The following is a 282240-nucleotide window of genomic DNA, read 5'->3' as shown; positions in this document are numbered from 1 at the left end:
CCTTTACTTTTCTAAACTGATTATCAACTGCACGTCAGGAATAAAAACTCCTAAATTCTCTGAATCATTTTTTAAATTCCTCAAATGCCCAAATTATATACAATGATACCTTAGCAAAGTAGTTATTATCTTTAAATTATTTAAACCGGTAATGTTTTGCCATAAAGTATTACTTAAAATATATAAGTAATTACTTTATTCTATCTTTAAGCATATTTTACTGGGACAATATAAAATTCAGCTAGTTTTTAAAAAACAAAAATACTTATCGTGGGCTTAAACCACATCAGTGATTAAATAACAGAAAAGTCCTTTCCTGAAATTTGACACAAAGACTTTCTTATAAAGCCACTTTTAAGCATCTTTGGAATACTAATACTGGAAAAATCAGTTTACATGTTATTTTGTCAAATTTTTGGTCAAAGTTTTTATAGCTTTTTAACTTGTAACTCTAATCCTTTAGGATTGCATAGAAATCTGTAAAAAGTCTCTTAAAAAGCATTTCCATTTACTTAAAATTTATTCTAAAATCAAAACAAAGGCATCAACCATCTCAGCTGAAAAGTTACAACACGTTTTACATCAATTTATATTATACAGATTTCCAAAGAAACCAATTCTAAATAAAAGAGTGCATATATGTAGTCTGTTCTCTAAGTTTCAAGTAGTTCCACTGACATATTTGGGCAAGGTTTGTTTCAGTCATCTGGCTTTGTGTCCAGGTTGATTTAGTGATGGTGTCCCATCACTCATTACTCACAGAAACCACACATGATATACTCCCTCCCCTCATCTGACTGGTGATTGTACAGGTATTTATTACAGGACATGCTATTTCCATATCCCTATATTACAGGGAATAAACCAAACTGTCCCACCTCACTAAGCAAAATGAGATAACTTCACTGGGAAGAACACCGAAGGATGGAAGACACTTATTGTTCATGATTGGAATATACAAAATTTTGTGCTCTAACTGGATTTTTCAGCGGCTGGCTGGTACAGGGATCGAACCCTTGGCCTTGATAACCCTTGATGGTGTTATCAGCACTGTGCTCCCCCAAGTGAACTAACTGGCCAGCCCTCTAACTGGATTCTTTATAGTTCTATACTGAGTAATAAGATAAGAACATCCCCTTTCTTGAGCAGTTTGCCTAACTTTTGACACAAGCCATTTCCAAATACATTTTCAGTGTATATCAAACTTGAGAAGTCACTTCCTTGAGAGGTATGCAAACCCTGTGGCAATTTGAGTTCACTGACCTCTAACTGTCATCCTTTACGTGTCTAGCACTGTAATAAACAGACAACTAGATGCACAAGTTTAATAAAATTTTTAAATGTCATAGCTGTTATCAATTGTCACTTTATTTCTGCTACAAAATTCACCAGAAAAAGGTACTGCAACAGTCTAGTATAAAGCAAATCTTTAACCAAAGAACATGGTATAGACCTTTTGAAAATATTCATATTTTATCACAATAACTGCAAGGAAAAATTCAATTTCTATCATCAGAATCAAGGTGCAGTTTCTGAGGTAGTAGAGACAGATGACGGAAAAGATTTTTTAAAAATCTAAGGATATAGTAAACTTGTTTAAAATGTAAAAATTAATTTAATACCTTTGAAAGGGCAAAGGAAGCTACTTTTTTTAAGAAGAAGGTACTCAAAAAAGTTAACTTGTAACTATACAGATGGTGTAAAGATTATAGAAGAGCACTTTGGTTAAATCTCTACCTTCTGTGGCTCTACCCATTCATAAATGAATCTCTAGGCAAAAACGAGCACACCAATAGTTAAGATTACCAAATATATTTCAAATCTAAAATAGGATTATCCAAGTTGTGGTCCCTTTATTCAGATGGTAAATATATCCATTCAGGAAGTCCAAATATCTTAGAAGAAATCAAAATTAAATTGCATATATCATATTCCTTCAATAGTTTGTGAAGGTCTATTGCTTTTAACATGATTAGTATCATTCCATTTTAATACAGATATGTCAGGAGTACATAAACACAAGTACACCTGAAATACACCAGTGTTTAAACTTTTATTTCACACCATGCAAGGTCAATTATAACACATTAAAAAGTGAGAACAGCTATAAGCTGCAATTTTACATTTATACATCAGAAATGTCCATTTTCAAAAGCTGAACATAATCATCATATTGTCTATAACAACTAAGCTTCAATTCAACCGCTTAAACAGATAAAATTTACTACGAAAAACAATGATTTTATGTCTGTCCACATTCTATGATACTAATTCTTCGACTAACAGACCCTTTAGGAGAACCAAATGATTCAATCTTTTTCACAGTATCCATGCCATCCTTAACATAACCGAATACTACATGCTTAAAGTCCAAATGTTCTGCTTTTTTCAGTGTTATAAAAAATTGAGAATTATTGGTATCCCGGCCTCGATTGGCCATGGATAGTAAGCCAGGACCAGTATGTTTCACATCAAAATTTTCATCTTCAAATTTATCTCCATAAATGGACTTTCCTCCTGTTCCATCATGTTTGGTGATATCTCCCCCCTGAAAAAGATTTCAATTAATAGGAATGCTGAATAAAACATTTAAATACACACAGAACTCATCACTACAGGATAAATCCCAAACACCCAGCCTCCTTAAGAATGCAGTTTGAAAAGTAAGAAATAACATATTTTTGGAAAGAAGATAAAAAATAAAAAGGTCTATCCCCCCTCCTCAGTTTCTATAAGGTTTCAAGTATTAAAATTCAAACCATTTTAGGTTGAAACCGTTTCTGGCAGGGGTAGGGAGTGGAGTTGTAATGTCAGCTAATGTGAGGGAAAGCTACAGAAACATCAAGAAAACTACAGGATGAGATCTAGGAGAAATGTTCAAATTTTCCAAGATAGTGTGGAATCTTGTAGATTTCAATTGTAATATATAGTTAATACCTACTTGGCAAACAAAATCTGGAATCACTCTGTGAAAAATAGAGTTCTTGAAACCAAAGCCTTTCTCTCCAGTGCACAGTGCTCTGAAGTTCTCAGCAGTCTGAGGAACGATGTTTGAAAATAATTCCATGGTTATACGCCCTAGAGGTTCACCATCCGCGCAAACATCAAAAAACACCACAGGATTGGTCTCCTTTGATAATTCTGCTGCCAATGACACCTGTCCTTTCTGCAGTTTCAACAAATTCTGTTGACATTCTTCAAATTTTTTCTTAAAACAATCAGCCATTTCTTTAGTTTTAAATCTCACCGCAAGCTGTTCCACTTTTGCTTCTCCATCTATTTGGGGGGAGGAGGGAAGGAGAAACCTTAGTATTAAAATAACCACTGTAAACTGTTTTATATGTTTTTTATGGACTTAAAGTCTAAAAAAGAAAAGTAGCATTTAAATGTAGAAACTCACCAGCATAATCTGAGGCAGTCCAAACTAAAGCATTATTTGAAACATTCAAGGGTTTTAACTCCATTGTTTTGGTAATAACATGGTTTGCACACACTTTAAAGACCTGGTCTCTTCTCATTAGGATCCGATAATAGTTCTTCATTGTATGCCAGAGAATCTTTATATCTCCAATACCACGTTCCTTCCACTGACTGACATCTCGATCCCATCTATAAAGTTTGGCTCTCTCTTTAAACAAAATTTCTTCATCTTCTTCTCCAGATTTTACTTCTACCTACGACAGTAGATGAAATTATCTATAAGCTACAGCTTATAATAAATTCTATAACAAATTCCAAATATCAGAATTCTTGAAGATATTTTCTTTTCGGTGATATTAACAGAATTTGTAGTACCATAACTAGTAATACCCATATCTGATTTGCTTGAGGCAGCAAAGACCTGATTGGTCATCAAATATTTTTCCTTTATATAATATTCATTATCCTTATGGAAATGCAATGCCTTTCTTTATAGGACAGAAGAGGTATTAAAAAGTGCTTGTTCTTGAAGAGAAATATTAACTGACTGACATTGAAAAACAACAAAATAACTTTCTTAAAACAACATTCTTGTCCAAAAAATACAAAGATTACTTTTTATTAAAAGGACTTCGGCAAATATGACATATTAGGTATATTTTGTCCCCAGAATTATGTTATGAAAACAAACATAATATTCTAACAACATATAAGAAAATTATTTCTTCTCAATGATTGCATATAGAATTTACCAAGCAGCATTTATACAAAAACTTCAAAGAGACAATTTATACTTAAAGGTTGGATGTCTCATAGAGTTTTCATTTCAAATTATAAATGTTCTAAAAGAAATGCAAACAACAATACCCCTAAAAATCAAGCCGGGGTAAGTTTTAAACTTAAATCAAAAATACACGATGCTGATAAAACCAAGGTCAAGGGCCACTCAACCCCCTCCAAAAATAGGTTATTAGTAAAGTTTTCATTCCTTAATATTTACCTCTGGTAATGATACTATTGGTTCAAAATGGATATCTTCATTATGAACTACTTCTTCATCACTACCATCGTCATCTTCACCAACTTTACTGGCTGGCTGTGTTCCGAACACAGCTGCTCCAGTATTTGCCCACTGGAAATTCTTATCTGGTGAATAAGTGAAGATATTCAAATAGAGGCATCTACTCTTGAAAGTTTTTTTTAATCCCCCTTCCTTCAATTACTTTATCAATACATCTACTTTCCAACAATGTGATAGACACATCTATTAAAAATGTTTAAAATTATATTATTCTGGCAAGTTCAACTCATGTAGCAAGCACACAGTACATTAAGTACTGTTCATACTTCTTGATACAAAGATAAGATGTCACTGCTTCAGGTAAACTTCATAATACTAAACTACACAAGAACTTCCAGTAATGAAGTAGGTTCTTAAAAGTTCATACCTTAAAACTTTGAAAACTTAGCTCAGCTTTCAAAGGTAGTTTATTTCATAGAACTTTTCATGACATGAGAAAAATAACTTCTGAACCAAAAACTATCTTCAAATTTATTTATTTTTTTATGACTGGCCCTTATTGGGATCTGAACCCTTGACCTTGGTACTACAAGGTCAAGCTCTAACCAACTGAGCTACCTGGCCAGCCCCAAAAACTATCATGCTATTTCCAAACTAGCCACAGTAATCTAAACACATGTTTATAACTTCTGTACTGAAGTAGCTATTGTTGGAGCTTAGATTACTTGGCCATAGAAGCTCGCTGACTCCAACTGCTCTCAAGGAATACTAGACTGTTATGAGTGAAAAGGCTTCCCACTTCCGTTCAGGGGAACAAAGATGATCTCCTTCTCACAACTAGAAGACAGTGAAAACCACCTCAATTTAGATGACTCAGCCTAATATGTTCCCCGTATCTTAGAGGAAAGAAGCACCTCAACTTTCATTACTTGCTGATGAATCACTGCCTTACAGAACCCTACACCTGCTCCTAAAAACTCATAAAAAGCAAAAATGTCACAGATCACATAACAGGTAACTCAGCACCTTGAAGGAAGGACACAATTAATAAAATAGCAATTCCTTCTAAGGCAGAGGGAAAATATCAAAATAAGTGAGAAGACAAAAATTCTTAAGGACACACAAGAAGATATTGCAAAGGAATGACCTGAGAACAAGAAAATCACAACCTCAAGTTGTATGAGGGTTTCCTGAGAATAGTTACCACTGATCTGGATGAGACACAGGTTTGGTGCTCAAAAATAACTCTTCAGGAACCCCCAAGCAGAAATTTAACTAAAAAATAACCCCAAGGGATATGTGGTAGAGAAATTCAAAATTCTTCTCTACCCTAGGTGAACATTAGAATGACAGTAAGGGCAATTGTAAAACACCAATGTCTAGGTCCCACACCCAAAGATGCCAATATAACTATCAGACCATCCTTTTTAAAAAGCTCCCAGGTAAAATCACTTTCCTGAAGGGACTAGAAGAGAGAATCTATAAAGTAAAAATATGACAGTTCTAGATCAGAATACTTAGGAAGCTTCTGCTGTGTGTGCATGTTTAGTAAAATCATTAAAAAGTCTGAAGGAAATATTACAAAATGGCAATCTGTGTCAAAGCTGGGCAGTAGCTAAACAAGTGTTCTTTATTATTGTTAGTTTCCATATGAAACACTACACAACAAATACAGAATGATCAAAAGATCTGTGTGAATAGGACTTTCAGAAAAATATGAATACAAAAACCAAAAAAACAAAAGAAAACAAAAGAAAAAGAAAAATGAACAGACGAAGAAAAGGCAACCACCATGTAAATAATATGAAAGAAAAGGAGTGGACAATGGGAAGGAACTCCTCCTGAGCTTTAAGCAAAACAAAAAGTTTAAGTACAAAAAGGTCCATGCAACACCAGGAACAGATTTTTTAAAAAAGATACCCACGTTCTGATGAAATTTATGAACTCTTAAAAAAAATTAAGCCCTTCAAGTTATTATTCACAGAGGAAAACAAGACTGAAACTCTAAATTATCTGGAAATTTATATGAAAGTGTAAAGATTTCCTATGAAACCAATGCGATACAAACAAAAACTGTTTGCAGGGGACTTATAGTTTCAATCAGTGTTTTTCACAAGCACAATCTAATTTAAATAAAGTAAGTATTCAACATAGAAAAGTAAAGTAAGACAAAACTGACGCTAAATAAAAAATACAAACAAAAGAAGAATTGATAAAACCAAAAGCTGCTTCTATGAAAAGACAAGCACACAAATTCCTGTTAAACCTGAGAAGAAAATAAAAAATATAGTTTATAAAAGAGCCTGGTGAATAATCTCACTAAAAATGACAAGTGGTGGTAAGCACTGAATGTCAGTGGGTAAGGCTGTAAGGCATGGCTGCCTCCTGATGGTTGAGTCTTGTGTATTTCACACTTTGGGGTACTATACTGACAGTTCGTTAAAAAGGTAACACTGAGTGAAAAGCAGTTTAACATCAATTTTTATTTGGCTTTTTTTTTGTGGATAATTGTACCCACTGTACTGCTATATTTGCTGATGTATTATCCTTTGATTTCGGGCTATTTAATAAATTAAAACTAAACAAAAAACATCAATGAAGCCATGAATTCAAACACAACATCATATCTGAAGGAAATTTCTAAAAGCTTTAAATGTCTCCATAGGTGGCAGGAGCTGTGAAAAAAATGGTAAATATGTGGGAGAGAAGAACAGTATTCTGGATTGCATTAATCACTGAAGCATATTGTATTTTAATAAAATTTATTCCACAAATCAAACATCTTGTACAAGAACAACTTGGGTTGTGCAATAACCACAGATATTAAAGACATTACAAGAATGACAAAATATAATGAATAGCCTTATGCCAATAAACTTGAAACAATCAAGGATATGGATTATTTCCTAGAAATGTTACCAAAATGGATTAAAAATAGAAATAACACTGGAAAACATGGGAAAATGCACTTAGGACAATAAATTAGCATAGCCCTAATACTGAAATCCAAAGATAGTATAAAAATAGAAAACTATAAGATCACCTCCTTAAAAAAATATAGATTCACAAATCTTGAAATATTAACAAATCAAATCTAAAAGTATAGTTCAAAGAAGAATGTTACTGAAGTCAGGGTCATTCCAAAACTAAAATATGGTAGTACATTTCAACGTGGCAAGGACTATCAGCATGACTTACACTAAATTAAGAAAAAATTCTGATGGTTATATTAATAAATGTCAAAAAAAAATGTAGAAGACTCATTATTAAAACAATAAGCAAATGGGGGGCTAGGGGTTGAAAGAAATTTCCAATTTAGTTACAACACTGTAACAAAGAACTAGTTCTTTCAGTTGTGCTTGATTCTATAATGTGATCATTAAAATCTCTCCTCTTGATCTTACCTTTAGAACCAAAAGCAAAATCCCCAGAATTACTGGAAGCCAAGTCTGCAAATGACAGCCCTGTGCTATTTCCAAATCCAAATGAAACTGTTTTGCTTTCCACTGGCAAAATGAAAAGAACAATTTACTATTTCACTTAATATACATTGAACATCAAAGATTTACCCAGGACCCAGAGAGAATAAGACCTTCTATTCTATACTACAGGAGAGAGGGGTTAGCATTTATAATATGGTAAGTTACAAAATACATCTAATTTTGAGTTTCTTTAGTATTAAGTTTACAGGTACTAATCCCAATGAAAATAATACTATACCAAAAGCATGCCAAAAATTATTTTTAAAATGAGATAGAAGTATTTATGCTAAACCAGATATAAAACTATATAGTTTCTGCTTTATAGAGTCTTCTATATTTTAAAACAAGTATCCAGTCAAAGTCAGGTTTTTAGGAAACATCTGTGTAATAACTTGTGTTCCCTATTGTAAATAAACTCATAAATACCCAATGTCTCATTTATAGTTAGTCATGAGGAGTTACAGAGTCTTGTCAATTCTGCCAACGTGTAGCTGCATGATCTCTGAAAGCCCTATAGCCTTACTTTCCTTATCAGAAAACATATAGGGTTTTAGGTGTGAAGTTACTGTCCTCTTCTAGCATATTAAGACTCTAAACTGCTTATATGTGATATTGGTGACATTTAGGACTACTTCCTAAAAAAAAAAAAATTAGTTAATGTAGATAATGTACGCATATAAAGCAATACAATTTGAAGAGACACTTCCCTACCTAAAAAAAAAAAAAAAAAAAAAAAAAATTGAAATGGAAAAACAAGGGAGAAAGCAACACCAAATATTAATTACTCTAACATAGTACTTAATTTAGCAAGCTGGTAGGAAAAAAAAGAAACATTTAAGTAGTATAATAAAAATTTTTAACTCCTATTGTAGTATTTCTACAATTACTTCACATATAATTAGAACACTTTGAATATGGTTGAGTGATAATAGAATTCAAACAATATTCAAATGAAAACACTATCACAAAGAAAATTACCATGTAAGCAAATTATTGTCTTTTATGCAGAAGCAGATAGGCCAATACTTTATACTCCCTAATAACCACACTCTAACAATGAAAATACATGTTTATTATCTTTGTTGGCAAGGCAGTATGATTTTACTATTACTACTAATAATTACTAAATATTACTAAAGGGGCATAAGCGTCTTCACACATCTCAAAATTTGTTTTCAAGGGACTTTTAGTATCCACCTTTAAAAGTCAATCTTCTCAAACATACCGATGTACCTTATGTAATGCGTGATATAAAAACATATCTAGTTTTACCTTGGCTTGTAGAATCTGCATCAGTTTCCTTTCTAGTAGACAAGTCTACAGGTTTGTCCTCAGTTCCAGAGGAAATAGGTGGTGAACAAACAGATTTGGTAATAGAATCAGGTTCTTCAGATTTACAGAAAAAAGGTATGGTCACTTCAGTCCCACCTGAATACACACTGGTGGCTGTGCTCGTTATTTCCTCCCTCTGGGATTTCTAAAAGGGGAAGTAACAAAATACTATGTCATTAAATACTGATTTACAAAAAGGATCATATAACCTATTTCAAAAGAAATTGAAGACTTGGTATTCTGGACAACATGGAGTTAAGCAAACTTCACCCTATCTCTTCCAAAACCTAAAACTAGACACCTAGACTGAAACCTATGGAGCAACTATAAGAAGCCTCTGAAAGGTGAATAAAAGGAGGAAGACTATGGATCTCAGGACCAGAGGGATAATCTGATGGTGAGATCTATTTGGGGTTTGTTCTGCCTCCCCTGTATCACAGCCTGGGTGCTACAGCAGCCAAAAACACTGGAACTGCCAATGGCACAGATGGAAAAAGGCCCAAGAAAAGCCTTTGGCCACAGGGGAGGTGATGAAATGACCCATGTGTTGGAACTAGCCAAAAAATAGTTTGGAACTACCACAACACTGTTCCAAGGAGTAAGGACAAATACTCTTAAAACAAATGAAAAGATAGAAGTTCTCAGAAAAAACCAGAAGGGATAAAAAAAGAACCAAATGGAAATTTTATTTTTAAAAAAAAAAAAGGCAAATATTTTATAGTCTACTTCTTCCAACATCAGCAGCACACACATTCTTCACAAGTTCACATGAGACATTTACCAAGAAAGACCACCTCTGGCCATAAAATGCACCCTCAACAAATTTAAAAGAACAGAAATCACTTAAAGTATACTGTCAGACCATAATGGAATTACACTTGAAGTCATTAACAGAAATATTAGTTGGGAAAATCCCAAAATATTTGGATATCAAACAACAAACTTCTAAATAATAACGTGTCAAAAAGAAGTCTCAAGAGAAATTAAAAATATTTTGAACTAAATAAAAATAAAAATAGAACTTACCAAAATTTATGGGATGCAGCACAAATTTGATAACTTAGATAAAATGCATCAATTCCTTGAAATCTACCAAAACTCACACAAGAAATAGATAACCTCAATAGGCCTCTATTTTAAAAATTGAATTAACAATTAATACCATTCCAAAATGAAAGCATCAGGCCCAGATGGCTTCACTGGTGAATACCATCAACTATTTAAGAGAGAAAGAAATACCAATTTCTACAATGTCTTCCAGAAAACAGAAGCAGAGAGAATACTTCCCAACTCATCCTATGAGGCCTGCATTACACTAATACCAAAACCAGATAAAAATATTACAACAAAGGAGAAATACAGACTAGTTTCTCTCATGAGTACAGATGTAAACGTCCTCAACAAAATATTAACAAATCAAATCCAACAATATATAAAAAGAATTATACACCACAACCAAGTGGGATTTATTCCAGGATGTACGGCTAGTTCAACACGTGAAAAGTAATTACAGTAATTAATCACATCAAATGGCTAAAGAAGAAATATCATAAGATCTTATCAACTGTTGCAGAAAAATCATTTGACAATATCCAACAGCCATTCATGATAAAACTCTTAGTAAACTTGGAATACAGGAGAACTACTTCAACGTGATAAGAAACAGCTACAAAATTCTAGAGCTAACATCATACTTAATAGTGAGAAACTTGCTGGCAGGTTAGCTCAGCTGCTTAGAGCGTTCTGTTGTAACACCAAGGCCAAGGGTTCAGATCCCTATACCAGCCATCCACCAAAGGAAAAAAAAAAAGTGAGAAACTAGCTTTCTTGCTAAGATCAAGAGCAAGGCAAGGGATGTCCTTCCCATCACTTTTATTCAACATCATGTTATACTGGTAATCCTAACTAATGAAATAAAGACAAGAAAAGGAAATAAAAAGTATAAAGATTGGAAGGAAAAAATAAAACTGTCTTTGTTCACTGATGATATGATTGTCTATGTAAAAAGCCCCAAAGAACAAACTCCTGGAACTAATAAACAATCATAACAAGATGGCAGGATACCAAGTGAATATACATAATTCCTATTTATATACCAGCAACGAATAGGACTTTGAAATTAAAACCACAATACAATTTACATTAGCACCAAAAAGCAAAAAAAAAAAAAACCATACATATAAACACAACAAAATATGAAAATATGTATATCTATATGAGGAAAACTACAAAATTCTAATAAAAGAAGTCAAAGAAAATATAAATAAATGGAGAGAGATTCCATGTTCAGTGCTGTTAAGATGTCAGCTCTTCTCAACTTGACCTATAGATTCAACACAATTCCAATCAAAATCGCAGCAAATTTTGTAGATACAGACAAACTAACTCTCAGGTTTATATGGAAAAACAAAAGATACAGAATGGGCAGTGCAATACTAAAGAATAACAGTCAGTGGACTGTTATGTAAGTCCAACCACAGGACTTACATAAAGCTACAGTAATCAAGACAGTGGGGTATTGGTGAAAGAATAGACAAGTAGATGACGGAACAGAATAGAGAGCTCCTAATTAGACCCACACAAAGATAATCAACTGGTGACAAAGGAGCAAAGGTAATTCAATCTGTCTTTTCAACAAACGGTGCTGGAACAACTGGACATCCACAAACAAAAAAATAAATCTATACACAGAATTTATACCTTTCACAAAAAATTAATTCAAAATGCATCAAAGACCTAAATGTAAAACGTAAAACTACAGGACCTCAGGAATACAACATAGGAGAAAATCTAGGTGACCTTGAGTTTAGTGATGATTCTTTAGAAAAAAGTACCAAAAACATAATCCATGAAAGAAAAAAAATGCTAGGTTAGACTTCATTAAAAACTGCTGCTCTCTAAAAGACAATGTTGAGAACGAAAAGACAAGCCACATACTAGGAGAAAATGTCTGCAACATATATACCTGATAAAGACACATGTCCAAAATACACAAAGAACCATGAGGGCCAAAAGACAGTGAAAAAATTTTAAAGTGCTAAAAGAAAATCGTCAACATTGAATTCTGTATCACCAAAAATAACCTTTTAGGAGTGAAGGAAAAATAATGACGTTCTCAGACAAGGGAAAACTAAGAAAATAATGTCACCAGTATACCTGCATTAAAAGAAATGCTAATGAAAGTTCTGTAGGTAGAAGGCAAAAGACAACAGAGGGAATCCTAGAATACTTGGAATAAAGGAATAACAGCAGAAGTTGTTAAAAAAAAAAAAAAAAAACTGGGTAAAATAACTATTGTTCACCTTTTAGGTTCACAAGAACATATGGTGAAAGCAAAATGTGACTGAGAGGATTTTGGGTGTATGTAGATGTAATACATGATAACCATCATACTGGAGGAGTGTTAAAAACCTATATAGTTCTAATGCTTCTATATTTCCTTGAAATGAAAAAAATAGTAATTCTAGTTTGTTACATTTGTATGTATATTACTCATAATCTATAGAGCACCCACACACAAAAACAGTAGACTACACATTCTTCCCAAGTGCACATTGGAACATTCATCAAGACAGACCTCACTAAATTTATAAGTACTGATAATATTCAAAATATGTTCATGGACCATCATGAAATTAAACTACAAATCAGTAACAGAATGATACCTGGAAAATAACAAATATTTGGAAATGTTATATTACTGTCTATTGTACACATCAAAAAGAACGTCCAAAGGAAAATTTTTAAAATTTTGAAAAGAATGAAAGTGAAAATACCACATATTAAAAGTTGTGGGACACAGCTAAACAGCACTCAGAGGGAAACTTATAGCATTAAATATTTTTATTAGAAATAAAAAATGTTCTTAAATGTAATTTAAGCCTCTACTTTAAGAAACTAAAAAAAGAGCAAAATAAACCCAAGGCAAGAAGGAAATAATAAGAACAGAAGAAATCAATGAAACTGAACACAGAAAAAAAAGATTTTTTAAAAAAGTCAAAACCCGTTTCTACTGAAAAAAAGAATTCAATGAAATTGATGAACTACTAACCAGACTGACCAAGAAATAACAAAAAGAAAAGATGGAACATTTCAATATTGAACCTGCAGACACTGAAAGATTAATAAGGGATTACCAGGAACTGTACACACAGAAATTTGACACCAATTCCTTGAAAGACATGAATTACTACAACTCACTCAAGAACAAGGAGATAATCTGAATAGTCCTCTATTATAGGCCTCTACCTATTTATTGTATTTTTTAAATCTTAAGAAAATTCCAGACTGAGATGGTTTCACTGGTGAAAACTGCCAAACATTTAAAGGAGAAATGACACCAATTCGATACAATCTCTTCCAGAAAACAGCAGCACAGGAAATACTTCCCAATTTATGATACCAGCATTACTTTAATATGAAAGCCAAAGATGATACCAGAAAACTGCTGACCAATATCCCTGATGAATACAAATCCAAAAATTTGTAACAAAATTTATGCAAATTGAATACAACTATGTATGAAAATTACACTATTACCAAGTGAGGTTTATCCCAGGAATGCAAAGGTGATTTCTGAACATTCAAAAAACCAATGTTATTCACTGAATTGATAAAAAGAACCATACGATCACATCGATAGGAGGAGTAAAAGGATTTGATAACATTCAACATCTATTTAAGGCAAAAACTCTAAACAACTTTGGGTGATAATTATGTGTCAGTGTAGGTTCATCAATTACAACAAATGTATAATCTTATCTTTCAAAAGAAATTTTAGAATTGGCTTGTCTACGACCCCGTGGCTCACTCGGGAGAGTGCCGCGCTGTGAGCGCAGCAGCGCTCCTGCCGCAGGTTCAGATCCTATATAGGGATGGCCAGTTCGCTCACTGGCTGAGCGCAGTCACAAAAAAGGACAAAAAAAATAAAAAATAAGAATTGGCTTGTCTATACCTACAATGAATCTTGGTGGGGTTTTGATTGGTATTATGCTAAATCTGCAGATCAATTTTGGGAAAGTTGATATTATAACTATTTTGAGTATTCCAATCCATGAACAGGATGCCTCTCCATTTATTTAGATCTTCTTTTATTTCATCAGCATTTTCAGCATATACAAGGGTACTTCAAAAAGTCCATGGAAAAACAGAATTAAAATATTAATCTATCCATGATTTTTTAAAGCTCTCTTATAGATCCTGTATATAATGTGTTGAACAAAATTCCTCTTTGCTGGCTATATAGCTGATTCACAGACCCCTAATCCATTTGCTAGCCAGGAACCATTATTACCATTCAGTAAGAACATTCTGAAGTTTACTGCATCAACAAAGGCAATACACCAAATGAAAACAGTGGAGACACTCTTACTTGAGCTTCCTGAACTTTTTGAAGCTCTGAATGAAAGTCTTCCCCACTTCCGTTTTCCTCATCTGTATCACTGCAGACTCCACAAAAAAATGTAGGTGGAAGCTTTAATGTATCTGCTTTTGCCTTCTCTTCAACTGTTGGTTTCTTTTCCCAAACAATAACACATTCTTTCTCATTATCTGAAAAGTCCGTACAACACAAGCAAAAGAAAAGATAAAATTAGATGAAGTCCCAACTACTCTACTATAATGGTAATCTTCAACTGTCTTCAATGTGATCTACAGACCTGTGAATGCTAATTGAGAACAAGGACCACCGAGAGAACAATGTTTTTCACCTAATATTATTTTTTAAAAATTTAAATCACCATGCGTATATTTCATAAATAAAATTGATAATTACAGAAATTTTCAGACTAGGTTTTTCCTTTTAAATAGATTTGTTAAGAACATAAATAGTTATTTAAACTTAACATACCTGGCAGATTTTCTTCCAATGGCCTACATTTTCCTGAGTTATCCAGATAGAGTTTTCCATTAAGTTTCTTGACAGCTGTTTCAAAATCTTCATCTTAAAGTACAATTGATTATATTAAATAAAAAAATTTCCAGTAAGGTTTGGGGGTTTTCCTAGTCAGAAGTCTAGGGATTATCGCTAACTTCACTTTTCCCTCATTTTCCACACCCAAATAGCAGCCAATTTTGCCAATTCTATATCCCTAATACCTTTCCTACTGTTAGAGCTTTAGCTCTGGCTCTCCTATTTGAGTTGCTCTACTATCATTTTAGCCCATATCCCACAACCCAGTACTTCATACCAATGCCCAACTGATCCTATTGAGACTTTCTAAGTATTTAACCACTCAACTTAATCTGATATGGCATACATAGTTATCCATCATTGAAAAAACTGTCTACCTTCTCTCTCTCCCACACCTCTAATACTCCAGGAAAATTGTTACCTTCAGTTCCCTCAAAACACCTGCAAGGCACATGACTGCTACCCAAAAACATGCTTGCTTAATAAATACAGTTCTTCTGATCGTTATATGTACACTGACTATGCACACATATATTTAGTGTAAATATCTACCTGTAAGGATATCAGTGATAAGTTCTAAGAGACAGGCTTAAAATAATTAAACCATACTTCCAATTACTAAGATTAGCAGAAACAGAGTGTGTTTTTTATTTTTTCCTTTTTTTAAAGAGAATAAGAAAGACTCAGGAAGGAACAAAGCACTTCTAGAATAACAAAAGACTTACCATCCTCCTCTTCTTCACTAACATAATCTGGTCTATTCTTATAGCAGAAGAAAGTTGGAGGAAGTTTAAGTTTGGCTGCAAGGGCTTTTTGCTCAGGAGTCGGGGTTAGTTCATATACAATAAGAACATCATCATCTGAGGGAGGATCTTCAGGTTTTTCCTTCTCTTTTGCTGTAATAAAAGTCAAAAAAATTGATAAAGGATTTAGTAAGTATTAACATCATTCAAATTGAAAATAAAACCATGAAACTTATCTATAGGTTAAAATAGCATAATAAAAAAACACATACTTTGATGGAGACAGAGCTCTATAATAATCATCAATTAGAATTAGCAGCCTGATTCAGTGTTCTACCAAAAACCCTTAGTGAACACAGAATCTATTTAAAAGAAAAAAAAAATCCTTTTACTTATCATTGAAAGAATTACAACTAATTTCTATAATTTAAAAAGGTATTTTAAAAGTGCTGCCATAACCATATCTGACATACTAAAAAATTGTTTAGCAAAATATCCATGCATTTGCAACAAGTGAAAAAAATCTTAAAGAAATCATACACAAAAGTTAGTAAACAAATAAAACTAACCCACAGCCAACCTTGATTAATTCCTATGAGGAAAGTTAACAACTGCCAAGGATGGCAGGTGATTAGAGTTGCATCTAGTTTTGCACATTTCCAAGTATGACAGTAGATAAAATACTGTAAGAATTAAAGAAAATTTCTATAGCTGAAAAACAGCCCACTCCTAACCTGCCAACGAAAAGGGCAAAAATCTAGGGGGAGAAAAGGAATTTTATATGCAATTTGTTCTGGTCTATAAAGAATTTCTGGCTAAAGAACTGATAAAACAAGCCAGTCATGAAGTATGCCATATAACAAGTGGTGCTGGGGAAACATTCTCTAGAACTACACTGCCCCATATGGTAGCCTAACAATATGTGGCTGTTAAACTTGAAGGTGGTGGCTAGTCCAAACTGAGATGTGCTATAAGTATAAAGATACATACTGGATTTTGAAGACTTGGTATAGAAAAAAAAGAATATAAAATATCATCTTAGTTTTTCATGCTGATTAGAAGTTTAAATGATATTTTGGACAATGGGTTAAATCAAATGTATTATTAAAATTAATTTCATCTCTTTCCCTTTTTTCACCTGTTTCTTTTTAATTTTTTAATGTAGCTACTAGAAAAAAATTTAAATTACATACACAGGTATTTTGTTTCTATTGAATGACACTATTCTAGAGAACCACAGCTCTTTTTTTTTTTTTTTTTTTTTTTTTTTAAATAAAGATGACCAGTAAGGGTATCTTAACCCTTGACTTGGTGCTGTCAGTAGAGCTCTTCTTTTTACAATGCTAAGCTTGCCTCTCTCCTTAATTACAATAAAAAATGTGGTATCAATTCCTAGCCAGGGACAGTAAAAGAACACTATAAGATACAGATTCTTTCTCCAGTTCTACTATTAACTGGTAAAAATGACTTGGGTGAGTCAGATAGCCTTTCTGGGCCCCAGTTTCCTCATGTCTAAAAGTCTTCATTTCTAAGGTCCCTTGGGACTATGATGTTATCAGATTCAAAACAGAGTAAGGCTTTTTGTCCTGCAGTAGCACATTGGTAAATTTGCTCTTACGCCAGGGATCCTTAACCTAGAGCCCACAGAAACTGTGTCCAAGTATATATCCACTTTTCTACAAAGTCTATACTCTTCACATGATTTCTCAAAGACTGCATCTTTAAGAACAAAATGATTAAGAGCTGCCTTAGATAGTAATATAATTGGTATACTTTAACATCAAAAGCCCCAGAAATCAAGGACTGTCACTTCATCACTGTAATTGTTTGGTGTGCTCAAGATGTGTCATTGGACACTAACGGTTAGTCTTCATTTTCCTAACCTTGCTCTTGAAGATCTTCAACAGATCTCACTTCTTATTGTTTGACTCTAATAGCAACACTTGCTTCTGCAAACGATTTGTGCAACAGATTATGTGTATATAACATACAGGCTATAGAAAGGTGGTTGTTTAAAAAAAAAAAAAGGTCTACTTTCAATTTTTCTAAATACGTACAAAAGAACAGACCTAAAGAGACCCTCCATTCCCTACTGGATACATGCTGCTGCCATCATGTTTGAATACTGGCAGAAATTAACAGCTAAAGGTTAGATAAAATATAGGTCTTAATTAAGCAGAGTTGAAAATAACAGAGCAATAAAGTACAATGCAGCAAAAAACAATAATGTGCAATAGTGAGAAAACATGACATCCAAATACATTTAACAACAAAAAACAAAATCAGCATTACAGAGTGTTGCGTCCACCAGTCAAAAGATACTTTGCTTAAACTGACATTCTTTAACATGCATGTTGTAGTGTTAAGCACTTAATTTCATAAAGCCACAGTTACTTTGCTAAGGACTATCAGCTGCTAAAAACTGCCATCATCTCATACTCAGAATGCTAGAGCTATACCTTTGCTCTCAGGCTCTGAGGAAGAGGTGCTGGTCCAAAAGGCCATTGGATTAGATTTAAAAAGGCTAAAATTAAATCCTAGAAAATAAAGAGCATTTCATTTTTGAACATTTTGGGAAACAATATGATTTTAAAATACAAAAGGCCAGAGTCCCTCAATTTATACCAATCTGGGCTGTCATGTCAATTATCCTGGTGGTTTCATTCTTTGCTCCTTTAATGGTGGCAAGACTAACATATAAAATGTTAATACCTCAATATTGTGTTCTCCGAATGACAAGAATAATAATAAACTGAAAAATGAACACTTAAAAAAAAAGTCTCAAGTTAATGCTCATGATTCAAGTACATGGGTCTTTATACTGTATTGGGTTCTTGTGCTCTGTCTTAGCATAATATAAACATCTTCCAGTTATTGAAATCTCTTAAATAACTTACACACAACCACAGTTGCTGTTTGAACACTCACAAGTAAACTTACTTAGGGAGGAAAAAAATCTGCTCAAAGATATTTTCGTGTTCACTGAACAGTGTTAACCCAACTTTGACTAAAACATTAGTATCCTATACAAAAAGTCTGCATCAATATAAACATTAAAAGAAAAAAAAAGAAAGAAAAATTGTGCTTAACTCTAAAAATTAAGCACTTACCCTTTTCTGGAGTTTTAAATGTGTAATCAGTTGAGGACTCTTCTTTTGGAAAAGAAGAAAAAAGATTTTTGACTTTGCCATCTGAAGATTGTTTGGTACCAGAGTTCTTTGACAGTTCGCACTTGTTAGGTTCTACTTTTCTTTCAGATCCACTCTGGACTACTGAACTAGTTTCACTATTGTTATTTTTCAAAGGTGCATTAAAACTAAATCCAAACAAAGACCCAGTGGCTGAACTGTTGCCAAATGCAAATGGTTTTGATTTTTCACTACTAAAAATGGTTTTAACAGACTCTGAACCAAACACAAACTTCGGAGGAGAAACCACTGCTTTTGTTGTTGTTTCAGACATGCTAGACACTTCTCCAGCTTCTGAAGCTGCATCTGCTACGTCCTCACCCTGAATTAAGTCTGTCCTCTCTCTTGTAGTTTCTTCTAATACAGCTACGGCAATTTTGCCACATGGTGACTCTCTGGGAGTGCTCGAACAAGAAACATGAGGTGTTATCAAAGAATCTTTTTCTTGGGCTGTTTTTGCTTCATCAAAAATTTTCTTAAATGAGTCTGCAACATCCTGTAGTTTAAAACGGACAGCTAAATGTTCTACTTTCCTTTCTCCATCTGCAAAATCGCAAGCAGTCCATACCCAAACTCTTTCTGTCCCTTTCATATTTTGCAAAGTCATGTCTGGAGTTATTCTGTGATTGGCACAAAGTTTTAATACCTGGTCCCTCCTCATCACTATGCGAACTTGCTTATTATCATAATTCTGTAAAATCTTTATATCGCCAATGCCCCTTTCCTTCCACTGACCAACATCTCTATCATACCTATAAAGTTTTGCTCTGTGACTAAAAACAACTTGTTCATTTTCCTCACCACTGGATACTTCAACTAGATCAGGTAAAGGTACAACTGGTTCAAAGTACTGTCCATCTTTCTCTTCTTCCTGAGTAACATCAGATTCTTCATCAGTGCCAACTGAAGTCCCACTCTGATTCAACTTGGCAGGAGACTTAGATGGACTCAAAGCAGATTTAAAACTAAAGTTAAATCCTGTTGTTGACTCACCAAAGCGGAAGAGATTTTTTCTCACAGGGCTGCTTGCCAATGGAGAAGCATGTACTGAGCTACTACTCACACTGTCATCCAAAGTGTCTTCCCTTAAGTCACAGTTATCCCATTCTGATGTGGGCCCAGGGTGTTCGGGATTTGGTTTGACTGTTGTGTCTGATGCACTGGCAGCACCTGCACCTGAACTCTTACTCTCTTCATCAGTGACTTTTGTTTGATCATTTGTCAAAAATGTTTTGAAATCTTTCAGTCCACTCTTCATTTCTTCAGCTCTCTGTATTAACTTGGCAGCTCTGCCAGTATCTACAAGTTTATGGGGAGTTTGAAGTGGTATATCTAATAGAAGTCGCTGGCATTCCTCAAATTTCTGCTTGAATTCTTCAGCCAGCTCTGGTGTTTTAAATTTTGCCGCCAGCTGCTCTAGCTTGGCATCACCATCAGAGAAATCACTAGCTAACCACATCCATGCTCTATCTGATCCAGATAGAGGCTTCAGGTTCATCGTAGTCGTTATCCAGTGATTAGCACACACTTTTAGTACTTGTTCTCTTCTCATCAGCATTCTTAGTTTGCCATTGACCTCATTTTTGAGAATTTTTAAGTTCCCCAAACCCCTTTCTTTCCACTGACTTATTTCAGCATCAAACCTAAATAATTTTACCCGCTGTGAATACAGAACTTTTTCATCTTCTTCTCCTGTTACAAGTTCTACTTTTTCAGGCATTTGAACTACTGGTTCAAAATGGATGTCATCACTGTCTTCTGTCTTATAGGCATCATCGTCTTTCTCAAGGTCAGAAGAAGTGTTAGCTTTATCAGACCTTTTACCACTTTGTGATGAGAATAATCTTTCTCCAGCACCTGAAAATCCCTTGAAATTAGGGTCTTTTTTGCCAAATTGAAATCCTTCTCCTGAAGTTGATTTTGCAAGATCTGCAAAAGTAAAAGTATTACCTGTTTGACCAAAAATCACACTACTACCATTCTTCTGGCTACTAACATCCTGAGCCTCGACACCAATGTCATTTTCAAGGTGCTTTTCACTCTTCTTCTCTTGATTTCCTAGTTCCTGAATGCCAAATTTAAATCCATCAGCAGATGCAGGGATGGAAAAACTAAATCCTTCTTTTGACTTAGATTCTGTATTAGATGAACCCTGAAATGTAAACGAGGGTGAATTTTCTTGATCCACATGCCCAAATTTAAATCCTTGCTCTGTACTGCCAAATTTAAAAGCTTTTTCTGAAAAGTTACTTTTAAATCCTGTTCCCAACTGACTTCCAGAAGAGTTATTTAACTTCGTTTTTGGGCCCAATGTGAAAGCTGAAGGAGCTTCTGCAGTAGGTTTATGAGTCGGCTTTGAGGCATCACAAGCCACACATTTTAAGGAAGAACTCTCATTTCGTACAAAGCAAACACTACAATCCCACTGTCCTTCCTTTTTGGTGAACATTCCTTCAAATCCACTCTTCGGAGCCTTGCTTGTCTCTGAAGCACCAAACTTAAAAGAGGCAGGAGCTGGAACAGCAGAAGTAGATGAAATTGGTTTACCTGTATTCTGACAGGCAACACATTTTGTAGTGTTTCCTTCATTTTGCACTGTGCATGAACTGCAAACACTCTGTCCTTCCTTTGTAGAAAAAACAGATCTAAAATCACTGTTAACAGACTTGGGAAGATCTCCTTGGCCAAATTTAAAGGAAGGCTGATGAACAAATGAAGTCCCACTTTTGTTAGCAGACTTTGTACTCTGGCATGAAATGCACCTAGATACAGTAGGTTCATTTCTTACTAAACAAGTGTTACAATCCCAGTGACCTTCTTTCTTTGGTGTCAAAACAAATCTATCTTGAACATTTTCTGGGCCAGTTTTAACAGGAGAAACAGTTTCTACTAATGGTGGGCCAAGGAGCTCTTTATTGCTTGGGTTTAGATTTTCGCATGATACACATTTCTTAGCAGCTGCAGCATTCTTTAAAGAGCAGCTGTTACAATGCCACCAAGAGCCTTCTTTCTTTGCAACTTGAAATTCAAAATTTATGTTTCCAGCATCAGATTTGCAAATATCTTTACTATCATGACTTGTAGGTTCTTTCACAGTCCTGATAGTCTGATTTGGTGCTGTGGCTTCATTTGTTCCTGAGGCTTTTAAAATGCTCTGGGCCTCTTCAAACTTGCACTTAAAAAGTGCTGCTTCCTCAGGAGTTTTGAATCTAATAGCAAGCTGTTCTGGTTTTGGCAACTCATCTGCATAGTCAAGGGCATGCCATACAAAAGATCTGTCTGACCCAGCATTTGGTGTCAGTTTCATATCAGCACTGATGTAATGATTTGCACAGATTTTCAATACTTGCTCTCGTCTCATCAGAAGGCGAATTTTACCAGATGTTTTATGCCTTAGTATTTTTACATTGCCAATCCCACGTTCCTTCCATTCTTTGGATTCTCCATCAAAACGGAACAATTTTGCACGATTGCAAAATAATTCTTCTTCATCTTCCTCACCAGTTTTTACTTCAATCTTATCAGGAAGAGGTACCACAGGCTCAAAGTGAGGGCCATCATCATCATCATCCCCATGGGCACTTCCTCCATCTGTTTCATGATTCTTGTTTGCCAGTTCTGGAGTGGGTGTTCCAAATACTGATTTCCCGGGACCATGGAAAGTAAACATATCATCACTTCGACGAAAACCAGAATTCTTTTGCAGATTTGGCCCCATTTCTGTAAATGAAATTCCAGACACATTTTTGCTTCCAAAATTAAATGTATTTCGAGGCCCAATGGTTTGGCCAGGAATTGGTTTTGCTCCACTATAGCCATCTCCTTGCAAAGGTTTATCTGATGTCAGGAGACCTAAAAGGCTTTCACTATTACTGTAAGCCGTAGAAGGGGGCTGCGTCACAACCTGCGGTGAGGAAAATGTGAAGTCACCATCATTTGATTTGAAGTTTGAGTTAAATTTAAAAGGAGTTGGCTGTGTTGTATGTGCTGGTGTTGTCAAAGATGGCCTTATTCCTTCACTTGGCATGGGCTGAACAAAATTAGTTTTTCCAAATTCTATAACCTTAGATTCTGCAGATCTTGAAGCATGAGCTGCAACTGGAGGTTTTGTGAAATATCCTGGTTCTGGCAAAGGTGGATTTGTGCTTGTCTGCTGAACATTGTAATTAAAGTAATCATCACCCCTGGGTGATAGAATTCCTGTTGCAGGAGAGTCAAAACGCAACGGAGGAGGAGCATACATCTCCTGAGAAAACATACAAGCAGAAGAGCTTTGCATGGGTGGTGTGTGCATCTGTTGTGAATAGCCATAAATATGCTGCTGGGGTGGAAGCCTGTTCATGCCATAAACTGGACCCTAAAAGAAAAAAGTTAAAATATTTTGTAGATTGTGTGCAAAACTACAGATAACTAGACAAAGCCAATTCTCACAAACCTCAAACATGAATACTACTAGGTGAGGATCATTAGGGTACATAGCACATCATTAAGAGAAAGCAACGTCATTACTAAGATACTTGCATATATATTTGGCATAGAATGAAAATTAATTAAAGACAGCATCTTAAAAACCTACTTCTACAAATAAATCCATAGAATAACTATCTTCTTCATTCTAAACAATTTATCAAATGGTGATAATGATGATGATGATGATGACTGCTATTTACTGAGCATTTATTAATGTGCCAACTGAGCACTTTACATGTATTATCTCATTTTAATATCATCAAAAACCCATGAATTAAGATATTATTATTATCCTCATTTCACATGAGGCAAATGATGCATGGAGAGGTTAAGAAACTTGTCCAAGATCATAATAAGGAGAACAGCAAGGGTCTAAATGCAATCCAATCCTCTGTCCTCACACCCCTCACATTCAACTACCATTACAATATTGGGTATTAATCAATAGTTATATAGCCACATTAGGCCCAGAAGTACTTACCACATAGTTATTCAGCAAGGACATTCTAGTCCTATTTCTGTCAAAACAAAATAATGAAGAACCCAATACCACCACCACTCCCATTTAAAAAATATTCTAAATGCTCATACTTATTGTAACACAAAAATAAGGTGACTAAGAAGTATGATTTATGTATCTTGAAAGAAATTAAAAATATCTACATCTTAAGGGATGTAAGTTTTGATACTAAACTACTCCCTTGAATTTTTCTGAAGGAAGCCTATACAGTTAAAAAGGAGATACTTATAAATGTATAAATTATTCCTTTGTTACCTTTGTGGGAGTAACATTAGCTGCTGGTCTGAGAAGATACTGGGAATTATATGCTGGTGACTGACTATAATATACTGAAGGGCCAGTAGTTGCAACTAAAAAAAAAAAAAAAGAAAACACTGTTAAAGTCTAAACTACAGTTAAGACTATCTAGGCAAGAACTATAAATACAAAAGCAATAGAAAGCAAAGAAAGATTTGTCTACATAGATTTTTAAATTTCTGTACATCAAAATACACCATAAAGGAGATTATCAAACAATAAACTTAAAAAATGCTAAATATGACACGAGGAATAAGAAAATAGCACCGCCACAGTCAACAAGAACAAGCACCTAACAAGCACTGAAAAAAGGAACCAAGAAGAAAGTAGTTGGTCCATTTTCTAAGAAAGATCAGTACAATATAAAAGCATAGTCACAGTCAACATGTGTTTCTAATACTGGAAACACACTAGTAACAAGGAAGGACTTAAGGAACCAAAATGCATCTGATGGCCTCAAGGGCCATGTTTTCGAAGTGAGTCCTGAAAATCCACAGAATAACGAGGCTTCACTTTGTAAACTCAAGCTATTACTAAGAATGTTCAGGTCAAATATCACCTGACATATTCATGGACAGGATCTCACAAGTAACACAAAATGTATTCTGTGGGTTAAGCAAAAGAAAAAGCACATCAACACTCACTTGAATGTACAAAAACTATCTGCTCCAACTCTTGTGTGAGTTTTACCAGGAAACCAAACAAGTAGAAGGCACTCATGTTGATGGCAAAACTACCAACAATCATCTGCTTGATCTGTTTTATGACCATTGCACCAAAAAACAAAATAACCAAAAGACATTTTATGCCTGTACATGGAAGAAAAAGTGGAAATTGTGACCCAAGAGGTACCAAACAATTGATTCTGAAAAGCACTGAAAAAGACCTAGAAAAGGTTAGCCAGTAGCCCAAGTTTGAATTTTGGAAACCTACTGGAACTACCTGGAAAAGATGGTTTCTAGAAACACTGTAGGGAGAAAACAGGCATAGAACGTGGAATAAGCTCACAGACATAAGCCAAAAATCTTAAAGTCTAAAATTTAACTAGGGGTATTTATCATTGACTAGTGACTCTTGAAAGCGAAAAAAAAAATGCAAAGAGCTCTTATAAACCCATTAAAATAACCTAATAGAAAACAAACACCCTATGAATAGACAATTCAGGAAAGAAATACATAAGACTATCAAATGTTGAGCATGCCTAGTATTAAAAAACGTAAAAATTGACATAATTTTTGTTCTAACAAATTGGCAAAGGTTTATAAACACTAGCAAGAGTGCAAAAGATAGTACTATCTTTAGTGCTAAAAGTGTAAACTGAATTTCTAAAATACCCTACAATCTTAGGAACATATCCACAGCATTATTTATAATAGCACAAACTTAGCAACATTACAGGAATAGAATGTGCTGTACTTCCATATGAAGGGATACCATATATTTACTGAAAAATGCTCAGAACTTAAAGTAACACTTAAAAAAATAGGCTAACTCTTCTACATACAACATAGGCACATGGTAATAATTTCACAAAAAATAAATACTTTATGTTTACAAAGAGAAAAAACCAAAAGGATAAAATCCAAAATGCTAATTGGACACTACGTGATAGGAAAGTGGTTAGTTTTCAGATTTCTTTAAACTGTTTAGCACTTCTGGGTACTTTCTACAAGCTTATTAATCTTTGTTTCTTAATCATCTTATTTTAAAAAGATAAGGACTATCTTGGTATAGTTTTACTTTAAGAAAAAAGAGTCTATCAGAACAGAGAAATAGGAAATCAGGAAACCTGGGCTCTCCCTTTTTCAGTGCCACAAAGCTACTTTGTGACCATGTCAATAAGCCATATGGAGTCTCCATTTTTCTAAACTGTAAAATGAGGATGTGCTGCTCCTATACACTTCATAGAGTCACTGGAAGAATAAAATGAGACAATGTGAATGTTGTGTTTAATGCTTGTATAACACCAAATGACCTTCTGTGCCTGTACATGGAAGAAGAAATGGAAATTGTGACCCAAGAGGTGCCAAATGACTGACTCCACACTGCACTGAAAAAGCCCTAGAAAAGGCTAGCCAGTCTATCCTCTCTGTGTAAGGCTCTATACAATGCACAGGGTTTTTAAGTAAGCAAGGTTTGAACTCTAGACATCTAATAACTTAACTATAACTTATGACATTTAATAAGCTTGACTTCACGATGACTTTCTGTTATTTTGCTCACATTTAGAAGACAATATCATAAGAGGGCAGATAGTGAGTTTGCCTTAAGTATGGTCCTATGAACCATCACATAAAGGTGCTAGTCTAAACTCAACCTCATCATTTTAAATCTTTGCTGTGCTAAAAGAAATTAGGAAAAAACTATGCATTACTACCATTTCAATAAATAAATAAACAAACCTATTTTTATTGGCATTTCTGGCTGCCTAGGGGCAATGTATCATACTGGCAAGGGCTTTTGAGTTAGACCACTGGAGGTGAATCCCAGCTCTATCAGTAACTAGCTGTATAACAAGGGATAAGACCCCTAACCTTTCTAAACCCATTTCCTCATCTATAAAATTGGGATTAATAATGGTACCTACCACTCTGAGTTCTATAATTAAATAAAATTATATACACAAAGCACTTTTACACATAGCCAACCAACAGTAAGCACTATTAGTAACCTTGGTTCATTGTGTTTACTGTATACTATAATAAACGGCTAACAGACACCCACACCCACTCACATATACACAAATGCTCATAATAATTATGTGCGGCAAGTATTATCTCCACATTTCAGAGAGGTTAAACTATACAGCTAGTAAGTGATAGAGATCAACTTAAAAACTCAATATGGTCTAGCTCCAAACTCCATGTCCTTATATACAGCCATGATAGTTCAGAATAAGTAAGATTTCCTATTAATATCCTGCCTTTCAGTATATCCTCAAAATAATTCCCCAGAGGTTTAAGTTCTTAATTAGGCAAAGAAATTAAACCTCTGGGAAATTATACTGGTTAAAACAATTTTCAATTTAAGAAATAATCCCACTTCAAACTGTGCTTATCTGAGATGAGTGTTAAAGGGTTATTTAAGTCAATCAGATAAAGCTTCTTTTGTTTCTGCTTGGAGTTATAAAATCTCAGTACTATCAAATACTGTTTTTTAAGTAACATGGAAGCAGACATATATTGACATGTATATAAACAAACATATATAGACAGTGACTTCACAAGTTATCTGTCTAAAAGAGGAAGAGGTAAAGTGATTTTACTAAAATCTAGGATTATCCAGTTGCCAGCTCACCTGTTAGTGGAGCCCCATGAAAAGTCTGTGATCCCTGATATCCATCAGGCACTGGGTCTGGTCCATAATTCTCTGTGGGCCAACGATGAGGAGATGCTGAGTTACTGCTATTTAGTTTCAATTCCTGCATTTCTTTCTATTGGAAGAAACATGAAAATAATTTTAAACATTTAATTACACCATGCCAGAAACAGTGCTAAGGAAAACTTGAAGCATTTAAATTTGAATACTTTTAAGAGATTCTATTTCCTAATTAGATCTGGGTATCAGCTGGTGATTTTAAAATATAATCCTTAATTTGTTAAAATTTATCTTGTTCCCATTCCTTCATTCCTTGGTAACACCTACCTAATTGATTCACTCTAATTCTAACCTAAACAACTGAATAACCTCCTGAACGATCTCACCTCCATTTCCATTCTACACTAGCCTACATTATTCCTTCTAAAGTTCAGCTCCAGCCACATTTCCCTGCTCAAAAAAACAAGTGCCTACAAATTAAACTTCTTTCTCTGGCATTCAGGGTCCTCAAGCAGTATTACCCTAAACATCCTTCCAGTGTCTCCTTTCCATGCTGCTTTACTCCTCAGTCCACCTGTACTACTCAACATTCCAAATCATCTCCCAAAACCAGCTTTCCACTTACTCACATGTGATATAACAAAATACTACTAATTCTCAAGGTGATGCTCGAATGCCCCACCAGGAAAGGAAAAACAACTAATATTTGCTCAGAATTTATTATATAATAATATATTCCAGGCACTTAAGTTTTTAATTAATCCTTACATATTAACTCATATCTTAAAATGAGAAAAAGAGATGCAGGAAATGGCACAGCTAGAATTTGAACCAGACCTGACTCCGAAAATGTTTTCATAACACCACTCTGCTGCCCAGGCAAGATGGCAGATTGTACTGCCTTCTAATGTAGCTACGTGGCTAGCTATCTGACTCTGCTACTTTATAGACAACTAAATGGCAATACTCTACCCAACCCCAGAACCTACAAAACCTCCCCTTACAAAAACAGGTACTATCAGAGAATTATAACTTTTTCCAAAGAAACTGTTGTGGTATCAACAGGTCAATTTTGAAAACAGTTTCCAACTTCTATCAGCCCAGGCACCCGACCAGTTTTAATAAGTGAGGTCAACGACAGATCTAGCATGTCTGCTTTCTTCTTCTACAAGTGTTTTCAATTAGAAATTTCTCAGAAAGCCGTAACTATGAGGTCAAAAACTATCTCAATTTTCTAGCTAAATAAAATTTTCCCCACCCATCCATCTACTGTGCCTAGTGTGGATGCTGCACATCCAAAAATAAGAAACTGATGCAATCAAACAGAAAATGTTAGTGTCCACTACTGGTATCTGGATCATAGTTTTGAACTTGTAATCAGTACTATAATCATAATTTTAAAAATTCGAAGAACTAGAAGATGTGATGAGAACTGGTTTTAACAATTCTCTTACTTTACAGATGAGAAGCCGAATAGACACAAAGGTAAGGAAATGATTAGCCCAAGATCATTAATTAGTAGCAGAGTCAATACTAGTCCAAGGTGTTCAGGCTCATGGACTAGTGTTCCACTACACTTCCACAGAATACAACATTGTGTGCCTGAGACCTGTATGTTAAGTCAAGATCATATGTAATACCACTGGCCACGGTTACACAAAATTAACATGCAAAATCTTTGTGCAGATTCAAACATTTTTCCTCCTCCAAACAGTATTTTCTAATTCTCACACAGCACTGATCGCACTGCAATAACCGCCACATATCAGGATTTCCTTGTTGTAACTTTACAAGTACAAGTAACTTTGTTCTTGCCCAATAAGCATGAAAGACCCTTCTAATTCCAAAAAAGTAAAGTTCCTTTGATCTCTAAAGTTAAAATAAGAATATGTACACATAACATTTCCTCATATAATTATGTCAAACATATGAAAGTATTAAAAGAAAAACTATTTGAAGCTTGGATTCAATTCAATTCCTAGCTATAAATTTGACACACACCTAAGCCACAGCCAATCTGAGAATGAACTCATAGGGCCAAGTACGATTAGTATATTTCAGCAGTTCAATTCAATCAACTTGGGAACCTACTCTGTGCCAAGAACCATGCTATGTTTCGAATAAAACACTCTACATTTGAAGGACTCACATTTTGGAAAGGAGACAGACACATAAGTAATTTCAAAAATATGGTAAGGGTTAAGATAGAGGTATGTAAAACATGGTATGATTCTATAGCAGCCTGGCAAAGTGACATTTTGACCAGCTTTAGAAAGAAGTAAGGGAGTCATCAGAAAAGAAATCTCGGAATAACAGGCACAATTACAGAAATTATGTGATTTACCTTAATGGCCTCTACTTGTTGGCAGATCATTTTCAGTAAAGAATTTTGATCTTCTGCCCACTGAGGTGGGGTTTTCGGAGAATACTAAAAAAATAACAATAGCAAAAAAAGAGTATTTAAAACACTTAGAACAGAAACATTCCACAATGATATGACTCATTTCTTTCCTATTTACCTTGTAACTTTTGTTTGGTGATAGAGAATATTTGGTGGGAGATGGTGTAGAATGTTTTATCTCTGAATCTGCATTTCGCAAAGAACCATTTTTATAAAGAGGACCTCCTTCACTATAGTCTTCCAGTTCCTGCATGACTGAACTAAGCATCTCTTTTACAGATTCCAGGGGCACAGGCAACTAAAAACAAAAGACATTAATCAAGGACTTTAGTTTGCAAAAATACCACAGTAAGAATCTAAAATAAATACAAAAATTTTCTCTTAATAATGTACTTACATTTTGCTCACTTTTGTATAACAAGCACTTCATACTTTAAATAAGAATGCATGGGAAAGTGTGTATAATCTAAAGTCTTCTGACTCTAAAGTCCATGCTGTTTCTATTACTTCTATTAGTCTTAATAATGGTAGAGGAATGTTAACTTGGGAAATTATTCCAAGTAAACAAAACCAGTCAGTTACTAACTTTTTTTTAAAGCAAGGGGCCTTTATTCATGAGATTAACTTTAACTTCAAAGCACCACAACGAAAGGGAAAGACAGACACTGGGTAAAATGGCCATATAATCATTAACATACTCTTCAGTCTGCAAAATCAAAGTCATCAGACAAGCTTGAAAACTGAAATTCATCCCACAAATATTTGGAGTTTTATGTTTAAAAACCCCTTCTCACATACTCTTGAAAAAAACAAATCCTATTAAAAGCACCCCTGCCACATTTACCAGGGGTTTTCAGTTAATTTCCTCTAAAAATAATAGCTATCATTCATTAAATACCTATTGGGTCAGGCACTATGATAAACACTTGACATTCTCACTGCTTTTGAATGTACAGAAATATGAGTATAGATGGTAGAATGCACCAGACAACATAAATCCTAACCCAAGAGCAGCAATGCAAAGTAACTGACAAAATACCAGAAGGAAGACTGAACATAGTTGAACGCTATTATGACAGTCTCAAACTACTGACAGGTGGAAAACAAGACAGTCTATAGCAAATGATGAGGACAAGAAGAAATGCTGTGAAGTTGTCAGCAATAACTTTCAATTTCAGCAAAATCTATTAAGAACTAGTCCAGAGCTTATAATATTTTTCTTTACACCGCCAAGATAACAAAGTTAGTAAGTAATTAGAAACCTTTTCTAATTCTCCAAGAAGTATTTCTGTAAAAATATGAGGGTACTTCAAAAAGTTCACGGAAAAATCGAATGAAAAAATACAAATATTTCCTTGAACTTTTTGAAGGTCCCTCATATATACCTAGGTTACCAAGTTTTAAAAAACATACACCAAACGTAAGACAATATAAAGCAAATTAAGCATTTACACACACCTCTCCTGTGCATTAATAACAAGATATTATTGAGTGTTTTTGAAATTACCAAAATATAAAAGCGAGGCAAAAAATTGATAAGCCGGTTATCAATAATAAAAAATTACAAAAAAGCTGCAACTTACTTTCCTGACCACTGAAAGATTTGAATCACTGTCATCTACAATCTTTATTAGGTAGTCTCTGGTCTTTCTCAGATAATTTTTGCATTCTTCTTGTTCTTCAAGAGAAAGGGCATCATTTTCAATGTCTTCTGCTTTCCTGTGAAAAATCTATACAAAGAGTGCTTTTATGAAACAATTAGGTTTTTAAAACAAAAACTTTTAATTCAAATACCACATCTACTTACCAGGGCAAGATTCCAATATGAAACAACGTTTTTGATAGATTCAAAAGCAGTCATAGCATCTTCTATATTTCCATTAACTGCATCTAATATAGCAAAAGTGATGTGTGCATCTTCTTCATATTCACCAATTTCAGATACCTACACACATTTAGTAGTTTTTAGTCAACTTGCTTTGACTCAGAATATCAAACCCAGATGATTTCCCAAAGATTTTAGATGATCTAATGAAATTAACATCCCATTACTCTCTTCTGTCATATTTTATTTGTAATAGCTAGTAAGTTTAGAAAACAAGAGTACCAGTAAATAGCAAGGCAATTAATTTAAGCAGTTTAAATTTCCATTTCTTTGTTTATAAACTAGAAACACAATCTCCAGTTAATTCACAAAGTGGTTCTTAATTACCTGAATGTCGGCACTATGAAAATGTTTAAACAGAGGATCAGCAGGTTCAGGAATACTGCTCTTCTTTTTGATCATCTTCAACAATGGTAAAACTTTCTTCCAATAGTGAACACTTCTGCCTATGTATTCCCGCTGATCATAAAAAGAATTAAGACTGCTGCCCTAAAATAAAAATTTAGATGCACACAACCTTAAAGAACATGTATGATAAGATCTAAAAATTCATTTACAAATGGTTAAGAACAACTGGTAAAAACTTCAAGTCAAAACCAAATGTAATCTCAAAAGTCATTTGATCAACTTCCCAAATATTGGAATAACTAACCAACTTAATACCAGTGATCATCCTAGACTCAACTTTTAAACACTTTCAATGATACACCTTATGAGGCAGTTCAATCTATTGTTTAAGAATTGCCATTTTTACATAGCCAAAATCTGCCTCTCCGTGTCACAGTCTGATCAAAGGGCTAACCATCTACATATCCTGCCACAGAACAGACCTCAAATATGCAGAAAACTCTATAATGCCCTTACCTACAAAATGCTACTTAACGTGTAAATAAATTTTCAGGCTGGACAATAATTATCACAACTTAATTAAGTAATAACAACAACAGCTAATACTTATTTATATAACATTTACTATGTGCTGAGCACTACTCTTCTAAGTGCTTAGATTAAACTACATTAACTACTTTCTGAAAAGATTAAAAAACACATTTCACCTAGCATAATATAAACAAGCTGCTAGTGTTTCCAGAACTAAAAAGTTTATATTAAAAGTTCATAATGTTAAAAAATTAAGGTAATCTTCTTAAAAAATGTTTATACTTTAATAAACTCACCGTTTTCTGAAGGCATTTTGCCCAATGAACAAGCAGAGCAGGTTGAAGGCCATGTTTTTCCTTGGCCCTTAGAGTGTTTATTTCATGCTGAACTAGAAGTCGCAATTTTGCTGAGGTTCCAGGTCTAAAAAAAAGTTTTATTTAATAAAACTGCTTTAAAGACACACAGTTCAACAATTACATGTATGTCAACTGCTACTCAACAAAGTAAACCTTCACATGAGAATTAAATTAAATACCTGGTAAGACCTAAGCAATAAGTTAAAGAAATATTTTTGTTTTACTACTTACATTGCTTTTCTGTGAATTAGACTACAAACTGCATCCCACCAAGATTTCTGTCTTTCTGTACAAAGCTGTTTACACACAGGAAGTGGCAAGCATCGTGGCTGATAGGAGCTGTAGTGAGAATTACATTTCTCCTTTAATTGTAAGTGGCTGGTATATATTACTCCAAGTAGAAATACCTGTTTTATTTAAAGAAAAATTAATTTATGCTAGAAAAAAATTAAACAAGACTCAAAATATTTAATTTGTTAAAAGTTTTGCTTACTTCGAGATCTAAAATACATATTGATTCAGGTGCGTTTGTTTCAAGCCTTGACGTTTCCTGGGGCAAATGGTGAAAAATTTGTTTTAGCCATTTTCGAACTGCAGGTAAGGTAGGCAATGAATTCCACTGTAAACCAAGCCAGGTAAGGTGCTGAAGACTACCATTATGTGCTCGAATGGCACCTGAAATAAAGGGAAAAAACTGGCTTAAGGTTTTGGTAATTTTCTTTGTGCCAATACTATGGCCAAAATAAACAATTAACTCAGATTAAATGCATCTTAATTATATAATTGCTTTTCTACACCAGAGCTGGTAAATTTTATAAGCAAAATCTCATGTTCTTATTAAATACTTTCACACTTTACAGTTGCATTGGAAAATGTTTTTTTCAAGCCCATTAAGAATATAAGACTCATTAGGAGTCAATAAAACAAAATCTACTGAGGTCAAATAAAGAATGCCCACCTGGGGGTCCTGAGGCATGGATCCGGGGGAGGCCAAACCCAGCCTCAACAAGGTAAAGAGTATAACAAACACACCATTTCCACGCAGGTAGCCCACTACAGCCACCATAATTGGCACAGCTCCTGCAAAAGCAGCTAGTCCCTATAGCAGCAATCACAGTCACCATGAAGATTAGCATGCCAGACTCTCAACTGCATTGACAAAAGGAGAGGCATCAATGGAGACCAAAAAAAAAAAAAAGAGAGAGATCCTCTCTCTCCACAAAGCACACTCCAAAGTAATAAAAGAAGCATCTGCTGTATGATAATAGAGGAGGACTTGGTCACATCTGTCTCAGTACTGGACAGATCACCTAGGCAACAAATCAACAGAAGAACAGTTAATCTATAAGATGGAGAGAACAAATCTATTATTGGAGCAGAAAGGAGGTGGAAGAGAGATTAGATAAGGAGCATAAAGAGAAAGTATGATTTGTAATAATGAATATGCTAATAAAAAAAAATAACATCCACCTAATACCTAATAAGAAATCTTAAAATAACGGATTTTCTTTTCAGTAAAGAGTCATGAAAACAATAGGATATGACTATATTAATCCACTACTATAATCAAGCCATCTTATCTTCTACTAGAAATTCAGTATTGAAAAGATTATGGGCTTCTGGAAGCATAAAGAGATACAACCTTTCTGTCAATTTGCAAGAGTTAAAGAAGTTCATCTCCTTTGTCTCATCATTCTGTTTTTAGGAATCTCTACGGAAATAATTTGTCATGCAGACTTGGATGCCAAACAACAAAGTAGGAAGCAAACTATGGTTAACTCATAAAAAAGATTATATTGCCATTAAAAGAGATATTTAGAGAGTTTTAATATAGATACTATGACAGAGAAGTCATGAAAGCAGCAAGATAAATCATATATGAGGTACAAATAACTATTGAGAAAAAAAACTATGCCACCCCACTATCTCCCACTACCCCTCTCAAACAAACAAACAAAATCTCTGAAAGGAATATATTGTCATTATTTCTGGGTAATTATTTTCCTAATACTTGTATAAAAGAATTAAGATGCAGAATGTTTCCTTTGAAAAACAACTTACCAACATCATATCTAGCCAAGTCATCCAGCTCTGGTGCTTGTACATCAATGTTTCCAATATCATCGCCACCAAGGAAAGATCTATCCTTAGGTGACTGACTAGAAAACAGAGCATCATATAAAGCAGACTGTCCATTTTTATTGGCAAAAGATTCTACAACCTCTTTTAAAAAATCTTGCTTGCCACGACTTAAGTTTAGCAACATGTGCCCTGGAAAACAAATAAGTTATTTCCATCATTTTAAAAATACAGATTGTATTTACTCATATTTCTCAACTGTTTCATTCATACACCCAAAGGGGAAATAACATGATTATCTCAGACCTAACCCTCCCCCACAAAAACTGCAGCTGGACAAAAAAGGTGCTTATGTAGAACACGGGTAGAGTACAGGTTTAACAATACCTGTGTCTACATGACAAAGTAAAAATGAAGAAAAAAAGTCAGTAAAAAATATGAAAAGTGCCAAAAGTATGTGGCATATTTTGAATAGAAATGGCCAAGCTCTAATTCTCTGATCTGATACACTGATTTTTAAACCTGACTGATCAGAGTCTTCCTTTAAACACCTCTTCAGAAGTATTTATTTCCAGGCCTACTCCCAGAGATTTTGATTCTATAAGTGAGGAATCTATTTCAAAAACACTCCTTGGATAAAGTGCCAATACATATTACAACACGGATGAACCTTAGAAACAGACTAAGTGAAAGAAGCCAGTCACAAAAGATCACAGATTACATGATTCCATTTATATGAAGTGTCCAGATAGGAAAACTGAAAAAGACAGAAGATTACTGGTTGCTGAAGAGCTTGGGGAAAATGGAGAGTGACTGCTAATGGGTACAAGATTTCTTTGTGGGGTGATGAAAATGTTCTAAAATTGATTGTGGTGATGACTGTACAACTCTGTGAACAGACTAAAAACCACTGATCTGTACACTTTAAACAAGTGGATTGTATGGCATGTGAATAATAACTCAATTTAACAGTTTTTTAAAAAATCCTCCTTGGGGACAATTCTGTTGGTCAGTCAGGTTTGGTTACCACTGGACTGCTGTCTCTCAGCAAATTTAGAGACACTTTCAGAAATGCCCAGATCAAAGACATAAAAAATACCGTTGATTTTATAAACACTGATATCCCCCAAAGGCACTTATGATGGCCCTGGCAAGGTAGAAGAAAGACATAAGGGGAAATATGTGAAAAGTCACCTCAAGGACTGAAAGTTTAAATCCCACAAAAAAGTAGTCTGTGGGACAGAGGAGCAACATGAGCTCTGACTAACAGCCTAATTACAGACCAAAGCTTACAGAAACTTTGATTCACTACTTCTTGCTCTTTACAAAGTTCATTTAATTTTATACCAAAACTGCTCCGTACAGAAAGCATTATTTTCTTCAGTTCACTGGCTATCTGACTACCTTGAAGTTTGTGCCTTAGCAAAATCACAGGTAATATGTAATAAACTTTTAGGATCCATCCCAAATAGCCAAAACCAGGATTAAATCTACAAATTCCAAGAGCCTAACAGAATGTCAATACAGTCAGCCCTCCTCATCTATGAATTAAATCAACTATGGATCAAAAATATAGTATTTATGGATGCAGAACCCATGGATATGGAGGGCCAATCCACAGGTTCCGCAGGACTGACTGTGGGACTGGAGCATCCGTGGATTTTAGTATCCACTAGGGATCCTAGACCTGAGGGACAACTGTGTATATCTTCTATCTTCCTCACTATGTCCTCAGCTCTTTAAGAGATGGATCCATATCTTCTTCACTTTTATATCCCTCACAGCAGTGTTTTACAAGCAGCTGATGTTAAATGGTAGGCATATCAGTAATTATACTTAGTTTAAGAAGTGTTTTGAAATATTCAGGATGGAGGCTCTAGCAGGCTAGATAAGGGAAGAGTTTCAAGTTATCTCCACCTGAGAGCCAATATCAAATATCTATTCCCTTAAAAGAATATATCATTTCTTCTAACCCCTCACTTATTTTGATTGCCTAATATAACCCTAATATGGCAAAAAGAAACAAATAATTATGCCAAATTATATCCTGGACAGACCTAACAGAGAAATTTTCCTTTTTTCTTTTTTAAATTAAATCAGTTAAACATTACTATTACCTGATTGGCTCAGACGATCATAGGCCATCATTTCCAGCAGATTTTGTCCAGCTTCTCCTTTTATTAATTTAATCTTTGGTCTTGGAACCTGATAATTTCGGAATCAAAAATCTTAATTCAGTGATACCCATATTTCTAATAGTAAGATGCTCCTTTACGGTACAGTCTAATTTTGTGATAATAGTTAACCAATGGCTAAACTGAATTGGAAAACAGACTCCAAAAAACTCGGAACCAGGGAATTAATATAATCCATAAAAGATACATACAAAGAGCACTTATGAGAAATTACTTCTACCAAAAGCACATTCAAGTTATATTAACAGAAATAAAAAATTTAGTAATATTACTTTTCTAAACTTCATAAACAGAACTACAGCAGCAGAAGAGGTGACGACCCTACTTTAAACACTACTACTGGTGAAACCATACTTGGAAATGCCACACTGTAGGTAGCACATTTTCAGTACTCTGGGACACAGTATAGTATGTATACTCTGGGATACCACTGTGATAAATTGAGGCAACCAAGGCAGTAAACAGACTCTAAGCTATATCCTATGAAGAAAAACTGAAGGAATGATAAATAAATAGAATGGGACAAGAAGACATAAAAGCTCTTTCAGATATTAAGAAAATTATCTTTTAAAAGATGTGTTAAACTTTTTTAATAACACCAAAAGAAAAAACAAGACGAATACATACCGGCTTTAAGAATATTTTTATTCCATGTATAGAAGTAACAAGAACTAAATTATCCAAAGATGCACTGGGCTACCTTGAGAAGTAGTGAATGCCCTTTGCTGAAAAGTTTCACTGGAAATGACCACTTAATAGAGATATGGTAAAAGTGACCATATGGGTGTCTAGAGTAGCTGTTTTTAAATCCCTCAAGACTTTCTTAATTGGTGGTGGGAATATAACTTGGTACAACCTCTGTACGGCTGGAAATTTGGCAATATTTGTAAAATTATAAATGCATAGATACACTTTGATCCTGTAATTCTTTCAGGAATTTATTCTACACTCAAATTTTCACAAGTGAAATGGCACAAGTTACCACTGCTGAATTATCTGAAGTAGATTAGCAAAAAAATAGAATAAAAGCAAACCTATGTCCTGGTCTTGGGGCCCTGGTTTAAAAATTTAAAAAACTATGGTACATTCCTACCATGGAATAATACATAAACATAAAAACTAATGAGAATGGTCTTTATATACTGATATGGAAATATCTCCAAGATATATTTCATGGAAATAAACCAAAGTAAATACAATGCTCAAAATTTTTTCTGTTTTAAGTGGATATGTGCATGTGCGTCCACTTGTATATGCATAAAACATTTCCTGAAGAACTCGCAAGGAAGTAATACATTTCTCAGGGTAGAGAAGTAAATGACTAAGGAACACAGATAGGAAGGAGTTTTCACGGTATACACTTACACATCGCTAGAATTTTAAACCATGTGAATATAATTACATTTTCAAAGACATTAATTTTTCAAAATAAACATATTCCTTAAGAACCTAAAAGCTTCTGATTTTGAATTTTAGAAAAATCAGTTTGACTTATCCTTTTACCCACAAGTTTTCTAAACATGTCGAACTATCATCTACAGATGTTGAAAAGAACACTCAAAATAAGAAACAAAACATGACATAACTCTGTTTTCAAACCAACCTCTATTCATAAACCTAGACTCTTTTACAAAATTATTCAACAGTTGAATTTGTGACCAGTTAACTATTTATGAATCCACTCAGTCAAATCATCTCTTTTCTTTTTTTGTGACTGGCCAGTACAGGGATCCAAACCCATGAACTTGGTGTTATAAGGCTGTGCACTAAACAACTGAGCTAACTGGCCAGCAAATTTTCATTTTTTTTGGCAGCTGGCCTCTACCAAACCCTTGACTTTGATGTTACAACACCATATTCTAACCAACAGAGCTAACCAGCCAGCCCCCATTTCCCACCTTAACTAAAAAGTTTCAAGAGAGACTTCGTTACATGCTGACTGAAATACAGATATATTTACTAGACCCACAGGATTCCCTTAATCTGGCGTCTGAAAACCTTACCATAATAGAAGCCAGCCTTAAGTACCTAAATGCCAACCTACAACCTACCTTTCATGCTCATAATAATTTGATAATTAAGCTTTAAAACAAACTGATAAAATCTAAGCATGTGTTTCCATAATATATGCATTCAACAGAAATATGTGGTAGTTAAAAAAAGAAAAAGACTGAGGTAGACGTCTGTGTGCTGAAGTAGAACAATGGAGAAACATGAAGAAAAGCAAGATATTCAGCAGTAGGTAAAGTACATCCATACTGAGGAAATACAGTTTTTTAAAAGTAGAGAAAAGATGTATTTTATGCTTACATATGTAAAAGTATTTCTGAATACCCAAGAAACTGCTAACAGTGGATGTCTTCTAGAGAGACTTGGGCTAACAGGTTAAGAGGGAGACTAATTTTTTATTATTAAAAAAGTTCATGATTTAAGCTACTTGTGTTAACTTTTAACACAGATGTATTAAAAAATGTCTACTGACCAAACAGTAGTACTTAACATTGTGAGCTGAAAATCAACAGTATTCTTAAAAGATCTATACAATATGAACTAGAAGGAGGTACCTTCTCTAAAAGTAGTGAATCCCTTTTTTTTTTTTTTAACTCCTCCAAGCAAAAAAACCCTCACCTAAAGCTAATGATCATTTTATAAGCATGGCTTAATGCTTTCTTGAGAGAATGCTTATTTCTTTTCATTTCAGAAGTAGTGCAAGCTTATTAAAGAAAACATTAGAAAAATGGGTTGGAAAAAGGATATTAGTCAGCATATCATCTAAAAACAATGGTTAACATTTTGGCATATTTTCTTCCTGTCATGTTCTATGTATAAAAAAAGGTTTTGTGTTTTCAAAGATGAATAATTATACTGTTAATACATAATATACTGTTATGTTATATTCATGTTGTATGTTTTTCAATTAACATGTTCAAATGGTAATCACGTTCTTTTATTACAGCATATATAACCATACCTTCAAATTTACTTATTAGGTTTTTGTCCAAGTCTTTGTTTTGTCTGAGTTTTTGTTTTAAGTGAGATTTATTCTATTAGGGGGTGAGGGGTGGGGGTGGGGAGAAAGGGGAGGTGGCTGAGTGGTACAGGGATTCAAACCCAAGTCCAAACCTTTGACCTTGGTGTTATAACACTGCACTATAACCAAATGAGCCAACTGGCTAGCCCCCATACATATCATTTTTTGAATCAAGTTTTATCCATATTTGAGATTATGTCCTTATTATATGTTCCAGAAATGGCAGAGTAAAAAGATCAAACTCTTAAAAACTGGTCTTCACATAAGTTACAGCTATACAGACTATAACCAGCAGTGCATCAACATACCTGTTTCACTAGCATTATCAATATTGTGTACATCTTGTTATTTTTCACCTATCAAACTGACTATTTCATTTTAACTTTTGTTCTACAGGTTCGTTCACAGATTTTCATTACATACCAGGACTCGCCTACATGTAAAACATGTCAAAGTCTCAGAGAAATGTCAATTGCACCTAACACTGGAAAGGCTTACCTGAAATGCTATGAGATAGCACAATGCAGCCAACTCAGACAGAGCTCGCCACTGCACATCACTATGCTGACCCATCTTCAAAAGCAGGGAACCAGCATGCATGTAGAAATGTCCTTTCATTTCTAAGAAAGTAGCTGACAATTCATCATTTCCATCCACAGACTTCACACACTGAAGAGCACTATCAAAACTGTAATATTAAAATATAAAACAGGTAGTCCTCATCTACTGCATTATGAATAATCATGGTTTCATTACTTAGTTCAAAATAAAATAAAGGTTTATTTCAAGCTTCATTTTCCACATTCAAATAGTCTTAAACTATGAATCTAGTGTTTATTTTTTATCCTGCTTAACCTCTAAAAGGATGTCTTACTCCAAAATAGTTATTGCTAGCCCTCCAATCATAGAAAAGATACAAATCAAATAAGATTACTGATTATAGGTAGATATTTCATAATAAACCAGTAAAAATTTGGGAAACTGAAGTATTTTCTAGTTTCTTCTTGATCAAATGGTTTCATTATTTAACTCAAAGTTGGAATTTCTCAAATTAGACACGCTATTTCTAAATTATAAGTAAATAACTAGCAGATATTTGAGTATCAATACTACAATTGCTCTTATTATGTCGATACCTACAGAGTTAAACAGCATTTCTTACTATTATTCGTAATCTATATTCTAATTAGTGTTTCAAAAATCCTAAGGATCCTCAGAATCTTCACTTTGTAAGAAAAGCAAAAGCAAACACTCAAATGTGAAGCATAATTTTAAAGTAACTTATAATTAAGAAATCAGAGCAACAGGGATTTCTTCTAGCAAGTGAGGTCTGGGGACCTCACAGATTGAATGAGGAAGTTGATAAGAATTCAGCTGTGTTCTATTAGGCCAGACACTAAAGAGATTTACAAAAAGGCAAAACAATGCCACTCTTCTCAATACTTATGTTGTTTTAGAAAATAATTACTCTTCCAAAAAAGGCTATGATTGTTAGCATGTAATGGGATTATTATATTTCTTAATTAAATATTTTTTAATTTCCAAGTTTTAAATTTTTAACATGATAAATACCAATGGACATAACCCACAAATAAAGATCTCTGGGTTCCTCAAAAAGTGTAAAAGGATCTTGTGACCAAAATATCTGAGTATATAAACCATACGAAATTAATCATCCTAAGTATTTTCTAAAATAATACAAAAGCTTAAGTTATTTCTTTTGGATACTGCCCTTATCCTCCCATTTTAGGACACTAAGCACTTTTTAAAGAAAACTATCTACACCCTAAACCTCAGTGAAATGAATGTTTTTTCCATATGCCAGATGGAGAAACAAAAATTAATTTCCAAACAAATGGACAGTCCAAATCAGGGATTGGCAAACTTTTTCTATAAAGCATCAGATACTAATCTGGCTTTGCAGGCATACAGTCTCTGCTGCAACAACTCAACTCCACCCTTATAGTATGTAAGCTGCCATAGACAATAAATAAACAAAGACACATGTTGTGTTTTAATAAAACTTTATTTACAAAATCAGGCAGCAGGCCATATATGTCCCACAAGCTCTAATCAACCCCTGCTCTTAACTAACATCCTTATAAAAATCCACATGATGTTTTTATTCGACAAAATTTATTTTTCATAAAATGGATATATTGGTTCTCAAAATCAAAGTTCAGAAAAAAAGAAAAATCACATATTATATTTGAGTTATTTTGTTTCAAAGCTAAAACTGTTTTCTGAAATAGTAGTGATGCTAAGTGGTTATTCTAGTACATCTGAACCTAGCCATCTGATAACAGAGGAAAAACTTTATCCTCTGGTTTTCACTGAAGATTATCCCATTTTTAAAATTAAAATATGGAACAGCAGTTAGAACAGTCATTTCAAGGCTTGACTCTTTATTAAGCATGCCAAAACTGAATATTTAACTATAGAGTTGTCTAAAAATCAAAGTCACACAAAACCAATTATAATAACATCCCCATAAAAGAAGTAAAATTAAGATTCCCTCCAAGTGGTTCAGTGCATCGACTCCTAGGTACACTATAGAAATAATGATGCAGCAAAGAAGTTTAGAGCAATAAACTGTGAAAAGAAAATCTATAATTTATACTAAAGAACCCTCCTCAAAGTCAACATACCTTTCCAGTAATTCTCTACTTTCCTGCACATCTCTAGTGGAAAGTGTAAGAAACATAAGGTTAGCATAGGCCAGAAGTAAGTCTTCATTTGTTGCTTGCCAGTTACTTTTATCAGACTCCAAACATTGCAAAGATTCCAGATACTCCTATTTTGTAGAAAGAACAACATGTTACAAAACTTACCAAATGTTAAAAATTGACTATTTTATGCCTACAAATTCCTCTACCCACTCTTATCACATTTGTGAAACCATACTGATCTTTACATAAGCCTTATAAATAAAAACACCAAATATATATGTATTTATCATTTTTATTTCCCCAATTGATCCGGTAAAAATTTCATTTTATACTCACTCTACATAAATGAACAAAATTTAAGTCTTAGAGGGCACTGCTTAAGTACAAAGAGATGTATGGTAATTGTCTACATAGAATTATAGAGACCCAACAGCTTTTACCTACCTTAAGGGTCTGTACAACACACGAATTCCATTCTAAACTTGAACGCAAAGCTATGTTCCTCTCTGCCTCATGGCAGTGGGTCACAGCATCCTTCAATCTTTTATTTGAGCGATACAACTCCACTAGTCGAATGTTCACATGGACATCATCAGGTCTTGCATAAAGTTCTGACTGAATCAAGTCAAAAAGTTTATTCCATCCATCTTCACCTTTACAATCTAAAAGCTGTTCCTATTTGAAAAAAAAAATCGTTAATTTAGAATAACACCTGTGCAATTTTAAATAAGTCACGGTCCCTATGAGCACCATTCCATTATGTCTAGCTTTAGGAAGGTGACACCAGAACTATCATCCTAAATAATCAGCCCCGAGTTGCTTCCAGCCCAGAAGTTAAACCTTTAGAATTTTATGTGGGAAGAAGCATCTGAGATTATTGCAGTATCTGTGGTTGCCTATGCTCACCTCAGAGACTACAAGGACTAATGCCCACGTCCCTGTATACCTCAGTCACCACCAGAAGCCTAGGTCTCCCCAGTTAATACTCACCACCAAAGTCTTTATTTTCAAACTGCTCAAAAAAAATAAATAAATAAAAAATAAAAAAAAATAAAAACAAACTGCTCTATATCTCTCTAAATCTGATTCAGTCCCCCACACCTCTGATCCCACTTGCTCTGCTATCTTCATCATCTTCTCAAAGCACTGTCTTCACTTCCTGGCCTTAACTGAATGGGGTATCATCTCATGAAAGCCCCCACCACCTATTTGCCATGATAGCTTTTTCTCTCCTAGCCTACATACAGGAAGAGGAAGTCGGGTTGGTGGTCTACTCACTCTCTCATTGCCACCTTCAAATCATATCTCCCCCCTTTTTTGCAAATGGAATAACATACTCTTCGTCCCTAACAACTGCCATTGGTACTACCAATTGAAAAATATACAAGATATAAAATAGCTTAGCTACTCAGTTCTTTAATATCATCTCCAGAGATGTCCTCCACTCCAACCTCAGCCATCCATTTGCCATTACACAGTTCTTCAAAATCTGTATTTTGGTCATATCACTCAGACCACCTCACGGCCACATATATACTCCCCCACCACATGAAAAGTTCCCTTCAGTACATTGATATTATCAGGTTTAATTATCCATAAAACACACACACAAACTTTCCTTCTTCTCTGTCAAGCTAAAATGCTATAAATCCCTAATATTCATAATTATTGCTTGCTTTATAGATCCCTTCTTCAGTTAATCCCCTCTCCTTCCCTCAGGAGAAGGCTACCAATTGTTTTCTCTGCACCTACGCACTGTCGAACAACTGGAGGTAGGCATATGGGATTTGGGAAATCACAACCCCAGGCTAAGTGATTTCACTTTCATTATCTCAAACTTCAAACTGATACTGCCTGGACTCCAAAAAGTTCATGGAATGATTTGTATTATCTTTTAATTCTATTTTTCCACAAACTTTTTGAAGTACTCTCATATTCAATCTCTAACAGACTCACTTTCTCCATTCCCTAAAAAGATCATTTTAGACCTATTTTCCTCAACTTCCCCTTACTTTCCTTCAACCTCCACTTTCAACTATGTCCTTGATTCATTCTTCACTGAGAGAAGTGAAGCCACCATATGTAAATTCCATTTCACCTTGCCTACTTGCACTCATCTTCTCACCATTCCCTCTGCCTAGCAAAGACCATGCCCTCCACTGGTGCTGTGTTTCATTCCCTTCTCTCCTCCATCAATCTCTCCCCTTCTTCTGGATCATTTCCATAAACTTATTCCTGGCCTCTCCATATCTGCAAAAGAAGCTGTAGTCTTCAATTACATGTTTAAATAAATAAAAGAACACCACCATTATGAGTGTTTTTAAAAAATTCTATTCTCATACTCAAGAGAAAAAAGCCACCAAATATATTTTCATTTTCTCACCAATAATATTTTCAGTCGTTAAATAGATGCCAGAAAATTATTTACCTTAGTCTTAAATTTTAGGAGAAATACGTTACTTTGCATAACAGTTATAAACCCCATGATTTCCACTTCAAAAATGGAAAATACTCTGATACAAAAAAAGTTTAGCTTAAGACAGCAGTGCCTTAATGGGTTATTAAAGAATATCAGGATGCTTCAGAAGCATCTCTCTAACTTTTGTTACAATGCAAGAAAAATAATCCCCTGCCATTATGTTCCTTAACACCACTGTCACCAAATGGATCGGACTGCCATGCTAATATGGAAATTATGTTTTAGGCATAACCCAAAGATAATATGGTAAAGAAATCTGCACACTTGGATCTAACATTTTAGACTAACATTTAAAATCTAGATGGCTTATCACTTAGGGGGAAAATCTTACTGTTAATAACATTTATCTCTAGAAGCTTTTTAAATGCTTTTTTCAGATTTTGAAATCTGTGTATGATTATTCATAAAAGATAAACAATAATAGCCAACTACTGGAAACAACCAAAATGCCCCTCAAAAGTGAATGGTTAAATTGTGGATTACATCCATACCATGAAATACTACTCAAAAGTAAAGGAGCAAACTACTAACACACACAACTTGGATGGATCTCAAAAAGCACTGTGCCCTACGTAGAAAGCAGCCAACCTCAAAAGGTCACATACTTCATAATTCCATATATAAAACATCTCGAAATTATAAAACTACAGAGATGGAGAACAGATTAGTGGTTACTAGAAGGGGATGGTGGGGAGGACAGGTAGGTGCAACTATAAAAGTTGCATGATGAAGATCTGTGTTAATGAAATAGTTCTGTATCTTGGCTGCAGGGGTGATAACAGGAGTCCACACGTGTGATAAAAATGAAAAACATATACACACCCTCTGTACCAGTGTTGGGTCCCTGATTTTGATGTTGTACGATAGTTATATAAGATACAAACACTGGAAAAAACTGAATGAAATGTACACAGAACCTTTCTGGACAATCTTTCCAATTTCCTGTGAAAAAAATCTATAATTAAAAATTATAATTAAAAATAAAAAAGAAAAGGTACTTAATAAACTACACGAGGGTACTTCAAAAAGTTCATAGAAAAATAGAATTGAAAGATAAATATGAAACCTTCCATTAACTTTTAGAAGTACCCTTGTATTTTATTCAACAAAGAATACCAATCAGGACCAATTAATACATTAGCAAGAACTTCCTCTCATTTTTAGTAATTATCTCTAACATACTAGAGAGACCATCTTTTGCTTGAAAACTTCACTATCCCACAAGACAATCCTTTCCATTTTTAAACATTAGTTATCAGAAAACTCTTCTTTATATTATCCCTAAATTGTCATCCTGTAGGTAATTTTCACCCAAAGAAGCAAAATTTTATACCAGACGTGGCTTAACTTAAATCTTAGCTCCACCATGAGCTACAAAACTGTGAATTCTCTAAAATACTAATTATTCCAGAAGGATAAATAAAATATCACCTGTAAAACATAACAGTGCCTAATAAGACGGACAACACTCAGAAAGGTTTTAAAGATATTTTTAAAAGAAAAACTTTAAAGGAAATATGCACCGTGGTTTAAGTTTGCTACCAAAAAGTAACTTAAACGCCAAATATTAGAAATGGCTATATCTTGAGTTTTCTCCTTAGATACGTTTTGTTTGGTTTAGTTTTTTACCTTTAGCTTATAAATTGCAGGACTTCCTGGGAAAAGTTTAGCTGCTCTTTCAACCCAATATTGTGCTCTTCCATCAGTAACATCATTTTTACAGAGCAATTCTGCAATCTTTAACACAAGATCTTTTTGTGTTGGGTTTAATTCCACAGAACGCTGATATCAGAAAAGAAATAATAAGTTAATAAATAATAATTATATGTATAAGTACAGACACTCAGACAGAGGTTAAAAAATTGTCACTGCAACCATTAAAAACTATTCCTAGATGACACCATACTGTTTCAAAGTTGTTAAAGTGTCTCGGAGTTTTTTTTTTTAATGAATCAAATAAAAATTATATTTTTATTAAGTGAATGCAAAACACACACACACAAGAACATCATTTCTGATCATGTTAAAATTAAAATTTAGAGGTGTTAAATTATAGTGTACTGCCAGCCAAATAATTTTACACCTTATTTCAATCTATGTCATTTCATGGCACTATGATTCCAATGCTTGTTTTCACAACATACATTATAAGTTTCTCTGGGCATCATGTGTTTGGCTGTGCAAAGGCTATATTTTAACCCCACAATTTACCTTATAACATTCAACAGCTTTGTCTGTGTTTTCTTCTGCTTCATAAAGAAGACCCAGAAATCTATGAGCTTTAGGATCCCGCTCTTGCACATTAATATATGTAGATATGTATCTGTTTTAAAATAGTAATACAGAAACAAATAATATTTAAATTACTAAATTTAGAGCTGTACTTAAATGCTAACTGAAGAGTACATCTTAAACCAAAGCGACCACTAAATTAATTTATATTGTTATTCAATTATTGACTACCCCTCTCTTAAACTGGAACATGCAGATAACTCAAAAGTATTCACAGAAAAAAATGGATAATACTCAAACATAAGCACACACAGAACTGAAAACATACTCATTTTACCATTAAATACTACATTTATCAAATGTTTTTCCCAATGTTATGCACAGATAAGAAATGGAAATATTTCTTCCTGATCACATTTTGGTAAAGTTTTGAATATAAATTAGAAAAGTGATTATAGTAAGGATTTTTAAAGTTATCAAAATGCAAAACACTAAAGAGCAAGTTTCCCAAGTAACAACTAAGAACATATTTATCCTTTAAACAAGAAAATAATTTTTAAATGTACTATACCCAGCTAAAATTGAACAGAAGAAAAACTACTAACTATACTACCAAATACAGGTAACTCCCATTTCTTAAATTAAATAAGTATCCTCTAGGTTCAGTGACAGTGTTATCATAAGAGAAATTAGATCAAAGACCAAAACTAAGAGGGAAAAGTCCCACATTAACAAGGAACAAGGACTAATGGTCCCACTGCTGCTAGTTATATGAGGTACTACTACTACCATTTTCCTTTCTTATCAGAATTTCTTTCTTCCCATCAATGCCTTTAATAGCCTGCCTCCCTCCAAACTTCCTGTTTTAAGCAGCTCCAAGTCAGGAAATCAGCTTCTCGGTCCTACTGGTGAAACAGAGCCTCAGCCTGTCACATACTAAATTGATTAAAGATCTTTTACACAAGCTATTCTCCTGCCCAATTTGTTGCTATTTTCCTGCAAATTAAAGTACCAGGTATCTAACCTGGAAGAAATTAAGATATAGGCATGGTCTTCTTTTATTCTAATCCAGGATGATTTTTAGAAAAAGGGTTTTAAGCCAATTTTTTGCCCTAGGAATAAAAAAGCAGCAGCTTGCAGAAAATACTCATTCTAGGTTCAATCTCAATGAAATCTAGGCAAAATCTCAATGAAACCCTTAAAATCAGTCAGAAAGTGATGAATTCCTTATTCCAAGATACACTCAGAGAGAATTACTAAAGAACATAATATTTTTACCTATTTCAAAGAAGAACATGAGGTAAGGCGCCAATTTTAGAAAACTAAAACATGTTTACAGTTTGGTACTTACTTTTTAGCAAGATCATATTCTTTAGCTTCATAGTACAGCTTCGCAAAATAAAATCCTTTCATTGACTTCTAAAAAAAAAATTCAGTTTTATTTTTCATATTTTGAAATATTTTGCAACTTTTAAGTACTAAAATTTTGTCTTAATGATTAATATTAAAATATTTAATTTTTGTTCACTTATAAGGCAAATAAATGGCCTGATAAATGCATGTATATTCTAAAAATCATGATTCTGTGTTTTATAATTCCTATCATAAAACAAAAAAGTATATTCAAGAATAGCAAGACAAGCACATCAGAAGTTAAGAATTTATATCAGCCTTGGAAACCTTAGAAACCACAGTGTAGCACTCTCTCACTTGAAAAATAAGTAAACAGAAATCAGCCTTTCTGGGGACAGGGAAAGGTGTCCCAGAAACCTCACCTCTCCTATCATGTTTAAGCCTCCATGGGGAAAAATAAGCATGTGCTTCAGACCCATTAAGGCAGTAAGAATTCCCTGGGCCAGGTATTGTTCTCTCTACGAATCAGTATATTACACTCAAGAAATCAAAAAGGCAAAAATAATAATTAAATTCTTTAGGTGAAAAACAAAGTCCACACCCTAGCCTCTCTATTTCCATAAACTCCGTAAGTCCAGAATGGTGATACATAGCAGATATGTTATATCCATGCGATAAAGAGTACACAGCTATCAAACATCTTATTTTTGAAGACTATATGAGGACATAGGAAAAATCTATATATTGATTTTAAAAAACAGTCTGCAGAGTAGTATATTTTCAACTATATGTTTCTGAGTACGAAAACTATATGAAACTGCTATCTCTGAATTATAAAATTATGTTTTATTTAAGGATTTTTTTTTTGTAGTTTTCAAATTTTCTATAATAAACTCCTATTACCCAGGACAGACATTGACACAATTTCTGCTCAGTGTTCCCAATGTCAAATGAAGAAATTCAATGAAAGCAGTTAATTGGTGAAAAAATTATAATTTTTCTTCACCTAATTAGAGGAGAAAAGTTTTTTCCCCTAAATTTCTAGTTAATTTTTAAGAGCACTATATACCTTTTCTGAAGGAAGAAAAAAGTGTCATTAAAATCAATCAGTGATAGGGTTAAAATTCCAAAAAGAATAAACTCACTGATATGAAATATTACATTTAAGTACAAACCTTAAGTTCGCAAGCTCTGGCACCCACCTGAATTCTTTTCACCTTTGTTCTTTTTTAGGAAATTCTGCATTTTTTAGGAATACTAAACATAGTCTTTTTCTTTTTTTTTTTTAAAGATGACCGGTAAGGGGATCTTAACCCTTGGCTTGGTGTTGTCAGCACCATGCTCACCCAGTGAGCTAACCGGCCATCCCTATATGGGATCCGAACCCCGGGCCTTGGCGTTATCAGCACCACACTCTCCCGAGTGAGCCACGGGTCGGCCGTCTTTTTCTTATGACCTACAAAATTAATCATTCTGCCTACTATTAAACAGGCACTATTAAAGGCACTGGGGAATCAGCAGTAAACACAAAGCCTCTGTCTTCATGAAGCCTGCATTTTAGTAGAGGTGACAAGCAAATCGATATCTATATGGGAGCAAGGAAAAGGGTGCTATTTTACAGTATTTCATTAATTCTTTACAGTATTTCACATTTTAACAAACTTAAAATGAGTATTCATCTCACAAATCACAAGTATTCTAACACTGTGCTGATTTAGTTAGCAGTGTTTCTTCTTCCTTAGTTGATAATAATTGTGAGGCACAAACAATGTCACCTTAGATTCTATAAGAATGACAGGTTTGTCAGGAAAGGTCTCTTTGAGGGGCCATTTGATCACAAACCTGAATAAAGTGGTTATCCAGGGAAGACTAGGCATCTGAGGAACTATAATAATTTAACTAATCCCCACTGTTTACTATATAATTTGTTTCAATTTTTCCTTCTTATGAAACCTGTAGAAAACACTCTTAAACCATCTTTGTGAAATACTCTTCTCATGACTCCCATGCTGTCCTTAGTTTGACTTCTGTGCTGGTGGCTGTTCCTTCTCCAACTCACAGGCTCTTCCTTTCCTCTTACTGACTTCCCCAGGAGTTGGTCCTAAGCCCTCTTCCTCTCAGGAAATCTCATCTGTGGAGTACACTGAATCTCACCTATGACTACTGATTATATACAGACTATCAAATATATATCTTTGGCTCTCATCTCTCTTTAGCTCTAAACTCATATACAAAATATCACCAACAAGACCTGTAAATTCCACCTTCTATGTATCTCAATCCACCCATTTTTCTACATCCACTGCTACTACCAAAGTCCAAGCCCACTATAACCTCTCTCTGGGACTATTAAAAAGCTAATTCCTTCCTGTTTCCCTCCGTATCTCTTTCCTCCAATCCAATCCATTCAACAGAGGAGTTTTAAGACAAGCCATGTTATGCCTTTGCTTAAAATTTTAAATCCTAAGGGCTGGCCCCGTGGCTCACTCGGGAGAGTGCAGTGCTGATAACACCAAGGCCACGGGTTCGGATCCTATATAGGGATGGCCAGTTGACTCACTGGCTGAGCGTGGTGCTGACAACACCAAGCCAAGGGTTGAGATCCCCTTACCGGTCATCTTTAAAAAAAAAAAAAAAATTATATCCTTCCATGGCTTCCATCACACTTTGAAAATACCCAAATTTCTCACCAAAGACTGCCATGATACAGCACCTGCCTACCTCTCCAACTTCACTTCTGCTCCTTGCATCATAGTACAGCCAGTGACTAAAACCAGATGCATCTCTCCAACTGGTAGTCCTGGCAGTCTGTTTATTTAAAACAAAGGCCAAAAGCAGAGATTGACATGATGTGATCTCTGTCCAGTAATCTCAATAACAGAGTGAAGAAAGTCAATGAAGGTAGGTAAGTAGCAGAGTAACTTGTGATTTTAAGGTAGCCAAATGCCTCATCAACTGTCCTAGCGAAACCAGAGCTAAGGGAATGGACTTGAGAGAATCAGCTGAAAAAGAAGATCCTGTCGAGGATGAGTCTAGTATGGCACAGTGAAGAGACATGATAGGTAAAGACTAAGTGAGAGGCCCCCAGTGCCACTGGCTCCATCTCACTTTCCTCCTACAACATGGGAATGCAGGGTTGGGTCCAATACACCTGTCAAAAAGGTAACACGGCTGTCCTAAAGTCAGGCTCAGGGAACACAGAAAACTCCAGTGGAGCAGATAGGAAAACATTCACTTTATCTTGATTTTCAGTAGATATACAGACCCTGAAAGTGGGGCCTCCCAATCCTGACTTTTTGATTTTTGTCAGAAAAGTTAGAACTGGCTTTGGGCAGCTGAGTACCTGTAGAAACCCACTTTTGGTTCTTTCTGCCCATTCTTCCCATCTTTATGAAAGATAATTTACTTATTATCGGACTGTTTGCTCACTAATAGAGCTGGGTTTCGACCTTCATGAGAAAGATTAGTTTTATTCTGCTGATGATGGGTTGTTTCCATAATAATCCTTCACAGTACAAGAGGAACTACAGTTAAAACATCTGGTGCATGAGTTACTGAATCAAAGCTAACATCAGTGATGTTCTGACTGAATGCTTCTAAAAACCTCACGTAGGCAAGACAACACAGCAGCATGGTAGTACATCAGTTGGCTTCTGACTGAAATGGGTCCCCTTCATTGTTATTTATCACAACATCTTGTTCATTTCCTTCATAGCACTGATCCAAGTCATGATTATTTTTATTGTTTTTAGTGAGTGTTTGTCTATCCCTCAAAACTGCAGGCTACACTAGGGTAGGACCCCTGTGGTTTGATCACCACCATGGAACCTAGAACCTAGCACATTACCTGGCAGGTGGTAGGTACTCAATATTTATTGAAAAATGCTTAAAACTTGTGTACCCATGAGTATTTCCTTATAATAAATTCCTAGAATAACTTGTTCAAAGAATATAAAAATTTGAAGCTTTTCCTATATTACCAATTCTCCTCCATAAAGTTTACATCAATTTGCTCTCCTACTCAACACTGGAATGCCTAAGAACATATATTCTTCAAAAGTGGTTTTTTTCATTTCTTCATTCTTGGCTAATTTGGCAGACAGAAGAGGTACCACTGAGTCAACGTGGCATTTCTCTGATTACCAAGGCCATTTTCTATATGCACACTGAAATACTTATAGTATAAATTAGTATAAATTCTGTATTAATATATTTTAGCCATTCCCATTTTTGAGAAGGCAGAGAGAAAACTGTCACTAATTTTTAAGGATTCTTTTTTTTTTTTTTTTTTGGTCTTTTTCGTGACCGGTACTCAGCCAGTGAGTGCACCGGCCATTCCTATATAGGATCTGAACCCGCAGCGGGAGCGTCGCTGTGCTCCCAGCACCGCACCCCCCCCCCCCCCCCCGAGTGCGCCACGGGCTCGGCCCAATGTTTAAGGATTCTTAACCATACTAATATTTGAGGGTTTTTTGCATTTTTCCCAGGTTGTCATTTTTCTCAGTCTTTAATGTGTTTGTGAAATATTTTGATTTTGATTTTTATGCAATAAAAACAATCTTTGCTGCTTACTCTTTCTAATTATATGCTAAGAAAGGCCTTTCTCATTTAAAATCCATGAAATAGGGCTGAGCCCGTGGCGCACTCGGTAGCTTGCTGCGCTGGCAGCGCGGCGACGCTCCCGCCGCGGGTTCGGATCCTATATAGGAATGACCGGTGCACTCCCTGGCTGAGCGCCGGTCACGAAAAAATAAATAAATAAAAATAAAAAAAAATAAAATCCATGAAATAGTAACCCATATTTTCTTTCAGCTTCTCTAAAGTTACTTTTAAATTCGAAAATTTTTTTTCTTTAGAAATTAAGCAACTGTCAGTCATTCAAGCAACATCTATTAAATAAACGATCTTTTCTCTACCTAATTCCATGATTTGGAATGCCAACTAATTCTTATGTGTTATGTATGGTATCTTAATAAAACCTCTTTCTGCTACCCGCTCCCAATCCTTACCAAAGAAGATAGCCACTTGCCACTGTTGCAAATAAAAAGCTAATTTTTCTAAATCATAAAACTTATACATGCCAAAGTTAAATTTAAAAAAATTTTAAATAGAAAGTTATAAAGTTAGACAAGGCAATTTAATATATTTAACATTTTCATGATAAAAATTCTCAGAAAACTAGGAATATGGATAAGTTCCTCAACATGGTAAAAGCCATATGAAAAGCCCTTAGCTAACATTATGCTCAACGGTGAAAGATCAAAAGCTTTCCCCATAAGATCAGGAATATTTTGAAAAGGATGGCCACTTTTGCCACTGATATTGAACAATGTACAGTAAGTTCTAGCCAGAGCAATTAAACAAGAAAAAGAAATAAAAGGAATCAAAACTGGAGAGGAAGAGATAAAACTATCTCTACTCGCAGAAGACATGATCCTATATAGAGAAAATCCCAAAAAGTCCAAAAGAAAGCTACCAGAGTGAAAAAACCAAATTCAGCAAAGTTGCAGTGTCCAAGATCACACACAGAAGTTAGCAGTGTTTTTAAATACATTAGTCCTCACTCATATGTGGGAGATACGTTCCAAGACCACGCCAATGGATGCCTGAAACCACAGATAGTACCAGACCTGACTGCCATCAACTGGAAACTGTTTCTGTTCGTCTTCCACCCACAATTTAATGTCTTTTCCATCTTAACGAAGCACTTTGATCAAGCACTGTGGCCATAAATTTTGTAATCAGAGGTGCAACAGCAAAACTACCACAACTTTCTTTTATTTTTCCTTCTTCACAATTTCACGAATACAAGATTTGTTCTTACCACAGATCTTAGCAATCTCAGCATACAATTTGATTTCTTTCCTTAAGTCAAGCACTTTAATCTTTTCACTTAAAGGAAATACTTTACAGTGTCTCTTGAAATATTTGAATTGCCAGCATCACTCTCTTGTGCTTTAGGGTGATTATTAAGTACTACAACAGTCAATCTGATACCCAGATGGCTACTAAGTAATTAATGGGCTGGAAGCACATACAGTGTAGCTACAGTGAACAAAAGCATGATTCATGTCCATTCCACATCAATTCAAAGTGAGATTTCATCATGTTACTCAGAACAGTGCACAATTCAAAACTTAGTAACTGTTTATTTCTGGAATTTTCCACTTAATATTTTCAGACTGTAGTTGACCAATGGCAAGTGAAACTTCAGAAGGGGGGTGGGGGCAGGTTATTGTACTGTACCAGTGATGAATAATCAGAAAAGGAAATTAAGAAAGCAATTCCATTTAAAACAGCACTTGAACAAAACATCTCGGAATAAATTTAACTAAGGAGGTTTAAAAACTTGTGTGCTGAAAATTATAAAACACTGCTCAAAGAAATTAAAGACCTAAACAAATGGAAAGACATGTTCACGTATAAGAAACCTAATACTGTCAAGATATCAATATTACCCAAAGTGATCTATAGAATCAATGTAATCCCTACTAAAATTCCAACAGTTTTTCTTTTTGCAGAGATGGAAAAGCCAATCCTGAATTTCATAAGGTATTGCAAGGAGCCCCAAACAGGCAAACACTCTTGAAAAAGAAGAACAAAGTTGGAAGGATTCACACTTCCCAATTTCAAAACTTACTACAGAGCTACAGCAATCAAAACAGTGTAGCACTGGCATACGGATACACATATAGACCAATGAAATAGGATTGAGAGTTCAGAAATAAACCCATAAATTTATGGCCAGTTGATTATTGACAAGTATCCCAAGTCCACTCAATGAGAAAAGAAAACTCTCTTCAAAGACAGTGATGGTAACTGGATTTCCACATGCAAAAGAATAAAGCTGGATCCCTACCTCACACCATAAAATGGATCAACTACTTAAATATACATGCTAAAAGCCATAAAATTGTTAGAAAAAAACATATGAATAAATCTTCATAACCTGGAGTTTGGCAGTGTATTCTTAGCTATGACACCAAAAGCACAAGAAACAAAAGAAAAAGTTGATAAAATGAACTTCATCAAAATTGAAACTTCTGTGCATCAGATGACATTATTAAGAAAGTGAAAAGACAACCTATAGAATGGGAGAAAATATTTGGAAATCATGTATCTTGTAAGGTTAGCTTACAAATAAGGGTTTAATATCTGGAATACATAAATTTCTACAAATCAACAACAAAAAGACAAATAACCCAAATTAAAAACCCAAAGCAAAGGACTTGAATAAACATTCTGTACAGAACATATGCAAAAGGCCAATAAGCCATGAAAAAATGCACAGTATCATTAGTCATTAGGAAAATGCAAATCAAAACCATAATAAGATATCATTTCACACCTATCAGGGTGGCTATAATTAAAAACACAGAAAATAAGTGTTGACAAGGATGTGGAGAAACTGGAACTCTCATACATTGCCGGTGGGAATGCAAAATAGTTCAGCCACTATGAAAAATAGTTTGGTTGTTCTCAAAAAGCCAAACACAGAATTACCATATGACCCAGGAATTCTACTCCTAGGTGTATATATATACCCAAGGGAATTGAGAGCAGACACTCAGATACTTGGACACCAATATTTACTGTATTATTTGCAATAGCCAAAAGATGAAAACAACCCAGGTATCCATTGACATATGAACGGATAAGTAAAATGTGGTATAAACATACACAATACATACATATAATGGACTATTATTCAGCCCTAAAAAGGAATGAAGTTCTGACACATGCTGCAACATGGACGAACCCTGAAAACATGCTAAGTGAAATGAGCCAGAAACAAAAGGACAAATTACTGTATGATGCTACTGATATAAAACCTCTTAGAACAGGCAAATTTATAAGCAACACAAAGTATGAGAGAGGTTACTAGGTGCTGGGGGGAGAAGAACAAGAGTTATTGCTTAATGGTTACAAAATTTTGATTTGAAATGACGAAAAAAATTTTGGAAATAGTGGTAATGGTTGAACAACATTGTAATTAATGCCACCAAATTGTACAATTAAAAATGGTTAAAGTGACAAATTTTGTTATATATGTTTTTGCACAATTTTTAAAAATGTAATATACCAAAAATCATTGCATTATTTACTTTAAATAGGTGAATTGTATGGTACGTGAATTATATCTCAATAAAGGTTAAAAAAAAAAAAAAAACTCTCATCTTATGTCAAAATAGTGACACTCGGAAAACCATTCCAGAGTTGCCAGAAAAAAACAGAGAGAGAGAAAACCATTCCAAGTGATCTCAATATGATAGTACTTTGCTGGTACGCCCTTAACAGGATATATTCTAAAACTAAAGAACTACAAGCAATCTTAAACCTTATTCAGTATCCTTATCAAAGACTTGAGAAAACAGGTCAAGAACAGAGCTGCAATTAATCATAAATATTTCTTTTAAAAGGGCTGGCCAGTTAGCTCAGTCAGAGAGCAGTATTATAACACCAAAGTCAAAAGTTTGGATCCCAGAACTAGCCAGCCACCAAAAAAATAGAGTATACAAGAATTGAATACACAGGCTCCCCTACCCCTGCTGAATCCATAAATTCAAAAAACATAGGAAGATGTGAAAAAATAATAATACAAAACAGTCAAGATGGCACAAACATCAAGGTCAAGGGTTTGGATCCCTGTACTAGCCAGATGCATTAAAAAAAAAAAAAAAAAAAAAAAAGATGGCACAGAAAGTAATCAGCTTGTTTCCTTGTTTTTTAACCAAAGAAGTAGATTCTCACAAGGTACAATGTCAAAACATAATAGAAAAATAATTCCATTACATACTTTGCTTTCAACATTTTTTTTTTGATCCACTGCTAAGAGTCTTATTAAAGAGGACTATCTTATTTTAAGATAATTAAACAATACTTATTAAAGACTAATATATAGAACCACAGAATTCTGTGGAAACTTGACAATTTTCTGCCTCCATCCCGCTCATTTACAAGGGAACTGAAAGCCAAGGGTGTAAGTGCCTTGTTTAAGGAGCAGAGACAATGTTACATAGCAGGACAATATGTGATTCAGTCAGTGCTTCTTTCCATGACACCATATGCCTTTTTAAGCAAATATCTGAATTTGCTTAAGCTGCTAAGTATCAAGAACTAATGTGGGGCTGAAGTCAGAAACAATCAGACCCTAAGAGATGCCATATTATCCCTATCTCGCACAGTCAACTGACTCCCCCTCCCCAACTTGTACCCTCCCCCTCCAAAAAAAAAAAGCTGCAGCAAATGGGTTTGTTCTCAGTATAAACCAGGCAGGAATTATACAGGAGGATAAGGAAAAGTCTAGATACTGAACCCAATCCCCTTCTCTTGGAAAATAAGCATAAAGAAATCTCTCAAAAAGTAGAACAAAGGAAGACAAAAATAAGAGAAACATCTGGAAAATTAAAACCAGAAGGTCAAACTTCCAGTCAATGGGAACATCAGAAAGACAAGAGAAAAAAGATAGAAGAAATGGTCAAAGAAATAATACAAGAAATGTTCCAGAACTGAAGAAAATGAGTTTCCCAATTGAAAGAAAATGTCCAGAAAACCTGTAAGTTATCTAGAACAAGAATCACAGCAAATTTCTAACAACAGAACTGTTAGAAAATGAAACAGTGCTCTCAAAATTGAGGAAAAGATGATTTCAAACCCAGAATTTGATAACCAAATTATTAATAAAATTAAGGACATTTTTCAGACATATGTTTTTAAAAATAAACAATTCTCATCCATTCCTTCTCAAAGCAAAAAAGATTGTGCTACACCTAAATTTAAAAAGTAAATCAAGAAGATATGAGATACAAGAAACAGAGCGTCTAACACAGAAAAGAGGTGAAATGAAATCTCAAGGCGATGATAAAGGGAATACTTATGAGCATAGCTATGTATCAAAGAGAAAGAGAAACCATCCAGGTTGGAGCAGTAAGCAGTAAGGGTGCTCCACGTAAGATTTATTTTAAAAAAGCTATTAAGCCAAAATTGATGGGATTATAATGGGAATCTGTTTGACGTGCTTTAGAATTTACATTGCTGAATTTGAGTAAAGAATTAGTAATACATCATTTAAAAAAGCCAAAAAATAAAGCAATTATTAACTCCAGGAAAAAAAGAAACTACAAAACAAACACAACTCAAATGCAAAAATATTTACCTTATAATTATATAAATGTTAAATATGCTAAATATTCATTTAACAAAAAATTGCAATAACAGTCCTGGAAGAATGAGGGGAAACCAAATGTCTGTGGACAGAGATCTGGAAGAGCACATTAGAAAGTGTGTAAAGGGCTGGCCCCGTGGCTCACTCAAGAGAGTGAGTGCGGCGCTGGTAGCGCTGAGGCCGCAGATTTGGATCCTGTATAGGGATGGCTGGGGTGCTCACTGGCTGAGCATGGTGCAGACATCACCGTGCCAAGGGTTGTGATCCCCTTACCAGTCAAAAAAAAAAAAAAGAAGAAGAAAAGAAAGTGTGTAAATAAGGGAGAGAGGATCAAGAAATTAAAAATATATGTATGTTACTCAGAAGTATGAAGTACAGATGTAAATGGAAAAGCAAACAACGAAGAACTGTCAAGTAGCCTCTGACCAGTAGGAATCAGGTGCAGAATGAGAAGCCAACTAAACAGAATCTAGGAAAACTAAATAGAAGCCACCTGAAAAAAAGAAAAATTATACAAAGAAGAATGATAATTTTCAACAAGGGCAAAAGCAGATGTGAGGGAGTAGAAAAATGGCAAAAAGAAAAAGAGATGAACAAATAAGTGAAAGCACAACGGTAGTCTGTGAAGATACGAGATTACAAATGCATCAACACACCCCAGAACCTGGACATCTTAGAAAGCAGTCAGTTCACAGATGGCTAACTTCTGCCAAACTGGGAGAGAAGTAAATATCAATCTCTTTCTATTCTTCACAGCCACTGTCTCCACTCCCTCCCTTCCAAGTTATCCAAAGCATCCTGTTCTGTCATTTCACTCAGACCTAACTTCATAGAATAGCTTCACATATTTCAAAGTTATTCACTAGCTAATCCATATTGCACTGAATTACCAGGTTCTAAGGTAAATGATTTCACCTTGTTTGAAAAAACAAAAACTCAAAACAAAACCAAAAACCAAAAAAACCTGATTAAAACAATACTATTTAAGTGTTAAGAGATAGGTGGCCAAAAACCAATCTTCCAAATTTTGCACCCATCCCACTTTATTTGACGGAAAAGTTATGCAGTTGAAAGAATATTCTAACTACTATCTTCTGTCTAGAGAAGTGGTTCTTAGTCTTTGGGGAGCCAAGGTCCCTACTGAGAATCTCACGAAGGCTCTAAACTTGCTTTAAAAAAGAAAAATCCAAACTCGTATCAATTTCAAAGAGTTACAGGGCTGGTCGGTTAGCTCAGTTGGTTAGAGCGTGGTGTTAAAACACCAAGGTCAAGGGTTGGGATCCCCCTCCAGGACAGCCATCAAAAAAGAAAAAGAAAAAACTTACAGAACCCCTCAATAAGGTTCTGTTTTCGACTCTATCACCACATTCATATTTATGACTATACCAGCAGTTTGAAATTACAATCAGTATGTAGGTACCTATTTCTCTTTTCTCAAAGAATAGGCTGTAGCCTACCCCACTGCTAAGAGAAACTATATCAGACCAATTGAACCACCTATATGACCATGCGCAAATATTTTTAATCTCTGCAGGTATCCATATGCACAGGGCTGTGAGGAGCACAAAATAAGACAACCTATTCCTAGTTATGGTAAAAGAAACTATTATGTTGCTATTATATTAATGAGCCTCCATGAGTTTCCTTTTCTAATTCCTTATAGATCTTTATTCTTATAGGCCCTTGCCCAGAACAGCCTCTAAATGTCCTTTTAGCATTAGCGATAAAAACAATGAATTGCAGCTAACATTTAGTGCTTACTATGTGTCAAGCATTATCCCAGATGTTCAGTACCCATCATCCTATCCAATCCTATCAACTACATTTACTGATGAAAAGTAACTTGCTCCAAATCTCAGTTTTATACAACAAAGCTATGATTACTCAACCCCAGAGAAACCGACTCAAGACCCTGCGCACATCCACCCTATTAAGCTTTTTCCGTCACACTGTAGAACCAATCACTAAAGTCTTGTTGAACCCAAATCATTGCCTCTAAAGGGAAAAATACCCTAAAGAGCACGTTGTAGAAAAGGTTAAAAATTCTAAGCCATCCTAACAGCGGACTGTAAAAAATTTAGAATTCCCAAGATTCTATTAAAAAAAAAAAAGAGCAAAATTAGCTTCCAAAGAGTTATGGGAGGAGGAGAGAAATGTGAGAGTGGGGCAGGACTCCTGTGAAAGCACAGTGACAGACTCCTCAAAACAAGGGAACTTCCCTCGTTGTTTGCGCTGTCTGGCCGCTGCAAATGTGGCTGTCCCTGCTCCGGTCCGCTGGATGCCTACGTTGTCCCCCGTCACAGCGGTAAAAGCCCACCCCAGAACAGCATCAGTCACCACTGGGTTCGGAGAAGAGAAGAACCCCGCCGGATATGGCACCGGGGGCGCCAACCGGGGGCCAGCAAGCGCCCAAGCCCCGGGAACGAGGACGCGCAGGCCAGACACGGCGCAAAATCGGTCGAGGAAGCCCAGACCAAGGTGGGCCCGCGAGTGAGGACGGTCCGGAGCCGCCCCAGAAAAAAAGGAAGAGGAAGCGCCGGCGCCAACCGCCTCCCGGCTGCCGCACTACCCCCCAGGCCGCCCCCGGAACCGCGCGAGCCGGCCGGCGCCTCAACGGAACGAGCAAGGGAGCAGCGGCCGTCCGGAGCCATGACACCGGCGCCGCGCCGGGCCGCGACCGGGCCAGGGCCAGGCCACCGGCCTCTCCGGGCCCGCTCACCTCTCGAGGCGACGGGGCGGAGCCCTGCACCGAGGCGATGTACCGCTCCACATCGGCCTTGCTGCGCCTCATCGCGCCGCCAACCGGGCTCCCGGGGTGCCGGAGATCGCCGACGAGGCCCGCTGCCGTGGCCGTCTCCAAGAGCTAAGCGCCTAAAAGCCCGTGACGCAGCGCCGTCGCCGGCGGAGCGCAGGCCCGACGTGCGTGCGTATTACATCATCACTGTGCGCCACACCGCGACGGTGGCGCTTTGGGCCCGCCCCAGGCTCAGCGTGAAGTCCTTTCCAGCCCGGCTCAGATTTCTGCTGTGGACTCGGACGTGGAAGGAAATGCTCAGCACCACGAGGTAACGACTTACATGACGGGTTCTTAAAAGTTTTGGTCTTGTTCTTAATTACAGTTGCCCGATGCTGTGGAAGGAAAAAACACTCAGGCCATTTTGGTGCGCGTGTAAATTGGAACCATCTTTCTGGAAGCGATTGGTTAAATATGTTGTGTTGGACACGTGAATACGAAGCGTACATTTTAAAATTCATACTTTTTAGGAGTATATATTATATGAGAAACTTGAAAATGCATAATTAAAAGGTAAGCCACAAATACTGTGGTTTTGGGCGATTATAATTTTAAAAATATGTATATGAATAGCCCCCCAAATCTGTGTATATTTAATAGCAGAACAGGACGTACCAAAATGTTAATAGTAACAATCTCAAGAATTTTTTCTTCTTTTTTTAAGGAATGAAGGTTATTGAATACAAAGATTTGACAACATGTTTCTGTCGGTTAATCAAATGAGTCATCATATTTGTATGTGACATTCTTCCAGATAAATGGGGAGATAACTGCTATTTACTGTTGAGAAAGAGAAAGTAACAAAAAAACACATTTTTCTTAGACTTGTTCATTTTTCAGGACTGACGTCTAATGAGGGGATTTGGCATGTGTGCTCTGTTGTGAAGAAGGAACTTTTTAAGCTAGCTGTAGCAACGCCATTTTACAAGGCACAAAACATTACCCTGGTTAAAAGCCCCTAGCGTAGGGAAAGTACAGCCTGAGGTTGAGACCAGATAACGAACAGGATATCTGTGGTCATGCACCTGGGCCTCCGCCCAAGGCCAAGGGCAGAACTAGATAAGTCGACAACAGTTTCCAGGGTGCCCCTCAGCTGTTTCAAGGACTCCCATATGACCGAAGCTCACCCCAGGCCTTATTTGAACTGACCAATTAAACTTGCTTCTCGCTTCTGTACCCGCGCTTTTTGCTATAAAAAGGACCCAAGAGCTCTACTCGGCGCGCCAGTCTTTCGAAGGACTGAGTCGCCCGGGTACCTGTGTGTACAATAAACCTCTTGTTCTTTGCATCCGAAGTCGTGGTCTCGCTGTTCCTTGGGAGGGTCTCCCTGAACTGACTGACTACCCACTTTGGGAGTCTTTCATTTGGGGGCTCGTCCGGGATCGGAGACCCCTACCCAGGGACCACCGACCCACCTGCGGGAGGTAAGCTGGCCAGCGACTGCTCTGTGTCTCGTTTCTGTGTCTAATCCTGTGACTCTGACTGTCTTTCTGAGCGCGCGCATTTGGTTTCAGTTTGTCCCGGGTTAGTCGCTCTGGGAGCGAAGTGCGGGTAGCGAACAGACGTGTTCGGGGGCCCGCCACCCGGCAATCCTGGGAGACGTCCCAGGATCAGGGGAGGACCAGGGACGCCTGGTGGACCCCTTGGCAGAGGATTATTGTGTTTTGGTCTCACCGCGTCTCGGGAGGCGCGCTCTGCCATCGGACTCTTTCTTCTATTTCTACGGCACTCGGTCTCGTCGCCGTTTCTGGTTTCTTTTTGTCTTAGTTGTGATAGGTCTTTGCGTCGTCGTTCCCCTATTGGAAATTTTTGAGATGGGACAAGGTGCCCTTACGCCTCTCTCCCTTACTCTAGATCATTGGAAAGATGTCAAAACCAGGGCTCACAATCTGTCCATGGAGATCAAAAAAGGAAAATGGCAGACTTTATGTTCGTCTGAGTGGCCTACATTCGGCGTAGGTTGGCCGCCAGAGGGAACCTTTGACCTTCCTGTCATTTTTGCAGTTAAAAAGATTGTTTTCCAGGAGATCGGAGGACACCCGGACCAGGTTGCATATGCCGTGGTATGGCAAGACCTCGCCCAGAATCCCCCTCCCTGGGTGCCACCCTCCAGCAAAGTCGCTGTCGTTTCGGGACCAGAAAATACTCAAGGGCCACCTACAAGGAAGCCTTCTGCCCCTCCCCAACCCTCCGTCTACCCGACACCAGATGACCTATTCTCCCTCTCTGAACCCCCACCTTACCCGGCGGCTCCGCTGCCCCCTCTGGCCCCTCAACCAAACAGATCGGCACCAGGACGAGCACCTAGTGACCCCAACCCTGAAGGACCGGCTGCGGGGACTGGGAGCCGCCAACCTCGCAGTCCGAGAGGCGACTCGGGTCCTGACTCCACCGTAGCTTTGCCCCTCCGAGCCATAGGGCCCCCAGCCGAGCCAAATGGCTTGGTCCCTTTGCAGTATTGGCCTTTTTCCTCAGCAGATCTTTACAATTGGAAGTCTAACCATCCTTCTTTTTCTGAAAAACCAGCAGGTCTCACGGGACTTCTTGAGTCCCTTATGTTCTCTCACCAGCCCACTTGGGATGATTGCCAACAGCTACTCCAGATCCTCTTCACCACTGAAGAGCGAGAAAGGATTCTTCTGGAGGCCCGCAAGAACGTTCTCGGGGACAACGGGGCCCCTACACAACTCGAGAACCTCATTAATGAGGCCTTCCCCCTCAATCGACCTCAATGGGATTACAACACGGCCGAAGGTAGGGAGCGTCTTCTGGTCTACCGCCGGACTCTAGTGGCAGGTCTCAAAGGGGCAGCCCGGCGCCCCACCAATTTGGCTAAGGTAAGAGAGGTCTTGCAGGGACCGGTAGAACCCCCCTCGGTTTTCTTGGAACGCCTGATGGAGGCATATAGGAGATACACTCCGTTTGACCCCTCTTCGGAGGGACAGCAGGCGGCAGTTGCCATGGCCTTTATCGGCCAGTCAGCCCCAGATATCAAGAAAAAGTTACAAAGACTAGAGGGGCTCCAAGACTTTTCCTTACAAGACTTAGTAAAGGAGGCAGAAAAGGTGTACCACAAGAGAGAAACAGAAGAAGAAAGACAGGAAAGAGAAAGAAAAGAGACAGAAGAGAGAGAGAGGCGGCGTGATAAACGCCAAGAAAAAAATTTAACTAGGATTTTGGCCACAGTAGTAAGTGATAAAAGGTTTACAGATAAGCAGAAAGGGACCCTGAGCAACCGGGCAAGACCGACACCTAGGGACAAAAGGCCTCCTCTCGACAGGGACCAGTGCGCCTACTGCAAAGAGAAAGGCCACTGGGCAAGGGAATGCCCCCGGAAGAAAAACGACAAAAAAACTAGGGTTCTATCCCTAGACGACTAGGGGAGTCAGGGTTCGGACCCCCTCCCCGAACCTAGGGTAACATTGACAGTGGAGGGGACCCCCATCGAGTTTCTGGTCGATACCGGGGCTGAACATTCGGTGCTGACCCAACCCATGGGGAAGGTAGGGTCCAGGCGGACAGTCGTAGTAGGAGCGACCGGCAGCAAAGTCTACCCCTGGACCACACAGAGACTTTTAAGGGTCGGACATAAGCAAGTGACCCATTCCTTTTTGGTCATACCTGAGTGCCCTGCTCCTCTGTTGGGCCGGGACATCCTGACCAAACTAAAAGCTCAAATCCAGTTTTCTACAGAGGGCCCACAAGTAACATGGGGAGATCACTCTACCATGTGCCTGGTCCTAAACCTAGAAGAAGAATACCGGCTGTATGAAAAGCCGGCCTCTCCCTCCATCGACCCATCCTGGCTCCAACTTTTTCCCACCGTATGGGCAGAAAAGACAGGTATGGGACTGGCCAATAACGTCCCACCAGTAGTAGTAGAGCTGAAATCGGGTGCCTCACCGGTGGCCGTCCGACAGTATCCAATGACTAAAGAAGCCCGGGAAGGCATCAGACCCCACATCCAAAGGTTCTTAGACCTAGGGGTCTTAGTGCCCTGCCAGTCGCCCTGGAACACCCCTCTGCTACCGGTAAAAAAGCCAGGGACCAATGACTATCGGCCAGTCCAAGACTTGAGAGAAATTAACAAAAGGGTGCAAGACATTCATCCCTCAGTCCCAAACCCATACAGCCTCCTGAGTTCCCTTCCGCCTAGTCACACTTGGTACTCAGTCTTGGATCTCAAGGATGCCTTTTTTTGCCTCAAACTACACCCCAACAGCCAGCCACTGTTCGCGTTCGAGTGGAGAGACCCAGAAAAAGGTAACACAGGTCAGCTGACCTGGACACGGCTGCCACAGGGGTTCAAGAACTCACCCACTCTCTTCGACGAGGCCCTCCACCGGGATTTAACTCCTTTTAGGGCTCTCAACCCCCAGGTCATATTACTCCAATATGTGGACGACCTCCTAGTGGCCGCTCCCACATACGAAGGCTGCAAAAGAGGGACACAGAAGCTCTTGCAGGAACTGAGTAAGTTGGGGTACCGGGTATCAGCTAAAAAGGCCCAGTTGTGCCAGAAAGAGGTCACCTATCTGGGGTACCTGCTCAAGGAGGGAAAAAGATGGCTGACCCCGGCCCGGAAAGCTACAGTTATGAAGATCCCTACTCCCACAACCCCCAGGCAGGTCCGCGAATTTCTGGGCACTGCCGGATTCTGCAGGCTCTGGATTCCTGGGTTTGCTTCCCTGGCTGCACCCTTGTACCCCCTGACAAGGGAAAACATTCCTTTTACCTGGACTGAGGAGCATCAAAAGGCTTTTGACCACATAAAAAAAGCCTTGCTGTCTGCCCCCGCCTTGGCTCTCCCAGACCTCACCAAACCATTTACTCTATACGTAGATGAAAGAGGTGGTGTAGCCCGAGGAGTGCTTACTCAGACCCTAGGACCATGGCGACGGCCAGTAGCTTATCTATCAAAAAAACTGGATCCAGTGGCCAGTGGGTGGCCAACCTGCCTAAAAGCGGTTGCTGCAGTGGCACTCCTCCTCAAAGACGCTGATAAGTTAACCTTGGGGCAAAATGTGACTGTGATTGCTTCCCACAGCCTCGAAAGTATCGTGCGGCAGCCCCCCAATCGGTGGATGACCAATGCCAGAATGACTCATTACCAGAGTTTGCTGCTAAACGAAAGGATATCTTTCGCGCCCCCTGCTGTCCTGAACCCAGCAACCCTACTACCAGTCGAGTCAGAATCCACCCCAGTACACCAATGCTCAGAAATCCTTGCTGAAGAAGCTGGGACTCGACGGGACCTGAAGGACCAACCATTGCCCGGAGTGCCCGCCTGGTATACGGACGGTAGCAGCTTCATTGCGGAAGGTAAGCGGAGAGCAGGGGCCGCCATCGTAGATGGCAAACGGACGGTATGGGCAAGCAGCCTGCCAGAAGGAACATCAGCCCAGAAGGCCGAGCTAATAGCCTTGACGCAGGCATTACGCCTAGCCGAAGGAAAAAACATCAACATCTACACGGACAGCAGGTATGCCTTTGCCACTGCTCACATTCATGGGGCAATATATAAACAGAGGGGACTGCTCACTTCTGCTGGAAAAGACATTAAAAATAAACAAGAAATTCTGGCTCTGCTAGAGGCCATTCACCTCCCTAAGCAGGTCGCCATTATCCACTGCCCAGGCCACCAGAGAGGAAATAACCCTGTGGCGGCCGGGAACCGGAGGGCCGACGAGGCTGCAAAACAAGCCGCCCTGTCGGTCAGGGTGCTAGCAGAAACTACAAAGCTTCAAGAGCCAATCGAGCCTGCTCAAGCTAAGACCAGGCCAGGAGAGCTCACTCCTGACCAGGGAAAGGAATTCATTCAGCGGTTACACCAGCTAACGCACTTAGGACCAGAAAAGCTCCTTCAACTGACAAGCCGCACCAGCCTCTCCATCCCGAACCTCCGGTCCACCGTTCAAGAAGTCGCCAATCGGTGTCCAGCTTGCGCCATGACTAATGCGACTACCACCTACCGAGAGACCGGAAAAAGACAACGGGGAGATCGACCCGGCGTATACTGGGAAGTAGACTTTACAGAGGTAAAGCCTGGCCGGTATGGGAACAGGTATCTGCTAGTATTTGTAGATACTTTCTCTGGATGGGTAGAAGCTTTTCCTACCAAAACAGAAACGGCCCTGACTGTATGTAAAAAGATACTAGAAGAAATCCTGCCTCGTTTCGGGATCCCCAAGGTGATCGGGTCAGATAATGGCCCAGCCTTTGTTGCTCAGGTAAGCCAGGGACTGGCCACACAACTGGGGATAAATTGGAAATTACATTGTGCATATAGGCCCCAGAGCTCAGGTCAAGTAGAGAGAATGAATAGAACCATCAAAGAGACCTTAACTAAATTGGCCTTAGAGACCGGTGGAAAAGACTGGGTGGCCCTCCTTCCCTTAGCGCTGTTCAGAGCCAGGAATACCCCTGGCCAGTACGGTCTAACTCCCTATGAAATCCTCTACGGGGGACCCCCCCCCATACTTGAGTTGGGAGGAACACTGGGTCCCGATGATAATTTTCTCCCTGTCTTATTTACCCACTTAAAGGCTCTAGAAGTTGTGAAGACCCAGATTTGGGACCAGATCAAAGAGGCATATCAGCCCGGTACCATAGCCGTCCCCCACCCGTTCCAGGTCGGAGACCGAGTGCTGGTCAGACGCCATCGACCCAGCAGCCTTGAGCCTCGGTGGAAAGGCCCGTATCTGGTATTGCTGACCACCCCGACCGCAGTGAAAGTTGATGGCATCGCTGCCTGGGTCCATGCTTCCCATCTCAAGCCTGCACCACCCCCGGCACCAAACGAGACCTGGGAGCTGGAAAGGACTGATCATCCTCTTAAGCTGCGTATTCGGCGGCGGAAAAACGAGTCCACCGGGTAAAAACCCCCACCAGCCTGTGACCCTCACCTGGAAGGTACTGTCCCAAACTGGAGAAGTTGTCTGGACCAAACAGGCTACCCAGCCTCCTTGGACTTGGTGGCCCGATCTTAAACCTGATGTATGTGCCCTGGCGGCGGGTATTGAGACCTGGGATATCCCGGGATACATAGCATCGGGCTCGGCCCAGATCAGACCCCCTGATTCAGACTATACAAAAGCTTATAATCAGATCACCTGGGGGGTCCCAGGGTGCAGCTATCCCCGAGCTAGAAACAGGCTTGCAGCTTCCCCCTTCTACGTGTGCCCCCGGGATGGCCGGACCCTTTCAGAAGCTAGAAGGTGCGGAGGGCTAGAATCCCTATATTGCAAAGAATGGGGTTGTGAAACAACGGGGACAGTCTACTGGGGACCTAGTTCCTCATGGGACCTCATAACTGTAGAACGTAACGATAGCAGTAAAAACTGTGACAACACCGGCTGGTGTAACCCCCTTAAAATAAAATTCACAGAAAAAGGAAAAAATTCCAGAGATTGGGCACAAGGAAGAACCTGGGGACTAAGATTCTATTTGACGGGAAACGATCCAGGTGTACTGTTCACCATTCGCCTAGATATCACCAATATGCCAACTGTGGCAGTGGGGCCCGACCCCGTCCTTGCAGAACAAGGACCTCCTAGCAACAGGCTGTTCCCAATGACTAGCAGGCAACCCCCCGCGGCACAAAGGAGCACTGTTACACAGAGCCTCCTATCACCAGGCACTCTACCCCCCACCACGGGTGACAGGCTCTTTAGTCTTGTACAGGGGGCCTTCCTAGCTCTAAATGCCACCAACCCAAACGCCACAGAGCATTGCTGGCTCTGTCTGGCCATAAGCCCCCCCTACTATGAAGGAATAGCCTTTTTGGGAGAGGCCAATTATACCAGCGCCGAGAGTTGCCGTTGGGGGACCCAGGGAAAGCTTACTCTCACAGAGGTCACAGGACAAGGGTTATGTATAGGAACAATACCTTCTACCCATCAGCATCTTTGCAACCAGACCCTATCCATCAGTTCTGGTTCCTCCGAGGACCATCATTACCTTCTCCCCTCCAACCATAGCTGGTGGGCTTGCAGCACCGGTCTCACCCCTTGCGTTTCCCTCTCAGTTTTTAATCAGTCTAAAGATTTCTGTGTCCAGGTTCAGCTGATTCCTCGCATCTATTACCATCCTGAAGAAACTTTGTTGCAGGCCTATGACAACCCTCATCCCAGGTTTAAGAGAGAACCTCTCACACTAACCCTAGCTGTCCTATTGGGAATTGTGGCAGGTATAGGTACCGGCTCGGCTGCTCTGATTAAAGGACCTATAGATCTCCAGCGGGGCCTAACCGATCTCCAGACTGCCATGGACGCTGACCTCCGGGCCCTCCAGGATTCAGTCAGCAAGTTAGAGGACTCATTGACTTCTCTATCTGAGGTAGTACTCCAAAATAGGCGAGGCCTTGACTTACTGTTTTTAAGAGAAGGAGGCCTCTGCGCGGCCCTCAGAGAAGAGTGCTGTTTTTATGTAGACCATTCAGGTGTGATACGAGACACCATGGCCAAACTCAAACAAAGACTAGATAAAAGACAGTTAGAGCGCCAAAAAAATCAAAACTGGTTTGAAAGATGGTTCAATAGCTCCCCTTGGTTCACTACCCTACTATCAACCATCGCCGGGCCCCTAGTACTCCTTCTTCTGTTGCTCATTCTGGGGCCCTGTGTCATCAACAGGTTAGTCCAATTCATCAATGATAGGATAAGTACAATTAAAGTCCTGGTTCTGAGACAAAAATATCAGACTATAGATAATGAAAATAACTTTTAACTCCGCTCTAAGATTAGAGCTATCCACAAAAGAAATGGGGGAATGAAGAAGGAACTTTTTAAGCTAGCTGTAGCAACGCCATTTTACAAGGCACAAAACATTACCCTGGTTAAAAGCCCCTAGCGTAGGGAAAGTACAGCCTGAGGTTGAGACCAGATAACGAACAGGATATCTGTGGTCATGCACCTGGGCCTCCGCCCAAGGCCAAGGGCAGAACTAGATAAGTCGACAACAGTTTCCAGGGTGCCCCTCAGCTGTTTCAAGGACTCCCATATGACCGAAGCTCACCCCAGGCCTTATTTGAACTGACCAATTAAACTTGCTTCTCGCTTCTGTACCCGCGCTTTTTGCTATAAAAAGGACCCAAGAGCTCTACTCGGCGCGCCAGTCTTTCGAAGGACTGAGTCGCCCGGGTACCTGTGTGTACAATAAACCTCTTGTTCTTTGCATCCGAAGTCGTGGTCTCGCTGTTCCTTGGGAGGGTCTCCCTGAACTGACTGACTACCCACTTTGGGAGTCTTTCAGTTGTATCTCAAATTGATTGCTTTGAGTTTCTCTTCCAGGGAGTGGAGCTTGGTGGTAAGTATTTCGCTGCGTTGGTCTACCTCCTCAGGAACTTTAACCACAGTGGATTTGGCGTGCTCCGTTGCTTGCCTGGTTGTGGAGGTGGGGGCGGGCGGCCCGCAGCCTGGTCTCAGGATCCCTGGGGCCCAATCTCAAGATTTTGAGTCATCCGTATTTCCCAAATCTTCAAAAATGTTCTACATAATTTTCTACAGTAAACAAGTATTGCCTTTATTAAAGTAAGGAAAAACAGCCTTTTGTTTTATTTCAGTCATTGTATACGACTAAGAGAAAAGGAAAAGATAATTCTGAAGTTACCACTGTGACTGTTAACAGAAATTACATGTAGAGAGAATCTAGTTTGGGATGGAAGATCCTATTTTAGGTAGTTGACTTATTTCACTGGAGGTGCCATTTATGTATACAGATGGAGATGGCCTAGTAAGTAGATGAAATGGTAAGACAAAGATCCATGATGGATTTGGAAGTCATAAACCTCAGGTAATAGGTGAAACCATGACTCTGCCTCGGAAAGTGTGTTAGTAACAACAGTCATAGCTAACAAGTAAGCAGCGGCTGTGTTCCAGGTTCTTTTCTGAGCACTTCATGTGTATTAACTTATTTAATTCTCCTAACTTATTTAACTCTCCTCAACTTTGTAAGGGTACTATTATTTATTATTATTCTCAGTTTTACAGATAAGAAAACCAAGAGAATGAGCACTAAAGCAACTTGCCCAAGCTTGGTTACCTAGTAAAAATTGTACCTTTAATCTGTTTAAGTTGAATATACTGAAAAGGAGTGGGCCAAAGAGAGAAACTTCTTGGGGAACTCAAAGACTTTTCTTTTTTTGACAAGCAATTCATAGTTCTGCATTTATTAGGAATTTTCACACATTTTACTTCATTTTACACAACAATTTTTGTTTGTGAAGTGGTATAACATTTTCACGAAGGCACTGAAAATTCCATTTACATTATTGTCCAATGATATATGCCTATCATTTTGTAAATACATTTTTTCCAGCTTTTCTGAGTTGTAATTCACAAATAAAAATATATTTATAGTGTACAGCGTGATGTTTTGATACGTGTGTATGTTGTGAAATTATTACCACAATCAAGCTAATTAAACTATTACCTCACAAACCTGAGGTTATGTTTTGATGTTTTTTGGGATGACAATATTTAAGATTTAAAAAAAGAGAACATTTAAGATCTACCCTCAGCAATTTTCAAGAATACAGTACACTATTATTAAATATAGTCACCATGTTGTAGAATAGATTTCTAGAACTTATTCATCATGTCTAATTGAAACTGTATACTCTTTGAGCAACATCTTCATATTCTCTCCACCACCACCAGCACAAGCCCATGGTAAGCACTGACCTCTACTTCTATGAATTTGAACTGTAGATTCCACATATAAGTGAGATTATATAGTATCTGTCTGTTTGTGTCAGGCTTATTTTACTTAGCATAATGTCCTCCAGGTTCATTGATGTTGTCATAAATGACAAGATTTCCTTTTTATAAAGCTAAATATTATGTCATTGTGTGTATGTGTATAAATGTGCTACATTTTTTTTTTATCCATTCATCATTGATTCCATATCTTGTCTGTTGTGAGTAATGCTGCAATGAACATGGGAGTACAGATATTCCTTTGACATACCGATTTCATTTCCTTTAGGTATATATCCAGAAATACGATTTCTGGATCATTTGGTAATTCTATTTTTAACTTTATGAGGGCTCTCCATACTTTTTTCTATAATGTTCTTATTTATATTCCCATCAGTAGTGTACAAGGGTTCCCATATCCTCACTAACACTTGTTTTGTCCTTTGATAAAAGCCATTCTAATAGGTGGGTGGTGATACCTCATTGTTTTAATTTGCATTCCCTGATGATTAGTGATGTTGAACATTTTTTCATATACCTACTGGCCATTTGTATGTCTTCTTTTGAGAAATGTCTATTCAGGTCTTTGGTTATTTTTTAATTGGGTTATTTGTTTCCTTCTCATTGAATTGTTTGAGTTCCTTATGTGTTTTGAATATTAATACCTCATCACATCTATGGTTCACAAATATTTTCTCCCATTCGGTAGGTTGTCTCTTCATTATGTTGATTGTTTTGTTGATTGTTTCCTTTGCTGTGGCAGAAGCTTTTTAGTTGGATGTAATCCTGTTTGTCTATTTTTGCTTTTGTTGCTTGTGCTTTTCTGGTCATATCCAAAAAATTATTGCCTAGGCCAATGTCAAGAAGCTTTCTTTCTATGTTTTCATCTAGTGGGTTTACAGTGTCAGGTGTTGTTTAAAACTTTGATCCATTTTTGAGTTGATTTTTGTATATAGTGTGTGATAAGGTCCAATTTAGTTCTGCATGTGGATATCCAGTTTTCCCAGAACTCTTTATTGAAGAGACTGTGTATTCTTGGCACCTTTGTTGAAGAACTGACCATGTAAATGCACAGATATATTTCTGGGCTCTCTGTTCGTTGGTTTATATGTCTGTTTTTATGCCAGTATCATGCTGTTCTGGTTACTATAGCTGTTTAGTATAGTTTGAAATCAGGTAGTGTCATGCCTCCAGCTTTGTTCATTTTGCTCAACATTGCTTTGGCTATTTCGTATCTTTTGTGGTTCCATACAAATTTTAGGATTGTTCTCTCTCTCTCTGTGAAAAATGCCATTGGAATTTTTATAGGGTTTGCATTGAATCTATAGATCACTTTGGTTAGTGTGGACATTTTAACAATATTGAGTCTTCCAATGCATGAATACAGGATATTTATCCATTTATTTGTGTCTTCTTTAGTATCTTTCATCAGTGTTTCATCACAGTTTTCAGTGTACAGATCTTTCACCTCCTTGTTTAAATTTATTCCTAAGTGTTTCTTTTTCAGGTAGTTTACTGTCTAGAAATGCTACTGATTTTTGTATGTTAGTTCTGTATCCTGTAACTTCACTGTATTTGTTTATTGTAACAGGTTTTTGATGGAGTTAAAAGACTTCTAAGTACATTTATCAAGCTTTAAAACCATGTTCTACATAAGCACCTTTTTTGTCCAGCTGCAGTTGTTGTGGGGGAGGGTTAGGTCTGAGATAATCATGTTATTTCCCCTTTGGGTATATGAATGAAACAGTTGAGAAATGTGAATAAATACAATCTGTATTTTTTAAATGATGGAAATAACTTATCTTTTTTCCAGGGCACATGTTGCTAAACTTAAGTTGTGGCAAGCAAGATTTTTTAAAAGGGGTTGTAGAATTTTCCCCCAGATCACACACTTGACTATAATGTTCTCTGCAAAGAATTCCTTTAGGAGTACCATGAATTCCATCACTCATCTTGATGCTGTGCAAATTCCATTTTAATGAGAGTTGAATCCATAGAAATAGTGAGCTTGCGATACTTTTCTTTATAAGCAGTTTTACCTGATTAATCTTCCAAGTCCTTGACTTCTGAATTAATTGAACTCATAAGCATCCAACATTGATGCTGATCAAATTCAAGATTTTATCTCCTCAAGCCTCTATCCTGTTACTGATTATCATCCATTGCAGACACATTATCTTTTGTATATCACATGATTCTTTTTCTTCAGAATCATTGATACTGTTAGTTCATCCCATTTTTTCCTCAGTGCTCCCACTAGGATTCTACAGTAATCCTCAATTACTGTCTACCTCTAGCACTTTGAATATTCTCATGGCTCATGATGAGGTTAAAAACGTTGGTCAAGAAAGAAGAACCATCATGACTGCACATTACCACCGACACTAATTTTTTTGGGGGGGGGGGCATAATTAAATTGTTTTTACTTTAAAGTTTTCACTTTAGTTGCATCTCTGAAAATTTTAAACTTTAAATTAATTAAAATTAAGTCCAATTAAAAATTTGGTTGCTCAGTTAGTGCTCAATTGCTTCATGTGGCAAGTGTATTGAGCAGCACAGCTCTATGTAATTCTATTGCTTGTTATTCAGATTAAACTTAAAAGGATTCTATCTTAGCAGTCAATGGAAAATGCAAAAAGCACAGCATCCCAGAAGCTAAAAAGTAGAGCTGTAAGAAGAGAATGAGCAGTAGCATCAAATGCTGAGAAAGATCAGGAATAATGACTAAGAAAAACTCTCTTGTCTTGGTTCCTTAAAAGTTCACTTTTGAAATAAATGGTGCAGCAAAAACCAATCTGTACATAGTTAAGAAGGGATTTAGGTAGTGCTGTGGGTCAGATGGCCCACAAGAGTTCATGTATCAGAAACTTAATCTCCATTTTAACAGTGTTAAGAGGGTGGGAAATCCAAATGAGGTAATTGAAGTGTGGAGCCTTTTAAGAGGTGATTAGGTTGATTGTAAGGACTGTGCCTAGTGAATGGATTGATCCATTCACAGAGTAATGGGTTGATGGTTTAATGGGTGGTCATGGGCATGGTTCTGATGGCTTTATAACGACAGCAAGTTAGCACTCTTGCTTAGCCCATTCTTGCCATGTGGTACCCTGCATTACTGTGGAGAATTACCACTGAGAACAAGTCCTTCACGAAATGCACTCCGTGGACTGTGGACTTGTCAGCCTCTGAAATTGAAAGAAATTTCATTTCTTTATAAATTACTCAGTTTCAGGTATTCTGTTATATGCAACAAAAACAGAGTAATACAGCTGGTAAGGAAACAGGCACAGAATGGTTATTGCTTTCTTTTTAACAGAACTGATATTTCAGTAAATAATTATATAGAAAAACTGCATAGTCTACAAATTTTAAGACGTTCAGATTCATGTACCATTACCACACATCAGGGTACAGAACAATTCTATCATACAAAAAAAATTCATTCATTTTATTACTTTGTAGTCATACCCTCTACTCACCCATTACCACTGATCACTTCACACTGTAGTTTTGTTTTTTTAAGAATACCAAATAAGTGGAATCATATAGTATATAACCTTTTGATACAGGCTTTTTTCACTCAGCTTAATGCCTTGGAAATTCATCTAAGTTGTTACATGTAAGAAAACTTTATTCTTTTTCATTACTGAGTGATATTCCATGGTATGGATATACCCTTGGTTTATCCATTTACCAGTTTTAGAACATTTGGATTATTACCAGTTTTTGGTTATTATGAATAGAGCCGCTATAAACAGTTGTATAAGTGTTTTTCAGTGGACACAAGTTTTTATTTTTCAAGAGCAAGTGTCAACAAACTGGTCTTTGGGAGTGCTGCTTGTTCTTGCAAATGAATTTTTTTTTTTTTTTTTTGTAACATAGCCTTTCCCGTTCATTTACATACTCCCTATGGCTGTTTTTCCACTGCAGTAATAGAGTTGAGTGGTTATGGCAGAGACCGATGGCATGTAAGCCAGAACTATTTACTGTCTGGCCATTTAAGGAAAACTTTGCTTATGTCTGCTTTAAAGACTCAGAAGTGAGATTGTTGGGTCCTATGGTAGGTGTATGTTTAACTTTATAAGAAACTGCCAAACCATTTGCTTTTTTTTTTTTTTCCCCTCTTTTTCTGTTTGGTCTGTATGGGGATCCAAACCCTTGACCTTGGTGTTATAACACTGCTCTAACCAACTGCGCTAACTGGCCAGCCCTCCAAAACATTTTTTTAATTAACTTTTTTACTGAGACATAACTGTATATAGCTGTAGGTTACAGCATTGAATATCAATACTTGTACGCAATATGTGATGCTCACATCAAGATAATTAGTATATTCAGCATTACACAATGTAATCATTTTTTATGGCCCTTTACCAATTTCTCGCTAACCCCTCTCCCTCCCCCTTTCCCACCTCTGGTGGCCTCAGTTCCGTTGTCTCCTCCAAAACTTTTTGATATCTCAAATAGAAACTCTACTTATTAATCAATCATTCTCCATTCCCACCTCCACATGCCCCTGGTAACCTCAATTCTAATTTCTGTCTCTATGAATCTGCCTATCCTAGGTACCTTATATAAGTGGAATTATACAGTATTTGTCCTTTTGTATCTAGCATATAAAGGTACTTGAAAAAGTTCCTGGAAATATCTGTATTATCTTTTAATTCTATTTTTCCACAATATTTTTGAAGTATTCTCATATTCAACTTAGTGTAATGTTTTCAAGGTTTATCCATGGTGTAACATTTCTCAGAAATTCATGAATTTTTATGGATAAATATGTATTAACATTTTGTATACCACTTAATTCAATTTGCTTATATTTTGTTGAGGTATTTTATATGTAAGTTCATTAGGGATATTGATATTTTCTAATTTCCCTTGAGGTTTTCTCTTTGATATATGGATTATTTTTAAGTCTTTAATTTCCAAGTGTTCAGAGATTCTCCTGTTATGTTTGTCTTATTGATTCCTGGTCCACTTCCATTTTGGTCAGAGAATATACCTTGCAGATCTCATTTATTTTAAGTTTGTTAAGGTTTAAGACTGAGGATATAGTCTATCTTGGTGAATGGTTCTAGGTGCACTTGAAAATAATGTGTATTCTGCTGTTTGTGAGTGGAGTGTTCTACAAAGGTTAGTTAGATCCAGGTGGTTGATGGTGCTGTTCAGTTCCCCTGTTCCTTGCTGATTTTCTATCTAATAGTTATATTAACTAATGAGAGAAGAGTATTTACTTCTCCAACGATAATTGTGGATTTGTCTGTCTCCCCTTTGAATTCTGTCAGTTTTCACTTTGTGAATTTTGAAGCTCTGGTGTTAGATGCAGTCACATTTAGGAGTGTTATATCTTCTTGGTCGATTGATCCTTTTATCATTGTTTAATGTCCTACTTTATCCCTGACTGTTTTGTTGCTCTGAAATCTGCTTTGTCTGATGTTAATATGGGCCACTCTAACTCTTGATTGAAGTTTCTATGGTATATCTTTCCTAACCTACGTATATCATATTTAAAGCTAGTTTCTTGTAAATAGCATATAGATACGTATAGTATTTAGTTGTTCTGACAATGTCTGTCTTTTAATTGCTATGTTTAGTCCATTTTTATTTAATGTAATTATTGATATGATTAGCTATATGTCTACCATTTTATTATTTGTTTCTGATTGTTCCATTTTTTTATTCCTGTTTACCTTTTTCCGTCTTCTTTTTGGTTATTTGAGTAATTTTTAGCCTTCTAAAACAGGAGAATAATTTATTGTTTTTTAATATATCTCTTTGAATATTTTTTAAATGGTGGTTCTAATGATTATGTCATACTTAATTTTTCATAGACTTCTTAGAATGAATATATTACCATTTCAAGTAGAATATAGAAACCTTACAACCATGTAGGTATCTTTACCTTCCTCCCATCTTAGTCTGTTTTGTGCTGCTATAACAGAATACCTGTGACTGGATAATTTTATAAAGAAAAGAGATTTATTTCTTACAGTTCTGTAGGTTGGGAAGTCCAATGTTGAGGGTCCTGCATCTTGCAACGATCTTCTTGCTACATCATCCTATAGCAGAAGGCAGAAGGGCAAGAGAGCATTTGAAAGGGGATGGGAAGGGAACCAAACTTCATTCTTTTATCAGGAACCCACTTCTGCAATAATGGCATTAATCTGTTCATGATGGCAGAGCTCTTATGAATTAATTACCTCTTATAGGTCCCACCTCTCAATACTGTTGCATTGGGGATTTAGTCTCCAGCACATCAACTTTCGGGAACACATTCAAAACATAGCACCCCTTATTTTATAGATGTCTTATATTACATTTACATGCTTTGTAAACTTCACCAGTATTAGTATTTTTGCTTTCAATCATCAAATATATTTTGAAGAACAATGATGGATAGACCTACTACATAGAGATCATCAAGGAAATAGAAGACTTCAACAACATTATAAACAAACTAGACCTAATAGACAGCTATAGAAAATTCCACCTAACATAAGCAGAATACACATTCTTCTCAAGTGCACATGAAACATTTTCCAGCATAGACCGTGTACTAGGGCAGAAGACAAACCTCAGTAAATTTAAAAGAGTTGAAGTAATACAAAGTATGTTTTCTGAACACAATAGAATGAAATTAGAAATCAATAATAGAATGAAGGGCCGAGCCCGTGGCGCACTTGGTAGAGTGCTGCGCTGGCAGCGCGGCGACGCTCCCGCCGCGGGTTCGGATCCTATATAGGACTGACCGGTGCACTCACTGGCCGAGTGCCGGTCACGAAAAAACGACAAAAAAATAATAATAATAATAATAAAATAATAATAGAATGAAATTTAAGAAATTTTCAAATATGTGGAAATTAAACACACACATCTAAACAACCAATGAATCAAAGGAGACATCACAAGGGAAATTAGAAAATACTTTGATATAAATGAAATGAAGACATAACATACCAAAACATATGGAGTGCAACTAAAGTAGTACTTAGAGGGAAATTCATAGCTCTAAAGGGCTATATTTTAAAAAGAATGATCTCTGAAAAGGAATCAAAGCATACCACTACAGAAAATCATCTAATCATGAAGACAACCAGAGGAAGAACAAGAGATCTATAAAACAACCAGAAAACAGTTACCAAAATGGCAGTAGTAAGTCCTTCCTTACCTATCAATAATTACCTTGAATATAAATGGATTGTAAAAGAATGACCTCAAATTAATAATCTAACCTTCTACCTTAAGACACTAGAAAAGTAATCTAAACCTAAAGCAAGAAAAAGGAAGGACATAATAAAGATTAGAGCTGAATTTAGTAAAATAGAGACTATAAAAACAATAGAGAACTCAACAACAGCAACAAGTGGTCAAAGAGTTTAAATAGACATTTTTCTAAAGATGATATACAAATGGCCAAAAATGTATGAAAAGATGTTCGATATTGTTAATCATTAGAGAAATGAAAATCAAAACCACAATGAGCCACAATGAGATAACACATTACACCCATTAGGATGGCTACTATTAAAAAAAAAAAAAGAAACAGAAAATAGCAAATGTTAGAGAGGATGTGGAGAAATTGGAACCCTGGTGCACTGCTGGTGGGAATGTGAAATGGTGCAGCCACTACTGAAAACAGTATGACAGGTTCTCAAAAACATAAAAATGGAATTACCATATGATCTCACAATCTCATTTCTGGGTATTAGCCAAAAGAATTGAAAATGGGATCTTGAAGAGATATTTGCACACCCGTATTCATAGCAGCATTCTTCACAACAGCCCAGAGGTGAAAGCAACCTAAATGTCCATCATTGGATGAGTGCATAAACGTAATATGTACACACAATGGAATATTATTCAGCCTTATAAAGCAAGGAAACTCTGTCACATGCTACAACATGGATGAAACTTGAGGACATTATGCTGAGAATAGGCCAGTCACAAAAATACAAATACTGTGTGATTTCATTTATATCAGGTGTCTGATGTAGCCAAATTCATAGAAACCAAAAGTCAAATGATGGTCATTAGGAGGTGGAGGGAGGAGAAAATGGGGAGTTGTTCTTTCATAGATTTAAATTTTCAGTTTTGCAAGATGAAAACGTTCTGGAGATCTGTTGCACAACAATGTGAATATACTTCACTGTGAAGTGTATACTTAAAAATGGTTAAGATGGTAAATTTTGTGTTACGCATTTTTTGCACTTAATTTTTTAAAATTATTTTTTAAAAAACAGAGAAAATCTTTGAAAAGATTTTAAAAATTGACAAACCTTTATTTAAATTGACCAAGAAAAAAGAGAGAAGGCTCAAATTAATGAAATCAGGAAGGAAGGGATAGTGATAATTTTGAAGGAAGGGATAGTAATAGTGACTTATGGAAATAAAAAGGATTGTAAGGGAATACTATAAATAATCACATGCCAGTGAATTAGATAACTTAGGTGAAATGGACACATTTCTGAGACAAAAACTACCAAAATTGACTCAGAAGAAATAGAAAATCAGAACAGACTTCTAACATGAGGCTGAGTTGTTATCAAAAAATACCCAATGAAAAGCCCAGGACCAGATGGCTTCACTAGTAGATTCTGCCAAACTTTTAAAAAAGAATGAACACCAATCTTTCTCATGCTCTTAAGAAAGTCAGAGGAGGATGGAATGCTTCCTGACTCATTCTGTGACAGAAGTGTTACCCTAATTCCAAAGCCATAAAAAGACAAAAACAGAAAACTACAGATCAATATCATTTATAAATATAGAGGCAAAAATCCTTAACAGTATTCTAAGAAATAGAATTCAGCAGCATATATAAGATGGATTATATACCATGACCAAGTGGGACGTATCACAGGAATGCAACATTGGTTCAAATACAAAAATAAATCAATGTAATAGAAAATATTAATAGAATAAAGGAGAAAACCACATGATCATCTCAGTAGATTCAGAAAAAAGCATTTAACAAAGCCCAACCAGTATGGTAGAAAAGCTCAACAAACTAGGAATAGAGGTGTATTAGTCCATCTTGTGCTGCTATTACAGAAATACCTGAGACTAGGTAATTTATAAAGGAGAGAGGTTTATTTGGCTTACGATTCTGGGACAGCTGCATCTGGCATGGGCCTCAGGCTGCTTCTACTCATGGAGGAAAACGGCAGGTACAAGCAGATCACATGGCAAGAGGAAGCGGGAGAGAGGGAGAAAGGAGGTACCAGGGTCTCTCAAATAACCAGCTCCCGAGGGAACTAATAGAGTGAGAACTCACTCATTATTCCCTCTCCCCCAGGGAGAGCATTAATCCATTCATGAGGGATCTGCCGCCATGACTCAGTTTCCAACACTGCCACACTGGGGATCAAATTTCCACATGAGTTTTGGTGGGGACAACACATCCAAACTCCATCAGAATGTAACTTCTTCACCCAGTAAAGGGCATCTACAAAAGCCACACAGGTAACATTATACTTAATTGTGAAAAACTGAAAGTTTTCCCTCTAAGATCAGGGACAAGATAAGGATGTCCTCTAGCCAGGGTGATTAGGCAAAAAAAGAAAGAAAAAAAAAAAGCATCCACATAGAAATGGAGGAAATAAAACTATTTCTATTCACAAATGACATTATCTTGTATACAAAAAACGCTAAGCAAACTTCAAACTATCTAAAAATCCCAAACTAACAAAGATGATAAATGAGTTCAGCAAGGTTGCACAACACAAGACCAATAATACAAAAAATTAGTTGTCTACTTATATGCTAGTGATGAACAATCCAAAAATGAAATTAAGTAAGCAGTTCCATTTAAAATGGCATCAAAAAGAATAAATAATTACAAATAAATTTAAACAAAGAAGTGCAAACTTGTAGACTGGCTGGAAACTATACAACATTGTTGAAAGAAATTAAAGACCTAAATAAATGGAAAGGCATCCTGTGTATGTGAATTGGATGAAACATACATCTATACAAAAAACTTGTACATGAATGTTGATAGAAGTACTATTTGTAATAACCAAAAGTGGAAACCACCCAAATGCCTGTCCCTGAAGAATGGATAAAAATATGCAGTATAGTCATACAATAGAATATTATTCTGTCATAAAAAGTAATGAAGTATCAATACATGCTACAACATAGATGAACCTTGAAAATATTATATTAAATGAAAGAAGCCAATCACAAAAGCCCACATATTATATAATTCAATTTATGTGAAATATCCAGAGTAGGCAAATTCATAGACACAAAGAGTAACTAGTGGTTGCCAGGGGATGGGCAGAGGGGGAAATTGGGAGTGCATGTGACTGCTGACATGAATGGGGTCCCTTTTGGGGATGGAAATGTTTTGAAATTAGATTGTGAATTTACTAAAACTCACTAAATGAAATTGAATCCTATGGAAAATGCAGATATTTTTGTTTAGGCAGGCAATATACCTGGTTAGTTTCAAGTGACAAGTTCCAACCCCTCTTATGCAGTCTGTGGTTTCAAAGTCAGTTTCCAAAATATTCACAATGCTATTAAGTTCTGTCCCACTGTGTGCCATCCAGTGGCCTGTTGGGAACTCTGAGGTGGGAGATGTCTGTGGGCAGCCTATCAGTTCAGCTGTCAATCTCTGGCGTGTTGAACAGGACCAGATCTATGCAGGAGCAGCTCAGGCATGAGCCCTGGGGTTCATAACTTAATGGGGTTGCTTCCCTGAGCAACTCTCAGCAACTTCCCAATTACTGTAGTTGGCTGGCTTCTCTTTTTAGTTGTCTGCTATGGTTTGAATGTCTCCCCCCAAACTCATCTTGAAGCTTACTCCCCAATGTGGTAGTGTTGAAAGGTGGGAGCCTTTAGGTGATTGAATTGTGAGGGCTATGCCCCATAAATTAATGGATTCACAGATAAATGGGTTAAAGGATTAATGGGTTATGATGAGAGTGGAACAGGTGACTTTATAAAGAGAGAAAGGGAGAACTAGCACCCTCTTGCCCTCTCGACATGTGATTTTCTGCGCTGCTTTGGGACTCTCCAGAGAGTCCCCACCAGGAAGAAGGTCGCCACCAGATGTGCCCCATCGACCTTGGACTTCCCAGCCTCTAGAGCTGTAAGAAATAAATTTCATTTCTTTATAAATTGCCTAGTTTCAGGTATTTTGTTAAAAGCAACAGAAAACTAAGTCTTCCAATCAGAAAACAGGCTTTAGTTACCAGGCTCTACCATGCAGATCTATGTCTGGGCCAGTGGGAGGACAGAGTTGGAACAAAAGCAACATGGGTTGGTCCTGCCCTCATGGGACTACAGTTCCACCAATTGGAGAAGGTTCCCTCCTTGTGGGGCTCCTTTAGGGCTGCTGCCAGTATCACCATGGTACTGCTTGTGAGCTAAGCTGTGAGAGAATGGAGAAAAGAACAAGGGGGGCAGTAGGAACTCCTGAATTCTGTCAGAATGTTAGCTGACCCTTTCCTGTTCCTTGAGCCTGAAATAGAGGGCATCTCTTGCAGCTCTGTCTGGACCCTGGGTGCCCACTGCCACGTTAGCCAGGTGACACAAGAGAGGGGAAATGATTAACCCATCTGGTTTGGTGGTACTTCACTTTCTGGTCTTCTTGGGAAAGCTTCCTCCCAGTATTTAGTTTTGGGAGTCTACTAGTAGCTGTTCAATGCATTTCATCCAATCTCCTGGCTGGACCACACCTGTGAAGCCTATCTCCCCACAATGTGCACTCACTCAGGCCACTACTCAGCTTTATTGTTGTCATTTGTTTGCTTTAATTGTTCAGACTGGCTCCTAGGGGCAGCTGCTTTTCTGCATAGTTTGCCATCAGTCAGAGCCAGTAGGGTGTCCTCCATCTGCTGCTGGATCCGGGTGTGGTGGGGAGGAGGCGAGCTCCAGGCCATTTGCAAGTCTGCCCTGGCTTTGACTTCCTGCCAGATTCTCAGGCCTCTCCCCTTTCCCTGCACGGGGGCAGGCAAGATCTGCGGCCCAGGCAAGATCTGCAGCCCAGGCATTTGTCTGTGGCTTGGGCTTGCTCTGATCTCTGCCAAGCTATGAGCACAGCCCCCAGTCCACCTAGGGAGGGTGGAGAGGTTACCAAGCTCCCTGTGGCTCTCCCCTCCTGGAACTCCCTCTTCAGCCCCTGGCTAGTCTGCTAGCCATTTGCTTGTCTCAAAAGGCACACAGCCTCAGGCTAGGAGTCACTGGCCTTTCCTCCTCCTGGTCACCACCTTAACCAGCAATGCTCCAAATCAAAACCTTCCTCGGTCTTGCCTCCAGCCACAGCAGCAAGGTGGCAGAGGAGCTGTGGATGAACTGTTACCCAAAGCCAGGGGTGAAGGGTACATCCCTGGGCAAAAATGCCAGACTCAGACTGTCCTTACCCAAAGCTCAGTAGCTTTCATTCTTCAACACATCTCAGTTTATTGTGTTCCTTTGGTAAAGTTCTGGAGTGCAGAAATGATTGTGAGCACTTTGTACAACCATAGTTACCTTTTGGAGAGACTTGTTGACCTCTTCACTCCTTCATGCTGGAAGTGGGAAGTTTAATTACTCCTTAAAGAATTTGAAGGTAAGCCCAATGAATGATTTGAGCGAATGACAAGACTGAGGAAAGGTTTTGTTTTGTGGGTGTGTGTGGGGGGGTAGGGGGTGTAGGGTGTGGCAAAGAATTCCCACGAGAGGAAGAGACTGAGGAAGCAGGCTCATCCTTATATGCCACCAACACCACTTCAGAAGGTTTCTTGTAGTGAGGGAGACCCTGACCTCACAGTGCTCACTGGGACAAGCTTCATGCCCTAATTACTGACCTCCTAACTGAGGTCCCTGCTCCCAAAGGCTTCCCAAAGTCTCTAACATTCCCTCTCACCTTAGCTGAGGCCTCCATGGTTTGGACTTTCTGGTTTTGCCCTGCTCTTCCATGGGTACACACTCTCATTTATTCTGGTCCAGCCCTTGGAACTTTAAATCTTAGCCCAGACCTCCTCTGTCCCACTGTATTAGCCCAATCCTAGAGAGTCAGATCTGGATATTTGGGTGAAGATGTAGAGAATTTTGAGTTGGAGAAGAAAGAACTTAATGCATTACTAAAAGATGACTTCATTAGTTACATTGGAAGCATGAATGTATCAGGAAGTGAATCCTTGCTCACACTATGTCCCGCACGTGTAATTCCATCCCTAGTTTTTTCCCTATCGTTCAAAGACAAGCTTAAGTCCTACCTCTTTGGGAAGACATCCTTGACCACTCTATTTCAGAGTGTTTGCTTTTCCTATCCTTTGAATTCCCATCACATAAATATCTCATTCCTCTGGCATTTAATCATATAGTACCTCCTATCTTGTATTCTATTCTATTGTGGATGGAATGGTATAATGAGATAAAGGGCTGTTGCCTGGACAGGCTAGCCATGTGGTGGAACTGGCTTTGATGAAATCCTCACCATCCAGGGCCTCACCCTCAGCTTACAAGACACTCTATTACCATTCTCCCCAGTGCTGATCAGTCTGTCAGTTGATGCGCAGGTGTTCACTGACTGCCTCCACGGCACCATGCTAGGCATGTCCTTCTAGGACAAGTCCATGGTAACCACCCTTCTCTAAGCTCATCTTGTCACTCCTTTGCTGTACCTTCTGCCTCAACTAAATGGAAATTCTACCATTCTCTGATCACACCAGGCTCTTCACACAGATGGTTCTCTTTGCCTGGAAAGCCCCTTCCCCTTTCTCCCTCTGGAAAGTTCCTCCCATCTTTCAAACCCCAGTACAGCCATTACTGTCTTTGGAAGGTTTTTGTAGATGCCCTAAAATGACCCATTTTCTTCTCTGAGCAATTTCTGTATCTTATTCATATTTCTAATGTTGTTTCTAATTACATCATATTCTGATGTCTTTTTCTTTTTTTTTGGCCCCAGATAAACTTTGAGCTTTCTAAGGACTGAAAGTTTATCACTGTCTTCTAGCACAGTGGCTGACAACAGTTGACAATATTTCTTTAATTTGCTTACCTTTAGTCTGTCTTCTCGCCATTTCTAATCTGCTGCCTTCTATCTAGTATAGGACACTCAGTAAGCTTGTCAGAATTGTGTATAAATTTAGACTAAGCAGGTGATAAGCAAGGGCTCAAGGGATTTTTCTAAAAGTAAAGATATTAACTTTAGTACAGTATATGCAAGTTGGTATACATTTTGATCTTTTTAAGGCTTTTGTTTCCCTTTTGCCTGTATTCTGATAAAAACTGCCTGGAAGATTGGTTCCAAATAGTCTAGGTCTCATTATAGGTACACAAAATTAGGGGACCCTAGCTGTCCTCTGAAGGAATTTACAACTTGAAGGATGGAAATTTCATTAAAAAGTTTCAAAAATAGAGACTAACTGTTGAGAAGATTAAATGTGGGACAAAGAGAAAGTAAGAAAAAAAAGAAAAAAAAAAGATTAAATGTGGGGTTTTGGAAGGGGGGTTATTAATTGGGAAGTAGTATGAATAATTTTCAAAATATTGATAACTTTGACCCAATATAATCTTATGGGGTCTGATACGATGCTAAATATATGTGGCAAAGGAATATCCTTTTTATGAGCTGTTCTTTTCATGATGCTTGTTCTAATATTTTGGGGATTAAGATCCTCTTCTTGGACCATATAAATAGATATATTTCTTTCTGGTAGTGAATTTGTTCCAAGTGTACTCCAAATACTATATTGTGACCACCAGAAACTTAAAGCCTTAACTGATAGATCATGAGTTCAGCGGCCCCCTACATCCCCCCACTTCTAGAACCTCCAGTGGACAGTGGGCAGCGCAAGTGAACGGGCCACTGTGTCCTGACCTGTGACTTTACAGTCAGTCTCCACAGGGAGAGCCCAGTGCTTTACAAAGAGAAAAGGTAGTTTCTCCTCACCTCTAAAACTTTGGGATCTCCTGCTTTACTATCTAATCTTGCTGTCATGTTGGGCTTTTTGATGCCACAGGATCAAGTAGAAGATTCTCCATTTAATGAATGTAACTAATCTTTATTGCAAGGGCAAATGGCTTCGTAAACCTAAAATTTTTACCAGGCAGGGTGATTGATTCATCAGGGTGAAAGCTTTACTTTCAACTCAGTGTAAGTTAGAATTTGCGATAATTGAGACATAAACTGCTTTTAGTTCACCATTGCGCCATCTATGGGGAAAAATTTGCCAAAAAAAGTCAACAACGTTATATAGGATACACATTTAACACATCTAACAGAACAAATTCGAAACATAAAGTTAATGTCTCCCGTTATTCTATCATAACATTTATTTTAGCAACTTGAAAAAACACCACCTGAATAGAGTCCCCTTTCCCCACCCTGCAAAAAAAAACAAAACTCCAAACAAAAAATTTAGGAACCATTTTCATAACATTTTGATGTATTTCCTCCATCCTTTTAAAATGCCTTTTTGCACATATTTGTGATGATTCTGTACAGGACATTGGATGCTGCTTTTCATATTTATTATAAGCATTTCCCAAGTAGATTTTTTGGGGGGGGGGGGGCAAGGAAGGGATGACATTTGTGTTTTTAAAAAGAAAACCATGGCTGAGGTCTTTGTGCTGGTTTTTAGCTTTAAAAATTTTAGTATCTTTGTAGAATACTTGAAACCAGTGAAGGAGTAATGTGCACTACACAAGCATCTCCTCACTTCTTCAGTGTCACCACGCTCCTGCCAGTGTCGGGTGATGTTACTGGCACAGAGGACACAGAAAAGACAGCACAGTCCTTCCCTTCAAGGAGCCAGCCTCCTGGTGGGAACATAAGCCAGTATTTACAATGCACATCATAACCACTGAGACAGGCATACACCCAAAGAACTGGGGGAACAAAGAAGAGAGAATGGTTCTTGCTTGAATAAGTCAGGAAAGACCTCACAAATGGTGTGAAATTTGAGCTGAGTCTCAAAAGCAAAAGTGGAACGTTTATTGCAAGAGGGCAATGAGTTTATTGTGGTACATTTATTGCAGGAAGGTCAAGATCTGGGAAAGACAGTCAATTCTGTGTGGCACATGCATTGGTCATTGGGAGAAAAACAGACTTAATAGTAGGCTGGGACCTGCCTGCGAAGGTCCTTGGTGACACATGGAGGAGTTGGGACTTCATCTTCTTCTTTAAATAAGCCAAACCAAGGTTAATAAGAAGCAAGGGTGAATTGACTGATGGTTGCAGGGATAATCTGCAGGCAGACAGGGGCTGCAAGTCGGGAGAAGCAGAAGGAAGGTTTCTGGGACCTTTCCACAGCTGAGTTGATGGGTTTTGGAGTAACTACATGTGGGAGCAGGTGGAGGTTGTGGGGAGGGAAGAACTGAAGTCAACTTGTTATTAGCTTGGGGGTCTGGAGAGGTGGAGATATACAAGCAAGGGAAATGGAGGACTGTAGAAAACAGGAAATGGAGGAGGGCCTGGGAAGTCCACCCCCTAGCCTCCTTCCATGCCTGGCTAACTTCTATTCATCTCTCAAGATCCAGCTCTTCTAGGAAACCTTCCCTCTGTTCCTTGGGCATCCCACCACCATGATCTTGCACACCCTGTGCTTGCCCCATCACACCTCCCATGTGGAGATGTAAAGACCTGTCTCACCTTCCCTATAATGGGAAGACTCCACCACCATTCTATATGGTTGTAAGATTGGGCTTATACATAGTAGCCAGATCATTTTCTTTTTTTCATATACATGAGTGTGTCTATTATATATTTGTGAATACTTGGATTTTCATATATACATTTCATATTTTATGCCATTCAAATTAAACAATGCATAACAGGTTATTGTTAATAATTATGAACATTTATTAAGCACCAACAAAGAGTATACTGCAGTGGTTGCTATATAAAAACATAATTGTTGATAAAGTGCCCCTGCCATTGAGCTTACAATCTAAACTGGAATACAACAAGAATGCTATAAGTCTACCTCAAAATTTCCTTAACTTAGAAATGGCTATTATGTCAAATGGGTGAGGCAAAATGACCTATCTTTTGAGGTTGAGGTGCAGTGTTTGTTAGTAAGGCTTTGAACATGATCCAAAGAACGTTTTACTTTTACCCATTTTCCCAAATTATATTAGGCTTGCTAAGAAAAAGAGCATGTAGAAATTAGGTAAAAACAGTGAATTATTTCAAATTGTCTTACAGGACTTTAAAAAAAGAAATGCTCACTGGCCTGAATTTTTCAGCAGCCAGGGCAAGCCCATTAAAAATACTTCCAGGAAATAATAATTCATATTTTAAGAGAGGACTGAGCAAAGACAGCAGTGGGAACTCTGGCTACAGCTGATGTCTGGTCATCTATGATATGAAAACAAAAGCTATCGAGTTCAGTCCATACATCTTCAAAGTGATCGAGAATATATGCAAATGTCTGCTTTTCTGCTCTGTATTTCTACAGGAGTAGCGCAGGGGTATGTAAGAATTCAGCATGAAGACTCTACACTGCAAACCCTGTCCTATTTTGCCTATATGCATAGTATAATATTTAATAAATACTTTCAAGCTTTTCATTGCTGGTCATATATCGGCTGTCAAAGGCACACTGAGGGGATTTTGATTCTTATTGTCAAAAGTAGAGACAATTTTAAACTACTGAGTACATACAGTCCTGAACTACATATTAATTATTTTCAATCATTTATAATAATAATTCCTTTAACTCTAAAAGAACACTAAAAAATAAAGTATTGGTTATAAGTTATCTGAAAACAGAAACAGAATTTATTCTGTAAACCGCATGCACAAGATTTCTTTAATGCATGCATACATGTATTTTAATGGCAGAGTGGTAGCATCCTGAGATTTTCTTATGGCAAAATAATTTTTCAGCAATTTTTGGAAAAACTAGTAATATCCCTGTTAGAAGTCTATATTGGCAGTTTTCTTCTTAAATAACATAACAGCAAGAACATTTTTTAAACGTTCAAATGCTTGCTTTGCATAACAAGTTTACCCAGAAAGAATGGTCCAGAAATTTCAGAACAGAACTTTTTATGAAATAAAATAATTCACTAATTTTGGCCTAAAATTGACACCAAAACATCCCTCTTCCAATTTAAGTGTCATTTATACTTTCTACATATAGTAAATAAAATCTAATTAATTATGAGATTTGAGATGGAAAACATGAAACACATGTCAACATCATTCTCTTACAAAAAGATGACAGGAATGAATTTCAATGCAGTTCCCCCAAAAGAAAGAAAAATTTTTTTAAATATTTAATTACACTTGTGGTAAATAAATTTGGGTTTACCAGTCTCAGTAAATGCACTTATTTTTAGTTGATACTGTATGAAACAGCTAGACTTTCTGACTAAAGCATGTGTATTTCTAAGTCAGGCAAGGCAAGTTTGATTATGAATAAAGCATAGATATCAGCATGGTTATAAAGGCAATATGACCAGTACATACACATCCACTTTTTTTTAAGTGATGGTATATTTTCCAAGCTACATAAAATTTAATTTCATGTCCTATTCTAAGACATGTCTGACATTAAGCTTAGAAGCATAATTGCTGTAATACATTAAAAAATATTTCATCTTTCCAATATTGTAAAGTATACTGTATTTTCAAATACCTGATACAAATTTTTTGCACAAATTTTTAAAAGACATACTATTAGCTAGCTATAACTACTGTGTTAAGTAATCATAAGAAGGAAGAAGTTCACAAAGAGGACAAAATATAAAACAAAGCATAATAATCATTGCAAATAACAAAAAAGTAACAAAATCAAGTAGTTCTGAATATACCTGTTTCTTGTCTTAGTAGTGTATATATTCATTTTACAGCTATTAATTTGATAATCATACTAAGACTGTGTAAGATTTGTTTTTCTTGGTTGGTCATTTTTCTTCCTGATATCTTCAACCAACAGCTGTTGTAAATAATTTTCTTTTGACTACAAAGTAAACTAATGTTTATACTGTTATTATGTGAGTCATGTAAAATGTGGCTTCTTTCATTTTAAGAAGTTATATTTAAATTTTAGGGCCTTAATTAAAATTTAACATTTAGCCATGTATTTTTTGCTATATAGCGTATATGTCAATAAATTGATATGGGTTAATAAAAGCATATCTTGATTTCATCTGTGTTTTAAATATGATCATACAAATTTTCTTCTTTTTAATGAGAAAAAGGAGTTGAAGAAAACTATTCATACAGGTCCTCTTCACTCTTAACTGCTTTGAAATATAGCTTTAAATAAGGTCAATCAAGTCATGTTGGTAATCTCTTATCTTTGCATAGAAGAAAAAAAATAAAATAAAGGAAGTTACTTCCTTCCTAAGGTCTCAGCTAGTTTCTTAAGTCTTTTCTTCAGCTCCAATGGAAATTTCTCATAGCACTTCTTACAGACTGGCTTCATGTCAAACTCCACAAATTTGTTCCTAAAGATAATAATCATTAAAAAAAAAAAAAATTAGTGGATATGTATTGAACACAGACATATAAATAATGTGAAGTAATTGAACTAAATGAAAACACTATATGATGAAACCTATATTCATGTTAGTAAAGAACTATATATAATTATAATCTCAATTCTTACTGTAGTAAATGTAAAAAAAAATATCATTAAAAAAACTGTCATTATAAACTGGTACTATATATCTATCTGGGTAACAGTTCTCAGTACTAAGTAAACAGAAAATCTAATATAATTTAGGCAAGTAAAGTCTATCATATTTTAAAGTGCCACAAGAATATCTTAAAGATTAAATTTATTTAAAGCAGAGAATTGTAGTTTTGTAATACAAATGTTCTCTTTATTGGAGGCAAAAAAATGATCTTACTCAGTATTTTAAATTAGGTAGCTATGAGGTTTCATTTTTCCTGGTATAAAATGGTTTTCTACCTAGCCCCAACAACAAAAACAAAAAATTACTTTAAACTTTTTTTTGAATTATCTTAAATCACAATGGGTTATTTTAATTATTTGACAGAAAGGTTAGTAAGGGAGATATAAGAAAGTTTTTAGTCACTCTTAAAGAACAGAAGTGTAACCAGGTCGTCCATGACTGCACTGTAAATGGTAGCTATATGGAGAATTCAATTATTTTGAAAAGGTAGAGCAATACATATTATCAATTTATTTATAAAATAGTACTGACGAAGACAACTTTTCAGATGGCCTCCTGACCATCTATAATGCATTTCCAACAGGAAATTACGTAGCTTGTTATTGTTGAAATCCAGGGTCTTTAATTTTGATTTGAGTAAATATACAACTTTATAACTTGTTCATTTTCTATGAAATTGTATTTAGAAAGCATCTGTGGAACAATCTAGTGGTATACACTGCCTATGACAAAAATTATATCTATTTTTATCTATGACAAAAATTATAAACTTGATATAATATTTAATGTATTTTAAAAGTATATTAAACTAGACTACTTGCTTCAAGATCGTTTTAAAGAACATTATTAATAGCAAAGGTAATTCCTAATGATATAGTTAAAATAAAAAATATTCTATTTTAAACATCGCAATGGGAATTATTTTCCAGCTATTTTCACACACATGCTCATAGAAATTCAAATGTTACATTTTACCTGGCAAATCAAATGCTTCAAGGAGCCAGTTTGATTTAAATAACATAACTGTGTTAAAATTTCTCTCAAAGTCTTCTTAGAACAAAAGCGATTAAAATTTCCAGTTTTTGGGTGAAAGAAATAAATTATTCCTGCTTCAGAAGGACTACTTAGCAAGTATTGCGAAACATTCCATTGCTTTAATATTATATTTGCATAACTCCTTTTTATAAAAGGAAACATGAAACCTAAAAGAGTAAAATTTTTTTAAAGTCAAAACACACTAGTAACCATGAGAGAAAAAGGAAACAGTAGCGCTAATAATTCAACAATTTCAAGGATGGAAATACTTCCCATAAAAAAAGAGCAACAGAAGAAAGTTTGAAGAAATCAAGGAAATGAATTCAGAAACAGTAGCATATGGGTACTGTATGAAAGCACATATGCACTCACAGAGAGGAGGTATCTTATTATGTAAATTAGATAGACTTTGCTTAGATATGCTGAAAGAATTTAATACAGAACTGAGAACACATGCATTTAAAAAAATAACAAACACCACTTAGAATTTATCAATTAAATGATTTTAGGCAAAGAAACCAAAGACCAGGATTCCAAAAGCTGTAGTTATCAGACAAAAATACTCTGAAACTCTTCCTAGTATCCATTAAGAGAATGGAATTCTTCCCCTGAATCCATTAAAAAAAAAAAAAAAAAAAAAGTCTGTACCACATTTTGATAAAAAAAGAGAAGTGAGTCTACAGATGAAGAGAAATACATGAGCACAAGCCAGTATCAACTGTAGACCTTATTCATTTAAGCTTTATAATTTGAATAATTATGCAAAAAGACCAACTCTACAAAGGACAAATACTTAAATTTCAATCTCCGATGGCTAAAAATTCATGCCAAAAAGGAAAAAAAGGAAAAAGACAAAAACAGAAAGCATACTCCAAAGGACTAACCAAAGAAGAAAGTAGCAAAAATGATGACAGAAGGGATAGAAAAGTTTACAAACAGACTGGCTTTTTCTTTTTCTGCTTGTCCTTATCCTTTGCTTCTCTTTCCCGTTTGGCAAGTCGCCTCTTAAATTCTTCTGGCATTTTCTCATAACAGTGTTTGCAGACTGGTTTTAGATCAATTTCAACAAACTTATCCCTTTGAGTAGGACAAAGAAGAAATAGAAGAAAGAACAAGGAACAATTAAAGGAAGAGCCTTTACTTTCGGAAAGCCTGAACACAAAGAAGAAATAAGGAATCTTTTTTAGAAATTCTAGGAGCTGGCTGGTTAGTTCAGTTGGTTAGAGCATGATACTGATAACACAAAGGTGCAAGGTTCTATGCCTGTACCAGCCAGGAAAAATAAATAAATAAATAAATACAATTCTTGAAATTTTTTCTAAACATCACCCCAAAGTTTTCAGTCTTAGGATTCACACTTGCCCAAACTGTAGACTTACTTGAGTGTTAATTTAGTGTTGCAGGTAGAACAGGCAAAGCAGTTCACACACCAGGCCTTATTAAGAGCAGAGACCACTAGAGAAAGAGGAAAGAGAGCTGGTCACATGGAAATATACTGGTATGGGAGTCGAGGGAGCTTAAATTTTCAATTCTGAAATAGAACTAAAGCTATTTCCATGGCACTTGGAGGAAGGTCTGTTCTTTCTTTTTTCTCCAAGAACAATTTTTTTTAAGGCCACAATTGGTAAAATGTTACATATGGCCTTTTAAAAATATCCCAGGGTCTATGGAACAAGTGCTAGGGAATAAATATCAAAGTATAACAACATATAGCTCTGATGTGTTACGTTAAACAACTTTTCACTTGTCTCATTAATCTTTTATAACAAAAGATGACATTTGTCATATGAGTGGATCATAAAATGGGAGTTTGCTGTACTTCTGAATCTTGTTCACATCACCTTCTAGGCATATAATCCTTAGATATCCTGGGTTTGCTCGTTAAGAGGTTACCAGCTGATGGTTCCGAAATCTTGTCTTTGTAACTAGTCCTAATAGAAGTGTGACATTCATATGCTCAACTGCCTACAGAGAAACAACATTTATGTGTAATTAACATAGGGAAAAATTAAGTCAGATCCTTCCAGGTATAAATATGTATTTAAAATTTCATACTAAACAAATAATACTTCAAAGTGAAGATTTTCGCATATTTCCAAATAAGAAAATATTGAACAGACTTGAATTTTATATTTGATCTCTTTTTTGTAAGTATGGTTGTGAAAATTCAGAATTTCTCCTTTAACATGCACCTGTCTTTGCTATCTGGTCAAGATAACCTGGCACACTGAGGCAGCCACGCGCAGGAAGACACAGGGGAAGGCAGGCATGCTCTCCTCACTACCTCTCCCACTTTTTTTTATTTTGAGGTTTTAACATCAAAATATAGTCATGTAAGGTCTTAAAATAATGCTTTTGCAAAAATAAGACATCTTTCCGCTGTACAAATATTAGTTCTTTGTCAGAAGTTATGTTCTGCTGTCCTCATCTGTCACCCGCTGTCAGCGTCTTCTTTAAAGATCAGCTTTTTCTTTGTAGCGACACCTACATGCAGCTGGTTAGCTGTCAGGTGTGGCTGTCAACACTGTGGAACAGCAACTCCACTGCTGATTCACACGCCCAAACATGCTGGGCAGGTCTCGGAGAAGCAATACTAAAACTCCTCGTCACAGTCCTTTTCTTGCTGTCGCCACAGGTCTCAGAGCACCTGTCGTGTTGGCTGCAGCACTTTGTCCAGGAAGGGACGCCACTGTTAAGATGAACACCAAACAGTGCAGAGCCACATCCATTCGGCCAAGAAGGTTTAAAACCATAACATGGGAGAGGCTTAGGTCCATCACTGCACTTACACTGGCAGATCCGTCCTCGCCTCTCAGCAGGTCCAAGGTTCAGGTGTGTGTCTACCTTATGAACACCTTTCCAGAGGGTCTTCAGGGTAGCTGCTGTGGACTGATTGAATTGTGTCCCCCAAATTCCATATAGTAGAAGCTTAATTCCCACTGTTACTGTTGAGGGTGGAAAATCCTATTATAGTAATTGAAAGTTGGGGCCTTGAAGAGGTGATTAGATTGTAGGACCGTACCATAGTGAATGGATTAAAAATGGTGGTCACAGGTATGGTTTGGAGAGCTTTAAAAGGAGAGTGAATGAGGAGGTTAGTCTCTGCTCTCTCTGCTCTGTCATTTCACAATGTGACACCCTGCCATCACTGAAGTCACCACCAAAGAAACCTTCACCATGTGTGTTCCCTGGACTTTGAACTTCCCAGCCTCAGAAACTGTAAGCAATACATTTTTTTTTAAAACAAATTACCCAGTTCCATGTATTTTTTTAAAAACAACAGAAACGGACTAATTCAGTGGCCCTCCCGGTGGGGGTCCAAGCCTGCTCCTGGCACCTGACAGCAGCGACCAGGAGCAGGAGGGTGAGCTGGGCCCAAGGTCCCTGGGTGCCCCAGGCAGTGGCAGTTACCACCAGCTCCACTCCCATGCCTCCTTTCTGCAGAGCTGCAAGGGGCCGGCACTGTCAATGAAAGGTTTTCTTGCAAAAACCTCAGTGCTATCACTTAAAGTGAATCAGTCAAATTTATTAATTATTATTATTATTTTTATTTTTTATTTTATTTTATTTTTATTTTTATTTTTTAAATTTTTTTTAAAAGATGACCGGTAAGGGGATCTTAACCCTTGACTTGGTGTTGTCAGCACCACGCTCACCCAGTGAGCTAACCGGCCATCCCTATATGGGATCTGAACCCGTGGCCTTGGTGTTTACCAGCACCACACTCTCCCGAGTGAGCCACGGGCCGGCCCCTTTATTAATTATTAATACTATTTTTTTTTACATCACTAAAAAAACATGCAAACTGAGCACTTATGTCTTCCATGACTAAAGGCTTCATTAGGGAAGATTATTATTGCCTTTTCTCAGCCTTTATTTATAGCGATTATTCCCTTCCCATAAGTATCCTGTGAGGCATAGTGACAGCATATACCACACCTTGCACCAGATTATGCCCTTGGGCCTGGGTACCATGCCGTGAGCATGCATGTGTCACTCACAAGCACTCAGGGACAGTGCTGCCAACCTGCTCAATCTCCGCTGTTTCTGCCCCCTTACTGCTGTTGGCCCAACAAAGAAATACCAACTAGACACATAATTTTTAAAAATCTAGACATTATCTTATTTGCCTGTAAGAGTCTTTCTTTCAAAGCTGACAATAATAGCTTCCCTTTGACAGCTTATTTCACTTGGCAACTGTCCCATGTAGGAGGGAGTATTCTCAACGGCACTAAAGATTGTCTTCCTGAACTAAACTTCACAAACTACACATGAGCAATGTTTCAGAAAGTATTTCCTGAGTTAGATGATGTCTGCCGAGAACCATGAGGCATGCTGAAAACAGGATTGTTTAAAACTTTGCCAGGAAGTCTCCGGCAGCATTGTGTTAGTGACCATTAGCAAGCACAGCTGTTTCCTTTCTATTTCAGTCAATCAGCCCTGCCTAATTACCACAGCACAAGCGTAAAAAGTCCTAGAAATGCTTGCAGATAACTGCCAGGTTTTAGAATGTGCAGGGTTAAAGTGACTCTTCCTAACTACCACAGATGATTAAACTGCTCCCTATAAACATTGCTCTAGAGCTTCCAGGGACAGGAAATAGAAACAGGAGGTCTCAGGGTCCACCAGGAACAGTCCCCACAATTGCTGGGGTAACAACACTGCAGCAGTGGCCTAAAGTATCATCCAATAGGTATCAATCTAATTTTTGGATATTATCATGTCACTGCTATAAATGACTTGGGAAGTAAGTCAAAGAGAGAAAAAGTGGTAATGATCACTGTCCAAACAACAGCAAGCAATCATCAACCTCTTCCAATTTCACATTACCCAAGCGTTTATCGTCAAATAGTGCCATATAAAATCCACACAGATACTTACCATCACCTTCTATAACACGGTTGCAGTGGAAACAAACATCACCAAATAGCTAAAAATGCAAAAAAAAAAAAAGTGGTAAAAGTTCAAGATATGTTAGAATTCCATTTTAGAACACTGAACATTTAATATAATTTCAGTTCTTTTTATAACTTAAAAACATAGCTGGCTACCAAAATCCAGAATTTACCATTACTAGAGAAAATTAGTAAAAGTTCATTGATGAGGTTTTTTACTTCTTACAATGAAAATAATTTACTTTTCATCACTTCAAAAAAAACTTTCTAGATGACAGTTTGAGTACCAAAATAATTAAGCAATGAAAAATATGAGTCTAAACAGATAAGAAATAAATGAATGAATAAACCTATAGACAGGAGAAGGTGGGCTCCCATTCAGGCAGACGCTGAAGTTCGACTAAGTGTGGAGGGTGTGGGAGCTGGAGAACTATCATTTGTAATTGTAGTAGGCAAGAATCATCAAGGATGCTAAACCTAGGGGGAATTTTGATGAGGAACAAGACATGTACATAGTCGTAAAGTGACCACCCACCAATTGCTTATTAGTTGTGAGGGAGGGGGAAATAGTAATTCATTGTAGAGGTATCAGCCAGCTCTGTGCCACGGTGATTGTCAATGAGGGAGAGGTGAACACTGTGTGCTCCAGACGTGAGGCCCTGAGGACCGCACAGCACTCCAGCCTCGCGTGCATAACTCACCCTAATCACAGAGAGCCAACAGGCAAACCAAAGAGAAAAGCAGTCTGTTAAAAGTGGGGGGATCTGTATTCTTCAATAATGTCAATGTCATCAAAAATAAAACAGGCTCTGGAAATGTTCCAGATTTAAAGACACTAAAGAGGGAGAAGGGAGGGAGGTTTTGGTGATGGGGAGCAATAATCAGCCACAATGTATATCGACAAAATAAAATTTAAAAATAAAAAAAATAAAAAAATTTTTTAAAAAATAAAGACACTAAAGAAACATGACAACCCTAGACTGTCCAGTCTCAGAGTGGAAAAAATGCTAAAAGGATATTATTGGGTCAAGTGGCAAAATTGGAATAAATGGATTAAAGTATCAATAACAATAACTATGGTTATGTAAGAGAGTATATTATTGGGAAATATACATTGAAGTATTTAGGGGTAAAGGACCATGATGAACTTATTATGCAAATACTTCAGAAAGAAAACTGTGCATTTGCATATATGTATACATATATTTGTGTATAAAGATACATCCATTTATGTAAGTGTGTACTTTTATGTAACAAGATTGAGCGCATGGAAATGATAAAGCAAATGGTGAATCACAATAAAAGGCATACAGGCTTTCTTTGTATTTTTTATTTTACAACTTTTCTGTGAGTCTGAAATTATTTCCCAAGTAAAAAGTTAAAAACAAATCTCTGTAGACCTATGTACATTTTCCAAGAGACTTCCTTGTAGTTAAAATATTGATAAGCTTAAATTAATAAAAGTATATCTAGTATCAATGAGTGAATTCAATACCTGGTTATAGTGGGTTTCACAATATGCCAGCCCCTTCCTCTCATAATGGCGATGTCCAAGAAATGGTTTTTCACACTTGGCACAAACAAAATGCTGGAAAAAATTGCAAAAGATCATTTTTGCATTACTACATTTTATCTAATGAAGTAAACCCCAAGTTAATCTATCCTCGGAGAAGATACATGAAAGTTTGAGGTAATCGTTTCATTTGGCCTTAGGTAACTCTATAATACTTTCACAGTATTAATTCAGGTGTCTGAGTCTTTGACAGGCTACTTTAATACAGAGCCTATTCAAACACCACAAAATGTGGAAAGAGATGAACATCTTAGTAGCATCTATGATGGAGGGGTTGCTACTGAATATAAACCATGACACTTTGTACCTTAAGAAGGATTTAAGAACAAAAGTGCACATCCTATATTACTGACAGATCACAAAAGCAGTGTATATTCCATATTCCTACTTTTCTACAAAGTCGATTGTCTTTAAAATGTCCATTTTTAACCATTAGAATCTCCTAATCTTGCTAACACACCTGAATCACAGAAATTCTAAAGTATTCATTAATTCTATGCCATTTAGAACTCACCTCCACATGCCACTGCTTGCCCATGGCATTTACCACACGCCCTTCGATGGGTCGTCGGCAAGCACCACAGATGGGGACCCCCATTTTATCATGGCATGGCAAGCAGTACAGTTCCCCTTTCAGCTCCCGAGCATCAGCGGTCAGCTCCTTCCTGTTCATGAGAAAGATACCCAACTGAATACTACTACTGAGAGAAAAATAGGCAACCAATGAGGCTAGCACACTCTTAAAAGGTCTTTCAAGATATTGTACAAACTCTGGTAATTTTCTTCTCCCTTTAGAGGTCGATGGACTTTGGATGTGTTGTCCCCTCCAAAACTCATGTGGAAATTTGATCTCCAATGTGGCAGTGTTGGAAACTTATTGAGTCACGGGGGCAGATCCCTCATGAATGCATTAATGCTCTCTCTGGGGGAGGGGTGATTAATGAGTGAGTTCTCACTCTATTAGTTCCCACGAGAGCTTGTTGTTTATAGGACCCTGGCACCTTTTCTCTCTCTCTCTCTCTCGCCATGTGATCTGCTTGTACCCACTGGCTGTTGCCATTTTCTGCCATGAGTAGAAGCAGCCTGAGGCCCGTGCCAGATGCAGTTGTCCCAGAATCGTACACCAAATAAACCTCTTTCCTTTATAAATTACCCAGTCTCAGGTATTTCTGTTATAGCAACACAAAATGGACTACAACAGAGGTGATCAGAATAGCATGAATTCATAGGCTTAAATAGGTTTCAGATTCCTTTCAAAACATCAATATCTTAAAATAAGAAGATACAAGAATACATCAGATACATACTATCGCCCAGGTCACATTTATCATTGCTTTGTCATATTATCTCATTACATTTTAGTCCATTTGTATTTAAAGAGCTAGAAGGAATAATCACAGTGCTGAGGGCAGACTCAGTAATACTACCTGATATGGCTGAACATGTCCCCCAAAGTTCATGGGTTGGAGACTTGATTCCCAGTGCAGAGGTGAGACCTTTAAGAGGTGATTAGGTCATGAGGGCTCTGCACTATGAATGGATTAATGCTGTTATCGCAGGAGTGGGTTCCTTATGAAAGGATGAGTTAGGCCCCCTTCCCTCCCCATCTCCCTTGCCCATGTGACACCTTCCACCATGAGATGATGCAACATGAAGGCCCTCACCGGATGCCAGCCCCTTGATCTCAGACTTCCCAGCCTCCAGAGCCATAAGCGAAATAAATTTCTGTTCATTGTAAATTACCCAGTCGGTGGTATTCTGTTATAGCAGCACAAAACAGACTAAGACATCACCTTTCCAAACTGACTGAGGAATTTGGAGACTAGTTCCATTTAACAATTATTTAAATTGTTACAAGCTGTTAAGAACAGATATACATTACTAGAAAATAAACAATAAAATACCCAGAATTTTCCTTCTCCAAATGCTTAAATGAGCTATATTTTTGGTCTCCCATGTCAATAAATGTTTAGCCAGAGATGACCCCAATTAGCCAAATGAACTTGTTTGAATTTCATCTGTTTAAAATAATTCTCTAGGAGAGATGCTAATGAAAACTGGATGGAGAAAAACCCCACAAGAGGAAGGACAGTCAAGAAAACTAAACAGGACACAAACTAACAATTCAATCACAAAAAGATATGGTGGTTGAACTTAAGCTACAAAACTGTTTCCTTAATATTTAGCCTACTGTCTCTCCTCCCTCTGTACTATAATTTAGCATGTAATCTAATATTAAATATAGTAAAGAATCTTTTTCCATTACATTTTTATACTAGATAGCAAACTCAGAAAATTCATAGCCTAACAATTTATCATGACTTTTCTGAAAACACGAAAATTAAATATATTCCCCTTAGATGTAAGTCAAGCAAAAATAAATAAATGTAATTAACATATTTTAAGATAACTCCCTAATTATTACAACTGTAAAAGTTATGTGTGTATACACATAAGACTTTTTTAAGGTTTTGTGGTCTTTTTGGATCCTATATTAGAAAAACATAGTGAAGAAAAATAGTTTGGGGCATATTTGAATATGGACTGAAGATGTGATATTGTAAAATTTTTGGAGAAGGGAGAGCAACATCATTAAGATGGTGAAACACAATCCCCAGCATTGCTTCCCCAAAACAACCAGTCAATTTACAACTATTAAAAAGCAAAGACTGCAATCCTGGGACCACGGGAGCTCAGGAGAAAAGGAGAAAAGACCCATGAACTCATGAGAGGCTGTGTCGAGAGAGAGAAGGGGCTACTCCAACCCTTCTGAGCCCTGGCTGCTTCCAATCTGGTATGGTGATGGGCAGGGACCAGCTGCAGTACACAGAGCAGCTGGCAGGAGATGGCAAAAGAAGGCAAAGCCACAACAGTACCTTTTGAGTGAAGCTGCTTGGAGTTTGCAGGGGAGAAGAGGGCTTCAGAGTGTAGCATACCTAGGCCAGCAAGGCCACTGGCAGGGGTCCCCTGGACATGCATAAGAGTGACTGGAGGAGAGACACCCACAGGTTGGTGAGTCATCGTGAAGGTCCTACACATGGCTGGCCATGTGGGAAACATGTGGAGTACGGGCTGAAGCTGACCCACCAGGGAAACATTGGGGCACAGCGTAGGGAGTTGATCTGCCTTTCAACTGGCACAGGCGCCACTCAGTGGAGAAGAGTCAGGGCAACAGAATTATGGGGGCACAGTGTGCAGGAAAGACTCAGTCCCAGGCTGGAATTTCCACACAGCTCAGTTCTTTCTGTGCTGACCTCAATAGAACCAGAAGTGATTAAAAGGCCAACAATTAAAATCTGATCTGCACAAAAAGTCTTCCCCAGAGAATCAGCAGCAAAGCAGTAATTTAGCTCAAGCACAGAGCTTAAGTTCTGGTCCCAGTAGGAAGTTCCCCCAATTTGGGAATTAACCACAGGACAGCAAATTAGTTCCACTGCAGAGTTTAAGTGTTGGTAGTAGCTAAATCTGCCACAGAATTTAAAAAACAAAAACAACAAAGACCAGAGACAAAGCTCTGACATTAACCAGTAAAAGTCTACCACCACCAAAGGAAACCTATTAAAACCTGGAAGAGGTAGCAGTCCCCTCAAATGCCCAGGCATCAACATAAAGACACCAACATCAAGAAAGAACAGAGAAATATGTTGCCAAAAAAGGAAACAAATGAAGCAACAGCAATAGACCCAGAAGAACAGCAGATTTATGAAATGTAGAACAGAGAATTCGGAATAACCCTCTTAAGGATGTTCAGGGAATCATAAGAAAATAATAGATAGAAAATTAAATGATATCTGGAAAACAATTCAGGAGCAAAATGAGAAACATGAAGGAATAGAATCAATTAAATAACACCAAACACAGAAATTCTAGAAAATAAAGAATACATTATCTGAACTGAAAATCATGATAGAAAGCTCCAATGGCAGACTTGATCAAACAGAAGAATCAATGAGCTTGAAAACAGAACATATAAAATTATCCAATCAAAGCAGCAAAAAGAAAACAGAAATACAGCAATTAAGGGGCTCCATCAAGCGAAATAACCGCCACATAATTGGCATAACTAAATGAGAGGTAAAAGGAAGAGACCTAGAAAGCATATTCAAGAAAATGGAGAAAGATGACAACATCCAGGTTGGAAGCTCAGAAGCTACCAATCAAATTCAATAGGATGAACACCACAAGGCACAATTTGTAAAAACCAAAGACAAAGAAAGAATACTGAAAACAGCAAGAAAAGAAACACCTTATTCAATAGAGCCCCAATAGATCTATCTCTCAGTGGATTTCTCAGTAGAAACTCTACAGGCCAAAAGAAATTAGGATGATACATTCAGAGTGCTGAATGAAACAGACTGTCAGCCAAGAATTCTGCATCCAGCAAAACTAACATTCAAATATGAAGGAGAGAGTCTTTCCCAAACAAACAAAAGCTAAGGGAATGTATCAACACTAGACCTGCCTTGTAAGACATGCTAAAGGGAGGTTTTCAATCTGAAAGAAGATGATACTAAAGAGTAGCAAGAAAACACTTGAAAGTATATAACTCTTTAGTAAAATAAGTTCACGGGCAACCTCAGAATACTACAATATTATAAGAGTGGTGAATCAACCACTTACATCCTTAGCATGAAGACTAAAGAACAAATTTAACAAGACAACAACAAATGCAACAATTGTATAAGTGATAGGCAATATTAAAAGATATATCTTGAAACAACAAATTTTCAAAGTGGGAGGGAATGACACCAAGTGTTGGGTTGGCTTTGTTTTTTTCGTTTTTCTTAGACATGAAAGTTAAGTTGTTATTGTCTAAAGTAATCTGTTACACTACAATTTTTTTTTTGTAAGCCTCATGGTAACTATAACACAAAATCTTATGAGACACACTAAAAATAAATAGTGAGAAATAAAAATATAGTGCTAGAGAAAACTACTCAACCACAAAGGAAGACAGTAATATCGGAAAAAAGGATAAAAGATCTACAAAACAACCAGGAAAAAAAGTAAGAAAATGGCAGTAACAAGTCCCTAAACATCAATAATGACTCTAAATGTAAAAGGATTAAATGTCCCAATTAAAAGACACAGAATGGCTGAATGAATTAAAACAAGAACCAACAATAAGCTGCCTATAAGAAACTCACTTCACCTATAAAGACACACACAATCTGAAAGTGAAGGGATGGAAAAAGATATTTCATGCAAATGTAAACCAAAAAAGAGCAGGAGTTATAATTAAAAGAGCTATCTGACAAACTTCAAGCTGAGAAAAGAAAAAAAAAAAAAGAAAGTAAAAAAAAAAAAAAAAAGATTAAAAAAATCATTACATAATGATAAAGGGATCAATTCAACAAGAGGATATAACAATTCTAAATGTACACATACCCAAAACTGGAGTACCCAGTTATATCAAGCAATTACTATTGACCTCATGGTAGAGATAAACTCCAACACAGTAACAGTTGGGGACTTTAACATCCCATTTTCACCAAAGGACAGATCATCCAGACAGAAAATTAACCAGAAAACATCAGTAGTAATGATACTGTATACAATGATAGGTATAATGATAGTATGTATAATGGCAGGTATATGTATATGTATAAATATAATGACAATATAATGATAAGCCAAATACATGTACTCTGCAGAGTGCACATACTTCTCAGCAGCACATGAAATATCCTCTAAAGTAGGTCATACATTAAATCCAACACAAGACTCAACAAATTTTTAAAATTGAAATCATATCAACTACCTTATCTGACCACTGTGGAATAAAACTATAAATCAGCAACAAAAGGGACACTAGAAACTGTACAAATACATGGACATTAACAACATGCTCCTAGACAATTAATGCTTCAAAGAATAAAACAAAAAGGAAATTTAAAAGTTCCTGGGCCGAGCCCATGGCGCACTCGGTAGAGTGCCGCGCTGGGAGCGCAGCGACGCTCCCGCCGCGGGTTCGGATCCTATATAGGAATGACCGGTGCACTCACTGGCTGAGTGCGGTCACGAAAAAACGACAAAAAAAATAAATAAATAAATAAATAAATAAAAAATAAAAGTTCCTGGAGACAAATGAAAATAAACCAGAATCTATGGGGTACAGCCAAGCAGTTCTAAGAGGGAAGTTTATAGCAATAAATGCCTATATCAAACATCAAGAAAAACTTCCAATAAACAATCTAACATTACACCTCAAGGAACTATAAAGACAAAAGCCAAACAAACCCAAAAGCAGGAGACAGAGAGAAATAACAAAGATCAGAGCAGAAATAAATGAGTTACAGATTTTTTTTTTTTTAAAAGATGACCAGTAAGGGGATCTTAACCCTTGACTTGGTGTTGTCAGCATCACGCTCACCCAGTGAGCTAACCAGCCATCCCTATAAGGGATCCGAACCCGTGGCCTTGGTATTATCAGCACCACACTCTCCCGAGTGACCCATGGGCTTGCCCGAATTACAGATTTTTTAAAAAATACAAAAGATTGAAGAAACAGAATTGGTCTGTTGTAAAGATAAAATCAATAAACCTTTAGCTAGACTAACAAAGAAAAAAAGAGAGAAGACTCAAATAAATAAAATCAGAAATGAAAAAGGAGACATTACAATTGATACCACAGAAATACAAAGGATCACCACATACTACTACAAACAACTATATGTGAACAAACTGGAAAACCAAGAAGAAACATAAATTCCTAGAAATGCATAACTACCAAGATTGAATCATGAAGAATTAAAATCCTAAACAGACAAATAACAAGTAATGAGGCTGAAGCAGTAATAAAAAGACTTCTAACAAAGAAAAGTCCAGGACCAGATGGACTGCTGAATTTTACCAAACATTTAAAGAAGAATGAATGCCAATTCTTAAAATCTAACAAAAAATTGGAAGGGGAGGGAATGCTTCCAAGCTCATTCTACAAGGCCAGCATTACCTTCATTACAAAATCAGAAAAAGATAAAACTACAGACCAATATCCCTAATGAACACAGACGTGAAGATCCTCAACAAAATGCTAGCAAACAGAATCCAACACCACACTGAAAAGATCATTCACCATGGATCAAATGGGATTCGTCCCAGGGATGCAAGGATGGTTCAACATATGCAAATCAATAAATGTGATACATCACATCAAAAGAATGCAGGAAAAAAAAGAATGATCATTTTGATAGATGCAGAAAAAGCATTTGATAAAATCCAAGACCCTTCATGATAAAAACACTCAACAAGTTAGGTGTAGAAGGAATGCATCTCAACACAATAAAGGCGATATATGACGTACCCACAGCAAATGTCATAGTGAATGAACAAAAATTGGGGACTTTTCCTCTAAGATCTGGAACAAGACATGGATGCCTACTTTCCCCACTCTTATTCAACATAGTACTGCAAGTTCTAGCCACAGTCAATAAGGCAAGAGAAAGCAATAAAGGATGTATTAGGGTTCTCCAGAGAGACAGAATCAATAGGATATGTTATAAATACATGAGAGGGGATTTATTAGCGGAAATAGCTCATGTGATTGTGAAGAGAAGTCCCACAACAGGCTGTCTGCAAACTGGATGCTGGTAGTGTGGCTCAGTCCAAGTACAAAGGCCTTAAAACCAGGGAATCTGATAGTGTCCTTGGTGTAAGTCCTGGAACCCAAAAGCTGAAGAGTCTTGACTCTGATGTCCATGACAGGAGAGAAGAGTGTATCCCAGCTCCAGCAGATAGAAAGACAGATTCTCCTGCTTTCTCTGCTTTTTGTTCTCTCCAGGCCCCCAGTGGATTGGATGGTGCCCGCCCATATTGACAATGGATCTTTCCCACCCAGTCCACTCAGACTCTCATGCTAATGTCTTCTGGAAACACCCTCGTTTCTTGGCATTCCTTAATCTAATCAAGTTGACACTTAGAATTAACCTTTGCAAAGGGCGTCCAAATCTGAGAGGGGGAAGTCAAACTATCCTTATTTTCAGATGACATGATCCTACACATAGAAAACTCTAAAGTCCCTACCTAAATAGTACTAGAACTAATGAATGAAATCAGTATAGTGGCAGGATACAAAATCAACACACAAAAATCAGAAGCCTTCTTATATGCCAATAAAGAAATAGCTGAAGAAGAAATCAAGAAAGTAATCCCATTTGCAAGTGTTGCCAACAAAATGAAATACCTAAGAGTAAATTTAACCAAAGAGGTGAAAGTCCTCTATGATGAAAACTAAAAACATTGGTAAAAAATACTGAAGAGGACACAAATACATGGAAAGAAATGCCATGTTTATGGGTTGGAAAAATTAACATCATCAAAATGTCCATGTTACCCAAAGCAGGCTACATATTCAACACAATCCCCATCAAAATACCAATGACATTCTTCACAGAAATAGAGAAAAATGATCTTAAAATTTGTATGGAACCACAGAAGACTCATACAGCTAAAGCAATCTTGACCAAAAAGGACAAAGTGGGGGGAAAAAAACAACGAAGTTGGAGGCATCACATTTCCTGACTTCAAAATATACTATAAAGGTATCATATCCAAAATAGCATGGTTACTGGCATAAAAACAGACAAATAGATCAATGGAACAGAATAGAGAGCCCAGAAATAAATCCATGCACTGATAGCCAACTGATTTTTGACACAGGTGCCAAGAATATACACTGGGGAAAGGACAGCCTCTTCAATAAATGTTTCTGGGAAAACCGGATATCCACAGGTAGAAGACTGAAACTAGACCCTTTGCTCTCACTATACACAAAAATCAATTCAAAATGGATTAAAGATCTAATTTAAGACCCAAAACTATGGAACTACTAGAAGAAAACATGGGAAAAACTACAAACTGGGAGTGGGCAGTGCTTTTTTGAGCGACACTACACAGGCACAGGCAACTAAAGCAAAAATACACAAATGGGACTACATCAAACTATAAAGCTTCTGCACAGTAAGGGACACTGTCAACAAAAGTGAAGAGACAACCTACAGAATAGGAGAACGTGTTGACAACCACACATCCGACAAGGAGCTAATATCCAGAATATATAAGGAACTCAAACAATTCAACAGCAAAAAAACAAATAACCCAATTAAAAAATGGGCAAAGGACCTGAACAGACAATTCTCAAAGGAGACATACAAATGGCCAACGAGCACATGAAAAAATGCTCAAAATCACTAATCAGCAAGGAAATGAAAATTAAAACCACAGTGAGATATCATCTCACTCCAGTTAGAATGGCCATTATCAACAAGACAAAATAACAAATGCTGGCGAGGATGTGGAGAAAAAGGAACTCTCCTACATTTTTGGTGGGAGAGTAAATTGGTACAGCCTTTGTGGAAAACAGTATGGAGGTTCCTCGGAGAACTAAAAGTAGATCTACCTTATGACCCAGCTAAGTCATTACTGAGTATATACCCAAAGGAAATCAAATCAATATAACCAAAAGACACCTGCACTCCCATGTTTATCACAACACTATTCACAATAGCCAAGAGATGGAATCAATCTAAATGCCCATCATCTAATGAATGGATTAAAAAAATTGTGGTATATATACATAATGGAATACCATTCAGCTATTAAAAAAAAAAAAAAGATATCCTATCATTTGCAGCAATATGGGTTGAACTGGAAACCATCATGTTAAGTGAAATCAGGCACAGAAAGACAAATATGACATGATTTCACTCATATGTGGAACTTTAAAAAAAAAAGTGGTTCTCCTAGTAGAGAGTAGAATAATGGTTACAAGAGGCCAGAAAGGGGGAAAGGAGGGCAGGGGGAAGGAAAAGTGGTGGATTAACGGGTACAAAACTATGCTATCTACCTAAGTGAATCACTGTGCAGTATATGCATGCATTGAAACAACACACTGTACCCCACAAATATGTATAAGTAAATGTTAAAATAAAAAAAACTATTGGTAATTTTCTTACGTATGATTAGAATATTGTGGTTCCATAGGACAATACTCTTATTCTCAGGAGACTCATACTAAGAGTCATAATGTCTACAACTTGCTTTGAAACTGCTCAGTGAAAATAAATTTAAAGGTAGGTGTATATGTATGTACACACACACGCGCGGGGGGGAGAGAGTGTGCTGCACACACACTCAAGTGTGAAAAAATGTTAAGTGGTGAAACTAGATACAAGTGTTCATTATATCATTTTCTTGACCTTTCTATAGGTTTAAAATTTTCCAGATTTAAAAATTGAAAAATAACAATTTGGTTTGCTGGAGTAACAGAATATCAGATGAACGCAATCTTTTATTCTATTTCCACTGTTTGAGCAACAAAAAAGAAAAGCTCATCGTACCCGCAATTGGCACAGTTGAAATGGTCCGGATGGTAAGGGTCGTTCTTGAATATCAGAGGCTGTTCATCGATGATGGCGTGGCACTTCTGACAGATGTACTTCCCCAGGCCTCTGGCTTTCTCACGATTGTGACAGGGGCGGCAGAGGTGTCTAGAAAGAACCAAAACTTAAAATTCAAATCTTCAGTTTTTTGGGGGGTTTTTTTGGTGTACAGGGATCCAATTTAGGTCTTTCTAATAATCAAAAAGAAATATGTTTCCTGTATGTCTGAAATTAAGAAACCATTGCTTGAAAAATAACTCCTGTGCTTCATAAAGCAGAATCAAGCTACATGAAAAATGTATACCAACCCCAATAAACTGACAATTTCCAAGAAACTTCATCTGTGCGTGTTTCTGCCATTGGCATCCCTGGAGTGGAGGGAGCAGTTGTGCCCTGTGCACAGACTCTAGGTTCCTTTCCTAACGGGTATCAAACAAGCCAACGGGCTGCAGTGTCTGAGCTCCCATTCTCTAAATTCAGTGTCCTAGAGCACCACCCTACCACCCACAGAGAAAATACACATGACCTTGTCACAGTCACTTGATCCACCCACATGTGAGAAGGGTGGAAATCTCCTACCTCCCGGCATTCTTGACAAACCCAATGTCTGCTAGAACTTCCTGGCAGAGGTCACAACGGAAGCACTCAGGATGCCAGCTGTTATTCATGGCTTTGATAACTCGGCCAATGATGAATTCACCTGTGGGAAAGTTGCACACAAAGGATGCCCATTGTGATACCTTACTTGCTAAAAACAAATAAGGAAAAAAAAAATCTGTCTCCACTAAAGTCTTCAATAAAGGACTTTATTTGTATTTGACTACAAGAGAAAACCCATTAGAAAAAACTGATTTTTATTTCTTCTAAATCCTTGATTTTGATTCTGTAGCATATTTTTAGGCTGTTTTATCGCGCATCATCGAATCTCACTTTCCTTTTTCAAACAATGTACAGACAGTCCTGGACTTAACAGTGCCTTCCACTTACTATTTTCTGATTTTACAATGGTGCAAAGTGATATGAATTCAGTAGAACATCAATGAAATACATGAGATATTCAACACTTTATTATTAAATAGCTTTTGTGTTAGATAATTTTGCCCAACTGCAGGCTAATGTAAGTGGTTCCAGGCACATTTAAGGTAGTCTAGGCTAAACTATGATATTCAGTAGGTTAGGTGCAATAAATACATTTATGACTTACTATGTTTCCAGTGCATGATGAGTATATCAGGATGTAACCCCACCATAAGTCAAGGATTATGTGTCTAGGGCTATCCTGAATGCCTTTTGGTTATTTTTGGTCACTGTTGACACAGACACCTAAATTCCACAGCACATTTTCTTATAAACCATACTTAATTTCTTCTTTCACTAAATCTTTAAAAAATTCTACTCAGTTTCTGCAATCTCTGGAAACTTTCTAGTAGAGCTAGTGAAGAAGCTAAAGCTGCAAGCAAGTCTGGCATTTATGTACCATACAAGCAATCCTTAAGCATCTCATGTCTTCCCTGGCAAACCCAAAAAAAGGCTGCATTAACAAGGGAATAGTGCACTCTAAAAGACCAACTAATGCAAGTCCTAGTTAGTCCCTAAATACCTTTACCCTAGAGGTCCCTAAAAATCAGTTCTCTCCAAGTTTTGGTAATCTTCCAGTTTGTTATATATTAGGAATAGGGAAGGAGACTGATAAAGTACCCAACAGTTATTTATAATGAGCATCAAAAACCATTTTACCACTGACCCTTTAATAGTGTTAAATGACTAAGTAATTTTGAAACTTACTTTTTACTTTACGTTCAACAGTAAAACTTACCACACTGATGACAACAAGGAGCAAAGAGCATCTGAAAATCATGTTCACAGTACTTCCTTCCTTCAAACTGAAAGACAAAGTATCATCAACTCATAAATATGAAAAAAATTCACAGGAGGAATATAATTATTCCATGCAGACATACAGGAAAGTGTTTTTGAACTAAGAGTTCTGCGCTAAGAACTTATAACTCTACTGGGATTTTTATTTTTTATTTTTATTTTTTAAAGATGACCGGTAAGGGAATCTTAATCCTTGGCTTGGTGTTGTCAGCACCATGCTCAGCCAGTGAGCAAACTGGCCATCCTTATATAGGATCCAAACCCATGGCCTTGGTGTTATCAGCACCACACTCTCCCGAGTGAGCCACGGGCCGGCCCTCTACTTTAACGCTTGGAAATTTTACAGCCTTAATTTCTCCTCTTGATCTGTTTTCATTTCATTTCCTCCAATTTTATCCTAGCGTATTTTTATACAGTACTTAAGTCTTTAACTGATCACCCCACCATACTTCTCTGCAATTAAAATGTATATATAACATGAAACTATAAAAGTTGTTTTACTTTCTGAATCCATAAGGCTCTAAAGGTTAATATTCTTTTTCTGTGGTATTATAATAAATATTAGTACACAAATGATCAAAAGATAAATATGTCACGTCAAATCTTTTTCTTTTACTATTTGTTTACTTGTCATATCTTAATGAGTAGAGCTGCCCTTTTTCCCCACAATTATTTCATGTATCCATGGATAAACATGACTTACCATGAGAAGAGTCAGCATTCAACATTAATTCTAGGTCTATTTTTCTATTTTGAGGGCTGTTTTTTTTTTGGAAAGATGTATGTGCTAATTTTTCACATAAATAAGTCATGGAAATTTTTGTAGTAATGTTTCCCCTTGAATCTTTGAGCTCCTTACAAGTTTATATGCCATAAATCACACACAGTTTGATTATCAAAATCCATTTTTAATGTTGTGTCAGTTGTCAACCCAATTTCCTCAATTATGGCTGCAGATTTAGCCCATACAGTTTAGTGAACATATCCATCATAACTTAATTGGCAGAGTCACTTTGCATTGTCAAAACAGTCAAAGCAGATTTATATTTTACCAGAAAAAAGCTTACACCTCATTTTTAATTCAAATGATTATGCTCTAACATATTTAATGTATCCATTTTTAAGGCTTATTAACAGAAGAAAATAAATCAATATGCTATTACTCAATACTGTCATAATATATAACATGTAGCCAAAAGTAGTATTTATGAAGTAAGATATATTCCTAATGAATGTATATTGTGTATGTATGAAATCTGATGTTTAGCTTTTAGCAGTAATTAAAAGAAATCAAGTATAAAAAGTCAGAAATACTTCTATTAATTTAGTTAGAAATGAACAACTTCTATTCTGTATTTAATGAAAGAGAAAGATATATATTGGTTAAAAAAACAAAACTAGTCCAGCAGTTAACACCTAAAAGGGTACTTCAGAAAGTTCATGGAAAGATTTCTGAAGTACTTTTGTATATTATATTTGTTCGTAGAAGGTAGATAATTAATATGAAAACTGTATACAATGAAATAAAAATAAGATTGACTAAAATTTGAATAAATCTTTTAAGATATGATTCAAAACAGGCAGTATATCGTAGGAGTTAAGAACACTGACCCTGGATTCCCACTGCCTGAGTTGCAGTCCTGGACAAATTACTGACATGCATGCAGCCCTGGGTAAGTTGCTTACCCTCTCGGTGCCTCATGAAAGCCAGAAACCTTTACTGCTTTCACTGTTGGTTCCAGCTCAGAGCACACACTCTCCATGTTCACAATTTACCAAGCTCTCTTTGCTTTGCTCTCAGAGGACTCTCCCTAGCTTGGTGTGTGCAAACATTACTTACTGGGAAGTGAAAGAGGGAGTGGGGCTAACATTTATATGCTTTGCAGGATGTCTTAGCTCAAACGCACAACCTTACAAGAGAGGTATGACTAAGCCCTTGTCAGACAAGACTGAGACTCAGAAAGATTGTATGACTTGCACTGAGGCCAATGGAGCTGCGGTTCAAACCCAAGGCTGTCAGACCCAAGGCCCCCACCTCTTGTATCCACCACCTCTCTTAGGCACAGCAACAGAGAATGTGACCTAGAATTCTTACATTACCTGTGGCTTTCCAAGCTATTGATTTTGTGGGTTTCTATCAGAACTTAAAAATCACGGTTGAAGGAACACAGCACTGTGGAGCTAACTCTGGCTTCTCTGCCAACATGCTCTGCGACCTGTACTTCAGGATGGCTCCTTTGGACACAGGAAAAGTGGCAATTCTATTGGACATGCAGCAGTGGTATTGTAGTCTTACACTGTAACGGTATAGTGAATCCGCCTCTAGCCCCTACTCTGCAAATCTGAGAGAAATATCAAGGTCCTGAGAAGTCCTGACTGTGGATACATGCTTCCGGAGGCTTCTTGACAGCTTCTCTCAGTCAGTCAGCAAACATTCAGAGCAGCCTCTAGGAACAAGGCACACTCCAGGAGCTGTGGTGGATACGTGTGCCAACAGTCTGTAAAACCACACCAGGATTATTTTTTTAAAATTAATATCTTCCATTTAGGAGGCTCTTACCAAATGCCAGGCACCGTGCTAAAGCATTTGTTTTCAGTGATTCTGGAGGAGAAGAATCTGTCCTCAGGTAGATTTAACTTTTCCTTATTACCAACCAGTCCACAATGCTGTGAGATTTTTTATCTTTCAGTCTTGTCTAATCCGCTGTACAGTAAGTTCCTTGAAGATTATGTCTACGTTGCTCATCATTCCAGTCCTAGAATAGAACATGCTGCCTGGCACACTGTAACAGCCTAATTAATATTATAAATATTTGTTGAATGGATAGACAGATCAGCACATGGATGAATAAATCTCATTCACAAAATCTCGTGGAATTCAGACCAGTCAAGTTTCCTTTGTCCCTCCAATCTGTGAAAGCTCTTCAGTCTTTCCTTGTCTTGCATAACCTTGATATTTTTGAAGGCTACTGGTCAGATATTTTGTACAGTGCTCCTCATCACAGGTTTGTCTCATGGTTAGACTTAGGCATAGATTTTGGGGAAGAATTCCACAGAGGTAATAATGTTGAATACCAGGCACATGATATTACCATGACTTATTACTGGTGATGCTAACTTTGGTCACTTGGTTAAGGTGGTATCTGCCAGGTTTTTCCACTGCGAAGTTACAACTTTACCCTTTCTGTATCTGTTAGAAGTGGGTCATTAAGTCCAGCCCGTATTCAAGGGGAAGAAAATTAAACTTTCTTTCCCTTTTAATGTATGAGTATTCTCTTAGAAATAGAGTTTGAAGTTATTTGAACCATTAAACAAACGGGTGAAGTTAATTCAAGAAATAATACTCCAATTATCAGAAGCTGTTAAATTAAAATCTCAAATTGATGTGTTACTTAATAATAGAACATTTTGGGAATGCCATTATCCCAAAAAACATTTCTTATCTATGATTCCTCCACTGACCCCCTCACACACACATACAAGTAAGAGTCAAATCAGGAACCATCCTCACAAGTGTTCAAAGGCAAATGCTGAAGTTGTAGAAAAATAAAAGTAACCTCATTCACTGTCATCTGTATGCAGCTTACTTTCAAATCACACATCAGAAAAATGGATGTGTATATGTGTAGGGTACGTGATGTACATCGTACTATTCTTTCAACTTTTCTGTAGATTTTAAGTATTTCAAAATAAAAAGTAAGTTCATTCAATAAAGCCACACTGACCTGAACCAACATATCAAGTCAGTGGTCCACAGGTGGTACTGAAAACTCATCAAGACACCCACACGGAAATCTCTATTTCCACCAAAGAATGCATTTCTTCCATTCACCTGCTCTGTAGGCAGGCATGATAAAGCTCAGACAACATTCATATGATGAGCTATAGGAACTGGGTAAACAGTATCAAGATTTTGAAGCATAGCCTGAAAATGTTTAAGGTAATGTCAGGTTAGGGCAATAGCTACGCTAATTGTATGGCTGGAGCAATTGTCGGACTCCTGCCAATGTAGCCAATTGTACTGCTAGGCATTTCATAACTAAAGCCAAAACGTTTCCTTACTTTAGTTATAAACCCGTTGTACAGGCTGGGTCACCAGACCCCTCACACTCAGGTCCATGCTAGGTAATTAGGAAAGATCCCGGGAGCCGTTGGCAGACGACACGAGCTCAGTCCTCAGCTGTAACTATAACAGCAGCAGCAGTAGCAGCAGAAGCAGTAGTGGTGGTGGCCTCCTGGGGCATCCCGGGGGCCCTGGCAGCAACAGCTTGCAGCAACAGCCTCCAGCAGCAGTAGTGGCCTCCCCATGCCCCCCCACCGGGACATCCCAGGGGTTGGGGGGCACCGTGGATCAGAGTCACTCATCCTTTATACTTAAGTCCATAACCCAGGACACCTGGGTGCACATGCACAATTACATTAGACAATAACCAAAGAATACCTGGGCACACATGCATATTTATATCAAACGCTCAGCAAGATTCTGAACATCTGAGGGTATCTGACCATTTTCCTCCACTTTCCCTACAGTTAGGAAATGTCTAACTTAGTTCCTAGTTACTACATTAGCATTTTATCTTATAGTCAATACCATCCAAGCACTGTGTATATATATATATATTATGGTATTTATTAAGCACCTACTAGCCATCAAATACTATAACAAGAGCTAGAGATACCAAATTAGGACAGTCCTTGCTCCAAAGGTATTCAAAATTAAATGAGAATACAAGCATATAAATACATAGCTATAATAAAACATGGCAAATACTCTCATTACTAGACATATAAACAAAGTACCATGTAGACTCAGAGAAGACAAATGAAATGAAACAGATAGCATTAGGCTGAAAACACCACTAATGATGTCTTGTAATAAGAAACACCTTGGGTAAACCAGTCCATACTGGAATAGAAGCTGCAGAAAGCAGGAATTAATAAATTCTACCTACACTCTTCAGTGGTGATGGATTACCATCTTAATGACAGACTTTAGGTTCACTTTTTAAACCACATAATCTACTGGGATTCAAGTTCTCCTTGAGTAAGGAGCCAATATGGGTAATAATCCTGGTTGCTGCTATTTCACTCTTAAGAGAAACTGCATTCAAGCCAGAAATACTTGTGCTCAACCCACTCATCAGACACTTGTCCTAGTGAGTGGCTAGGAAACGAGGGTCTTCTTCCGGGCTTGCCTCTGTGGCCAGAGGGAACAATGTCCTGGCTATCTAATCCAGAGCATCAGCTGGCTTCATCGTAAAACTGAATCATATTTTCAAGGGAAAGTGAGTGCACAGAACCCACCTGTAAGTCTTTATAGTTAACCTTCTAGAGAAAGAGGAGGGACTGTGGAAATAAGGGAAGGATAATGTTTTGATAATAAACGAAATAACAAAGGTATAGAGTGGAAGAGATGCATTGCATTTGTTATTACATAAAGATAAGCACATAAATCATGTCTCAAATGGAAAGCAAACCAGGTAAGTTTTCAAGCTTCCTTTTCTGGAACACAATTTACTGATGGACATAACTGAAAAGGCAGACCATTTGTGGGAAGCCCTGGATAGCTTTTTCTCTGTATCATTCATCCAGAAGAAAAATTCTTATTCTCTACAGGCAGGTTTACAAATCCCCTGGCCTAGTAAAGGGGTTTAAACAGTAAACATTGTAGCTAAAACAGCAATTCCCCAGGACCCAAGAGAGCTCAATCTGGGTAACAGCCCACTGATAGCCTAGCTTTGTGTGTTCATAACATCTTTTGGAATAATACCAGACAGACCCAGAGAGGGTATTTATAGTGTAGAAGTGAAGGGAGTGAAGGTGGGCAGGAGGATAAGTGTGTGAGTCATGCTTTATTCTGTTCTCTCAAGACTGTGACCGAGCCTTTCCCTCTGACTAAGCACAAGAGACCTTGCAGCTGACAGTACCCAAATGCGGAACCAGGAGCTTAGGAGGTGGCTGTGCTGATTAATCAAGGCAGCTTAACAATAGTATTCATTCCAAAGTGGCAGGCAAAAGGACAACAGAGGATGCATTAGTCCATTCTGTGTTGCTGTAACAGAATACTGAGACTGGGTAATTTACAAAGAACAGAGGTTTATTTGGCTTACGATTCTGAAGCAAGGGGGGGGGGGAGGAGGAAGGGAGGGAGAGAGAGGAAGAGGAGGGGGAAGAGAAAGAGCGGGAGAGAGGGGGAGAGAGAGAGAGAGAGAGAGAGATGCCAGGCTCCTATAAACAAACAGATCTCTGCGAGAACTCATAGAGCGAGAACTCACTCATTACCCCCACACCAAGGAGAGCATTAATCTCTTCACAAGGGATCTGCATCCGTGACCCAAACAGCTCCCAACACTGCTACATTGGGACAATATTTTGACATGAGTTTTGGGGGGACAACATGTCCAAACTATCACAGGAGAAAGAAAGTGATGAGGAACTGGAGCTCACGGTGCTCTCAGAGAGCACACAGCAGGCCAGGGAAATAAGAAAAATGTTTGGGAAAACAGAGCCTGTCTTTCTCTCTAGCTCTTCTATCATTCCTGAGGCCTTTGCCATAATCACTCATTTCAACAAAAATATTTCACATTTGAAAAGAATGTGTAAGGGAAAGAATACTGAATTTGGATATTAGGAAACATACTAGGTTCTAATGCCTTTCATGTCACAAACCTACTATGTCATCAGGGGTGTTTTAACCTCTCTGGGTCACAAGGAGGGAAAGAAAGAAAGGTGAGGATACAGAGGGGTGCACACAGTATCCAGACCAGCGCTCCCTGCAGCGTGCTTCAGGGGTCCTCTCTCCTGCCTTGCCACAGGCCCAGCACGCCTCCACTGTGGCTGAGTTAGAGATTCGAGAGCTTTTTGTCACAACTCAGAAGCAGGTCCTTACTGAGTAGCGGGCCACCTCACCACCAGTATACCCCCTTTCTCTTCCTGCTGCCTCAGCCCCACATCCTGACGCCACCCTTCATATTCCCCAGAGCCTCCTCTTCTCGCCTGCTGTTGGACACTGGCCTCTGTTGCTATTGTCCCACCCTACAACTGTCAGTTGCCAATCCCATCCCCAAAGCCATCAACTGTGACTAAAAAAGAGATTCCCACTACCCAGGGAAGAAGTCAGGATGAACCAGAAAAAATCAGAAAGCGAAGTTATCTTCCTATTGCTGAGGTTTTTGTTATAAGGAATGGGAGTTTCTGGGATACAGCAGAAGCTCTAAAAAAAATGTGTACTAGTGAACAATACAGCATTCCCTAACCAAACACTTAAAGCTATTCCCAGAGTTACATGACACACACATGCTAGTTCTGTATTCCATGTGCTTATGATGGGATAGATTTTCTCTGGCTGGCCTGGGGACCTCACTGCCATGGGGTATTGTTTCTATAAGAAAATGCTGCCCGAGTGGCAAACAATTAACTTACTAATGACCTCCATAAACTACCTTTCCTTCCTCAGGCATGGCTTGTAAAACAGGGAAATGGAAAAGTTTCTAGGCAAAAGAAGAAATCAAACAGCAACCATCCCTGGCTGTAACATATTTCTGCACACATATATTATCATATAGAGATGCACACACATATACACAAATATGTAAGGAGTAAGGTGGTAAAAGTCAGTCACTAATCAATCTCACACACACACATGCATTCTTCACTTTCACCTTCTTTAACAGCATGGGTCAGCCTCCACAGATCATCCCAAAAACTACAGTTTACTGTGAGAAGGGTTTTCAGTAGTGGTGGGAATACCAAATACACACAGAGGAAGTGCAGACCATGGGGTAGCACCAGAGCAGCAAGAAAAACCAGTGCTTGGAAAAGAACAAGACACACAGAAGAGCTAAATATAGACAGTGTAGCTCCCTAAAATACTCATTTCCAAACAAGATCCTCTTTAGAAAATAAAGAATGGAGGCTGCTACTTGTGGCTCGGAAGTCGTGGAGCAGGTGAACACACTCTCCTTTAGAGAGGGTGTCCAACGACACTCTGAGAGAGAGGATCAGAAAGTTCTACATAGAGACAAGTGAATAGGGACCCGAATGGAGAAGCCAGAAAAACTGTGGATGAAGACTTTAAAAGGACGATGTATGTGGAGCTGAAGTGCTTAGCCTGCTGGGCCAGTCACAAGGTACTGTGGGTCCTGAGACAGGAAGATGAACTGAACAGTATCAGTGGTGGGCTCTATGAGGGCATCATAGGCCACTGCTCACATGTTCCAGGGGCATGCCATCACTGATCTGACAGTGTCCAAATACCTGGCATGTATGTGGCACTTCAATACAAACTACGAGAATGAAACCAGAACTGAAGGAAGAGATTCAGAAAAGAAGCAGGGCGTGGTGCCTCTGGGCTCCGTACAACTTGACTCACCTCATAGAAGAGTCCCTCCGGGAACTGCTGGAAGCACTGAGCACACACGAAGCACTGCTCATGGTACAGCTCCCCGTTGCTGTTCACTATCTTCTCAGCAGGCGCAAAGCCCCCTCTGCAGCGCTCACACGTGGCACTGGCCAGGGCATTGGCCATATTGCTGTAATGCAGAGAGGACAGCAAGTCACAGACTGTCAACCTTTCCTTAGACTCAAGACCAAACAACATGAAGAACTAAAAGCAAATTCTATCTGATCACAAAACTATATTTTATCTATAAAGCCCAGTTTCTTGCTAGTGCCTGAATTACTAGACTTAGAACTCAAACTGTCCCAGTCTCTTTACCCTAGCATCTTAGGTTCTAAAAGGGCTTCTGCTTTGGTTCTGACAGACTCTGACATTTTGGCATTCTCCTCGCTACCTACACTATGAGTGAGAGCCTACTATGTGTTAGGCACTAGGTAGAGAGAAGAAAGTCAAGAGTTGCCCTAAGGGAGCTCCAGTTTACAGCTTGATAAGTAGCTTCATTAAGATATCCACAAATCAACATCTCAAAGACAATTTATTTTCCTTCTGAGAAGTAAACTACATGTCAACTGAACGCCATGTCATATCCTAGACACAGCTTATTCCTTTAATTAGATCCTGTCAAAATCAACTGCTTAAGTACTCTTAAAACCAGACAAGATACCCCATTCCCATTAACTAATTGGTAAGACAAACACTGAATACTAATATTATAAAATATATCTTAAAATCATAGAATTATGCATTATAAAAATCATTTTACAGACAATGAAGCAGCAGTTCAGAGAGGTTGAGTGATCAGCCCAACATCATAAAACTGATTAGTTCATGGAAGGCACAGGATTAGAATCCAGACCCCCTGCTCATACATAAAATCACGATGTCAGTCACAACAGATTACGATACTAATTTCAAACACTTGAAAGGATGTGACACGGACACCACCATGTTTACAGGACAGGAAAGTGAAACCAGGAAATCAAGTAACTCCTGCTGAGCCCAGTGACGTGGGTAACTCCCTCATCAGTAATTCCACTGCACCTTAAAATAGACCAAAGGTATTCAATAAATGGTCTTAAGTTCTCTCTACCCAGTTTATTTTTTAAATTTTATTTATTTATTTATTTTTTTTTTTATTTTTTTTAATCCTTGACTTTGGTGTTGTAATGCCACGCTTTAACCAACTGAGCAAACCAAATAGCCCCACTGTGCAGTTTAAAAGAAGAAAAGCAACATGGCTTTGAAAGGCTTATATTAGATGAGGGTCCACATAAACACCTGTTTTGTTTCTGAAACGCCCCCAAGTGGAGAAGGTCCCCAGTGCACAGCAGTCACTGGTCAAGTCGTCCCTGGTGATTTAGCAAGTTAACTTTCAGAAGCCCATGCAGAGCACAAGCTCTACCTGCATGTCTGGTCCTCTGGCACAGCTTCTAACACCCCCAGATACTTAATCAAACCACCTCATAAAGTTACTGCCAGTGTTCTCCTGAACCTTCACCACCATTTTACAGACAGATTAACTGCCTTGCTGCTAAGTTTCCAGGTTTTGCTGTTTCCTTAGCAAAAGTGGTCACACTTACCCAGCTTTGCCTCTCCCCCACCCCCATGGTAAACAACTCTGCACTTTGCCTTCTCCCCCCAAATGTTTCGAGGAACAGGATTCCTATTTTGAAGCCTTGCCATCAATAACTGCACGTACAACTACCATGTTCATAAGCCCACACCAATCAAAACTCAACATTATTTAACAGGCTTGAGTATAGAATTGAAACAAGGAAAAGTAAATGAAACCACATTAGAAACCAGAAGATATAAGGCACTCAAATATAACGCACTATTAATTCTATATTCTCTCAAAAGATTTACCAAATCCTCAGTAATCTCACTGAAACTCCAAAAAACGCTGGAAAAGAAGAACATTCTGGAATGTGCTGGTTCACTGTCACCTAAATCAGTGGTTCTAAAAGTGTGGGCATCACTGTGACCCTTCAGGTGTCTGAAAGGTCCTCCCTTTTCCAACTACATCTCTGCGGGAGGTCATATATTCTTTACATACTTCATCTGAGACAACATACTGTAATAGGATGAACACAGAAGCAGACATAGGAAACTGTCTTTTATGAAGGCAGAAATTAATGAGATTTGCAAAAATGTAAAATAATGCTACTCTTCCCACTAAGCTTTTTCCATTTTGGAATAGTTATTTTTCATAAAAACATTAATTAATGTAAGCTTTATTAATATTATTAACATGTAATAAGCTTATTGTTATTTTTAAACAAACTAATCAATATTTAAAATTTTCTGTTTTAACTTCTTATGCAGTAAATATTGATAAACAAAAGCCCTTTGGGGACCTCAGCAATTTATAAGAGTGTAAAGGGGTCCCAAGATTGAAACATTTGATTATCACTGACCTATTCATTATACTCTAGACTATATTCAAGTTCAATTACTCAAAATAGAATTATAAAACAGGTAGACACATTATAAAAACAAGCACATAGTTACTTCCATCATACAGGGGAGGAGAAACTAGTTTTAGATATACTATGAATATTTCAAGAAGTTTTCCTTTTAATAACAATCGGGGGTTAGGTTGGGGGAGGAAACAGAACATTAGAGGAAACTTTCCAAAAAAAATAATAATCTCCCCATTCTACACAGCTGTTTATGTCTTCCTTTCCCTCTTTTCTCTGACCCTCTGACAATACACATTTTTTTAGTTGACTTTTTATATAACACTACATATGATAGAAGTTATTTTTAAAAAGTCATGAATGACAGCCATAGCTGTCATTCGGTTACTTATAATTAATTGGCTTATTATTCAGAAAAAGATTTTCACTAAAAAGTGTTGATGATAAGGAATATAAACAAAGGGGAATATATATGAGGGTATTGCAAAAAGCTCATGGAAAAATAGAATTAAAAGATAATACAATTGGCCGGCTGCAAAATTAATTAATTAATTTTAAAAGATAATAAGCATCTTTCCATGAACTTTTTGAAATACCCTCTTAAGCCTTTAGTACAGAATCTCTATAACTGGCCAGTCATGTCTGATTTAGCTGACCTACTTCCACACACCAAGCTCACATGGCAAACTTGATATATCTGGCTTTCCACTATTCAAGTGCCTCATTTGTCATAATATGTGAAACAAATTTTCCGGTCTTTCTAAATCCAAAACCCATCTTGAGAGTTCACCAAGCAGTGGCAATATTGGTTACAGAATTATAATTCCCCAATTAGTCTCAAATAGCGCTCTGTGAGTTGTGAACAGAAATGACATCCACTGCAATACCACACAGGATGGACTATGGAAATAGAGAATCAGGTCAGTTAGATTCTCCTTAGCTCTTACTAGACAAATTGGGATTTGGAATAATTCCAAGTTTTCAACTTTGAATAAAGTCAATAATCTTACTGGAGTTGGTCGAAAGGCCAACACTTAAAAAGAAAAAAAGATGTTTGCTAAAACCCATTTAATAGTATAAATTAGGCTAAATTTTAGAGTTAAGAGCATGTTCTATCTGTATCTATTTGCTAGTTACATATAATCCTTATTTATTCAATCCCCTAGAGACAGTATTGAGAAAGTCGGCTTACTTCAAACTGCTGACTGTTAAATGTAACAAAAATGTTTACAAACAGTCTGTAATTCAACCTTTCGGTTTCCTACCGTCTGCTCTTTATCTTTGGGAAGTTTTAGAGTATAAAATTTTACTATTATAAAGAAGTCCTGACAATAAAAACCCTAAACTTCACTCATAGACGACATAATAAAAATGCACTGTTTTCAGTATCAGGAACCTGCTGAAGACAAAGACTTTATCCTCTGGCTGAGAAGGCAGCATTTTCCTCCGCGGGCTCATGTCGTCCAGTGGAAGTTCTACATGCGGAAGCAACCTGCCTGCCTCCCTCCCTGGAATGTGCTGCATTGGGAGCCACCTTCAGAGCCCCCAGATTGCCCTAGAAAACACCCTCCCAAAGTCCAGTAAATAAAACCATATCAGCCAGGTCAAAATGACCAGTGAGCAGACAGCCAAAGGGTGAGAGGTCTGGAAGAGGGGCGCTCCAAGAGAGCAGACACTCACAATTTCGCATAGAAGTCACAGAACTCCTTGTAGACTTGGACGTCACTGTGCCTGCGCTGCACTTTGGACACGACCCTCTCATTTTCATTCCCATTAGCCTCGTGGGCACTGTTAAGGGCTGTCCAGGGGATTTCTTCATTCTCTGGGATAACAGAGGGTCGCACTGGGCTGGGGAAGGCCATCGTGGATGTTTGAGAGCTCTGAGCCCAGGCATGAGAGCGGCAGGACGCAGAGACAGGAGAAACAATATCCAGGCCTCCCCCGCTTCCTAGCCAGCGTCACTCCCACTGTCCCCACACACATCAGCCAGGCCCTGCCAGGGACGCTACTGGTGCTTCATGTTAAGAGCTCAGCAGCATAGCACTCAGTCAGCAGACCGGATTTACTGAGGCTTTTTGCAAGTTCTAGAAAATATTCCACAAAGTAGTGACACAGTCTTTGTCAGAGCAGCCTTCCTGGTGGACTGTGGCCATACACACGACTACAGGAATACGGGGCTGCTTTGCAGGCCTTCAGGAGAAAGAAATATCCATGTGCCCTGAGTATTTGTCACCAGGCTTCCATACCAGCGCTATGCTTCTCAACTTTGGTAGGCATAAGAATCTTTTGGAGAGCTTGTAAAACACCCACTAACAAGCTCCCCAGTGAGGCTGATGCTGCTGGCACACTCTGGGGGCATCTGAACCCTTCCCTGATCTGGGCTCCCACATTCCAGGGCCTGACTGCCAGCTGTGCCCTAAGGCTGCCTTTGCCCAGAAGTCCTAAGCCCCTGAAAGTAGCAGCTGTGTCTGACTTTTATTATCTTCACTCCTGGTACTCAGCAAGAGTCCAACAATGGCTTCAACGAATGGACACAACTGGAAATAGGAAAGAGCTGGAGTTTAATTACAACGCTTTCTTTGACGGCAGCTAATCCTATAACTTAGGTGAGCCAATGTTTCCTGGTCTTTATCATGACTAAGAAAGTCATTACACACTCTGGTGTTCTTGTTGTATTCAGTTCTTGGTGTAGTTGTGTTAGCACTGACAACGGTGCTGATGTAGCACCAGGGGCAACAAAAGGGCTGAATCTTTTTCAGGTCTCAGTCCTCCAGCACAGTGTGCCATCCCACCAAAGCCAAGAGAAAGATGGAACTTGTGAAACAAAACCTACAGCACAGGCACAAGGCATGCTGATGGACAGAGCAGGTCACAGGAGAGACCAGAGAGCCGCGAAACCAGCAGCAGACAAGACGCAGTGGAGACTCTGGAGCAGTATCTATAAGTAATGATACCTAAAAGTTAGTAAGTGCTTCCTATCCACCACATCCCCAGGAGGCAGGTATTATTCGCAGATGAGGAAATTGAGGCAAAAAGAGATTGGATAACTAGTAAATAGGTGGTGGAGTCAAGATCTAAACCTAGGTAGTCTGATTCTAGAATGTTAACCCTATGTGAGAAAATGGTTAAACACAATTACTGGGAAGCAAGTAAGTTACCTAGAAAAGATTAGACAGTGATACAAAATGGGACTAGAAGCAGAAAAATCAGACCAAGTCTTCCCACTATGAACCCTAAAGATGTCAGAGTATGGGTCAGAAAAACAAAGACTGTGGACTATGGATCCTGCCAAGGTCCAAAGCATACAGCTGAGGAACAAGGGAATTGCCATTTTTAAATAGCAAGGACATACTGTAGTGGATTGAATTATGTCCCCCCAAACTCCCTGAAGCTTGAATTGTGTCCCCCAAGCTTTAAGTATTACAAACTTAGCCCCCACTGTAACTGCTGAGGGTGAGAAATCCTATTATGGTAATTGAAAGGTGGGGCCTTGAAGAGGTGACTGGATTATAGGACCATGCAGTAGTGAATGGATTAAAAATGGTGGTCAGAGGCATGGTTCTGAGGGCTTTAAAAGAAGAGGAGACTCTGTCTCCATCTCCTCTCCTCCCCCCCTTCCCCTTCCCTCCTCTCTCTCTCTCTCTCTCTCCCCCCCCCTCCCTCCGCCCTCTCCTTCCACTGTCTTGTATTGTGAGACCCCTGGGTCACTGTCATTGCCACCAAGACCCTCACTAGATGTGTTCCCTGGACTTTGGACTTCCGAGCCTCTGAAACTGTAAGTAATAAATTTTATTTTTCTTATAAATCACCTTGTTCCACGTATTTTGTTATAAGCAACAGAAATAGTCTAATACACACACCTCAGAGTTTGAAGTTTTTCCCTTCTATTTATCTACATTTCCTAGTTTTTAGATTTCTTTTTTACAATGGCCATGTGAAACAGAGATTCCAGGAAGGAGAAAGAGACAGACTGAGGCAGGCCGACACTGAGGCCAGAAGCACGCTGCACCGAGTGGGGGTGGCACGGCAGGAGGTGGGGGCTACGCGTGCCTGCTGCCCAGAGTGCTCCTCCACACAGCGTCCCCAGTGTCCACAGCCAAAGTAGCCAGAGTCTGACCTTGGCACAAAGTCTGCCTACAGGTCTAAGTCACATTTGTAGACTCCTGTAACCACCATCCCTATGAAGAAACAGGACTATCCCATCTCCACAGAGACCTCTTTCACGTCATCCCTATAGTCACACACGCTTTCCCTTACCCCACCATCCCTAACCTCTGGCAACCACTAATCTGTTCTTCATCAATATAATTCTGTCATTTGAAGAATGTTAGATAGACAGAATCATGTAGGATATGATGTCTTAAGATTGGCTTTTTTCACTCAGCATAAATCCCCTGAGATCCATCCAAGCTACTATATGCAGTCATGTGCCACATAACTATGTTTCGGTCAGGGATGGACCGCATATACGACAGTGGTCCCAAAAGATTACAATACTGTATTTTTACTGTACCTTTTCTGTGTTTAAAAATGTTTATGTACACAAACACCACTGTGTTGCTGTTGCCTATGGTATTCAATACGGTAACATGCTGTATAAGTTTGCAGCCTGGGAGCCACAGGCTACACTACGTAGTCCAGGTGTGCAGCAGGCTGCACCATATAGGATTGGGTACATGCACTCTGTGATGTTCACACACTTACAAAATCACCTGAGGACACATTTCCTCATCATTAATTGAAGCTTGACTATATACCCATAGTTTGTTCATTTTTATTGCTGACTACTGTTCCATGGTATGAATGTATAGTTTGTTTAACCCTTCACCCACTGAAGAACATGTAAGCACTTTCCAGTTTTTGGCTATTGTGAACAAAGCTGTGTAGAAGGTGCTGTGTGAATGAATACAAGTCCTCATTTCTCTGGGATCAATGTCCAAGAGGGAAACTGCTTGGTTGTATGGAAAGTACATGCTTGGTTTTTAAAGAAACTGCCTGTGATGTTGTGATTTACAACAACAACAAAAAAATGAGGGTACTTCAAAACGTTCATGGAAAAACAATAGAAAGATAATATGAAATAGTGCCCAGCTTGTCTATATCTGGTCTCTGTCCTGACACACAGCTCTTCAAACTCTTGGAATCTCTGAAGTGAAAAGTGTCCTTTGTAAGCTGATGAGAGGACTGGGGTCTGAGGGCTCCTGGATGGTCTCTGGATGGGGCTGGTTGCTAACGAAAGAAGGTGAGGAAAAATTCCTCTTCTAGTGTTTGAAGGAAAACTGTCCTGGTTTTACTCCCCAGAGGAGAGTGGCCACCCAGGAGCCACAAGCAGGGTACACCAAGGGACAGGACAGGCAGGTCCATCTCTGCACTCCACTTCAGTGTCCACAGCAGGTCCTGAAAGTACTCCACAGCACCAGAAATACTGTGCCCACAATAGGCACAAATTGCTCCAAATAAATAGTTCAATGACTCAATCTTAACCAATTTAAGAAGTATTGACAGGCTACTTAGCTCAACCAACAAATGCTCACCCACAAAGGACTTTGCTGTGTAAAGGATATGGAGCCTGGGGAAGGTGGAGGAAAGGGACCAAAATAAAGCTTGTCACACCACTCTCCCCTATCTCCATGACACTCTCTGAGATTAACAGGTCTACTTTACCCAGAGACATTCTGAATCAAATGCAGAGGAAAAGCAACAACGCTCAGGACTTCTGACAAGACCCCTCCCCATGCACACACACAGAGCTGACTTGCTGCCTGCAACTAGCCATCCTGTCTCCACGATCATGAAGACATTCTTATCACACAGGAAGCCTGTCAGAGAGAGAGGAAATATGAGACAGGGAAACCGGGAGAATGTGCACCAGAAGGCACAGTTACCAATAGCAGGACACTAATAAGTGATTTCAGCCATGGGCAGCCTCAGTTTCCGTAAGCCTGCGTGTGTGGACCTGTGAGCACTCTGGGACAGGATCACAGCACTGTGCTGCTTGTTTTGGTTAAGTTTAATTTGCCCACCTCCATCAGCCCAACAGTAATATAGCTTATTACAGAAAATGTGTAAAAGGCAGAGAAGACTCACTCATATTCCTGCCACACAGAGACAGCACTTTAACATTTTGATCTCTAATCTTTTTTAAATACATGTACATGTATTTGACTTTAAAGGAAAATGGGCTATTGTAAGGTGGCTGTTTAGAATTATATTTAATAGCAATGACCAACATTTATCTAAAAGGGCAGAAAATTCTTTGGATGAATACTAAAGTGACTTTTCTCCTGCACTTTCTGCCCATCTGAAACCTGCCCAGTCCCTAAAAGCCTACTCCAGATCTTCTGTGAGAAGCCTGCTTTGAGAGTCCAGCCCTTACTGATCTGTTAAGTGACTACAGCACTTGCTGTACATCCCATACAGTAAACGGGCAAGATTTTAGTAAGATTTAGTATTGTGTTCTGTACTATAAAGGGGCTCTTCATCTCCTCAAGAATACCATGAGCTACTGAAAGTAAAAACCTCTACAGAAGCACCAAGCACCCTCAGTAAGTAATTAATCCAAATGGATGACTTGTGTGATGTCGCCAGACAACAGGACTGGGAAGGGCATCTGGCCAGGGCAAGCACAGGGGCTGCTCCTTCCCCATGCCCAGAAGGCTCTGTCCAGCTCACCTTCTTCAGCACAACTTTCTCTCCTCAGTAAAGAGAGCTCACTCAACTAGAACCGCCGCAGTCTGAAATCTATGCACGCTATCACAAATACTCTCTCACTGGAACCCCGTGGTCACTCAAATAAACAAGAGTGTTTGGTCAATTAAAAAATTCTTTAAAATCTCTCTCACGGGGTTAGGTGATTTTTTCTCCACTTTTTAAACACTTTCAGTAGAAAATGTCTCTGTAGTGGTTCCTTCATGGTTCAAACCATTTCTCCCTTTTGTTCTTACTGTGACCCGCTAACATATTCTCACCCCTAAACATCTCCTTAAAAAGATAATATTGTGTCCTGACCAAAATAGACAAATGTGAGGAAACGTTATATTTCGAATATGGAACAACAGTATTTTTAGTAAGAGTGCTGATTTAAAAGAATGCCCAGATTACCAGGCGAGTGCCTCCAGTGCAGCCAGGAGTTCCTCATATGGCTTTGGTGGCCATCAGCACCAGACTTTCTGGCTCTAAATTACATTCTTATTTTAGTTCTGACTCAGCCGGGGCTATCTCATTGAGCACTGACCTTCAGCTGCATAGAGGAAGCCAGCAGGAGTTTTTATTTTGTGACTAAGCTTAATGTGAGGTCTACTTTCCTCAATGATAAGGTAATACAAAACCATGAGAATTTCAGTATGGAAGGACACAGAAGAAACATTTTATTCAAGTCAGTAAAAACAATTAAACCTTTCAAATTCAAATCTACATATCTTTCACTGCCAGCTATTTTCTTTTTGACACAGAACATGTTTTTATGTGTATTTTACTGCATTAAAAAGCATTTGAAAATATCGGCCAGGATCAAGCAAAGGAACTGAAGAGAGAGAGAGAGATATACATATATTTGCTAACTTTAAAAAGTTTTTTTTTCTTTCATTAACTTCAGATTTTGTAAAGTGTATACAGAAAGGCAAGAATTATTTTAGCTACCATGACTTAAATTTTATCATATGTGCAATGAAAAAAGATGTAGAAATGATATAAGGTTCCAGAAAGCCTGTCCACCACCAGCTGATGCCAGTGTGATGACGCCCAGCGCACACGGGGGCCGCGGATTCTCCCAGGAATTTCTGGATGCTCTTCCTGCCCTCAGCCCCTCTCTCTCCCTACAGAGCTCACGATCCTCTCTGAAAGCAGTTCAGAGGGTTAAATAGGAAGCTCTTTGGTCAATTCCTTAGCTCTTCTCAAGAAGAAGTATTCTATAAATCTAGCGATAATGTATAAAATTGCGGTAGTTATGCTCTCAGACACCTGTTCATTTTCTTTAGGGAGTGTCACTGGACTACTGGGGCTGGCTGTGGAGTCACTGCCGCCTCTGCGGGTCCTTCCTGGTAAGCAGCGCCAATGCTTTGTCAGCAGAGGGCACTGGAGAAACACAGGAGGAAGGGGCTTGCTGTGCAAGAGGACGCTCTTGGCCTGCAGGACATTCTGCGGCACCAGGTTCCTCAAGGACTTCTCTAATGTCCAGCTCCCGCGGGGCATGGCAGCCAGCAGCACCCACCCCCTTGGCAGTTCTTTAGGGGGTGCCTCAGGTAAGTTACCTCACCTTGAACAGCCTTCCCCTGCACTCTTCAGGGAGAATTTCCAGCAAGCTGCGCCAGTGACACCTCTGCCATTCTGTGAGCCCTGGCGGTGTGTCCTTGGGCACAGAGGGCAGGCTCCTTCTTGGGCTCTCCTTCTCAGCCCAGGGATCGTGGCTGCTCCTTATAACAGCTATTCCTATACTCTCAGCTTTTTCTCTTCTTTTTACTAGCTAATCCCTTATTACTCCAATACCCTGTTAGAGTTAAATAATTCCTTCTATCTTCATATTAAATCTTTTCCGTTCAAATTACTGGGTGGATTTTCTCTTTTGATTGGAACCAGACCGACAAAGGTGGCCTATGTCAGGACTCTGTAGCTGAAGGTTCTTGGACCTTTTGGGCCCTTTATCCAATGAAGCACATGTCCTACTTAGCAACTTAAAACTTTTGTATTTGCATTCAAAACTAGGAAAGGATAGAGGAGTGGGATATCAAGTAAAGGTATAGCATAACAAAATGGTCAGCTGAATAGGAATCCAGGTCAGTCTGTCTCACTCTTTGTTTCTCCAAGGCAGAGGCCACAAATGGATACATCATTGTTCAACCCAAGGCCAAAGGATATGGCAGCCCCGCTCCACCAGAGTACAGACCCTTCCTGACAGCCCTCTCTGGTACCAATGGCATGTTCGGGGTTCCTGTAATGTTTTCACATTGGTGTTACCCTAGTAAAGATGCAAACAGGGAAACACACTCCATCTTAGTCCTCAAGAAACAAGAGAATATAGGAGCCCGAGATCTTTAGTGAGCCCTCCCTCCTCTCAAAGACTATGCGGAGTGTGAATAGCGCTGCGAGCCTCACTTCACGCTGTACAGATCCTGATGCATTCTGCTGCTGCTCAGCGGTGAGGGCTGCATGTTTTCTTGTCATGGCCATTCCTCTGTTTCCTCTTCCTGCCATATTACCCCCTTAATATGATTAAGCAGCAGCCTGCTTTCTAAACAGTCCCTCGATTTCAGAATATTGGTGGTAAAAAGGATGACGGGTGCTGCTTAACACTGACGTGCCTGGCATCTCTCAGAGGCATGGTCAGAAACCACAGCTTTGAGGAGGCCTGAAAGCCAGCCCCGGAGGCCTTTAAGACTTGCCTCAGGCACACACTGAGTCCTACATCAGCTCAACCGTGTTTTGGGGGGGGGGGGGAGGATCACACAAAATCTAAAATGTAACACAATAATAGTGCGAACAATCTGTTATAAAACAAGCTTTTTAAAGATGACACATCACCTCATTATCTGTTTTCTGATCATCTACCTCTCTCTCAATCTCCATAAACATAAAAATTAAGTTGAAGAGTAGGTGTGCTGAATTAACATGAAGTCACTGAAAAATGACCACTGTGTGACAGCGGGCAGCTGCTAAAAAAGAGAGCACAGACGAGCCCCAGTCATTCCTTCCCTTCCCTTCTACAGATATCCCAGCAGCAGGAGAGCCTGACTTAGCACAGGCCAGTGACTCCACTCGACCAACTTAACATGAGTCTGCTCAGCTCGCTCCCTGCCTCACCCGTTCAGCAGGAGCCTTAAGGACCTCACTCCCTCCTCCTCCCCCTGGAGCCTCACCTCACCACAAACCTCCAAGAAAAACTATTTCTAAAGAACAGTGTGCAAGAAAGAGTCAAGAGAAAAGGCTGGGAAGGGAAACAAACACCATGGAGCTGAGCGAGATTATTTCATTTTTTTTCACACATGTATGTGTGCCTATTAACACTTAATTACTTAAATGATGTAAGATAACTGCAAGACAAGGACCCCCCCACATGCCACTCTAATCCTCTTATAAACACAACTGTAGAAGGACAAAGGACCGACAAAGGGAGCATGAAGGGAGGTGATCAGGACCAGAGTCCAGAGTCTGCCACACAGCACTCCCTCCGCACGCCACAACCACAGGGCATCACTACTTTTGCATCACACACCACAGTCTCCAGGGAAATCCCGTCAGGAAAAAAACAACTCTTAAACGCTTCTGACTAGACAACACACTCTTTTTTACATATGGAGGAAACTGAGGTTCGAAGAGGCCCATCCTCACAGTTTCACTTCCTAAAATGCTAAACAAGCTCACGCAAGTCATGAAAAGATGAAATGTCAAGAGTAACTACTTACTCTTTTTCTGAGATTCTCAAATGGAAATCTTGTTACATAACTCATACTTGTATTTTTGGGTCTGTTCTGTCATAATCAGAAGCCCTAAAAAAGTTGATTGTTTTCTGAAATGATCTGTTATTTAGCTATTTCTGTTTTTTTTTTTTTAAAGATGACCGGTAAGGGGATCTCAACCCTTGGCTTGGTGTTGTCAGTACCACACTCAGCCAGTGAGAAAACCGGCCATCCCTATATAGGATCTGAACCCGTGGCCTTGGTGATATCAGCACCACACTCTACCGAGTGAGCCACGGGCCAGCCTTATTTAGCTATTTCTATTATGAGAGAAAGTTAACTCACTGGTGGTTGAATCAATCCATCTCAGTCTCTGTCTCCTCTCTTTATATATATAAACATATATGTATATTTTATATATTATATATATTATATTTTAAATATATTTTATATATTTTTGTATATATATTTTACATTTTATATATTTAATATATTTATATATTATATATATAAAAATAAAACTCTGATGTTAAAATGTAGCCATTTCATCTCAATACCATTCAACAATGCCTTCCTTTAAATAGGTACAACAGCACATGGCAATAGAGACGTACAAAGGTGATAGCAGTAAGTTTCTGCTGAATTGAAGAGTTGGTTATCATGGCCACCAAACCTATTAACAGTGCTTTAAGCACATATGATCAAAAAGCATTCCTTTAAAAAAAAACCAAAACTTGATAAAACTAATTACTGTCATATTTATCTTCAAAAACAAATGCACTGAAATTTCCCTCCACATTGTAAAATATACCAAAACATAGTCTGCACTATTTCAACTAAGTAACATGGCCTTTACTAGGGGGGTGGGGGGGGACTTGGAAGGAGGTATAACCACAATCTTGTTTTTAAAATCCCTATTTATGCTACTACAATCTATTATCTTCAGAAGGCTATAAGTTTAGTTTGGAAAGAAAAATCCAAATACTCCATTCTGATTTCACTGCCTATTCAATAAGTGATCCAATAAATTGCTTTCATAGTTCATTTCATTCACTTATTCGTTCATAAATACTAACTGAACATCTACTAGTTTAAACTGTACTAGTCACTAGATGAGAGGTAGAAATGACTCCTAGCCTGGATATGATAGTTACCTTCACATAGATGGTATCTGAAGCCATACACACTGAAGACCATGGGAAATACTGCAGAGGATACAAAGAAGAAACTAAAAAGAAGTAGTAACTAGTAGGAAAACTAAGAAAAGGCAGTGCTGGGGAGATGAAGGGAGAAGAAAGTTTTAAAAAGGAAGTACTACTGCTATCAGATTCCAAGGTGAAGTAAAGGAAATGTAACCTGAGTTTCAGTGAGACCCTGGGTCAGGAAGGTGGGCCTCCCTCTCCCTGCCACCTGCAGTGGAATGTTAGCATCTGACCTGGGCTTGCAACCCCACACTCTCACATGTGACAACGTAAACTCCAGCAGTGGCCCCTGCCCACCCTCTCCCAGCGTGAAGCCTTGGCTACAGTGTCTGCTTTCTGATCTCCCCAGCTCCTGCCCATTCTGAGCCTGGTTCTTCAAGCTTCCCATTTTTGTAGACTCTGTGAGCAATGTGAAATCTTTCCAATAAAATGACTTTTTAAGTTAGCCAGAGTCTGTTGCTGCTGCTCCCCACTGAGAACCAGGACTGATAAAACAATGCAGGGCAGTGAGGGGCAGTGAGGGGCAATGGGGTCAGAAGCCGAATTTCGAGGACTGAGAATGTAGGTTAGATGGATGAGCTTGGAGAAAACCATGTTAAGTGAAATAGGCCAGGCAAAGAAAGAGAAATACCACAGGTCCTCACTCATGAGGGAAGGAGAGCGAGAGCGAGGGGGGGGGAGGGAGGGGGGGAGGGAGGGAGGGAGGGAGGAAGGAAGGAAGGAAGGAAGGAAGGAAGGAAGGAAGGAAGGAAGGAAGGAAGGAAGGAAGGAAGGAAGGAAGGAAATAATAAGTTGAACTTTCAGAAGGAGAGAGCTGAACTGTGGTTACTAGAGGTGGGAAAGGGGGAGGTGAAGGGGGATAGCAAAAGGCTGGTTAGTGAACACAAAACAGCTAGGTAGGAAAAAAGTTCTATGGGTATACAGTCAAGCTAGGCATCTACAATTAACAGTAATTTACTGCATGTTATCAAATGGCTAGAACAGAGGAGACAATGTCTTCATCACAAAGAAATGATTAAGTTTTGTAATGATGAATGTGCTAATTACACTAATTTGATCATTATGCATTATATACATGTATTGATATTCAACTCTGTACCCTACAAATACGTATTATCAATACATTTCAATTAAAAAAAAAGAAAAATGTAGGGTTAGGTAACAGAGACTAAAGTTACAGTGTTTCTGGGACATTCTGTCCAAATGGAGGGAAACAGGAAGAGATCAAAGATGCTGAAGAAGGAGGAGTTAGACACTGGAACCGTCCCTTTAGAGTCAAGACAAGATCTCATCTGGAAGGCAGGCAGGTGGAGGGTAAACCTCAGAGACAGAGGGAATCCATTGGAGCCAAAAACAAAGGCAGTCAAATTGAAATAAAAGAGAGGTACAACCGTACTATCTTTGTAACTTTTTTGTAAACCTAAAATTATCCCAAAATAAATATTTAAACAGAAATAAGGTGGCCAGAGAGAAATCTTATATCATCCAGCTCTAAAGGGTTCAGGAAAGCAGGAAGGAAGCTGCAGGCAGGAGAGTAGAACGTGGTTAAGAAAACAGCTGATGGGAGAGTTTCAAATAGCTACCATAATGAGCATGATGACAAAAGCCAATCAAAGAAGAAGACTGCCCGGCAGTAACCAGGAAGACACCGAAGCTGTAGAAGAGAAACCTATCTTACATAATTTATTCATCCAGAAGTCAGAGTGTGAAGGGCTGTGGATTGGAAATTGGTCGAGGGGCAGGTCCCAGGGGATGACAACAGCCTGGATCAGCTGGCCATGCAGAGTGCAGGATGTGAGCCACAGTCAGAAGAGGCAGGGTCCTGATTTCAGAGATGAGAGGGTAAGGGAGAGTCACAACCACACATGCATGAAAGGAATGCTGGACCAAGGCTGCTGTCAGAGGACAACAATCTAATGGATCAGTGATGTGTGACCACAGGGGCTAACTGGGCCATGCTGACAAGGGAGTATGAGAAGAGTAAGGATGACAACAAGCTATCGTGGTTTTCATTTATTCGTGCAACTCAACAAATTTTCACTGAGTATCTACTACATAGGTGCCACTGTGAAAGAAAAATGGGTGGAAAAACTCCCACAACAACCCACATGAATGATCAATGCACAGCTTTGCCTTCAGACATCTTACCTGGTAGCAAAGGAACTGAGACATGCATACAGCTAGCAGTGACATGAGCTAGCTGGGTCCTGTGATACCGGAGAGGCACATGGTGCTGCGGAGGGCAGGGGGTGCATGACAAACAGATGAGGCTGGGAGCACAGTCTCATCTCTCCACCACCTGGGTAAAGGGAGGTCATGTGAAAGTACCTAACAGGGCTAGGGTCACAGATCTACATTTGTTAGTTTCTTTCCTGGATTCTCTCTGTTTTTACTCAACACATGTTTACTGAAGCCCAACAGTAAAGTGAGAAATGGAAATTGGACTCAGGGAGGAATACAGCCGGATGGAAAAAGAAACATGGGAAGTATGCGGCACTATATTAACTCATGAAGGTGCCCGCCGACCTTCTAAGATAGCGATTACTGAGATATAAACACAGATTCTGAACAGACAAACACAGGGAGCAAGTAAGAAGCAGACAGCTGACACCCCTCAGTGAGGCTCTTATTCTGCACGCAGGGTATATTAGTGGTCTTGAAGTACCCCGACTTCACCTCTTCCAGGATCCCCAGGCAAGTTCGATTACACGTCCACACCTGTGTGGTGGACAGCCACTAAGACACCGCAAGACCTGCCTCCTGGCACTGACACCTTTGCATAATCCCCTCCTCTTGAGTGTGGGCAGGACTTACTGACAGACTTCCAATGAAGACAACACAGCAAAGGTGATAAGAGGTCATTTCTGAGATGAGGCTACAAGAAGACTGTAGCTTCCACACTGGTCTCTCTCAGGTCACTCACTCCATTTGTGCCTTGGGATGACCACGATGTGACTGAAAGCTCAACAGCAACCTCATTAAAGACCGTGAACCCAGAGGCACCCAACCAAGCTGTATCTGGATTCTTAGCCCACAGAAACTGTGAGATGATAAACGTTGTTTTAAGCCTGCAGTCAGCAAAAATCAGTACCCACAACCCAAATCTGGCTTACTGCCTGTTTCTGTAAATAAAGTTTTATTGGAACACACACAGCTATACCCATTCATTTATAGCTGCACTACACAACAACAGCAGAGTTGAGTATCTGTGACACAGGTTATATGGCCTGCAAGACTAAAATATCTACTATCTGGTCCTTTACCAAAAAGGCTTGCCAACCTCTGTAGCCACTAAGTTTTGGGGTAATTTGTTATGGAATTGTGACATAGTAGATTGATTTAGCTTATGTCATTTTTACTGTTTGAAAAGTGTTTTTGTTTGAAAACCTCCTCCAGCACCCCTAGTAGAAGTTAGAAGTTATAAATTATCCTGTACTTAGAAAAATTTTAAATTCTGCCTGCCTTTGCTGTTTCCCACCTACACTGTTCCTGGCTGATAAAACTATAAGAGCTGTATCCGGATATATCCAGACAACCTAGGGAGGAAACTGCCCTTGGGGAAGTTCTTGCTTTCCGTAAGTGATTAACTGGCTTATCTTGGCTTCTGTAACCAGCTTGCGCTAGGCCTCAACAAACCCCCTAGTGTGTGACAAAATGATAACTTTATGTGACTATATGATTTTTTTTTTTTTTTTGCCTGTGTGACTATGACTTTTTGCCTGTAAAAGGCCCCTTAAACTTAGACTCGGGGCTGCTTTCTTGCCAGAATATCTGGGGAAGCAGTGGCCTGCCGGCTAATAAAGACCCCCTTTTTAAATTCTCAGTTGGGTGTTCTGGTTCCTTTTCCATGTGACAGCCTCACAACAGAATAATGGTTAACTAATGCACTCTGCTCTCACATCATCCTGGCCATTCCTATAGCAATACCATATGTTTTAATTATTTATCTGTGTGTCTGTTTTTCCCACTACATGCTAAGTTCCATGTCAGCAGATAACGAATGTGTTGAAGTCATATTCCCAATTCCCTGGCACACAGTAGGACCTTAATAAGTGTAGACTGAACCAAATATGCTACATAAGTATATTTCACACATCAATCCAGAAAACTCACAGCCTAACAATATATCCTTTAAATAAAATTACATTAAATTAAGAAGAGCGAAAACTACAATTTGTGTTGAATAGCTACTATTTCTAGTTGAACCTATCTGAAGGTATTTTTTGACTGCCACACAAAGAATAATTCCAGATCCAGGAAAACTTTTGATCTTTTAAATGTGCTATACCCTTAAAACCTCAGTGTTAAAATACCTGTAACATCAACTTATCTCTGATACTTCAAAGACTATTGCCATTATTTTTACCATAAAACAAAGAATATATTTCTAGCATCTGGAAATACTGAAATTTGCCAAAACACAGCAGAATTTCAGGTGTGTCCCAACAAACCCAACACGTGAATTAAAAAGTCAAGTTCACAGCAGAAACTGTCAAACATAAGTAAACATTCTACACGTAATGCTTAATTGTAGCTTCCTACCTCAACCTGGTTCCCCCCTCACATTCTGTCTGCTGGGACAATATTTTAGACAAGATAAAAACCTGGATATTCTTGTAATGTTTAATTTTAACTTATATACTTATTATGGCACACAAATGTAATATTTTTAGCTTTTTCAACCTACATATTTTCTCTGACAAATGTCTATAAAGAAGAGGTAGAAAAATTCCATTTTTGTTTCACTTATTAGCCACAAGCAAGCACAGGAGATAATCTTTACTTTTATGTTCAATGGTAAATTTTTAACTTTTAAGATATGATCAAGTGTACTCAGAACTTCCATGTAACGAGTCTTACTCTAAAACCTGAGTGACACCATATAGTCTCATGGGTAACAGCTGACACTCTGAACAAACGACACTTCTGGGTCCAAATCCCAACAACCCAGATTACCAACCCTGTGTCTCTGAGTCCCTTCCCTACTATGTGAAAAGAGGGAAATATGTCACAGCCCACAGGATTATTGTGAAGATTCAATGAAAAAGCACTTACCATGTCAAAAGAAAGGCAATAAATGGTATGAAAGGCTAAGCTGGCTTAAAAAAATGAGTTTATATTTATATGAAACATATTTAATAATAATCTTACTGACTATGGGTTTGGGAAAAGTTTCCTAAATAGGACACAAAAAGCATAAACCATAAAAGAAAAAATAATCAATAAACTATCAGAATAAAAAACGTTTGCTTTTCAAAAGACACTTATAAAAATCAAAAGGCAAGCCACAGACTGGGAAGAGACATTTGCAAAATATCTGAGAAAGGACTTGTATCTAGAATACGTAAAGCACTGTTACAACTTAGTACTGCAAGAGATAGCAAATATAAGATGGGTAAAAAATCTGAACAGAAATTTTGCCAAAGATGACACATGGATTGCAAATGAGTACATGAAATGATACTAACTTCATGAATCACTATAGAAATGCAAATTAAAATCACAGTGAGATATCCACAGAATGGCTACAACAGACAAGAAATTGATCATACCAACTGTTGGTGAAGATGTGTACAAATGGGAATGCTTACACACTGTTGGTGGGAATATAAAATGGCGTAACCTTTTTGAAAAACAGTTTAGCCATTTCTCAAAAAATTAAATACACACCTACCAAACAAACCAGCAATTCCAAAACAAAAGCATATATCTGTGCAAAGACTTGTACATGAATGTTCATAGCAGCTTTATTTGAAATAGTTGAAAACTGGAAAAAAAAAAAAAATATATCAACAAGTAACTGGTTAACAAGATGCAGTATATCCACAGAATGGACCATCACTCAACAATGAAGTAGAACAGACCATTGATAGATACATGCACCAACATGGATGAATTTCAAAATAATCATGTTAAGTTTAAAAAGCGAAAGCAAGACAGAGTACACATTATGATTCTATTTATATAAAACTACAAAATGCAAAGTGATCCAGCAACAAAAAGTGAATCGCACTGCCTGGGGATGGAGGGGAGGGACAGGGAGGGTTACAAATGGTCATGAAGAAACTTTAGGGATGATGAATACACTCATTGTCTGGATTATAATGATGGTATCACTGCATATACACGTCAAGATTGATCAAATCAGACAACAAAATTGTGCATTTGTTGAGATTCATTAGTTTAACCTCAATAAAGCTGTTTCCAAAAAGCTGTACACTTGAATGACCTTTAATCTTTACACATTACTATACAAAGAGACCACTGTTGTGGGCTGGACTGTGTCCCCTAAAAAGATATGTTGAAGTCCTAACCCCTGGTTCCTGTGAATGTGATTTTATTAGAAAACGGGGTCTTTGCAGATTTAATTAAGATACAAGTTAAGACGAGGTCTTAATCCAATACACTGGTGTCTTTACGAAAAGGGGAAAGGAGACATGGAGGTGAGGCATGCACAGCAAGAACGCCACATGAGCACACAGGCACACGGGGAAGATGGCTACACGACAGAAGAGCAAGAGGCTGGAGAAGGCACCTCCCAGCCAAGGCACACAGAGCACTGAGGCCCTGCCAGCAGCCAGATGAGCATGGAATGCATCTCCCCGCTTCAAACTTCAGAGGAAGCATGGCCCTGCTGACACGATTTCTGACTTCTAGTGTCCAGAACTGTGTGACACAATAAATTTCTATTGTCTGTAGCTACCCAGTTTATGGTACTTAGTTATGGCAGCCCTAGCCCTAGGAAACAAATACAACCATTTAAAAAACTTACGGAGTTTTATATTTATGTGAAACATATTTAATAATAATTATCTCTAATAGTAGGTTTTTTTTCTGTGAGAGAATATTAAGTTCAAAGTTTGTTTTAATCACAGAATAATCATCAGGTCACAAAGACACATAGTAAGTTGCTATGTTTCCAAGATGTATTAATACATAAAATATAAAATAAATGTGCTGTTTCATTTCAATCACATCTATCCAAAGTAATATGGTAAAACACAAATTTTACCAACTGCTTTTCAAAATTTTTATAAGTGATTTGTAGCTGGTACTCCAAGGTTTACTATTTGTTTTTTAAAAACCAATAGTAAAAAAATTATAATTAATATCTTATAATTTAATTGTCAGAGTAAATCATGTAGAAAACTTGAAGTGTACTGGCAACAAATTTACAGATTCTGTTAAAGTTGAGGTTCATTCCTAAACATCTCCACACAGTGAAGAAAAACAGAAAAGCGATCTTTACCCAGAGAGTTTTCACTTCTTTTTACTATTCTTTTAACAGACCTAATTTTTAAACATTACCACTGCTACTTTTAATTTCAGCATACATACACCCTTCAAGTATATAGAAATATTTTAGATGACAAGAGGCAAACATACTTCCCATTGGAAAATCAGCTTCCCAAAACTACTGTAAGAGAAAAGCAAAATGATCGGGATCTATATTTTGGTAGATGCATCCCTCTTAGGCGTCTCTCAGTTGATTCTGTACATACATTATAAGGTAATAATTAAGACTAGAAACGTAGTCAGAGTGTAAAGAGTTTAATGTAGAATAAAAGAGGTGCCTTTAAGCCAGTTAAGTTTCGCATTCCTTTACCCATTCAATAAGAAATAGATACTTAAAGTGACCAGCCACCAAGCACTGTGGCAGGTGCTGGAGATGCAAAGGAAACTGGTGAGGCCCAGAGAGTCCATTCTCTGCTCTCTGCAGGGTGAAGAGCAGGGGCGAGGAGGGGCGAGAAGGGTGCCTGTGGAAGCAATCATCACAACACAAGTACGCGTGGATTACACTCAAACACATTCAAGAAAGCACCACTACCTTAAAAAGCAACCCTAGGAAATAGATTCCTCTCTGTACCAAAAAGAAAAAATGCTTCTTATCAATTGTGTGATGTGTTCACTGTTAAGAACACTACATGTGCTCTCACAGAACCATTGAATAATGAGACAGACAATAATGGCAAAGCTGCACTTTTATACCCTAATTGTCTAGTAAACTATATTTCTAAAACTAAAATACAAAAATAGTTTTTCAGCCAAAAGAGAGGCCAAGGAGTGATCAGCAAACTGTAAAACAGGCATGCAAGGAAACTGACATCCTAGGTTGATCTACTCCAACCTCAAGTGAACTCTGAGCACTAACTTGTTTGAATCAAGGACAGAAACTGGTTATATAAAGATAAACACGTTTTACAGCCTCCAGTCCTTCTTCCTCCCTTACAGGATTATGAGAAGTTAAATACACATGCGTACACACACACACAAGCCCTTAATACAGTGCTGGCCATAACAAGGGCTCATTAAATGGTAATGTATTATGAGGAACACATGATATGAGTTTGCACTCTTAAACCACGGCAAGGACATACCCACCACTTACAAATGATCTTACATGCTGTGTCTAGGAAGATATGAGCTTGGAAGTTTCATTCCATAACAGAAAGTGAAGGTACTCTCTCTGCGCTTCCACTCCTGGTTGTCCTAGTCCATCCAGGAATCAGAACAAGGGCACTCAAGTGAATGCCCCAGGGAGTGAGGGCTGAAGAAGTTCCTCAATCCACTCCTTGTTTTCACTGCACTCCTAAACTATTAGGGATACACATTCCAAAGTACATTTTTTGGATTCACACTCATTTCAAATGGCCTGACTCTACCAGGCACGACAAACCTAACGGGGAGTGGCGGTTGGGGAGGCAGAAGCACAACCACAGGAACAACAGGGAGGCCTTGCAGACCTCACCTAGCCCCAGACCAGGGGTCAGCCAAGACTCGGTTAAGGGCCAGACAACTGTGCTTTCTGTCTTTGTGGGCCACACCAATCTGTGTCACAACTCAACTCTGCCACTGAAACACAACACAACCACAGACAACATGTGCAAATGAGCGGTGGCTGTGTTCCCATAAAACCTTACTTACTGGACACAAATTGGAATTTCATGTACTTTTTACATGTCCAGAAATTTTTTTTTTTTTTTGCCAACCATTTGAAAATGTAAAATCTATCCTAAGCTCATGGGCCACACAGACACAGGCAGCAGGGCAGATCTGGCCTAAGGGGCATAGTTCACCAACCCCCATATTACAACTATGTTTCAGGGGACCTGAGGCATGGAGCCGGGGGAAGCCAAACCTAGCCCCAACCAGGGAAAGAGCACGCCAAAAACACCACTTCCTCACAGTAGCCCACCATAACCACTGCAATTGCCATGGCTGCCGCAAAAGTGGCTAGTCTCTAATGCAGCAGTCACAGCCACCATGCAGATGGCATGCCAGACTCTCAACTGCATTGATGCAAGGAGAGGCACAAGCGGAGACCAAATAAATAAGAAAACAAGAAGAGTTCCTCTCTCTCTCCACAAAGCACACTCCAGAGTAATAGAAGAAGCTTCTGATTTGCAATAATAGGGAGGACTTGATCACACCTGTCCCCATACTGGACAGATCATCTAAACAACAAACTAACAATCTATCAGAAGGAGAGAACAAACCTATGGTTATTAGAGGGGGGAAGGGGAGAGATTGGATAAGGGGCATAAAGAATAAGTATGATTTGTAACAATGAATATGCTAATAAATAAATAAATAAACTATGTTTCACACACAGCCAGCAAAGACTTGAATTTTGAGGTGTCCCTAATCAGTTACTAACAGATTCCTTACATTGTAGAGCAGAAGCGACTTTGAGAATTGTAAAGGGAGGAAACCTCTCAGGTGCGTTTTTTATTCAGGTTAAGAGAAACATGTTTTCTGGCAGTGGGCACAGCCCTTTTTAGTCCCTGATAGTTTTCTGTTAGAGTCCACAAACATGCCAAGAAAACGCACACGTGAATAGGAAGATGTGGGAGTAGAAGTGGGCCTTGTGCAGTACTTGAGATGGCATGGAAGACAACTAGTAGCACACGCATTCTAAGTCAAGTAACTGCTCAAAGGGAGAGCATCTGCTGGTCATATCTGATGTGCCAAAGCCTGGTGCTCCATGAGGGGAGGAACTCTGTCTTGCTCATTGCTGCATCTTTATCTTACACATAATAGGCACTTGTTAAAAATCAGGTGAATGAGGCATTAACCCTACAGCACTATTCACAAGATAATAATGCCACCTACCTCACTGAGTCGGTGATGAGGATTTTATGAGATTTAGTGAGCAATGCTCAATAACAGCAGTTATTTTTATCCCCATTTTCAAGAAAAACTAAGGCTCAAAAAGATTACATAACTTGTCCAATTGGGTGGCACTGAAACATGGGTTTACCAAACTTCAAAGTCCCTACTGTCTCTGATTCCTATTAGCTAAGAAACCTGATTTAATACTAAAAATGGGCTTAATATAAGTAGGGGGAAAAATCCTACCTCTCTAAACTGATTAAAAAATCCAAGGGAAAACAGACAATTATACACTTGTTGCTACATAAGGAGAATGTTCATTCTCTTTGCGCTGGGGGCAGAAATGGCAGGACACAAGTCACTCGCATCAGCAGGGACTACACCATCAGAATGGGTGGAAAAGTACTTCTCTTTAACCCACTAGAACAAGCAATACTCAATAACTACTCTTCCACTTTTAATTTAAAATTTAGGCAAAAGAAATCTAGTTGTTTCAAAGACCATTGTAACTACATAAATATAAACATAAATATAAATACCTCTTTGGGCATACAGGCAATTTTATTCATGGGTAGTTTGGCTGTTGTCTGAAAATATGTAAAAGAGGGTTGATTCAGAATGTTGTTTTACAGATCTCAATTTTTTTTTAAAAGAAAATTCCTCAGAACCCCAAATCTGAAATTAAAACTGTTTTTTGGTAATTTGCTCTTGGATCCAGAGTAGACTGGAGTTTACAAATAAATGTCAATTTCAGGCCTCACTCTCAACAGCCTATATTGGTTAGCAACATAGAGCTCAATACTTTCACTAACCTCACACTTAAAATTCATAACAACTCAAATTCTGAAGATTTCAAATTTTGTTTAATCCAATAACTCAAAGTTCACACATCAAATGTAGTTTAAAAATACCTGACATAGTTGAGAATAAATTCTAATAATGTTAGCACCAATAACAGTACTCCAATGCAACTATCTTCTTTAAAAATTGGGGAGTCAATAATTTTCAAATAAATGTTTCCCCCCAAAGTACAATTCTTATATTATAGCTGGCTAGAAGACAAATAAGATTTTACAGAAGTTTTTAAAAGATAGCCAAATTTTCCCAAATTTGATTAAAATCAAATTTAAATAGAGAACTTAAAATAAACTGTGAAAATGAGTTTATAGGAAAAACAGCAATAGAACACAATGTATATAGCATTCCCATTATCTTACAAGAATATTCAAACACTTAAATCAGGAGTCCAAAAACAAATTAAAGACTACATAGTAGTGTAATGAAAAGGAAGTCTCTTTACTGCAGCCTTCTGTCAGCACTAAAACTGGAACACTTTTCATCTCAGAAACAGAAAAAATCTAAACCCTTCACAGTGAACAAAGTATTTTAACACCTGGGCTTAACACTAAAATTGTGTTATTTTAAGCAAATTAACTTTGAAAGCCAAATCCCCTAACCTTTTAGCTACAATGGTCTCCAGATTTTTCATGTCCTTCCTTCCTATGTTACATTCAATAGTTCCACTGCATTCCTTTGTCACACTATTTCAATAACAAAGAATCCCCAGGAACACTCCCCAACCCCCATCCAAAACACTACAAACCCCCACCCCCACCCCCACCCTCCACAAAAACGAAAAACAAAAATCCCTCACCGAAACATATCCTAATGAACCAAAGCAAACTACCTTTAAATTAAGGGAAAAAATCAATTGCTTCCAGTTTTTAAAATATTGCTCTCGTTATTACACAATTTTGAAAGACATAACACTCCAGGGTTTGGAAAAAAGCTAAAACAATTTAAAGGACTTGTAAGAAATGGGAAGAAAGAGTTCGAGGTTTGCCCAACTCCAATCGTGCACAATCTTGGGATTTTCTTTGATCACAGACTGAGAGGCTCCTTCTCAATGTGTACTATTCCATTACTGAACCCACTCTGCACGAATCCCCACTGCAATTATTAGGTGCCTTGGCCATTAGCCAACTCTGACTTTGCACTCACCTTAGCTCTTCCTCCAGTAACCCGTTTAGTCTCAAACTATCAGGACGATCTCGTCTTCTCCTGTAGAGACCTGAATGTGAAAGCTCTTTAAGCTGTAATGCAGTCATACTTCTCTCTACTCATCAGTTAATGACACTGTAAAGCATTTATGCGCAGCAGTGAGGCTGCTGGGACTCAGAAAGGCAGTGCTCCTTGCTGAAGGACTTCAGCACACCTGACTCTGAGTTAGAGCCCTCCACGCCAGCCAGGCTGAAGCACGGCTTCCTGTTTCTCGCTGGCACACCCTCCTCTGCAAGGCATGACTTGCCTCATCTCTGGGCCCCCCTCACCTTGGGGAGGGAAGTCAGTGACCGGGAAGGTGGGTCGATCTCATGTTTACTAATAAGCAAAATTTAATTGTTATGAATAATCACACCAATTCCTTTATAAACCTTTCTAGGATCATTCTGAATTAAAATTGGGCTAAAAAGCTTCCCTGAGCTAATGACTACGGAACGGTTGGTCCTGCCCTGTTTTGCCAGGAAATCCATAAACACTTCACAGGCAGCTGTCAGTTTAAAGAAGTGCCTAGTCATCTGAGTTTTTTGGAATATTTTCCTTAAAAAAGAAAAGGAAAAAAAAAAAAAGGCACAATCCTAAAGGGAAGCAGTTAAATTCCTCCCTCTCGCCAGTCTACTCTAAGTCCTCTTTAGAAGGAAAGGAAGTGTCTTTGGACCGCCCCACCCCCATTAAATATTACTCAAAAATTCATAACAGAAAGAAAGATGGTTTCTCCTATCAACCTCCATTCAGTGATTTTCTGAATCTGCAACTACAGAAGTGGATACAATCCAACCAAACAGAAGAGGGCTCAGAAAATCAGAAACAAAGCATAGCCAGGAGTCCTCCAGGGTGCACCTATACAGGAGTGGATACAATCCAACCAAACAGCAGAAGAAGACTCAGAAAAATCAGAGAAAGGTAAAGAGAATAAAGCATTGCCTTGCCAGAATTTAGGCCAGGGACTCCAGGAAAGATCTACCAGCAGCAGAGACATGGGAGCAAAATAGTCCCAGTGGCCACTTGCCTCTTGCAGCTGGAGTCCTCTCCGGTGCCCAAAGCTTTCCAATTTTTGCCAGTGATTAAATTAGGTTCTTAGATTCCAAAGTCATAGAAATGAACAATGTACCCACCAGTAAAGCAAGCAACGCTTTCTTAAAAGAGGAGATAGACTTATGCATAAATGGGGTAGCAACAGTAAGCTAGCCTCAGGAGGGGAAATGTTCAGGGTCTTTTATAGGGAAAGGAATTGTATAGACCAGCGTCACTGGAGGTGGTCCATTCAGTTCTTCCTGGGTGCTGTCATGGGTGCATGCTCAGTAGGCAGTGGTGTTCATCATTGTCACCCCAGGAGGGTCATTGTAGCAGTCACCTTGATGCTTTGTGCACAGGTGGGAATTCCTAAAGGGGTCTTAAGGCTAATCTGTAACTTTTACGATTATGGTAAACAAGCCTTGGGGAGGGGTTTTGCTACTCAGTAAATATCTGTTTCCTCTCTTATCTCACTCTGTTTTGCCAGGGCAGCCCATGGGGTAATCATTTGCCCTGGGGGTCTCATGACTGAGGAGCAGAAAAATAACAAAGTACCGTCTGCAGGGAAAATGGAGTCGGTTTGATTCACAGGCCTAGCCTTACTGACACACAATGTGCCACCTTGGTTGAATTAACATTGTAGGCTGAAAAGTATAATGGGTACCCACATGGTCCTGTACTTATCTGTGTGAAGGACCTTAGATGTTACAATACCAGGAAGGAGGTTTTGTGTTCAGGTGTGAGGGTGCAGATAACACGTGGCAAGTCTCTTGTCAACCAGCTCCAAATGATGTTAAGTGCAACAGCAAGCAGGGCTTCGTCCTCCAGTCTGATCCAGTCCCACTCAGTACATGTTATCATATCACAAACACAGCCTACATCCTGGCAAGTTATCGGTCAACACTTTGACTTCATGATTCCAGTAATTTCTCTCTGGGCAATTCGTATCAGTCTCTTTTCCTTCTAGAAACCCCTCAACAACAAGAGCATAGAAAAATAGGTCTAATATTTTTTTTACACCAAGGATTAGAGAGGATTAGAGTTAACATATTCCCCTTTCTAAGAGTATCTGCATTATAAATACAAAAATTAAGGCACCCCACAAGGAAAGGGGAGTCTATATATTACTCCTTCATTCAGGACATACAGATGCTAGCTCCCCTTAGAGCTACCATTTGTTACCCTGGTTCCACAGCTCCACTGGAAAACAGATGACTTTTTATAACTGCCATTAAAACATAGCATACATCTTTAAAGATGCACAAAAAAAATGTATTAATTTCCTCACTATACTAGATTTAATTAGTGATGAAACACGTTTTTAAAAATTAGCTGACATCTCTCTCTCTCTCTGGAAGGCTACAAAAAAATTAGTAACATTGGTTGCCTCTGAGGAACTTGGGGGACAGGAACAGAAAAGAGCTTTTCCATTACATACCACTTTATACCTTCTGAGCATTGAATATACTGCCAACTCAAAAATAAACAGAAATAATTCAGAAGATTTACGTATGTCTTTTCTACAAAGTCCTAGGATCCTAAGGCCTAAAATACAGAAAAATTTAAAGTGTGTAGTAATAGAAACATAATATTAGGATTTCTAAAGTACCCAATTCTCTCTCTCTCTTTTTTTTTTTTTTTTTGGTCAAGACAAATTTTAAAAAAGAGAAACAACCGCCAATCTTCTTTAATTTTTTTTTTTCTCTTGGCATCAAAACAGAATAGATGCCTGATAAATAAAATACAAATCAATTGGGAATTCACTGCAGACACAGAAACCCCAAGATTAAATATGACCTGTTTCTACAGAAAAATGTAAATAATAACTTTAATTTTAAAAGAGCTTCTAAAAAATTAATGCAGTAATGCCGATGAAGAAAAAGACTTGGTGACTTTTCAAAGTTAACCAGACAGGAAACACCCAACTGTGTAGGATGAATCCTACACTTGATGAGACTAGGTTCAAAAGGATGTGAAAAGAGCTGGGGGAAAAAAAGTCCCCACACCATGTAACAAACAAGCTGAGACAATTCTTTCCCTCTGACTTTCAAAATGGCTGTACCGACGAACAGGAATTTCAGTAGATCAATGCTCATGTTTTAACAAAACTTCCACAACTGAGTAACTTAAATTCTGAGCCCTTGGGGAAGGCTCTTTTAACCACTGTCTTTTCATTGAAGACACAGACACAGAGAGGGCTGCCTCCTCCTGGCGGCACTCCTTCAGATGCCCCCGAGACCTGACCTTGCTGTGAAGAGAGCTAGAGAAAGGACAGACCGGCACCAGCAGGCACCAGCGCAATCTCTGGCAGCAACAGATGACCGACTCCCCCCACGCCACAAAGTGTTCCTGCATATCAGTACGGGGGTAGGGGGGAGACAAGGGGTACCCAGCACACACAACAGAGCAGACACAGGGAAAGGAGGTCTCAGGTCTCATTTTTTCCCTTTTAAATGTACTTTCCCATAGAAATGAAGTTATCAATTGTCTGAATTTTCAGATCAGGACAACTGTCTCAGCACGATTTTGACAGTGCAGAGGGAAGCCTATATAAGTATATTTTCCGTGGATCTCTACATAGGGTTTTTTGTTTTAGTACTCTGAAAATATTTTTGAAGGCCAGTCTGGCCTCCCATTCAATGCAGAATTCCCCGCCCTCATTTGTCTCATGGCCTCACTGCTCTACAACATCCCTGACGTAGGATTTTGCCTCTTTTTGGACACTTCCCTCAATGGGGAGCTTACTACCTCATAAAATTCCTAGAGCTCTTTCCTCCCACGCTCAATGGTTGTTAAGGAACAACAGTTCACAAAAATTTCTAAGGTGAGCATCTTCCATCCTACTTCCACTACAGTGCAGCTGGTCTGTGAACCTAATTACAACTTTCTTTCCACCTCTGTCCTTTTTTTCCAACCTGCTGGGGTTCTCTTTGAATCTGTACTTTGACTCCTGGCATAATTCAACATCTGTTCCAGCTTAATGTCACAGGCACAGCTGATAATGATTTCTTCTGTTAGTTTAAGAGCTTGATTGGAATAACTAAATATGAAGCTCTATAAGCACCACACAAAGTCTGTCTCTTCCCCAGCTGACACAAGCCCAGCAGTTTTCCATCTTTTGGGGGTCATGGACTTTTTGAGAATCTGATGAAAGTTAATGGCTCTCTCTCAGAAAATGAATGGGAGCACAATATTTTACATCAGTTTCAGGGAATTGATGGACTCGCTCAGAAACCCGTAGGTGAACTCTACCTTAGACCCTTCCATTTGCATTTTTCTCCCCCTTCCCTGAAAACCTCCAGTACCACAGTATAGGACTTTTAAATCTCATTTGTTCATTTAATATGTATTCACTCTGTGCCCTGCACTAGGCTAGATACTGTTTCAGAAAAGTTCCTCTTACCTCCCCTTAATTTCTCTCAGCCTCCTATATGATCTTTCTGCTACTAGTCTTGCCCTCTTCTTATCTATCCTCCAAATTTCAAAGTGATATCTTAACATGTAAATCAATCACTTATTAACCCTGCTTAAAAACCCTCCGCTGGCTCCACTGCTCTTATGATACAGTCCAAACAAAGGGAACAAGGTGAACCCATCTGGTGCCAGCTGAGCCCTGCTCTCCCACCCCCAGCACACTGGACGCCAGGCAGTTCCCTGGACGGGCTTCTGTCTCTCACTTCCTGGCGTTTTACCGTACAGCTTCATAAGCCTGGAACAAGGATCTCTGGCAGGACTAGCTCCTAGTCATCCCACTACGACTCAGCAGAATAATCACCTCTTCCAAGCAGCCTCTCTAACCCCCATGCACCCACAAGTCCCCTCTCTGTGTTCCACTGCCCAGCCCCATGGTCTCATGATAGGCTATTTCTTCACCCAGCTCTGCCCTTAGAATAAGGGCTCCTGGAGGGCAGGAGCGGATCCAACTTATCACTGTACCTGCAGGGCCAGGGAAACGGTAGACCCTCAAGTTTGTTAAATAAAGGACTTCTTGGCTTTAGTTGCTCAGCCAATTGATTTTGAGAGCCTAATCACTTTACCATGCTATGTTTGATATAAAATCTCCAGAGTTTTTTTTGTTTGTTTGTGTTTTTTTCATTTAACATTTAACATTACCTAAATGAGATCTAAAAAAATGCATCCATTCTATAGTTTTAGAAAAATTTACTTTCTGGGTGAGATTGTAAAAACTCTGAAGCTTTCATATTTGTAGAGTTGATCAGTACCTTCCACAAGTATAAACACTTTCCATTCGGGATAAGAACAAAAAATGAGTCTAGATTTTAGCCTAAACTTGTTAAAGTACTGTTTTCAACATCCTGTTACAAGTAATTCCTTCAGGCATAGGTGGGTAAAAAAAACTAATTAAACAAGCCCCTAAAATTGATCATTAATGTTACTGAATCATCAATTCTTTCTCCTATAGAGTTAAAAGAGCTGCAAACTAGCTTCCACAGCAGAGTTAGAGTTAACTGGGGTTCATTACCAGTACCCTTTACACTAGGTACTAAAGGGCTGTGAACTGGTTGAGCAGCCATACGTTTCCAGGCCATTAATTTCCTTGTGTGACATATAATTGAAGAATTTTATGTCTTGCAACTAACTTTGAACTTGATGTAAACAAATGCTTTTTTAGTTTAAATTTTATCTCATGAATAATCATTTACAGGGCAAATCAAACTTTCTCTAATAAAGCAAGAATATCCTGGTCGGCCCCGTGGCTCACTTGGGAGAGTGCGGCGCTGGTGGTGCCAAGGCTGTGGGTTCGGATCCTATATAGGGATGGCCAGTGCGCTCACTGGCTGAGCGTGGTGCGGACGACAAAAAAAAAAAAAAAAAAAAAAATCCTTATACACAATTTCCAACTGTCTTCCTAAGGGAGGCCTCTCAAGAGTGTGCTGAATGGAAGGACCTAGTGTCGCAGATCTGCTACAGAAGAGGCCAAATAACGACCTGCCATTGTGAGTGGTTCAAGTTCAAAGTGAGCAGAGCAGAGTATGAGAAGGCACAATCAACGATCCAGAGTGGGAAAAAAATCACCCAAAGTATGATTCTACTAACAAGTAGATGATATCACAACTGTCTATAAGCCCCTCTGAACTTTTTCCTTAATCGGCCTTTCTGTAACTCTGACACATCCCAGTGGATAGGTTGAGCTGTCATCAAACATTCATGCAAATTGACTGTGTTATTCTAAGTCAAAACCATATAGCAGTCTCTCTCAAACCAGCAACAAGGGGTTAACTACAGTCTTCTGTTAGACAATTAACAAATGTTTTCAAAAGCCACTGACAAAATAAGGCAAGTTTTCCTAGCATATTTCCAAATAATTTAGAAAGAAATTTCAAGTAACTTATCCAATCCCACATTTTTAAGGGGCCAGAAGAGAGTATGAGGTAGGTTAATGGAAGGGTACAAGAGGGAATCGGGAGGCATTCATCTGATCCACGTTTGGAAACTTATTTGCTGTGGCTGACATGTACTGACACCGGAAGTCATTTAAACTATCAAAGTCTTCAGTTTTCCCATTTGGAAACAGAAGTTGATTCCCTGATTGACACTACTTAATTTTATGAAAGGGCCTGTGCAACGGGATATGCCAGTGCTGACTAGACTCCCTGACTGAGCTTGTCAACCCCATCACGCTTTAGTCAGAAATCCCATCCCTGATAAAATAGGAACACAGAGGCAGGCTTTATACAGTCAGCTACTCAACAAACACTTCCTAAAGGCCTGACATATGCCAGGCCCTCGGAGTGCGGAGGTCGGAACAGAGGAGAGAGTCACCGAGCAGTCTCTGGGCTTTTTCTCATCACTTTCCCAGCTCAATTTCTCTTTGGTCAAAACAGCTACTGCGAGGGTAAGCACTGCAAAGGATACAAAAGACCACAAAAAGGCATGCCGATCATCACCAACGCCAACACACCCACTGCAAAGAGAACAGAGACTCCTCCTCTACAGAACACTGAAGTCCCAGGGAAGGAAGAGAGAGAGCAGGAGGACCACGCTTTTCCTAACTGAGCATAAAGTATGACGTACTTCATTCGATGTAGTAAACACATTTCTGGAAAACTACATATAAAGTTAAACTTCAGTAAGAAAAATAATTTTTCATTCTTTTAATGAACTTGTTTTAAAAAGGAATTCCAGTAGTAATCTTTTCATAAATTTGAAAGCTTTTCTGCAAATCCAGATTTTCGCATAATTTGACTTAAAAAAAGAAACATACATATATATGTATTGATATCACTTTTTAGATAACACAGCCATAAATAGTTTCTGCCCATTTTGCCTGTCCATTAACTATATGCTATATGTTGAGCACATTTCTAATCTAAACCCTCATTAAAAAAAAAATCCAATAGGTGAAGGATTTGTATGTGAGAGGGAAAAGATACAGTTATCTTCTCATTCCAAGACAGGCGGTTAACAAGCCAGCCAGCAATTCTGATCTTCTGAGGACCAGGAAGAACAAACATGGTTCTTTCTCCCTGCCCTGGAACTCAAGTGGTGTGTCCTAAAAACTAAACCACAATTCCTGCCCCACCCCAGTATAGGTTTCATTACTGTAGTCGTACTGTCAACACATCAACTTTCACTTCAAAGTTATTTTCACCAGGTTATCAAAACATTCATCAGGTTCTGAGTAAAGTCTAACCTTAAAGGCAACAGCACAAAAAAAATTGTGTTGCCTCACTTCTGATACCTGTATTAACGTTTCACTTACTGTTCCTTTTTTCTAAGTCAAATAAAAGTTCAAATCAATAATAAAAATGGGATTTAGAAATTTAAGAAAGAATTTCTAGCCCTAAAGACATAATTATTTCAAAAGGACATTATTATTTCCTGCATAATATGACTGTTCCAGAGTGACTGATGGCAACTGAATATGATAATATAGACAGCTACTTGACATAAAAAAGTGCTCACGATATACTGTCAGGGCAGGGGCGGGGGAAGCTGATAGGATACTACCCACTCATATGAGATTCCATTTCACATGAAAAGACCACATATGTATATACCACACATGTGTACACACACACTCTGAAGTCTGGTGGGCAGGAACTGAAACGCCAGATAGAACTGGTGGAGAGAGGCGGGAGCAGAGGGCACTCCAGATGCAGGAGACCTTGGTGCAATGTGAGGGCCTGTCGTGGACTGAATTATGTTCCCCCAAAACTCATTGAAGCTTGAACTGTGTTCCTCAAGTTTTATGTATTAGAAACTTAGCCTCCACTGTGACTGTTAAGAGGGTGGGAAATCCTATTATGGTAATTGAAAGGTGGGGCCTTTAAGAAGTGATTGGATTGTAGGACTGTGCTGTAGTGAATGGATTAAAAATGGTGGTCAGGGGTGTGGTTCTGAGGGCTTTAAAAGAAGAGGAAAGTCTTTCTCTCTCTCTGCTCTCTCTGCTTCCACCATCTTGCAACGTGAGACCCCTGGGTCACTGTCACCACCACCAGATGGACTTTGGACTTCCCAGCCTCAGAAACTGTAAGCAATAAATATAGTTTTTCTTTATAAATCACCCAGTCTCAGGTATTCTGTTATCACAACACAAAAATGGACTAATACAGGGCCTGTCAAGAGGACCAGGAGACTGGCAGTCGTGGACCTTCCAAACTGGACCACAGGTTTCAAGTTGATTTGAAAAAACCGGCAGTCATGTGCAGAGGGTCTGTGTCACCCAAGTGTGAGCTGAGGGTCCAGATGAGGCTCTTGTGAGGAAGGGGAAGAGGGCAGACAGACACATTTCATCAGGACAATGGGTGGGCAGGCTCAGTAAGGGGGCGCAGCCCACAGAAGAATGCATGTGCACCTCCCCATCCCCAGACTTCACTTCACACACCTTTAGTAGGCGTTTAGCAAGTGCCAGGCTCTGCGCTAAGCACAGAGAGGCAGTGTCCTTGTGGAGGCTAGTAGGGGACAGTGGTATTAACCTTATAATCACAGTAGTAAGTATTTACTTAAAACTTGTCAAGTAGTAGAAGAGTGGAGGAGGTGGCAGGGAAGTTTCCCTGAGGGCAGCGCCCAGCTGAAAACACTGGATCTGACCCCTTAGAACCCCGCAGGGTGATGGACCCCCCTCCCACAACCAGGCACACTGTACCAGCACCTTGGGGCCTGTCTAGGGACCTGGGGCATGCAGACGGGGACAAGACTCCCATCCCACAACCAGGCACCCTGTGCCAGCGCCCCAGGGCCTACCCAGGGACCCAGGGTATGGAGCCGAGGTCTGGACCCCCCCTCCCACAACCAGGCACTCTATGCCAGTGCCTCGGGGCCTTCCTTGAGACCCGGGGCATGGAGAAGGGGACTGGACCCCCCTCCCACAACCAGACACACCACACCAGTGCCTTGGGGACCATGCCAGGAACTGGGGCATGGAGAAGGGGACCAGACCTACCTCCCACAACCAGGCACACCACACTAGTGCTTTGGGGCCCATGCTGGGACCTGGGGCATGGAAAGGGGACCAGACCCACCTCCCACAACCAGGCACCCCACGCCAGCACCTCAGGGCCAACCTGGGGACCCAGGGTATTGAGCTAGGGACCAGACCCCCCTCCTACAACCAGGCATGCTGTGCCAGCACCCTGTCCCCACAAGGGGACCCAGGGTATGGAGCTGGGGACTGGACCAGGCTCCCTGTGCCAGCTCCTTAGGACCTGCCCTGGGACCCGGCACCTGGAGAAGGGGACCAGACCCCCCCTCCCACAACCAGGCACACTGCACCAGTGCCTCGGGTCTGCCCTTGGACCCAAGGCATGGAGAAGGGGACCAGGCTTCCCTCCCACAACCAGACACCCCGTGCCAGCGCCTCAGGGCCCACCTGGGGACCCAGGATATGGAGCCTGGGACTGGAGCCCCCCTCCCACAACCAGGCACACCATGCCAGTGTCTTGGGACCCACTCAGCGACCCAGGGCATGGAACTGGGGATCAGACACTTTCCACAACCAGGCACACTGCCAGCACCACAGAGCAGGCCAAAAACATCTCCATGTGGGTGGCCCACCACAGCCACCACGATAACCATGGCTGCCACAAAGGCAGCCAGATGCCACAACCATCACACAGATGGTCCACTAGCCACTGGAGTGAGTTGACACAAGGAGAGTCACCAGCAGAGATAAAGAAAGGAGGAGGATGTCTGTCTCCACAGAGTCCATTTCATAGTGACAGAAAAGACATCTGCTCTATGATAGTATTGGGGGACCTGATCACACCTCTCAGCATTGGTCAGATCATTTAAGCAGCAAATCAACAAAGTAACCATTATTCTTTCAGAGAGAGAGAAGAAATCTAGGGTGATTAGAGGTGGCAGGGGGGAAAGAGGAGGATGGGGAGGGATTGGACAAGGGGCATAAAGAATAATTACAATTTGTAACAATATATATGCTAGTAATATTGATTTGATCAACATATCTCAATGTTGAAACCAAAAAATATGTATAATCAATTTTGATTCAATAAAAATTAAAATTAAAAAATAAAAAAAAAAAGAAAAAAGAAACCTGCAAGGCAAGTATGCAGTCAAGGGAGAGGGCCAGGTGGGGCCCGACCACAAGGCTGACGGGAGATGGGACTAGAGACCAGGCCATGGCATGTTTCCAAGAGCCTGGTGTATTTTATCCTAAGAGTGATGGCAAGTGACTGTTTTAAGTAGGGGACTGACAAGATCAAATTTGTCTGCTGCAGAGCCCTGTTGCTGTGGCAGTGGCAGGGGCAGTGAGGAGCTGTGTGGCATAGCTGAGGGTAGGGACAATGAGAAGAGAAAGGAGGATGGGTAGAGAGGGATGCAGGAAGCAGCAGGCGCAGGCAGGCAGCCCATAAGCGCTGACAATGTTAACATTTTTCCCCACATTCCTTTATTGACACAGCAACAACAGAGACCTGGTGAAGTACGGCATGTCCTTCATTTTGCCTGAATCTTGTCCACAGAAAGGCAAGTATTTAAAGCCTACTTTGAGTCTAACAAAATAGTTTTAGAAGAGTTTACAAACGAAAAATCCAGGACACAAAAACATCCACCTCACACCACTGTGAAGCCCACTCCTGTCAACTATTTATGTAACACAACTGTCACTAATGACTGCGGTCGGAGTGCCTACAACATATGTGTGTGCCATCTCATCTCACCCTCACTGCACAAGCAAGGCCTGTGGCATTGCTATGCCCGTTTACAAACGAGGAACCTGCATGTGAAAGCGGCTGAACATGACCAAGCAATACAGCCAGCAAAGGGAAAGACTGTGCGCCAGACCAAGTCTGTCTGACTCAAACATTCCTGTCTGAGCCATTAAACTAGACTGTCTGAGGGCCCCAAGACACTCTCCCCACAGATCATCAAAGGGTCACCTCTGAACTACAGTTGCCACTAAACAGTGAAATCTAATTCAGGAAGCTTCTGGAAAACTCAGGAGCAGGACAGGCCCAGGAGCCCTGAGAGCAACCCCCACTGTAAACACAAACTAAACCCCCAACGTCACCTTGGACAGCCAACCCACAGCTTCTCTGCCCCCAAAATGAATCAAACCTAGTCTCATTACATTCTAGGTGAGTATCATGAACAGTCAACTTGAAGGTTTTTGTTGTTTGTTTGTTTGTTTTTTAAAGATGACCGGTAAGGGGATCCCAACCCTTAACTTGGTGTTGTCAGCACCACACTCTCCCAAGTGAGCCACCAGCTGGCCTAAAAGGCTAAAATTCTAATGAAAACAATTTTTTTTAATCTCAGCAACTCTCCTGAAATCAGGGAGATGTTAAACAGCAACAGGCATTGGAAGCAACGGAAGCAACAGAAGCAACAGAGAGGCTTTGGGAGAGCATGGGCGTGTGAAGAGGCGCAATGACATGACCACAGTGATCTCAGTTTCTCCGAGAACAGTTCCTACCACAAACACACTGCAAAGCTTACGCCGTCCAGCAGCTTCTTGCTTATGCTGCTTTATGCAGAGGAAGGCTGGGAAAGGTTCTTCTACAGTACAAAGCAAACCAGTCACCACTTGAGACGAATATAGAAAAGTAAGGCTCACAGCTTAGCCCCCAGGCCCGATGTTAAGAGAAAAGACTAATTCTTGAAGCCAATATTTGATTGATCAAAACATATTCTAAATATAGCCTACTGAATAAAAATTCCCAAAACAGAGGTGAAATACTTAAGAACTTAATGAGACCACTACACAGAAGCAAACCAAAGGCACATGGAAGAAAACACCCATGCTTTATTTTTTTAACCACAGTGAGCCTCTGTGAAGATAGTCTTCTCTGAGGTTCACTATGATTCAGGAAATAATGCCTTTGTCAAGTGCTAGGTTTATACAGTGTCTACCATTTGCCAGTAACTGATAAGCACTTAGCATGCATTTATCAAATTTAACTTTTGCAAAGATCCAGTGCAGCAAATGCTCTTATTATTCCCACTTCAAAGATAATAGAACAGATGTACAAAGTATCAGTAATTTGCCAAGATCATACAATTATTATGTAATTGACAGTAATCATGAATCTGAAGCCTGGCCTTGTGTCTGTTTTTAACCTTTACAGTGTACTGCTTCCTAGCCAGAAAATGGTTATTTTTCTTAGCAGTAGAAGAAAGCTTATGATCAGAAATCATTTTAAAATTCAACCACAGCTAAACACAGTAGTATCCTGGAATGGATGCTGAAACAGAAAAAAGACATTATGAAGGTAGTAAGGTGTTGCAAGAGAGGAAGCTGGTGAGGGATGTGTGAGGACTCTCTGAACTACAAATCTAAATTTCCCAAACTAAAATTTATCTTAAAAATTCAAAAACAATAATTCTACATGGCAACAGAACTGGTACCTCCAACAGCCAATGGCAGGAGAGAAAAACAAGGAAGGGATTTTCCTGCAGATAAAAAAGCTTTAAAACATATAACATCAAATGTATTACTAAACTATAGACTTTTCTAGATACTGGTTCAAACAAACCAATTGTAAAAGGGTATTCTTGGGACAAGAGAGGAAATTTGATTGTGAACAAAGTGCTAGATGATGTCAAAGAATTATCACTCATTTTGTTAGATATGATAGTAGCATGTTGAATAAGAAAATGTCCATCTTCTCAGAGACCAACTCTGAAATACACTGGGAAGAAACGATTTGATGTCTGGGATTTGCTTTTAAATACTTAAGTAAATTAATAGAAAAAATAATATGTGAAGAAAATATAGCAAAATATAATTATGTCTGGATGATGAGTGTAGGGGGGTCATTTCTTCTATTCTTATTTAGGAAATTTTCATAATAAAATTTTTTTTAAGTTAAAAAAAAAATGTCCAACCAATGGGGATGAAAACAAGCAAGATTTCCTTGAAGTCAGAACACAACATGCTGATACCCAGTTTAAGAAAAGCACGACATGCCAAGACAGTATGATGGAAGGTATCAGGGCAGGATTACCAGATTTACTGGGTGCTTCTGAGATCATATGAGGTACATTAAAGGATATGTTAAATTTTGAAAGGAGGACATTAGGAAAGTGGAAAAGAAAACACCTAAAAGTAGAAAAAAGAGAACAAAGGCATGGAAAGGTGGAGACGCTAACCCAGAGAACAAGGCATAGTCTCATCTTGTGGAAATGTGGAAAGAGCAGAAGGCCAGTGGGAGATAAGGCAATTTAGAACCATACTGTGAAGACCTGTCAATGCCAGGCTAAGGGACTTCTGTGACATGTGGTAAAAGCCATAAATGGTGTGCACTTAGGGTGGGGAGGGTTACACACCAGGAGACATCCTGTTGTAGAAGTTGTTCCAGGCAGCAAGATGTGCCATCACAGGATAGGGGAGAAGACTTCAGAGTGGAGGGGCAGCCTTGACGTTTTTTCAGGTAAACAGGTTGCTGAGAAAAAACCCAAACAAGAACACCACACATATCTACACAGAAAATTCTTTTACATGTATCTAGCCAGATCATGCCCCAAACAAGGCCACTTCGAGCCCTCATTACTCTCAGATCACGACACCAACCTCCTTTTCTATCACTCTTGGCAGATGACCCCTCCTATTTTAGAGAAAACAGAAGTCTCCAGAAAGAAGCTACCTCAGCTGTCTATAAGCCCTATTTTCATACTCTCCCCCCTTCTTTCAGGATGACTTGCTATATTATTAGTTCATTTCTGTTGCTTATAACAACAGAGGGCCTGGTGAGGGCCTTCTGGGTGGAACTCTCGGCAGGCTCCCACGGTGACCATGATGTCACATATAGAGAATGGGCTGAGCAAGAGAGAATAACCTCCTCACTTGCTCTCCTTATAAAGCCATCAGAACCATACCCATTACCACCCATTAAAATCATCAGTGGATTAATCCATTCACAAGAGTACAGTCCTCACAATCTAATCACCTCCTAAAGGGCCCACCTCTCAATTACCATAACAGGATTTCCCACCCTCTTAACACGTTACAATGGAGATCAAGTCTCCAAAACATGTATCTTTGGGGGACACATTCAACCCACAGAACTTCTATTCCACCAGAATTTAATTTATGACACAAAATTAGCCCTACACTGAATCTACACTGTAGTCACCTTGTTGTAGTTGCAGCGATAACAATAATAATCACAGTGCTAATGCTTCACGTATTATTGCACTAATCTTCACAACACCCTGTGACTTGTGATTGCATCCCTACTGGGTACAAGTAGAAACCAGGCCCACAGCACTGAGATCTGGAGGCCCAGAGGCCCCATCTGTAATCACTCTACCACACTGCCCCTCCAAGCGTCCACCAATGAGAAAATAGATTTTAAAAGTTAAGTGATCTCTTCAATGAAATGCTATACAGCTGTTGAAGAAAAATAACTCACTAGAGCTACACAAATACACACAAATAAATGTAGAAACAATGTGAATGGAAAATGCAACATGCACAGTAACATACAGTAGTAACACAGTGTGCACCAAATAGAATGTAGAAGATCAGGCCCACCCACTGCTAAGAACACACAAATGTGCAGTGAAAACATAAAGACACGCACAGAAGTGAGCCATACCAAATTCCAGAACATGCTTCCTCGTGGGAAAAAAGCAGGAGGAGGGGCAGTAATTGGGAAAGAAAAGTGCACCCAGAGACATCATGTGTGTACCCTGTGTGTCACTTCTTAAGGTGGGTGTGGGTATTTGCAGGTTCCTTCTGTTAAATTCTATGCCTTAATCACTTTTTTTATAAGAAGGAAGAATGAAGAGGCAGAGCAGACACTCTTAGAGAATGTCTATAAGTCCACAGTGTTTCAGAGCACTGTTTCTGCCCCCATGTGGCTCCTAAAGATATGACATGCACATAATTTCCAGAAGATGAAAAGGGGTTAATTCTCAGGTCAATATCACACGAATGTAATCCACAGTTATAGCCCGAGGAGCTACCACTTGATATATAATCACTATTAAAAATATATCTTACATCGCTTCTCGGCCTTTTGGCTAAGATCAAGTGAAAAATATATCTTACCCATTTGCAAATAATGCTTAATAAAACACAAGACACAAAACATTATGCTAGGAGACTGTTCAATGGCAGAGGATAATGAGAAAGGTACTAGATATAAACTGGATCAATGTAAGATACATTAGAGATCAAAGAAGTCATAAGACTAGCTGAAGCAGATGGGAAAGGCTGGCTTTCAGGCACAATTAACTTAATGTGTAAATGAAGACTTGTGTACACACTTCGAAACCCAGTAGTAAACAAACAGAAAGAATACAGTAAAAAGGAACCCCATCCATGGCATTAATAATTTCACTTGTAAAATTTAGTACTTTTAATAGCAAAATTTACTACGGAAATCAAGACCTCTTTTCTGAATATCCAGGTGTCTTAGTTCATTTTGTGTTACTATAACAGAATACACACACTGGGTAATATATAAAGAAAAGAAACTTATTTCTCACAGTTCTGGAGGCTGGGAAGTCCAATATTGAGGAGCCAGTATCTGGCAAGGAACTTCTTGCTGTGTCATCCCATAGCAGAAGGTGGAAGGGCAAGAGAACACAGGAGAGCAAGAGGAAATGGGACTAAACTCATCCTTTTATCAGTAATCCACTCCTGTGATAATGGCATTAATCCATTCACAAGAGCAGAGCCTTCATGGCCTAATCACCTCTTAAAGGTCTCACCTCTTAACACCATTGTCTTGGGGATTAAGTTCTTTTTTTATTTTATTTTGACCAGTAAGGGGATCACAACCCTCAGCTTAGTGTCGTCTGCACCACGCTCAGCGAGTGAGCACACCGGACATCCTAATATAGGATCCGAACCCGCGGCCTTGGCGCTAACAGCACCGCACTCACCTGAGTGAGCCACGGGGCGGCCTGGGGATTAAGTTCTAACACATGAACTTTGGGGAATACATTCAAACTACAGCATCAGGTTAGAGAAAAATAAAACTAAAAATTGTATCACAGTGAATCCTACTGGTCATATAAAAATACATCCTTGTGTAAAATCATTTGTATAGGTACACACATGTACTACTTATGAGATGAAGATACTAGACAACTGGAATGCTCAATTATGTTGTATTTACATTTTATTTGGAGAGGGAAAGCTGAATATTGTGCAGCAGCATCCACCATGTCCTCTATCTTGATTCAACGTGTCCCTAATCACCTTCCTGCCTGAGTAAAACTCTCCAAGTTATCTCAGTTACATCTTTCTCACCAACCCAGCCACCAGCGCCAGTTGATTTCACATACCAACTGTCAGCTTGCTCCTCTCTTCACTCACACGTACACTGCCTGCAGGCCCTGGCCACTCTACACTGGCAACACTGCACTGCCAGCAGAGGTCCCTGGTCCTCACAGTCTCCCTTCCATTAGAGGTCACGGAATGCAGAGGTTAAGAGGCTAACCTTAGAGTCAACTAGGCTTGGACTCAAATTCCAGCTCTGGTACCTTCTTACTGTTTGTCCGTGGCAAAATTATTAAATTATTTAACTGTTCTGAGCCTTAGTTTTGTTTTTGTTTTTTTTATTCCTAAAAAGAGATAGTTATATCCACACCCTATGGAAGATTACATGGATCAATGGAGGTAAAGTGTCACATAGTACATATTCAATTAAAAATATGAATATCACCATTATCATCAGTATTTCTTCTGTTACTCACTCCTGCCAAGGGTTTTTTTAAAAATGCAAAACTGATCATATTATATTTCTGCTTAAAATTCTTCAACGATGTCTATTTTATATTGGGATAAAACTCAAAGACTTAGGCATGCATTTTAGTCCGCTCAGGCTGCTATAACAAAATACCATACACTGGGTGGCTTATAAACAACAGAAATGTATTTCTCACAGTTCTAGAGGCTGGGAAGTCCTTCAAGTCGCTGGCAGATTCAGTGTCTGGTGAGGGTCCACTTCCTGGTTCATCGATGGCACCTTTTCACTGTGTCCTCACATGGCAGAAGGGGTGAACAGGCTCCCTTAAGGGCACTAATCCTATCCATAAAAGGTTGGCTTTCAGGACCTAATCATCTCCCCAAAAGTCCTACCTCTTAATATCATTGCCTTGGGGTGAGGAATTCAACATATGAATTTTGGAGGGACATAAACACTCAGACCATAGCAGCATGACATATGACACATAACCCTTCAAAACCTGCTTACCCATCCAGACTCTTTGCCAGTCATTTTTTCCCTTTCTAACAACTAGTCCACTTGCCTGACCACTGTTCCCCAGACTCGGCCCACTGTTGTGTCTCCATGATTCTGCCAATTCTCTACCTGGCTGAACATCCAGCCTGCCCTCTTACTGGGCTCCCACGCTGTGTCTGTTTTATGGAGCCTACTGGAGCTCTCCGAAGGAGAGAGTGGATGCTATCCTCTCCTCTGGGCTCCTAGAACTTCAGACAAATCTACCCTGCTGCACTTGCCATACCACATGTTGTTTACATGCTGGTCTATGTTACACTTCTCTCTCACTGGAATGTGAGCTCCTCAGAACCTCACAAACAGTAAATTCAGTAGTCTCCCCTTACCCATGGTGGCTATGTTCTAGGACCCCCAGTGGATGCCTGAAACCGTGGACCCTATTCAAGGGTACTTCAAAAAGTTCATGGAAAGATTTGTATTGTCTTTTGATTCTATTTTTCCATGAACTTTTTGAAGTCCCCCAAATGTACTGTACTATGTTTTTTTGATTTAATAACTGAGATGGCTACTAAGTGACGTAACAGGTAGCACATACACAGCGGAGATGTCGGACAAAGGAATGAATCACATTCTGGGTGAGATGGGCAAGATAGCACGAGATTTCATCAAGCTACTCAGAATCATGCACAATTTAAAACTTACAAATTGTTTATTTCTGGAATTTTCCATTTGATAATTTCAGACCATAGGTAACTGAAATCACGGTAAATGAAATCCTGGATAAGAGGGATTACTGTACACAAGAAATGTTTGTTGAATGACTGAAATTAGTTCAGAAACTTCATAGAAGCATGAAAGAGTATTTATAATTTTTTTAAGTATCTTAAAAAATTGTGATAATTTTCCTTACTAATGTATATATCCATATTATTTACACACATGAATACACACTGAAGTTTACCAAAAAAAAAAAAAAAAATTGGTTCACAATGACAGAGTCTGCTGGAGAAAGTGGTTAGCTTCCTACAAAGAAATCTTACTTTGGTGAATTTTTAAAAATGTAAAGTCTGAACTTCAGCTTTTAAAGCTCAGCAATCAATATCGTCAGCATACCAAAAGTGGATCCACTTCTCAGGAGTCCTCATTCACCAAGTTTTAGAGCTGATATGTAAAACCAGCTCCAACTTGTAACTGCCAGGCAAACTAAAATACCTAGCTTTCATAAGTAGTATGTTCTCTCCCTACGTATAGGCCAAATGAAGAGGCAGATTATAATCAGAAGGTTGTACAGTGTGCATGAATTCATGAAAAGGGGTGTTACACAATCTGAATATTAAGTGACTGAGAAAGCCAGATGCACTCCCCTCCAAAGGGGCCGGGTTGGCCTGGGTTGATTTTGAAGTTGATTCTCAGAGGATAATCTGAGTTCCTTTCTTCCCAAGTTGTTCTTGGGTTCCTTACTTCAGTCCTCAAGTATGGTCTGCATACACAGATACAAAGAACAAGGCTACAAAGATTAAGACTATATTTTTATGGCATTCTCTAAATGAGGGCATCACTGGAACCCAAATGTTGAGACGTTCTGCTGTGTTTCTGCTTATGTTGAACCATGTGCTAGGTATGCAGGAGGTACTCCACAGATATTTTTGGAATTAATAAAGAGAAAAATGGAAACAACATAAGATGTTGAAAGAAATAAAGTTTCAAAAAGAAATTTTAAAAAATTTACAAAAAATTAGGCATTTTGAGTGGGCACTTCATTTAGCTCAACACACACAGGTTTCTAAGATTTAATCAACAGAAACCACTTCAAGTTAATTTTACACAGAAGAAATATTTAACAAAGGATATTGGATTGCGTACAGAGTTTCCAGGATCAACAAAGAATCCAGGGAGGGAGAAGGGAGGGAGGTTTTGGTGATGGGGGAGCAATAATCAGCTACAATGTATATCGACAAAATAAAATTTAAAAAAAAAAAAAAAAAAAAACAAAGAATCCAGCTTGGGACAACAACCTGCCCCAACTGCAGGAGGTCTGTCACCAGACCTCAACTCTAGTACCACATGGGCACCACCAACCCTGGACACTGGGCCCCACTGCTCACACTGGTTCCACCACTGCCCCTAGATGATCAGTGTCATGGGTGCCACTACAACCATGTTCTCTGGAAAGTGATTCTGGCAATCCCTATTTCTTTACATCTCTAGCTCTCAAGCCAAAGTCCAACACGGGTGCACCTGCCAGCCAGAGCCTAAGTCACATGCCTGTGCCTTAGCTGCAGGGGAGGTTAGGAAAGGAAGCATCTGGCATTTTCAGCTACTCAAGAGGGAACAAGCTTCTGTATCCTGCTGAGACTCATAGATGAGGAGAATCATCAAACAATGGGATTCCCATGAAAAAAGAACTACATAACATTAACCCCCCCACCTCACCTCCCAATCAAATCTTTCCCAAATTGCAGACTGTCAAGAGCTCTACACAACTCTGTCCTACAGTCTGTCCAACAGACTCTACTCCTACCTGTTTCCCTATTCCTCCTTTCATCCAACTCTGATGAGCAGAGGGCTGTGGAGATCTTTGACAATTCTCTGGTGTTCTTCCAGGACAGTAAGAAAGAAGCTAGTTAATGTTAGCTACAGGAAATCCACTCTTGAGAAAGGGTGGTGGGAGTGGGGATCAAGTTAAGACTTGAGCTGATGTAATTTCTTTAAAATGTTAATTTCTAGTCATTTATACCAGAATTAGATTTAATATGAGAGGCTTAGGATAAAATATCTGAATGCAGTTAACATTCTAAAATCTGACAAAGTAAACAATATTTTCAAAAACTGGTACAACTCTTCTATGGCTAGGATCATCAAACTTCTGTAAAGGTCCAGATGTAAACGTTTTAGACCTTGTGGGTCACATCTATGGTCTTTGTGGCGACTACTGTGGCTCAAAAGCAGCCACAGACAACAGCAAATAAATACTTGTGATTATACCCTGTATTAGTCCGTTTACGTTGTTTGTAACAAAATACCTGAAACTGGGGTAATTTATAAAAAACAATTTATTGCTTACAGTTTCTGAGGCTGAGAAGTCCAAAGTCCATCTGGTGGTTGTGACAGTGACCTAGGCGTCTCACACTGCAAGATGGTGGAAGCAAAGAGAGCAGAGAGAGCAAAAGGCAGACTCTCCTCTTCTTTTAAAGTCTTCAGAACCATGTATTCCCCCATTATTAATCTCACGTGCTCTTCTTTTTAAGTCCTCAGAACCACTCCCACAACTGTCATTATTAATCCATTCATTACTGCATGGTCCTACAATCCAATCACCTCTTCAAGGCCCCACCTCTCAATTACCATAACAGGATTTCCCACCCTCTTAACAGTCACAGTGGGGTCTAAATTTCTAATACATAAAATGTGGGGAATACAATTCAAGCTTCAATGAGTTCTGGGGGGACATAATTCAATCCACTACACACCCGAAGAAAACTTATTTGTGGACACCAAAATTTGAATTTCATATAATTTGCACATCTTCCTTTTATTTTTATTTGTTTCAAACATTTAAATATGTCAAAACAAAAGGCGGGCTAGATGTGGCCCATGGACTGAAAATTGCATACTCCTCCTCAAGAGGAAGAATTAAATACCATATTTGAAAAACTTACTTCAGAACCCTGAGAAAACAGATTTTTCTTTATAAGATGCTAACTCCTTAAACAAAATACTGGACACCACATTTCCTGAAGGAATACTCCAAAGACCCACACAGTCATAGATTTTTCAAAGGACCAGGGGTAGGTTTATGACAGGACAAACAGACTCTTGGCTTCTACCTGCCTGCACTGGCATAAATGACAGAATAGACAGACAGCATGACTGGCATACACCTGCTGGGCCAGGGCCTCACTCCCCACAGGACGACCCCTGCAGAAAGGAAGGTTACAGCTGTTAAACAACTGCTGCTCTCAGGTAACAGATACACACTGTATTACTCCGTTTTGTGTTGCTATATAACAGAAATACCTGAAACTAGGTAATTTATAAAGAACAGAGGTTTATTTGGCTCACGATTCTGGGACAGCTGCATCTGGTGCAGGCCTCAGGCTGCTTCTACTCATGGCAGAAAGTGGCAGGCAGCTAGGGGGGTATAAGCAGATCAAATGGCTAGAGGAAGCAAGAGAGAGAGGCGAGGTACAGGGTCTTTAAACAACCAACTTTCACAGGAACTAACAGAGCGAGAACTCACTCACTACCCTCTCCTCCAGCACTAATCCATTTATGAGGGATCTGCCCCTGTGACTCAAACAGCTCCCAACACTGCCACACTGGAGATCGAATTTCCACATGAGTTTTTGGGGGGACAACACATCCAAACTCTATCACACACACTCTCCTTTCTCCCCAAGGAATTCCCTCCCCCACAAATTAGGACTCAGTTCCACGCAAAATTCCAAACTAAGTATTTTATCTTCATTGACCTGACATCTGTGGTGCTAACCATCAGCTGCCCATCTTCAGCCTCTGCTTCCAAATACAGGACTAATCAATCTCTCTTTCATCCTAGCTTGTAAGAATCACAGGTCTCCTTCAATTCTATTAAAGTTGTGGCAGGAAAAAAAAAAAATGTGATCAACCATTTTAAACTAAAGTGTTAATGGTTGAAACTGTAACTCCTCACAAAACATCTTCACTTGATGATTACCTTTAATACTGGCAACACGGAAATTTCAACCACAGTGGGAGATATTTTTGAGCAGAAAGAGCTTTCTATGCCTCTCAAATCACATCTAAGACCCACCTGGTGAGAAAGTCCATTTATAACTAATAAGTTTGGGGAAGGCAGATGTTTTAGTTTACTGTGAACTGATATACCAGAAAATTTACTAGATGGGGGGGGGCTCTGAACCAACTACTTAAATATCAGGTCCTCATCTGTAAAACAGCATACCCCCGGAGGGTTGTTGTAGGCATCAGAGGTAGTTTATAAGCTACTCAGTGCACAACCTACCACACGTAGGTACTAACAATTGGGAGCTATTGTTATGACGATAAATAAGGATATCTGAAAAACTCTTTAGAATTTGATCTATAGAATATGTGGGAGAAAGCTTTAAAATAATATTACGACAAAGGGAAAAGGAAGAAAAAGGAAATGTGAGCAAAGAAATTCTTTTCTAGTTGCGCAGGTGAACAGACAGACATTACGCAGATGTTTCCTTCAGTTCTGTAAGCCTCTCTCTCTCTCTCTCTCTCTCTCTCTCTCTCCACACACACACACACACACACACACACACACACACTCACACACACACAGGTGAGCACACACACTGGCAGCCCACCAGAAAGTACTTGATCTGGTGTGCGGTAGAAAACATCACCCTCTAGTGACTACTGGTGAATTTGCTGCTTATCCAATTATCAAGAATTCACAATATTTTAACTGTTCTATCCAACTTTTTAACAGCCTTCAGAAATGCAGTCACCATTACGATCATGTGCTGTGGTAGGGACTGGGAGCATGAATCTCCTGAAGTTATAGGAAAAACAATCTATATATGTGCTTTTGTGTATTTTTCCATGAAGTTCGTAAGACTTAAAGAGTCTCAAAGTGGTCTGTGGCCAAAAAAAGGTCGAATCAACACACTTTGCCAGTGGGGAAATTAATGAACCATCCAAAATGCTCCAAGTTTCTATTTTCTCAACATGAGGTATCTATGTACATCCCTGTGAAGAATATGGGATCTGAGAACTAACTGAAATCCACAGATTTGTTCTGTAAACCATTTTAGATTAAGTTAATCTTCTTACGGAGTGTTCCTATTTTTCCCCATCCTTTATTTTTAGAATGTTGTCATCGTATATATCATCAGACTCCAAGTAAATTTTCTCTTTGAATCCAACTTTCTAATCTCACAAAATAAAATGCTCAAATGTGCAACTGGGAAAATGACACACCTTTCAGCAGGTTCAGTCACCTTCAGGCTGAGAGAAGAGGAGGATGACAAAGCCAGAGACTGACAGAAGGTCAGGGGGGAGCTCTTGCCTCCAACAGTCATGACCTTGACGTCTGCAGAAAGACTAAACTGTAAACCTACATTCTCAAATATAATCCTGTGAGCTGGATAAAAAAAGGTTGAGTTTAAGTATCATTTTCTGAACTTATGAACTGAAGTTCAGTAAGATTCATTTTTCCCAAAAACACAGACCAGAAATAGCTAAAGTAAGGGCATTGTGCTCTGGCCACTGAAATCCATTAATTTTAATTGAAACAAGTAATTTTTTATATCCTGGCTAGAGAGGATGCTTAACGATGCACAGTCATTATCCCTTAAAGGCTGCACATTGTTAAAAAGTATTTTATGAGAAAAGGGAAAGCAAATCAACTGAAAATTCTCATCCTCGTAGAATAGAACAGCTTAAATAATTATTTTCAAAAGCTGTATTTTGAGGTATGTATTGAAGACTATCGTCAAATAATAAATTATCTTTCTGCCCTTTTCTTCCTCCCATAGGATACCCATTTATGAATGGGAGAACATTCTAAATTACAAAAATAAAAGCGAATTGTATGTTTTTAAAATTAATCAATGACCAAAGAAAAGGAAAGCAACTTAAGAGTAATTTTTTTTTAAGGGAGAACCATATAATATATAACTCATCTGCTTTTTCTTTCTTAAATTTTTAAATTTTTTTGGCGGCTGACCAACATGGGGATCTGAACCCTTGACTTTGGTGTTACAAGGTGGCACACTAACCAACTGAGCTAACTGACCAGACCCCATCTGCTTTTTATATTAAAAGAACCACATATAAAATTTTGGTCAAAGAATACAGTACATAAAAATCTATCTAAATAAAAAAAAAGAAAAAGAGAAAAAGAAAAAAAAATCTTTCTATACTTCTGTGACATTATGATATTTATATGCTGGTTTTCATCCCTGATTCCTGGCTCATGCTGCCCTGTCCTCCTCCCCCCCTCCTTTCACCTGCTCCTTTTTCTCCTCCAGGCAGGAATTCTCTGACCTACCTTGTCTGATAGTAGGTCATAAGACCCCATTTCAGAAGAGGCCTGCCCCACGCCCAGGAGCAAGAAAGTCTGCACAGAGAGGCCAATAAGAACCTGAACAGACAGGCCGTGCTGGGTTTCCCCACCCAGGCTGTTGGTGTTAGATCATACCTTTTTTATACAATCACATTTCTGCATGCTTGTCCATGCTTCAATCATGCCTATGTAATGAAGTTTCCATAAAAACCCGAGAGCAGAGGGATCGGGAAGCTTCCAGATAGCTGAACAGGTGGAAGTTCCTGGAGGGTGGCACACCCAGGGAGGCCACAGAAACTCCTCAACCCTTCCCCATACCTGCCCTATGCATCTCTTCATCCGTATCCTTTGTAATATCCTTTGTAATGAATGTTTCCCTCAGCTCTGTGAGCCACTCTAGTAGACTAATCAAACCCAAGGAGCAGGCTGTGGGAACCTGATTTACAACTGGTTGGTCAGAAGTTCCAGAGGCCTGGGCTTCCAACTGGCATCTGGAGTGAGCCCCACTGTAGGATCTGACACTATCTCCAGGCAGAGGGTGTCGGAATTAAATTGGAGAGCACCCAAGTGGTGTCTGCTGCAGAACTGCTTGCTTGCTTGCTAACAGGGAGAAATCCCCACACATTTGGTCTCAGAAGTCTTCTGTGTGGATGACTGTGCTGTGAAAGCAGAGGAACTGAGTTTGTTTTTTCCCTACTCAACTTCTTTCTCACATAGTAATAAACAGCTCAAAAGAGAAGCTAGGAGAGGAAGCCAATAGAGAAGGGCAGGAAAGAGTCAAAGGCAACAGGGCAGAGTCAGAGGGGTCACCTGAGACCCGCAGAGGCTAGAGGTCACACTAAAGTGCTGCAATACAGCCTCCACTATTGGAGGGAGCAGCCACCTGCCCACCCACCGGCTATGGCACCCCACTTCCCCCATAGAGAAGGCTGGGACAGGCTCTGAGGTCCCCCTCTGGCTTTTCTGCCATGCCAGCTATTGCGTGACCTCCAGCTTGTCATCTGCAGATCCTTCCATTTCTTCCCTTGTAAATCAAAGACAGCATATGCCTGCTCACCTCACATTCCTTTTGTAAAGATTAAATGGGATGTTCACTAGGAATGAACTGAGAAAGATAATAAAGTGACGGGGACACAGGAAGTCAAAATGGCATCAGTGCTTACTGTGTCTGCAGCAGACAGCCAAAGCCCCGACACAGGTTCCTTAAGCATGTTTTAGGGCACCTCTGCAAGTACATGCTGGGAGATCACCCCTTGTTCTTTATCTTCACTCTAAGGGAACTACTCCAGGGTGAGCCTCCCACCATCCATGCATACCTCAGGTTCTCCCACACCTCCGCTCTTATTTGATATCTGACTACAGGTAGAAACTACTTGTACCATGAATTAAATCACTGTGCAAAAAAAGTAATAATAATAATCTTTGCTTTAAAAGTTAAGAAATGAGGCTGTAAAAATATTAGCTTTTTTTGTTTGTCATTAAAAAGAAAAAAATTAGGAAAAAAAAAAAAAACGAGGCTCTAATCCCTATTAAAATCCCAATGAAGTTTTCTACAGAACTAGAAAAACCCATTCTAAAATTCACATGGAACCTCAAGGAATCCAAAATAGCCAAAACGACATTGAAAAGAAAGAACAAAGCTGGAGGATTCACACTTCATGATTTCAAACTTATTATGAAGTGACAATAATCAAAGCAGTGTAGTACTGGTATAGAGATAGACACATAGACCTAAACTCTTACAAATATAATCAAATGATTTTCAACAAGGATGCCAAGGCCATCCAATGGGAAAAAGACAGTCTTTTCAACAAATGGTGGTGGGAAAACTGAGTATCACCATGCAAAAGAATAAAGTTGAACCCTTACACCATATACAGAAATTAATTCAAAATGGATCAAAGATCTAAACATAATACCTAAAACTATAAAATATACTCCTAAGAAAACATAGAGAAAGCTCCATGATACTGGACTTGGCAATAATTTCTTAAATATGACACCAAAAGTACAAACAATAAAAGAGAAAAACTGATAATGTGGACTACGTCAAGACTAAAACTTCTATGCATTAAAGGATATAATCAACAGTTAAAAGGCAACCCATGGAATGGGAGAAAATATCTGCAGATCATATATCTGATATATCTCATAAGAGGTTAATATCCACAGTATAAAAAGAACTTCTACAACTCAGCAACAAAAAAACAACCAGATTTTAAAATGGGCAAAGAACTTGAACAGATGTTTCTCCAAAGAAGATATACAAATCATCAATAAGCACATGAAAAGATGCTCAATGTCACTAATTATTAGACCTGTTATGATGGCTACTATCAAAAAAGCAAAATAATAAGTGCTGGCCAATACATGAAGAATTGGAACTGCTGGTGAGAATGAAAAATGCAGTCACTATGGAAAACAGTGTGGCAGTTGCTCAAAAAAAACACACAACTAAAATTACCATATGGTCCAGCAATTCTACTTCTGAATATATAATCAAAAGAACTGAAAGCAGGAACTCGAACAGATATTTGTACACCCATGTTCACAACAGTGAAAAAGTTTCCATCGATGGATGAACAGATAAACAAAATGTGACATGTTATCAGAGGGGACTACAAAAAAGTTCATGGAAAAATAGAATTAAAAGATAATATGAATCTTTTCATGAACTTTTTGAAGTCCCCTTGTATAATGGAATATTATTCAGCCTTAAAAGGAAGAAAATTCTGACACATGCTACAACATGGATGAATCTTGAAGACATTATAAATCAAATACAGCAGTCACAAAAGGACAAATACTGTGTGATTCCACTTATATGAGGTACCTAGAGTCATCAAATTTATAGAGACAGAAAGTAGAATGGTGGTTGCTAGGGGCTGGTGGTGGGGTGAGGGGAAGATTTGGGAGTTAGTGTTTCGTGGGTACAGAGTTTCAGTTTTGCAAGACAGAGTCCTGGAGATGGATGGCAGTGATGTCTGCATGACAAAGTGAAAGTACTATTGAAATATACACTTAAAAACTGTTAAGATAGGGCTGGCCTGTGGCTCACTCGGGAGAGTGCAGTGCTGATAACACCAAGGCCACGGGTTCGGATCCTACATAGGGATGGTCGCTTCACTCACTGGCTGAGTGTGGCGCTGACAACACCAAGCCAAGGGTTAAGATCCACCTTACCGGTCATCTTTTAAAAAAGAAAAAACTGTTAAGATGGTCAATTTATGTGGTTTTTTAACCACGATTATTTTTAAAACTGAGGCTCCAAGGTGTAAAATGATGACCTAAAAGATTTTAAAGAACTCTAATTCTAATCATTTTCTTTTCTTTTTTTTGGCGGCTAGCTGGTACATGGATCCGAACCCGTGATCTTGGGGTTATAAGGCTGCACTCTAAACAACTGAACTAACCAGCCAGACCATTTTCATTTTTCAGATGAAGTAACAGAATTAAAGTCCCTCAACTATGACAGCCAAGAGCAGGACCTAGGTACACTGATTCCTAGCACACAGTTTACTACGAAAACAAAAACCAGACAAAGTAAGTATAATGGGAAAAGACGGGCAGAGAGTGGTTGAGTGGGACAAAGACAGCAAAGTAGGCAGGATGGAAGGAAGAGGGTGAAGGGAATTCCAGAAACATTTTCCTAAAGTAAGAAAGCATAGAGGAAACAACTGAAGATCTTATTAACAGCGGATGATCTCTATGTCACTCGAATAAAATCTGAAACTATCATTTATCTCACTCTGGGTAGACCTGAGGTCTGTGGAAATTCCCATATAAGGTAGTTTGTTCATGGTTATATCCTCAAGCAGACAATACAGCTCCCCATCTGAAAAAGGCCTTAGAAGAAAAGATTCTTTGGCAACAATATCCATATACATATTAAAGGCCGTGGTTTCCATTCTTAATGGTTAGTAAATTTGCCAAGACACATCATCCCCCTGCCCCCCAGCCCAAATATGGTTCACCATCTAGCAGGCAAGGCCACAGTCTTTCTGTGGTCATTACTGGTGGTGGTGATAAAGGTCGCTATGACCCACTGCTCTCCATAAATAGCCCTTCAGTCAGTAATGGTCTCACACGGTATAGTCACATTCTTTACTTTCCTTTACAGACCAGTCCTGCCTCTTATGTATGGTACGTTTCTTTCACAGAGTTTTCTGTCTCTGATGAAGCTACTCTCCCACCCCACCATAATTCCTCCCAATCGATTCAAAGCTGGGCCTCAACCTTTGATTTCTGTAGGATAAGTCTCTCTACTACCTTTTTCTTAGGGCTATGCTGTCCAGTTTGGTAGTCACTAGCCACATGTAGCATCTTGTAATGTGGCTAATCTGAATTGAGATGTACTTAAGTGCAAAATACACACTGGATTAACACAATAATTTTTTAATACTGATTACATGATATGTATATAGCTTGTACATAATAATAGTTTGACATAATTAGGTTAAATAAAAGTTTTATTCAAATTAATTTCACCTGTTTTTTTTTTTATTTGAACATGGCTATTAGAAAATCTTATTTTAATCTCTAATTCATTTATTTCTGCTGTGATATTTGCTATTTCTCTCCTTCTACTAATTTTGGGTTTGTTTTGTTCTTGTTTTTGTAGTTCCTTGAGGTGTCATGTTAGGTTATTTATTTGAAGTATTTCTTCTTTTATGATATAGGTATCTATTGCTATAAACTTCCTTCTTAGAACTGATTTTCCTGGATCCCATAGGTTCTGCTACATTGTTTCCATTTTCATTTGTCTCCAGGAACGTTTTAATTTCCTTTTTGATTTCTCCTTTGACCCATTTGCAGTCTAAGCGTGTGTTGTTTAATTTCCACATATTTGTATGGTTTCTAACATCCCTTTTGTTGTTGATTTCTAGTTTTATTCCATTGTGGTTGGAAAAGATAGTTATGATTTCATTTTTTTTTTAATTTGTTGAAACTTGTTTTGTGTCCTAACATATGGTCTATTCTAGAGAATGTTCCGTGTGCTGCTGAGAAGAATGTGTATTCTGCAGCTGTTGGATGAAATGTTCTATATATGTCCATTAGGTCCAATTGGCCTACAGTAGAGATTAACTCTGATGTTTCCTGGTTAATTTTCTGTCTGGATGATCAGTCCTTTGCTGAAAGTGGGGTGTTAAAGTCCCTAACTATTGTGTTGCCATCTATTTCTCCCATTAGGTCTAATAGTAATTGCTGTATATAACTGGGTGCTCCAGGGCTGGGTGCATATATATTTAGAACTGTTATATCCTCTTGTTGAAGTGATCCCTTTATCATTATATAACGACCTTCCTTATCTTTTTTTTTTTTTTACTTTCCCTGGCTTGAAGTCTATTTTATCTGATATAAGCATAGCTACTCCTGCTCTTTTTTGGTTTCCATTTGCATGAAATACTTTTTTCCATCCCTTCACTTTCAGATGGTGTGTGTCCTTATAGATGAAGTGAGTTTCTCGAAGGAAGCATATTGTTGGTTCTTCTTTTATAATCCATTCAGCCACTCTGTGTCTTTTAATTGGGGCAGTTAATCCATTTACATTTAAAGTTATTGTTGATATTCAGGAACTTGTTACTGTCATTTTCTTACTTTTTCTCTGGTTGTTTTGTAGATCCTTTTTTCTTATCTTACTGTCTTCTTTTGTGATTGAGTGGTTTTCCCTAGTAGTGTATTTTGATTTCTAAGGGAAATCAAAATTTATTTTTAGTATGTCTCATATGTTTTTGTGTTATAGTTACCATGAGGCTTACAAAAAAAAAGTTATAGTTAAAACAGATTATTTTAGACTAATAATAACTTAACTCTGATATCTAAGAAAAAGGAAAAAACCAAAGCCAACAACTTTGGAGTCATTCTCCTCGACTTAACAATTTGTCATTCGAAGTTACATCTTTTAATGTTGCCTTTCTCTTATACAGTTGTTTTACATGTCTTGTCAGGTTTGTCCTTTAGTCTTCATACTAAGGATGTAAGTGGTTTATTCACCACCCTTATGACATTGGAGTATTCTGAGGTTGTCTCTGAATTTACTTTACTAATGAATTATGTACCTTTAAATGCTTTCTTGCTGCTCCTTAGTGTTGTCTTCTTTCAGACTGAAGAACTCCCTTTAGCATTTCTTGTAAGGCAGGTCTAATGTTAATGAATTCCCTTAGTTTTTGTTTATCCAGGAAAGATTTTATTTTTCCTTCATGTTTGAATGTTAGTTTTGCTGGATTCATAATTCTTGGCTGACAGTCTTTTTCCTTCAGCACTCTCAATGTATCATCTCATTCTCTTCTAGTCTCTAGGGTTTCTACTGAGAAATCCTCTCAGAGACATACTGGGGCTCTTTGAATGTTATATGTTTCTTCTCTTGCTTTCAGTATCCTTTCTTTGTCTTTGGTTTTTGATAATTTGATTATGATTTGGGGTGTTCCTCCTTGGACTGAATTTGATTGGTGACCTCTGAGCTTCCTGTACCTGGATGTTGTCATCTTTCTCCATACTTGGGATATTTTCCACCATTATTTTCTTGAATATGCTTTCTACATCTTTTCCTTTTTCCTCTCCTTCAGGTATATCAGTTATGCAGAAGCTATTTCACTTGAGAGAGTCCTATATTCGCTGTATTTCTGTTTCATTTTTTCTTATTATTTTTTCTTTTCGCTCCTGATTTGATAATTTCATATGTTCTATCCTCAAGCTCACTGATTTTTTCCTCTGTTCAAATAAGCCTGCTGTTGGCACTTCCTATCAAGTTTTTCAGTTCAGATAATGTATTCTTTATTTCTAGAATTCCTATTTGAATTTTTTAAAATTGATTCAATTCCTTTTTCAAGTTTCTCATTCTGCTCCTGGATTGTTTTCTAGATATCATTTAATTTTCTACCTGTATTTCCTTGTGATTCCCTTAACATCCTTAAGAGGGTTATTCCAAATTCTCCATCAGACATTTTATAAATCTGCTGTTCTTCTGGGTCCATTGCTGATGCTTTGTTTGTTTCCTTTGTTGACAACATCTCTCTCTGTTCTTTCTCGATCTTCATGTCTTTACGTTGGTGCCTGGGCACCTGAGGAGACTGCTATCTCTTCCAGGTTTTATTGGTCTTCTTTGGTGGTGTTAAACCTTAACTGGTTAATATCAGAGCTTCATCTCTGGTCTGTAGTTTATTTTGTTTTGTTTTGTTTTCAGTTCCATGGTGGATTATTAGCCAGCACCACCACTTAAACTCTGCACTGGAACTAATTTGTTGTCCTTTGGTTAGTTCCAAAATTGGTAAACTTCCTGTGGGGACCAGCACTTGAACTCTGTGGTTGCACTAAATTGCTGCTTTGTCATTGATTCTCTGGGGAAGGCTTTTTGTGCAGATCAGATTTTAATTGTTGGCCTTTTAATCACTTCCAGGTTTATAAGGTCAGATACATCTGAGGTGTATGAAAATTGTGGCTCAGGACTGAGTCTTTCCAGCAAACTATCCCCCGTGCAGTTCTATCACCCTGACCAGTCTCCACTGAGTGGGCCTGTGCCAACTGGAAGGCAGACCAGCTGCACAGTCTACCCCAATGGTCTGCCAGCAGGCCAGCTTCCCTCCTGTGCTCCAAACTCTTCCCGTGGTACAGGCTGTGCACAGGTCCCTCGCAATAACTCACTGGCCTCTGGGTGGCTCTAATCTTCATTCAGCTGCAGACCCTACTCCTATGTGTGTCCACAGGAACATTGTCAGTGGTCTCACTGGCCTGTGGCTGTTGGTGTGCTCTGAGGCCCTCTTCTCCCCTGCAGACTCCAGGCAACTTCACACAAAGAGCTCAGCTACGGCTTATGCTGGCTCCTGCTCTATGTGCTGCAGTTTCTTTCGCCTCGCACTGAGCCTTCCCTGAAGCAGCCAGGGCTTGAAGTGGTCACAGTGGTCCCTTTTCCTGCCTTCGTGAACTCCACAGGTCTCTCCTCCTCTTCCCCAAGCTCCAGCAGCATTGGCAGTCTTTGCTTTTTAACAGTTGCAAATTGGTCGATTGTGGGGGAGAGTGATGATGGGGACTGTCTATTCCATCATCTTGATGACGTCCTCCCTACTAGAAAATCTTAAACTCCACATGGGCTCACGTTACATTTCCACTGGATAGCACCATTCTAGATAATATAATAAGCCCTGTTTTTTGAATTAAAAGTTGTAGCCTAGAAAGCACTTTGGAAGAGGAGGCACTGAAAACTCAGACCAACCTTGTCCAAATTCAGGGGAAAAGGAATCTTTGAATCCTTACATTTCTAACCATGCAGCAAGGAGCAGCAGCCTGGACCAGAAACCTGGCTCCATCTCTTATTAACCAGGACAGGTTTTTCATCCACAGGTCAGATTCTCTATCTACTATGTACACAAAATAAAACTCCCTCACAGGCTGGTAAGGACTAAAATCACAAGGAAAGCATTTTAGCATTCTGTAACACTAAGAGCATTCTCAGTAAATATTACTTCTCTTTCTGTGGATTCGTTCAGTACCAAGACAACTTAGTCATCTTGGGGTTAGTCACGGAACATCTGGCTCCCTATCCTTTTTTTTCCTTCTTCTCCACTCTAATCACTTCCACAGAATTCAAGGGTGTGTGGTGAGGCAAAATCTATCCCTTCCCCACCACTGCCTTATTTATTCCCACCATTTTTCTACAATATCAATCCCACCTCCTCTCTGCTGGACTACGCTTTAATAAGTTATTAAAATTATCTTCAAAATTCTGGCTACTGCTCATTTTCTCCTTAGCACCATTACCAATAGCTCATTGCTAGTGCCTAAATTTAAATGCAACTTTGTTGCAAATCTAGCTATGACGTGTGTGTGCTTCAGTCTCCCGAGGTGCATGGGTACATCCTTTATTTCCCACTAGGGACTCATCAGATATATAATAACTGAAGACCCTTATAATGGTCTTAGAAATAAGTAAAATAAAAATGAATGTTGACATATAATTATTGAGCAGGCCAATCAGGATTACAGGAATAAAAAGGACCTTCTTTAACTAAGAAATCACATCTGACTTAGAAACCTGTGAGGGAGTCTTATTTTGTCTATGTGGTAGATAAGAGAATCCGACCCATGCGTGAAGAAACCTATCCTGGTTAATAAGAGATGGAACCAGGATTCTGCTCCAGGCTGCTGCTCCTTGCTGCATAGTTAGAAACATAAGGATTCAAAGATTCCTTTTCCCCTGAGTTTGGATAGGGTTGGTCTGAGTTTTCAGTGCCTCCTCTTCCAAAGTGCTTTCTAGGCTACAATTTACTTCTGGCTGGTTTGTCTGTGGAAAACTCACTTTTATGATTTCTTCCCAGCTGCTCCTAGAACTGTGCTGGGCTGCCAGTCCTGATAACTGAACTCTCCCCTTAGAGGATGCTATTTTCTTATTCCCATCCAACCTTCCCAAGCACATGCCAATTTTTAGTACAAGTGCTAATAATCGTTCTTTAAGCTAGTCTCCCTTAAATTAAAGTTCACTGGGAATCGACATAATCTGGCCTCTGGATCTCATTTCACCCTATGGCCCTTTCCACAAGCAGAGCTGCAACTCCAGAATTGTTGAGGAATGGAGCTGAGGAAAGGGAAGAAGGACTAGCTCCTGCTAGACATGCTCCTTGGTGTCCCTTTATGGAAGGTGGGGAATGCTTACAGAAGCAGAAGGCAAAAGGGAAAGGATTAGTGAGGGAAAGAAAAGGTAAGAATAGGGGAGGAGATCTGAGAAAGAAAAAAGCAAAGGAAAGAGAAGAACGGTTTTCTTCGTGGTCGCAGTCAAGGCAGTGGTAGGCCTGGAAGAGGTTTGCATCTGTTTGGAAGTAGAGAAAAACCATGAGATTAGCAGACACAAAAGAGAATTTGGTTGCTTTCAACCCTGCGCACTAGTGGTTCTGGATCTTAAAGGAGACATATATGAATGGTACAGAGTAAAATAAAAAAACAAAGACAGAAAACAGTTTGGTGGTCCCTCAAAAAGTTAGACATAGAAGTACCATATATCCAGTGATTCCAGTTCTGGGTACCTATCAAAAAGAATTAGAAACAAGAACTCAAACAGATACTTGTACACCGATCTTCATAGCAGTATTATTGACAATCGCCAAAAGGTGGAAACAACCCACGTGTCCTTCATAGGTGAGTGGATAAACAAAATGTGGTATACACTGGAATAGTATTTGGACGTAAAACGTAATGTAGTCCTGATACCTGCAACAATGTGGATGAAACTCAAATACGTTATGCTAAGTGAAAGAAGTCAGACACAGAAGACCATATGTTGTGTGATTCCACTTATATGGAATATCTAAAATAAGTAAATTCACAGAAAGTAGATTAGAGGTTATCAAGGGCTGAGAAGAGGAAATGGGGAGTTTAATGCTTAATGATTATAGAGTTTCTGTTTGGGATGATGAAAAGTTTTGGAAAAAAAGACAGTGGTGATGGTTGCACAACACTGTGAATTAATGACACTAAATTGTACACTTAAAAACAATTAAAATGGAAAATTTTAGGGCCGGCCCTGTGGCTCACTAGGGAGAGTGCGGCACTGGGAGTGCTGAGACCGCAGGTTCGGATCCTATATAGCGATGGCCGGCGTGCTCGCTGGCTGAGCACGGTGCAGACCACACCGTGCCGAGAGTTGCAATACCCTTACTGGTCAAAAAAAAAAAGAAAGAAAGAAAAATAAATAAATAAATAAATAAAATGGAAAATTTTATGTTATATATATTTACCACAATAACAAACGGGGAAATGTCTGTTGACCACCTAGATCCCACAAAATATCAAGCTAGAATTCTTCTACATACATTATCTCAATTAATCCTCACTACTCACATGTTAGAGATTACTGCCAGTTATATAGGAGAAATCTGTGACTCAGATATTAAATAATTTGTTCAAAATCATACGAATGGCAGAAGATTTAAACCCAAGACTAGCAGCTTTAAAACCCATGGTCTTTCAACTATGCCACAGTGTTTCAAGTACAAATACACTCAATAAATAAATAAATAAATGAGAGAACTATAGTCTTTTTAAAGATCTAAAACTGTCAAATTAATCACAAGAAAGACCATGAACAGCTGAACACAAAAAACAAGGTAGTCTGAATGCCTTTCCAAGCTTCAAATAAACTTCCTTTTAGCATAGTTTTTACGCCCTATAAATACATTGCTAAGAGAATATCTGCCTCTATTCCCCACACAAAAAATTTGGTAAAAATTACTTTTCAATTTTTCATATTCTATATATCCTATCCCACACTATCATATGGGTTGTTAAAAGTATCCATTTCCCTCAGCAGTACTACCATATATTTGTAGCAATGTTCAGTGTATAAAATACTTTTCCACACACCACCTCATTATATTCAACCAACCACCCTAAGGGACAGCAACATCTCAGTCTGCAACTATTCTGACAAACTATGCTCCAGAAGCAACACGCTAACTCAGAGCTAAAACAGAGCACTGCTCCTAAATACATCTTTGAGAATGAAGAAATTAATCAACATATTGCTAGGAATTTTTGAGCAAGACCTAATTCAAAATCACTGTAAGACCTCTGCATTAAAAAAATGAAACTGAAAACAGTTTTTAAAGTTCCCTTAAAGGCATCACCTTTTCTCTAGGGACTCTAAGAGCTACCGACATCAAGAAACTATCAACGAGACTTAAGACTCCTTTCCACCCCTGTCAGTGCCCTACTGCGGGCTCCCTACATCATGTGTTCAGACCTCTGCTGCGGGATGTTCACACATCTGGCCCCACCAACTGGCATCATTTCTCAGTCATCTTTGTGTCCCCAGAACCTAGCTCAGTGATTAGCATGAAACAAACACTCAAACATCATGTGAATGAAAGAACCACTGAATACCCTCTCATACGTTATTGCTGTCTCCAACTCTTTGGTCCTTCTGATCTGTCCTCTGCACTGCAGTATTACCTATCACTTCACTGCAGAATCACAGATGCTGCCTGAAGGCCTCAAACTTTACACTGCACTCAAGACCAGTACTCCAAGTGCAGCCTTACTCCCTGTCATTCTCCCCCTCAAACATCTTACATTCTAGCACATTCGATGATTTTCAAATTCCTTTCATACGTTCCACACTTATTTATTGAGCACTTACTGCTTCAGGCATTGGGAATACAGAGGTGAACGAGTCAAAGTGCATGCTTTCATAGATCTTACAATCTTGTGGGAAAGACATGGCATCTGAAAGGTACAGGGCAGGGCGTAGGTGCAGCAAGAATGAGGACTCTGGATTTTATTCCAGGTAATATGGAAAGTCATTGGAGGATTCTGAACAGAGAAGTAACACTGACCTGCAAACCTTTGCTCAAGCTGTCACCAACTATAAGAGAGAGAGATGAGACTCCTTTATACATCCCAATCCATATCACAGGTATATTTCTCTTAATGTTATCATTTTCCTGAGGAGTAACTACAATAAATGTTTTCACAAATACACTTAAATCTCTAAGGAAATTCCCTGTGTGAGGCAAGTCATGTACTAAAGCACAAGATCCTTCTGGGGTGACTATAGTCACCTCTTAACAAATCCTCTGCAAATGTAGATCTGGTGCACTAAGTTCCTTAAGAAGGGCTTACTGGTTTGTTTGCTTTAACAGAGTTATTCAGGTTAATAAATAAGAGAATTCTTCAACTAGCTATAGTTGTTTTTTTCCTACCACAGCAGGACAAAAGTTCACTAAACATAGTATTAATTAGTACGTTTTTTCCCCCAAGGGCCCCAGGCAGAATTTGCATTTAAAAATTTTAATGTAATAAAATAACAAAAAACATTACTAAGGTCTTTTATAGTATAAGGCTCTGCAGGACCATAAACTATATGATACTAAACATTATCAAGGCTGTTAATTTTTTCTTTGCAACCATAGGATTAGCTTCCCCTCCACTCCCACCCTTACTTTGAAACCAAAAGAACATAGAGTTGCTTTTACATATATTGAATAATTAAATATACATCCACAAGACATAAGAACCACAATCATTACCCTTTGTAGCAGAGAGAAGATTTTAATTAGAATGGTTAAAAGTTACTACAACTTATCCTACACCCTTTCTGTTACTGTATATGGGAGTTTAGATAAATATCTTTTAGATTTGCTTTTAGGTAACTGAGAAGATAGGTCATAAGGAAAACAATCACATCCAGAAATACAACAATACGCTGTGTGTGTGGCAGTTTATGGTAGCAGGTGCATTCTTCTCTCAGACCTCCCACTTCTCCATCTTAACCACTTTACACACACACACCCCTCTGAAAAGCAAGTCAACTGTTCCGAGTACTTTACCTGAGGTGCCTCCACGCTCCCTTTCTCTTAACTCAAGAATGAAGAACCTCCCCTCTGTACTTCTGCTCCTATTTTAACTCATTTATCATGGCTTGGGAAGTCAGTTTCACACCCCAGTGAGTTATCTTTAAAAGCTCCCATTTCCTATACTGTGCAGTACTTCCTCATCTTAACGTCGCAACTGTCACCCTGAAGTACATTTGAGCCAATAAAACCAAGTTGAGGTTTTCCCCCCTGCATTCAGTCATATCATGTGACATGGTGTGTTACATGATAACCTCACAGTTCTGAAGCAGTAAGACAACACCCCTAAATGTCATCATAACTCATATCCTGTTGTTTTACTTTAACAAGTTAAGAAATCCATCCAGAACCTTATTGAAATCATTTATAATATGCAGACAAATAGAAAAATGAACAATAACTAATCAGCACAGAAAGAGGTAAGCTTTCATAAAATGATTGCCTCTGCCCCTTTGGATCTTGACAACACCTACGTGTTTGAATTAATAGAGCTTCTTTATGTCTCCTCTGAATGCCTCACCACTTGGCTGTCAGAGAGCTAGTCTTCCTTATGTGTTTTCAGTGGCGTGGCCAGGCCAGCTTAGAGACAGGTATGCCAGGCACTGGCTGGCTGAGCAGTGGAAACTGCTCCTTCGGTACAGATACCCTTGACAAACACTGCAGAAGAGGAGGGAGGCCAGTGGTGCTGGGGCCTCACCCACCCCACCGAGTCACCTCCCAGGATGCCTCAGTGCCAAGTTTCCACTGAAGAATAAAACATCATTGGTTGAGGCTGAGGAAAACTTGGGAGCAATTAATGCAGCCCCCTCTTTCGTGAATGAAGGTTTCCTTGCCCTTATTCATTGAGAAAACAAGAATGGTTCCTTTGCCCGGTTTCTTTATTACAGAGCAGTCATTTTTAGGATAACAGCTTTTCAAGGTACTAGAGCCTGAGGTTAACCTTTTAAAACAAGAAAACGATTCATCCCCTTGGCTTGTTACCCAACCCTAGAGGAGTGGCACCAGCAGCATTCAGAGCTGGCGATGAGCAGAGGAGTAAAACTGGAATGCACCGAAGAGAACCATCTATTTAGAGGGAGGGAGTTTAGGACCTGGACAGGTAGAAGACCCCATCTAGGACAAGCTAAAGGCAGAGTGAGTTCTAAAATCTCAGGGCTCTGCCTAGCACTCCTAAAATCCAACCATCAGCGCTAGTTTTGGATTTCTCACATAATACTCAATGCAGTAAAATTCCAGCCAGAATATTTTTCTGGCTTTGGTTTATTTACTTTCTTTGGGGGGGGGGGGGGAGTGGAAGGTAGAAGGAAGCTAGAAGCGAAAAGGCTACTTTTGGGTGAGAAGCAAACTACCCCCACCCCGGCTCCCACCAGGGATAGTGCTATATAACAGAGGTAAACCCTGGAAAACAGCCACAATTTCTTAGGAGAGGGAAAACAGAACAGAAGTCTTCCTAGCTAGAATCCCAGGATGTGAAATTCTAAGAAGGTAGCTTATATTACTGCAGTTAAAATCCAAAGGAGGGAAACAGTCAACATATTTTTTGTGTCCCAATTTTTGCTGATCACCAAGCACTGCGAAGGAAATAAGGAAAAAGGGGGGCACATCTGCTTAGGTATGGCGATCAGGAGAGGCCTCTCTGAGGGAACATTTAAACTGAGACTAGAAGGATGAGAAAAACTGACAGTAGAGAGTTCTCGGCAGAGAAAAGCAAAGCTCATCCTCTCTGTGTTCAAGCCAAGTAGGTATACCATCCTAGCTGTCACCTCTGAGCCTCCAAGTCACCCTCCCTTATCTCCTCGACACTGCATCACCTGGGTCATCATCTTCCTCTCCATCACAACTACTATCATATCCCAGGAGATGTAAATACCCACACAGACAGCCCCTCCAGCAACTGCAGCCATGCAGCTCCTGCCTCTGTAGCTCTACTTCTCCTCTCACTTCCGGGGGAAGCCCTCTAGTCCCCGGGTCACTCTCACTTTCTCCCTCCCTTCAGGTCTCCCCTTCCTCTGGAACTTAGCCTGGACTCCACTACCAAGCAGCTGAACTGCTAATACCTACTACTATATATCAAGCCCAACAAATCTCTAATCCTGCAGCCATGCTACATGCAATTTCTCAACCCCTACACTTGCTAGTGTTCAGCTGCGGTCATACTGGACAGACTGGCATTGCTGTTAACTTCCCTCCTCTGGGTTGGGTCCTGTCGACCTTCCCCTTGAGCCATGCACCATTACCCTGAAGGACTGTTTTATCATTCTTGAGGATCTTCCCATAATCAACCTCATCCACTTCTCTCAGCAGATTTTACCTTATTACCTCATCAAGAAGAGAACAGATCTTATGGAAGGTTCTCTTTCAACTACCCCCTCCAGCACCCCGCTCCCAGACTCACCCAGACACTTCCTCTAACCTCAGGCCTTCAGTTGCATGGAAGGTCTGTTCTATGTTAATCCATACACCCATGTCCAAACAGACACTTTCCTTCTCTGCAGGCTCTTTCCCACCAAGAGCTTGTAAACAGGCTTCAGTTCCTGCTACCTTGAAATGGGCCTATCTTGAGTTGCTCTCCAGCCACTATCACACCTCTCTTTCTTCTCTGCAGACAAATTTTTCTAAGAGTAGAGTCCCACCTCCTATTTACTCCTCAACACATAGTAATCTGGAAACATCTCTCATTAAGGTCATAGTCATCTCTAAAAAGCCAAATCCAGAAGACATTTTTCAGTCCTTATCTTACATTTAACATTTTTAAATGATGCTGTTTGGGAAATTTTTGATTTGCTTGGCATCCAGACCATCACACCTATATCCTAGCTTGCCCACCACTGTCCCCTTTGCAGGTATGGATACCCCCAATGCGGACCTTGGCCCTGCTCCTCACATGGTGCACAATTCTCCCTGATGATGTCAACATTTCTCGTGGTTCAACTATTTATTCCATGTTAGTAATACCACATGGACCCTCCAGAACTTCACAATCATACATTAGATTGTCTGCTGGATGGGGATGTCTCCCTGCAGATACCAAACTCATGATACCTAAAATAAGCTACTCGCTCCCTCCCCACCATGCCTAAATCCAATTCTTCCTCTTGATATGTCCTCTCCCAGGTATGGCAACATTATCCAACCAGTCACCCAAGCTAGAAATGTGGTCATTCTGACTTAATATCTGTCTGCTGCTGTAGATTTCAACCCTAACTAGCTCTCAAACTGGCCCCTCTGCCCCACTTCACTCCCAGTTTTTACCCCTGCCACAGCCCAGCTTTCATCTTTATTCATTTGGTCTGCTGCCACAGCCTCCTAAGCAGATCCCCTGTCTCCAGGCTGGTCTCCTTCAGTTAAGTGCAACAGACTCAAGCCAGCAAGAGAACCTGAGATCATTCCCCTACTTAAACTCTCCAGTGGCTCCCCACTGCATTGAGGACAAAGTCAAAACCCCTTAAGGTAGCATGCAAAACCCTACATATCTGGCCCCACCTATTTGCCCAAACCTTCATCTCTGCACACAACCTGCCACTCACTTTATACAACCCAACAGTGACATACACACACCATGCAGGACATCTTGACTCCACTGCTTACACAGACCCCTCGGCCTGAAAGGTCTTCCCCCACCTTCCCCTTGCTAACTCTAACATCCTCAAACAACCTAGCAGGCACACCAGGATTTCAGAAAACCTGTCCCACCCCTCCCCAGCCCCACTCTCCGGTCTGGATCTGAGACCTCTCCTCAGTGCTCCCACAGCCTTCCCATTTACATTGCAAGGATCATTTTAGGAGCTTCTTCTTCTAATTCCTTGAGGGCAGGAACTAGATTCCTACTCATTTCTATGCCCCTTGTGCCTGTGCCTAGCATACACACTAGGCATCTAATAAAGTTTCACCAAACTGAAGCTTGCAGGAGAGGCCCTGTCATTCTTACTTACAGATGAAGAAATTAAGCTCAGAGAGAACTTACGTGACTTTAAAAGTCACCCAAGGAAAAGTGAAGGAGGGGGATCTAGAATGCTGTCAAGAAAAAGACCTTTAACCTACCTAGTGTGCTTTTGCAGTCTACTGTTAAGCATGGTGGGAGGGGGGAATATGTGTACCCTGGAGCCTGACAAGGTACTAACTAGACATGGTAAGTGCTAAGTAAATGCTGGCTGGCTCACTGTGTTTGCAGAGAGGATCGCACTCAATCATAGACTGTGCGAGAGTGAGTCAGTGTCTCTCCAGCAGAGGGAGCTGCAGCTCTGGCCAGGACACCCTCAGAGGACATCCCTAGCCACATTTCTTTCTTCCTTTATGAGTCTCACATAGGCTGGCCCGTGGCTCACTCGGGAGAGTGCGGTGCTGATGAGTCTCACATAGAAGCAAAGAAAACCAGATCTGTGTTTTCTATAGAATACTTTCGCATGGACACAGATCTATTTTTCAATTTGTTTGATGCCCAGTATACTTGCATATCTTTTCCTCTCTGGCCTTTAGGAAAATCTGGGGTAATTTCACCCAACTTGATTTACCCAATCTGCTAAGTGCGACCCAATTCTTCTACCCTTCCATATTCTTAGGTCCTTATTTGAAATACGTTTATAACCCAACAAGTTCATCATATTCATCTCTGTATATACTTTCCATGAGTCTCTACCCTATTTCACTTGAAAAAAACATTAGTTTAGTTTACCAACTATCTCTCATTTAAAAACAAATACTTTTCAATATATCCTGACCATTGTCTCAAAGAATTTGAACTTCTAAACAGGATTAAAAAGAAGAAGAAGAAGAAGAAAACAATTAAGGATAAAACAAATTAATACTACCTATGAGAGTAAAGCATAAAATCCCAAACAAATGTCATTCACTCAATTTACAGTTTCATGGCACTCCTGGAAACCTCAGTGTTTACTGAAACTCTGCAAAAGTACTTCATGATTATATCTACAACAGAGTTAGGTTCTACACTCAGATAATTATACAAATGTGATTTTCTTTCTTGTTTTTTTAACCAACACCAAAGTCCTCTGGATTTGTACTCTTGATATCCAGCATCTGGGCCCCAGCCTACTTAATACTTAATGTGGTACCCCTTACCCCAAACCATTGAGGTAGCTGCAAATTCCCCACAAGTTCCTAGTTGCTCCTTAGGAAACAGCTCCAGCCCCACTGATGACTATTGACCAGAATTTCTGAGGTCATTAAGCCCCCTAATGGCAAAAATACCAATTAAAGTATCTAAAGGAACCACTTGCCAGACTTGACTCATTTAATAATGTACAACAGTGAATAATATTAAAATTAAAACATTGTAGCTAAAAGAATTCCAACTATAAATTTAACTTTTTAATCAAGGAATTCCCCAGTTAGTAAATATTTTCAAACTCAGACTAAATTGTGTCATAAAATAGCAATCCTCTTCTAACCATAATAACACTTAAGAAAGAGTCCTAAATAGCACCAGTTGGCCCTAAATGCTCCTAGCTGTGGGAGCCCTCCTGAGCTTGGGCAAGCTACAAACCCCAACACTCGCTCAGACTTGAACCTGCCCCAAGTATGGGAACATAAGAGGGGGAAGCAGCTTGCAAATGCCAATGGCAATACTGAGGGAAGACTCTGGCAGCCCAGGGACACTACAGGAAAGGGACAATGCTAGCAGAGGCCACTATGTTGGAGTGAGAGGGCCCTGATGGCAGTCTGAATCCCAGAAGCTATTCATTGGGGAACAGTTGTTTATACCCAGATGTTCTTAAATTAAACATGATCTGCTTAGGTATTCCAACCCAACACTTCCAGACTGAATGAAAGCCCTGTTCTCCTCCTGAAACTAGCTCTTTTCCACACAAGGCACCACACCACTATTCACCCAAGCTCAAGCCAGAAACATGGGAGTCTCCTCAACAACTCAATCTTCCTCACTAACCTCCCAATGTCCAACTGCAAAGTCCTTTCTTCTTTGCCTCTTTCATATCGCTGCATCTATTCACTTCTTTCCATCTCTATGGACAGTACCTACTTCTGGCACCATCATCTCTCACGTGGATTACCACAACAGCCTTCTAACTGGTCTCTGAACATCCGCCATTTCCTGATCACGGCCTCCAACCCAGCCCTCTCCGAGCCACTGCAATACTGCCCTCTGCGCAACACCCTCATCTCTGACCACACTGTTTCAGGTGACAGATCTAGCTGTCCTGGCCACAAAACTGCCACCTACCCAGACTGACAAGACATAGTGCTTGTTCCTCTGTCCAGAGTGATTGATCCTGGTTTCGGCAATGGACCTGAATGAACGAAGCTAATCAGATTCTATTTCTCAAAAAGTAGAAATCTGAGTAGAGACGAGCACTCTGCAGTTAGAGGACATCAGCCAGCAGCACCGCCCTGCAGAGAAACTGCACAAGTTCTGCTGAGAAGACAGGACTTGTCCTAGCTATTTGCCTTCTTAGAGATCTGGATATTCATTCAGCTCTTTCTGCAATTCTGGGAGCCACCCCACTATATTTCCAAATAAATTCCTTTTTATCTTATGTTTTCCAGAGTCAATTCCTACTGTTTGCGACCAAGGAAAATTAAGTAACTGTAAGAACTGACCTAGCTGCCTCTGCTCCCCAACAGCACTTCCCAGCTCTGCTCCCTGCTTCCCCGGCTCCAAGCCAGCCATGCGGACCTACCTGCCACATCTCAACAGCTGGCTTCTCTCCCTCTTGGCCTTGGGCTTTCTGCTCTTCCTCCCTAGAATGTCACCTATGGATGGTTCCCATTCTTACACAGGACTCTGTCTAGATGTCACTTCCTCTGGGAGGTTTTCCTAAAGCCCCTCAGGCTGGACACTCATGCTTCCACAGGAATTTGCCTGATTCCTTCTTAGTCTGATGCCAAGTAGAAGTTTATTACAAGTAGTTTGGTTCTTACAGCTGAATCCCCACACCTAAGCACAAGCCTGGCACAGACTAAGCTTTCAGTGAATATTTCTCAAAGAAATGAACAAACTAAGAAATTAGAAACCTGCTTAATTCAAATTAGTATTCAGGGAAGTATTACAGAAGTTTAAAAATAAATATATTCCTCTGGAATCAAGAGACTCTAGACATTCAATATTAGACTCACAGAATTTTAATATTAATTCATACTCAAAGTCATCTAACCATGTTTGCTTTGTGAAAATTCATCAAGCTGTGCACTCTTTTGTATGTATTTTATACACTAATGAAAAATTTTTAAAGCACATTTAACACGGCTGAAAACCACAGTTATAGACTAGTAATAAGTTCATATGAATAGAAACACCATGCAGTGGCAGAAGGTACACTGAACTACAAGTAAAATTACAGTCTTAACCATATCACTTACTAGCTGTGACATCTTGATTCAGTCAAGATTCTTGATAATAAGTTTTACCTTCTATAAAATGGGATAATAAACATTTTGTCTAAATCTCAGGGTTATGGGAAAATTAAAATCATAAAGGTGAAAATTCAAACATAAGTTGTTTTTGTTACAAAATTCCGAATCACCTCAGAGTGTTAAAGTATTAAAAATCAGATTTTAGAAAATACAACACTTTGGCATGAAATTTCCTACAAAATCCCATGAACGCATACAAAAATAGTGATATGGGATAATGAATCCAGGATGCTAACCTGAACTTTAAGATTAAATTAATTCTTTAGGAACAAAGAAAGCATATCTCTACATCATCATTTTTCTTGGGAACCAGATTGAAAAATTATTAACATTTCATGAACTAAAACAAACATTTCTACTACTTATGACAGATGAAATGCTTTTAAGAGTTCAGCTAAGACATTAACCTTTTGGTCAAAGGAATCTCAGAGAACAGGGGTGGAGGAAAGCATAGATATTCCTTAATCCATATGGCCGAGATCTTATAACAAAATCAAGTTATAAGTTTAACATTTGAAAACTATTTCAAAATAAAAGTGCTTGCATTTAGAGAGAGTATACCAAAATAGGATTGTTTATACAGATTAGAAATATATGAAACAAGTTTTTTCATGTATCCAAAGGATAATGCTATCCAACACAAAGGATAAGGTCTATTAAAAATAGTTTAATTGAAGAAGGAAGATGAAATGAGTCATAATTAGAAATTACTGCTGACTAATTGTGGAGTATACTAACATTTATAAAGCAAATGTGTTTCACAGAGCCTGGTTTCCAAAGCCCTGTAGTTTCAGGTTTAGCCTAACTCTTAAAATTACATACAGAAATGTTCACTTTGCAAAAGACAGGAAACTTTCCCCAGGCTAAAGTTTCTGTTGAAGATAAGAATTGTAACACAGCAAAATTGCTGGCTCATGGGCCAGCCCCATGGCTCACTCGGGAGAGTGCGGCACGGGTAGTGCCGAGGCCATGGGTTTGGATCCTATATAGGGATGGCCAGTGTGCTCACTGGCTGAGCATGGCGCAGACAACACCATGCCGAGGGTTGCGATCCCCTTACCGGTCAGAAAAAAAATAATTGCTGGCTCAAAAGGTAGATGTCCTTGGTGCAGGTTAACCTTACTTAACTGTTATGTAAACGTACTAAGGAAATTGCTGTAGGGAAAGAAAATGTTTGCTAAGAACAAGCTTTTGTTGGTGGATCGATTTAACCTTTTGCAAATTGCATTACTGAATGTCACTTTGTTATCTCACTGATGTTACCAGCCTCTATTATTAAGCTATAGTTAGCCATAACTCCACCTATGTTGCTTTTCTGTAACTTTCTGGTTTGGAGAATAAATACTGAGACAGAACCCCAGTTCAGTGTTAATTTCCCAAAGGAGGAATGCCTCTCTCTTGAGGGTTCCGGGAAATTAACCCCTTTGGGGTGTCTCACTGCTCAGAGGAAATGGGATTTGAGTAATCCTTTGTGTCTCTGTCACCTAGGGGAGAGAGGTGGCAAATCCATGTGAGGACAAAGAGAGTGCAACAACTAATTGGCAATTTTATTACACACAGTCATGTGCCACATAATGACATTTCAGTCACAGATGGACCACATATATGACAGTGGTCCCATATGATTATAATGCTGCATTTTTACTGTACATTTTCCTTGTTTAGATATTCAAATACCATTGTGTTACAGTTGCCTACAGTATTCAGTACAGGGACATGCTGTACAGGTGTGTAGCCTGGGAGCCACAGGCTATACCACAGTGTAGGTGTGCAGTAGGCTGCACCATCCAGGTCTAAGTGTAAGTACACTCCGTGCGAAACTGCCTAACAACACATTTCTCTGAATGTGTCCCCACTGTTAAGCAACATGTGACCGTTCACTGCAGGATCAAAACATGTACAATCTCAGAAGAGCATTCAACAGTCACTTGGTAAAAGGAGAGACTAGATGGGCAAGATTTATTTCTCAGAAAAAACTGATTTTCATTTTTTAACTGCAGAGCCAAACTGCTTTATAAGTTCCCAGAAATGTTAAGCAGCATTTTAAGAACATTTGAAGCAACATTATCTCTATTACTTAAAAAATAAAGTACTATAATATAAAGAAATTAGTGTTTATTAAGAATGTAAATCCATAAAAACATTTAGTTAGTATAAATTAACTTTTGAGCAAATGCAAGTGTTACTCTATCATTTCCCACTTTGTACCACTAAAACAGAGAGATAAATGGAAAACAAACAGATGTAAATTGAAAATTTCCTCTCATTCTCAAATATTTCAGCAAATATTTACCCAATGGCTACCATGGAACTGTAACTGTTGTAGGTACACGTCACAAAAGGATAAATAAGGTATGGACCCTGCCACTGAGTAACTTCCTAGACTGTGATGTACATACAAAACACACTGCAATATTCTGTGAAACAGTAGAGGCAGTATTTGCAAGAGACTAGGAACTTTGCCCCTTACTTTATGTGAGGCCTAAGACTCACCTCTAAAAGGCACTTTAAAAAAAAAAAAAAAAAAAAATTGTTGAGTTGACCCCTAATTGATACTGACCCATTTTCAAAAGTTCTATTCCAACCCCCTTGAAGGAATGAACAGAGCAAAGTGATGACCTTAAGACTTTAACAATTTTTTTTCATATATATAAATGCTAAAACCTTATCAGAAACAGAACTAAAATGATTAGGGAAAACCAATACTGACAGTAAATCTCTGTCATTTCTACAAGACTGACATTAACACCAAAACCAGGCCTTCCCCCATTCCCAAAGCCTCTGTGCTCATATGACGTCTCATCTACCAAGTGTAGAAGAAATTCAAATCCTGGCCTCTGTTGCCTTTGTTTCCCAATGCAAGCGCATGTGCCTATTAGTACTATCATGCTTTTATTCTGTCCTGTTGGCAACCTCTTTTGGTTTGGTTTTGGCTACAGAATCAAGAATGCTCTATCATATTTTATCTAAATATCCAAAATGAATACTACTAAACACACACATACAAATACACAAAAGTAGAAAGACTGAACAACCATGATGACTCAAGACGGACTTCTGGAATAGTCATTATAAATCAAAACATAAAATTCTTTAAAGAATAAAAATAAACAGTGACTAAAAGGGAGCTGGAGAAAAGGAGGAGGGCTGCGGCAAAAACCACACTCGAAAAGTCAGCATTCAATCCAGACCTGCTCAGCTCAACAGCCTGACTGCAACAAAATGTTGACAAATGCAAGAATCTGAAGTAAGGAAAAATATGAGCTATAGAACTACATCAGAACAAAAGGGACCCCAGACAAATTTCAAGGAGAATTTCTTTCTCTGACAACAAAGTAAGAAAGAGCCAAATACATCTGGATGGCTAGTACAGCTTTAAACAAAGCAGTAATTGTCCGTCTGCTAGCTTGGAGCTCTTCATGAGCCCTAAGGGCAGCAAAACTATTTATTATTTCAAGCTAACTCTGGGAGGACTCAGGTTTTACCACATAGTCATCAATACCACGCTCACCAACTTCTGCTTTTTATTTTTTGAGCAATGGTTAGTTCAACTTCTAAAAAGCATATAACTATGTTTGTAAGGGTATCAAAAAATATACTACTCCGGGTTTAAAAACCCTATCCCCCCCAACCTTGGAGGGAAAGTTTAAAATGATAAAACAAACAAGCCAGGAAAAAGATAATGTGAGAAGTTATTTACATGGTTGATACCTCCAAGAGTGTTAAGGTTTGTTACCAAGAAACGTAACCTACAGTGAGAAACAGAAGGTAAAATATAATCCAAAGGTAATAAGAGTATCCTGCCAAATTTAGAAGTACACTTACATGAATTAAAAAATGGCAAGGCGCTGTAAAAATCAAAATGATATTCAATTAATGACCAACTCAACCATCAAAAATTTGAAGCAGAATCTATATTTAGTTTGTTCTGGAACACATTTTCCATATAAGACATACATAAGTTGAGGATCCCTAATCCAAAAATCCAAACTGTTCCAAAATGTAAAATTTTTTGAGTGCTGACATGATACTCATATTTCAGATTTCCAATTTTTAGATTAGGGATGCTCAACTGTATGTACCTCTGCAAATATTCCAAAATAAATAAATAAATAGATAAATGATAGATAGATAGATAGATAGATAGATAGATAGATAGATAGATAGATAGATAGATAGATAGATAAAATTTTCAAATGCAAAGCACTTCTGGTCCCAAGCATTTCAGATATTAAATACTCAACCTGTAATAAATTCCACATAACAAAATAATAATCAATCCACAAAAGAATTAATTTTGCTTAATTCAAAATGTAGCTGAAAAAGGAGATGCTGAAACAGCCATCAGGGAACATGGAAACAAAAGACTTTGGCTTAAGTCTTTACACTGATTTACTAGGGATGATGGCCTTGGACAAATTATTTAACATCTCTGAGCTTCCGCATTTCTCATCTGTGAAACAGGTTCAGGAACACCTGCCCTGCCACCTTCATGTGGTGTACAAGCTCAAATGAGACGAGAATACCTACCGTTTGTCAGTAGCAACATCCCTCCTCCTCTTCCTCTTCCACCCAGTGTAGGCCTGCTAGAGGAGCAGAGAGGGCAGAGAGGCAATCTGTAGTTCAGCAGCCATGACTGAGGGTGAAATGTGTGGGTTAGAGCAACCAGCATTTGCAGAAGGGAAGTCTATCTGGCTGCTCTCCACTGCCGAAAGGACAAGAGCCCCAGCAAAGACTGCTGTCAAATACCCAGAAGAGCTGTCTGTAAGTACCAGGTCATTAGTAAGTAGAGAATGACCTACACAATCCTTAACTTCAAAGTGCTTAAGCAAAAGCAACACCTTCTTTCCAAAGCTTTACTATCTCTCCTCTTTTGAAAATTTCCCCTGGGGGGAGCAAGATGGATGACTAGAAGGAGACATCACTCCTATCTCCCACAAGGACAGAGAATACATTAAGTGCACAGCTACACTTGAATGAGAGGGATGAGAGAAGGGAGAGAAAATGGATTGAGGGAGTGGCAGAGACACTGGTGAGTACAGACACTTGGTCACAAAGAGAATGGAAAAATTCTCGGCCAACACTGCCCCATCCCCACTCTAGAGTGGCTGGGACTCTCAGAAGGACTCTCTAACCATGGTAAGGTGAGTGGACCTGCAACCTAACACACAGGAGAGTCTGTACTGCCCCTGTGGCCATGCACTTGGTATTGAGAATTGCTGTGGGCATGAGCAGCTGCCTTGGGCTAGGGAGGGACACACACTCCCACCCCACAGGTCCCAGACAGCTGCGCTGAGCTTGGGACAAGGATTGGCTCTTACCTTCCGCCCTTGGCTTCAGCCCTGCATTCTGGGAACAGAAGATCCAGTGCAAAGAAGGTGCCACCCTCAGGACGGAGGGGGTCAGTGCATGTTCCTTGCAGACCCAAAAGTCACCTTAATCAGGCCATGGTGTTGAGGCCGGTGATGCCACCTCTGTTGGTGGGATACACATACAACACTTACAGCTGTGAGGAGGAGGAGGAGAACTTGGGGTGGCCTCTGTGAAAAGACTCCTGGTGGGGGGAACTCCTGGTGTTACATGCGACTGAATTGACCCAGGGAGGGCCAATTGCTAAACTGCCCTCACTCCCAGACCCCAGACTTCTGTAGCAGTTGCAGATTTGAGATTGGCCCCCAAACCCAAGACCATATCACTCTGGCCCCCACAGAGGTCTCACTCCCCTGTAGACACATCATTGCACTGGGTTACTCACACCTGCAACCACGCAGCATCCCGCACCCTGGGCACAAGTGGCCCAGTGCAACAAGGTGCCACCCTCAGATCGGAGGGAGTCTGTGCACATATCTTCCAGAGTTAGAAAACTGCTTAATCAGGGCGTCTAGCCACTGTTGGTAACCCCACCTTCTTTGGTGAGGTGCCCCTGCATTTTGTGCAGCCACAAAGAGGTAGTGGAGGACTCTTACACTTCTCTCGGGCACAGACACTTGAAGACCCAACCTAGCTTCACTCACTTTAGCATGGAACTATTGAGTGCCTCAGTGCATAGGCCACTACAAAACTGAACAGCTATAAAGAGCCCCAGCATCCCTCTTGGCGGGGAAGGGACCCACCCCAGACTGCTAACGCCTCACCCAGAGTACTCCACTTCAACAGTGGTGCTGCAAACCATTCCAGTATCCCTCTTGAGAATACAGGACCCCACACACAAATCCAGTGACCACACCCAGTGTCATCCACTTCAAGAGTACCTCAACACCTCCCCTCGGGGTACAGAGCTCTGCCCAGAGCCCCTGGGACACCAATGAGTCACCCACTCTAGCTGAGGGGGTGACCCCTTCAAAGCCTAAGGTTCTAATCCCAACCCCCAGGAAACTCACCCAGGGTCATCCATTTAAGCTGCAGATCTTCAGATTGCTCTAGAACACCTATTAGGGTCACAAGACACTAGCTGGAGTGCCAGCAAGTCTGCCCAGGGCCACTCACCTCAGCTAGGAAGTGACAGGGCATCCAGGTATGCTTCTCTCCAAGAATGTGAGACTTTACCCACGACCTTGAAGACCCAACCTAGTTTCACTCACTTCAGCAAGGAACTACTGAGTACCCTACTGCCTAGGCCATCGAGGTATTCACAAACAACTCTGATGTTGAATATGGTTGAAGTAATAACACAGAGACTACACTACTGGATCTACCCGGAACCAAAACTAAAACACTCTACCCAACAGTCAATAAAATACATCTACAGGAGGGAGTCTCTCTCCTCAGAAGCAACTCCTGAGTATTAGAAGAAGCAACTGCTCAAACAAGATGCCCAGACATCAATGTAGGGACACTAGAAATAGAAAAAAACAATAAAATATGACACCCCCAAAGGAATACAATAATTCTCCAATAACAGCCCCAAACAACAAGAAACCTGCAAAATGACTAAAAAGGAACTTAAAGCAATAATCTTAAGGAAACTCAAGGAAATGAAAACTCAGGTAGATGACACAATGAAATGAAAAGAAAAAAAAAAAAAATCCAGGACATGAAGGAGGAACTTCATAAAGAGATATATCTTAAAAAAAGAATGTAGCAGAATTCGTGGAACTGAAGGACTCATTCAACAAAATAAAAAGCACAACCGAAAGCTTAAGCAACATGCTAGAGCAAGCAGAAGAAAGACATTATGGCATTGAAGACAGGCTTTTTGAAATAATCCATGTAGACAGAAAAAAAAAAAAAAAGAATTTTATAAAGATGAAGAAAAATTACGAGAGCTGTCAGACAACCTTAAGCATACAAACATCTGAATTATGGGTATTCTGGAAGGGGAGGGGAAAGGAAAAGGCACTGTAAACCTGTTCAAAGATATGATAGCAGAACACTTCCCAGGTATTGGAAGAGATATGGACTGCCAGATCCAAGAAGGTCAAAGATCCTGAATCAGATTGAATCCAAAAAGCTCTTGTCTGAGACTCATTATAGTCAAACTGGCAAAACTCAAAAGACAAAGAAAGAATCCTAAAAACAGCAAAAGTGTCAAGTCACCTAAATGGGAGCCTCCATATGACTAACAGCAGATTTTTCAGCAGAAACCTTACAGGCCAGGAGAGAATGGGATAATACATGCAAAGTACTGAAGGAAAAAAAAAAAAACCTACCAGCCAAGAATACTATGCCCACCAAAGGCTATCCTTCAGAAATGAAGGGGAAATAGTGTATTTCCCAGGCAAACAAAAACTGTGGGAGTTCACCACCACACAACCAGCTCTAGAAGAAATCCTCAAGGAATTCCTGAATTGGGAATCCAAAAAATGATATTAACCACCATGAGTGCATGAGATAGAATGAAACCCACTGGTAGAGCAGATATGCAATAGAGAAAGAGAAAGAAACTATATCTTACCACTTCAGAAAACTAACAAAAATGAAGACAAGTAATACAAGGGAAAGAAGAGAACAAAAGGTATTTAAAACAACAACACAAAAATCAATAAAATTCCAGGGCTAAGAAAATACACCTTTTCAATAACAACTCAAAATGTAAATGGATTGGATTTCCCACACAAAAGACACAGACTGGCTGAACGATTAAAAAACAAGACCCAACTATATGCTGCCTACAAGAAACTCACATCACCTGTAAAGGCTCACACAGACTAATAGTGAAGGGAAGAAAAAAGATATACCACATAAATGGAAACCAAAAACAAGCAGTAGTAGCTATTCTAACATAGAACAAACTTTAAACCAAAACTATAAAGAGACAAAGAAGGTCATTATATAATGATAAAGGGATCTATCCAACAAGAGGTTATAACAATCATAAACATACATGCACCCAATATCAGAATACCCAGATACATAAAGCAAATACTATTAGACCTAAAGAAGGAGAAAGACCACAATAAAATAATAGTTGGGGACCTCAGAACCCCTTTTCCAACACTGGACAGACCACCTAGGCAACAAATCAACAGAGAAACACAAGATTTAAACTACACTTTAGACCAATTGGACTTGGCAGACATCCACAGAACATTTCATCCAATAACTACAGAACATACTTCTTATCAGCACATGGAACATTCTCCAGGAGAGACCACATTAGGTAACAAATCAAGTTTCGACAAATTTTTTAAAAACTGAAATAATTTCAAATATCTTTTCAGACTGTAACAGATTAAAACTACAAATCAATAAGAAGTAAAACTTCGGAAACTGTACAAATACATGGAAATTAAACAACGTGCTCCTGAATGACCTATAGGTTCAAGAGAAAATTAAACAGGAGACAGAAAAATTTCTTGAAACTAATGAAAATAAAGACACATCATACCAAAACCTATGGGATACTGCAAAAGCAGTACTAATGGGAAAGCTTATTGCAGTAAATGCTTACATCAAAAGAACACAAAAATTCCAAATAAACAACCTAACATTATACCTCAAAGAACTAGAAAAACAAGAATAATACAACCCCAAAATTAGGAGATAGAAAGAAATAATGAAAGTCAGAGCAGAACTAAATGAAATAGAGACCAAAAAAAGATACAAAAGAACAAAAGTTCATTTTTTTGAGAAGATAAACAAAATAGACAAACCATTAGCTAGGCTAACTAAAAAAGAAGAGAGAAGACCCAAATAACAAAAATCAGAAATAAAAAAGGAGACATCACAACCGATACCACAGAAATACAGAGAATCATTAGAGACTGTTATGCACAACTTTATGCCAACAAATTTGAAAACCTGGAGGAAATGAATAAATTGCTGGACATGTACAAACTACCAAGACTGAACCAAGAAACAGAAAATATGAACAGACTAATAGCAAGCAATGAAATTAAAACAGTAATCAGCAGTCTCCCAAAAAAGAAAAGCCCAGGACCAGATGGCTTCACTGTTGAATTCTACCAAATCTTTTTTTTTTTTTTCTTTTTTTTTTGTCTTTTTCGTGACCGGCACTCAGCCAGTGAGTGCACCGGCCATTCCTATATAGGATCCGAACCCGCGGTGGGAGTGTCGCTGCGCTCCCAGCGCCGCACCCTCCCGAGTGCGCCACAGGCTTGGCCCAAATTCTACCAAATCATTAAAGAATTAATACCAATCCTTTTCAAATTATTCCAAAAAACTGAAACAGAGCCCATTCTCCCAAACTCATTCTATGAGGCCAGTGTCACCCTGATACCAAAACCAGGCAAAGATATAACAAAAAAATAAAACTACAGGCCAATATCCTTCATTACCATTGATGCAAAAATCCTCTACAAAATGTTAACAAACAGAATACAACAGCACATCCAAAAGATTATGATAAAGTTGGATTTATCCCAGGTATGAAAGGATGGTTCAACATATACAAGTCAATAAATATGTTACCCCACATCAACAAAATCAAGGACAAAAACCATATGACCAAAATTCAACACCCCTTCATGATAAAAACTCGCAACAAATTAGGTATAGAAGGAAAGTATCTCAACCCAATAGAAGCCATATATGACAAACCCACTGCCAATATCATCCTGAGTGGAACAGGAACAGGACTAGGATGACTACTCTCACGACTCCTATTTAACATAGTATTGAAAGTTCTAGCCAGAGCAATCAGGCAAAAGAAAGAAATAAAGGTCATCCAAATTGAAAAAATGAAGTGAAATTATCCTTGCTTGCAGATGACATGATCCTATATACAGAAAAACCTAAAGACTCTACCAAAAAACTCATAGAGCTGATAAACGGATAAACGAATTCAGTGAAGTTGCAAGATACAAAATCAATATACAAAAATAAGTAACATTTTTATACACCAACAAACTAGCAGAAAAAGAAATCAAGAAAACAAGCGCATTTACAACAGCTACCAAAAAAACAAAATACCTAGGACTCGATTTAACCAAGGAGGTGAAAGATCTCTACAATGAGGACTACGAATAACTGTAGAAAGAAATTAAAGAGGACACAAAAAGATGGAAAGGCATTCCATGTTTATGGACTGAAAGAATTAACATTCAAAATGTCTACACCCAAAGTGATCTACAGATCCAATGCAATCCCCATCAAAATACCAATCTTCTTCACAGAAATAGAAAAAACAATCCTAACATTCATATAGAACACAAAAGACCCTGAATAGCCAAAGTGATCCTGAACAAAAAAATAAAGCTTGTGTCGTTACACTACATGACTTCAAATTACACTACAAAGCTAGAGTAACCAAAACAGCATGGTACTGGCATAAAAATAGACACATGGACCAATGGACTAGAATAGAGGACCCAGAAATCAATCCACGTACCTACAGCCAATTGATCTTCAACAACAGCACCAAGAACACACACTGGGGAAAGGACACCCTCTTTAATAAATGGTGCAGGGAAAACTGGATATCCATACATAGAAGAATGAAACTAGATCCATACCTCTCGCCGTATACCAAAATCAACTCAGAGTGGATTAAAGACTCAAATCTAAGATCTGAAACAATAAAACTCTTAGAGAAAACACAGGGGAAATACTTCAGGAAGTAGGGCTGTTCAAAGACTTTATGAAAATGACCCCCAAAGCACAGTTGACAAAAGAAAAATAAACAAACAGGATTATATCAAACCAAAAGCTTTTGCACAGCAAAGGAAGCAATCAACAGAGTGAAAAAACAATGTACAGAATGGGAGAAAATATTTGCAAACTATACATCCAGCAAGGGATTAATATCCAGAATATATAGGGAACACAAACAACAGTAAAAAAAAAAAATCCAATTAAAAAAATGGACAAAGGATCTAATAGACAAATGGGCAAAGGAAGACATACAAATGGCCAACAAGTACATGAAAAAATGCTCGACATCACTAATCATCAGGGAAATGCAAATCAAAACCACACTGAGATATCATCTCACCCCAGTTATACTGGCTATTACGAAAAAGACAGAATAGCAAATGCTACCAAGGATGCAGAGAAAGAGAAACCCTCCTACACTGTTGGTGGGACTGTAAACTAATATAACCATTATGTAAAACAGTATGGAGGTTTCTCAAACAACTACAGATAGAACTATCCAGCAATCCCACTACTGGGTATATACCCAAAGGAAGAGAAATCATCATGTCGAAGGATACCTGCACTGCCCATGTTTATAACTGCTCTACTTACATTTTTTATTACAATTTTACCATTGCTACACTAAATTCAGGTCTTCCTACAGTACATCCCCTTAGCTATCCTTTTTTAAATGTTATGACCCATGGTCCCTGGCTTGGCAACCAGCTGTTGTTAGATGTGGTAGAGCTCCAGAAGATTACATGGTGCTGAATGAGACAAATTTCTACACAGTCTCTTAGTGTCCCCTTCCCTACACTGAAAAGCTCTCCTAAATAATATTGTTAAGACCATGCCCCTTTGTCTGTATTTTCTTACCATACAGGATTATGTGCTAAATTGTCAGACACTGAAAAGTGAGTCTTCAAGAAAGATTAAATGTTTAAGATGTACAGTCTAAAACACTTATTCCTACTTCCATCACTGCAGTAATAAGCATTATACTATTTATATAATATTACATGAATATATGTGCTTTGTTCACTATAGAACGCTATTCCAATGCAAGGTATTACAACATTTTTATAAGACTATTTACTGTCTCACTTTAGATGAGTAATGTGGATAATGAGCAACCATGTACATCCATGTTCACTTTCAAAGAGTTTGCAAACAGCTCAAAGAGAATGTCTAGCACAGTGGAACAGGAGTGGAATGTGGCTCAAAACATCCACAATTACTATTCACAAGAACATAACCGACACAATCACTTTTATGGAGCCTCTTGCTATTTCCACGTAAGACAGTGTGATCGAGGACCCAAACCTATAAATTTTACATGATATTCAGCTCTCAGTATCTCCATCCTTAAAAAGACCTTTCTCTTCTCTTTAGATAATCTCAAAAGGTTGTCTCAAAAGACAACCTTTTGTTATTACCATTATTATCACTAGTATGGTAAATAATTATCATTATTTATAAGCATTTTCTCTTCTCTACTGCACTATAAGCTTCTGGAGGGAAGGATGCAAAACATTTACATCCCTCATATTAAACAATATACACAGAACTTAATATTTGCTGTAGAAAGGAAAGGAAATAAAGATACAAATAAGATTTCTATAACCTTATCTAAAGCCCAGAGATTTTAACAGGAGATTCAGACATCAGAAATGTTTTTAGCAACTTTGAGAAATGTTACCACATCAGTCAAAAAGCTATATAATTTTTTTCAGTTAGCCGTGAAGAGCTCCTACAGACTGTTTTCTGGAGAGTCCATTCTTCCCTATTCCTCAAGGTCGCCACTCACGCCCAGTCTCAGCGCTGCTGACCTCTGAGGCTCTCCCTTGCTAACTTCCTGTTCTTCCCCACTGCCTGCCAGGGACGGCTGGCCACGTTCCCTCTGAGGTGCTGCTGCTCCCTCTGTAAATCAAGCCATCACAGTATACAGAATACAACCTCTTTGAGCTGTCGCCTGTTTTTTTCTTCCATTTTTGATTGCTTGCAAGAGATCAGGGACTCATTAGATTGCCATTTAAAAGGTTTCCTCCCCCACCACCAAAATGCCAGCAACTTCCAGCTGGTCTCTCATAGCCAAAGAGAATATAGTATTACTATAATGTCTTGATTTGCTTTCCCCATACAAACAAATATAAATAAGTTAAACTCCTTCTAGGTCTAAGAAACAAGTTCTCCATAATTCTTGTAAACACATTATACTAGCAAACAAGCTAAAAAATACTTTTACATTATTTTTCCCCAAATAAGTATCTATCCCCTCTCATCACTCTCTCTCCTCTACCCTTAGAAAAGAGTATGATGGAAAAACACAGTCTTTTCAACAAATGGTGCTAAGAAAACTGGATATCTACATGCAAAACAATAAACCATATACAAAAATTAACTCAAAATGGACTAAAGACCTAAATGTAAGACCCCAAACTATAAAACTCCCAGAAGAAAACATAGCAGAAAAGCTGCATGGCATTCAATTGAGCAATGATTTCTTGGTTATGACACCAAAAGCACGGGCAACAAAAGCAAAAGCAGACATATATGGATTACAACAAGCTTAAAATTTTTCGTGCAGTAAAGGACACAATCAGAGTGGAAAGGCAAACTAGGAAACAGGAGAAAATTTGCAAATCATATATCTGATAAGGGTCTAATACCTAGAATACATAAAAGAACTCATAACTCAACAAAAAATGAAATAATCTGATTAAATGGGCAAAGGACTTAGACACTTTTCCAAAGATGATATACAAATGGCCAACAAGCATATAAAAAGATACTCAAAAATCACTAATCATCAGAGAAATGCAAATAAAAATCACAGTGAGATATCACATCACACCCATTAGGATGGCTACTATAAAAACAAAACAAAACAGAATAACAAGTGTTTGTGGGGATGTAGAGAAATTGGAACCCTTGTGCATTGCTGGTGGGATTGTAAAATAAAGTGGTCATTATGGAAAACAGTATGGCAATTCATCAAAAAATTAAAAATAGAACTACCATTTGATCTGGCAATCCTACTTCTGGGTATATATCCAAAAGAATCTAAAGCAGGGTCTTGAAGAGATATTTGTACACTGAGGCTGTGAGTATATAGCTTACTGCATCTTGAAGCCCTTACCACTTTCTATGTGCTTTGTGTGAACCTTACCCACAAAAGTTATGCAGCAACTAGAGGCAAGGTAGTTAGAAGAACAGGTAAGAACAACCTGCTGACTAAAAGAAGGAACTTAATGATTAAGTACTGGTGTGGCAACAGCCGGTCTGGCTACCTGCATCACGAGACCACCAAAGATAGGAGTCCCCATCATAAGACTTTGGAGTTAGTGATGTTAGGTTGTTTCTTAGTTAGTAAATGCCTCTTGGCTCTTTCCACTGCTTTGTGTGAACTGCCTATATAAACTTGGACTTGACCAAGAGGCAGTACAGGGAAACCTTGCTTATGCCTGTGGGTTGTCACCTGCCTGATCCATCATTCTTTATGTAAGTTACCCTTTAATAAAATTCCTTGCTTTACTTGATGGAATTGCCTGCTTCATTTTTCAACCTCCTCAGTATGGTGGACATTGTGCCTTTGTTCCACCTCTAAACATACACTCATGTTCATAGCACTATTCACAATATCCAAGAGGTGGAAGCAACCTATGTCCATCAACAGATGAATGGATAAACAAAACATTGTATGTGGTGTACATAACAATGGAATACTATGCAGCCTTAAAAAGGAAGGCAATCCTGTCACAAGTTACAACATGGATGAACCTTGAGGACCTTAAGCTAAGTGAAATAAGCAAATCACAAAAGGACAAATACCGTATGATTCCACCTATATGAGGGATCTAAAATGGTCAAATTTAGGGGTGGCCCCGTGGCTCACTCGGGAGAGTGCGGTGCTGGGAGCGCCGAGGCCGCAGGTTCGGATCCTATACAGGGATGGTCGGTGCGCTCACTGGCTGACACCGAGGGTTGCGACCCCCTTACCAGTCAAATAAATAAATAAAATGGTGAAATTTATAGACATAGAACGTAGAATGGTGGTTACCAGGGGCTTGGGGAAAAGGGGAAATTGTTATGCAATGGATATAGAATTTCAGTTCTGAAAGATGAAAAAGTTCTGGAGAGCTGTTTCACAACAATGAAAATATACTTAACATTATTTACCTATACACTTAAAAATAATTACTATGGTAAATTTTATGATGTGTTTTTTTTTTAATCACAATTTTTAAAAAAAACCAGCATCGTATACTTGAAAGAGTAAGGGTTTAAGTTTTATTTTTTATTTTTTATTTTTTTTTAACTTTTATTTTGTCGATATACATTGTGGTTGATTATTGGTGCCCCTTACCAAAACCTCCCTCCGTCCTCCCTCTCCTCCCTCTCACCCAACAATGTCCTTTCTGTTTCCTTGTCGTATCAACTTCAAGTAAATGTAGTTGTTATATCTTCTCCCCCCCCGTTTTTTTTTTTTTTGTGTGTGTGTGTGTGTGTATGTGTGTGAATTTATATATTAATTTTTAGCTCCCACCAATAAGTGAGAACATGTGGTATTTCTCTTTCTGTGCCTGGCTCATTTCACTTAATATAATTCTCTCAAGGTCCATCCATGTTGTTGCAAATGGCAGTATTTCATTCCTTTTTATAGCTGAGTAGTATTCCATTGTGTAGATGTACCACATTTTCTGTATCCACTCATCCGATGATGGACATTTGGGCTGGTTCCAACTCTTGGCTATTGTAAAGAGTGCTGCAATGAACATTGGGGAACAGGTATACCTTCGACTTGATGATTTCTGTTCCTCTGGGTATATTCCCAGCAGTGGGATAGCTGGGTCATAAGGTAGATCTATCTGCAATTATTTGAGGAACCTCCATACCATTTTCCATAGAGGCTGCACCATTTTGCAGTCCCACCAACAATGTATGAGAGTTCCTTTTTCTCCGCAACCTCGCCAGCATTTATTGTTCAGAGTCTTTTTGATTTTAGCCATCCTAACTGGGATGAGACGGTATCTCAGTGTAGTTTTGATTTGCATTTCCCGGATGCTGAGTGATGTGGAACATTTTTTCATAGGTCTGCTGGCCATTTGTATATCTTCCTTAGAGAAATGCCTACTAAGCTCTTTTACCCATTTTTAAATTGGGTTGCTTCTTTTTTTGTTGTAAAGTTGTTTGAGTTCCTTGTATATGCTGGATATTAATCCTTTCTCAGATGTATATTTTGCAAATATTTTCTCCCACTCTGTTGGTTGTCTTTTAACTCTGTTAATGTTTTCTTTTGCTGTGCAGAAGCTCTTTAGTTTGATATAATCCCATTTGTTTATTTTTCCTTTGGTTGCCCGTGCTTTTGGGGTCGTATTCACGAAGTCTGTGTCCAGTCCTATCTCCTGAAGTGTTTCTCCTATGTTTTCTTTAAAAAGTTTTATTGTTTCAGGGTATATATTTAAATCCTTAATCCATTTTGAGTTGATTTTAGTATACGGTGAGAGGTATGGGTCTAGTTTCATTCTCCTACATACGGATATCCAGTTATCCCAGTGCCATTTGCTGAAGAGGCAGTCCCTTCCCCAGTTAATAGGCTTGGTGCCTTTGTCAAAGATCAGATGGCAGTAAGTGTGTGGGTTGATTTCTGGATTCTCTATTCTATTCCATTGATCAGTGTGTCTGTTTTTATGCCAGTACCATACTGTTTTGGTTATTATAGCTTTGTAGTATAGCTTAAAGTTGGGTAGTGTTATGCCTCCAGCTTTATTTTTTTTGGCTCAGCATTGCTTTGGCTATGCGTGGTCTTTTATTATTCCATATAAATATCTGGATACTTCTTTCCATTTCTGAGAAAAATGTCTTTGGAATTTTGATGGGGATAGCATTGAATTTCTGTATCACTTTGGGTAGTATGGACATTTTCACTATGTTGATTCTTCCAATCCAAGAGCATGGGATATCTTTCCATCTTCTTGTATCCTCTCTAATTTCTCTCAGCAGTGGTTTGTAGTTCTCATTATAGAGATTTTTCACCTCCTTGGTTAACTCAATTCCTAAGTATTTTATTTTTTTGGTGGCTACTGTAAATGGGCAGGCTTTCTTGATTTCTCGTTCTGCATGTTCACTTTTGTAGAAAAGAAATGCTACTGATTTTTGTGTGTTGATTTTGTATCCTGCTACTGTGCTGAAATCATTTATCAATTCCAAGAGTTTTTTTGTAGAGGTTTTAGGCTGTTCGATATATAGGATCATGTCATCTGCAAACAGGGACAGTTTGACTTCATCTTTTCCAACCTGGATGCCCTTTATTTCCTTCTCTTCTCTGACTGCTCTGGCTAGTACTTCCAACACTATGTTGAATAGGAGTGGTGAGAGTGGGCATCCTTGTCTAGTTCCTGTTCGTAAAGGAAAAGCTTTCAGCTTTTCCCCATTCAGGATGATACTGGCAGTGGGTTTGTCATATATGTTGAGATACTTTCCCTCTATACCTAACTTATAGAGGGTCTTTGTCATGAATGAGTGCTGAATTTTATCAAATGCTTTTTCAGCATCTATAGAGATGATCATATGGTCCTTGTGTTTGACTTTATTAATATGGTGTATCTCATTTATAGATTTGCGTATGTTGAACCAACCTTGTATCCCTGGGATGGATCCCACTTGATCGTGGTGAATAATTTTATGTATGTGTTGCTGTATTCTGTTTGCTAGTATTTTAGTGAGGATTTTTGCATCTATATTCATCAAGGATATCGGCCTGTAGTTTTCTTTTTTGGTTATATCTTTACCTGGTTTTGGTATCAGGATGATGTTTGCTTCATAGAATGAGTTTGGGAGATTTGCGTCTGTTTCAATCTTTTGGAATAGTTTGTAAAGAATAGGTGTCAATTCCTCTTTGAATGTTTGGTAAAATTCTGCTGTGAATCCATCTGGTCCTGGGCTTTTCTTTGTTGGGAGCTTTCTGATAACAGCTTCAATCTCCTTTATTGTTATTGGTCTGTTCAGATTTTCTACGTCTTCATGGTTCAGTTTTGGGAGCTTGTGTGTGTCCCGAAATTTATCCATTTCCTCCAGATTTTCAAATTTGTTGGCGTATAGTTGTTTATAGTAGTCTCAAATGATTCCTTGTATTTCAGATGAATCAGTTGTAATATCGCCTTTTTCATTTCTAATTTTTGTCATTTGAATCTTCTCTCTTCTTTTTTTTGTTAGCCATGCTAATGGTGTGTCAATTTTATTTATCTTTTCAAAAAACCAACTTTTTGATCATTGATCTTTTGTATTGTTTTTTGGGTTTCAATTTCATTAAGTTCTGCTCTGATCTTAATGATTTCTTTCCGTCTGCTAACTTTAGGTTTGGATTGTTCTTGTTTTTCTAGTTCTTTAAGGTGAAGTGTCAGGTTGTTCACTTGCCATCTTTCCATTCTTCTGAGGTGAGCATTTAATGCAATAAATTTCCCCCTTAATACTGCTTTTGCAGTATCCCACAGGTTTTGGTATGATGTATCATTATTTTCATTAGTTTCAATAAATTTTTTGATTTCCTGCTTGATTTCTTCTTGGACCCATATGTCATTACGTAGAACGCTATTTAATTTCCATGTGTTTGTATAGTTTCCAGAGTTTCGTTTGTTATTAATTTCTAGTTTTAATCCATTGTGGTCTGAGAAAATACATGGGATAATTCCAGTTTTTTTGAATTTATTGAGACTTGGTTTGTGACCTAATATGTGATCTATCCTGGAGAATGATCCATGTGCTGATGAGAAGAATGAATATTCTGAGGTTGTTGGATGGAATGTTCTGTAGATATCTGCCAATTCCAATTGGTCTAGAGTATTGTTTAGATCTTGTGTTTCTCTACTGATTCTTTGCCTAGATGATGTCTAATATTGACAGTGGGGTGTTCAGGTCCCCTGCTATTATGGTATTAGTGTCTATTTCCTTCTTTAGGTCTAATAGAGTTTGTTTTATAAATCTGGCTGCTCCAACATTGGGTGCGTACATATTTATGATTGTTATGTCTTCTTGATGGATCAGTCCTTTTATCATTACGTACTGTCCCTCATTGTCTCTTTTTATGGTTTTCAGTTTAAAGTCTATTTTGTCAGATATAAGAATAGCTACTCCAGCTCGTTTTTCTTTTCTGTTTGCATGGTAAATCTTTTTCCATCCTTTCACTCTTAGTCTATGTGAATCTTTATGGGTGAGGTGGGTCTCTTGTAGGCAGCATATACTTGGGTCCTCCTTTTTGATCCAGTCAGCCAGTCTGTGTCTTTTGATTGGGGGATTTAAGCCTTTTACATTAAGAGTTGTTATTGAAAGGTGTTGATTTATTCCTAGCATTTTAATGGTTGTTTGGTTGTCTTAGGTGTCTTTTCTTCCTTGCTTTCTGATTTACTGTTTGGTTTCTGTGTTTGTTGGTGCCTTAGGTTGTAGATAGCCTTTTTGTTTGTTTGTTTTCTCTTCATGAATGCCATTTTTATTATACTAGTGGGTTTTGATTTTTCTTGGCTTTTTATGGCAGTGGTAGTTATTTTCCAGGAACCAAACCCAGTAGTCCCTTGAGGATTTCTTGTAAGGGTGGTCGTGTGGTAGTGAACTCCCACAGTTTTTGTTTTTCTGAGAAATATACTATTTGCCCTTCATTTCGGAAGGATAGCCTTGCAGGGTAAAGTATTCTTGGCTGGCAATATTTGTCTTTTATTATTTTGAATATATCATCCCAGTCCTTTCTAGCTTTTAGGGTTTGTGATGAAAAGTCTGATGTTAGCCTGATTGGGGCTCCCTTATAGGTGATTTGACGCTTCTCTCTTGCAGCTTTTAAGATTCTCTCTTTGTCTCTGAGTTTTGTCAATTTGACTATAACATGTCTTGGAGAAGGCCTTTTTGGGTTGAATACGTTTGGAGATCGTTGAGCTTCCTGGATCTGAAGATCTGTGACTTTTCCTATACCTGGAAAGTTTTCTGCCACTTTTTTGTTGAATATGTTTTCAATGCAATCTCCGTTTTCCTCCCCTTCTGGGATACCCATGACTCGGATATTTGAGCACTTAAGATTGTCTGATATCTCTCTCAGATTTTCTTCAATGTCTTTGATTCTTTTTTCTTTTTTCTTTTTGTCTGCTTGTGTTATTTCAAGCAGCCCATCTTCAAGTTCAGAGGTTCTCTCTTCAACTTCGACAAGCCTGCTGGTTAAACTCTCCATTGTGTTTTTTATTTCGCTGAATAATTTCTTCAGTTCAGCAAGTTCTGCTACATTTTTTTTCAGGACATTGATTTCCTTGTGCATTTCCTCTTTCAGGTCCTGTATACTTTTCCTCATTTCATCATGATGTCTAGCTGAGTTTTCTTGTATCTCATTCAGTTTCCTTAGAATTATCACTCAAAATTCCTTGTCAGTCATTTCAAGGGCTTCTTGTTCTATAAGATCTAGAGTTTGAGATTTATTAACTTTTGGTGGTGTACTTTCTTGATTTTTTGTATTTCTGGTATCTTTTTTTTGACGTTTATTCATTGTGGCAGGGGGTTTCACAGTCCACCAGTTTGAGACTATTGACTAACTGAGATGTTGCTGTGGTTGCCAATTTGGTATGGCTACCTCCGTGACTGCTCAGTTGGCCTCTAGTGCCTTGTATGTGTGGTTGCCTCGGGTCTTGGGCCTCTCCGGGGAGCCACCTCTCTGGTCAGCTTGGACTCTGCTGGGCTGCTGGATCACGGGGCGGTACCGCAGGGTGTGTGGTCTCTGCTGAGCTTCCACTTCCCGTGCAGGACTTCTCCCTGTTCCATGCACTCTGGCCCGGGCTGTTGGATCACGCAATGGCGACCCCACAGGGTGTATGGTTTCTGTCGAGTCTCCGCCTCCCTAGCCGGACGTCTCCCCGCTCTGTGTGCACTGTGCTGGGATGGGACGTGTCTTCTGCAGCCCTTGTCTATCAACTGGGCCTTCAAGACCCTGCTCGGCACCGCCTCGCCCAGGAAGTCTACCAGGTTTCTGCTAGGCGCAGACGACCAGTCGCTCTGGGTTCCTTTGTAGCACTGTGTAGATCTTTCTAGGGACTTATCACCTTCCTCCTGGTATTGCGGTTATTTGTGTACTTGTCTTATCTCCCACACCGGAGCGTGAGCTCCTTGGGGGAGGAGCCTGCAGCACACGGTTCACCTTTGAATCTCCCCGGCACAGACCGAGTCCGGTGCCCGCCCGCATTCAGCTCTCTGGCAGGTTCAAGCGAACTCGGGAACTCTCTGACCACACTATTCCTAACCAGAAATCGGTTAGGCATTTTTCCAAACTGGTGGCCGCAGAGATGGTATCTACCTCCCGGTAACAGGAAGTTTACCGGGGGCCGGAGCCCAGGGTGCAGTGGAGTGACAGTCGGCCCCGCCCATACTTCCTTGCCCTCCCGATGCTGGCCGGGGATGCCCCACACCACCAGCCCCGCCAGAGAACCGCAGAGGGAGTGGGAGGGGAGGCCGGCCCGCAGGCCCCGGGAAGCCCCATGCCGGGGCAAGCAAGTGGGAAGGCTCAGTGAGGAGCTGAGCCGGTCGAGGAGGACAGGCTTGGCCGAGCCAGGCCAGAGTGGCCACCACCTGAGAAAATGCAGGCAGCCCCGGGGCCGGTGAGTGGCCCGGTGGGGCAGGCAGAAGCCGGGCGGGTGTCCACCCCCCCGAGCAGGGCCAGGCCGGGGGTCACTCACAGGGCTATGCCGGGTCGGGCGCCTCCCTCTCTGCCTCTGCGTCGTCACCGTCCCCGTTCTCGGCCACTGCCGCCTCGGGCTGCTCACTGGGTCCTGCGGCGCGGCTCGGGCGCTCCCAGGAATCTTCTTTTATGCCGGCCTGAAACCTCGAATCATGAATAGGGCAGCTGGCCGCCTTCAGTGCGGCTCCGACCTCTGGGATCCTGGCAGCATCAACAGCAGCCCCGGCACCGTGTTCCCTGTTTAGAGACTCGCTTTTGCAGCTAAGAAACAGTTCTTTTCCTGCTCCATACTTTAAAGCTGTTGCCTGTAAATGAGGCAGCCTCTCCTGCCAAGGGCAAAGTGGCGGTCAGCCCCCATGACCGGCCACCAGCAGCGGTCCTCCCTTAAGAGACGGCCGGATTTAAGTTTTATAGACCCAAGTTTGAAACCCCATCAGCTCTGCCACTTACTGTGTAGCCTTAGGCAATCTACCCTCTGAGAATCAGTTTCCTCATCTATATAAATGAGGGTATGAATAATACATATCTTAAAGTTTATCTGAAGATTAGATGAGAACTGCTGACACAGAAGACACTCATAGTTGGATTCCTTAACTCTTCCCCTGGGGATTTCATCAGCACATCACCCTCATCAAAGCAGCTAACACAAATTAAAGGTTTACTGAGTCTTCTACTGCTCTAGGTGACTCGCCAGGAATCCACATTTAATTCTCGCTGAAAGGAAAGTAGGCAGGATTGTAATCCCCACTTTGCTGAAGAGGAAAGCAGAGTAAAGAAGTGGCATAACTCACCCAGGCCCCAGAGTGATGGAGCCTGATAAACTTTGAAATGCTTCATTTTACTGTACACAGACATGGGACAGAGATAGCCACACACAAAATAAAACCTCCAACATAAAAACAAAGCTTGAAAGGGGGGTTGCTATGGTTTGAATGTTTGTGCCTCCTCCAAACTGTATGTTGAAACTTAATCTCCAATGCAACAGTATTAAGAGGTGGGCCTTTAGGAGGTGCCTTATGCAAAGGCTGTAGGGCACCAACTAGGCCCTTTTGCCCGCCCACCTTCTGCGGTGTGAATATGCAGCATTCAAGGTGCCACCCTGGAAGCAGAGACCAGGCCGCACCAGACACTGAGCCTGCAATGCCTTGATCTTGGACTTCCCAGCCTCCAGAACTAGGAGAAATACATTTTTGCTATTTAAAAATTACCCAGTCCATGGTATTTTGTTATAGCAGCAGGAATGAACTAAGGGCATAACACAAGACAAACCATAAGGACAGTGTCCCAACGGTCAATTAAATGATCTGAAAGGATTAAGAGAAACAATTTTACATCTACAATTTATATTTCCAAAGATTGGTTTGAAAGGTCATCTAATCTCCATGTCTGCCTTTTAAACAACTTCATTCCCTCCCTAAGCATTCATTTTAATACTCAGCTGTCTTTCAAGACAGAATTTTAACTCTAATTCATGATGTAGTTTAAATCAATTTACTTCTTTTTCCACCTAAGAAGAGTTGCTTAACACCCTTTTGTTACTAAAAACTAAATTATGTGTCAACTATATTCTAACAGTGAACTTTGTTCCTATCAAATTTTAAAGTACCCGCGTTAGCAATATTCCCAGAAATTGTAACATCTTGGCTAAGTCCTAACATGACAACATAGCTGTAGCAACCTTACATACATACCACCTGAACCACTCTGTGGAATGTAGACAGAGTATCCAACAGAGAAAAAAAGTTACCTCCTATCTTTTAACAGTACCCACAGGGAACAGGTTGAGTTGAAAGAATTAAGTATGACAGAGGTCAACTCAGTCATGGAGCAGTTCTGGGCTTTGACAAAAATAGAGAAAGCTCAGAGATCTTGCCCAGCACACATACTTCCTGAAACTATGAATTTCTCTTAAAGAGCAGGAGCAGAGTTCTGACCCTTTTCCTCCCTGTAACCCCGGGGTAGAGTGACTACCACTACAAAGTGCTCATTTAGATGATTATAACACACAGACAGGTTCCTTCAGGTACACTGTATTATCCACACCCTTATTTCTTTTACAGTACTGTCATTCCCTGACATCTTTTTGACAACCCCAATTTCAGCTTCAGCTCTAACATGACAACATAACTGTAGCAACCTTATATACACATTCCACTTCAACCTCTCTTGCAGAACTTAATTGTATGTTCAATCTTAATACGGGCCAAGCACTCAACAAACAGGTTTATATAAGAGGCACAGCATGACGGTAAAAGCAACTAGGAAGTAAGACTGGAATTTGAATAATGCCAGCAGATGGCCTTAGAATTTGAACTGCAACATCGGCTCTTCCCTGGGTCTCAAGAATACCTGCCGACCCTGTGGATTTTAGTCTTGCCAGCCTCTATAATCCTGTAAACCAACTTCTTAAAATCTCTCTCCGTCTCTGTTAAACTGAGATTCAAATAGGTTAAACTGGTTGCAAAAGGTCTAATCAACTGCAACACCTCGACTCCCCGCTACTGCACCACAAAGACTCCACGCATCTAAACCAGCAAATTGTCAAAATTTCTTTCATCTAAAGATTTGGAAGTATGAAACTCTTCTATTCTGTCCAACCTTCCCATTCTCCCTCCATTGATAAGCACCTTAGAAAATAAAATGCAACAAAGCCTTTCCTCGGGGAGAACCCAATTAAAGAGTTGGCGGGAGGGCATTTAGGACGTCTTAAGCAAGTTACATAAAGATGAGAGGGACCAACAAGGGTGCTTCTGTGATCTGATACTGCATGAGTCTTTAGAGCAAACACCAGGCATTCACCCTGTCAGCACATTTTACTCTGGATCTCAGCCACACCCTTCAATTTCCATTAGTTAAAAACAAAATAACAACACAGAGATTCCAGCAAAAGGAAAGTGACAAATGCCAACACCAATGAGAATGAGGTATGTACTTGTGGTAGCACTGTACAGCCCAATGACAAATACAGCTGATTATGCAGCTGATTTTTTTTTTTTTTTTTACTGAGCTACTAGGTTTATTAGGAAAGGGAGGGAGATCAACCTTTCTGTTGTCCAACTGGAACCTCAATCAGACCAATTAGCCTTGAGCTACAGTGTGGCAAAACCCATGGTCATTTTTCAAAGCACACACAGACACACAGAAGGCATCATTCTGACATTACTAAAAGAAACTTTGGTTAAGGGTGTTTTTTTGTTTTTTATTAATTTGACACTCTTCCAGCTGTTGTAGATACAATGAACAACCTTGTCTCAGTGGTGCTTACGCTACTGAGAGACAGATAAAAACAAAATTAAAAGCCATCCATCTGTGTGTGTGTTTGCATGTGCATATGTTTAGCATGGAACAAACGGACACTCACCCTCTACGTGTCAGGAGAAAAGCTAGCAGGGAAGGGAGATCAGGATTGTCAAGGCAGGGAGGATTGCAATTGTTGACAGGGTAGCTAGGGACTGCCTCCCAGAGGAGGACCCATTTTAGACAAGACCCATAGGAGGTGAAGGAGTGAGCCGAGGCAGTCTATGGGCAAAGAAAGAGCTGAGGAAAGGCTCTGGGATGGGAGCCGGCTAGTGAGTTTGAGAAAGAGCCAGGGGCAGGTGTGGCTGAAGAAGAACGAACAAAGGGAAGGACAGCAGGAGATGAGGTCAGAGGGCAGCAGAAGGCCAGTCACTGCAGGGCCTTCTAGGTCAGTATAAAGACTACAGCTTTACATAAGGGTAAAACAGAGACCTACCAGAGGGCTTTGAGAAGAGTGATGGGATCTTACTTGCTAAGTCTTAGCAAGATCACTTTGACCGCTATGTTAAGAACAGACCGGGGTGAGGAGGAGCAAGGAGGAAAGCAGGAAGAGTAGTTAGGAAGCTAATGCCATAGTCCAGATGAGCCGTGATACCCACTCACTACTTACTCTCATTTACTCATTTGACAAATACTCTGTACCTGGGCCTCTGCTGTCCCTGGAAATACAGAGTTGAACAGCTCCACACAGGAAGGGTGCCAGGGAGGCATTCTCTACCACCTCTTCCAGAGGGTAGGAAATGAAGAGGGCAAAGGACTCCCAACCAGGGGAGGACGCCCAGGACTTCTTGGTGGTGTAGAGGGCAGATTGGTGGGTAGGCTCTATCAATTCACTGCTAAATCCCCAGCACCTAGAAGTGTCCCTGGCATAAATATCTGTAGAATAAATGATTCTCAGGTAATGGTTTTCAAGGCTGGTTTAGTGTCAAACCACTTTATAATTGTTTGCCTGTTTGTTTCAATGCTGATCACCTCACATACATATACAAACATTCCCACCCACTTCCACAAGTGCACGCTGAAGGAGACTCCAGATTCCACTGCAACCACATCAGAAGAGAGAATATGTCCCATGTCACACAGGTTTCAATTGAGAGTGCTGGGTAATAGCACGTTTTAAAATGCCAAGAAAAATTTCTTTTAAATGTGAAGAATGAGATCTCCATAAAGAGATGCGATTTTTGTCATGTCCCTTCATAATTGTGGAATAGTTTCTAATATCATACAAAGTTAACACTGTGCTGCAAAATAAAAGTAACAGTTTGGGGAAGTTATTTTTATTTTTGCAGCCGGCCTGTATGGGGATCTGAACCCATGACCTTGGTGTCATAAGGCTGCGCTCTAACAAACTGAGCTATCTGGCCAGCCCTGGGAAAGTTATTAAGATAGAAGATTATAAGATCACAATTAGAAAGTTTTATTTTTTTACTCCTTATGGAACATAAGTAATTATTTATCATAGGCAATTAAAATCAACTCGTATTTATAGACTAAGAAGTAAACCAAAAGAAACTTTTTCAATTACATGTAATGTAGATTCTCCAGAACAACACATTTTAGAAGTTATTTTCAAGTGTGTTAATGCTGTTGAGGACATTTAAAAATTCTCAGGAACTAATGCCCACATTCTCCAGATTAGCACTTCTAACAACCATACACGTCAAGGATTATTATGATTATCCATCTTCATAGGTTTCTAAGGAGGACTTTACATGCAAGCACTGAGTTAAAGCCAATGTCAAAGGGTTTATAAATTACTCCACACAGAATAATTTCTTGGAAGTGATATTTAGCTACCTGCTCAATCAACCTAAGAGTGGGAATCAAGTGCTGCCTCAGTAACCTTGGCAGAGTTTCTGCAGTGCTACCTTCCTAACTTTAAATATGTTCTTGAAAGTTTTTTCACAGTTGATGTAAAAGGATATCTGTCTCAAAATAACTCTGCAGGCTAAGTCAATTTTACTAAGTCACATTTTTAAAAAGGATGAGAAATACCAGAACAGCAAATGCATTTTGAGTACTACAAAAATGCATGCACGCTGATAGAACCAATCTTAACAATTTCAAGGAAACACAAGGGTAATAAATTTTAAATCTATGATTACTTTCTAGTATACTTCAGAAGTGTTGTAACAAGAATTCTCACAATGGCTTTCTTCATATTCCTCTGCTTATAATTTCTTAGGTATCAAATAGTGTTAAGATCCTTTCTGTTTGCTAGAAAGTGTTCACAAAACTGTAAGATCTTGTATTTTATATCCATATTTTCTTCATCACACTCAGCCTTCTGTTTTTCAAAGATCATATAGACGTCATTGTGCTCATTTGTAGAAATAAGCGATTCGTTCTCAAACACATACACAAAGCTGAGTGCCTTAACATCAACAACCTCATGAATCATTTCACACTTAAATCTCTGAAACCTTAACTTACAGAAGCTACCTGTTCTATTTTTATTAAGGAGGATGACACATGCATCTGATACAATGTGCAATGTGTTATAAAAGGATCAGTTCAGAAGTCCCATGTTAAAATTACCAATACTTTCACCCAATGATAAAACTACAGTCTCAAGAAAAAAAGCATAAATCCATCTCCCAATCTTCTTCTGAATATACAAATAACAACTCATTTGCAAAGAGTCAAGTTTTCAAAAGTTTGTCAGTTCCTCAAAACACCGTATTACCATATGATCCAGCAATCCCACTTCTAGATATATGAGGGTACTTCAAAAAAAATTATGGAAATATTCAGATTTTCTTCTAATTCTATTTTTCCACAAACTTTTTGAATTATCTTTGTATACCCAAAAGAATTAGAAGCACAGACTCAGATACTTGTACATCAATGTTCATAACGACATTACTCACAATAGCCAAAAGGTAAAAATAACTCAAGTGTCCATCAACAGATAAATGGGGGCCAGCCGTGTGGCTCACTCGGGAGAGTGTGGTGCTGGTAGCACCGCGGCTGCGGGTTTGGACCCTATATAGGGATTGCCAGTGCGCTCACTGGCTGAGCGTGGTGCGGGTGACACCAAGCCAAGGGTTGCAGTCCCCTTACCCGTCCAAAAAAAAAAAAAAAACAGATAAATAGATAAACAAATGTAATATACACCTACAAAGGAACAAAATTCTGATACATGCTATAACATGGATGAACCTTGAGGACGTTACACTAAGTGAAATAAGCCAGACACAAAAGAATAAAAGTCTGTGATTCCACTCACATGAGGTACCTAGAGTAGGCAAATTCACAGAGACAGAAAGAGTAGAGGTTACCAGTGACCAGAGAAAGGGAGAATGAGAGTTATTGTTTAATGGGTACAGACTTTCTGTTTAGGAAGATGAAAAAGTTCTGGAAATAGATAGTGGTGATGGTTGAACAACATCGTAAATGTCAACTTAATGCTACTGGATTGTACACTTAAAAATAGTTAGAATGGTAAATTTTATGTTGTTTATATTTTGCCACAATAAAAAGGGGAAAAACAATTAGAAAGGAAAATTGAACTGGGAAAAAAAGAGTCAAGTTTTCAAAATACTTCCAATCCACCTCCACTGTTTCATTATTACTCTTTTTATTTTACAGATGATGAAACTGAGGTCAAACACCAAATCGGGGGCAAAGCACAGATCAGCTGTCCAGCCAGTGAGCTCCACAGATTAGCCTGCAGTGCGGCCTCCGTGTCCCGCAGCCTCGTACATGGTGCTTCTGAGTGCAAGTTTGCCCTCTCTCAGGACAGCCTCCCAATTCCACTTTCTTCTATTATAGATTTCCTCTCCCTGCAGCAACCTTCATCTGAAGAATTTAATAATCACTACAGGGTAAAAGTATTACAAGAGTAAGAGAAAAACCTAGCAGCATCTGAAAAAGTAGATATTTTACAGGAGGATCACCACATACACACCTTGGGCATACAGCATTCATTTTCATGTCTGATTATATTAGGATATTTTCAGCTGCAAGTAATCAAAAATCCAAAGTCAAACTGGCATAAACCATGACAAATTTATTATCACATGTAACTGTGAGATGAGAGTCAAGGAGAGATCCAGGCATTTACCCTATGATCAGCAGCTCAATGCCAGAATCAAGAATCCAAGGTCCTCCTGTCTTTTTGCTCTGACAACTCCAGTGTCAGGGTCACCTCAAGACTGACCTCCTCATGGTCACAAGATAGCTGCCACTGGAAATAAGGGTCACATCTATGCTTCTTTCCTGCTGGATGTGAGAGAAAGTGCTCTCCTCAAACAAAAAATTAGTCTGTCTTTATAACTGAGCTATCCTAGGTCATGTGATCACCTCAAACCATCAACAGCCACCAAGGGAAAACCATGCTCTGACCAGCTCAAATAAAGAATAGATTCTTTTTTTTTTTTTTTTTTTGGCACAAGCTGAAAGAGAAAATATTTTTATTAATTTTTTTAATTGACACATATTGATTGTACATATTTATGGGGTACAGAGTTATATTTCAATACATGTACACAATGTGTGATAATCAAATCAGGGTAATTAGCATCTTCATCATGGCAAAAACTTATCACTTCTTTGTGATGAGGGCATTTGAGCTCCTCTCTTCTAGCCAATGGGGAATGCAACATACCTAAAGTAGGCAAATTCACAGAGACAGAAAGTAGAATAGAGGTTACCAGAGGCGGGGGCAAAGGAGAATGGGAGCTATTGTATAATGGGTACAGACTTTCTGTTTGGGAAGAGAGCATTAGTCATCGATGCCTAGCACTGCCGTGGACCACTAGAACTTGTTTGTCCCATCCAGCTCTGACTTTATGTCAGTTAACCAACCTCTCTTTATCTCCTCGTCCCCCTCCCCTTCCTAGCCTCCACTAACCACAATTCTACTCTCTACTTTTATAAGCTCAACTTTTCCTTTCTTAGCTCCCACATAAGTGAGAACACACAGTATTTATCTTTCTGGGCTTGACTTATTTCACTTAACATAATGTCTTCCAGGCTCATCCATGTTGCCACAAATGACAAGATTTCATTCTTTTTTATGACTGAGTAGTATTCCATTATGTGTATGTACCACATTTTCTTTACCCATTCATCTGTCAATGGATACCTAGGTTGGTTCCATTTCTTGGCTATTGTGAATAGTGTTACAATAAACATGGGGGTGCAGATATCTCTTAGGTATGCTAATTTAAAGGATCGATTTGAATAGCTATTTGAGGGTCAGGGGAGAATAACTAAGAAAATATGCATTTTGTTATTAAGAATGACAAATGTGTGCTGATAGGCCACCAACACTGCCCACTATACCTGTGCTTCTCAAATTTTAATACACACGTGAATCCCCTGATGATATCACTAAAATGCTGATTCTGATTTAGTAGATCTGGGATAGGACTCACGATTCTACATTTCCAACAGGCTTCCAGATAATGCTGATGCTGCTGGTCCCTCTCTGCATACAGGAGCTATGCAACAACAGTTTGTGTATCCCTTACCTAAAGACTCATCTCTTCTAGCTACCAGAATATCTGGCAGTCTCCTGAGAACGTCACATCATGTACTGTGTCCGGCTGTCTGCCACCTAGGTTCTGGATGTTATAAGCCAGCACACTCCTCTCAGCTGCAATGGCACAGAGGTTGAGTAATGCAGGTGACTAGTTATGCTGAGGCATCCAGAAACTAAGAAGCTTCTTACACTAAACACTTGCCAAAATAATCAATGGTGCTAAACAGTATACTCACTGTAATGGCAAGCCATATGAATCTCCTGCATTTTACTACCCCATCTGCTAACAGTTTCTACCTCTAGAATAAAGGAAGATACTCTTCTTTAGAGAAAGGCTGTCCTCCAGCAACACTAATCAAAGGACTCTATATTAGCCTGTTCCTGTTGCTTATAACAGAATACCTGAAACTGGATAATTTATAAAGAAATGAAATTTATTTCTCACGTTTTGGAGGCTGGGAAGTCTACATTCCAGGAAGATTCATCTGGTGAGGGTCTACTTCTGTTTTGGGAACTCTCTACAGAGCCCTGCAGCAACACAGGCAATCACACAGCGAAAATGTCAAGAGCACAAGAGCTAACCTCACTCACTCTCCTTATAAAGCCATCAGAACCACACCCATGACCACCCATTAAACCATCCACCCATTATTTCATAAATGGATCAATCCATTCACTAGGGACAGCGCTCACAATCCAATCACCTCTTAAAGGCCCTACCTTCCACCACCATAATAGGGGTTAAGTTCCAACATGAGCTTGGAGGGACATTCAAACCACAGCAGACTCTATGCTAAAAACTGAAGGAGAAAGAGGTCCCTGGGAATCAGAGTGTAGACTCTAGAGCTACAAAGTGGAATTATAGATTCTCTGGCTCACCCTGAAGAAAAGGTATAAAAGTCACGAAGTAAGTGTCAAGTGAACACACAGGAAAGAAGCAGCAACGTCTCTAGGTTTTCCACAGAGTCTCAACACATCTGGCCCCACCAGGAGTTGTCACTCCTCCCCCACCTTTTCTATGCTCTCCTTGGTAGCTGGATAGGTAAAACCCTGTAAAACACTGGCAATTTCCTTGGTTTCAGAATAACCAATTCAAAGATTTTGTTCCCCTCCACTGAATGGGTTTCCCAGAGGCAGATTAATGCCACAGAAAATGCATGGGATTTGAAATTCCAGGATCCAGGTCTCAATCTCAGCTCTGCCATTTTTCTAACAAGCTATGTGACAGATAAGTATTTTCTGAATCTCAGTCTTCTCATCTAAAAAGAGAGGATGATGATAATCAGCACACCTATCTATAAAAATTGTGGGGATTAAATAAAATGGCACAGGAGAAAAGTCTTTTGTAAATTATGAAATTCTACATAAATATTTGTCACTATCATTCAAAGTTTCTCATATGGAGAAGGAGCAATTGCAGGTTTCCCCATATTCCAGAGACCTCTGTAATTCTGACAAATTCTGCACATTCAGATTGAAAATGATCTGGCCCATGACTCCTCCATATACTAAAAATGTCCACCAGAGTCTGCAGCAGTAGTTCTGGTGGTACATGAGCTATAATAGTTTAAGAGTTTAAAGAAAAGACAAAAATGTGAATTTTTAAAAGAACTTTCTATGCTCAACATCATTAGTCATTAGGGAAACGCAAATTAAAGCCACAAGGAGATAACCACTTTACACCTACAAGGATGGCTATAATCAAAACAAGGATGGCTATAATCAAAACAACAGTAAATACCAAACATTGGTAGGGATGTGAACCAAAAGTGGACCCTCATACATTGCTGTTGGAAACAGCCACTTTGGCAGTTTCTACACAAAATCTTATCATATGATCCAGCAATTCCACTCTCAGGAATCTACCCAAGAGAAATGAAAACATTTGTCCACACAAAGACATATACACAAATGTTGACAGCAGCATTATTCATAATAGACAAAAACTGAAAACAATTCAAATGTTCATCAACTGGTGAATGGATAAACAAAATGTGGTATATCCATACAAAGGAATACTACTCAACAATATAAAGAAATGAACTACTGATAACTGCTACAACATGGAAGAACCTCAAAAACATGCCAAGTGAAAGAAGCCACGCTAAAGACCACATAATGCATAATTCCATTTATATGAAATGTCCAGAAAAGACAGATGTATACAGACAGAAAGCAGATCATTAATTGCCTATGGCTGGAGATGAAAGGCACGAATGAGAGAATTTCAGCGGTGATGAAAATGTCCTTGAACGGTACTGTTGTGATGGCTGCACAACTCCATAAATACATAAAAGTCTTATACACTTACAGTGGGTGAATATTATAGTATGAAATTATACTTCAATAAAGCTGTGTTTTTAAAAAAGCATTTTATTTTTCCCAGCATATAATATTTTATATTTAAATATTATAAAATTGCAATCATACCATGTTTATAATTCCACATACTGCTTTTTTCTTTATTAACCGAAAGTGATCATGATGTAATAATGTTACAAAGCCTTAATAAATATCTTTTTAAATATTACATAATTTCACTAAATTTTAGGGTATCATTGTAGAGGATTCATAAAGCAAATGTACTTCACAGGGCCTCGTTTTCCAAAGCCTTGCAGTTTCAAGTATTGATCTTGCAAAGGACAGGAAATTTTCCCCAGGCTATTGAGTCTCTGTTGCAAGATAAGAATTGTAACAAAGCAAGGTTGCTGACTCAAAGACAGACAAGTCATTAGTTGATATGTAAAGTTACTAAAAAGCTGCTAGAGGGAAAAGGAATGTTTGCTAAATCAAGCATTTGTTAGTGGATCACTTAATTGCCTAACAGAATGTCACCTGACTTGTTTTTGCTGAATGTTACCAGCTTCTATTGTAAAACTTGTTAAACTGTACTTAGCAAAACCTCACCTATGTCTCTCCCTGTAACTTGCTGGTCTGGATAAAAAATGCAGGAGAGAACCCCAATTCATTGTTAATTTCCCAAATGGAAGAAATGCCTCACGCTTGAGGAAGTTCTGGGATATTAACCCCTTTCTGGGGCTTCTCACTGCTCAAAAGAGATGGGCTTTGAGTAATCTTTGGCAACTCTGTCACCCATTGGAAAAAGGGGTGACAAATCCGTGGGAGGCAAAGCAACATATCATCAGGTCATCGGACATTTTAAATGATCCTCTACTATTATTTATGTAGTTTCGAACTTTCTGCTAGTATAAATAATGCTGCCAAAATCTTTTCACACCAAGTTTTCTCCACACTACTCATCTGATTTACAGGAATGAAAACTGTGAATTACAAGTTATAAATTTAACACCAAGGTCAAAGGTTTGGTTCTCTGTACCAGTCAACAGCCAAAAAAAAAAAAAAAAACAAGTTATAAATCACTGCAGATTTGATATATACTGCCAAATTCTTTTACTAATAGCTTTTATCAATTTATCTTTCCTTTCAATAATCAGCTTTTTGCTATTCTTGCTTCCCAAGAGATTTCAAGATAATTCTGTCAATTTTACCCAAAAAATTCCACCTGGAATTTTGATTAATAGTTTTGAAGCTAATATAGAAAGGTGAAGATGTTAATTTAAGAAAAAAAAAGAGGTTAATGTTTGATCGAAAAGATTTATCCCAATCACCTAGAAGCCTTATTTATACAGAACACAGAATCTTCCCACGTCAAATAACTGTTCTGCTTTGACTCCTAAGGAAGAAAACAAATAGTGCACTTGCACAGCATTATTGAAATAATCCAAGCCTAATTTATTTATTTATTTATTTATCTTTTAAAGATGACCGGTAAGGGGATCTTAACCCTTGAATTGGTGTTGTCAGCACCACGCTCTCCCAAGTGAGCTAACCAGCCATCCCTATATAGGGATCCGAACCTGTGGCCTTGGTGTTATCAGCACCGCACTCTCCCAAGTGAGCCACGGGCCGGCTCTCCAAGTCTAATTTAATGCTGACTGAAAGGTTCCATATTAGTATTTACCCACATATTATTTTACGGACATATTTAAGATAATATTCTTCACTAAACCAAACAAAAAGCCACATATACCAAATAAAATGCACTGTATTATTATTTATTCATTTTACAAGTATTTACTGACTGCTTATTAACATGCCATGCATTGTTATATAAGCATGGGATATATAACTGTCCCAAAAAAGCATAAATAGTTTTTGCAGGAAAATGCTACATTCTTAGAACTTAACTTCTTATCAAAATTTATCAAAAAAGGCCAACCTGATATTCTGACTTTCTTCCCATGTGTTCAGCTAATCTCTAGCAATGCTTCATCCTGGAAAGCATGACTAATCATGACTGAGCAAAAGAAAACTTTATTTTTGAAAAGTTCCCAAGTCCTGTATCCTTGTAGTTCCCATCACTCCACATTCCAGAACCTATCACCACAACTTCCTTCATAGAAAGCATTCCAAATGACCAAGCATATTATCAGAAAGAGATGTGGGTGGGTTTTTTTTTTTTTTTTTGGTTTTGGTTTTGTTTTTGTTTTCTTCTTCCATTACAAATCAAAAGGGTTCAAGCTTGAAAAAGCTCTTTAAGTCTGTTCTCACGATCCCAAAATGACTCCCGTGGGAAAAAAACAGATCTCTGAAATTTTGAGGAATCACTGGAACTTTTTTGTTTGTCATCAAATTGAATAGAGAGCTGTGTATTAAAATTAAGCATCACTTTCTACACTTCACCCATGTCCTCTGTCACAATGAATAGCATTCCCAAAGGGAAAGCACCTGACAAGTACTAAAAAACCCAGGTCTAAAAAAAGTAGCTTCCTTACATTTTATAACATATGTGTACTCATAGGTAAAAACTGCATCACACAGCATAAAGAAATTGCCTTAAACAGACATCTGCAGATGTTTCATGCTTTGTACAGATCTAGCAAATGACCAAAAGACAAAAAAAAAAGTTCTTAATTCCTGATGTGAGTTAGCCAGCATTAAAACAAAGCAAAAGGACAGTGGTGGCTGCTCTGACTGCCGCTCTCAGGCAGCTGTGCCTTAGGGGCTCCTCCCTGAGGAAGCAAAGGCGGAGCAAGAAGGATGCCAGACCATTCCAGTTACAGCTGTCCAAGGAATGACAACCCCATGAGAGTGCTCACTGCTGCAGATGTCATTTGACTCATCAGAGAAAACTGGTCTAAAAGAAAATACCCATATGACTAGATCCATTTCTTTACTGAATGGCTTGATGGATTTCCTTTACTCTGATTCATACCAAAGCTGTCCTTCTCAACCAAAGCAAGAAAGGATACTATATGAGTCAACCCCAGAATGTCATTTTTATATCACCATCAGATGAAGAAAATCTAATATAAACAGCAATTACAGAGACTCAGAGAGCATCACTGATGTCTTCTCCCATGAGGATCTTCCTGAAGTTGAGCTGATGGGTCTGCTAGAAGAGCATCTACCACAGTATAACCTAAATGTAGACTCTTTCTATATGAAAATCTAGTCTGGACTCAGTCCCCATACCAGCAGCAACATGCATCTGATGACCTCTGTCCAGTCCTCGCTGAAGAGACTTTCCGTTACACGATTCTTAGGCACAGACGAGGCAGAACCAACGACCAAATCTTACAATGACATCAACATGGTTACACATCTCCTGGCAGAGAGGAATCATGATCTGGAGCCGGCTGCTTGAATTGGACAAGCTCTCTTAGATTAGAACCATGTCTTATCTAAGCACAGCAATTGGGACAAGTTTTTGATTGAGTTAATCAGCTGCAGCATGAACTATCCAAGAAAGACTAGTTACTTCAAATCGTCTCCACTGTTTCTGAAGACAGTGAAACTGATCCAGCTGTTCTACACCTCTTCAGTTCAATGAGTCCTTTAGCTTATCTCCAGGTTTGCTGCAGGTCGAACATGCTGTAAGAAAAGCTCAAGGAACTGAAAGAAAAGAGTAGGACTCTTTGATCCAAGGCTTGTCATATAAAGACAGAAACTATTACCAGTGAAGAGAAGGAACAACACCTTGTCAATGACTATGTTAAAGAACTTCGTGAAACAAATTCTCAGGTGTCCAGAACGACTGAAGAATTGTCAAAGAAGACCAATGAACTGATTTGATACCAAGAAGAGATCTCCTCTCTCTTGTCTTATATTGTAGACCTTCAGCACAGACTTGAAGAACATGTGATTGAGAAGGAAGAACTAAGACTTCACCTACAAGCTTCCAAAGTGACATGTGGGAATGTTACATGAACTCCAAGAAGAAATAAAGGAACTTCCCAGATCTATGCCCTTGCTGCCCATCTCTACTTCTCCTAGTCCTATACTGAGATTGAGGGGACTATCTGTAAAAAATTGTTTGGATGAGGATCCTTCTCTCTTTAAATAAAAAGCTCAACAGAAATGAGTATTTGATACCATCAAGGTTGCCAGTGACATATGAGGCCACTCCATCTCATTCCCAGCTCTGCTACCTATCAGACTCCAACCGTTCCAGTGTCATCACGACAGCAAAATTTTTCAAGTCTGGTTTACAGCAAACAGAGGACAAAACACTCCTGAACCAGCGAAGCAACTCAGAGGAGGTTCCAGGAAACTCTCAGAAGATGGGCCAACCAGGACCCTCTGGAGAGAGTGATTAGGCTGAGCACTGCATCGCCTTAGCCTACATCAACAGAACTGTTTTAGTGAGAAGCAGTTCTTTGCTGAAGAATGAGAGCAGAAGATGCAGGTTCTGGATGACCAGAAAAAAGGGGGTAGTGGCTGTGGCACCCCACAGAGAGCTCTGCCGCTCTCTGCACCGACCAGTCAGAGATCACAGACCTCAGCAGTGCCAGGTGCCTTCAAAGCTTTATGCCAAAAAATTACAAATCATCAATCCCTTTGAAGGATCACAAACTGCATGACTAGAAGTAGCTTGCTTAACCAAACCTTGGACCCATTCTTGGTCCACAGCCAGGTGTCATTATTAAAGGCTTTACCCAGTTGCCCAAAGATGCCACCTGCCACATCTCATTTTCAGAAGAGGATGAAGAGGAGGGTATCATTTTTCAGTTTCAGTAGCCTCTTCAAGTAGAACCTCCAAACCACTAACAGCAATCTTCCTATACCGCCCATTACTTCAGAAGGAGGACCAGTTACAGTTGCAACCTCAAACCCAGGAAGGTGTCTGTCATGCACCAACTGGCATTCCCCTTCACCACCTGTAGGATATTACTCTCCTCTTACATCACTTGGGTTACCCCCAGCTCTGGGTTCCCTTCATGATCCTGTGGAAGAAGTGGGAGCAATTCATCAAACACGGCCATGAATTCTCCTGCCACGTCCTATAGACTCAGCATTGGTGAATCCATCACCAATCAACACGATTCTGCTATAACCTTCAGTAGCACCATGAGCTTGGCCAAACTTCTACAAGAGTGAGGCATCTCTGCTAAAGTGTACCAGAGCCCAATTTCAGAGAAGCCCCTCCTCCAGCCTCTCCCTAAAGCCCTGGCTATCCCTTCCATGCCATCAAATCCACCATCTCACTCACCGTGCCCTTCTCCTTTGACCTTTGGGCCTCGAGTGCATCTCTTTGAAAAGTTTTTGGCCTCCCAACCAGCTGAAACATACCTCCAGGAGATGTATGGCTTGAGGCCTTCCCAGAACTCTCCTGACATTGGCCAGTTGAAGATGAGCTTAGTGGACAGGCTGAAGAGACTGGGGATAGCCAGAGTGGTCAAGACCCCTGACACCCAGGAGAATGCAAGAAGCCAAGAGGCAGAAATCGGTCTCAAAAACCAGACTCTGCTGTTTAGTTAAATTCAGGTAGCAATTTATTGGACAGATCGAGCAGGAATCAGAAGTCTTCAGTCATGATGGAAGTTTGTACATCTTCACCCAAAATGGGTGTCCTGAAGGAAGACCAAGACTCAGCAATTGAAAGAGCTCTTGTACAAGTCAGCAAGTGAAGGATAGATATGAGCTGATACATGTACTCTGGTCTGACGTGAGAGGAAAGGAATGTTGCACAAGAATTGTGAATGTGGAAAGGGGGAAGTGGAGGAATGGGAACGAAACTGGGATGAGGCCCTGATGGATGGAGTTTGGTAAACTGAAAGAATAAATGAATGGGCCATGAAGGTTTGGAGGCAGAAAAGGAAGAAAGGTTTATACACTCCTTCAGTTGCGTTTTCTTCTCTTGAAAATAAAAAGTGAACAGAAAAAAAATCCAGTTACATTGAAATATACCAGAAATACTGAGGTTGCTGGCACATCTACTTCTGATAAGCATAAGCAGAGAGAATCCAGGTTAGAAAGATGGGAAGAGAAAAGGGGCAGCTTTGACTGCTTCTTACAGAAAGCTGTTCTGAAGGTTGGTGGGGTAAACTCAGTCTGTTACTGAGACGATAGTGAGAGGGTTTATACATTTCCCCTGTTAATGTCTTGTTAAATTATGTACTCATCAAATGGTATGATCATAGCATTAGCAAAACAAGGAATTTTATCTTTTTTATTAGATCAGAAGTAGAGACTCCCTTTTTCCTTTTCTTTCTGTTTTCAGGCCTTTGAGTGACTGGTAGCCCAACCACCATCCAAATTCCTTCATATTTATGATTAATAAAAGTTCATTTTTTTAATTTGTATTTTTATACAACATGCAAAAAATGGGGACGGGAAAGAATCTCTTTAAGAAGGAAAATATGATAAAGTGGAAGCAGGGAAACTTGTTTTTAGAATATTTCTTCTGGATAAGTGCAGTAGCCAAGGAACACAAACTGCATATTTTAAATTTCTTTGGAGGCTAGAAGGGGTTAAACCAGAAGTGTAATCAATAGGAATCAGACAGTGTTGTATATTTACATCTGTGAAATTTTCTTGTAAGGAAAGCTGGTGGCAACTAACTTTTTACAAAGTATACTATGCAGTTTTAATGAAAGATGACATATATTTGCACAAAAATTCCCAGGCACATTAAGTTATTATAAACTGAAGTAAAACCCAGGTGCTTGCTTTGGAAAAAAATTTTTTTAATTAAAAAAAAAAAAGGTCTGGCCAGTTAGCTCAGTTGGTTAGAGCACGGTGTTGATAACACCAAAGTCAAGGGTTCAGATCCCCATACAAGCCAGCCACCAAAAAAAAAAAGAAAAAAATTTTAAGAAGCTTTTAAAACAACTTTCCAGATTCCATGGGGCTAGTCACAAAGCTCTCACTTTCTTGCACTCATTTTTTAAAAGAGAAAACCAGTCTCTAGCCATGTTTACAAAGACTTCATGGCTATTACAAAAATACCATCACCCACACTCTTAAAACAAAAGTCTGCTCACCTGATGGAAGAATTATTCCATCTTCAGATTATAATGAAGACCACTCTATATTCCCTAACACATACTTCACTGTGACTAGGTCTATACTGTATTCCCAAGAACTATTCTGACAGCAATCCACTAAAACCCAAGGGAACCAATATGTTCTAATGCAGGCAATGACCTTAAAATGATATTCTGGACATTATTTTCCCATATATTCTCTGAATGAGAAAATTTGAGAGTAGTGAATGAATATTTGTTTTGTTCCAAAAGTTCCCTTTAGAAAAACAGACAGACGCATTCAACACAAGCCTGAGGAACTAGGCTAAATTTTAACCTATATTCATATGCTTTAGCTTCTAAGACAGCCAAAGAATAAATCTAAGCCAAATATAAGACATAAGTCAAGATGTCAAAGGTCCCTTCTAGCTAATTATGGGCTTGGCACATGTCAGAATAAATAACTCTTTCTGCGCACTTGTCTCTGAGCACAGGTCTGAGAGAACAACTACCTGAGAAGGTGTCCAGCCTCCTACAGCCAGCAGAGGGCAAGCTAACCTGTGCTGGGGACACTCTCCCCATCATGCCATAAGGGTCTGAAAAAGAAAGTCCTCCTCAATCTCATCAAATTCCACCTCCGCCCTACACTGTCCTTTGATAATGACATGCCGAGTACGTGAGATCCTCAAAGATGTCACCTGCCTGGCCATCTACCACCCTGGAAAATGACTTGGCCTACTTCCCAGTAACTTAAAGTTTATCACACTAGCAGTAAAAATATGGAAGCACACCCTTCCTGTGTTGAAGTCAAAGTCTAGCTGCTACTTTGTAATCCAAAAGGTGAAGAAAAATCTATTCAAAATTTATATTAAATTTAAGTTTAACTTCAAAGCACAACTCCATAAATTTAACTTCGAAACACAATTTCATTACACATGAAATCATAACTCTAAATTACTTCATTCATTATTTCATTTCCTCAGCCACAGACTGAAGTCACACAGACATTATTATCATAGTCAGGGAGACAACTACTGAAAAGAACACCATTATAATTCAAACACAAGCATAGTTAAGGAAGCTTCACTTTCTATTAAAAAATATGGACATCACTAATACTCAAATGACTTACAGGTGCTTCTCAAAAGTCCCCATAACCAACTACTTTGCCCTTGAGAGATTATCTTCCTTTCATATCTTTTAATGAACTTTTAAACTCTACATGATATTTAACATGGGACTATTTATACCACTGCCTTAATAAAGGGATCACGCAAATTAGAGACAGGTTTGCTAAGGAATGGATAGCTATGCTTTGCTGGTTCAGCTATAAATGACCCCAAACATTAACTGCATCCTTCAATGAAATGGCAGTCAATGAAGAAGGATCACTTCATGTGAGTGGGAAGTTATACCCACTCCAATGGAACTCTAAGAACAGATGCCACCCCAAACATAGGAGCTCATAACACAAGAGCAACATCTGTTTAAAGAGTAGGGAGGCAGCCTGAGAATAAAGGAAAATCACTAGTCCAAGCCAGAAAACACAGCACCTTGACTATAATTGAAGTACTTTATAAACCTAAAGCACACGAAAGTGAGGGACTATCTAGATGCTATGAATGATGTACTTTTCTGAGCACAGAGTCCATATCCAGTATTATACAAAAGTGATATATGGTAAGGTAACACACATATTGAGCAGGGCACTGGACAGGATTATACAATAACAAACAGAGAAGTGATCTGTAATCCATCAAATTGTATCATCAGGTTACTGATTAGTGAAGAAGGAGAGCTCCTCTTTTTAGGCATACGAGAGTATTTCAAAAAGTTCGTGGAAAAACAGAATTAAAAGATAATACAAATCTTTCCATGAACTTTTTGAAGTATCCTTGTACTGCAGCTAAGACATATGCCTTAAATAACAGAATATCACCATTTTACAAACTCCCAAATGAATTAAAGATCTAGATTGAAAGTCTGCAAAATAGGGCCCACAGGCCAAATCAGCTTGTTATTTTCGTACATCCCAAGAATTAAAATAGTTCTTACATTTTTGCATTTATTAAGGAAGTCTTCATTTCTCCATTTTTAGTAACAAAAAATATATATAATAATAGTAAATACATACAGTTGTTAATGTGCTGGGCACTGTTCCAAGTGTTTTACAAACACATAACTTGTTAAACCCTATGACAACCATACATGATGAGTAAGTACCATTATCCTCATTTTGCACGTGAGTCAAAGAAGTTAGGCAATTGCCACCAGACAAGAGAGAAGCTGGTATTTGAGCACAGATTAGCTCCAGAATCAATGCTCTTAACTTCTACACGTGCTGTTTCCCATTTCTAATATTCAGTCAGCACAGATCAGTGAAAACATGTGGCTCTTTTCACATGCTTTAAGGTGGAACTGGTAAAGGCACAACTTACTCCAAAGCACTGGGTACTCAAGAGGAAATATTATTATCCCTGGAGTTGATTTTCCAGAATTCTCCAGCTCCTACCCTCAGCTCCTCTCTCTGTCTGCTTTGCACCCTGAGTATATCTTTTAAATTTCCAAATCTCCAATTCTTAATGTGAAAATAAAGATATTCATACTTACTCTAACTCATTCATTTACTTATTGAGCACCTTATATGTGCCAGGTGTTGTTGTTACTAGACCGAATCAATTGAAAAATTTGTCTGTAAGATGTGCTCAGTTGAAGAATTTGTCCCTAGATATTTGTACTAAAACAAACGAAAATCAAAAATCAAAACATCATATGAGTTAACAGGAAATTGTTCTGATATTTGCAGTAAAAGGGAATTGAAAGCATTATTTCCAAATTGATTGGACTACATAAATTCAGCCAAATATGACTCCAACATATCGCAATGAACTCCTCTCATGGTCTTGTGCTTTGCTTTACACTTGTTCCAGCAGGACCTGGTGTTTTCAGTACGCACACCATGAGGTGACACGAAACGGAAGCTGGGATCATTATAGTTAATCTGGGCATGCTGACAGCCAAGTAGAGGCTCAATGAATAGGCTGCAGTGTATCTCAAGTACACATCTATCCATGGGGAGAAGTGAATGAAATACAAACTTCCCTCAAAATGAAACCACTAAAAAAATTAAATTTGAATTTGACCCACAGGGACAAATTGCTCAATAGAAGAAACTGACGTGTGGGGGCAAAACGTTCAATTGATCTGCTAGATCTTGAAACACAAATGTGAATGGGGTAAAAATCATTTCCCTGAAGGGGTTTAGTGAAAATCAGGAATATACATTATCTAGGAAAATTACGCCAGTGTAATAAGTCTACAAAATTTTCAGTGGGGCACAGGTGGGAAGAAGACAGCTGTTAACCTTTTAGGCAAACATACCTTTTTAAAAATTAAGTGTTCTATTTTGAGAACATTGTAGATTTACATGCAGTTCTAAGAAACAATATAGAAGAATCCCACATACACTTTATCCAGTTTCTCCCAATGGTAACATACTGCAAAAAACTGTAGTACAGTATCACAGCCAGAATATTGACACTGATCCAGTAAAGATACAGAACAGCTCCATCACAGGGATCCCTCATGTTACCCTTTTATACCCATACCTCACCTCCCTCCCACCCTTGCCCCCACACCCACCTCCACCCTCTTAACCCCTGTCAACCACTGTTTTCTCCATCTCTACAATTTTGCCATTTAGAATGTTATATAAATGGAAGCATACAGTATGTGACCGTTTGAAATTAGCTTTATTTTTTTTCACTAAGCATATTAACTTTGAGATCCAGCCAAGCTGTTCATTTCTTTTTATTGCTGGGAAGTAGTCCATGATAAGGATGTTTAAGCATTTAGCCACACTTTGTTCAACCATTTACCTGATGAAGGACATCTGGACTGTTTCTAGTATTTCGATATTAGGAAGAAAGTTGCTATGAACATTCACGTGCATGTCTTTGTGTGAATGTAAGTCTTTGTTTCTCTGGAGTTAGCGACCAGCAGTACAATTGCTTGGTCAAGCAGCATGGTTAGTTTTTCTGAAGAAATTACCAACTGTTTCCCAGAATGACTATATTATTTTACCTTACAACCAGCAATGAGTGAGTGATCCAGTTCCCAACATATCCACAGGTTCTGAGAATTAGGACATGAACATCTTTGGGTGAGGTAGGAGGCATTAATTTGCCTCTATCCCTTCTAATCCTATTTTTCTGAGAGGTTTTCATTAATCATGTATATGTACTGAATTTTGTCAAATGATAGATTACAGCAATTGACTTTCAAATGCTGAACCAGCTTTGCATTCCTGAAGTAAACCCCACTTCATCACAGTACATAATTCTTTTTATACACTGTCTAATTACATTTGCTAATATTTGTTAAGGATTTGGGGGTCTACATTCATGAGGAATATTGGTCCGTAGTTTTCTTTTTTGGTACTTTGTCTGATTTTGATATCAGAATAATACTAGCTTTATAAAAGGAATTGGGAAGGTTTCCCTCCTATTCTATTTTCTGTAGGAGATTGTGTGCAATTCGTGTTAATTCCTCCTTAAACATTTTATAGAACTCTGCAGTGAAACTAGGTGAGCCTGGAAATTTCCTTTTTGTGGAAATCTTTTAAATACAAATTCTATTTCCTTACTAGTTACAAAGTTATTCAAAAAATCTATTTCATAGTAAAGGAGTTGTTATGCTTTTTGAGGAATTGTTCTACTTCATCTAAGTTGTATAATTTATGTGTGTACAGTAGGTCATAGTACTCCCTTACTATCATTTTGATGTCTGCAAGGTGGTGCTATTCCCTGCTTTATTCTTTTTTTTTTTTTTTTTTTGGCAGCTCACCCATACAGGGATCAAAAAACCTGGACCTTGATATAATCGGCACCATGCTCTAACCAATAAGCTAACTACCAGTCCCTCCTGCTTTACTCCTGATATTGATGATTTGTGTCTCCTTTCTTCCATTTGTCACTCTTGCTAAAGGTTCATCAATTCTACTGATCTTTTCAAAAAACTTTGCTTCATTGACTTTAAAATTTTTTTCTGCTTTTAATTTCATTTATTTCTGCTTTTTATTATTTCTTTCCTTCTGCTGCTTTGGATTTATACTCTTCTTCTTCTAGGTTTTTAAGGTTGAGCTTGGATTAGTGATTTGAGGGTTTTCCTCTCTTCTAAGGAATTTAGTACTATAAATTTTCCTCTCAACACCACATTAGCTCTGTCCCATAAATTTTGAAAAGTTGCGTTTTCATTTTCATTCAGTTCAATTTGACCCATGAATTATGTATCAGCGTGTTGTTTAATTTCCAGTTGTTTGGAGATTTTCCCATTATCTTTTGGTTACTGATTTCTAGTTTGATTCCACTGTAGTCAAAGAACACACTACAGATTTCAATTCTTTTAAAATTGTTGAGGTTTAAGGCCCAGAATATAGTCCATCTTGGTTTATGTTCCATGGGAACTTGAGAAGAATGTGTATTCTGCTGTTATTGGGTGGACTGTTCTATAAACATCTATTTGAACCTGTTGGTTGATGATGATGTTAAGTTTGTCTATGTCCTTGATGATTTTCTGTCTAGTTATTTTATTAACTGGTGAGAGAGGGATGTTGAAGTCTCCAATTACAGCTGTGGTTTTCACTATTTCTATTTTCAGTTCAGTTTTTGCTTCTCATGTTTTGCAGCTCTGCTCTTTGGAGCATGCATATTTAGGATTGCTGTCTTTCTGGTGATTGACCCTTTATCATTACATAACATCCCACTCTGTTTCTGGCAACTTACTTTGCTCTGATGTCTACTTCATCTGACATCTATATTAATATCTGGTTCATATTAATATAGTCACTCTTAATTTCCTTTGATTGATGTTTGCATAATGTAGCTTTTTCCATCTTTTTACTTTCAATCTGCCTACATCATTATATTTGAAATGAGCTTCTTCTAAACAGCATAAATGAGGGTACTTTAAAAAGCTTATGGAAATATTTGTATTATCTTTCAATTTATTTTTCCATAATCTTTTTGAAGTATCCTCATAGTTGGGTCATGTTTTTTAATCTATGCTATTAAATTGTCTTTTAACTGCTGTATTTAGCCCACTTCCATTTAATGTAATTTTGATATGTGAGGGCTTAAGTCTATTTGTTGTTTGTTTTCTATTTATTTCTCTGCTTTATGTTTCCATTTTCTTTTTCCTGCCTTCCTGTACGTTATTTCCACATTTTTTAGAATTCCATTTTGATTTATCTACAGTTTTTAGTGTATTTTTTTGAATAGCTTCTTAGTGGTTGCTCTAGATATAATAGTATATACATGTAATTTATCAGTCACCATTTCACCAGTTTAAGTGAAGTTACAGAAAGCTTATCTCCCTGTATACTCCTTTACACTCTCTGTGTCTTAAACATTTCCTCTACATACTTTTAAAACCACATCAGTATTATAATTTTTGCTTCAACCACCAAACATAATTTAGAAATTCAAAACAAGAAGTCTATTGTATCCATATATTTGTCTGCTGAGTTCTTTCTCCTTTCCTTTTGTTCCAAGGTTCATTCTTTCATCATTTTCTGTTTTGAGAACTTCCTTTACCCATTCTTTTTAGGTCTGCTAGTGACAAATTCTCTTATTTTTCATTTATCTGAGAATGTCCTGATTTTGTTCATCTGAGAAAAATTTCTGAGGGTACAGGATTCTAGAATGACAATTCTTTTACTTCTGCACTTGAAAATTATTGTGCCACTTCCTTCTGGTCTCCATGGTTTCTGATATGAGACCTGTTGTCACTGAATTTTTCCCAATACTTAAGGCATTATTTTTCTCTGGCTGTTTTCTAGGTTCTCTTCTTTATCTTCAGTTTTCAGGGCTTAATTATTATTAGGAGTCTTGTCCTGAATTTCTTTGTTGTTGTTGTTGTTGTTTTATTGAAACATATTGATTGTACATATTTACGGGACACAGAGTTATATTTCAATACATGTATACAATGTGTGATGATCTAATCAGGATAATTAGCATATTCATTATTTGAAAACTTAATCATTTCTTTGTGATGTGAACATTTGATCTCCTCTCTTCTAGTTGTTTAATAACATGCAATAAATCACTGCTAATGATAGATTCCTGGGTCGACTTTACACCAATAGGACTTCTTTTTCCCCTTTAGCAGTAATTTAGTGTAAATATTCTTTGAGTTTGTCCTGTTTGGGGTTTGCTCAGCTTACTGAATCTGTAGGTTTATATTTCTTGCCAACTTGGGGAAACTTTCGGCCATTATTTCCTGTATTACATTTTTAGCCCCGCCCTCTCTCTCCTCTCCTTTCAGGATTCCAGTGACACAAATGTCAGATCTTTTGTTATAGTACCACAGGTCCCTGAGGCTTTGTTTTCCCCATGTTCCTAGTCTATTTTCTCTTGTTCAGATTGGATAATTCCTATTATTTTAACTTCCAGTTCACTAATTCTTTCCTCTGTCCTTTCTAGTTGTGGGGTAAATGCTGGACATAGACCTATTCCCCCTCCCCATGCATACCAGAGTTCCCTCTCCCCACTGGGAAACTACCACTGGCCAAGGTAGTTACCCAAGAAAAGGCACTTCTCCTTTAAGACAGATGTCTTCTTTAAGACAAATGGAAAACTGGAGGAAGCAGGGACCCTAAGTAAATTAGCATACTGGTATTAAAGTATTCTGGCACAAGGAGAGTAGAAAGTAGATAAACTTATCTACTCAGCCACATCTCTCATGCACTCTCCATTATGTGAGCTGAGTGAGGGTCTATGCATAAGCTTGCAAATGATTAACACCTCTACTTTGATCTGTTCACTATATAACTGTTGTATGTACCCCATGATGGTGTGGATTTCTAGCTAATCGGCTGCCATCAGCGACTTCCATAAATCTAATAAACCAATGTCTCTACCTATTAGCCTGGGTGAGTTCTTTGGAATAGGTGAACCCTACACAACTGCTCTCTCAGATTTGGGGCTCCCATGATACACTAGCTAAGCCTATCCACTGAGGTTTGTTTTTTGTTGTTGTTTGTTTTGGTTATTGCATTTTTTTCAGTTGTAAAATATCCATTTGGCTCTCTATATCTTCTATTTCTTTGCTGATCTTTCAAATTTTTCATTTATTTCAATTATGTTTACATTTTTATCATGAGTGCTTTAAAATCTCTGTCAGATAATTCCAGCATTTCATTATCTTGGTGTTGGTATCTATTTGTCTTTTTTCATTCACTTTAAGATCTTCCTGGTTCTTGATATGCCAAGTGATTTTCTAATGAAACCTGGACATTTTTGTATTACATTATAAGATGGGATCTTATCTGAACTTTAACAAACTGGCTTTCCCTGATACCTCTCTGACAAGGGAACTGCCTCATGACTGCCAGATGGAGATAGAAGTCCAGGTTCCCCATTTTGCCTCCACTGACACCCAAAAGGAAGACTCCTCCTTACTACTGGGCTTGGGTGAGAGTTCTGGCTCCCCACATTGTCTGCACCAACACTATAATGATGGAGGGGGCAGTCATTACCAGCCACTGAGGACAAAATGTTGGCTCCCTACTTCACCTTCCCTGACATAACCCTGAGAGATGTGTTGTGTGCCATGTTATAGCCTGGTGAAGGTACAAATCTAGTTTCCCCACCTGGACATTGGTGGCATAAGCAGAGGGGAGGAGCAGTTTTTTCTTGGTGTTTGATTAGAACAGAGCATTTGTTGTCCATGTTTTTGTTTCACTAGACCGACTTTCATGGTTCTTTGGCTAGAGAGAGCAGTCTTTTGTTGAGACTCCTTCTGGTCCGCACTCGTTGGCATTTCTGACTTGCTAGATTCTTCAGCTCCAATCCTGGGATATATAAGGTAAAAAGAAAACCCAAGGAACTCACCACTCTGTTGTTCATCAGGTTCCGTGGTACCCAACCAGCCTGATTTCTTCTCTCCACTTTTCAGTCTTCTTATGTTTGCTTTATATATAATGTACAGCATTTTTAGTTGTACTTAGTGGAAGAAAGAGAAAAATGTACATCTACTCCATCTTCCTCAGGTTCTGACATTTTAAATGTTAAGAAAGAAAAAATCAAAATAATAATATTTTGTGACGTGAAAATGATATGAAATTCAAATTGCAGTGTCTGTAATTAAAATTGTGCTGGACTGCAGCAATGCTCATTTACTTACATAACATCTATGGCTGCTTTTGCGCTACAACAGCACAGTTGAGCAGTTGTGACAGAGACTTATAGGCCACAAAGGTGAAAATATTTACTACCTGGCTCTTCAGAGAATAAGCCTGCAAACCTCTGATCTATGGCACTGATTACCAACAGCTGCTAACATCACAAAAAGAGACACAACCAGACATTATATATTTCCTGATAGAAGAACCCAATACCATCTATTTTGTAGTCACAGAGTAGGGTGGAATCGGGATCAAACCCAAATGTTGCCAAACCTACTTCTAGATCAGAAGTTTCCAAGGCAATCCAAGAGGTCAAAACTATTTTCATAACAACACTAAAATGTTATTTGCCTTTTTCTTACTCTCTCACAAGCATACAGTGGAGTTTTCCAGAAGCCACATGACTTTTACAACAGATTGAGTGCCAGCTATACTGTAGTCCAACATTACAGAGCTCTGCAAAAAAAAATTTTTTAAGCCACTTTTCTCACTGAATTATTTTTGTTTTGGAAAATAACTACAAATTATATTATTTAACATAATATAATTTAATATATAATATAAAATAATAACATATTTATTAAATTTCAAATACAGTAAATATCAGTAAGCTCTTCAGGGTCCTTGTCTCAATCCATCTTGCGCTGTTGTAACTAAATCCTGAAATTGGGTAAATCATAATAAACAGAAATTTATCTTCTCACAGTCTAGAGTCTGGGAAATCCAAGATAAAGGTGCCAGCATATGGCAAGAGCCTTCTTGCTGCATCATCACATGGCAGAAGGCAGAAGGGCAAAGAGGCAAAAGAGGGCCAAACTTGCCCTTTTATAATGGCATTAGTCCCATCCATGAGGGCGGAGCCTCACAGCCTAGTCACCTCTCAAAGGTTCCACCTCTTAATACTGTTACAGTGGCAATTAAATTTCAACATGAGTTTTGGAGGGGACAAACATTCGCACCATAGCAGTCCTCAATTTTTAAGACTGTAAAGTGGTCCTGAGACCCAGTAGTTTGAGAACCGCTTCTTTGGAGCCAACTATCGATTTATAAGATATATAACAGAAAATGTTACACCCTGAGGATGCAGTGTGCTAAATCCAGACTGTAGAAAATTCTTCAAGAAATATTACCCAGTTTCTTCAACAACAATAACAACAAAAAATCACAAGGGGAAAAAAAAAAGATGGAGAGGTACCTATACGTTAAAAGAGACTAAAGGACTTATCGACCTACCAAAATGTATGAACTATATTTAGATCACAATTTAGAAAAAAACATAAAATAAAATAGATGTTTAAGACAAGTGAAAATTTGAACATTAACTGGGTAATTGACGACATAAAAATTATTAACTTTTTTCAGATAACATAATATTGTGGTTACGTTTAGAAAGTTTTTTAGAAGAGTCCTTATCTTTTTTTTTTTTTTAGTTTCTTTTTTTTTTTTTTAATTTTATTTTGTCGATATACATTGTGGCTGATTATTGCTCCCCATCACCAAAACCTCCCTCCCTTCTCCCTCCCCCCTCCCCCCCAACAATGTCCTTTCTGTTTGCTTGTCGTATCAACTTCAAATAATTGTGGTTGTTATATCTTCTTCCCCCCCCCCCCCGGTTTGTGTGTGTGTGTGTGTGTGTGTGTGTGAATTTATATATTAATTTTTAGCTCCCACCAATAAGTGAGAACATGTGGTATTTCTCTTTCTGTGCCTGACTTGTTTCACTTAATATAATTCTCTCAAGGTCCATCCATGTTGTTGCAAATGGCAGTATTTCATTCTTTTTTACAGCTGAGTAGTATTCCATTGTGTAGATGTACCACATTTTCCGTATCCACTCATCTGATGATGGGCATTTGGGCTGGTTCCAACTCTTGGCTATTGTAAAGAGTGCTGCGATAAACATTGGGAAACAGGTATACCTTCGACTTGATGATTTCCATTCCTCTGGGTATATTCCCAACAGTGGGATAGCTGGGTCGTATGGTAGATCTATCTGCAATTGTTTGAGGAACCTCCATACCATTTTCCATAGAGGCTGCACCATTTTGCAGTCCCACCAACAATGTATGAGAGTTCCTTTTTCTCCGCAGCCTCGCCAGCATTTATCATTCATAGTCTTTTGGATTTTAGCCATCCTAACTGGGGTTAGATGGTATCTCAATGTGGTTTTGATTTGCATTTCCCGGATGCTGAGTGATGTTGAGCATTTTTTCATATGTCTGTTGGCCATTTGGATATCTTCCTTAGAGAAATGCCTATTTAGCTCTTTTGCCCATTTTTTAATTGGGTTGCTTGTTTTCTTCTTGTAAAGTTGTTTGAGTTCCTTATATATTCTGGATATTAATCCTTTGTCAGATATATATTTTGCAAATATTTTCTCCCACTCTGTTGGTTGTCTTTTAACTCTTTTAATTGTTTCTTTTGCTGTGCAGAAGCTTTTTAGTTTGATATAAAAGAGTCCTTATCTTTTAAGGATACATAGTAAAGTCCTTATGATATTGCATAGGGGAAAGAGAAGTTAAAAATGTTGGCCTTAGTCAAACATTTATCGTCAGTCAATAATTACTGAAGTTGAATGGTGGTACACAGGGATACATTATTCTCTCTACCTATATGTTTAAAATCCTCCATAATAAAAAAAAATTAAAAGTATAGATTTCATGACATTCCTTCCCCAAGAAGTAGGGGATGAGGCTGCACAATCTGCATTTCTGACACAAAAATCATGCCATGGATAGTTTGTAGCCCACATTGTAAGAGCAGTGCTCTATCTGGTTCATAAATTTCCCGACAACATTCCAAATAAATCAGGCCTCTGGAAGAACAATACTGTGACTGATACATTTCTACTTCTTACAAACCCAATAAACTTTGACTGATCCTAATGTCTTAAATAAACAATTAATCTGTAATAACCAGTGACAAATTACCATTTCCTCCTTCAAATTTCTAAAAGACTTTTTTTTAACTTGCACACATATAGCTATAACACAAGATAGATAATGTGTGATCCTTCACTCTATTACAATTACATGCTTCACAGCCTATAGCACAGCACTATATACACCGTGGATGCACACTGAATTGGAAGATGGGTTCCAAAATTTGTAGATATCACTTAGTACATACAAGCATAGCCAAGAGTTGAAATAAGAATAATAGAAATCTGTGTGTTGTACACAAGTACATACGCAGTGGATTTATGTAAAGAACTGACTCTTACACAATACATTCTCCAGGAGGTCAAGAAAGAAAAGAGTAAAGACATCAGGGAAGCCATCTCAGAGACAGAGGAGTTTAAGTTGGGCCTTGAGAGTAAGATGGAATTCCTGTCCCTCAAAAAAAGGAAAGAGTATTTCTGGTAGAAGAAGAACAAAAATCAAGTTCAGAAAGCAAGACTGTGACATGTTTGGTAATAAGATGATATAAACTTAAAGAGTGGAGAGGAATAAAACTGGATTAGTTGGTTGGGCAGGTGAAGAAAAATCCTTGAAAGCTAAGAAAAGAAGCTGGAAGCTGTGACCTCTTCTTGACCAGAGATGTGAACTGAGAAGGGCTCTACAGGGCACTTTAGTGTGAACCCCACCTCTGTCACTGTGTGACTTGGTGAAATCAGTTTCCTCATCTGTAAAATGGGCATAAAAATCCTACTTCATGATGTGACTATGACAGTAAGATTTACTGTATAAAGTAATATCTTTAAAGTATTTGTATGAAAGCAGGTAATTAATAAAAGGTGAGTTATTAAAAGAATGGCCTGGCAGGGAAATGAAATAAACTAAACAAATATGCCTAAACATGATTTGAATTTCTTCCCAGTGTTCCATAGATGTTGGGTTTCTGCCACCAGTCTATAACACACTGCAGAGTCAAGTTAAACCAAATATGAATGCTATCCTGTCTTACTTAAAGTTTTCTGAGTTTATTCAAACAATGTCACAGACACTAAGCAGAGCTAGCCCTAAACTCCTCAATTCACTAACAAATGAGGGGATGGAAGAAGAAATAAAGGCTATTTAAATCAAGTTTGTTTTTCTGTGGACATTTAACAAATTTGATTAAGACATTCTTTTACTTCCAGAGATTACAATTTGACAGAAAAGATTAGACATGTATACAAAAAGCTATAATACAAAACAGAAATTAATAACTACTAAAAAAGAAGTCAAAATGCTTTGGGAGAACGGATAAAGCTCTCAATACCTAATTCCCTAGCACATGGCAGAGACTCAATAAAAGTTCCAGGAACTCACTATTTCATGGGAGAAGTGGCAATTTTGTCGCAGCTGTGAAGAAAATACAAAAGATGGTTTTTCAGGCCACAGAGAAGCATGAACAAAGGCACTGGGGTGGAAAATCAACAGCTGTTTTCAGACAATGGCAGTGGGTTAGTTGAGGTAAACACAGACTGATGGAACAGCGAGTGTGAGACAAGGCTAGGAGGACGGGCTGGGGCCACATCACAGACAGCCTTGAATTCCAGGCTCTGGAGAGTCGGGACTTTATTTGACAGGCAAGAAGGAACTTCTTGATCTTTTGAAAAGAGGGAGTGATATGACCAAAGTGGTGCTTTTGGAAAATCTGGAACCAACATGAATGGCAGAACAGTTAAACTGGAAGATTCTCAAGAGCAGGGACCATGTCATATGTACCTGTTGAACCTCCTCAGGTGTACATGCACTGTGCCTTACGTACATACAGAAACTCTGCTGAATCCACCACATTGAGAAGGAGGAAAAGCCAGCTGCGGCAGAGGCTGAAACTGCCTACCCAAGTCTACTCTTCCTTGCTCTGTTAATAAGGGATATTTTATATGAGGCAGCAATGTGCCCAGCTTTAAAAATAAACAAACAAAAACAAAAGAATAACTACTACATTTCTCAATGAGAAATGAACTTATAATCCGTTTAAACAGTTGGCACTATCTGTCACTTAACTGATGTATCAATAAAGAAGCCTGTCAATAGGAAGGAATCTCTCAGACTGCCATGTGGGGACATTGAATATGCATGGCTAAGAAGAAATAGGTCTCTGGAGAGGAAGAATTACAGGTACCAGCACATGTGGCCAGAATACCACATCCATAAGAATGTGTTCCCCAAAAACAATCCACTTGACAGACAGCGACGTCTAGAACCCTTGTGGTAGAACAATTTGTGGGCAATATTCCATAATTCATTCAGACATTTCCAGAGTCACTATGTTAATGGGGCTCTGACCCTCAAGGCATTTACAATATAGATGGAAAGATAAAATATATATACATACAACAAACTATAACAATGCAATTTAAAGTAACAGAGCAAACGAATGTAGTACAGCAGAGAGGAGCCCACAATACACCCAAAGTTTGGGCTCGATTCCTAACCCCGCTACTAACTTACTCCGTGGTCTTGAATAAACTATTTTACCTCTCTAGGCAACTCCTGCCCTATAAAATAAAGGAATAGTTTAGTGAGTTACTGTAGTGGACCCACTAAAGTATTTAGTGCATTAGCTTAGTGGATTCCATCTTTTTCACATATAAAGCCATTTTTAAAATATTAGATAAATTTTCTTAGATCTTCACATTACAATAACTGTCTTTTTAGTGTATATTAACAGATAAAGCATATACCATAAAAAAGATACCAAAAATCCCAAAACCCCTTTAAATTACCTGTACTTTATCAATATTTAAATGAAAAACAGAAACAAAAAATATTGTTCCACCTCAAATGTTCAAGATGTGCATGGATTTTTCCAGCCACTTGGGATAACTCTACAGTCCACAGGGCACTGGATTTGCATTCTCTCCAGCTTGTTAAGTTAAGAAAGCAATTGTGAGAAATGGGGAGTTAATGTTCAGTGGACACAGAGCTTCAGTTTGGAGAGAAGAAAAAGTTCTGGAGATGGTGACGGTGATGGTGGCACAACAATGTGAATGTACTTAATGCCAGAGAATTGTACTCTTAAAAATGATTAAAATAGTAAATTTTTACCATTAAATGATTAATGGTAAAAATCCTAAAAAAAAAAAAAAAGTGGTTGCAGAACAGTACGACCCTGATTCCATTTTTGTACAAAGAGAATATATGTGTGTAAACATATTGTATAAATGTTTTTTGCCCTTTATCTTACTTTATCTTACCTGACTGACCCTCAGACATCTTAGCAAGGCTCCAGACTCCTGGGTGTGCTAATGCTCAGTTCTGTGTCTCCCACTGCCAAGCAAATGCTGTCAGCATTCACACTAATTCCTAGTGCCCTTTTTCCTCCCTCTCACGGAACATGCTATTCAGAGCCTGCTTTACCTGCAGCTTCCTACTTCTATGTTAAATGTCACTGCAGGCTCGTCAAGTTCCAAAACATGCTCCAACATGAAAAAGATGCAAGAAAATGCTTCACCCCCACCCTCCACTGCCTTGCCACAATAGGTTCCAGTGTGTAAATTTCTGATGTGCTCAAATAAAAGAGATGAGATGATGTCAGGATGAAAGGATATAAAACCGCTGCTGCCAGAGAATGCACAGTATATGACAACAGGTAATGGAGCTTTTGCTCAAGTATTCTAAAATTAAATTTTTTGGAAGACCATGTGGCAACAGTCCAACATGTAATGTAGGTGATATTCCTGTGGGTGGGAAACCACAGTTTAAAGTATCCTTACAAGAACTGTAAAACTGACAAGTGGTTTGAGACATTTTCCTTTTACTTAAATGCAAACCTAGCTAAAAACATGCCCTATACTCAGGTTTATTTAAATGATTATCTGAAGAGGAAACACAACATTATTGAAAATAGAGACTCTCAGGGTAAAGTTCTGCTCTCTCACTATGGATCTGTTGTTGTTGAAGTTTCTCTCACCCTGTGGAGGGGTTCCAAGGCCCCCTTCTCTAGGAGGAAAGGAAAGCTCACTCTCTGCACCCAAATTTAGCAAGAGCTGCCAGGAGACAGGTCAAGAGACTACTACAAAGGAAAAGGGTGGGAATGATAAAATAAAATCAAGACAGGGAGAATCAGGATGGCAGAACAGACGGTCCCCAGAGTCACTCTCTCCCACAAGTGACCAATTTACAACTATTAGAAAGTAAAGACTGCCAAGCTGGGGCTGCTAGAGCTCAGAGGAAGAGGAGAGACCTACAGAGTGCATGAAAGCAGAAGCCACAATGAGAGAAAGATGAGACCACGCAAAACTTTTTGAGCCCTGACCACTTCAAGGCTAGCCCTGGTGAGCACATGGAGCAAGAGCTGGCAAAAGCCACAGCTGTGCCCTTTGGGTGAAGCTGCTTGGAGGAGCCAGGGGACAGGAGGGCCTTGGTGGCCCTCAGGCCAGCAAGACCACTAACAGGGTTCCAGTGGACCCACACAGGAGCAAGGAGCCACAGCAACTGAAAAAAGGAGCCACTCAGAGGCCAGTGAGTCATCACAAGGGACTGGCGCATGGCGTGTCTCATGGAAAATATTTGGAGTGCAGGGGATGGGGTAAATAGGCCCACCAGGGGGAACATCAGTGCACAGCACGGACAGCTGATCTACCCCCCAATCAGCTCAGGACCACTCAGTTGAGACTGGTCAGGAATGTAGAACTGCAGGGGGAGCAGTTTGCTGAAAAGACTCAGATCCAGACCAGAGTTTCCACACAATCCAGGTGTACGGGGCCTCTCGAGACCAGGAAGTACATACAAGATCAACCCAAGCTGCACAAAAAGCCTTCCCCAGGGAATCAACAGCAAAGCAGCAATTTAGCTCAATCAAAGGGCTCAAGTGCTGGTCCCCACAGGAAGTTCCCTCATTTTAGAAGTAACCAAAGGACAACAAATTGTTCCAGTGGAGTTTAAGTGGTAGGAACAGCAAATAATCCAACAAAGAACTGAAAAAAAAAGAAAAAACCCACAGATCAGAGACAAAGTTCTGATACTAACCAGTAAAGATCACAAAAGAACACCTATAAAACCTAAAAGAGACAGTAGCCCCCGAGGCTCCTGAGCCAGGGTGAGGGGGTTCTGAGGGCCTCAGCCAGGCTCCCCCCGGCAGTGCTCCGCAACATCTTATAATGTAAAAACATAATAATAACAAAATTTTTTTTTAATTTTAAAAAGTAAAAAATTAAAAAAAAAAATCAATACAGCATAATCCTGCTGGATAGTTTAAGCCTGCAGGAAGCAGAACAATCAGAACTGAAAGTATCTTTTCTACCACGAAATTTTCATTAGCTTTCTAAAAAATCAAAGCTCAGTTTCCTCACCATACACACAGGCACGGAGCACTGAAATCTCATGAAGACACTCACTGCCACGACATCTTCCCTCTTCATAATGGTGCTGGCCATCACATCAGGGAAAACCTCTATGGACAGAAAGTTGCCTTTTCCATGTTGCTTCTTAGTTAGGTCTTTAAGTTCTACTAAAATCAGAAAACTAGAAAGAAAGCCAAAGCTTCAACAATCATTCAATAAATATTTTTAAGAGAAATCGTTTTGTTTTTAAATATTCCCAATACCTGCACATCCCTTATCATTTAAGATTTTAAGATCTTTAACAGTGGTTCTCAAGGTGCAGTCTCAATAACTGGGGGTCTCCAAGACCTTGTCCAAGGGTTTACGAGATCAAAACTACTTTCATAATAATACTAGTTATTTTCATAATAATACTAAGATATTCCCAAGAAGAAGTTACTGTAGCCTTCTGCTCTGTGTTGACACACTGACAGTGCAAAAGCAACTACTGGCCTCCTAGCAGTAATCAAAGCAGCGGCAGTGTATCTGAATTATTCACCTCCGTGAACTCACGGGAAAAGAATACCAATTTCACTTTTAAGTACACTTGATGGTACAACTACTCTGGAAAAATCTGTCAGTTTCTTAAAAAGTTAAACATGCAATTACTGTACAACCTGGCAAGTGCACACTCTTGGACATTTATCACACAGAAAGAAAAACTCATGTTCACATAAAAACCTTTGTGTAAATGTTCACAGTAGCCTTACTCTTAATAGCCCAAAACTGGAAACGGCCCAAATGTCTTTCAACAGGTGAACAGCTAAACTTCTATATATCCATACCATGGAATATTACTCAGCAACAAAAAGGAACGAACTGTGATACACACAACAAATACTGTATGATTCCACTTATAAGAGGTACTCAGGGTAGTGAAATCATAGAGACACAAAGTAGAATGGTGGTTGCCAGAGGCTGGGGGAAGGAGGAAATGGGGAGTTATTGTTTAATAGGGACAGTTTCAGTTTTGCAAGACAAAAAGAGTCCTGGAGATTTATCTCTGTGATGGTTACACAACAATATGAATGTACTTAACTTAAAAAAAAAAAAAAAAAAGTAAGGGATTGCTAATGTTAAATTCAGGATGGGAAGGGATCCTGCACTGGATCAGGGACAGGTTCGAGGGTCTTAAAAAGAAGCCACTACATTCTTATACTGCATATCCACTATTCTTTATATTTCACATATTTTAGATTTTATATCAACTTAACATTTAATACATTTTTTAAAAAACATCCACGAGTACAAATTACTGTTATTAAATCTTGATTCTTGACTCTCTTGTTACTTGTGACCACATGACAGTGTGCACGAAGCACTTCTTTAGCACTTCATAAAGTCCGTCGTCTTGAGGAAAAGCACGTGTGAGACAGCGATGAGATGAACTAGGTGCTTTTTTCATGAAATAACATTTTTACTGGAAAGAACAACTGACAGAGAACTATAGTTATTTAGACTTGTATTTGGCAGATATCTCCTTGAAACTGAACAAAGTGAGCCTGTCTCTTTGACGAAAACAATTGACAATATTTTGTCGCCAATGACAAAAACCAAGCTTTCCACTGAAAATGAGAATGATGGAAAACTTGCATCCACCGCTTGAGTTTGACAGCTTCCCAATACTTATAGACTTTTCTAATGAACTAAGTGATGTAAACGCCTAACTCAGCAAGTACAGCGATATTTTCCAAATGACAAACATGATGTCACAGTGGGTACCGGGTCCATTCAAACTGCAAGATAGACCCAAACATTTTAATGTAGTAGAGTGTTAAAAGTCTCCCGTTATGACTTCAGATTCTACATCCAAACTAAGCTTTTAGAAACTACCACTTACGTAGTTCCGGCGTAGTAACGAAGAATATCCACAATTATCTGAAAAAGCTATTGAAATACTCCTCCCTTTTCCAAGTACACATCTGTGTAAGACCGGAATTTCTCCACATAGCTCAATCACACATATGGCGACGGCATAGCACACGGGAAGAGACTTGCGAAATGTCAAAGAATGCCACTCGTCTCACTAATTTTTCTGTTGAGCAAAATAGCATGTTTCGTAAAAGTGTGGTATGTACGTTACCATGTGATGGATTTATTCAATGAATTAATAAATATTTTAAATATCTCCGTTTCGTTTCTAATGCAGTAAATGTCTATGGACACAGCCATCAGAAGCCGAAGCTCTTGAGGGTCCCCTATTTTAAGAGGGGTCCCGAGACCCTGAGGTGCACATCATACTCCAAGCGCTAAGACACAAACCACTGACTCAGCAAATGTCTCCGCGCTGCCGGGAACTCTGCCAAGGCGGAGGCAGCATCTGCCCTCGCGGCGCCCATCCCCGTCCACGCCGCGGCTGTTGACGCCGCGCGCCCGCGAGCACCGAGGAGGCTGGGCCCGCTGCCCGCCGGCTCCGGCCCGCGAGGGAGGGAGGAAGGTCGCCTGCGCGCCCGCCCGCCAGGCCGCCAGGCCGCGGGGAGCGCCCGGCAGACGTGGCGGGCGACGCGGCTGGGGCCGGGGAGGTGCGGCCTGTACCTGTTGGTCATTCCGGCCGCCACGCCCAGCATCTCTCCGCAGTCGGACGCCGCAGTCCCTCAGCACCTCGACTCCCGGCGCCGCTCCGCCGCGGCCTCCTCGCTCGCCGCTGTGACCGGCCGCTGGCTGGAGGGCGGGCGGGGGAGCAGGAAGGGGCGGCTGGCCGGGGGCGGGAGGCGCGGAGGCCCCGCCCTCGCGTGCCCGAGTCCCCGCCCCGGAGGCCGGCTCTAAAGCCAGCCGGAGTTCGCGGCGGGTGGCGGTGCGGGCGTCAAGCTTCCGGCTTCATCTCCGGCAAGGTTGGCCTTTGAGCCGCTCCGGAGAGGACGGCGGGGACACTTCGGATTTGAGGTGGCGGGTGGACCTCGTGGTTCCGGCAGCGGCCTCTGGGCCTGTCCTGGTGAGGGTCCTGAAGACTGTGGGAGGGACTCCGGGGGTCTTGTCGGGACTGGCCGCCGCGGAGTCCCTGCGCGCTGCACAGCCCGGCACGTTGGGGCGCTGCTCACTAGGTTTTCAGTTTGCTCGTAAGCTGGGGGTTAGGGAAAGTTCACCTTTCTTTGAGAGATTGCGGTCTTGCATCCTTTCCTTCCTCGCTTGCTCTCCGTCTGTTCTCCCACTCCGCCTACCAGAACCTGAACTTGGCCAAGACTAAACAGCCAGTAAGGGCCAAGTGGGACTCCTAATAAAAAAAAGCCAGGGGCTCCTGATATAGGTAAAGTAGGTTATTTACCCTGTGCATAAATGAGCTGTTTCAGGGTATCGCATTCTGTAATAATATCTACTCTCTAATAATAGAATGAAAACTTGGGAGAAAAACACTAGGTTCCTTTGACATCCTCAGAACAAAATAAATTCTAAACAGTGCAAATATTTAAATGTGAAAGAAAAAACAGGATATGGAAATATTAGAAGAAAATGGGAGGAAAAAATAAGGTTGGAATGGTGAGTCAAAGACTTTCCAAACCACTATAAACTGTAAAGTTAAAGATTGGCAAATGTAACCAAGTAGAATCTAAGACTTCTACCTAGCAAACAAATGTGACAAATCACAACTGAAAAAAAGATTTGCAAGCTGTATGATTAAAAAAAAAGTCTAATTTCAAAATTACAAAAGGAATCAGTACAAAAATGTTCAACAACTCTGAGAAAAGTAATCAAGGGATATAAACAGGGTTCCACAGAAAAATACGAATGATTTTTTAAAGTACAAGAAGGTATCCAATATCATAAATAAAATAAAAATAAAATACCATTTTTCACATAAATGCAAAGTTTAAAACTTTGACAATATGTCGTTTGGATGAGGCTACAAGGAGACAAGTGCTTTGGTCTACTGCTGATGGAATGTAAATCCATACAATTTCTGTAGGGCACGCTATCATAATGTGAAGTTCCGCTCTGCTTTGACCCAGGAAATTCACATTGTGCAATTTATCTCACAGATGTATTGTTATGTGCACAACAAAAGTATGTAAAGTTTTACAGAAACCTACAGAACTATTCATAAACTGAATGATATGACTGAAATTTACTTTAAAATGTGAGGATGGGGGATGTAGATAGGAGCTTTGTTTGGAAGACAGTGAAACAAGATGGGTCATAAATTAATAACTGTTGAAACCGCCTCATAGGTACATGGTATTCTTTATATAGGATTGTCTACTTTAACATATATTTGAAATTTTCCATAATAAAAATGTTTTTAAAATGCAAAGCAGGAGAGGCATTGCAGTTTTGTTTTAAAGAGCAACTGAGAAAGTTTATTTAGCCAGAATATTGGTTAAATAAATTATGGTTTCTGCATATAATACTATGCTGCTATTTAAAAATAATGAGAATGGCCAAAAAGCATATGAAAAGATGCACAACATCACTAATCATTAGGGAAGTGCAAATCAAAACCACAGTAAGGTAATCACCTCAAGCACCCATTCAGATGGCTACTATAAAAACAAGTGTTGAAAAGAATGTGGAGAAATTGGAACCCTTGTGCACTGTTGATGGGCAGGTAAAATGGTGCAGCCTCTGTGGAAAAACAATATGTCAGTTCCTCAAAAAATTAAAAATAGAATTACCATTATCCAACAATCCCACTTCTGGGTATATATCCAAAAGAATTGAAATCAGGGTCACAAGGAGATATTTGTATGCCTACAGTCATAGCAGCATTATTCACAGTAGCCAAAGAGGTGTGAGCAGCCTGTGTGTTCATAGACAGATGACTGGATAAACCAAATGTGATGTGTACACACAATGGAATAGCATTCAGCCTGGATGAGCCTTGAGGACATGACACTAAGTGAAATAAGCTAGTGACGAAAAGAACAAATACTATATGATTCCACTTATGTCAGGTGCCTAGAGTAGTCAAATTCATACAGACAAAAGGCAGAATGGCGGTTGTCAGGGGTGGAGGGAGGGGAGAGTGGGGGGTTATTGTTTAATGGTTATAGAGTTTTGGTTTTGCACGATAAAAAAAGTTCTACAGATTGTTTGCACAATAATGTGAATATACTTAACTGCTGAACTTTATGCTTAAAATGGTTATGATGGTAAGTTTTAAGTGTTTTTTGCCACAACTTAAAGAAAATAATAAAAGCAGATAATATAATAATAATTTTCAAGATGTATTTTAAGTAACAGGGAAATAAAGCAAGGGGCAAAGGTTTATTATGCTGCCGTTTGAGGGAATAGAGAAAGAGACACCACACACACACACACACACACACACACACACACACACACACACACACACACACACACACACACACACACACACACACACTCTTACACCTACTTGTCTATGCAGAAATAGCAGGAAAGAAAAGTATGGAAGAAACTAGTATCAGAAGTTGAATCTGTAGAGGGAGCTAAAGATTAGGAGTGAGTGGGAAACATGCATGTAATCTATACTTTATTAATGAAGAAAATTCATTAAAAATTCCAGTTACAAACCTATGTAGTAATATGACAAAATATATATACAATATGGTAATTTTATAGGATAAGCTAAAATTTTTATACATAGTGTGTGACTTACAACTAGGTTAAAAATGCTGAAATGTCAACAATAGTTACATTGTTTGGAAGACAGTCTATATATTTTACTACATTTCTCTGTTGTATTAATTTTTAGAGAAAAAATAAACACCAGAAAAACTTAGACAATTGTAGTTGTCTTGATCTTTCATCTACCAACAATTTTCATCTTCCAACTTCTTTCTGAATAGCAATTATTACTTTTGCATGCATATACCAAATATTCCCTTTTATTAAGGTGAAGGAAAAGATTAATTACTGGAGCAGTTGCCTTGCATGATGGTCGTTGTGTTTGTATTTTATAATCAGATTTTTCTTCACAGTGGCTTGCTTCCAACATGCTGTAGTCTGTTTTCAGTTAATATTGCTGTCATTTCAGCATTCTTGGCTAAAAACTGTGGCTACCTCTTGGTTTCTAATTGGTGGTGTTAAGGTAGCAATGCCTTTCGTCAGAGTTATCCTATCTGTGGAATGAGCTGTCAGGATGAGCCTACTTCTGTGGTTGACCAATGTCTGTCACAAAGAAAATTTGGGGAAAATATTGTCTGTTGGTCTTGGATGAGAAATGAAATTTCTTCACTGCTCAACTTGTAACAGGCTGAACAGAAGTGACTCCACGTTGTCAAACATTTAAATTAAAAAGTTTTTTTTCCTTACTCTTGTAACCTGAAGTGCATAGCTTGCAGCTGTACATTAGAATACAATGATTCTTGTTCACATGATTGCTATAGCATAATGACTCTTGCTCACGCTGTACACAGAATAATTATAGAAGAAATTATTAACCCAGGTGGCTATTCTTTACTAGCTTACTAACTAGATCTTTTTGAGGTTAACAGGAACTGAATCCCTGACTTGACTTCACAGAGGATGGTCACTGTGAATCAGCTCCCACCGGAGAAGTTCTTTGATGTTTATCTGCAATTTTCCTGCACATCCCTGCTTAGATCACTATGAATCAGCCTCCCTACCACTTGTCCCTATAAAACCCTTTGGCAAGTCTGGGAGAAGCGGAAATGGTCTTTGAGACACGCGTCTACCAGTTCCCAGGCTGCCAGCTTCCTGATTAAAGGCTACCTTTCCTTACACCAACACTTATCTCTCAATTATTGGCTATTGAGCGGCAAGCAAACATACCTTTGGGGTTTCGGTAACAAATTTTCTGTGGAGTTTCTCAGGATGAAGACACAGGTGTCTCCATGACTGTTTTACTCATTTTTGTTCTGACTCTCATTACCCAGTTTTAAAAAATGAAATTTGGTGTTTGTCAGTGTGTACTATATCCACGTGTATTCACTCACATGTACACTTACCCACCAAAAAGCACATTATTGGAAATATTTTGAAGGTTGCATTCACAATGAGCACTTATTTGATATGATTTCTCTATTTTCCACCTCTATTAATCTCCAAGTACATAATAAGTACATAATAGTAATAGTAGGCTAGTTAGATAAAACTCTCCTGCATCTTCAGCATTGATTTATTTTTAATATATGTTATCTCATTTCTGGTTATGTAGCAGAAGAGTTACACAGTAAGCGAGGCAGTATTGTGTCCCAGTTGAGAGTGAAATCTCAGAGTCAGACTGACCCAGCTGAAACCCTCTCGGCCACCCACTGAGTGCCTTTTATGCCTCACTATGTGCTTTCAGTTGATATTCTACATGCATTTAGATCTTTACAAATAACTTACAAACTTACACTTCTCCTGAAAGTGTGGCACTGTCATTCTTTACTATATTTGCTCCATGGGATCCTTGAGATCCTGATACTTGTCTTATATATGACACTGGTCATTGGGGGAAGGGATGGATGTGGCTCTGAGCAGCATTCTTGGGGCCAAAACATAGATTCTCTGAGCCCTGAGGGTCTTCATAATGCTGATGGACCACTGCCTAATGCTTCCAGTCACAGGCCCAGGGAATCAATGGATGAGCTTCCATGGTTCCTGTCTACTCCCTCTTGAAAATGGCCCCTATTACTTATCATATTGATAAGAGAAAGGCCTGGACTAGGAGGATATTGTGCAAGGCAAAGGAGCTTATGCAAACATGGCTAAGATATTATTCCTTTGAGCTGTAGGTGAATAATCCCATTACCAGCTCCCACGATGTTATCGCATATCATGAGGTCAGTAAAGTCTCTTAAGAACCCAGTCTGACTTCGTTATATGCCTTGGTGATATATTCCACTGACTCACTGCTGCAAAGTGGGCTGGTTATATGAATAATGAGTGATACATATATCTGTATTGTTGTTGTTGCTTTGCCTCCCATGGATTTGTCACCCCTTTCCCCCTGAGTGATGGAGCCACCAAAGATTACTGAAAGCCCATCTCTTCTGAGCAGTGAGAAGCCCCAATAGGGGTTAATCTCCCAGAACCCTCAAGAGAGAGGCATTCCTTCCATTTGGGAAATTAACCCCAAATTGGGGTTCTCTTCCAACATTTATTCTCCAGACCGGGAAGTTACAGGAAGAGCACATAGGTGAGGTTTTTGCTAAGTGTAGTTTAACAATAGAAGCTGGTAACATTCAGTAAAACAAGCAAGGTGACATTCCATAATGCAGTTTGCAAGAAGTTAAGTCAATCCACCAACAAAAGCCACCAACAAAAGCTTGATCTCAGCAAACATTCTCTCTCCTTACTGCAATTTCCCAGTATCTTTACATATCAATCAGTAACCTGTCTGTCCTTTGAGCCAGCAACCTTGCTGTGCTACAATTCTTTATCTTACAACAGAAACTACATAGCCTGGGGAAATTTTCCTGTCCTTTGCAAGGTTAACATTTTATGTGTACTTTTAAGCTAAACCTGAAACTGAAGGGCTTGGGAAGCCCAGCCCTGTGAAATACATTTGCTTTATGTATACTCCACAGTATGTACAGAAAAACACTGGAAAGAATATACCAAATGTTAACAATTACTTTCTCTGGGTGATCTTTACATGTTTTTGTATTTTTTACCTTTAAATTTGTGGAATTGGATTAATCATAATCCTTAGTTCATGCCATACTTTCATCATTGGTTCGTGAATGGCTCACTTTTAATTAATTGTTTTGTTAGGTAGCTGATTATTTTTAATAATTTAATAAGAATCCATGAAAACAACACTCAAAAGAAAAACTAGATCCTTCATAGTAACTTACAAAAATAGATGGTTACCCCACTGGGATGGTTACCCACTGGGACCTTGCCTCTTCCATCCAAGACATCTATCATTCTGAATTCCTTGTTTATCATTTCCTCACTTTTCTTTTTATACAGTTTTATCACATCCATATGTATTCTTGAACACACACACATTTGCACGCAAGCAAGGTGTATACATACATACATATATATAGTTTTAGTTTGGTTTTACTTTATAAAAAGGATGTACTATATAAAATATATTAGAACTTAACTTTTTCAGTAGATATTATATTGCTAAGATTCTTTAATATTATTCCCTGTTGCTGTGCTGTAGTTAATTTGTTTGACTACTGGGTGAATGTACCACAATTATTAAGCCATTCTGTTGGTGGGCATTTGAGTTGTTTCTATGTTTTTGTTATTGTGAATAGTTCTCCTATGAACATCTTGAACATGTTTTCTGTTGTATATGTGTGTGAATCTCTCTTACATATATATTTTGGGGTAAATAGAAGATAAGGCCAAACTATTTTTTAAAGTGCACTGAGTTACACTCCCACCCCTAAAGTATAAAAGATGTTGAAGATACATAGCCTCTCCAGCTGCTAGTAATATCACATATCCTTTTGCCAATCAAATGGGTATAAAATGGTACCTCAATTTCTGGATCAATTAATGATGTAGACTATCTCTTCATGTATTTATAGGTCATAAGTGTTTCACTTCAGTGATAAGTCTGAGCATATCTTTTGCCTATTTTTTATTGAATTCTTTGTGTATTTCTTATTGATTTGAAAGAGATCTTTATAATCTTGATATTTTATCAGTTATGTTTATTGTTAATGTCCTCTCCCAGTTTATATCTTGTTTTTTCACTTTCTTTAAAGTGTCTTTGATAAACAAAAGACTATCTTACTACAAATTTATCAGTTCTTTTTAATAATTAATGCCTTAGTAGTCTTTTTTAAGAAATCCTTCTCTACTCCAAGTTTTAAAAGATATTCCTCTTTATATGTTAAGAGCCTTAAAGTTTTATTGTTGATATCTAATCCTTAATCTATCTACAGTTGATTTTTTTTTTTTTTTTTTTTTTTGGCATCTGGCTGGTATGGGAATCCAAACCCTTGACCTTGGTCTTATAACACCATACTCTAATCAACTCTGCTAACAGGTCAACCTGAAAAAATTTCAATCATAGTAGAATACACATAAAGGAAAATTTACTATCTTAACATTTTCAAGTGTACAAGTCAGTGTTAAATACATTCACATTGTTTTGCAACCAATCTCCAAAACCCTTCACTTTACCAAACTGAAACTCTGTACCCATTAAACAACTCTTTCCTCTCCCTTTGCCTTTGGCAACCCCCGTTCTACTTTCTGTCTCTGTGAATTTAACTACTCTAAGTACCTCATATAAATGGAAACAAATGGTATTATATTTTTGTTTTATTTTTTATGTCTAACTTAAGTGTGTTGTAGACAAATTTAGTTTTGAATAATGCTCATTCTTTGAAATTTCTTGACATTTTCTTTATGGACACGATCAATTTTTGTAAATGTTCCAAAAATATATTCTCTAATTATGGCTTGAGAATGCTGGAGGAAAAATATTATGAATTTTCTAATTATTGAATGCAGCCTTCTATATATGTCCCTTAGGGCAACTTGTTAATTTGGATCTTCTATATTCTTCATGACATTTTTATCTGCAAGGCGTGTGTTGAAAATCTATTATCAAATGCTATCTGTAATATAAACAGGTATTATTTTTTGTAGTAAACAAAAAATAAAATATAAAAAAAATGCTGAAGAAAGATGGCTTGTAGTTCCTGAGTGTAGAAGTGTAAAGGGAAGTGAGACAGGAAGCCTATTGTGAGGCAATCACATAAATCCATGGGGGATCTGCTGATGGGCTGGAATGGAAGAGTGTCCCTGAGGACTGGAGAGGAAGGGTTGGTTACAAGAGCTGATACAAGATATTGATGGATGGGATGAGCATGAGGGACACCTTCGGTGAAGGAGAGGAAGAGTACAGAATGACTTCCAGGCTTCTGACTCACCACGTGAGTGTATGGTGTGGACAGAATGTTTGGAGAAGTCAGAAAAGCTGTGGGAGAAATGAGATAAGGGTAGGTAGGGAGTACCAGGGCTGGCTTCCTGGAAGTCCAGGATCTGATTTAAAAGTTGAGCTGGTGGAGTTATAAAAAGACAAATATGGCATGAGTCCACTTATATGAGGTACCCAGAGTAGTCAAATTTGTAGAGACAGAAAGTAGAATGGTGGTTACCAGGGCTGGGGAAGAGATAGGGGTTAATGTTTAATGAGTACTGAATTTCGGTGTTGCAAGATGAAAAAGTTCTGGAGGTGGATGGTGGTAATGATAGTACAGCAACGTCAATGTGCTTAATGCCACTGAAGTGTACACTTAAAAGCAGTTAAGGCAGTAAATCTTTTGTGTATTTTGCCACAATTAAAAAAAAAAGTTGAGCAGGTGTAAAGATGATGGCATGTTTTGGGAACAAACAGCCAAAGGAATGAGCATGAAATTAAAGCAAACCAGGAAGAGCCAGGTCACAAGAGTCCTGAGTATTAGGGATGCTAGATTTTCTATGGAAAAAAAAATGTATAGACATGAATGTGCAGTGTAGTTATGGATGTTTTCAAATAGAGAAAAAGTTGATGAGCAGTATTTATGACAGTATTTATGTGTATATGGCTTGGGAGAATGAAATCAAGTATCAGAAAGAAGTTAATTAAGAGTCTGTTTTAATAAATCAGCAAGTGATGTTAACAGGAATGAAGAGAGAATGTAGAGAATATTTTGGGTGTCTCTGCGAATGGCCCCATGTTTGGACAACTTACCCCACCCTGCTGGTGGGAGACAATTAGACCAGAGAAGGGCACTAAAGCGTGCAGGGCCAGAGCTCCTACCCTGGAGATTTAGAATTGAATCTAAGAGGTTTCAATCTCACTCTGGGCTGAGATCTTCAATGAGACCCAAACATTTGGGAGAAGCCATTTCTGTTGTGCAAACTGAGTAGTTGAGAATGTGTGCCCACCAAGAAATGTGAGTATAAGTATCGATTGAAACAAACACAAAGAACAGATAAAGAGTACAAGCAGAGAACTGGTCAGTAGCTCCATTGGTTAGAGCTTAGGGCTGGTAACACCAAGGTCAATGGTTCAGATCCCCATACTGGCCATCCGCCAAAAAAAAAAAAAAAAAGAAAGCATGAGCATACATAAATTAATATAATTATATATTAAAGTAAACATAAAAAGAAAATTAAAGTCCCTATAATCCTACTACCCAAATATAATCAATAATCTTACACTTTAAGTATTATTTTCTGTCAATATTAGTTCTGTGTATCCCAATCTAAAAAATATATATTTTTGATTATTAGTATGAACATATTCAAGTGCATAGAAGTCTAGAGGGAATGTGCTAATTTATGAATATTATGAATTTATGAATATTGTAAATTACAAAATATTATATAATATTAAAATATAATTATTATGTTAACTGTTTTTTATTTCCAATAAAACAGAATTTTCAGTTTTAATACATAATATAAATGTATTTGTTCAATATAAAATCATTTTTGGCAATAATTCTTCACCATTGATGCTATTTTCTTCAGGCACATAGTATCTAGTGCACTCACTATTAGAGATGATAAGATTATAGGGTTAAGGTAGCCCTCCATTCTAAAGTTACATTTATCTTCTTGAAACTAGAAAGTATTCCATGGGTTGATACATTAAGATCTTTGACATCTTTCCCTTAATGGTTGTGGTATCCAGTGGTGATTCTTTCCTAAGTCAATTATTTAATTAGGAATTACATAGTGGGGTTTTTTCTTTTTCATTCTTTCTTTTCTTTTTTTTTTTTTTTTGGCAGCTGGCCAGTATGGGGATCCGAACCCTTGACTGTGGTGTGACCATCACTGTGTGCTAACCAACTGAGCTAATCACCCACAAAATGGTGATTTTTAAATGCTGTTCTTCCTACATTTATTAACTGTCATTCTTATCTCCAAGGAACTTTTCCTTATCCACTGGTGTTATTTTTGTACCTAAAACTTCATTCCACTGCAGAGACAGAATAAATTCTTAATTATTTACCTTTAATTAAAAATTTGTAGAATAAGAAATTGTATAATAGCCACCTTCAGCGGAGACAAATAAGATGATTTGTTTTTATCTTCATTGAGTATCATTATGGACTCAAGAATTTTTATGTTTTGAATGTGTTTTAGTCAATTATACTTCATTATTCTATAACTAGAATAATGTCAAAATGTTCCATATTTCACCATTGAGATCCCTTTCTGCTGGCTCCTGTGACCTTTGATATGACTCCATTAGTATTTTGTAGTTTTGATATGACTCTATTAGTCCTGGTTGGTTCACTTTATGCATCCCTTGCCCCAAACCTGAAATTGGCATCTCTCAAGTCTCCTGATTCCTTTTATAATGAAATTATATTTACACACTTATGATTATTATACCTTCTTCATGAATTGACCCTTTCACTGTTATGTAATGTCCTTCTTTATTCATGGTAATAGTCCTTGTTTGAAGTCTATTTTAATATTAAATAGGCAATCTAATTTTTTTGGTTAGTGCTGGCATTTTTTCCATTCTTTTAATTTTAACCAATTAAGTATATTTAAAGTGAGTTATTATAAATAGTGGATACTTGGGTCTTGTTTGTTTAATGCAGTCTGACAATCTCTGCCTTATAGTTGGTATGTTAGACCATTTACATTTAGTGTAATTATTGATTTGGTTGGATTTAGGGTCTACCATTTAATTCCTTGTTTTCTGTTATTCCCTTTGTTCATTCTTCATGTCCATGTTTTCTGCCTTATTTTTAATTATCTAAATATTTTTTGGTGTTTCACTTTAATTTATCCATTGGCTTTTTGGCTGTATCCTTCCTTTTAAAAAAATATTTGCCCTAGGAATTACAATATATATACTTAACCTCTCATTGTCTAAATATTTAGAGTTACTATTTTACTGCTTCAATTAAAATATGAAAGACTTACAATCATATAGGCTCTTTTACCCTTTCCCCCATATGTTATCATTGTAATATGTATTACATCTGCATCTACATATATTAAAAATTCTACCAGACAATGGTGCAATTTCAGTAGTCATACATATTGTAAAGAAATTGAAATACGAAAATAGGGTTTTAATATTTACCCAGATATATACCATTTCTATTGCTCTCCTTCATTCCTGAAATCCCAGCTCTCACTCTAGCATTATTTAGTATTGTTTCACTTCAGCATTTAACATTTCATTTAAATGCAGGTCTGTTGCTAATGGATTCACTTTATATTCCTTTATCTGAGAATGTCTGTTCTCATTCATTCATATTCATTCCTGAATATGTCCACTGGATATAGAATTCTGGCTTGACATGTCTTTCAGGACTTCAAAATTTTAAAATGTTAAAAATATTCACTTTTTTCTAGGTATCATGGTTTCTGATAAGAAATCCACAATCAAATTATTGTTTCTCTCTATGTATTGTGTTATTTTACTTTGTCAAGATGTTTTCCCTTTATCTTTGATTTTTAGCAATTTGCTTATGATTTGTCTGAACCTTTTCAAGATGTTTTCCCTTTATCTTTTTGGTTTTTAGCAATTTGATTGTGATTTGTCTGATTTTCCTTGAGTTATCCTATTTAGGGTTCACTGAGACTCTTAATTGTCTAAATTTATGCCTTTCACCAGTTTGGGGATTGTTTTGGCCATTATTTCTTCCAACAATTTTGCTGTACCAGTCCTTCTCCTTTCCTTCTCCTCTTCTAACACGTATGTTAGACTATTCGATATTATCTCACAAATCCCTGAAGCTCTGTTCATCATTTTTCACTATTTATTTTCAGACTTTTGGTGTGGATAATTTCTATTAATCTGTCTTCAAGTTCACTTTTTTCATTTATCATCTCCATTTATATTTATCATATTTAAACCATCAACTGAATTTTTTTAAAAAAAATAGACTTTATTGTCTAAGCAGTTTTAGCTTTTCAGAAAAGTGAACAGAAAGTACAGAGTGTTCCCATATACCCTCTCACCCCCAATCCTCTCACCCACTGGTTTCCCCTATTATTAACATCCTGCATTCGTGTGGTACATTTGTTATAATTGATGAGCCGTTATTGATACATTTTTATTAACTAAAGTTCATAGATTACATTACAGTTCATTCTTTGTGTTGTACATTCTATGGGTTTTGACAAATGTATAATGACATGTATCCACTATTACAGTATCATGCAGAATAGTTTCACTGCCCTAAAAATTGTCTGTGCTCTACCCATTCATTCATCTCCCCACCCCCAACTCCTGAAACCACTGAACTGTTTACTGCCTTCATAGTTGATTCTTCCAGAATGTCATGTAGTTGGAATCATACAGTATGTGGCTGTATGGTAGTAGGAAAGACAAACTAACTAAACAGCTGTTTTCTCCTACTATACCCTCAACAATCAACACAGAACACTTCTGTGACCAGATGTGTGGGTTTTCCCCATACGAAACAATTTTTCAACTCTCTGGAAACCAGTCAGGTGTCCTATAATTCAATTAAATTCTAGCGCTATCTACCTGAAGTTATAGTTAGATTTTAGGCTAAGGGCTCAGTTCCACAACCCCCCCCCCACACACACACACACTTCAGACTCTAATTGCAATAGCAGGTTGTCACCTATACACCTATCAGCTATAAATCAGGGTTACCAATACCCCCTTCAATTAATTTGCTAGGATGGCTCACAGAACTCAGGGAAACACTTGCTTATGTTTACTACTTTTTTATATTAATAAAGGAAACAGTCAACAATATAGACAATCAGCCAGATGAAGAGGTATATGGGAGAAGGTCTAGAAGGGTCCTTGTGGAGTTGGGGTGCAACACTCTCCTGACACAAAGATGTGTTCACCAATGCAGGAGCTCCCTGAGCCCCATAGTTCAGGGATTTTTATGAAGGCTTTCTCACATAGGTGTGATCTATTATTAATTCAATCTCCAGCCCCTTTCCCCTTCCTGGAAGATGGGGGTGAGGCTGAAAGTTGCAAGTTTCTAATCATGGCTTGGTCTCTCTGGTGACTAGCCCCGACCGAGGAGCCCACCAAGAGTTGCCTCATTAGGAAAAAAAAAATGCTCTTCTCATCCAGGAAATTCCAAGGGATTAGGAGGCTGTGTATCAGACCCTCCTATCACTCAAGAAATTAGGAAGGTTTTAGGAGCTCTATGTCAGGAACTGGGAGCAGAGACCAATATGTATTGTAGGGAAGAAGAGGAAAAGCTTCTCCTTTCACCCTCTGGAGGTTCACTGAAAATGAGCTGACAAAAGACAGATTCATAAGAGAAAAAGGCATACAAATTCTAATAATGTGCATACGGACAGAGAAGCCATACACAAAGTATAAAACTCAAAGAAGGGGGCAGATGGTTGATGCTTAACTATCCCCTTCGTTAGCTTCATTAGGGACAAGAAAGTGTGGGGGGTGGGGCGTAGGAGTAAATGATTTTCAGGGGAAATCAATGAGCCCAAAGAACAATAGCCTGGGAAGAAGTTCCTCTGAGCTCTGGTGGAGGTGGCAGGAAGCGAGGGGAGAAAGTCACTATGAACAAAGGTTGTCTTATAAAATCCGCTGGGTTATCTCTCAGAGCTGCCCTCAGAGGATAGGTTCTAAGAAGAGCTGTTGTTTTTCAGTTTGCCCAACTTTTTTTCCTTGTTGTGATAATGGGAGTGAGTGATGACTTTCAAGCACTCTTCTGGACTGGTAACTAGAAGTCCAAAACATTAATATTAAAGGCAAATTACCTTGCAGTATCACAAAGGTTACTAACAAAGTACCAAATAAACGTCATTCTATGTTTTATTTGATGCCAGTGAGAACATTAAGCATCTATGCTACTTCTTTATTGTCTGGCTTTAGGTAAGCACTGTGTATAAATAATTTAATTATGTCTGCAGGCAGACAAATTTATATAAACTGGTAATTTAGCACCTAATTCTCTATTTTCTACAGCAATTGTCTGACATTTTGCAGAAGGTGTTCATACGGAGTCCCCCTCTCCCATGGGATAGAGAAATTGGGTACTCCAAACTCCAGACCTCCGTCAGATTTCACCAGTTTTTCCAGACTCCAGTGTCCTTCTTCTGTTTCGGGATTCCTTCCTGAATCCATGATCCTTGACACTTGCTACTTTGTCAAATGTCCCTCAGTTTGGGTTTGTCTGATGTTTTCCCATGGTTATATAGAGGCGATGTGTAGGGTAAATGCTGAACATAGACCTATTCCCCCTCCCCATGCATATCAGAGTTCCCTTCGCCCCTAGGAAACTACCTCTGGCCAAGGTAGTTACCCAAGGAAAGGCACGTCTCCTTTAAGACAGATGTCTTCTTTAAGACAAATGGAAAACTGCAGGGAGCAGGGACCCTAAGTAAATTAGCACTCTAGTGTTTAAAGTACTCTGGCGCCAGGAGAGTAGCAAGTAGATAAACTCATCTAACTCAGCCAGATCTCCCATGAGCTGAGTTATGTGAGCTGGGCGAGGGTCTACGCATAAACATGCAAATAATTTACACCTCTACTTTGATCTGTTCACTATATAACTATTGTATGTACCCCGTGGCAGTGCAGATTTCCAGCTGGCCATCTGGTCAGCAACTCCGGTAAGTCTAATAAAACGATGTCTCTATCTGTTGAACCGGGAGAGTTCTTTGTAAGAGGCAAACACTGCGCAAGTGCCCTTTCAGATTTTGGGCTCCCGCAATACACCATGGTTTTTAGGGAAGGATACCACAGGTGGAGCACCCTTCTCAGTGCATTGTATCAGGGGCAAGCAGTATTGACATGTCCCATGACTGCTGATATTAACCTTGATCTCCTGGTTAAGGTGGTCTTTGCCAGATTTTTTTCAACATAAAGGCCATTATTATTCCATGAAGTCAACACATCCTTTGGGGGAGACACTTTAAGCTCTGTGATATCCTGTTTCTCCTTAAGCTTTTGTCCACTAGTTTTAGCATTTATTGTTCAGTCTTGCCTACAGCGATTGTTAATTTTGATATTCTGATGTTGATTTTTTTTTTATTTCTCTTACTCCTAACAAGTGTATTAACTGAAATTCTTTTGTATGGAAGAGTTGTTCCTTCTCCCCCCCCCCCTTTTTTTAAATTTCACATATGGGACTCATGGGCATTTATTTTGTTTTTTGGATGATAATCCAGTACTATTATGATTTATTTTGTTGTTCAAATCTCAAACTGCTCCAGCTTTGGCCATTGAGAGCTCTTCCAGGTTGGCTCTGTGTCCCCTTAACATGCCTCATCCTTTTGTTTTTTGAGCACTTCCTCACTTTTAGCACCCAAAATGCTCCAGGCTCATCCTGTATTTTCCCTGCCCCAGACCTGGAATCATCCACTTTTCCAAGGAGCCCTCCTTCCTTTTACTGGAGGAGAATATGTACATACCAAGAGCTGGGTACCAGGTATGTTCATCTAGGCCTTCACAGTTGACGGAGCTAACGAATACGAGTGTATATTCTGACCCACATATACACGGTTTCTGTATTTCTGTATCCATCTTTGTGTGTGTGTATATATAATATAGGCATATACTTAAATATGTAATATAAATCAATATATTAATTTTATTAATAAAATTAATTATAAATTAATTTTAATTTTAATTAAAATAAAATTAATATATTTAATTTTATATTTAATTTTAAAAACATGATTTATTCTGATACCTCTGACTCTAATCTAGCAGTACAGGATTCATTTTGGAATTCCCCCTTGGCTTATTTATCATTTCTTTCTGCCTGAGAGTGAGAAACCTGGTATTCATTATCTTATCCATAATTTTTAAAGCCGATTTAAGATTTTGTTTTGTAAAGTGCAATGATTTTATACCCTGTATTTACTTCAAAGCTTGTAAATTTCTGATTACTCTAAGGGCTAACATGGAACTTTCACATGTTTTTTTTTACTCTCCAAGAGAAGACAAGATTTTAATTTAGTCTGTAATTCATGAATCATATTACAAAAGGGTATGGTCCTGCGGTTCTCTGAAAGCTAATTTGTCTTGACCAGGTTTTAGGGAAAGAGCATTCTAATCATTTGATCAAATAATTGGTGCTAAGATGGGAATGATGACTGCAATTTACATTTTAAGATAGGAACTTAAATGCCCCTATATAACATGTAATTGACGGATTGAAGATAGGGAGTGAATATTTTTCAAAGGAGAAGATATTTCTCATTCTTGCTGGCTTTCAGAAATTGGCATTCAAAGAAGCCCCTAACTCGGCACCGTAATCCTGGAGGGTATTTGGAGTTAATTCAGGGTTTAACAGATGACTCTTCAGAACAGCACTATATAACAGAAATGTAATACAAGCCAGGAACGTGATCATACAAGTAATTTTTAAGTTTTCTAGTAACCAAAAAGTAAATAGAAACCCGTGAAATTAAATTTATCAAGATATTTTATTTAAACCAATAAGTTCATAATGTTAAAATTTCAACATGTGATCATTATAAAAATTAAGATATTTTACGTTTTTTTATGTAAGTCTGTGAAATCTGGTGTGTATTTTATACTTACAGTATGTCTTAATTTGAAGTAACCACATTTCAATCTTTCTATAGTTTCGTGTGACTAGTGACTACTCTATTAGAGAGAGCAGTTCTAGAACAAAGGAGCTCCTTTAAAAATATTTCAGAATTGTAGTCTATAAGGCTCTCTGAAAGCTGATCTGAATGATTTCTCCTTTTCCAGGAAAGGAAACAGAAATGAAATTAAGTTAGCTGCATATTTTATGGGTCCCAAGAGAAATGCACATGGGCTGAGAGAATGATCTTAGTCAGAAATGCAGAATGAGTCATATGAATTAAACATTGGACTGTGTCCAGAGCTCAACATGAGTTTTCAGTTTACAATAAGATCATATTATACCACCAAATATGGAGCTTTCCTGATAATGCTGAGTGTTGAGGGTATATTGATGTATTATTCTATAGATTACCACAGTTCCATACTTTGTGAAAAATGGTATTTTACCCTCATTGTAATCTTAAACCAAACTAAAATAAGTGATATAAACCCTGTGTTAAATTGCTCAGAGCAGGTCTGAATCCTACTTTGGCTATAAAGGAAGGAATAAAAAAATCATGCTTTTGTGTACAAAGTAGACATCTAAAGCAATCAACTATGAAACTGCCTAAGTTTACAAATGGTGCCCTTACCAAAGGGTAACTCTTTCTTGAGCCTGGGGCACCACTTAATATCAGTATGGGCATAAGGTCACTTTAATAATTATTTTCCATGTTTGTAAGTCTTCTTTAGCTTTATAAGCAGTTTTTTAAAAATCCCTTTCACTGAAATCAATCTGCGGTGGGATTTCGAGTTCTTTATTCCACTAGGCTTATATCACCACCACAGCGATGCAATGGGAAACATTTACACTAAGCTTAGACAAAGCAGCCAGACAGATGCATCACTGAATAATAGGGATAATCTGATGTCAGGCAAGCCAGCCTTCTTTATTAACACATCCATTTCCTTGGGAAAGTGAGGACTGAAGTTGAAACAAAAGGGCTTCTTCTCAAGGGAATGTGGCCTGATGGTAACCCACTGCGGTAAGAAAAAGAGCAAAAAGCTGAGGGGCAGAGAAGAGGAAAAAAGAAAAGAAAAAAAGCAAAAACGGATGGCCAGTTCTCAAATGAGTCTCCAAAAGGAAAGCATAATCTGTATCTAGACAGTAATAACACTTTCAAAGCATATTGTGAGCATACAACATTTTGAAGAATTGATAAAAACAAACAAAAAGCAAACACCTATTTTCTCCTAGGATACCAAAAAAAAAAAAAAAATTCAAGGAACACAACTAACAGAAATTGTAATATTCTAAATAAGCTACACTGTAAATTGCTGTTGCTAATTAGGAAAGCAGGAAAAGGAATGATCCCAATTGTCATTTATATTAGCTTTACAAAATATTTACATTTGTATTTAGACTTTAGTACATCTCTTAGAATAGAATTATAGTCACAAATGATTATTTGACATATTAGTGTTAATTTTCTGTGTGGTGACAGTAACACTAGTTTGTCTATCAAACTACAATTAGTTTGTCTTTCAGTGTGCTGAAACCACTTTGTATTACACATTTGAAGTGGACAGTAGAAATATCTAACACTCATTGTGTACGTCCCATGTGCCGGGCACTGTGTTCACTTAATCCCATGATGTTATTATCCTTATTTGAAAATTAGTAATGAGTCAGAGGCATGTAACAGGAATTTTACAAATATGGTTTATTTTTCTCATATAACAAGAAATCTGAGGTAGGTGGAGGACAGTTCATTAACAAGAATTAATGCACATTCCTTCTGTTCTCAGTGCACATCCTGGCCCGCAGTGGTGAGATGGTGGCTGCAGTTGCAGGCAGCACATCTACCTTCAAGGTAGGAAAAAGGAGGCCCAGTGGTGCCGAGAAGCTCTCTCTTCCTTCTCTTAAAATCGTCAGCCTTCTCGGGTGTCCTCTAGCAGATTTCCTTACACTCCTCAGGGTCCAGGTGTGGGTCACCTGGCCACTCCTAGCTGTACGGGAGGTTGGCAAAGTATCTGGCTTTTTAACATCTGGAGAGGAAGGAGCAAGAGAGAAGGGGCGGAACAGCTGATGGGAGAGCCACCTGCAGCTTCCACACCCCCCAGTGCCTGTGCACACCGAGCACGGCGGGACTGGGCAGCTTGCCCAGAGTCACACAGCTAGTAAGTAGTGTCCAAACTCTCCAAGTCTGGCTCTTTGTCTACAAACCCTGCACTCCTATCCGGCACATACATTGCCTTTTCAGACAAAAATGAAGTTAACTATAGAAACCATGGATTTTTACATAAAATAATGTTGTGCTTATAGAATTTACTACCTTAAGCCATAGCCTAAGTTAGTATTACATCATTTTCCCAGAATAGGTTTTTACTAATTTGGTTATATCCAGTGGATACCAGTGAAATAAGTTAAACATTAGACGGAAAAATGTGAATTAAATGGGTGCATTAAGGATTTAATTCTAACGTGGAGTGCTGTGACATGGTCAAACCACACAGTGTAAACAATAAGGCAGGCTGAGAAAGAGAACAAACCAAACAGAGGTTAAATGCCTTTGTTTATCCAAACTGCACATGAAATATAGGATTTGGGCCTATTTCTGTTTCTTGACCGAAGCTGTAAGTTCACAGGAATATTTATACATACAGTGCTTAGTATGGTTAATTTTTGTGTCAGCTTGACTGGGACATGGGGTGTGCAGACATTTGGCCAAACAGTATTCTGGGTGTGTCTGTGAGGGTGTTTTTGGATGAGACTAACACTTGAAATGGTAGCCTGAGTAAAAAGCCACACCCAATCCCTTGGAGTCTTTACTAGAACAAAAATCTTGGTAGGGAGAATCTGCTCTCCCTGCCTGACTGCTTGAGTGGGGACATCAGCCTTCTCTTGCATTTGGACTGGAACTTATGCCATCAGCTCTCCTGGTTCTCAAGCCCTCAGACTTGGACTGGAAATACAGCTCTCCTGGGTCTTGAAGGATTATTTCATGCTAAAGGCACTTGAAAAACAGCAAATGCAAGAATGACATTCCAATCTTCTTTCCTTCCTGAAAACAGGAGATAAAAACTCCCATGTGAAAGATTCCCTGTGCCAGAGAAAAGAAATGTTCTTCCACGGGGAGTCACAGCTGAGAGAGTTTTGTACAAACAGAGCTTGTTAAAACAATTCTTACCTTCCTTTGCACTTACACACAATTTAGTTATTTTTCCATAGTTGCCTCTCTTTGTTCAACCTCGTACAAGAGCATGCAGACTTTACCACTTCTTTGGGTCTTCATTTCTTTATGAGGGCTTTTGTGTCATGTAAAACGTATTAAATTTGTATGCTTTTCTCCTGTCAAACTGTCTTGTGTCAATCTAATTCTCAGGCCCAGCTGGAATCCTAAGAGGGAAGAGGTGGAGTTTTGCCTCCCCTGTAGTTTGCATCCTGCAGATGACAGATCATGGGACATCTCAGCCTCCATAACTGTGTGAACCAATTCTTATAATAAATCTCTCTCTCTACATACACACACACACATATGTGCATGTGTGTGTACATGTATGTGCGTCTGTGTGTGTACGGGTGGCTTCAAAAAAAGAAACATATGTTTTACCTTTTTTTTATTTGGCAACTGGCCAGTAAGGGGATCCAAACCACTGACCCTTAACCTTAGTGTCATCAGCACTATGCTCTATCCAAGTGAGATAATGGCCAGCTCTGTATTATTTTTAATTCTATTTTTCCATAGGCTTTTTGAAGTACCCTTGTGTGTGTGTGTGTGTGTGTGTGTGTGTGTGTGTGTGTGTGTGTGTGTGTGTGTGTGTGTGTGTGTGTGTGTGTGTACCCTATTGGGTTCTCTGGAGAACTCTGATCCAGTATCATATACTGAAATAGAAGAAAACGTGTTCATAAAAATCCATTAATTTACTATAATGAGAAATAATGAGTTCTAATAAGCCAATGTATTAGTCCGTTTCTGTTGCTTATAACAAAATACGTGGAACTGGATAATTTATAAGAAAATGAACTTTATTGCTTACAGTTTCAGAGGCTGGGAAGTCCAAAGTCCAGGGAACACATTCAGTAAAGACTTTTGTGGTGGCAACAGTGACCCAGGGGTCTCACGTGGCAGAAAGTGGCTGAGCAGACAGAGCAAGTTCCTCGTGCACTCTCCTTTTAAAGCCCTCAGAGCCACTCCCCTGACCACCATTATTAATCCATTCACTATGACATAGTCCTGCAATCTCATCACCTCTTCAAGGTCCCACTGTTCAGCTACCACAATAGGATTTCCCACCCTCAACAGTCACAGTGGGGATTTGAGCTTCAGTGAGGTTGGGGAGGGACATCCAGTCTACACCAGCCATTAAATATATTTTCAATTGATATCTGATATCAATATTTTTTATGCAAGATCAGTAGATCTTGCATAAAAACAAAAAACAGAGACTCGCTCTAAATGCTAAAAATATAACTTTCACACTTGCACTTGCACTATATTGATATGTGTGTTTGTCAGTTTGGGATGCCATAACAAAATATCGTAGACTGGGTGGCTTAAACAACAGCAATTTATTTTCTCACAGTTCTGGGGGCTAGAAGTCCAAGATCAAGTTCCCACCAATTTGGTTTCTGGTGAAGACTGTCTTTCTAGCTCGTTGACAGCTGCCTTCTTACTATGTTCTCACATGGCCTTTCCCTGATGTATGTGCCATGAGAAAGTGTGCGCTCTGGTCACTTTTTCTCTTCTTGTATGGACACCAATCCTATTGTATTTGGGGCCCATCCTTATAAACTCATTTAACCTGAATTACCCCCTTATAGGCCCTGTCTCCAAATATAGTCACGTTGTGGTTAAAGCTTCAACACATGATTTTGGTGGGGAACATCATTAAGTCCATAACAAAATGTACAACAGCAGTATGTCTGGTATCTTTGGATTCCGGTTTATTATATAAACATATTATTTATTTATTTTCTACTAGAGAATTATAATAATAAATTAATCTCTTGGTTCACTTTTCTGACCCTAGGTCCTCTCTCCAGAGGTAATTACTTTAAACTTTTAGCTTTTTCTTGTGGTATTTACCTTCATATTTATAAATAATATGATCAGAGTTTTCTGTTGTGTTTTTGTGTGTGTGCAGCTGGCCAGTACAGGGATTGAACCCCGGACCTTGGTGTTATCAGCACCATGCTCTAATCAACTGAGCTAACTGACCAGCCTATTTGTTAAATCCATATTAGATCTTTCTGATTGATTTCCTTTTATGTTAAGTGAGAGTTTAGGTCTCTGATGTCTCCCTACTTCCCTTATACCCATTCTCCAACATAACATCCTAATGTTTTATGGTGTTCTACTGTTTTGACTTTATGTTGTTACCCAGAGCCAGGAGTTGTGACTATTATGACTAGATCTCCTTTTCTGTTCACCTTTTTGTTTTTCCTAAAGTTAACTTAACTTCCTCCTCCCCTACTTTCCTAGTCTCCTATGTACATTTTACTAATTCTCCAACAACTTTTCGGTCCTTTATTTCATTTTTAGTAAATTCTTATTATGGAGAATATAAAACTCATATCAAAATACTGAGAATAATATAATAAGCTCTCTAGTCGTCATCAGTGAGCTTTGAATATCAACTCCTTTCCCAGGAATGCAAGATTAGTTTAACATCACAAAACCAATCACTGTAATAATATACCACATTGATAGAATAAAGGACAAAACCCTCATGATCATCTCAATAGACATAGAAAAAGCATTTAGAAAGAACACAGGTATTTCATTATTAAAAACATTCAACAAACAAGAAATATAAATAAATTTCCTCAACCTGATAAAGGGCATCCATGAAAATTTCCACAGCTAACATAATACTTAATGATGAAAGACCTAAGATCAGAAACAAGTATAACCCCTTTCACCACTTCTATTCAACATTGTAGTAGAAGTTCTAGCCAAGGTAGTTAGGCAAGAAAAGTAAATAGAAGGCATCAAGGTTGGAAAGGAAGGGGTAAAACTTTATTTGCATATGACATGATCTCATATGCAGAAAATCCTACAGAATCCACACACACACATAAATAACTACTAGAACTAATAAAGAGTTCATGGTTGTAGGATACAAGATCACTATACACAAAGTCAATTGTATTTTTATACACAAGCAAAGAATAATAAATTAGAAAATAGAAAATAATTCCATTCACAGTATCACTGAAAATAATAAAATACTTAGGTATAAATTTAACAGAGCTTCTGTTCAAGATGGCAGAATAGACGGTCCCCAGCATCACTCTCTCCCACAAATCAACCAATTTACAACTATTAAAAAGCAGTGACAGCCAAGTTAGGGCTGTGAGAGCTCAGGGGAAGAGGAGGAGAGACCTACGGAGTACATGAAGGTGGGAGAAGCCACGATGAAAGAAAGAATCACTCCGACCATTCCAAGCCCTGGCTGCTCTAAAGCTGGAGCTGGTGAGTGCACAGAGCAGGAGCTGGCAAAAGCCACAGCTGTGCCCTTTGGATGAAGTTGCTTGGAGGTTACAGGGGAGAAGGGGGCCTTGGCAGCCCCCAGGCCAGCAAGACCACTAACAGGGTTCCCGTGGACCCACATAGGAGCAAGGAGCCACTACAACTGAAAAAAAGAAGCCACTCAGAACCTGGTGAGTCACCATAAGGTGTCAGTGTATAGCCCGTTCCATGGGAAGTGTTTGGAGCACAGGCGGTGGGGGAGATGGACCCAGCAGGAGAACACTGGGACACAGCAAGGACAGCTGATCTGCCCTCCAGTCAGCACAGACCCACTCAGTGGAGACTGGTCAGGGATATAGAACTGCAGGGGGTGCAGTTTGCTGAAAAGACTCAAACCCAGACCAGAGTTTCCACACAACCCAGGTATACTGGACCTCATGAATCCCAGAAGCACCTATAAAGTCAGCCATTAAAACCCAAGCTGCACTAAAAGCCTTCCCCAGGGAATCAGCAGCAAAGCAGCAATTTAGCTCAACCACAGGGTTCAAGCGCTGGTTCCCATAGGAAGTTCCTCTATTTTAGAAGTAACCAAAGAACAACAAATTATTTCCAGTGCAGAGTTTAAGTGATAAGAACAGCAAATAATCCAACACAGAACTGGAAGAAAAACCAAAATACCCACAGACCAGAGACAAAGTTTGATATTAACTAATAAAGGTCTTATCACCAAAGAACACCTATAAAACCTAGAAGGACTGGAAGTCCCCTGGGCTACTAGGTCAGGGAGAGGGGAGGGTTGGGGGCCTCAGCCATGTCCCCCTGACCCCCCCAACCAGTCCTGAGGGAGGGGGGCCAAGGGCCTCAGCCATGCCCCACTGACACCCGCAACCAGCCCAGTGATGACCACCAAGCTGCCACAGGAAGCACACCGGGATCCTGAGCTAGAGCACTGGGGGTAAGGGCTTCAGTCACACCCCTCTGACATCTGCATCCAGCCCTGCAATGACCAAGCCACCCCTGGAAGCCCCCTGGTCTCCCATGCAGGAATGAGGGGGGTGCCACAGGCCTCAACCACTCTCTTCCTCCTTCCTCTTTCTCCCATCCTACTTCTTTCACCTTTCTCCTCTCCCCCTGCCCCCCCAACTGCTCCACAACATCATAGAATGAAAAAAAAAGCAATATTAATAAGTAAACTCTAAAAAATAAATTTAACAATGAAATGCAAGACTTGGATACTGAAAATTACAAAACATAGTCAAAAGAAATTAAAGAAAACCTACGTAAATGCAAAGACATCCTACGTTTATGGATTGGAAGAGCAAATATTGTTAAGATGGCAATACTTCCCATATTGATCTACAGATTCAAAACAATTCCTATCAAAATCCCAGCTTTCGTTTTTGCAGAAGTTGACAGGCTGATCCTAAAATTCATATGGAAATGCAAAGAACACAGAAGAGTCAAGGGAATCTTGAAAAGGAAGAAAAAAGCTGGAAGACTAACACTGCCCATTTTCACATTGTACTATACAGCAGCAGTAATCAAGAAAGTGTTGTACTGGCAAACATACAGACAGGTAGATCAATAGAATAGAACCGAGAATCCAGATACAAATCCTTCTATTTACAGTTAATTGATTTTCAGCAAAGGTGCCAAGTCATTTCAGTAAGGAAAGAATAAAATTTTCAATAAATGTGCTGGGACAAACGGATGTCAACATGAAGAGAATAAAGTTGAATCCCTTCCCATATAATATAAAAATTAACTCAAAATGGATCAGAGACCTAAATGTAAGAGCTAAAACTATAAAACTCTTATAACAGAACATAAGAATAAATTTTTGTGAGCTTGGATTAGGCAATGGTGCCTCGGATATGACACCAAAAGCATAAGGAGAAAAATAAATTAGACTTCATCAAAGTTAAAAACTGTTGTCATGCAAATGTATTATCAACAAAGTAAAAAGGTAATCCACAGAATGGGAGAAAATATTTGCAAATCACATATCTGTTAAGGAACCTATATCTAGAACATATAAAGAACACTTACAACTAAACAATAAAGAGACAAATAACCCCATTTTAAAAATAGGCAAATAATTTAAACAGACATTTCTCCAAAGAAGATATACAAAACACATGAAAAGTGCTCAACATCTTTAGCCATTAGGGAAATCCAGATCAAAACCACAAAGAAATATGACTTTACATCCACTAGGCTATAATAAAAAAGATAAGTTTTGATGAGGATGTGGAGAAAATCCCATACCTTGGTGAGATTGTAAAGTGGAGCAGTCACTTTAGAAAACAGTTTGGCAGTTCCTCAAATAGAGTTACCATATGACCCAACAAGTCCACTCCTATGTATGTATCCAAAAGAATTGAAAACATATCCACACAAAGACTTGTATGCAAATTTTCATTGCAGCAATTTTAATAATAGCCAAGAGTTGGAAACACCCCAATGTCAATTACTGCTGAATAGATTAAATATGGTATATGATACCATGGAATATTTTATTCAGCAATAAAAAGGAAAGAAGTACTAATACAAGGTACAATGTGGATGAACCTGGAAAACATTATACTATGTGAAAGAAGCCAGTCACAATAGACCATATACTATATGATTCTATTTCTATGAAAAGTTCAGAATAGACAAATCTATAGACAGAAAGCAGACTAGTGTTTGGCTTGGGTGGGGTGGCTGCCAATAGATAGTTCTTTTGGGGGTAAAGAAAATTTCTAAACTTAGATCGTGGGGATGGTTTTACAACTCTGTGAATATACAAAAACTATTGAATTGTACACTTTTAACCAGTGAATCTTAGTCTATGTAAATTATATCTCAATAAAGATTTTTTAAAACACAATGTATAAATCATGTACAAAATATGTATGTTTAAGGTGTGTGTGGAAAAAATGCATAAAATTAAATGTTTGTGTCAGACTGAAAAAAATAAAAATCAGCTTGCCAACTCTATTTCATCTGTACTCCCACCCACTTTTTCCCTTCTTATATTAATTTGGATCAAAGATAATTTCAACTATAAATATTTTAGTATGTTTTTAAAAAATAAGAATTCTTTTTAAATATAGATACACTATTAACACAACTAAAAATTTAAAATATTTCCTTAATGTCAAATTTTTTGTCAGTATTCACATTTCCCTTTCCAATGTCCTTTCGTAAGATTTTACACATTAGCTACATCACATGATCTAAATAGTTCTGGGTTTTTTTGGAGCCTTAGTTCTTCCTCTCCAGCCTGTACTGGTTGCTCTCTGGATCTGCCGCACGACTCTCCCTTAGAACTGTTCTTCACTGCTCTGCTGAGTCGAATCTCTTGGCTTTTTTTTTTTTTTTTTTTTGTCTTTCTCCCTCAGCCTTCTGGAGCACATTCTCTCAATACGTTCCTATGAAAGGGTTCATAGGAGGTAATTTTTTTCAATTCTTAAGGATCTTAAAATGTCTTTTCTTCTTCCACTTAATTAAAAGCTTGTTGTTTATAGGATTTCAGGTTGCAAGTCATTTTCTCTCAGAATTCTGAGGAATCTCTGCATTGGTCTTCTAGTGTACAATGTTGCTGTTGAGAGGTCTGGTGGAGTTTTCTTTTCTCCTCCTGTGTATGTGACTTACTTTCTCCTCTATGGAAACTCTTTAGGACTTTTTGCTCTATATATTTACATTGATATGCCTTGGATATGTTCTTTTTCATTCAGTTTACTGGATCTTCCATAAGCCCTTTCTTTTGAACTCATGTCTTTTAGTTGTGTAAAGTTTTCTTTAAGAATTTCTTTTTCTAGAGGAGAGTTTTCAAGATGGCGGCGGCTGCGGCGGCTGGCGCGGAGTAGCTGAGGTGGAAAAGGTGGCCACTGGGCCTCAGGCAGACGGGAAACTTGTGGACCTTCCTCTGGCCATCTCTTAAGGGAGGTCTGCTGCTGCTGGCCGGTCGTGGGGGCTCAACGCCACTTTGCCCCCGGCAGGAGAGGCTGCCTCATTTACAGGCAACAGCTTTGAAGTGTGGAGCAGGAAAAGAACTGATTCTTAGCTGCAAAAGTGAGTCTTGAAATAGGGAACACGGCGCCAGGGCTGCTGTGGATGCAGCCAGGATCCCGGAGGCTGGGGCCGCACTGAAGGCGGCCAGCTGCCCTATCCAGGATTCGCGGTTTCAGGCCGGCATTAAAGAAGACTCCTGGGAGCGCCCGAGCGGCGCCGCGACTGAACAGCCCGAGGCGGCAGCGCCGAGAACACGGAAGGCAACAAACCAGAGACAGAGCGAGCGCCCGACCTGGCACAGCACTGTGAGTGATCCCTGGCACAGCTCTGTTCGGGGGCTGGATGCCCACGCGGCTCCCCGCCTGCACCACCAGGCCACTCATTGCCCCGGTGCTGCCTCCATTTTCCCAGGTGCGGGCAGCTCCGCCCTGCTCGGCCATCACTGAGCCCATTTGCTTGGCCTGGCGCGGGGCTTTCCGGACCCTGCGGGCCGACCTCCTCTCCCAATCCCTCCACGGTTCTCTGGCAGGGCTGGGGGTGTGGGGCGTCCCGACCAGTTTTGGGAGGGCTAGGAAGTACGGGCGGGCCGACTGTCACTCCACCACACCCTGGACTCCGCCCCGGTAAACTTCCTGTTACTGGGAGGCAGATACCATCTCTGCGACCACCAGTTTGGAAAAAAGCCTAACGAATTTCTGGTTGGGAATAGTGTGGTAGGAGAGTTCCCAGGTCCGCTTGAACCTGCCGGACAGCAGGCTGCAGGCGGGCACTAGACTCGGTTTATACCGGGGGGATACAAAGGTGAACAAGACCCGAGAAAGATCTACACAGTGCTACAAAGGCACCCAGAGAGACCAGTCGTCTGTGCCTAGCAGAAACCTGGTAGACTTCCTGGGCGAGGCGGTGCTGAGCAGGGTCTTGAAGGCCCAGCTGATAGCCGAGGGGTGCAGAAGACACGCCCCAACCCAGCACAGTGTGCACAGAGGGGGGAGACGTGCGGCCAGGGAGGCGGAGACTCGACAGAAACCACACACCTGGTGGGGTTGCCACTGCACGATCTAACAGCCTGGGCCAGAGCACACGGAACGGGGAGAAGTCCTGTACAGGAAGTGAAAGCTCAACAGAGATCACACACCCTGTGGTACGTGATCCACCAGCCCAGCAGAGTACAAGCTGACCAGAAAGGTGGATCCCCGGAGAAGCCCAAGACCCGAGGCAACCACACACACAAGACACTAGAGGCCAACTGAGCAGTCACGGCGGGAGCCATACCAAATTGGCAACCACAGCAACATCCTAGTTAGTCATTAGTCTTAAACCGGTGGACTGTGAAACCCCCTGCCACAATGAATAAACACCAAAAAAAAGACACCAGAAATACAAAAAATCAAGAAAGTACACCACCAAAAGTTAATAAATCTCATACTCTAGATCCTATAGAACAAGAAGCCCTTGAAATAACTGACAAGGAATTTCGAGTGATAATTCTAAGGAAACTGAATGAGATACAAGAAAACTCAGCTAGACATCATGATGAAATGAGGAAAAGTATACAGGATCTGAAAGAGGAAATATACAAGGAAATCAATGTCCTGAAAAAAAATGTAGCAGAACTTGCTGAACTGAAGAAGTTATTCAGCGAAATAAAAAACACAACGGAGAGTTTAACCAGCAGGCTTGTCGAAGTTGAAGAGAGAACCTCTGAACTTGAAGGTGGGCTGTTTGAAATAACACAAGCAGACAAAAAGAAAGAAAAAAGAATCAAGGACATGGAAGAAAATCTGAGAGAGATATCAGACAACCTCAAGCGCTCAAATATCCGAGTCATGGGTATTCCAGAAGGGGAGGAAAATGGAGATTCCATTGAAAACATATTCAACAAAATAGTGGCAGAAAACTTCCCAGGTATAGGAAAAATCACAGATCTTCAGATCCAGGAAGCTCAACGATCTCCAAACGTATTCAACCCAAAAAGGCCTTCTCCAAGACATGTCATAGTCAAATTGGCAAAACTCAGAGACAAAGAGAGAATCTTAAAAGCTGCAAGAGAGAAGCGTCAAATCACCTATAAGGGAGCCCCAATCAGGTTAACATCAGACTTTTCATCACAAACCCTAAAAGCTAGAAAGGAATGGGATGATATTTTCAAAATACTAAAAGACAAAGATTGCCAGCCAAGAATACTCTACCCTGCAAGGCTATCCTTCCGAAATGAGGGGCAAATAGTATATTTCTCAGACAAACAAAAACTGCGGGAGTTCACTACCACAAGACCACCCTTACAAGAAATCCTCAAGGGAGTACTGGGTTTGGTTCCTGAAAAATAACTAACACTGCCATAAAAACCTAAGAAAAATCTAAACCCGCTAGTACAATAAAAATGGCATTCATGAAGAGAAAACAAGCTAACAAAAACACTATCTACAACCTAAGGAACCAACAAACAAAGAAACCAAACAGTAAATCAGAAAGCAAGGAACAAAAGACACCTAAGACAACCAAACAACCAATAAAATGCTAAGAATAAATCAACACCTTTCAATAACAACTCTTAATGTTAAAGGCTTAAATTCCCCAATTAAAAGACACAGACTGGCTGACTGGATCAAAAAGCAGGACCCAACTATATGCTGCCTACAAGAGACCCACCTCACCCATAAAGATTCACACAGACTAAGAGTGAAAGGATGGAAAAAGATTTACCATGCAAACAGAAAAGAAAAACGAGCTGGAGTGGCTATTCTTATATCTGACAAAATAGACTTTAAACTAAAAACCATAAAAAGAGACAATGAGGGACACTACTTAATGATAAAAGGTCTGATCCATCAAGAAGACATAACAATCATAAATATGTATGCACCCAATGTTGGAGCAGCCAGATTTATAAAACAAACTCTATTAGACCTAAAGAAGGAAATAGACACTAATACCATAATAGC

General features: G+C 38.9%; 2 protein-coding genes and 1 pseudogene across 10 annotated transcripts; 1 reads left to right on the top strand and 2 right to left on the bottom strand.

The window, feature by feature from the left end:
- Positions 1-2034: 2034 nt before the first annotated feature.
- Positions 2035-62283, bottom strand: LOC134370963 (E3 SUMO-protein ligase RanBP2). 2 transcript variants are annotated; one of them, XM_063087909.1, is made up of 30 exons: positions 62146-62283; positions 49260-49327; positions 47888-47999; positions 47306-47458; positions 43642-43872; positions 43177-43322; positions 41027-41216; positions 37420-37507; positions 35285-35494; positions 33717-33898; positions 33455-33630; positions 33164-33287; positions 32316-32477; positions 31911-32048; positions 31687-31833; positions 30222-30401; positions 30047-30130; positions 27682-27817; positions 24343-24437; positions 19020-23454; positions 18369-18446; positions 15892-16062; positions 15104-15196; positions 14627-14805; positions 9196-9400; positions 7846-7947; positions 4421-4566; positions 3401-3674; positions 2942-3276; positions 2035-2548 (listed from the first exon to the last, which is right to left on the bottom strand). In XM_063087909.1, the coding sequence occupies exons 1-30, from the start codon at positions 62215-62217 to the stop codon at positions 2243-2245; spliced, it is 9018 nt and encodes a 3005-aa protein (XP_062943979.1). In that variant the 5' UTR covers positions 62218-62283; the 3' UTR covers positions 2035-2242. The 2 variants fall into 2 exon arrangements, with proteins under 2 accessions (XP_062943979.1, XP_062943980.1); XM_063087910.1 differs by lacking the exon at positions 18369-18446.
- A 27405-nt stretch (positions 62284-89688) lies between these two features.
- On the bottom strand, positions 89689-252127 carry LIMS1 (LIM zinc finger domain containing 1). 8 transcript variants are annotated; one of them, XM_063085783.1, is made up of 11 exons: positions 252005-252127; positions 120633-120792; positions 112200-112266; positions 110963-111083; positions 110342-110491; positions 100519-100669; positions 99927-100019; positions 98418-98466; positions 94916-94991; positions 94478-94613; positions 92201-92309 (listed from the first exon to the last, which is right to left on the bottom strand). In XM_063085783.1, the coding sequence occupies exons 1-11, from the start codon at positions 252034-252036 to the stop codon at positions 92289-92291; spliced, it is 1056 nt and encodes a 351-aa protein (XP_062941853.1). In that variant the 5' UTR covers positions 252037-252127; the 3' UTR covers positions 92201-92288. The 8 variants fall into 8 exon arrangements, with proteins under 8 accessions (XP_062941852.1, XP_062941853.1, XP_062941847.1 ...); XM_063085777.1 differs by lacking the exon at positions 252005-252127 and adding an exon at positions 124760-125021; XM_063085779.1 differs by lacking the exon at positions 252005-252127 and adding an exon at positions 124760-125021 and having other exon boundaries at positions 92230-92309; positions 94421-94613.
- Positions 228033-230687, top strand: LOC134369492 (trafficking kinesin-binding protein 2-like; annotated as a pseudogene).
- Positions 252128-282240: the final 30113 nt, after the last annotated feature.

Source organism: Cynocephalus volans, chromosome 2 (genome assembly GCF_027409185.1).
Source record: "Cynocephalus volans isolate mCynVol1 chromosome 2, mCynVol1.pri, whole genome shotgun sequence".
Classification (NCBI taxonomy): domain Eukaryota; kingdom Metazoa; phylum Chordata; class Mammalia; order Dermoptera; family Cynocephalidae; genus Cynocephalus; species Cynocephalus volans.
The sequence above is the reverse complement of the archived record's forward strand: the minus strand, read 5'-3'. Positions and strand labels throughout refer to the sequence as shown.

What these genes read in the sequence shown, in the direction of transcription:
- LOC134370963 (XM_063087909.1), bottom strand. Translation starts at nt 62,217, where the DNA reads ATGAGGCGCAGCAAGGCCGATGTGGAGCGGTACATCGCCTCGGTGCAG. An exon ending in ATTTAAAACTCCAGAAAAGG is followed by an intron (nt 18,447 to 19,019) that starts GTAAGTGCTTAA and finishes TTTATTTTCTAG; the next exon opens with GATTTAATTTTAGCCTTTTT. An exon ending in TGCAGATTCTACAAGCCAAG is followed by an intron (nt 7,948 to 9,195) that starts GTAAAACTAGAT and finishes TCATTTTGCCAG; the next exon opens with TGGAAAGCAAAACAGTTTCA.
- LIMS1 (XM_063085777.1), bottom strand. Translation starts at nt 124,941, where the DNA reads ATGGCCTTCCCCAGCCCAGTGCGACCCTCTGTTATCCCAGAGAATGAA. An exon ending in TTCAACTGTGCCAATTGCGG is followed by an intron (nt 100,670 to 110,341) that starts GTACGATGAGCT and finishes TCTCATGAACAG; the next exon opens with GAAGGAGCTGACCGCTGATG. An exon ending in AACACTAAATTAACACTCAA is followed by an intron (nt 94,614 to 94,915) that starts GTAAGTCTACAG and finishes TCCTACTCAAAG; the next exon opens with GGATAAGTTTGTTGAAATTG.